The following is a 288,358-nucleotide window of genomic DNA, read 5'->3' as shown; positions in this document are numbered from 1 at the left end:
AAAGGATACAATCCAAGATGGCAGATGATTGGCCACTGTAATTCATTGAAGCTGATATGCATAGCCATTGTCTTACATAGGGTTGAATGTGTCAATATAACTTTTCTAATATGTACATTTAAGGTAATTAATATCAGGCATTTTGTATAAATGAACAGTAAGCATTCACACATCTTTAATTTGGGACATTTGGCTGTAAAAATCCTACCAAATGTATCCTACCTAAATTAAAAATTAACTACGTGAAAATGAACATTACAATTTAAAAAAAAGAATCTTGGTTTAATTTTGAACTTTACATTAAATCTGAGTCAAAAAAAAAAACAAAGTTATGAAATTATCATCATTTGGTCTAAAAACAAACTAGCTTACAGTAGGACATCTGATCATTGTGTGTAATATTAGTATTAATAGAATTATTATGTGTCATATTTTTGTTAATTAGTTTTACATTTCAATTAATACGACTATTTATTGTCATTTAAATTTGTTTTTAAAGTTATATGAATGCTTAACTGAAGGTTTATTTTGTTAACTGCTGCTTCTATTAAAAACTATTACATGACGGTTTGATCAAGCAGGACAGAGTAGGATTTTTGAAAATATTACTATTTGAAATCATTCAGTTTTTTAACAAGACTGTGATAAAAGAATTTTATAAATTTGCTTAATTATGTCTTTGCGTGTAGAAGGTTGGTATTGTTATCTAGCAAACCTATTGTACAATAAGTTTTATTGTCATTTCTCACCTCATGAACAAGATTTAACAAAATACCTGTTTTAACAAAATCTCTGCGAGTATCCTGGATACTTTTGGAGGATTACCTTATTATTCAGTAACTGTTTATTAAACTAGAAGTGGCTGGAAATTTTGCTTGTTCAACTGACCTAGTCTTATCTAATTCATTATTGAGAAGTAATCGGTCTTCTTTTTTGATATGCATTTTATGAGATGAGATGAATGAAATAGTAGTAAGAAAATACCATATCTTCTTTCTTTGTAGTTGAACCCATTATCAGCGGAAGCTACATTAGAGTAAAATAATTTTAAGAAATATATCTTTTTCAACCTATTGCTAATAAAGTTATTTCATTATACATAAATATGCTACATCTCCTTAATTTATGATTTAAGTTGCTCAACAGTGAAATGATGTAACTGTAAGCAGTTTCTGATGATAATATAAGTTCTCTCTAAACTTTTATGCTATCATTATTTGTATTTAATTCAACTCAACAAATAAAAATTCTACAAAATTAATGCCTGGTATTAATGGAAATTTATTTTTTTTACACCTAATGTTAACCGAAATGTGCTGTTTTTATCTGAAAACAACCTGTATGCTTAAATAGTAGTAGTTTTGGGCTAAATCTTAATTACTATTATTGAGAAACAATTGTTTAATCTAATTTTAAAAATAGAAGCTTTTTATGTATTGATTTGAATTTTATAGCAATTTAAAGTTTATGTTTTCAAAAAAAAAAAAAAGTGCAAGAAATTCACTTTTCATGGCCCTAATTTTCAAACAAATGACTGTAACTAAAATCGGCTGAATCCAGTTAGTGCAAAAATAATTGGAGTTTCTGATACCTTCATTTTTATTGTGTGATATTTTTTTTTTTAAGTAAGATGCAATAGTTTAAACACAAGCACCATCTTTCATAGTGACCACTGTAAAACATAGCTGCAACTCTTCAGCAAAGATTTCTATATCATGATCAATATAAAATTCTGGTGAGGCACAACATGTTTCATACGCTATAAAATTCCATTTCCATATTCAACACACAAGCTTGAAGCTTATATGACAACATAAAAAATAAATTGATATTTAGGGTCAAACTATCATTCATTAAATGTTGAATCTTACAAAATTTATATTTTTATAATCTGGTATGTATTCATTAGATATAAGATTAGAATTTAAAATCTTAGGTAGCATTATCTCTAAAGGTAAATTATATTTGTCACAGAAATTTCACCATAAAAATAATATTAACACTAATGTTTGTAAGATTATAAAAACCGAATCGGTAGAATTACTGCAACAGTTGAAAAAATTATTTGATTGTAAAAGATTACAATATGTAGAAAAAATCTGTAAGGTGAGTGCATTTTTAACGTTTGAATTTGGATGATTAAATTTGGCCTAACAAACATTTTCTAGGTTTTCTCATACAAAGCCTGGCCCATTAAAGTCACCAAATAATAATAATAATTTGACTGTGGCTATATAGTTAATGTGTGTGTGGGTGGGGGATGGGGGAGTGAATTAGAGGTATAGATTATTTTTATTTTATAAATTATACAAAAAATAATAAACATTTACTTTGTAGCATTCATTTTTTTGTTCTGTGTTGCAGCAAGTAAATTTAGTACAACTGAAAGAGGAACCGGTTGATACGATTATTGGTGATATTCCAAAAGATCCTTTAGCAATTGAAGAGACCAACTCGGTTAAGTCAAAAACTGTAAAAGTTGAAAATGAAGTGGTAAAGGTGTTAGATTTTGCATACATTGGAACACCAATTATCTAGATGAACCTTTGCAAGGCCAGATCTGGATAACTGGAAAAGGTAATTTAAAAAATTTAATATATATATATATATATATATAGTAAAATTAAAAACAAATTTTTAACATATGTACAATGTAAGAAATTTAATAAACAGTGTTCCACAGAAAACAGGTTGATTTTTATTTAAAACGTACACCATTCTTTTTGTAAAAACTAATTGTGATTTTATTTTAGTGTGATCAGATGAAAATTTATTGTTTATTTTGTACTAGTTATGATGAATAAAACCAAATTAAAGCTCCCCACTTTGTCCAACCTACATGGTGGGAATGGTAGATATGTGTCTACATTCAGGTTTTAAGTTTGAATCGTGGTTTTGAATCTTTTAACACATTAAATAAATAAAATATGATTTATCACTATCTTTTTGTGTTGTAAAAAGTTTTTTGAACAATGTGTTTTAAAAATGATGTGTAATCTTATCCTTTTCATTTAAAAATTTTAGTGTGTCAACCATGGGGATTTGAGTACGGCAGCCTCATATCAAAAAATAGATAGTTTTGAGGTTATCATTTTTTTAAATGTAATTTTTCTATGTTTAATGGTCAAAAGATAATTTGTATCAGCATTTTTTTTTTTTATGTTTTGACTCATTTTCTTTCTTTTCTCCAGTCCATTTCTTTCCACAACCATCTTATTTTCTATTTCTTAACTCATAATTGAAAATTAATTTTCTAAGGACATCCTGATTTCTCATGGTTCCTACAGGCAAGAAAAGCCAGGAAATACAAATTTAGTAAGGAAATTTTAGAAAAAATTGGATTTTCATTACCAAATATTATATTAGTATATTAAATCAGTATTTTTTAAGTAATACCAAATTATATTTGATATACTTTCCCTTTATATATTTGATATACATGTCCTGTTCTCATTTACATTACTCAATTATTCTTTTATAATAAAGTGAGAAATATTCCAAATTGCAGTTAATTTTTTCACTGGTGAAATTTAAAAAAAAAATTTGCCATTGAAAAATTAAAAGTTGTTAACTGTTCTTGGGATTTATTTCAAACTACCGTGATTTTTTTTGTTGTATTCTAGATAATTACTTTTAAATGGTGTATAAAAAGACTTTAATGACAAGCGGTTAGATATAAACTTACACCCAGAATTCAGTCAGTCGAGAAGAGGTTCCTACCTCTTCTCATGCTGTTATCATACTTTTGTTATTTGTGTAAAATAATTTTGCACCAAGCAATATGGATCGAAAGAAAACGATTTCACATAGTTTACTTTGTGAAGTTTGCTGCTTTTCTTGATTAAGATAGCAACCATTGAAAAATCTTTATCTGCCAGCAGTACTTCAACTCAGAAGACTAAAACTTTGATCTACAGTTGTGAGAACAGTGGTTGTGATATATATGTGTATTCTTTGCCCGGATCCTCCCCCCCACCTTCTAGTCAGAGAATAGCATTTCAGCAGCAAATGATACATTTGAATCCTGCAAAATGACAATACAATTACTTCTTTTTGTTGTAATGATTATGTTTCTAAGGAGGAGATTATGTGAGTTCTCAATGTACAAAATACCTTGTACTTACTTAAGTTTATTTGAAAATGTGGTGCAACTTTTAAAATTACTTTTCCTGATAGTTTTATAGCATCAAAATTACAGCTTGGAGCTACTAAATGCTCTGATGTCATCAATCGTGGCCTTTTGCACTGTACTTTGATGGCATTCTGCAAATAACACTGGACTAAAATGACTAAATATTTTTCAAGTAAAGTTTTGTATTTTTTTTTCCTGTTCAAAATAGGTGTTCTGTTCTAGTATTCTTATCTGTATTACTTTAAGTTTTGATCATACATATTTTCTTTATTAAATTTGAGCATTTTATGCAAACCAAGTTATTAAATACAGTTTTCTTTTTACTTGGCAAAATAATTTAGGCTAGTTTTTGTGACAAAGTTCAGCAATTCTTTGTGTGTGCCAATTATTTAAAAATTGCTTTAGTTAGCTTTTATTTCTTATCTGTTACTTTTAGTTACCATGATGTTCATCAGCAAAAAACTTATTATATTTTTGTTATTTTTTGTTTTGTACTTTACAGTGTAAATTACTGAAACAATTTATCACAAAAATTAGCCCAATTTTAAATGTATATTGAAAAAATCATTAAAAAATGAATTTAATAATAGAAAAAAAAGTGTGAGTGTGCTTTGCGGAGTAAACGGCAATAGCATATCATTATGAGAGTTAGGAAATTTTAATGAATTGGTCAGTAAAGTCAGGAAAAACGAACCTTAAAATTCAGTGGAAATCCTGTTTATAAAAATTTCTTCAATTCATACTTATTGGAGATCCTTTGTAATTGTTTCAATCTAATTTATTTTGATTTTTATTTCAGCAGAAATCTGTTAATTTTTAAAGCCCAAAATAATAATATTTAAAAGTTGTTGCCATCAGTTTCATAGGTATATAATTTACAATACTAGGTACTATTGTTAATGAAAGGGAGGGCGGTGCACTCTATTTTTATTTGTGGATTTTCGCTTCTTTCTGCTACAAAGTAAATAGCTGGTTTAACCGAGATTTAATTGATTTTAGTTAGGTTAGGTGAGGAAATATAGACGATTCAGAGTATTGAAGTTTGTATTGTATTACCATAACTTTTTTCACCTAAGCATACTGGCACTCACAGATGGGGCTGTCCACGGCATCTCCCTTCAGCGCCTTTACTGTATAACACCTTCATAGCATACGTGTCAAAGGCCCTTCAGTTCTCTTCTGAGGACAGCATGAAGGACACCAGGTTTTCAGGTCTTAATCTGTCAATGTCCGCCAAAGGTGCCATTGTGCACACAAATATGGTGTGCTCCGCTGTATCCTCTCTGTTGCAAAACATGCAGCACGGAGTGTCCCGTCTGCCAAATTGATTGAGGTAATGTTGAAACATTCCTTGGCCGGAGAGCAATTGTGACGTATAAAAATCTATATTGCCATGTTTCCTTTTCGTCCATATGTCTAAGTCTGTGATTAATCTCCTTGTCCAGGCTGCTTCATTTCCAGTCATCTATCTTTCATGCCATGTCTCCATTACATTAGCCTTGTCCTCACGCTTCCCCATACCATCGTAGCAAAGCTCTTGCACTCTAACTTGAAGGTCAATTGGCAAAGCTGATGCCAACACGCTCACCGCACTGTATGATGTAGTTGTATAACACGCCGTAACACCCAACAACGTTCACCTGTGGACTGTGTAAATGTGCCCAGTTCCTCATGACTCTCATTGTTCCACCCCAAACCGAGGCAGCATACAATAACACTGAAATTATCATTGACATGATTAATCGGCGTTTGGAAGCCCTTGGAGCCGACTGAGTAGTGATCAACACATTCAGTGATTTCAAGATTTTTTAGGTCCTTGTACAACTGTCTACTATGTTGACTAAATTTACATGATTTGTTGATCTGTACCCCCAGGTACATTATCATGTCTCTCGTAGCAACTGTCCACCTAGCATGAGGTTTATTCTACCCATCATTCTTCTGCCTGTTAGTGTAATGTAATTTATAATATGTATTAAATTTTATTACATATAATTTTTTTTTTTTTTTTAAATGTTCATGTGTTACCAGTTTAATTGACTTTGTAGATGTGTTTCACTTAAATAAAAATACATCTTCATTAATAAAAAAATATATTCATGAATAATAATGTTTACTATACAGACAAGTTTCAATGATAGGCAAAATAAAGGCTTTTTTATTTTTGGATGTACTTTTTTCAATAAAGAATGCTGCTCTAAGTTTTTTAGCGAATAAAACATGTAACAAAATAAGATATTTATTGAATAAGTTATTAAATTTATATTTGCATTTGTTAATATTGTTTAATGCAGGGAATTTACATTGGATCGCATTAATGTTTAATAAACAAAATTATTTTTACAGCACCTTTTAAAACAATAAAAAAGTAATTACATTTGACTTATCTGTTTTACTGATGTGATTATGTGTTTTACTGAGTCTCATAAATCTTCATGTTTAATCAACTAAGAACAAACACAAGTTTTTAAGTGTGCTTTTAACATGTTTGGTTCTATAAAATATTGAAATAGTATTACGCAAGATTATCATTATTATTAAGATTATTGCCCTGAGAAATTGCAATAGAATTTGAAAGATCATATATTATAATGCTATAATTTACATTCCTTCAGAACATCAAGCATTCGTATCTAATTCAAAGAATTAGGGCTTGATACAGCTACCCTTTTTACTGGATTTCCATCACAGTCCTATGTCAAAGAACAATTGCCATAAGAGCTTGAGCATTACAAATAAGCCAGTCTACAATAATTACATTAACATTATTAAAAATATCAGCTATTAAAAAACACAAACACCTTACATTACAGTCATATTCAGCTTCTCCCATTCAGTTTATGAGAACCTATTTATTAAATGTCTCTGCCATTACCATTTCGTCCTTACTTCATGACCTATCGGCTCCCCAGTTGGTGTTAGTAAGGACTCGCATCATATCTAGTAGTTTGGAACATTTTCAATTCTTTTAAATGTTTGGCCCAAGTAAGACGGCTATCAAAAAATAAACCTAAAAACTTGACGCAAGTAGATAGTAATAGTCTCTCCGTTCAGAAAAATTTGCGTAATAGAAGGGTTTCATAGCCGAGAAAAACTACACATTTTGTTTTTTCGGATGAAAATGTGAAACCAGTAATCCTGGACCAAGCTTCAAGGTGAGAAATAGTGTTCTGCAGTAGTCTCTCTGCTGTAGGTGTTGAACGGCTTGCAATATAGATAGCAAAATCATCAGCAAGTAGAGAACATGAAACAGGAGCCTGCACACATTTGGTAATAGCGTTTATGGCTAAAGAAAATAAGATGGCACTCAATACACTACCTTGGGGCACTCCATTCTCCAAGATGACACTATCTGAGAGCGAATCATACACACGAACACGAGCCGTTCGGTGATTTAAAAATCCCCGGATAAAAGCAAGCATATTGCCCTTGATTCCCCATTCTTTGAGAGTGTTAAGAATACCACGTCGCCAGGCTGTGTCATACGCCTTTTTTATATCGAAGAAGATAGCGACGAGGTGCTGCCGATTTAGGAAAGCGTTTTGTATGGCTGTTTCTAGTGACACTAAATGGTCAATGGAAGATCGTCCTTGTCGAAAACCACACTGTTCTGGAGATAGAAAGCCATGTTTCTCCAAGTACCATGTAAGTCTGCGGTTTACCATTCTATCCATTATTTTACACAAAACGCTTGTTAATGAAATAGGGCGGTAGCTTGAGGGGTTGGTTTGGTCTTTACCAGGTTTTGGTACTGGTATAATAAATGCTTCTGACCAGCCGGGTGGGAAGACTTGTTCGGAGAATAAACCGTTGAAAATATTCAAAAGTTGTTGTAGTGCCGAATTAGGAAGGTGTGAAAGCATGGAAAGGCGAATGTTGTCCGGTCCAGGGGAAGTGTCCCGTGAGTTTTTAAGTGCATGTAACAATTCTTTAAATACGAACGGAGTGCTTAATTCACCAACTGAATCACCAATGTTTAAAGATAATACTTCTATTTGTATCTTGTACCGTTGAAAATCGTTATTATATGATGAGGTGAGAGACACCTAGCGGAAAGATTTTGCTAGACTATTTGCCACTTCTGAGGGTGATGAAAGTAGTTCTCCTTCATCAATAAAAACGAGAATAGATTGTTTCGGTGATCCGAAAATTGGACGAATTTTCTTCCATACAGTAGATGTGGGAGTAGTGCGTGAGATAGTGCTCACGTATTTCATCCATGAATTCCTCTTAGTGTCCAAGAATACTCGACGGCACACCGCTCTAGCCCTGCAGTATAAATTTAGATGTTCTGTTGTAGGCCTACGATTAAATTTGCGTAGTTGCCTGCCGTCGATTCCTAATAGCATATTTGCAATCATCGTTCCACCATGGAACGAAAGGACGTCTAGGATTACCCCATGTTTGGCATTCTCAAGTATCATGGACGTAAAAGAAGAATATTGGTCGAGGATGTTCGCTCCATCGTCATACTGAGATTGGAATGCTTTATGGTAACCGTTCCAATCTGCCTTTTCAACAATCCATCTCCGTGGCCTTCTTTTAATCTCGCAGTCTACACCGAAACCAATAATAATTGGTTTTGGTGTAGACTGCCGTGAAAGTCATCACAAACAGACCAATTAAAATGAGGGAGCACATTCGGTGAGCATATGGAAAGATGAGGGTTAGATACAGTACCAGTTGATAAGGACATGAATGTGTGTGATCCATTATTCAGTAGGCAAAGGTCAAAGTCTTGTCTCAATCTGTTTATCATATTTCCTCGAGTGGAGCAGAAGGTTGAGCCCCAGGAAATATGATGGGCATTGAAGTCTCCTACTATTAACGATGGAGATGGTATTTGCGTGAGGATTTTTTGTGACATCTAAAGCACTGAACTCAGTGTTCGGTGAGAGATACAGATTGCAGATATGCAATTTGAAGGGAATAGAGACCTTTACTGCAATAGCAGGAATGACAGTGGTTAGTTGAATTCTTGTAGCTGACACCCTATTCTTCATGAAAATCGCTACTCCACCACACTCCCTACTGTCTACTAGGCAGTCGTATCTCTCACAGAAGTATCCTCCGAGTGTAATTGGGTCATGTTGTAGAAGGTGAGTCTCTTGGAAACACATAATTAGTGGATCATGTGTGTGCGCTAGTACTCTAATATCTTCAATGCGGGACCGAATACCTCTAACATTCCACTGAATAATGTTCATAAGTGTAAAAAAAATAAATAAAAAAATTTCAGAAATTATATAAAAATTAGTTGTACGTGATTCGGTTTTTCTTTTTTGTATTTTTTATTTTAAAGAACTCCGATGCCCTAGGGTCGGGTGGTTCTTCAACCATATCCTCCAGTATATGAGGTGATGGTGGAGGAGATTTATTTGAATGGGATGCTGCAGTTAACATCCCAGGGGGGGTGGTTATGTGGGTTCCCTTTACGGGGAGCTTATTAGGTGGCTTACTGCCAGCTGTGATAGTCGCTACTTGTGCCGGTACGATTTTGGGAGCAGGGACTTTCGTGTGTATCACACTGTTGGATTCACTAACTGCGACGAAAGACATTTTATTCATCTTTGTCAGCTCTGAGATAGTGGCTGTAAGTGAAGCTACTTGATCAGAAAGCATCTGAACAAGTTTTTTAAGTTCATTGCAGGATCCGCACTGCTGATTTGACCGTATATGACAGCGTAGCACTCTTTGGGTAAAAAGAAAATAGAAAATTATGGTTATGATGAGAATACTCAGACAGCTCAGTTTCTTGTAATTGTTTTATAAAAAAAAGAAACCAATCACAAAAAATGTAAAAACGTTTTGTTATACGCAAAAGTAAACAAAAGAAAAAAAAAATCAAAAAATTGACTGATATAGTTCCAAACATTTTTTTAAATGTTGGAATATAATATACACAAATTTTAACAGAGGATTAGCAATGAAAAACAAATAATTTTATTGCTCCCTATGATTAAAATTCTATACATGTGTTTAAATTATGCGGTTGTAATATGTAGTATTTAATAAATTCTATAATTCAAGCTTTGAGCCCTCTACTCTACCTAATCCTCCCAAACAGTATTTGAATGCGGGAGGTAATAGAGAGAGAACTAGTACAAACATTTCTGCAAGACCTACCTTAAAACTCTCAAAATTGTTGGCCAGATCAGTTGTAATCTAGATATTTTGCAGCCACCCAGCTGTTTGCACAAATGGAGAACCGACTGGAAAAATTATACCGCGAGTTAAACTTTAGCAGAATTTAATAGATTCAAGTTATGACTGAGGGGTGGAACTCGGTTTCTTTAGAGATTGATGGGACTTCTGAATGTTGTGTTGCTACCACTGGTTGCAATGTAGGTGTTCAAATCGGGTTTTGAAAGGTAATATTTATTTACAACAAGTACGAACAGCATGCATGATTTTAATTGTTTGCGTTCATTTAATTAAGCAAAGATCTTTTAAAACCTAATTCGAACACTAGTGCCTTGTCTAGAAGCATAGCTGGAACAATCCAGTGGCAGTCTCTGAATTAGCTTAATATAGAGCAAAAGCTAGATAAGACAAAGCTAAAATTTTTAACAATTTTTCCTGTACAAAAAGCGTGCAGTTCTAAAACCGTTTCCATTTCTTAAATTCAAAGATTTTCTTATAATACCCAAAAGCCATAAAACAATTCCAAATATATCGACAGTAACCCATGATGGTGGGGCAAAAACTTTGATATTTCGAATTTGCAAAAGCTCTTAGCACGAAAGTCATAGAAATCCTTTTGGACCTTAAAATTTTTAGTAAATCTGATAAAATTTTATCGGACTTTATCAGAGTGCTTAGTAGACTCCATAATATCATATTTCTGCAAGAGTGATCTCAGAGAAAAAATTGCATTGCACCATTGTATTTTACTCCAACGTTAAATATATATATTTCTAGCCAAATCTCCTTCCTTTGGAGAATATAAGCCTGAAGTATCTGAAGTTTTATGCAAAAGTGGATTGCCAACAAAAAATTAAATAAATAATTTTTTTTTGTTCTTCATCTCCTTCTACTGGTGCAGGTGTCCAGGACATCCTTGTCCACATAGAGGTATTAAACAAAAGGTGCAGTAGAGATGTTTTTTTTTTCTTATCTATAAAGATTCAGTAATGCAGAATCACATATAAGTCAAAAGAGAACAAAGCCACTGACTGGTAAATAACCCTAAAAAACTTTCACATTTTGGTAGGAAATCTGATGAGAAAATAATAATACCTGATAATGACCCTTTCCAGATGAATCGCACAAATGAAATTAATGCGCATCAATTTTTAAGCCCTGAAATCAGGACCGCTAAAAAATCTATTCTTTATATCTATCGGTACACAAAAGTATTGGTATATAATCCCGCCTTAATTTTCTGTTGTAACACAATATATTTAATTGAGAAATATCTTGAAAATCTTTGTACAGCTTTCTAGGTAAAGTAAAAGTGCAGGCGACGGTCCTAGTTCTTGCATCGAACAAATGTAACTTTAAAAATATTTTTATCAGGTTAGTTTCGATAATTATAATAAAGATTAAGCGAACATAATTTACTATACAACATAAATGCGATATACATTACAAGCATTATGTAAATTTCCATAGAAGAAAATGAATCGTACATAGATAACATTTACCGCTTAATAACTTTATCATTATCATAACCTCTACAATATGTCACTGAAATAGTTTAAGATAAATATGAATTATAACTTAAGATTGTATACATATTCTTTTCTGACAGAATCACTTCTACTTAAAAATATTAAATGTTTCAAATATATAAGTGTATGTGTGTGTGTTATATTTAAAAAATATAGACAAAATCATTTAAAAAATTATATAATTGTATTCAGACACCATCATGTATAATTACATTCAAAATTGTTTTACAGTTTCTGTCGCTTAATGCATTATTCGAATTTACAATAAAAACCTTTGAACAACTAAGTTGCATTAAAAATATCTATAATTATTGACGTTTGGTGGTGCTAATACAGGTACTGTAGGTAAAGTTGAATTCTCCAGCAGATTAGTGGTTAACAATAATGGCATGCTTGATATTCCTGTAAATAAAACCGTTAAGTTAAAGCTAATTCATGAACACAACATAAGTTATAATAAAAGTAGATACAGAACAATAGATATATAAGTAAATAAAATAATTATACTGAATCGTACTAAATACTACATTATACTAAAAAATAAATAATTGTATAAGAAACAACACACAATCACTCACACACACACACACACACACACACACACACACACACACACACACACACACACACACACACACACACACACACACACACACATACACACACACACACACACACACACACACACACACACACACACACACACACAAAATAACAAACCAATAAAATAACACACACGTATAACAAACCAATTATGTTTATCAAACTGATATTTGAATAACGGTACTTCTAGAACTAAAGTAAATAACTGTTTTCCAATTAGTTTCCTTCAAATTTCTTGAAAAGTTATATTAAAATTTGTTAATATATTTTAACAGCAACATATTTTTTTCCGTCATTATATTTCAGAAAAGTTTTAACGACTGAAGATTTAAGTTCTTCATTTATTTATTTACAGCAGCCACCTAAAATTAAGAATAGTTTACGACGGTCAACTTAGGTTAAGAGATGGCTCTAAGAAGATACATGCATGTATATAGAGCTATTTTTTCTGTTTTATGTTGGATATTATGAAAACTGCAAGAGTTGCAGTTCTGTGATCAATTTTATTTTATTTTTGAGGTTAAAAGTCATATAAAACCATCTGGTTTAACACCAGAAAGTTTCAGTATGAACTCATTTCACCAGGAAAACTGAAATACAGGAAAAATCGTTCACTAGCTGTAACTCAATAACAAAATGTTTTTTAGATATATGTTTGTATCAACGTTCTCAAGTAGAGCTTATTTCAAACTACAGTATATATATTTTTTTGAAAGATAGAATATGACATGTCTCCGGTATGCTTGCACCAGTAAGACAAATACATAAAATCTGTATTCGAGAAAATAGGCCATAAAGGAACATCTAATGTAAGTGCTCTGGTTAAATCCATCAATGTAAATCGCTTCACCTTATAAAGAAGTATCTTTATTGCAGAAATTCTGTAATAATACTACACGCTTATTGTCTGTTTTTCTTATAACTAATCACCTAAGTAAATATACTAATGAACAGTAAATGTAGCATGTAGTTTTTCAAACTAAGGAAAGATAAAACAAACATTCCCTGAGCTTGAATAATCGTAAAACTAAATTAAATGGGAATCTGTGGATTAAAATAAAAACAAAATCACACAGAAGATGCTAAGATTGTCCCTTTATGATGCATGTAAATTATTATTGGTCAGACTCAACCAGAGAGGGAAAGGCTCACCATTCATCATTAAAGTGCTTACTATTTGACTAGACAGGAATGATCCGGTAGCAAATCAAATAAAATTTTACGAATGGTGATCCAACATCCCAAGAATTGTACACTCCGAGGAGTAAACTACTAATCGAATTTAGACATTACCAAGATTCAGTAAAATTTAAGTACACATTTCATCTGCACCCCAAAAGCTGTTACTGTAAATATTATGCTGTTACTTGTTAACCTATCAAAATGTTTTAAACACTGAATTTTGAGTTCTCTTACACGGTTAATTCAGGCAATGCATTCATAAAGTAGACCTAAATTTATGTAGAGTGATACTGAGATTTTTTTGTTAATTTAGATAATTTCACCTTATGACTCGTTCATAAATGAAGTTTTGAAGCAAACGTTTTGCAGCTGCCGATGGATGTAGGCTGTTAAATCATTTACATATAATGAACACATGAAGGTGGTTTTTAATAAATTTTATAGTGTTGTTTACAGCCAAAGAAAATAAAATTATAGAACATCAGTACTTTAAGGCACATTTTCCAGTGTAAATGGTTCTGAAGTTAAAAACATTGTTCTCAAGGAATCTTACTATGAAGCCCAGAAAATTGCATCTACATCCCATTCTTTTAAGATTCGCAGCATATCTATTCAGCAAGTCAATTTGTAAGCCTTTTCAGAATTTAAGAAGACAGCAAACGTGGCACTGGGATTCAAAGTATCCAATAAAACAGTCTGCTTCAAGAGTAATTCAGAGATCCAAGGGAGATCTAGCACTTCAAAATCTGCGCTCCTCCTATGCAGTAAAAAAGTGCTCATCTTCTCAAAATATCATATCAGAATGTATATTTCACCATTAGCCGGAAAGAATTTCTGGTTTCTTGTTTAAGCAATATCAATATTGAATCTCAACATCTTTATTTTCTTTCTTGTTGGTATCTTAATTTTTCTATTTCTTTCCTTTGATTGTTATCAAATTTCTCCTTCAATTGTTTCTTTTAAACATAAAAAGAATAGGAAAGGTGATAAGACTAACATGTCTGAGAAAAGGTTTTCTGGCCTTCCTAAATTTCAGCTTACCTTTCTAGATCTCTAATCTTATCACAGCTACCGAATTCTTATACATATTCTAAACAAATTTTCTTTCTCTGTATTTCAATCCTAATATCCTAACACATTTATTCGGTTAGACAACAATATGTAAAAAATTAATTAAATTAAGAGCTTTCTCAACTAAAACAATTTGAAAGCAATCTGACGCGATGAAATTTTTAGATGGTTAATTGAGTATTTAGGTGGTCTTTATTTTAATAAGTTATCCCAGAGTATGCCGACTGAGTATTTTAAACTCAATATCAGTCCCTCAGTTATAAAAAAATAGTTTTCAATTTCTTTTACTCATTTTTTAAGCGAACAATTTTCTGGGAATTCAATTAAAGCATTTATTAAATACGGAATTTCACCCTGTGGTTTTACATTTCATTAATCCATTCAAAAATTAAAGAATAGAATACCAAATTTACTTCAAGTTTGGTTTCATGTACATTTTTCCACAATCTATTTCATATAAAAATTTTTTACTTTTGAATAGTGAGTTTACATCCATCGACTGACCATTAACCTACTGATATCACATCCATAGGAATGATAAGTTGATCGTACTTTAGCAGCCAATCTCAATCTTTTCATGACTATTAAGCTACAGTGACAGGCTTACTAGATAAATTGGGGAGTGAAAATAGGATTCTCAGCGCCTTCACTGAGCAAAACTACATATCAGCATGACATTCAAATACAGTATGAGCCATAAAATCATTTTTTCACTCTGCTCACGAACCACAGATCAGCAGAGCAGTAAAAATTAATACTTTTAGAGAAAGCAATGGTGACTGGTTCCTTTTGACATCAATGTTCTACATTTACCACCCAAAAAAAAAAACTGGTACAGGTAGTGCAAAACAAGAAATTGATTAATCCTTTTAATGCACTCTTCTTCTTTGTACATATTTCAAATCTATGTAGAAAAGCTTAATTTTTAGGTAGTCTTTCTTCTAAATATAAATTTGAAGTAATTTTTTTCATTTTTTTTTTGTTTTTCATAGCCTGAAAACTGATAGTCAGTTTAATTTTTCACTTACCAAATGATCACTTTTATCTGCATGCATATATTTATCCATAAAATCAATTATTGTCAGCCAGAGTGCAGTAAACATTGACAGTGTTTGAAGAGGAGTAAGATGATGCAGAAATACCTAAAAATAAAAATCAAACAATAATTCATTATACCGTTTAATCTATACTACATACTCAAAAAAATAAATAACAATGAGCAATTTACTTTAAAGTACAAGTACTAAAATAACAATGTTAAGATTAATTTCTTACACGCACATTTTTTACTTTATCACATTAAACCACTAACTGATTACAAAAAGGAAGTTTTCAACTGTTGTAACGATCGGTTATGTTTCATTTCCTCAGAGATTTGTACTGCTCCAATCCAGTAAAAATATAATTTTCACCTAACACTATGTTTGTCAACTCCAGATATTGTTTAATAATAATAATCATTATAGATATGAAAAATTGAAACAGCTTCATCAAAATAAATAAAATGAGATCGTATTGTAAAACCAAAAATTCTAATGTTACATGATTCTGAGGTAAGGATGAAAGAATTTTATAGAATTGGAAAATTCTTTCCAGCCAATTCATTTAGAAAATACTAATCCGATTCATAAATTTTCAGATTACACTACAAATTTTCAGATTACAATCCTTATAAAATTTCACTAAATACAATTATTATTACTGTAATATGTTAAGAAGACCTCTTCATATCAAAGGATATTTTTAACGCTGTGAATCTGGCCCATAGGTAAAGATCTGTAGTCGTAATTTTCAAAATGTGGTTTCACGACTACTTGATTGTTTCTGAAGCTTTTTCTTGATGAAGTAACAAATTAAAATTGGAATATTGATACTTTATAGAAAAAATACATGCATGAAAAAAAATAGTGCATGAAATACAATGATAATAGGAAGCACCTAAAAGAGAGACAGAAGCAGAAAGAAATGGATTAAAAAGATGTGTGTGTGCACGTGCATGCGTGTGTGTATTTTCCAAAAGAATAAACAAAATTCAGCACAATCCACCAATACACAGAATCAAAATAAGAGCTCTAAAAATAAAAGCATAAAAATACCTTATGTCCATTCAGTAAGATAAACCGATTTAAACTATGATATGTTACGTTTGGTTGGTTCAAAGCAAAATATAATATTCCTTTCCTAAGTCCAGTACTCACTAGGGACATAACTATTCTATCACTTTTGTCCTAAAAAGAGGTTGTGTTAGGACCACCACTATTGCAGTTATGTTTTGAATTAATGCAGTATCTAACCTAGCTGTTTATGCATATAATTAGTCATGAATAGATGGCAAAAAAAGATGAAATTAGTTCTTATCTGAACTGCTTTGGACAAAAGGAAAGGTTATTACTATCGTCTTTAATTATTAAAATGTTAATAAGTAAACATTCTAACCTAACACCTCTTCAGGCTGATGAGAAGCTTTTTAAGCTATTAAAAGATTTGATCCACCAAAGTTTTAATTATTTAGTGGTAGTTTTAACATGAACTTTTGTAGACACAGAATATTTATATCATATCGATTTAATTTTTTTTAACCGTAACCTTACATTTTCTTATTTGTATGTCTTACTACCAGGGGTCTTAATTATATATAATTGAAATAATTTTTAAAAAACTAATAATAAGGATAAATAAAATTAGTTACATTTCGTAATCATATTAAGTTATTGCAAGTCATTGTTCTAGGTTATGTTAGAAAGTTAGGTTAGCTTTTCAAAATAAGCCTGTAATCATCAACAAGACTGTTGATTTACAAGTGATAAAAAATACCATTAAAAAACAATAACACCTCATACGTAGCTGTAAACTCTAAATGAGATAGCGTTCACTTCTAATGAATTTAAAATAGAACTACATCAATTAAAGAACTACTAGATGCAAGAAAAAACAGCCCGAATCATGCAGTCAGTTAATTGGACTTCAAGATCAAATAATGTATTAATCTTTCAGCAGTTGATTAACTTTAGTTTACGTTTTATTGCAAACACTTGGGAAAATGGGAAAAAAATTGGAAAAACAGCTGCATTTCCCTTTAGTACATTCTTCTACTGATGAAGGTGATGAAGTGAAAAAGGTGTATGCATTTTTGAAGACAGATAACAGCGACTGCTTTAATGATTCTGGAAACAAAATTAGGCTATTAACAATAATCATGATTCAGTTCGATAGTAGTCCGAATACCAGTGAAGTCTGATGTATTTCACATATGACAAAATGGGTTATTGGCTATGAATTAAAAGGTATTCAAGAAATACAATCATTCACTTCAGAGGATGATTTGATTGGTGATCTCAATTATTTGCCTTACAGTAGCTTTAATCTACTGGCAGGCTCTGATATCTCTTTTATTGAAAATTAAAAGTGTTTACCATGTAAAAGCCATGAAGAGCTTGTGGTGTCTCATGTAACGCTAGTTAATGAAAAGATTGAAAACATTAAGAAATTTGTGCCATATTCCAATTCTGATATGGGTCATCATGTAGGTCATGAACCTAAAGAAAATGTAGGACAATATGAAAGAGAAAAAGAAATGCTACTTTTTGGATTAAAATGTCAGAAAAGGTAATGTTTGTGAGGTAATGTTCTTCAACGGGAAAGCTAGTAGCAAGTTGTGTTACGGGGTCTGGCTGTAAACAGGATTTCAGAATGAAACGTTCTCGTTGATAATTGAGGCTGACAGGAAAAATATTTGATAAATTTTAGTCTAAAGACAAGTCTTGGGATATGAAAAGACAGTACATTGTATCAAAAATTTATTCATCAGGACCAGTACCCAGAAGAGGAATGCGAAATTGTAGTAGAGAGGATCAAAGGAAAATGACAAATGTATACAGAGCATTTCATAATGTTCTTCAGAGTTTCAAAAATTCATTAACAAAAAACTATTTCACTCATAAGAATAAAACAAGTACTGTACGAAAGAGTAGTTCAAATAGTTTTTTCCACATACACTAGGCAGTTAGTAAACCATTTGCTCGCTAGGCGTCGACAGTAGAGAAAATGGCTGCCACGGGAAGCGAGAAGTCGTTTTGCGTGTTAGAATTTCACTTGTCAAAGTCAGTAATTTTTGTGCAATGTGCGTGTCGGTTGAAATTTCCTAAGGAGCCACCGAGTGACATTTCAATTCGTGCATGGTATAAACAATTCAGTGAAACCGGTTGCTTGTGCAAGTGAAAATCAACCGTCGTCCATCAACCTCAGAAGTCAATGTCGAACGTGTCCATGTATGTTTCATTTGCAGCCCGTCTAAATCGACTGCGGCTGCAGGCAGAGAATTAGGAATTCTGAAAACAACATTGCAGAGAGTTCTCCGTAAACCTTTATTATGCAACCTGTACCATCTTCAAATAATCCAGCGTCTTTCTGATGGATATAAAACACATAGGCTCGATTTTTGTTTACAGTTACAGGAATAGATGTTGTTAGATGAAAGTTTTGTAAAGAAAATAATTTTCAGCAATGAAGCTACTTTCCATATTAGCGGCAAAGTAAACGGTCATAACATGCGAGATTGGAGAACTGAAAACCCACACGCTTATGTGGAACACATTCGGGATTCTCCAAAAGTAATCGTTTTTTTGTGCGATCTTTCGTGAGGCAGGGTATGGGCCGTTCTTTTTTATGGAAAAGACAGTAACCACCATGATATACCTGGATATGTTACAATTATGGCTTATGCCTCAGCTACTCAACGACTTCATTTTTCAGCAAGATGGTTCTCCTGCCCGTTTTCATAACGAGGCTTGACAGTACCTTAACACAACATTACCTCGGCGCTAGAGAGAACGTGCATCTGAAGAAAACAAACACATTATGCTGTGGCCACCAAGATCACCAGACCTCACGCCACGTGATTTCTTTCTTGGGATTACGGGAAAGATAAGGTGTTTATCCTGCCGATGCCGCACGATGTCGCCGAGGTAAAAAACTGCATAATCAATGCAATCAACTCTATCAAAAATGACATGTTAGAACGAGTATGGCAAGAGCTAGACTTTCGTGTTGACGTGTGCCGTGTCACCAGAGCAGCACATATCGAACATTTATAATAGATTTTAACAAAAACTGTTTGAGTCGATGCATCACCTCGTACAACTTTCATTTAGGTTAATGAAATACTTTTTTTGTACTGAATTTTTGTAACTCGTACGAACATTATGAAAGTTCCTGTATAAATTCTCATTTTTAAATAAAAAAATACATGTCTGTCAGTCTATGTTTTTAAGTACTCTACGAATAAGTATGCCAGTGGTGAAGATAGTTTTGAAAAAGGTTTCTGAAAGCAGTATGTTGTCATGTGATAAGAAAGGCAAACATGCACCATCTAATAAAATACCACAAACTATATTATTGAAGCAATAAAAGCTCATAAGATAAATACCCAGCTTACGACAGCCATTATAGTCGAGAGAGAATACAAAAAGAATATCTTGGGTGTGGATTAAATATACATATAGTGGTTTTTCTTATACATATGCGTGTGATCAAAATGGAAATCAAGTAATGAGGTGGCAAAAGAATGGCTTTCCCTTAAAGTTTTTAATAAAGAGTATAATTCGTCAATTAAAGCGACCACTGGAAGAAAGAGCTTCTTTGTTACAAAAGAAATACACTCATTTGGACGAGGCTGATAAATGCTATAAACTGAAAGCTAAAGACAGGAATTGTGATGGAAAAAGGCCAGGAAGCCAACTTTTAATGGTGGATTTACAGAAACTCTAGCCTATCCCGTTCCTTTATGACAATCAATCAATTTATCTCAAGAAAGTTATGGACATTAAATTTCACAATGATGATCCAAAAACAACAGATGTTTGCATGATTATGATGAAACCACTACAGGATGTAGAATTAATGAAATATCATCGTGCTTCTTAAAATGAGCAGGGAAATATTTGCACGATGATATAAATGAACTTAATATCTGGTCTGATAAATAATTGTTCGAGCCAAAATAAAAAACACGATATGATTATAATGTACATGCAATTAATAGAAAAATTTACAAATTTACAAGTTATCAACCACAAATATTGTTGCCTGGGCACACTCGTGCAAATGTTAATACAATCACAGCATAATCAAAAAGAAGAAAAAAACAATTAAAACCCAGGAAATAACATGCTCTGATTGGGGAAAATTTTTAAAGAAGGTGGAAAGAATATCCACATTGAAAGAATGGCTGTTGCTGATTTTAAAGATTTTAATTCTTTATTACACAAGGATGAAAATTTTAATTTAATAAAATAAATATAAAATACTGTATTTAAATAAAAAGTATTATACATTTTATTTTTAATAATTTAACAGAGCAAGACGCTCGAATACAGACATGATGTGGATCCAGGCAGTAAGAGTAAACATGGTGTATATTTCTACAAGACTTCATTTGAGAAATATTTTCAAAAAGCTGACCTGAGAAGAAATACAAGGAAAAAATTTAATTTTTCTTGATTTCCTGTCAATTGTGAGAGATAAAATGCCCATAAGTAAACAAAAGTATGAAGATTTATATACTGATCTAAAATGGATAGATGAAGAATATCTATATTTCAGAAGTATACCAACATCTGAGAATATTAATCACGATTATTCAGATTGTGAATGGACATAAGATTATTACTAAACACAGTATTATTATTTTGTTGTGGATATTGTTAAAATTAACGAGTTTACAATAAATCATATAGAAAATCGCTTGTTTCAATAAGACTAGTAGGCTACCTTTTTTAAGAAAATTCTCACAATGAAAATTATACATTATTCAACAAAAAAAATTTGACGTAATATTTTGTTTTCTTATTATTGCTCTTTGCAATTTATTTTATTATCTTGTTCAATTTAAATAATATTTTGTATTTATTTATATTCTTTTTACTAATCTTACTTTCTAGAGAAAACCTGCATACCATAATTTAAATAATCATAACTTTCAATTACTCCATTACTTTTTGTTTATGCATCTTTAAAAATATAAAATTTTATAACCAGCACGTGAAAGATTATATTGAAATAGAAATACCTAAAAAATAAAACACTTTTTGATGCTTTGGTTTTACTCCCAAGCCAAAAAACAAATTGAAGTTAATTGAGCCAAATTATTTTAAGTCCATTATTAGTAAAAATATAATATTGTGATACAAATAATTACTAGAAAAACAAAAATTGTCATTTTTGTACATAAAATTAAAAAAAACAATGTGGTAGTTTCATCAAGAGATTTAGAGGAATAAAAGTATTTTCCATTTCAAAATAGTTTCTTGCTTGTAGGGTGATATTTGCTTTTTGGACTTAAAATATTCGTTTCACTATTGAGTTTTTCTATCTTACCTTTATTATTAAGTATCCAGTTCCTAATGTCTGCGACTTGTACTTTCCTGGCTGATGCGCTCCTACTGTCAGTTCTAGGTTTCATTTATCTTTAGTGTAAGGTACTTTTGGTTGAAAACCAAATGTGAGGAAATCATTGACAGATGATGATTTTACTTGGTGAAAATCCATAATAAAAAACTGGAAAATGAAAAGAAATATATTTTTAATTTTCTCTTGTTTTATTCAGACGTGACAGTATTTAGATACACAGTACCTTCTTCAGATGTTACAGAATACTAAAGCTAAAATGTTAGATATAAAGAACAAGGTAAATGCAATAAATCAGTAGCGATAAAGATTAAGTGCAAAAGTAAGGTGTGAACATACCTGTATGTATTAGTTACATAAATTTATCAGTTAATTTCAGAAAATGATCAGGATTTATATTTAGATTCAAATTTTATCTCTCCATTAAAAGTTCAACGAAATTTATCTTAATTGCCTTATCCCACATTAACTTGGAAAATCTATCAGGTTGTTTAATTCCCCTGGCAACGTCAAAAATTAATTTTGTATTTTCCTCTCTCCCAAAATACATGAAGCAATTTTTTTTACTAAATTGGTTCAAATCCTCTGAAACAGAATAATAGTAATAATAATATTAATAATAATAATTGATAACAAACTTTGAATTCTACATGGATTATTTATTTATTATTGTAATTTATTAAAAAAAAGATTCATAATGTACTGAAAAAATCTTTTTACTTTTTTTTGCAGAATTTTAATTATCTGGATTATAATATTTTATACAATCAATTCTGTATTTCTTAATGAAGTTTATTTAAACTTATCATAGAATTCTTTTGTAATTTGATAAAATATACTACTGATGGTAAAATGCAATACATTTACTGAAGAACAAAGATCACATGAGAAAAAAAATAATACCGTAAACAAACAAAAACTTAGAAAGAAGCTGCCAAACAATATTTTTTGTTTAGTTAGAAATATATCTAAATAGATGTGTGTTCTCAGTTGTGGCAGGGTGGGAGGATATACTGGCCGGTTCATCGATGTGATCGTGGTCGGTGGACGGTTCACGTGTGACCAGTGGGTATTTCACAGTGAAATTTTGCAAGGCGACAGCTTTAGGCCAAGTACGAGCCCGTCTCTGTCACCCGTTTGTGGATAGGCTGCAGAGGCTCCCGCTGAGTCATCCAGTTGAAACTACATAGCCAGTGCCTCAGAGTAAGAAGGCGACTACAGAGATTGTTAGCGCTGGTGACTGTCCAGGCATCCTCCAAGCTAGAGGAACACTTAATGAAGCCAGGCGTGCACATAGAACAGGTATTAGTCAAGCTAGAAGAGTTAAGTGGGCTGACCTGCTTTGAGATTTCCAAAATAAATTATGGGATGTAAATTAAGAGAATAAAGAAAAAATGGGATAATAAAGACCAAAAAAAAAAAGAAGGACATGAAATAAAAATTGGGACAAACATAATATCATAACTATTATAAAAAAGACTTTGCAAAAAATGAATGGATAAAATTAACAGAGGAGAATTACATATTTTACATTCACATTTGAAATTTTTTCTACTTAACTTTAGCAATATAACTGATAATCCGATGAACTCTTTCCTCAGAATATGTGAAAGACTGAAACATGCTTCTAGGGAAAATGGTGCCTAAAGAAGCTTGTCAATTACTGCTGGAGAATGAAAAGGGTAATAATATTTACGGGACGTAGATAATTTGAATTCTCAATACATTAAAAGTTTTGAACATACAGTATATTATTATGAAATAAACATTATAATAGAACCCTAAAATTAATTATGAACAACCAATAAATATACAAGTCATTTATATATTTTTACTGTGGGTAGAAGAAAGTTGCAGCTTGAACAATATAAATTTATAAGTTGAATAAACTGCATACAAATATCTTACAGCAGGTAACAGCAGAATATTTTTAGATGGCCAGAATCATAATTAATAGACTATTAACAAAATATTTATTTTTAACAAGTGAAAAGTTATTTGAAATATCCACAAATTCTTTGACGCATCATTAATCAACAATCTATTACTGTAAGATTTTTAACTTTTTTATAACAAGAGTTTTTTAGCACAAGATCTTTAATAAGACTTGTAATGAGTCTTTAAGGCTGAATGTTGATGTCATATTTGTTAGAATCATTTTCACTAGCGTAAAATTATTTTACGGATTTTCCAATTGCATCATTTTTTTTTCATTTTGATCAATCATCATATCTCAACCCAAGAATTGAATGGCTGAGATTCATTCAACTCTTTAACCTTTTATAGGGTACAACTCTGGGGCCAAAAAAAAAATATTTTTTTTTTACTTGGTTGGTAGACTTAAGCATTAAATAATGTATTTCCATCAAAAGTGGACATCTATTACCAAATCTGTGGCAGTCAGGCCTTGGTACATCCATATATGTACCACGGACCATTCACAGTCAGTGCACTTACCATGTGGGCAGTGATACATATGTATACCATATAAATTTTTTTTTGTCATTTTTTTAACATTCTTTTTTTATTTTAAACTAAAATAAGAACAAGAAAATTGATAATACAAAATGTCTATTACCCATAAAAATATTATTAATTTATTTAGGTTAGCCTTTTTAGAGTCCATTTTTTCTTTCTCTGTATGTAAATAGGAGGGTAAGTCAATTATTATCCGCAATTTAGTTATATTTTTGTTTATGTTGGTACTGTCGTGTTGCGTAGATGATGCATGCATGGTTTAAGTTTTGTATGTCTGGGCAGATTTGATGATGCTAATTACTTCCATTATCACTGCCCTGCTATTAACCATGGCTGCTCCGCTTTCTGTTAGCACCAAAGAAGAGCAACATTCAGTGATCCGTTTTTTGTGGTCAGAAGGTGTATCAGGGGTTGAAATTAATCAAAGACTTTTGGTACAGTACAGGAACAGTGTGTTGCCGCAACAGAGTGTCTACGAATAAATTCAAAAATGGTTGCACAAGTGTTACACATGACGGGCTCCTTCGTCATTTTTATTTCACTGCTTATTATTTTATATAAAAAATTTTGAAGCAAAGCTTTCTTAATGCAGGCTTTGGGATGGGGAGTCAACTGAGAAAAAAACTAGTATCTGGTTAACTAACCCACCGGGGGTTGGTCTAGTTGTGAACGCGTCTTCCCAAATCAGCTGATTTGGAAGTCGAGAGTTCCAGCGTTCAAGTCCTAGTAAAGCCAGCTAATTTTACACGGACTCGAATACTAGATCGTGGATACCGGTGTTCTTTGGTGGTTGGGTTTCAATTAACCACACATCTCAGGTATGGTCGAACTGAGAATGTACAAGACTACACTTCATTCACACTCATACATATCATCCTCATTCATCCTCTGAAGTATTATCTAAACGGTAGTTACGGTAGGCTAAACAGGAAAAAGAAAGAAAGAAAGTATCTGGTTAACTGTTACTAAAATTATATTAAGTGGTTATAAAAAGATCGTTATATCTGTAGTTGTATATATATATGTAGTTTCATGAAGTACCACTTGATGCAGAAGTAAGTAGTATTTTCAGTCAGAGATACTGTTAAGACAAATTAGAAAGAAAAATCATTTCATATGAAGTAATTCAACCAAAATATTTTTGGTTGCTTCATCATTTTTTATTTTATTTCTTTTTAGTTATTCCCTAATATATTGGCATTCCAAAACATGTCTTTTTATATTCTTATCCCAGCCTGCTTGTGACTGGTGGCCATGCTTGTTTAGAAGTACATAGTTGTTTTTGGCTGTGCATACATTAGCATAAACTTTAATGTTTTTGGACTGGATTATGAATAAACATTTCTTTTTCATTAAATTCTTCTCTTTAATTTTTGGGGTCCTTTATATTAAAACCCTTCAATAAGTCTAATAAGTAAAAATGACCAAAATTTGATATCAAATAAATTCCTGTTTTACAGTTTAAATTTGCAATGAAGGTTCTGACATATCGAATTGATTTTTTTTATTACATAAGCCACCATACTCAACATAGCTAGAGTAAGAACATTGATAAGTGTTCCCTTCTTTTTTTATTATTTTTTTTAAATTCAAACTTTTAAATCTATTGAAAGTTTGAGGCTTTTTATCTCTGGTGGGAGGCTTGGGACAGAAATCTAATTTTACCACAATAGCAAACTACAGTAAAAATTTCAATATTTGATTCTGAACAAAGTTAATGAATTTTCAAAATGTGCACAAATCATGTGCATTTACAACATTATTAACCATTCTAAAATTTAATATTTATTTTACCAACTTAAATCATAGCACACATTATTCATAAATGTGATATTTTGTTTTTAGTACTGAGAAAGCTTTAGAGTTATTCTACAATATATCTAATTTAACTAATAAAAATGAAAAGTTAATTAAAGATTTTGGAACTCATCTGTGAATTATCTATTTATTTTGTAATTTGGTTTGGGGTTTACCAAGAAAAATCAAAACCAAAAACTTGAGCATGCATCATTCATATGACTGTGAAGTTAGCTCTCAGATACTGCCACCCAAAAGCAGCAATGTGTTCAGGAGAAAATGTGCCTGTTTGTTTAATATCATTTGTCCTTTAGACAATTTTTCTTCAATTTTTAGATTTTTTTAGTCAAACTAAATTCAGGCTAAAGTTAAAAAGTGTTACTAAAACCTAAATTAAATTATAAACTATGTAAAATAAAATAATGTAATTAAAACCTAGCAGTTTTGTTATTTTTAGTTACTTCATCTTAGTGTTACTGGTTGTTTGGAGCTCCCAAGTTAACCGGTTGATTTAAATGTTTGTGATTACAAAATACCCATTTTATGGGCTGAGTGTATTCCTTTTAGTCGTTCTAAATAACATGTGAAGTATAATTTGATTTTAAAGTATTTCCAAGCTATTCCACAGTTCATGTTATTGTAAATTTGGTCGCTGTAAATTTAAATGAAATTTGGTCAAATGACTATTACATATCTCTTTAAATCATTTTGAGAGTCTTCCAAGAAATTTTAGCTTTATTTCTGGTAACAGTTACAGAATTTTTAAATCGCATTAGGAACAAATTATAAGCATATCAAATTGAGAATTTTTTGTTCTTTGAAAGTCTTAAAATACAATTATTAAAGTGTTGTGATTAAAAATATATTTTTTAATATGACCATTGGTAATTATTGTTAGTAAAAGTAGCGATTGTTGGGTTTACGAACTATAATAAATTAAAATAATATTTTAACACTTATATAATTCACAGGCTATATGATTTTGGTGTGATGAAAACTTTTAATGGCAGTAATGAGAACTGATTTTGATTGTTTATGATGATGTTCTGATATGTGAATACATTCTTAATAATAATGTAATTAAATGGATAAATCTCAGAGAGCTGCCAGCTTTTGTAAATTGCAGTTCGGGCTCATATCCTTGCATTCTCTTGCCGATTTTGTTCCTTCTCCTTTTGATATTGACCTCAATATGTGTCACACTCTTCAATGTATTTTACTCTTCTTGCATATATGTTTACTCTCTTCTTGAATATATGTTGCTCTTTCATCTTTTTCAAAATACTTCTCGTTTTCTTTTCAGTTTAGTTCAACAAAATATTACAGTACGCATTTACATTACATGTAAATCTCCATTACATTTCCCATCCTTTCTCACACTTGCACTCTGGTGTATACAGTTTATATTCTGCTTTTGAATTCTTTACGTCTTTTGTTCTTCAAAGAAACCGATATGCTTTACTAGTCATCTGGTGTTTATTCAACATCTGATATCCTCTGTAAATTTCTTGTCATGGTCTCTCTAATAAAGTGTTATTTACAGAAAGTAAAAATGCTAGTTTTGAACACCGTTCTTCAAAATCTCATCATAAATATCATTGTTTTTCTGCTTTTCTTGAACTGTAATGGATTTAATGTTTAGTCCCTTTATGGATAGTCCTTAATCATCGATTCCACCATTTTTTAAATCGTTTAAACTTGCAGTCTTCACCATTCTGAACTAACTTATTTTTATTTGCCGGAGGGGGACAGATAAGCATTTTGTAGCTACGTCTTTTTTTTAATAAAATTAATGTAATTACTACTGCGTATCGGTTGCTATTTTAGACGCTTATTATTGAACGAGCTGAAAAATTTAGAAAGGATGAAAAAAAGAATTTCTTGAGATTATTTCTTTGTTATATATTACTGCTGGTGTAAAACTACACAAGTTTATTAAAGATGACAAGAAATTTGCTTCGCTTTTATTCACTCGTATAGTAAGTACTTAAGGGTACATACCCTCAAAGGTATTATCTTACTAATTTTCATTTTTAGTTATTTAAAAACATTTAACATAATTTTTATTCCAACTGCGGATAGACCTGTAAAAATAAAAACAAGTTTTTAAGAAATGCAAAAATGAGAAAAATTGCAGAGAAATAATGTAATGAAATCGCTATCAAATGTAATGTGTCTGAAATGAAAAAATATATTATTTTTCACGCGATTATCAGAATGGAATCAGGATATTTGTCATTATAATAATTCAGTATTAAGCAATGACAGGGACAATGTAATGATGACCTATTTCTTCAGATTGTCATTTAGATAGTTTAAATGTATTACTTCATCTGAAGTAATACCTAACTTCAGATGAATGACAGTTTTTGTAGCATTTGAAAATGTCATGCCCGACCAGGATTCAAACTCGGATCTCCGGATGAAGGGCCGAGGCGCTACCACTTGTGCCACAGAAGCTGGCACTTGTTAATTTATCTGAACATAACTGACGAGACCATTAGAGGAAGTTCTTTAAAATAGAATTTAGATCTGATCGATGAGGAGTATGATGTGAACATATATACCTACATACATATTCGTATATAAATTTCATAAAAAAGTTTTTTGTTGATTTCAGACCTTTTTCTTTGTATTAGTTAAAACGGAAGATAAACCTTTAATTTGGTACAAGTAGGTTCAAAGGTTCAAAGTAGGTACAAATATTTTACTATTTGTAAATTTAATAAATCGATATGAGTATGTCACTATAGTTTAGCCGATGAAAGAAGAAATTAGAGTTTGAGCTGTTATAATTTTGATGCTAAGCGCTAAAAAAAATAATATCCATGATGAACCTATCACATTTTATACAATTTTAATGAGACATGTAAAACTTGTTGAAAAATAATACATTCATAGAAAAACATTGGAATACTTGATTCTCATCCCTTTTAAATCTTTATACATTTCCTATATGAATTTCAGAGCTTTATAACTTTTACATATTATGTTTATAAAATATTAATTTCAAGTTGTTTCAGTGATTATTTTGAAGATAAATTGGCCTTATAAAAACATAAAGTAATAGCTGTGTCTTTATCGTATCAAAATCTTTCTCTTTTACTTTTGAAATTTTACTTTTCTTGGTATATGCAATTTCTGAGCCGTATAACTTCCGCTAAAGTATTCTACAGAATACCTAGTTAATTTACATTAAAATCTGGAATACTATTCGTTTATATCCTAACAATTATTTGTTTGAGGAAATGGGCGTTTTGTCATTGAATTAATTACATTTTATGAAACTCAACTGTTTACAGCAAATTAAGCGGTTATCATTTAGTAGTATTAACAAAAATTAAATTTTCTAATGACAGTGTAGTTTATTAGACTTGCTATTCTCTTTTGTAAATTAATGTTGATGTTAGAAATTCTCACGAGTCATCTAAAATAAAATATCGAATGTTTTTACATTTAGTTATTGTTTTACAGGGATATTTTGGGTCTATTATATTATTCTTTCAGAAAATAAACATTTTGTATACGGCAAAAATTATCGGATCAAAAGTATTTTCTTTGCTGTTTTGAACCAAACTTAAAGCACACGACTAATCTATTTGTTTATGATTAAATTTCCATAATGAAGGTAATATTGCTATTAATAATGTTGTTCAACGATGCACTTAAGAAAATAATTACCTTTAATTACTACTAAGGTCTCATTCATTTTGAGAAAATAATTGCTATTTGTTAAATATTATCATTGTATCGGTTACTTTTAGAACACAGTTTTTAGAATTATTAGCTAACTCGTATAGAAAAATTGGAGAAACTAATACTACGGCTATTCAAAAATTTGCTGCTCCAACATTTTTAATAGGATGGACAAATACATAATTAACCGGTTGCCATAATTACATGTTGCACATGTAGATTGGTCTTTAAGCATCCTTGATTACTCAAACCTAGTGGAAGATGCAAATTCAGAAGGCCAAGAGACTGACAGCTGACAGGCAGAACAGGTATAAAAGCGTTTTGATGATATTGCCTCATATATTAAAAAAAAAAAATGTTAAACTATGTTTGTATTTTCTATAGACTAATCCTAAGACTTTGTAGGAAAAAAAATGTTTATCGGTCTATTATGTTTTTATTATCCAATGTAGATATAATTTATTAATGTAAAATGCTTCAATACTTAAAATTGAATATATTTCTGAAAATTCTAAAATTACTTGTGCAATTTTTTTTTATCACCGATCATTTAATCCAATTTGTTACTTTTTATATGTTTTGGATGTCTGTATTAAAATGTAACTCCTTAACAATCTGGTCATTTCTATCCACCCGTTTTATTTTTACTATAATTGATAATTACATCCGGTTTTTTTTTGTTTTTGTAAACAAAAACTAACATGTGCCCCCTTTAGAATGCACATGTACTTCACTGTCATTATGTGAACTGAAGATAAGGCTAATACATCTCTAGTGTCTTTCCATTTGACACACAGATGATTTCCTCTCATGTAAACGACTTTTTACTAAATTTATTTTTAGAAGCTCTTTCTGATAGGACATCCAGCTTTACTCTGTCACTGCCATAAAAAATAAACCGCTGGTGAACTATAAAACCGGTCCGTGAATGTTGTATTTCCCTTGTCAAGATAATCCCGGGCGATGATAACGCTAAAGCGTTTTTCGCCCACAAAACCCCCAAAAAAATTATAAAGATAATCAGAAAGAAGTCTTTGGAAAAGAGAAATAAATTTTTTTGTAATTTTTACCTGTGTAAATTTCAAATAGAAGTACATATGCGGTTGACGAATCACCTATAGTTTTCCTCCATAAACACGATATCTTATCCTGCCTCTAAATCCACATACGGCTTCATCAACTATCAAATTTTCCCTTCGAGAAAAGCAGGCTGGATATTCAAGAGATCAAATTGTGCAAAAAAGACCTTAATTCAAATATTATTACTTTGTTCAGAGTCCGAATCTATGTAAAAATGGGATTCAAATAACATTTCATAATTAACAAAGAAAAACTACTTTATTTACAACCAAATTAACACGCCACAAAAGCACTTCTAACCCTAAACACGAAAACCAACAATTAGTTTATATTCTATATTTCCAAAAATATCCGGCAGGTTGCGGATAAAAACAAACGAATCATTCCAAATAAATTAAAGAACGAACCGTTTTTTAATTAAAGCGTAACAACAAATGTTATGTGTATGAAATTTATAACATAATTAAATACGACTGCCCATGAAAAACACGGGCTTAGGATTGAATGTGTTAAAGTAGAATAAATCCTGATGGATTTGAATTCGGACAATGGCCCAATAGTTAAATTTTGTTATTGATGTTAAATTAGATACTACCTCGAGAGTGATCTGCATCAAGTTAAACAGTATAAGTGTGACTGGGGGTACATATTTTTGCATGGAAGAAGTTTTACAAACAAAAATAAAGAGAATGACATAGTGTAACGGTCAACATTCAATTTAGTAATCGGAAGATCGCTGGCTCAGTTGACAGCTGTCAGTCATTACTCACCTTTCTTTTTCTATTTAGCCTCCGGAATCAGCGTAAGGTATTATTTTGGAGGATGATATGTATGAACGTAAATGAAGAAAGTTGTATAGCCTTGTACAGTCGCAGGTTGACCTGAGATGTTTGGTTAGTTGAAACCCAACCACCAAAGGATATCCGAATCCACGATCTAGGGTTGAAATCCGTAAATAAGTAACCGGATTTACTAGGATTTGAACCTTAGAACTCTAGACTTCGGAATCAGCTGATTTGCGATGACGAGTTCACCACTAGACCAACCCGGTGGATTCGTTTTTTTTATCCCATTTATCTATTCTTTTTTTTTAACCTTCGAGACCACAGTTATGTATTGCTTCAGAGGATTGAGGTGAATGATAATTTTTGTAGTGTGAAAATGCCATGCCTGACAGGGATTTCAACCCGGGACCTCCGGATGAAAGACCGAGACGCTACCACGGAGGTTTACTTAATTTTTCATGTCAACTGTAGTTAAATTTGCATATAAAACGTATACAGTACATAAAAAAATGATTGCAGTATCATACACTACCCTATTATAATTTGTAAGTTCTATGGGATACAATGAATCGGTACAAGTAAACAGGATAATTCCGGTATAACCAAAGTAATATTAAGTTGCTCAAACAGTAACAATCAAACTATAAATAAACATAAAACTTACAAAAACAAATGATTTCTGCCTTCCGATAGTAATACAGATTAGTATTGGGAAGGCATTTAATAATTGAATTAACGAAGTGCGAGTCTCAATCACAATATGAGCTGCGGTTGAACTGCATGAGTCGAATGAACATTACAAAAATAATAGAATTAAATTTACGTTACAGAAAATAAACTTCTTTTTAACACTAATAGGCTTCCCGTGGAGACTGTGTGAGGCTAGTGAGATATGCGAGCTCCTCACGGGAGACTAACAGGGTGCCTATGGGGCGCTCTTTTGGAAGGTGCTCTCATAATATCACTGCAAACAATCGTCCGATTTTCAAAATTCAAACTGTATTTTTTACCAAGTTGAAGGCTAACTTTTAACTTTTGGATGCATCCTGTACTCTCCATTTAACAGATCACGGTTATTCAGAGACAAACTGTATGTATATAGTTTGTATGTTTGTTATCACATCATGCAAGAACTAACAAACCAACCAACCAATTACTTTAAAATTTGCAGGGTATATTCAGGTTTTCCCAGGGAAGGTTTAAAGCCATTGTCTACATGGTTATGATATTAAAAATATTCATTAAAAGTATTCACCCCCAAGGAAGGTGAAACTGAATTAAAGATATTCATTAAGGAAAACACAGATTAATCCTCCTTTTATTGTTATATTTCTGTCATCATGGCAACAGAAATAAGTTATGAATTTTCCACTGTCAAAGGTGTGTGTACGTTAGTTACCATGTTACTATTATTCTATCTTTACTTTCTTTTTCAGGTTTCTATATAAAGTTTGAATACTAAAAATATTATTTATCAGTATTATTCTCACAACCATGAGGATAACATACAGTGAGTTGGTTGAAGGGGTTAAGCCCCCTGGTTAGATGGGAATGGCGACTGAAGCAAGCTCTGTGGCAAATTGTAAGTGGTGAGTGAAGCCATCTCTGCGGCCATGGGGTATTATTCTTCTTACAAGAAATCATGTACAAAACTGAATAAGGAATTAAGAAGAAATGGCTTTTTGAAACGTCTGCTCATACGTAGAAAATTCAGAAAAAACAGGGCAGTACAAACTTATGTGCAAAAAAGTAAAAACAGCAACATGAAATAAGTTGATGTATTAAAGAAACTACCAGTAAAAATAGTAAAGTGTTATAGGAACAAGAAAATGTATTTGAAAGGTGGAATAGGTACAACACTGCTCAAAATGAGGCCAAGTGATCTTCTTATGAAGGCTGTAATTAAATGGAAAAACCTGAAACAGAAGCAGCAAACCTAAAATTGGAAGTTTTATTAGCATCAACATAACTGATTAATTCTTAAAAGAAGATTTCAGGAAATAACAAAATTATGTAATGATAACAGTGGGATATTGTCAGATTTTCTTAAAACAATCATGATTCCATTTCCAAGAAACATTATGTTAAGTTTTAATCTTCTCTTCAACAGAAAGACCAAGTAAAAAAAAAAAAACACGATTTAAAACAAAATAGATTTACAAGGAATAGAGGCACTGCAGATGTGATTAGGCTAATCAAAACTATTAGTAATAGGTATATAGGAAGAGGAAAGGAATAAGTATAGTGTCAATTAGAAAAACTAATGTAAATAATAAGACAAAAACAAATGTAAAATCCAAACATACAAGATTAATTAGAGAATTCAGCTGAATCGGGAATTAGTTATTAAAATAAAGGATGCTCAAATTAAGTTTAACCTAGGAAGAGGAATAAGCAAGGATGCTGCCTTTATTTAATGTGTAGTTAGGAGATATGATCAAAAATGCTCTAGAAGATGAAAGAATAGATCTAGGAGAAAGGAAAATAAATTGTAAAATGTTAAGTGTTGTAGAATATTTTTTTTTGGAGATGAAGCACATGATATGCAAAATTAGAATACATTATTGCTGAATAGTGACAATGTATGTTAAGAAAACAAAAGTAATGACAGGTTAGGAAAAAATAAGCCCATGAATATCTACAAAAAAAGAATAAAACAGTAATGGTGAACAATATCTAGAAATACTTAGCACAAACAGTGTACAGTGTACAGTGTAGTTAATGCTGATAGAAGAGTTACTGAGGGTATGATAGGCCATCCTGCATTGATCACATTTTCGATCAATTTTATATTAACACACAATGTTTCTAGTGCTGTTATTCTGACACATTTTAATGATTATAGGGCTTTTGTCATAGCTATTAATAAGGACAGACCCCAAAATAATTTGTAAAGGATTTTAAAGGGTCCTGGATTAAGATCATATTTATATGAACATGACTGGAGGGAAATTCTTGATGTTGATTTTCAGTTTAATAACTTTTTTGATTTAATAATCAATCAGAATCTGTTATTTATTTTAAGTCATGGATGAAGTTGGGCTGCACATTACCATATTTCGAACAGATGGGTTGTATAAGATGTGGCATAAAAAGAATGAATACATTTAGTTTAAGAAAAAGATAGATGTGTGGATTATGGCAGCTAAAAAATTTTTAAAATGCGAGGAATTACCTGCAAAGAATCAGTTGAGAATTAAAAAAACAGTATACTTCTATGCTTACTACTAAATAAAAAATATATGTAAATGTTGTTTCTGATAAGATAAAATTGCTAATATTGTTAATGAATATGGTTCTTGGATCTACTCTATAATTTTTAATGTACTACATTCACATAAATTTTATGGTAAAGTTATAACTTTTTCAGATGATACTGCTCTAGTATATTCATAACAATCTTGATAAGTTGCAAACTGTAATGCAAGTGATCTGGATAATTTAGGCTTATGTCAGTAAATTAGTTCATAACGCTTTAAAATAAAATATCTAATTTTTAATTTTCCATATACTTTCGGCTTATTAGTTTCATGAATATACCATAATGGTGACTGTGCTTATATAAATGCAACTGTTAAGTGAAATATCAGGTGAATTTTATTATATACTTGGGTTGATGGTTTATTAAATTTAAGAAAGTTTTTCCACTCTATCTTCTTCACCAAATCTACTTTGTCCTAGTTAATTTGAAATTCAATTATAGATTGCATTGTCAAAGATCAACATAAGAAAAATAATAGAGGTGTGAATTATGGCAGCTAAAAAACAATAAAAAATTATTTCGGTAGGAATTACCTACTGAAAGATAGTGGAGAACTATAAACCTAGGTTCTTTAACTGCCTGCTGGGTAGTGTAAGAAGTACCTGTAATTTTATTTTAAATTTAACTTAAGAGTGGATTTTCTATTTTGCATTTGATGAGATGGAAGCACTGTCTGGCATTGTGGCATTGACTTCTTACTAAACTGTATACTTATAATGTTGTAAATCTATTACAAAGATAAACTTTATAGGTTAATTAAAGAGAGAGTGTGGATGACAATTTTGTATATTGTATAATTTTTATACACACACATATATATATATATGTATATACACATTCTAAATACATTACACTCGTTTTTGGGCAGTGTAAAAATTGAGATACTGTTAAAACTGTGTTTTTCAAAAAACTGTCTGCCTTAAAAAAATACTGTCCTTGAACCCACCTTCAATTTATAATTAGTACAAAGTAACTGTGTACCACCTTAAGGGAGGTACAAATAATGTTAATTTTTCCATTATGTTAATATAACAATATATATTCTATAACATTAGAAACAAACCTGCAAATCCACTTTCAATATCACTTTACTCGTACATCCGTCCAGCTTTCCTTTCTAATTACATGCTTCACTTTAGACCTGAAGAATACATGTGCTGTTGCTGCTTTTTGAGGTCACAAATCAAATTTTATGATAAAATAGTAAATGTAATCATAACAGCAAGTGTTTCCTTAAACCCAACTGATATAATAATGAATATTGGACTTAAATAAGAATTTGTGTGAAGATTACAGTAGGGATGATGTACAGCCTAATAGGCAGTATTATATTGTGTACCCAATTAACAGGATTTGTAATCGGATCTCATCGGTGATCAGTGACAGCTGATTGGTGATTATAATTATTATTTATTATGTTACAGTTATGTTAATGTGCTATAAACTAATACTATAATGCCAGATTAAAGTAATGGTTAAAACGTAAATAGACATTGGCAATATAAGTTGTAAAAATGTTTGACTTCTTAGTAAGCAGTATTATATTTTATTTGATAATGTAAATATATTTCATGTGTTCTAGTTGCTTTTTACTACCCTGCCTAGCGCTATAGCAGTAGAAGTATGGCAACCCATCAAAATAACCTTTTAAATAAAAACTACAGTGAGACAAGAGGATGGTCTTACAATATTACTCGATTGTGCTCTGGAAAAATTAATTGCAGAATATAATAGGAAAATACAAAAACTTAATAAAAATGGGGGGGGGTTAACATCTTAATATTTAAATTTAAATGTTTTACCATTAGCTGATGATCTGATAACTTTGGTAAAAGACTTTAGATAGAGAAAATTAAAATCAAGAACTAGAAAAATGTGCAAACAAAATTTTAGGCTTCAAATTTTATATAATGGATTCCAATAATAAAAGTAGAATCCAAACGGTGAAAATTTCAGAATAAGAATCAATCAAGAGTCAAAAAGTTTAAAATTTAAAGCAAAATAATTATGCTGAACATGTTTTAGAAAAAAATAAAAGCCAGAATCTAATAATTGTAACTTTACGGCCAAAACTCAAAATAATACTGCTAAATTAAGCAAATCTGAAGTATTTTACCAAAATTTTTAAAAGTCATACAATTAGAAAAACAACTAATTTTATGGTCACTTGACTGGAATGGATGAAAATAAATTAATGAAACAAATATTTAACTTTTTTTTAAAAAAAGGAAAACCAAATAAGCTAGTTAAAAAAATGTAAGATCTCAAATTATTAAATATTTCCACAGAAGTAATTTCTGATGAAATCTTTCAGAAAACTAATCTTTCAAGAAAACTAGATAACAGCAATAAAGTAAGCAATAAGATAAAGCAAGCAGTAACGTATGCAAGGTAATAAATAGCAATAAAAGGACTAAAATAAAATAGCAATAAGATACGTTTCTAATTTTTGAAATGCACTCTAGCTTATCAGAAACAAAACTGAATCAATATGTAATGACACCCTCAGCTATTGAATCTGCACGTTTTTTTTATTTATTAGTTCACATCTTATTTGCATTGACAATAGGATTCACACATTTATACACTGAACCTAATTGAATGACTAATTACCAAATTTATCAGGAACATGAAAATAAAAGATTTTAAGACAGATTAGCTTTATAATTTCATCCAGATTAGGATGCAAAATTAAAATAACTTGATCAAAAATTTTCTCAAGAACTCTTATGACTTGAAATTATAACTACAGTGGCTTCTTCAAAACAAACAATATAGCACATTCAGAGTTGTATCATTCATTGAGTTGTAACTTATTCAGAGTTGTATCTTACTGTGCAATATCTTATCTGTAAAAGCATCTTCAAGAAAAGAATTTCATTTAAAAACATTTCATTACAATGAATAAACACTGAAACACATTTTTTTGAAATGATTGCCTTTACATAGTAATTTTTAATATAATTTAAAACATAATTTCAAAGACACTTAATGCTAAACATTGACAATATTAATATAATCATCTATGATCTCACCATTTGTGTTCCATTTACTTCTGTTGGATTATATAATTCTATGATAGTTTATAATTTAAAACATTATGAAGTGTTTATAAACATTATCTTAACACTAAAAAAACAGCTGAAGTTCATTACTGTTTGAAAGACCTATAGAATTTCTTAGGAAAAATCTTATAAAAGTTGTAAATATACAAATATGTATTTAGAGCACGTAACACTTTTTGGCAGTAACAGTAGATAAGAAATCCAGAAAGAAACACAACAGAACCTTTAGAATTTTAATTACATTGTTCAATGTTGAAGATTTTGTACCTAATTAAAAAAAATTAGTTTAAAACATTTGTTCTCAAAGTGGGCGATAATGCCCAATCTGAAAATTTGAGGCATTCAAGCTGTCTAGGAAGGTGATGACTGATAGGAAGGTAACGGCAAAAATTATGTTTTCCTGATATTTCAAATTAAAATTAAATACTTACTAAAATATTTTTCAATTGAAAGCTTAGTTTTAAAATTATTGTATTGTTATACTGAATACGCTATCACTGTTATTATATAATTATATATCATTCATTCTGTGAAACCTCCTATGTGCCTCAAAAATCAATTTTGAGTTGTATATCACTGGAATCAGCTTTTCAAATTCTACAAGTCTATGCGGTGAAAAAAAGAAATCTCCTAGGTAAAAACTGAATATTTCTCAAATTTAGAAACCTCTTGTGTAACATTAATCCACACGGGAGTTTTCCTCTATTTGATATCGTTATGTAGATGGCTTAGGGTGAACTATGTTATGTGAACCAGATGTTACTTAAGAGATTTCATGCAATCAGCTGTTTGTACTTGTTTGTATTAATGTGGTTAATGGTTTTTTGTTTTTTATGTAGATTTATTAATGGTTTTCGTAAATAATCAATGAAAATGATAGCTAAATTTAGTACATCCTAACCTTAAATTGAATTATACAAATTATATTAAAAAGGAATTGAAATTAACTTACCAGTAAATTTTCTTGTTGCTAAGCTCAGTAGAAGTTCCCCACAACTAAAAATGGGATTACTTTTATTCATATTTTCAAAAACACAGTTTTACTGGTCAAAATTTACTGGTAAGTTAATTTCAATTCCTTTTTAATATAATTTGTATAATTCAATTTAAGGTTAGGATGTACTAAATTTAGCTATCATTTTCATTGATTATTTACGAAAACCATTAATGATACCATATGAAATTTGTAATAATTTTTTCCCTAATTATGTTATTTGTTTAAGGTATTGACCTATAAGCAGAATTTGTTTCAAGATTCTTTAGAAATAACTTTTAGTACTCAGATTAAAAATCTGTTAAGGTTACATTTTTCCTTATAACCTAAAGTATCTTATAATAGAAAATTCATTACACATTTTTTTGTTATGATTTTGTTGTATTATGTTCTTTTTCTAGAAACCCAAGGGGCAACAAAAGATGAATTTGTTAATGAAATTGAAACAGAAGCAGTCCAGAGCTCCTGTCCTTTAGACAAAACTGGTAAGTCTTGATGTTTAAAAGATTGTTTTAATTGCAGTCTTTGCACCCATTTTTACACACTAAATTCAATCTACCCTTTAACTTTATTTTAATAAGTTTAAAATTGGTAATATGTTCTAGTAAGCTGATAATTTCTTGATAATTACTTTTTTTTAGATGTGCACTTTGCACATCTAACATGCTGAATGCCTTGTGTGATGATCCTATGCTATTAAGTAAACAATATAAATCGGTTAAATAATATCTGGTAGCTCTCTCAACAAAATAAAATTCCAACATTCATAAATTTTTGTTTGCTACCATATAGGTGCAAATGCCAGTATCGAATTAGTTCAACGAAATGGATCTTCTTTTGATGAAGCCAATGAAGATAGAATTCTTTTTTGTAATTCGTTGATACCGATTTCAGGTAACACTGCTGTCTATATATTTTTAGATTCTAATAATGAATATTCACAAGACCAGCTAGAGTTTATTGATATAGTTGTCTCAAATAACACACCAAACAATAATTCAAGAGCTATTTCATCATTGGTTGACTCTGAGGTAAATTCTGAAAGACCTAGTATTGAATTGACTGTTATTTTGAGGAAGTTGGCTCAAATATTCCTACTGCGACTAACACCTCTTGTGAGGAAGTAAATAAGGTTAGAAAGCCAAAAAAATTAAGTATTGCCGAGATAAAAAAACATGAAACATAAATTTAAAAAAAAACAAAAAACGTAGAGCTTCAAGAAAAAAGTATTTAGGAGATAAAAGAGTTGGAAGACAGGTTGTAGGAACACTTGTAAAGGAAGCTAGATCCCTAAAAGGTAAATGTAACCGTGTCTTATTACCCGAACCTTCGAAAAGAACGAATCAAACTTTTTTGTGCACTACGGTATCTGATACCAAGCAACAGGAAATATTTAATCATTTTTGGCATAGACCTACCTCTTGGAAAGAAAAACAAACATTTGTGACAACTTTAGTTAATTCAAGGCCCATTATTAAAAGAAGAAGCTGCATACATCTCAAAAACGTCAAATTGGAGGGACATGACAACCTACTGGAAAATGATGGTGGAGAGAAGATAAGGGTATGTAGAATTTTTTTTTAGACACTTGATCTTGGAGAGGATACATTTAAAAGATGGGTTTATAGATCAGGACAACTCAATAAGATAAGTGAGAATGGAGAATCAATTGATGAATTAGATGGACAGACTGATAAAATAACAGAAAAGAAGCAAAAGAGAGATTATAAAAAAAAGATGTAAGTCCCAAATAAGTGACACAAAAAAAATCAAAATCTCCAGGAGCTTAAAAAAGTTATAAAGATTTTTGGCCCTTCTATGATGGTCTTCCATTCATTTGTGCAGGAAAACGAGGAGCAACAGAACATGTTAAGGTAAAAAGAAATAAAAAAAAATGTAAAGAAAGGTGTCAACAAATTAATATTTTTAATAAAATAATATTATACTGTACATTTATTATGTAAAACTATAATGTACAGAACTGTTACTTTAAACTTTTAAGAGTGTTTTTATATTTTCACGGTATACTAATGAAGCTACAGGTATTCATTAGTTTTATTTTTGGTTGGTAAACCTAATTGTAATAATTCAATACAAAATTTAATTTTTTGTTTATAAAAGTCTGATTAAGTTATAATATAAGTCAGTAGGATAAGAAACTAATTAAATATTCCTTGTAATGTTACTATATTTTTTTTTTATCTTTTAACTGTTACTTTAATTTTTAAGAGTGTTTTTATATTTTCAGTGTACTAATGAAGGAATAGTTATTCATTAATTTATTTTTAGTTTGCAAGCCTAAAGGTAATTAACTAATTAAATATCTCTTATAATGTATTTTTGTACTGTTATCTCTATGTATTTTACATTCTATCTGTGCAATTACTTTGTTTCGTAGTAATTTCAATAATTAAGAAAAACATTTTATAATATGGACCTAATAATATCATAAACGTACTAGGTTTCAGTTTAAGAAAAAGGCAGGCAAAATTAAGTTTCTAGGCAGACAGATGTTTTTCAAAGCATATTTTTCAACTATAACTAAAACATCCAAGAATAAAGTTCAAAAGGCCCTATGTAGCTGATCACCATTGTTTGAAATCACCTACATGGCAAAACAAACACATAGTATTTTTTTTAATTGTAAGAAATCTTCTAAATAGATGAAAAAAAGAATTTATCTTAAAAACAGGTAATTAGAAATCTTAGATTAAATTTACGATATAACTGTAATATTGCATTTTGTTAATGCAATTCCAAAGGTTTTTCTGCTCTCCTGAAAAATTTAGGTCTTTGCAGGTAGGAGGTTGCATAGAATGAATGATTATGTATATATATTGTTATATAACTATACAATTAAATATGCATTTTAATTGCTCTCATTTAAAGTGTAAGATTCAACTCAGAAATAGGATATGCCACATTTAAAAACAATTGCAGTTGTTTTTTTTTAAGAGAACTACAATTATTATTTTTAACAGATGGTAAGTTTTAGGCTAGAAACGTTTTGATTCTTAATGTGGGTGGTGGGTGAAAAAGTTTAAGAATCAATTGTTTAAAAGAACATTATTACATAAAAAAACAAAAAAAAAACCATTGTGAATATTTACACTGTACAACTATGCTGGCCAGGGGTTTGTCAAGCTCTTCATCATTTGGCCAATAACATTTTACTTTACTTTATAATCTTCAATTTCCAGGATCTTATTCTGCACATTGTTGTGGAATCATCATACTGTAAGTTGTTGTGGTTGGATATTATCTAACCCAAGCCTCCCTGCCGCCACTGAGTTAGTTATAATTTAGTAATGGAAAGAATGATCTACCGTAATTATAAGATATAATGTTAAGAATTAATTAACATATAGTATTTATTAAACACATCGAGATCAAATGTTAAGTAGAATTTTGGACAAGTGTTCAAATGACATAACCTGAGCTTATAATCACAAATAAAAATAAATTTGGATTGTTTTGTAAAACGGAAAAGTTAAAATTTGTTTTAAAACAATTAAAACAAAATTTCTTCCCTTGGAGAAACTGATTCATTAACCTCTTCATTTTTTCTTCCAATAAAAATCTGAATTCTAGTTTTAATTCTCTAAATAGGATTTTTTTACATTTAATTTTAATTAATGATTCTATATTAGGGTTACAATTTGACTATCAGTTTCAGATTAATGCCTTAATAATATTCAAAATACTTATTAACATGGAAATTAGAACTAACAAGCATAAGTAATAAAACGTAACTTCGTTCATAAAAAATATTAAAAAAGTTTCAGTTAAAAGATACACCAGAATTAGGTCTAAATACACTATAAACATAACGTCTTTAAAATTACTTATAATTTTATTTAAAACTATTAGTATGTTTAACTGTAAATAATGTAATACGGGTTCAAAAATTCACATTCATATTGTGTACAATTAACTATACATGTCATTACTTACTTTTAGGTAAGGACCACGACGCAAAATAGTATTTCTTTATTAGCTGAAACCAATCAGTCAAATTATTTTTCTATCAAATTCTCTTAGTAAGCATTCAAGTAAGATTACTTGGAATAACAAATTAATCTAAATCGTTTAACTGAGAAATAGCCGTAAACAGTACCGTTACAAAGGACGTCAACAGTATACAACCATGTGAGTTGATGTATTTAACGCATTCTCACGTCGCTTAAGAGAAAACAATGTTAATCTGCCGCCATTTTTGATGCGTTTTTTAAAAATCTACCCTGGAAACAAGTCAAGTGAGTGTTATAAATGGATTAAAATCAGCATTATTCTGGAACTTATAAAAACCTAATAATAAGGATAGATTAAATTAAAATACTATACTTACATTATTTATTCACACGAATTCATTATCTTTTTTTCTATATACACATACATTTTAATTTTTTTATCCAAAATTTATTTTATTTCCATCAAATTACTTAGTAGAGATTAGATAGGTATCTGTTTTTCTTTTTACAGAGATGTTTCTCAATAAACATTATTGCAATATTTAGCAGAGTTAATTTACTATTTTTTTTTTTAACCTATCTATATATATATTAATAAGTCCATTCACAGATTCCTGGATATATATTTATAAGTAAAGTAAAATATTTATTTAATAACATTTATTTAACATTATTGTAACATAAATATACACTAAATCACCAGATAGAATATGTTCTACTTTTTATAGACTTTATGAAATGTTTGTCTCAATCTTTCCTAAAATCTAGAATATATATCCTAATTCAATAACATAATTACAAAATACTATAACTTATGCTATATAAACTTATCTTATTTTAATATTTAATGGTGTTACTTCTCTTGTTTTTACAAATAACTGTGTATCTCGTATAGCAATGAAAACAGTATTATTTTCAGTATTTTGTTTTCATCGTGCCTACTTATCATCATAATATATCACAATTCTTCATTATTATAATAAATATATTTATTTTGAAACTAACAAGAATAATGGTTGTTGATTTTTATTTAGAACAAAAGAATATTTCATAATAATTTTACTGTAAGGTAAAAGAAAATATTGAAAATACACAATATACCGTAATTACATGAGCAATGTTATAAATTGATTTAAACAGGAATTGTGATTCACTGTTTACAATGTTATTTTGTTTCTTAGAATCGAGTTAAAATCTCTTAATTTTAAGACATTACGCCAGAATACGAATTCTGGGGTAATGCATTGTTTCATCTCTCATAACAAGCGACCGACCGACACGGACAGTTTAATATTAATTTTTTTAAACAACGTTAACAAACGAACGTAATCAAGATATCCAAACGGTAATAAGGTTTTCCATTATTTCTTTTCACCTAATATAATTTACACTCACGCATACTACCAGTCTGCGTCCTTCATATATTTTTTTGGTTTTTTTACTAAATATCGCTATTATTTATTTTGATATAAAAAACATCAGTTTTAAAAAACATAATAGTGCAATTAAAAATAAAAATGTTATGTCTCCACTTTAGTATCACAAAAAGTAGCGAGCTAGCCTGTTACACAAAAGGTGTCGGGGTCGATTCTCTGTCAGGATCTGAACAAAATTTTACAACTTAGACCATATCATCTTTACGAACTAATCTGAAAAAACACAAAAGGACCATTTATTTTAATTCAGATGATAAAAAATATTAATGAATAGTACAAAAGGGGATTATGATATAAAACTATTATTTCCAAATTTATCTCAAGTCGACTACCGTATTTCACAGTACAGCCCAGCACATCTATAATACAAATAAGCGCTGTATTCCTTCTTATCCTCCGAAAGGTCCCGGTTCGTATACCGGTCAGGCTTGAAACTTTAATTCACTTCAAAATTTCAATACGGTACTTCCCCACACAACCTCCAACCGAATATAGTGAATATTAAATAATAATAAATTATTGAATTAAAATAGTATTATCGTTTCTTCGAGCAGAAAAGGTCAGATTTTGTACTCGAATTTTTTTTTATTAAATTTATATTTAATACAAAAACAATATTAAGAAAACAAACTTAAACGAAGAAATAAATATATCACGGAGAATATAACATCGATTTTAATTATTTTAGGAATTTTTTTTTTATAAATAATAGTAAAATTATTATAATATATTGATTCGTTATTAAATTTAAAAAAAAAAATTACCGTAAAAATTACATTTTTTTTTTCACTCCCTTACCTTGGAAGATTTATTCTATGTAGTGTTGAATAATTCAAACGCAAGCAGCGAATTATATGATGCCAAAACTTGGCAGGTGCCGGGCCAAGGGGGAAGGAAAAGTCAGGATAATGGCAACATAGCATCTGTTAATCACTAAATGTTAGAACTGTGTTTTATGAATACAACCCTCCCTATTAAGAATAATATTCTCCGTATATTAACCGAAGCGAACGGGTTTCTTAAATAATTTTGAAGTAATTTTCAGTTTCAGTAAACCTTATTATCTCTAAATAATTAATATATTAAATTATTTATTTATTTGTATACTCACATACGCGCGCACAATTTTAATTATATATAAATACTGAAATATACTATTCTATATAAATATAATTTTTTTTCTCACTCAAAATCTCTTTTTGCTAAACCTTTGTAATGTTACGATTCGGTTGAATGCGAATTGTATAATAGAATAAATCATTTTTAACAGCAAAAATAAACAGTATAAAAGAAAAAGATGGCTTCTGAACGATATAATGAAAGAAAAAAAAATTAGTAGTGTGGTAATTTTGTACGTATTGGAGACTGTGAGAGGGAGTGTGCACAGAGAATGGAACAAGATAGGTGAGTGCATTTGACTTTCTCGTTTTCCACCTGGTTCGTCAAAAACAACTGCGTATGTCAAAATGTGTTACGTAGATGAAAAATTATATTTATTCGGGAGTGTGCACGGAGAATGGAACAAGATAGTATTATAACTATTGAGTGCATTTGACTTTCTCGTTCATCAAAAACAACTGAGTGTGTGAAAATGTGTTATATTGTATTGTGTTTATTATATTATTAGTTGTTTCCATTATATTAAGCGATGTAGAGAAAATAAACAAATCTTACATAGTAATATTATTTAACATTTTCTTTCTGATAATTTATTAATCTAACAAAAGTGTTATTAACGACGTTGTCGTACAGTAAATGGTTATTTCTTTACGATCTGTAGTGGTGTTTTTTTAGAAAATATTTCTAAATGTAAACTAGGTAAGTTCTTTGAAATAATATTTTGTAATAAGAAAAATAGTACTCAATTAAATAATGGTTAACTTATGGGAATTTAATGAACTAAATTTTTATAAAGTACAGATTACTTTATAAAAATATGGAACTAAAATAATTTGCTTTCAAGTAAGTACCGGTACACTAGAAGGGAATAGGTACTTGCTTGAAAGCAAATTATTCTTTTGTAGACTAAACGTTTTATTTACGTTTTAATAAAATAATATTATTATGCTCTTCTTACTAATTATTTCGGATATCAATATTTTATTGAAGTTATATTTTTTGTTAAAAAAAAATTAGATTTCTGTTAATAACAAAACCTTTTGCCTGTGTTTACATTTGGTGATTAATAAATTAACTATCTATTTTAGAAAGTAAATTCATTTTGTTCTTCAGTTTGAAATACTTAGAAATATTTTCTTACTTTTCTTGAAACTTACATTGATGTGTTATGCAGGTCGGTTTTATGTTAGATGGTCAGACTTATTATTAATTTTTTTTGACAAAAATTTAACTAAAATTTTTATTCTGATTTTATTTTTAATAAACCGTGATAACTTACAACATAATAAATGAAAGCAACTTTTAAAATTCACTTGTATGTGTTAGCTAAAGAACATAGTTAACGGTACATAAACGAGCAATGCTTTCAATTATTTAATTTTATCTAATTTTTCAATTTATATATACAATTACATCCGCGCACGTAAACGTGATGATTCCACGCACACATATATATATATATATATGTGTACATTCGCGTGCGCGCTTTTATACCTTTTTTTTTTGGTAAATATTACTAAATATTTTTATTTTAATTTAAAGCAGAAATTTAAAAAATCGAATATTGTAATTAACAATAAAAATATAATGTCGCCGCGACCGAGTGGTACATAAGGATGTAATGATATGATTTCACTATTTATAAATTTATCTAACTTAGCCGATTAGTACGTTAACAGTAAGCACATCTACAATAAAAATACGCGCGCCCGCAAACACACACACACAAAGAAAGAGAGAGAGAGATTTATTTTTTAATACTATCAAAAAGTAATGTGTGAAGTTTAAGGTCTCGGGATCGATTTTTAACTTGGACACCCCTTTCTTTTTCCTGTTTAGCCTCCGGTAACTACCGTTTAGATAATTCTTCAGAGGATGAATGAGGATGATATGTATGAGTATGAATGAAGTGTAGTCTTGTACATTCTCAGTTCGACCATTCCTGAGATGTGAGACTAATTGAAACCCAACCTATCAAAGAACACCGGTATCCAGATCTAGTATTCAAATCCGTGTAAAAATAACTGGCTTTACTAGGACTTGAACGCTGGAACTCTCGCCTTCCAAATCAGTTAATTTGGGAAGACGCGTTCACCAACCCGGTGGGTTTACTTGGACACCCACAGATCACAAGGTATTCACATATGACTATCGCCTCCCAAAAAAAAATCATTACTGAAGGTTCTAGATTTAATTCTTGGCTTTAATTATCATTAAAACCCGATTTACATGTTGAAAGTTCACATAAAAAAATTTACATGTCGTTCACTAAAAAAAAAGAAATATTGCTTTAAACTAAAAGGATCAATTCTTGGTTTCAATATACATAATCACATGCTCAATCGCTATTAATAATAGTGATTATTATCACAACCTATTGGTTTCTTATGCAAATAAATATTTTTTATATCGACATTTATACATAAATTCGTAATAAAAGATTTTAAAAACCTACTGATATACTGAAGGTCTGCGGTTCGACTTATCGTAGATAAGAATTGACTTACAAGGATGTTTTCAATAATTTCAATCGAAATAATCTTCACGATTAAAAAAAATAAATAAATCTGTGATGAATCGATTACAATGTTGAAGTTTAATTTTATATTTTGGTTCGGTTTAATCATTTTATAAATAATAGTTATATACATAACACCGCTACTGAACAAGGCTGACACTGCTAATGACTGTCGTAAACTGTCTAACTTTAAACGCTTGTAGTTTAATGAAGTGAAGAAGGGGAAGTTGACTTTCTTAGCAACAAGATGTTGCCATTTAGAGTATCAAAAAAATGATTGTACTAAAACAAATACTCAATTAACCCATCTTAATTAATTAACAAATATGCTTTATTTTTGTCTCAATATAAACAATTTAGGTTACCGAATTTTGTTTTTTTTTGTATAAAACGACAACCTAATGAGAAAAATAATAAGACATGAAATAATTGTTACGACATTGATCTCAAATACAACACACACACACACACAATATTTCATGGCAGGTACTAGCGCCTTTCTCTTCAACCCGAAATGTTTTGAATTCAAATTAAAATATATATATATATACTTATACACAGGCGTTAGAAGAAACAATGAACGGCATAGATGAAGTCCTACGCAAGAACTATCGCATGAAAATAAACAAGAACAAAACAAAAGTAATGAAATGTAGTATAAATAACAAAGATGGACCACTGAATGTGAAAATAGGAGGAGAATAGATTATGGAGGTAGAAGAATTTTGTTATTTGGGAAGTAGAATTAGTAAAGATGGACGAAGCAGGAGCGATATAAAATGCCGAATAGCACAAGCTAAACGAGCCTTCAGTAAGAAATATAATTTCTTTACATCAAAAATTAATTTAAATGTCAGGAAAAGATTTTTGAAAGTGTATGTTTGGAGTGTCGCTTTATATGGAAGTCAAACTTGGACGATCGGAGTATCTGAGAAGAAAAGATTAGAAGCTTTTGAAATGCGGTGCTACAGGAGAATGTTAAAAATCAGATGGGTGATAAAGTGACAAATGAAGAGGTATTGCGGCAAATAGATGAAGAAAGAAGCAATTGGAAAAATATAGTTAAAAGAAGAGACAGACTTATAGGCCACATACTAAGGCATCCTGGAATAGTCGCTTTAATATTGGAAGGACAGGTAGAAGGAAAATATTGTGTAGGCAGGCCACGTTTGGAATATGTAAAACAAATTGTTAGGGATGTAGGATGTAGAGGGTATACTGAAATGAAACGACTAGCACTAGATAGGGAATCTTGGAGAGCTGCATCAAACCAGTCAAATGACTGAAGACATAAAAAAAAATACACAGGCACGTAGCTAGGATTTTTTTCGGGGGGGGGGGGGAGGGGATAAGTAATAATTTATGATGATGATAAAATAATAACAATGAAAATCATTTTATATTGAAACGGTTTTTATATTTCCTTGCATTTCAAAAATACTAAACAAATGGTTAGATTGAATACATCATTACTTCGCAAATAAGAATCATAATTTTTTCATAATCCACATTTATACTTCACATTCACACATTTAAATTCTAATAAAAGTTACGAATTATAATTAAAGTTACTTTTATTCGAATTTAAATGTGTGAATGTGAAGTATAAATGTGGATTATGAAAAAATTATAATTATTATAAAGCTAGTCGTCGATTTTTCTTTCTCGCCATAATACCTAAAACTTCATCAGCATTAATTCTATGCACCGACAAAGAAACTAACGAACTTAATCTTCACCGACAAAGAAACTAACGAACTTAATCTTTCAATCATCCCCACAGGTTCGGGATTGCGTGTAACAGCACGCAATCGTTTTGACTATCTTTATTGTGGAGAACGAGCGTTCATTATTACATTTTGTTACCGGAAAATTCGCTAAAACATGTAAGATATAATGGATATTCGGCAAATATTCTTTACTGCAGAGATCCAATATTTCACTCACTTCTAAATCGCATTTTAATTTTAATGATCTCTTCGCACCAAATAAGATACTCCGCTTGGAGGACAGATTCAGAACATTTAATATCATAATACATAGCTAAAATTTTTAGTTCATCCACTTTTCCAGGACTAGCTTAACCTGGCAAAAGAGTGGAACGCCGTCTAGCCGTCTACGCATGTGTTTGGAATGCGATAAGCAAGTGTTGCATTTCTTTCTGGCTTGCGGGAAATTCCTAGTAATCAATTATTTTTATTAGTATTGCGTCAGAGTTAGCTCGACGCTCACACGTCGAGTAACGGCGGGTTAAGGTATATAGGAAGGGATTAATGACTAGGCAGATGATTATGTACCGATTTATCTCAGATTTTGTGAAAATACTTTTGAGATGTTGTACATTACTTAAATTTAATATGCTAAATTTTTTTTTTCTCAAATTACTAGATTTAACCCCTGAATGATAAAGCTTAATGATTGTCGGGCGATGGGAGCTGCAGCCCCCATCGCCCGACAATTTTGGCGGTGGCTATAGCCTCCTCAGCCCCTCGCTAGCTACATGAGAGAGAGAGAGAGAGTGAGATTTGGTGAAGATAGCTCAGTGGTAGAACAATAGAACATTTATTGTCTAACCAAAAGTTGCTGGTTAGGATCCGTAAATATATTTCCTTCCTTAATGGCGGTCGCAACGTTTCAATTGCAATTAGTGTCTCTTCTTCAGTAATAGAGTCTGAGAAAGATGTTCTCAAAATTCGTTATCTACCATCGGGTTCAGCGGATTATATACTATCTATAATTATACATTCTGAATTACTTGCTGTAAGTTTTTGAGAATGGAGGTCGGATAATCGAGATTTTGATAAATGCCAATCGTAGAATATATTTATTTTGAATAGATTTACTTGTTCCATTTTTTTATTATTAATTCATACAACAGTTGAATTGTACAATAAAACTAGGCCTATTTTACGGATAAATGAAACACGGAAGTCCGGGTAATTGAGAATCGGATTAGTAAAATCACTGAGTGTTATAGTAATTGTATCGTTTAATTTTTTTTTTGTAGCACGGCGATCCGAGCGGTAACGTAATCGTATATTCATTTTTTAAGGAGTAAAGCATGGTTTTTGTATGAAAATAAATTATTAAGTACAGACTATAAATATTTATAGTTTTTAAATTTTTATTTAAATTATTATCTAATAGTTTTTTTTTTTAATTATCTGATACTACAAATCGTGCTTGTGTTGTGATTATTTTATCATAAATAACGCTTGAGTCACATATATTTATGATACATGACTAACTATACATAAAGATTTTAAACACCGCCAGAATGTCTTTAAAATAAGTAATCTTTTTATTACTGAATAAATCAATAAATTTACTCGGTTCATCGGTTGATATTTGAATACATCAAATTTTGTTGTTTTACAAATACTGTTATAAAGAGTTCCTGTGGGCATTAAACTATGTAAACTACCGGTAAGAGCTAAAAAAAATTTAGACGGTTCCGAAACTTCAAAATTTTCCGATTCAAAAATAAAATGTTAAATATCGTATTCAATATTCGTTAACACCTCGGAAATCAATAGTTAAAAATTATTTCAGATGATGCGATTCTGATCGATTAAAACGAACCGATCCCGACTGTCGGTTAGAAATTTCTCTTTTTGTTTTAAAACTTATTAAATAAAAAATACCATTTTAAATATATTATTATTGTAAATATTTTAAAACTATGGGACATAATGAAATGTTTATTCGAAAATTTAAACCAAATAATTTTACGTTAATATAGAACTATCAGTAACAAAAACCGACATTAAATCAAAATAAACTATAAAGAAAAGAGCGGGATAACTTTATGTAGTGTGCTTACGAGAGATGTATTAAGACACAAGTGAAGTAGTCTATATTGCGTTTGCTGTGTGCGTTATTTACAGGCTAGCTGGTGTACCCGTCTCGTTCGCTGTCTTTCTCATACGTTATTTGTCTCTTTCTGTACCGATTCGTACCGAACAGTCAGATCTGATTTACTACATGCAACAAAACATCGTGTTACGTCGATGAAAAATGCATTATTTGTAGTTAATTTATCTTGTATAAATACAAAAACAAAATAGAAAAGGATTCTTCTACACAAACTCGGTAAGTAATTTAAATATTAGTATTTTGTACTAAGAAAAATAGTACGGTACTAAATAATGTGGTGACAGAATAAACGGGAATGGTGAAAATTAAATGAACTAAATATTTTAATTTTTTTTTTACAAATTACCAAATTGGTTTGTAAACCGATCGATTTAGACATAAACATTCGATATAGGCGATATCTCTCGATATATACAACTACATTAAATCTAGTAAAAAAAGTTTTTTTTAGGCTATTTATTTACAGGTTTTTTGTTTTTTATTTTTATTTATATAGTAGTGATAGTAATGAGGTTTAAACTGTAGTAAACATTCCGGGGGTCATAAGAAGAAAGAAAGAAAAGTAATAGCGAATTAATATTATTATTTTCATAATATAAGTTGTCAAATATAATACAATAATTTATTTAATTCGTACAAATTAATGCCGGTCCGCTAGATAAAAATTTGCTTTTAAGATTACAAAGTAAAATAACTTATTTTAAGTATCAGTACAATAAAAAGAGGAAAGCCGGTTTATTTTGTGGATTAATCTTGTTATATAAAATCGAATTATTATAGGTATTTTAATTATAAGATTCTCGGTTTACCGACTTCTCTCGTTCATTTATCCGAACGTTCGTGTTGTTTTCAGTATTCTTAAGTTAACATTGAACAAATCTCTTTGTTTCTCTTTCTGCAGCTGAAATAACATTAAAATATCTAAATTGAAGTAACTGTTTTTTAAAATTAATATCTGAAATTTCGATTATCCGAAGATTCATAGATCGTTTATCGGAGGTAATATACCTGTCAATTTAAATATTACGTCAGTTATTTTACGAAAATAATTCATTTTTTTGCTTCAAATTTAGGTATTTTGTAATTTATTATATTTCTATATTGTAATATTTTCTTTTCAGTGATTCTAATCCTACTGCGATCATTTTATTTTATATTTTTTTTTATTTTTAAATTTTAAGATAACAGCGTAACCTTTCACTAGATAAAGTAAACGAGATTAAAGTAACTAAATTTTATATGTATAAAATAATCATGAAGTCAAACCGGGAATGGAACTCAGGACCGAGTGTGCAAACCTCTCCTTGCAAAAAGTAGATTTTTACTTTTTAACTGGCAATATGTACATGTTTATCAAAGGTGAATCCAAATCCAGTCGGATTATTACAGGAAGGAGTAGTATGCAGTTTTATCGAATAATATGTATCTCAGTAGCGATTGAAACACAACCTAATTTTAACGTTTTTTATATAAAAAAATAATCATTTAATTTTTTTTCTGTTTAGCCTCCGGAACCACATAATGTATTATTACTTCAGAGGATGAATGAGTGTAGTCTTGTACAGACAGTGTCACAGCTCGACCGTTCCTGAGGTGTGTTGATTAATTGAAACCCAACTCGCCAAAGAACACAGTTATTCACGATCTTACTGTTCAAATCCGTTGAACCTTAGAACTCTCGATTTCGAAATCAGCTGATCTGCGAAGACAAGTTCACCTCTAGACCAACACGGTGGGTTCATTTTAAAACGGTTATATTAAAATTTCTTTGGTTACGGATCTAGGTTAAAGTTTTCAGTATTTGGACTACATCTTTAACCAAAGCTGCAACTATCAAAGGCACGTTCTTAAAAATTAAATAATTAAATATTTATAAATTCTGTATCACAGTGTTCATTAAAAATTATTATTAGAAAATAAACATTCACAGTAATTATAGCATTTTGAAAGTAGCAGACATGAATTCATAATTGGGAGAAATATTTAAATAAACTCAAATACATTTTGTAACAGTGGATAAAGGTGTATAATTAATTTACATTTTTCAAAATTTTATATTTTGGATATTGGATGTAAAATAAGGTAAGTTTCAAAATCTAATTTTAATTTTATTAATTTACAAGACAATCTATATTTTTTATTTATATAAGTTATTTCTTTTAACGAATAATATTTTTTGAAAAAAAAAACTTTATTTTACTAATTAATTCTGTTATATTTCTTAATTTTTCTAATTCAACAGAACGATTTACATATTACGTAATTCCATAAATTTATCTTCAATTATACTAACTGTTTTATGAAACTCATAATATCTGTACTAAGAGACTACCGGTCATTAATCTGATTTACAATAACATTTTGTTTGTTTTATTTCTTCTAACAATTTTTTATATTTTTCTCCATCATAAGCATGTAAATTGGTAGTAAAGAACAATCGAACCGAGACCATTAACAATTCGTCTTTTATTTCTTACTTTATTACTTACCAAGACTATTTTTAACTTATTCATTTTCGAACGAGTAATAAATTTTAAATAATTACTTCCATCTCTAGACTTATGACTGTTTTTACTTACATTATACAATTTATAATTAAAAGGTATAATTAAAACAATTTAATAAATATTCTTAAATATTATTCAAATTTTATAAATAGATTTACTACTTTATCATAATGAATAAATGTACCGGTAAAAAGCCTCTAATTTGGCTAAATCTAATTCTATCGGGACCGTTTCCGAATTAATAGTTAGGACCTGCAAGATATTTTAAATACAGATTAGTTTCTGTATCGGAGGATTTTTCTGTTGTATCTGTTTAACCTTTCGAGGTCGTTAAATGTATTTTACTTTTTGTATATGTCGTGCTGTTTTTCACTGAACTGACTTTTCCTTTATCATATTTATTTTTCTCTTTACTTCATCATCTTTACTTTATGATTTTTGACGTAATCGTTTATTATCTGCCGCTGTATATCTGCTTCTAACAATGAAGTTGGGTTATGTCCATAAAATTTTCAAACTGTTTTAATTTGGTAACAGAATAAATACTACTCTTGTACGCAATAACTGCATATTTTATTTCATTTTTAATACTATCGTTTTTAATTTCTTGTCGGTTATTAAAGATTCTGATATGTTCACTTACCGTAGACTGAAATCTTTCACGTTGACGATGGATGTTGTGCTTGTAAAATATATTTTAATTTTATATATCCGCATTCATTTTTGAATTATTGAATTCGGTATCATTATTAGAAATAAATTTTTTCAGGTATTTTATGATGGGTAGATTAATTTAATAATTTATCAGCTGCTTCTGTTAATTGTGATCTTTCAATCCATTATACTTGTGTATACCTAAAAAACTATCTAAATTGACAAAATCTTTTGTTTTTCAACAACAAAAAAAAACGCCTATCGATATGAAGTATTTTCAGTGGTTTAGGTGTTGGAGTCAAATTCATTTCTGAATTTTAAGGAATTCTTTCACGATTTGTTTTTAAACGAATTTCACATTTATATAATTTTACATATGTATTTTTAAATGCGGGGTATAATATTAGCGGATCTAAATCTATCAAAAACATGTTCAAGTCTTGATATATGTTCCTCTAAACTAGTTGAATAAATAAGATAAACAGGTTAATTTTATTCTGAATTCCAACTAGTATATTCGTAATGTGTTGGGAGGTAGGTAAGCTATTAGGTACATTTTATTAGAAAGCTACCTATTGTAATGGATACCGTGATTCGACTTCGGGAAAATTTCGATATATCTTCGCGTTTCACATCCTCCAGACTCCAAAACCACCGTCAGCTCAAAAGCTTATATATATTTCATTTTCTCGTGGACACGATAACTGCCGTAATTTTCCGCAAATCACTTTCAAACTGTTCCCTGAAAAAAAGATGCGACCCAAAATCTCGTACGAGTTTGTTAACGGCCAAAATCGGACGATGGGGATGAAAATGGAGGGCTTTTTCGAAAAAAACAAAATATTGCTATAACCTTTTTATTAAGTAAAATATCGAATTCGTTTATGTTTCTACGATTCTTTGGATAAGAGCCTAAAACTTTTGTAAGTAAAGTTTTTTGATATCACCAACCATTGGCTCAGGGGGTAGAAAAAATGAAGTTTTGAAGACAAAAAACAAATCACACCTCCCTTAATAGGCACAGTATCGCATCGATTTAAAGTGTTCTTTAATCGTCTAAACATTACGTAAAACTTTGTCAGACACAATTTTTGATATAACCAACCCGTACGGCAAGGGATGACCGGAGTGTTGCTGGAATTGTAAGACGTCGTAAGCTAAACATGTGAAACTTTTTTCACATTGTCGTATTGAGTAAATTTGAAGTTTTCTTAACTTTAAGGTGGGAATTTTTTTTATTCCCTCCTTAGCACCGGTGAAATCTTTTTTTTCAACTTCTTTTTAAATTATATTGATGTATTAATAATTATTAACCGCTTGATTGTAAAAAAGGTTTATAATAAATAATTCAATAATAATAAAAAATATGAAAAAAAATCAGTAGTTATTAATGAAATAAAATTTTATGTACTTTCCATTTTTTTTAAAAAAGGAAATGAAGTCGGATTCGAACCGATGTACCTTCCCCTTGTAAAAGCAAAATATTTCATTAATTGAACCTAAAACGATAAAAAAAGAAATATTTTACATTCTCGAGAAAAAACAAAAATATGTACGCCAGGTAAAGTTATGTAAACAACAAAAAAGTCCTAAATAAAATAATTCTGACTACTCTAATTGTACAAAAATCTACCTAGAATAATTATGAAAAACGACAAAAAATATTTGTTTTTCTTTCTTTTCTTACAAGCACATTTTCATGATACAGTAAGTTAGCGATGTGAAATTTAATATTATTTCTATATTTGATGTAGTCGGGTGCCTGTGTAGGCTATATGAGGTGGTAACTCCCGAGTACAAGATAACGCATAAAAGTAATATTAAATTTCATATCGCTGACTATACTAATTTTTTTTTGTCATCAGTCATTTGACTGGTTTGATGCAGCTCTCCAAGATTCCCTATCTAGTGCTAGTCGTTTCATTTCAGTATACCCTCTACATCCTACATCCCTAACAATTTGTTTTACATATTCCAAACGTGGCCTGCCTACACAATTTTTCCCTTCTACCTGTCCTTCCAATATTAAAGCGACTATTCCAGGATGCCTTAGTATGTGGCCTATAAGTCTGTCTCTTCTTTTAACTATATTTTTCCAAATGCTTCTTTCTTCATCTATTTGCCGCAACACCTCTTCATTTGTCACTTTATCCACCCGTCTGATTTTTAACATTCTCCTATAGCACCGCATTGCAAAAGCTTCTAATCTTTTCTTCTCAGATACTCCGATCGTCCGAGTTTCACTTCCATACAAAGCGACACTCCAAACATATACTTTCAAAAATCTTTTCCTGACGTTTAAATTAATTTTTGATGTAAACAAATTATATTTCTTACTGAAGGCTCGTTTAGCTTGTGCTATTCGGCATTTTATATCGCTCCTGCTTCGTCCATCTTTACTAATTCTACTTCCCAAATAACAAAATTCTTCTACCTCCATAATCTTTTCTCCTCCTATTTTCACATTCAGCGGTCCATCTTTGTTATTTCTACTACATTTCATTACTTTTGTTTTGTAGTTGTTTATTTTCATGCGATAGTTCTTGCGTAGGACTTCATCTATGCCGTTCATTGTTTCTTCTAAATCCTTTTTACTCTCGGCTAGAATAACTATATCATCGGCAAATCGTAGAATCTTTATCTTTTCACCTTGTACTGTTACTCCGAATCTAAATTGTTCTTTAACATCATTAACTGCTAGTTCCATGTAAAGATTAAAAAGTAACGGAGATAGGGAACACCCTTGTCGGACTCCCTTTCTTATTACGGCTTCTTTCTTATGTTCTTCAATTATTACTGTTGCTGTTTGGTTCTTGTACATGTTAGCAATTGTTCTTCTATCTCTGTATTTGAACCCTAATTTTTTTATACTAATGAATCTGAAAAAAATGCCGTTAAAATAAAGAAAAACTCGCTCGACTATTTTTTGTTATTCTAGGTAGATGTGTACAATCAGGAGTAGTCTGTTTTTTTTTTAATAATTTTTATCTTGCAGTATAAAAACCAATTACATATTTTAGGGTAATATTGTTTTAGGTATAACTATGTATGGATTATGATTTTAAATACTCATCAAGAAAGCACTGATAAAACTACAGTAAAAGTAACGGAGAAAGTGATTATGATGGATAATGAAAAATGTTATTAAAAAGATATTTGCACAAACTTAAACTTTATAACTAACAAACTGTTAAAATATATCATCAAATAAAAATATCAATATTACAGGTTTAACTGTACATCTTTTTCTTTTTCCTGTTTAGCCTCCGGTAACTACCGTTTAGATAATTCTTCAGAGGATGAATGAGGATGATATGTATGAGTGTAAATGAAGTGTTAGTCTTGTACATTCTCAGTTCGACCATTCCTGAGATGTGTGGTTAATTGAAACCCAACCACCAAAGAACACCGGTATCCACGATCTAGTATTCAAATCCATGTAAAAATATGGACCACTAGACCTAGGTGGGTTTAACTGTACATCTAATTATCATGTAACACGCGCGCGCGCAGAGAGATAGAGACACACACATACACACAGTTATTTCTTAACGATAAATATTTTTTTTAAAAACAAACTTTTTATTTTATTATACGTATAAAAAAATTATTTCAATATAAATATTCTTCCAGAATTATATTATATTAGCCAATGTTAGGTATAAATGCTAACAGTGATTTTTTAATTAAAACTGAATAAAATAACATACGTAACAAAGACTTCAACCAGGAATACATACCACTAATAATGCTTACATATGCTACATACTGAATCCTAACATGCGTGTGTGTGTGTGTGTGCGCGCGCGTGTATGTAAAATTTTACATAAAAGGATATTGATAACATTTTAAAAATTACTTCTGCAGGAATATTGATAGTTATGCCCCAAAAGGGTTTGTATCTTATTTTTGATATATTTACGTACAAAAAATTTTTTAAATTGTTAAACAATGGGTTTCTTTTAAAACGAAATTGCTCTAAAAACTAGAAAATATTTGTAATTTGTAAAAATTTTCAACATTAGTAAAAATTTTGCGCTCACAAAATATTACTTAGTTTTATCATTTTAATTTACGTTCGTTCGCATTTTTACCTTTATTAATCCTCGCAGAACACCTATTCCAATTCTTCAGTAAAATTTTATGAGCCACAATGGATTTCTTTTTACAAATATTGAAAATTACTTTGATTATATTACAGTTACTGAAAAATTATTTCCTACTTTTTAGAGAAATTTTTTTAAATTTATTTATTTTTACTTTTTGGTCTCCCGCCTTCGCTTGTTCGTTCAAATGCTATCGATTCATTCACATCGGTTTATAATTTTTTCTCATTCTTTCTTACTCTAGTAGCGGGCGCGTAATAAATAAAATAAAAACTCAACTTTCGCCCGCTAAAAATCAACTCGTCAAATCTCGCCCGTTTTGCCTTTTCGCTTTCATTTGCTCGCTTTTCATGCTATTTCTCCAACCGTATTTTACGGTGTGTTGCAGTTTTTTTTTTGTTTTGTACTCTAGTTTCATCTTTTTGTTCCAATGAGAATCTACACTACACGAAGAAAAATGATTTTGTTATAGTAACAGAATTCATTTACTTACGACAACAAATCGGTTTGTCGTCGTAACAAAATCAGATAACTTACAGTAAAAAATCAGTAACGATAGTTAATAGTAACAAATCCATTTTCTAATCGTAACAAAATCGTTTCGCTGCCACAACACACCCTTAGTTACCGAAACATATGATTTGTTACCCGTAAGTAAACAAATAAATATGTTTTTACAAATGTTCGACATGTTTGTTTTAGAACGATATTAAATATGGTATATTATATTATCATTCATGTCAAACGTGTATGATTTTTTTTAATAGTTTTCTTATGTTCGAAATCCTGTTTAGATGACACACGTGAAATGCAAAACACGTGTTTTGCATACACGTGAAATTTCAGCTTGATTGGATAACGGGAAGTTTATCTGATTTCAGTTACTAAATTTCATCTAAACAGGATTTCGAACATAAGAAAACTATTAAAAAAATAACTGTAATTGAGCGTTATTTCTACGCTCTTTCGTACGGGTAAAAATGTACTTTGCACGATTCATAGCGTTATCCGACAAACACCACAAGAAAATGACCAATTTTCTTTAATCTAAACGCTGAAATTGCATACAGAATTACAGTTCTTCTCTCTGGAATATGTATATATACGTTGTTTCTACATGAGCATAAAGCAAGCGACTTTATTTGAAAACTGAAGGTGTTTGAATCTAAAGGGCAAGTCTAAAGGAATGTACGCCGAACATTCAAAGGTATATTTACCGATAATCCAAATAGTATCGCAAAAGATAGAGAGAGACCTTTTTTTGTAGAAAATTTAATTTCACAAACTGTAAATGGTGTTAGAATTCGATTGATCAACGGTTTGACCGTAGTAAATTTAAATATAGGAAAGGAACATAATCCGGTTGTTACCGCAAGCAATTTAAACGATTACCGTCATGAAACGATGGAATATTTCGTTACGGTAATAGTCGTAAATTCTTTTCGGTTATAAAACCTATGTTAGTACAAAATTTCACCTCGATCGGCCGTGTAGATTTTGCGTGAAAGAATAACAGCCTCATAAAAATTATTATATATTTACACAGATTGTATCACAAAGTTTTCCCGGGCCCTTTCATAACCTTTTCTACTTGTGAAAATAATCTACTCGTTTAAATTTCATTCGTCCTAAAATACTTCGTTTGCGATTTACGGCTAATGAAAGAGACGTGAAAAAGTTTTCTTTGTTTGATTCAACTTACTCTATACCATTTTGTTTAGAATTAAATCCTCTACAAGTTTTGTTTAAAAGTTATTTAACAAAGTTATTGTACGTCTAACATTAAAAACAGGGGTTTTACCCCGATTTATTAATTTCACACTAGATTTCTACTACTACTGCAGATACGGTTCTAGGATATATTTTTTTTAGATTTTTCCGGTCAAAAACAAAACGATTCACTAATTTTGTCCCTTAATTAATGTTTTAAAAATTTCAGTGACATTATTTCACCGGGATAGCTGAAATCCGACGTAACTCGCAAACGAAGCATTTTAGGACAAATTTTTATTATGAATTTTCTCCATTATCTTCGTGAGTAGGTTGTGAAAGTCCCGGAAGAAATTCGTGATACACTGTGTATATATAATAAATAATTGTATATGTAATAGATAATACATTACCGGGAAGATAAAATTTTAATTGAAATTCAATGAGACTCAATTGAATCAATTCTTTTTTCTACAACTGATGAATGATTCACCGTACAAGTTTACAAAGGAATGTAAAAATGGAAATTTTTAGCATAAGCAAAATGTTACACCTCACTGATATTCGAATCCGGGACCTCCAGATGAAACGCCGAGACGCTACCGCACCGCCACGGTGATCGGAAGAGTGGTAAGCTTAATATAATTTATTAAATCAGTATATTTTTAAAATCTGAGTTCGATTTCTAAACGGTTTTATAATTAAATTTTTTTAATATTAATCTATTTTCTTTTTTAAATAAACCTTTATTTAGTTTATTAACTTTTGATAATAAATAAAAATATTTATGTATAAAATTAAATTTTTAATTATGTTTAACTGTTTATTTTAACATTTATTTTATTATTTTAGTTGTTTTAAATAGATTTTTAATGTATATGTGAGGGTGCGCGTACGTGTTACGTAATTGATAATAAAAAAACTGTAAACAACCGTAACATTAATCTATATTGTATGAGTTAAGAAGACGTTTCTACACCGAGATCACCGATTGTACGCGGAGATGGACGAACATGTATACAGCCTAACTCACTCGATCCAGTCGCTTAGCGTTACAGGCGATAAACGAAATTAAAATTTACGTTTCATCAATGTGTGTTGTTTTATTTAAACAAAATTAACGTCTTTATTTTAACATCATGGTATGTGCTTTTTAATATAGACTTAATAATGTAAATATACTTAATATAGAATGTAGTGTATTACCATTTTTATTATATTTTAAAAAATAGTATTGAATAACTTGTTTCAACCCTGCTTGTAGTGTGTGTGCGTGTGTTTGTGTGGGCGCGCGGGCGCGCGTCCTAATCCTTTATTGCTTTTATATTAATCCTTTATAATCATCAAATTATTGTTGATTTTTGTTTGATTATTGTTGATTTTATTTGCATGCGGGCGCGCACATCTATGTATGTGTATGTATTTAATTTATTCTTTTAACTGATTGTTAAACGAATGGATTTTGACTTTTTTTGTCATAAGTCAAGCCGATCTTAACACACTAGTTATATATTTTTCAGTCTACCGGTTGTGAATTATAAAAAATAAAAATTATTTTTTTCTTATCACACTTTGGAGGTACTGAACCGACTTAAAAAAAAATTCGGTTTTTCTATATAACGTAGACGTACGTAAATAAATGATTTACCATAATTAAATAATAAAATAAAAATGAAAAAAATTTCCAGAACATTACCAATATAACTATGAATATAATTTAACCATACTTAACCTACGCTCGCTTCGCTCGCTAACTTTGACTAGCGAAGGTTAAGTTTGGTTATGCTTTTAAATTTATTTATTATATATATATTTATTTGTTTATCTCATAACCGAACACGGATATTGCCCTTTTTGTTATCTTCAACTGCTCATTCACGTTATCTACGAACTTTCGGGCAAATTGTGTCTCTTCTTTCGTCTTCGTGTTGACCTCCAATATAACGTATTGCAATCTGGGAAAAATTGAGGTTGGGGGAATAATTGCTCAGAATTACCAAATGATATATAATATAACTAATGTAATTTCACAACTTACATAGAAAAAATTTCCCCGTTAGACCGAGTTACTTTTTACACTTTAAATATTATTCATTTATTTAATTCTACCGCTCACCTGTGACGTCACAACATAGCAGTAAATTAGAGCAATTTTTGTGGTGAGCATGCGATTTAAAAAAATGTTTTTTTGCAAATATTATTCTTTTTTAATCGTTAACAAATGCGCCTAAGTAAAATATGTCCTTAATTAGGCGAAATCTCGAGACTGAGGGTGACCTTGCTTCACAGCCTCATCTCTTTGAACTTTTAAGTTGAAAATTTAATGGCATGTGCCTCATATGAAGAAGTAATCAGACCAAGTTTGGTTTAAATCGGTCCAATAGTTCTGGAGATATAAGGTGATTTATATGCAAACACCGAACACATGTTTATACGAACATTAACAACAGGACAATTTCCATTCGGTTTTTTTGGTTCTTTAGGCGTCAAAACGTCAAGATCCGGTGAAAACCGCATATGCCGAAATCGGACCGATTTCAATACTTTCTAGAGCTGTAGCGCTATCGACACGGGAAAGTTAAAGGTAATTTAGTAACTCTTCTTTGCGTTTGTACTGTTAGACATTGTGTGACGTATAATAAATCAACTATTCTAATTAAAAAGGTGCACTAATAAATTTATTTATAGGAAAATTGCTCTGTTTATGAAAAAGATGCAAAATTTAAATTTAACTATCTCTGGTTCCTGTATATTTTATGTCCGCATTTAATAATAAATTTGGTAATTATATAAGTTACGGTCTCGCCACTGATTTTGATGAAATTTGGAATGTAACTTATGTAAAAGAAAGTTATTCGTTACTATTAAAATTATTAGTGGGAAACGCCTTCCATCGAGTTACGTCCCTTGCAAGTTACGCAGCACCCTTACCGAAATTTCGAAATATTAGTGTAAATAAACTTTATTTTGGGACTGAATAAATCGGTTTCAATGAAATTAAATTCACTTAAGGTTAAATTAATTTAGGTTTAGTTTGCGATGTGGGTTTTGGTAAATGTACAATATACATTATTTGCGGAGTAAAACGCTCGGTTTAAATGAAATTTAATCGAGTATAGTTGGTTTAGAACAAGGTTAATGTTAGGTTTACGAGTAAGTCGGTTGAAATTTTCCGTAGTTTATCCGATTAATTCACATTTCAAGATTTCTGTTCGACTCGACTTTAAGCAAATCTAACCTTATTCTTAACTAAATTTATACGAAACAAAATTTTAGTCGACAATTATTGTACGTTACTGTGAAAGCTCGATATCTGACAAATATGGATTTTCTCCGGTACATATCGGCTCACACCAAATACATCTGTGAAATATCAAAATATTTACTTATTCAGACCTTCCCCAGAATATGTGACAACACAGATAAGTTCTGGGGTAGAGGGTTGAAACGTAAACTAAAAATTAAAAAAAAGTCACTCGATACCGATGCTTACGGTAAATAGATTACAAGAAATGCTCGTAAAAAAGGAAGTTTAAATTTTCGCCATATGTAACCTACGTTTGCTAATCTCGTCTAATTAACGTTAAATTTACAAATTAAATATGTTATTCTCCCACACTGGAGGCGATTAATCAAATTCACCGCATTTATAAACAATCTAATCAAATTTTCAGAATTTTATAAATGAAAAGGTCCAGTCGCTATCAGCGTACCCTGAATGCGGTGAGTCAAATTAATCGCCTCCAGTGTTTGAGAATAACATGTATAATTTGTATATTCGATTTAAAATACAAATTTATTCCGATAATACTTTTACAAATAAATACACGAAGTTCCATTCTGTGGAATACCTAAAGTTAGATTTTTTTATCCTCCGGGAACACACCTTTAGGTATCGCTTCAGAGGATGAGATGAATGACAATTTTTGTATAGCGTGTGAAAATACCATGTCTGACCGGGATTCGAACCCGAGTCCTCCGGATGAAAGGTCGAGACGCTACCACTCGAGCCACAGAGGACCGCTTAAAAGCTCCATTGCCGCAGGTAATTCTATCCTACTAAACGGCATTTGTATGTGTGTGTGTGTGTGTCCCCTTAGCTTAGCACGGGAATGTACTGTTCACTAGCTGAAACTCCTGATTCGTTAGTACATGTCTAGTGGTGATTAGATGTATACTTGTTATATTATTATTTATCGATATACCTTATTAATATACGTTATATTTAAAACTATTTAAAACGACCTTCGGGGAATATTTAATACCTTTTAACCGCATCTGAATTTCGGTAAGAAAATCGTAAATATCTCGAAATCGGTTGGTCCTAGCGCTCTGAAAGATTTTTTCGAACCCCCCAGGAAGTAAATCTATCCGCTCCCAGTGGTACCCATCGGATGATAATATTTTCAAGCGCTCCCGGGGCGCCGTTCAGAAATCGGTGAGGGGGTGTGATGAGTTTCCACCGTAGTATTTCGGCAACCGCTCGTCCGATTTTCACGATTCAAACGGCGTACGTATCGTCAGCCGGTTGAACGCTAACTGTTAAACGTATCGGATACACTGTTGTTCCGCTGTATCTTAGTTATACGGAAATTAAATAGTTTACCCTGTGTTCAGATTGCAGTCGGTAAAACGTACCGATACGATCTTTCGCTAAATACGCTCAAACATGTGCTCTAGCGCAGCTGTAACGTATAAACTTATGAAGATAAAATGTAGAAAATAAAAAATATATTAAAAACACTTTTTAAAAACCTCCTTAAATTAAACACTTAACGGTAAAAAAAAATTAGGACTGTATCTAAGAATGGATTTGACAACAAATACTTTTGTTGTTACTGTATTAGAGGAAAATTCCGATTCGTTAGTATCTTTCTAGAGTTAAATTTCTAATTTAACTTTCGTTATATCGGTTTTCATCATTCAAAAAAAAATATTTTCGCACAAGAGGTAATCGATTTTGGACACCTAATAATCCCATTCCGAGACGCTAACATGATATAAATTTTAGGTCCTAAATAGATAAATGATTTCGAAACTGTTCTTTAAATACAGCCGGGATTTGTGAATCTTCTGCATCCGTACTTCTTGTATTATACACATTATTTTATGACTTTTACAACTATTGAAAAATACTCTTAATAATTTTTATATGTATAGATTCTTACGGGTAAAACATTCAGTTTTTTGGAAACATCAAGAGATAGGTTGAAACTGCTTTTGAATTCCATTATTCTAATTATTATTTTTTGTGGTATTTCCACAGTTAAGTGAGATTTATAAGCGATTTAATCAGCGCATTATATACATACAACCCGACCATTTTTAATTGCAATAATTGTTTTTAATGTTAACTGAACGAGGTTAGCGAGCAAAGTGAGTGTAATTATTTTTTTTTTAGGACTTGGTTTTTTAGCAGGATTTCTCGTAATCTATTAGCCTTAGAGATTGGTTTCGGGTAATTTTTTTTTTTTAATTTTAATTTCTAGTTATCGTTTCGACCCCCGCCACAGCTTATCTGTGTTTATCGACATATACCGGTGAAGTTCCGAATGTATAATACGAAATAGTAAACATTTAGATTTTTCACCGACGTATTTGTTGTGCGTCTTCATTCACTGAAGAAATGTCGATCGACATTCTCTAATTTCGATCTTTCACGTTTATATGTGTATTACACGCGTATAGTGCAATATAAAGATTTTTTGGTGCGGGTACTGCATAAATTAGGAGGGATTTAATTCGGGTGAAAGGGGTTTCTGACAAAAAAAAGTTGTTTTATAACTCATAACTTACGTCTTTATATTTCAAATTTTATAAAAATCAGAGACGAGTCCGTAACAACTGTAACTACCGTTACGTTTGTCATGCAATTCTAATCCGGTATGAAAATAAACCCGTTATTTAAGAGCTTAAGAGCTATTCGGTTAAACTGCAATATAGATCTACGAGAATTATTTTAATACATTAAAATACGTTTAGTATTACACAAGTGAAGTGTAGAATAACATTATTTTCAACCGCATTAATGAAAGAAGTTTGTAACATATGTTTCGCAAGCATATATAGTGTTTCGTTTACGTTCCTTTTCTATCTTCAACGGTTTTTGTTTTGCTTCGCCTGACGATATTACCGTACAGATTAAAATTAAAGTACGGAAACGGATTCATATTATGAAACCGTGGAATACTAGGAGGTAGAAACAAAGAGGGATCTATGTAGTAAGAAAATTTCTATTTACGATGCGTTTGAAATCTTTTGACAGCCATCTTGGATCCGCCATATTGAAACAATTTTTTTTTTAAATAGGAAACGATACACGATTTTAATTTAATGTTTTACAGAAAATAGTGTCGAAAACCATTTCTCTTCAACGCCTCGTTTTTTATTTATGAACAATAAAAGTTGGAAAAACGGAAAAATCGCGATAGAAGTAAAACGAGTTAAAATCCCCCGTTGTAACTTTTTTATTACATATTACCTTCAGAATTACATCCGATAACAAACTGTAAACAGTTCATGTCGGAATTAATGGCCCAAACCCTAATAACAACAGCCTTCTCAATAATTATAATAAAAAATAATAATTTGGAATACTACTAGAAATTAAACGGCTACATAAAGCGAGGCTACATAATTTACTTAAATTATCACAATATTTAATTTTAAAATTTAGTTAAATGTTTTCAGTTCTAAATTATTTAATACAGCAAACTTTGAAAAAAATTTAACAATTTTGAAATTAAAAAATTTGTTACAGATTTATAAGGTTTTAATATTTTAATATATAAATATTTTAATATATTTATAAGGTTCTAATAGAATTAGATCAGTTGTTATTTTACAACATTACGAATTATTAATTTCTCATATATATATATATAGTATCCCCATACGGCTTCGTCCCCACTATATGCTTACTTGCGTTTCCCGACGCAGTCAATTTTTCTAATTTTATGTATGTTTTTTAATCAATTTATCGGAAGGCGTGTACTACTCTTCGTATCGAACATACAGTAATACTAACAAGGGCTGTGTTAGTTCAGCCGTCATGTTGTACAACGTCGCATTCCTTACAAAATCAGAATTTAAAAAAATGCCGATAACAGTTTTTAGATATTTATCTGAAGGGTATTTGCAAGCCCAGAAATTTCTACTGAATATCTGTTTTTTTTTGTTATATATATTATAGCACTGTTTAAAATTCGTTATTGTATGCATTATCAATGTAAAATACAATAAGATTATAGTATTTTGTATTTATTGTATTAAATGGAAAAGCGCGTTTTACCTGGTTTTATTGTTAACACGATTTTTCCTTCATCGCAAATTTGATTGCTTATAACTCGACAACGAAGGAATTAACAGAAAAACGGGTTTCACCATTGTTTTTCTTGTAAAATTTTAAATCGAAATCATCCGTCATACGTCCACCTTCCTATTTAAAAGAAAATAAGTGATTCAACATAGCGGATAAAATTTTAAAACCAACAATAATGCTGATTTTTTTAAATGTGGAACTCCATTTCTTCCCGTTTCCAAATACTTCTCAGATACACAGCAAAAAGCTGTTCCCGTACTTAAATATCACCCGGTGTGTATAAAAGAACATGTCCTGAATGGCTGATTCATCAACGTCCAGCAAAAATACTGAAAAATGGATGAAAATTTGAGTACATGTTCTTGCGCTGTCCATTTCAATAAAATGGATTTTTTAACATTCCGAATATAAAAGAGTGAAAACAAGTAACAATGAAACTTAGTATTTTTTTTTTTTTTTTAATTTGTCGGTAACAAATGAAGATATCAACTTGATTTTTGAAATTTCATTTAAAGATTTAAAAACAAGTTTCTACATTTTTTTGAAAGTCAGCCTTGAAAGTTATAAGAAAAGTAAAAAAAAGAAATATTTGATCAATCCTTGCAAATTTTCCCCGTTTTCGATTATATTAATTGAGATACCTAATCACTAGATTGGGGCTTGCAAATACTCCTTCATATTTTTTTTCTCTTCAGTCATTTGACTGTTTTGATGCAGCTCTCCAAGATTCCCTATCTAGTGCTAGTCGTTTCATTTCAGTATACCCTCTACATCCTACATCCCTAACAATTTGTTTTACATATTCCAAACGTGGCCTGCCTACACAATTTTTTCCTTCTACCTGTCCTTCCAATATTAAAGCGACTATTCCAGGATGCCTTAGTATGTGGCCTATAAGTCTGTCTCTTCTTTTAACTATATTTTTCCAAATGCTTCTTTCTTCATCTATTTGCCGCAACACCTCTTCATTTGTCACTTTATCCACCCGTCTGATTTTTAACATTCTCCTATAGCACCGCATTGCAAAAGCTTCTAATCTTTTCTTCTCAGATACTCCGATCGTCCGAGTTTCACTTCCATACAAAGCGACACTCCAAACATATACTTTCAAAAATCTTTTCCTGACGTTTAAATTAATTTTTGATGTAAACAAATTATATTTCTTACTGAAGGCTCGTTTCGCTTGTGCTATTCGGCATTTTATATCGCTCCTGCTTCGTCCATCTTTAGTAATTTTACTTCCCAAATAACAAAACTCTTCTACCTCCGTAATCTTTTCTCCTCCTATTTTCACATTCAGCGGTCAATCTTTGTTATTTCTACTACATTTCATTACTTTTGTTTATTTTCATGCGATAGTTCCTTCATATATATATCGAAAATACAGTTTTCGGGATTTCTTAAGGGGTGCGACGGCTTACAGTATATTTGAGAATATTAATAAAATTGTTTGGGTTATTATTACGATTATGTTCCAAAATATGTCTGGTAAAATTAGATCGTTGCTAGTCGGTGTATTCTTTATGACTGCTATGATACAATAGAAGTAAACTATTTTTTAAAATTTTAATCCTCGATTAGATTTTAACCTTAAATATGAACTAAATATAATTCATATGAACATAAGAAAAAGAACTAAATATAATTCATATGAACATACGAAACAATTTTGATGAAATTTTTTTTTACTTAAGTAATAGTAAAGTTATGTTTCAGATTATTATATCGACCGAACTTGGATCGGTGATGACATTGAATTTAATTTCAGTTTAGGTTATAACGTATTTATTATTCAAAATAATAAACTCGCAAAGAGTGACTGGTATATGTTTATTTGTAGATAAAAATATTAAACACGAAATAGTGTAACTAGAGTTAGAAAATGCAACACATCGGGTCGGTCTAGTAGTGAAAGCGTCTTCCCAAATCAGCTGATTTGGAAGCCGAGAGTTCCAGGTTCAAGTCCTAGTAAAGTGACTTATTTTCATACGGATTTGAATACGAGATCGTGGATACCGGTGTTCTTTGGCGGTCGGGTTTTTAATTAACCACACATCTCAGGAACGGTTGAACTGAGACTGTACAAAACTACATTTCATTTACACTCGTACATATCATCTTCTGAATACCTGAACGGTAATTCCCGGAGGACAAACAGGAAAAAAGAAAGAAAGAAAAGAGTTAAAAAATGGGAATTCAGTCGGTATTAATTTTAGAATTAATAACGGGAACCGTAAACTGATTGCCGATTATCGATCGCCTTTCCAGAACATACGTTCTTGCCTGACTAGCTTAGATGCTTATCTACAAAATATAAAGACGGATGATAACGTAGTTTTAATAGGGGGATACGAATTTGAATATTATTGATAATAATAAGCTAATAAATGAATTTCATTTCTTAGTATTGTGCAATTATATGAATTTAAATCACGTGTAAACAAATCTATACGATTACAAAACAGTCTTGATGACGTAATGCTGTCGACCAGCTGCATAGACAATATTTTCTTTAATAGCGGTTCCGTTGGAAGAGTGACGTGATCGGGGCGACCGTGAAGACTGCCATCATTGACCATTACTATACTTTTTTTCATACGACACTTATAAACTTCAACAACCGATAATATTATCGATAAAATAAATTATGATGAACTTAATCTTTCTTTCTCCTGTTTAGCCTCCGGTAACTACCGTTTAGATAATTCTTCAGAGGATGAATAAGGATGATATGTATGAGTGTAAATGAAGTGTAGTCTTGTACATTCTCAGTTCGACCATTCCTTACCCACCGGGTTGGTCTAGTGGTGAACGCGTCTTCCGAAATCAGCTGATTTGGAAGTCGAGAGTTCCAGCGTTCAAATCCTAGTAAAGCCAGTTATTTTTGCACGGATTTGAATACTAGATCGTGGATACCGGTGTTCTTTGGTGGTTGGGTTTCAATTAACCACACATCTCAGGAACGGTCGAACTGAGAATTTACAAGACTACACACTTCATTTACACTCATACATATCATCCTCATTCATCCTCTGAAGAATTATCTAAACGGTAGTTACCGGAGGCTAAACAGGAAAGAAAGAAAATTACGTTAAATAAAATAGACTAATATTAAATAGATTAAAAAAAATTCTGTTTAATAAAGATTTCTATTTAATATTAAAATAGAAAAAAATAAAATAAATAGATCTATCTATCTAATAATATGGCTTCCCATGGGGGACTGATTGTAAGGCTACTGGTGAAGTGATGCAGAAACCTCGTGCGATCATCAATTGGTAATACACGTATAATGCTCGTAGGGTGCTGTTTTGGGAGGTGCAATGGGATGTTCTTAGAATTTTTTTGCAAACAATCGTCCGATTTTCAAAATTTGTTACTTAGTAGATTGAAAGCTAACTTTTGCGTTTATCAAATACTTTCGATTTAACAAATAACGGTTATTCGGAAATATTACATCTTCGCAACCGATCTTCCGATTTTCAGAATTCAAGCGGGGTGTTTACTAGTATAGAAAATCATAATGGAACCAAACCAAAAGAAAAAGAACAACGTTTGTCAGCAGTTTCTTTTGGGCAGTCGTGTTTTTTAATTTTTAATATTCATCTCTTGTTTATCTTATAATTTGTTTTTGTAATTTTTTTAGACGTAATCTATATAATGTATTATTGTGTCTCGATCAGAATGAAGGTTTATCTATAATAATTAGTTTTATAATGTGAGATTTGCCGGTTCAAATACTACCTGCTGCGAGAGGTTAAAATTTGTAAACCAAATCGAAAACTCTCCAACTAACTCATAAAGGGTACATTGATGGTGGTAGTTTAAGATCAGGCATGTTCCTTTACTAAAAAATAGTTCTTTGTGTACCGTTGACTATCAAATTAGGCTAATTTTAACGTCTAAATTTTACCGTGATCGCTTGCTTGTTTCTATTTTTTCTCGAGAACAATTGGTCGGTGTTTTTGTGCCCTCAAGTGTTTCTTTATTAATAAAATATTACTTTTTAAAGGACCTGCCAGAAAATTTTCAATAATATTTTGAGCATTTTTGTCAGGGTATCTTAAAATCTAAGAAAGTTTTGTTTGTTACGTTCTGTAACCAAATGGTAGACGGTGACATGATTTTAAACTTTTTTAGTTATTAAAAAAAAAGCGTAAGTATCTCTAATATTTCATACCACGAGTACTAGAAGAGTAGCACGTGACTTTCCCGTTCCTTACTCGTTGAGCCGAATACAGAATCGGACACCATTTTTGTCATTCGATCAACTTTTGTAATAATTTCACCAAAAATTAATGTTTAAATCAGTCGAAGTACGACCGAATGCTTTTTTTAAAATGTAACATTTATTACGACATTACAAAAAAGTGTAAGATTTGTAAAAAAAAAACTTCATTCGCGAACCAGGTTGTATTTTCGAGGGTTAAAAAACCCCATGAAAACGCTTTCGTGCTTTTAACACAATAGTTCAGTCTTTATTTATTAACTGTTCTATAATGTATATCCAACGAGTTAATTGTTAAACAAATATTTTGTTTAAAGGAGGAGAACGCCGTTCGAAGTGTAAGACCCTTTTTTTTCTATAAGATAATTTTTTTAGATTTCTTTGAGAAGAGGAAATGAGGTAGACGCTAGTTTTAAGTTAAAAAAATTTTGTAAAAAATTAATTTTCTTAATTTATGTCCTTTGAAATGTTCTTTAAATTTATTTTCAAAGTATTATATGAAAAAAGTTTCGGTTCGGTTCAAAATTTCCAAAAAAATATTTGCAATCACATTTCTTGAAATTATATTTGTACAAATAAAGAAAATCAATTCAAGGTGATAGGCTGAAGTAGAAAAGGATTTATTCTAAGCAATATATTTTTGTTTAAAGAAAGATAAAAATTAGTTTTATTGCACCCAATGAGGAGTGTGTTATTATTATTTATGTTTTTTTTTTTTAAGTTCAAACTCACTTTTAGGTTTACTAATGTAGATGTAAATACTGCGTATATCTTTGTGCAGTAAAATTGTAATTTAAATCTACTGTTAAAACATAATTTTGAAAATTATCAAAATTCTGATTTTGTTTAAAAAAATAAAACATCGATTATTATTATTAATATTTTAATTATTTTAAATGAACTATCAGAATGTAATGAAATTTACTATACGTTCCTGTTATCGGGTTACAAATAATAAATATATATATTCGTTAACCTCTTTGATGTAGCGAAGGTTTTTCCTCTATTATTCTCCGTTTAGTAGGTGACACGTCAGGTTGGCACCTCAAAGTTTTTTTGTGTGAAACTTTTCTGCCGTAAGTAATTTTTACACGTGTACGTTGAATGAAATGCAATAAAAAAAGCATTGAATTTATTTCAAACGCTAAATTCCAAGTCCTTAATGTTATATGAATTTTCTTTTAGTTATTTGATTTACTTGATTTAACTTTATGGTTTTGTACTTACTATTATTTCGCCTCTCAAGCGATGATGAAAATAGATTTATATGATGAAAATATATTTTGGGTTACCTTGACTGGGCAGTGGAGTTTATTATTAAAGAACTTTGGATCCGACTAATTTTTGAATTCGGCTGACCGATTTCACTTACTACTTTTGTACGGAAAAAGTTATGTTACCATTTTTGCGTAATTAGCAGATTATTTTGTTAATTGAGGAATTTAACTGTGCAACAAAGTTTGTTTATATTATATTTTTACGATTTCGCTGATCTTTTAGTACGGTTATCTGAATTCTCACGCGGTGCTAGTTTCTTTCACCGCCGTAATGTGGACATCTACTTCGTCGAATCAAAATCGTAATGCATTTTAAATCCAAGATAGTTCCAAATACTGCCTTAGGTATTAAATAAATACTATGTACTGTATGTTATGTACTGTACTGGAATTTTTCTATTTTGTTAGTTTTTATATAATGAAGGTAGAATGTGATACGTACTAAATTTATCAAACGCTATTTTTACCGAATTCCCAATAGATTTTAATTTAATAAATAATTCAAAGGATAATTTGCCAAACCTGTTTTATTACAACGAAATTCAGTTGTCATATACCTCGCATAGTTTACTCTTGGTTTACGAATTCTGTATGTGATTGTTTTAAATTTTATTTTATTCCAAAACCGTACCGAAAATTAACTACTAGTGAGCGAAATTACTTTCATATGTTCAGGATGAGAGACTTAAAACCGAACCGACCCGGTTCGAACTGTAATTATTAGTGTCACTTTTAACATTGCTGCTACTACGAACTCCACTATTAATTTTTTATTTTATTACTCTCGTCTAGCGACGGGCATAATCGAATTGAGATATTAGTAGAATAGAATGATATAAATAATCGGACGGCTCATTTGAAATATGAATGTTACTTATTTTTTTCACAAGTACAAACATCGAATAAGATTAATTACTGTTGAATAATACTCTAATGTTTTGACTGTCTACGGCTTATTGGCGCCGCAATAATGCCACCCGAAAAATTATTTTCTGCAAATGCTGCGGTTTCATTTTAATTATCTCATTCTCAATCAGTAGTTAATATTTTGATAACTGTTTTTTGTTAATATATCTTGCGTGTTAATTCGTACAATGTTATTTATTACTGTTTACTAAATTTACTTTTTATTCTTTGGTGATGGTATTTTTACGAAAAGAATTCACGTTCAAATTTTATTTGATTACTAGCATCCCTCGTCGCGGGTTCGCCCGTACTATATGCGTAAAGAACTTCAAATATTTGGAATAGATTTTTAGTAATTACGCGTGGACTGTTGATCTCAAGATTTATCGCTATTCACAATTACTTGTTAAAAGTAAAATGTTAAGATAAAATTCAAATTCCAAATTCTCAGATTCAAATTTTTAATAATTATATCAACATAAGTCCTGCTCAGCTTTGTTTTTCTTCGGACGCCAGTTTGTGATATTCAACAAAAAAAAAAATATTTCTCATTTCTCAGGAGCGGGTAAACCTACATTAATTAAATTTAGAAAATCTAATTTTTTATTTTACAAAAAAAATTTTGAAAACTTCACCTTCAAAATGGCGGTCATCATAATTTTAATTCGTCAATATCTTTGTAATTGTTTGATAACATTTTTACTAATTACAAAATTTATTAAGCATTTTATTTTGAACAAAATGACACCTCACTTTTAAAATTTCGTTGACAAACAATCAAGTTGTAGCAGACAACCCGGGGCAGTACGCTTTTGGACCGTAATGGAAGCTGATAATTATTTTTTTCTGTTTCTATTTTCCTCTTTTAAATGTAATAAAAATTAATGATAGTAAATTAATAAAAATTATCAACTTTTAATATTTTAAAAGCCCTCGTATCCCTTCTAAGTTATATGCTTGGAAATGTAAAAATTTTAAAAACATTTAATCAAAGACACAAAATTATATTCGTATAGATAATGTAGTTTTAAATAGTTCTTTCCTTTAGTTGTGCAGTCTAAACATTTTATTTGCTTTGCTTATGCGCGTGCGTGTGTATGTATTGAGATATATGGACGCACGAGTAGAACGCACAGACAAAAGACCAAGAGAATAAAAGAAACGTAATAGATTTGTTAGTTGTTCATAATAATTCGTTCATATTGCTAGCTGCGCACTTACTAGCTCACTCATTATCATCTCTCTCTTTCTAAACACGTACATTTGTCATACAACATGAGTTACAAAACTGTTTTTTAATATACTGGACAGCTGTCGTTATTTGTCTATTAATAATGATTTATGTCTTTGGTTCTCTGCGGTGTCACTTTGTTTTTTAACGGTAATGTATTATACTACTGTAGTCTGCAGTTGCTTCATATCTTTCTTTTCTAATGTACTTAAATCAGCTATTCTTTCTATAAATACAATAACATTTCTTCAAAGATATCTTCACTTATTTGAATTATTAAAAAATCAACAATCATTTCTTTTTTTCTTAAAAATATTTTTTTAATTTGAATATTTTTTATATTTGAATTTATTAAATAAATCCCTTGTACCAGTTTAGTTTAGTTACACTTTCTTTTTCATTCCTTTCTTTCCAAAAATAATATGATTCTAAATTATAATTTTCAATTATTATTAAATAATCAGATGTTTCACCATCTCTATTACGTGCACACACATGTAATAATGCCTGTGAAATTACATATAGTCTACTCATTTTTATAAGTACATAAAATTTTATTTCACTAATAATTTTGATTTTTTTTTCATAATTTTTTATTATTATTGAAAATAATTATTTATTGTAAAATTCTTTTTACAATCACGGGTTAATAATTATTAATAAATCAATATATTTAATTAAATAAAAATAAAAAAAATGTTAAACTGGAAAGGAGATGTCTGATTCGAACCGATATGCCTTCCCCTTATAGATCCAGATATTTCATAAATTAAATTTTCATTTAGGTTCAACTCTAGAACGGATGGAAAAAGTCTCACTCGTGATATATCATTGAAAAGCTCTCAATGAACGCTTATTACTGCAGTTAAGAAAAAGTCCAAAATCAAATTTGTTTTGGATTTTGGTTTTTTGGATTCCTTAGATGTCAAAACCTGAAGATCGGCTGAAAACCACATATGCCCGAATCGGACCGATTACAATACTTTCCCTTGTAGAGCTACAGCTCTGCTATAGCACTACGTAGATGGGAAAGTGAAAACGCTAATATTATGCAATATGTGAGCGCATGAATATTTCCTACCGAGTTAAAGCAGTGTGTATAATCAATTGGTTCAAAATAGAAAGGTAAAAATTAACATGTAACGTTAGACTGTTTGTCCCCGACTCTTTTTACAAATGTAATGCATGTAAAGATAACAAAGCACAAGAGATACCGGTTAGAGCAGCCTTCTCTGAGAGCAGTGATGTTTATTAAAAAGCCAGTCCGTGTGTCGAGCGTAGTAAAAAGTCCATTGTCAGCTAAATATTAGTTGATTTTTTCTACGTACTCGGCATGCTGATATGTTTGACTCGATGAAGAAGGCCATAGGAAATATATCATTTCTCGCATTTTTTGGTAAATCTGGCACGGGATTTTTATTGTTCTTGAGGATGGCTCTACTATTTTTAGAAGTAACTGGGATTCATTTCAGGTCATCTACAACTTTATGCCCTTATGAAATTTAATCATACATAAGAACGCATTGTCATATTTGCTGTACAATATTAAATCAAATATTATGGATGTAATAATACATATATGTACTGTCAGAAAAATAAAATAATGTAAAAATATTAATATTGGAAATTTCAATAATTGATATCTTATGAAATAATATGTCATTTACAATCAGTGTTAGTAATATTCATTAAGTTTTTTTAGAAAAAAATGAAAACGCACATTTTGAATATTGACTTGGTTGAATCTAAAGATTTTTTCAAAAATGTAGTTATTGGTCATTCAGTAAAGTTTAAGTCAAATTTTGTATATATGCTGAGCATCAGGAATGCTGAATATAATAATCGATGTGATGTAACATTTTTTACATGAAATTACAGGCAGTACATGCAAGCAACATAGAAACCTGGCTAAAATGTGTTATTAAGCGTGTAAATAATACATCTTAATGGTATGAAACAATTCTGAGGCGGGTATCTTAGACCAGGTGAACAAAAATTCTGTTTCACTATTTACTAATTAGAAAAAAGTTAATAAAGAAAGGTTTTATTATGTCCAATTCACATCGGAAGAAGTGTTAAGAGTGTTGTCCTTTTGTTCTTACGAGTTCATGCAGCGTTTAACCGATGAAGTGCATATCTTTTATTTTTAATAAAGTTTCATTCTGATTTATAAAGTCAGAACAAATATTTAAAAGCTTGAAATTGTTCAGGTCATTTGTATTTAAAGGAAATACCGTGTTTTTTTTGTTTAAAAAAAAAAGTAAAAATTGCAGGCGTCAAATTACACGAATGCGGTTGCTATTCAGTTTTTCCTTTGGTGGCTTAAACATTCATAAAACTTTTGATCGAGTTATTGTCTAGTTTAACTCTATCTTGTTCAAAAATCAGGATAACACAGATAAAGGCACCGGGTACTGATCAACTTGACCCGGATATTTTCTATCATCTGTTGCTATTTTCTATCAGAGTCGTTTGGCAGGCTGTTCTCGGGGTGCCTAAGCTGGGGTTGCTTTTCGAATTTTTGGAAGGTGGCTTTGGTGAGGGTGCTCTTAAAATCAGGAAAGGATCCGAGTGAGATCAGCAGTTATCGACCCGTCAGCCAAGTTGCTTGAAAGGCTGGTTGTGGAACGGCTCTGGAAAGCATCGATATGAACTCGCTTCTTAATCGAGGCCAGTACGGCTTCGTTAAAAGGGTTGGAACCAAGGATTGCATCTTAAATGCTCTTGCCGAAGTGGAAAGCGCCGATTGTAAATATGTTTTGGCAATTTTTATTGACATAGAGGGAGCATTTCCATCCTTATGTTGGAGTTGGAGTTCTCTTTCTTTTTCCTGTCTAGGTAGTTACCGGTAGTTACGGTAGTTACCGGAGGGGTAACTACCGTTTTTAGATAATACTTCAGAGGATGAATGAGAATGATATGTATGAGTGTAAATGAAGTGTAGTCTTGTACATTCTCAGTTCGACCATACCCGAGATGTGTGGTTAATTGAAACCCAACCGCCAAAGAACACCGGCATGTGTTGGAGTTCTGTCCTCTATGAGTTGGAACGCCGCAATGTTGCAGTAGCCCTGCAGGCCGTAGTGCGTGACTATTTGTATAAGCGTACGGCTCTGTTTAGAGATACGTACCTGGCTGTGGAAACGTCCGTCACCAGGGGAAGCCTGCAGGGTTCTGTTCTCGGTCACCTGCAGTGCAACCTGGTATTTGACGGATTTCTGAGACTGACATTCGCAGAAAGGGTCACGGCCCAGGCGACCCTCACATTAAGTATAAAGGCTGTGTGATCAGCCGAGTTAGAGTTCATAAGTACGTAAGTGTCTCTGATGCACAAGCATAGGAGGATTGCTGGGAAGGATTACGGGCTATCGGGCCGTCATTTGTACACGGTGTACTGAGGTGTCGTCGAAAGTATGGTCTTTTATGCTGCGTCCGTTTGGGCCCATAGGTTGGACAGAAACAGAGCACTTATTCAGAATTTAATTAATAATAATTGTTTATTTAATCTGATCGGTTCCAATTCGACTTCATCTCTTTTTTTAAATTTAAATACATTGATTTATTAACAATTATTAACCTCTGATTGTAAAACAATTTTTACAATAAATAATAATTAAATAAAATAAAGAATATGAAAAAAATATCCGAATTTATTAATGAAATAAAATTTTATTTACCTTTCATTCTAAAAAAAATGTGTATATTTAATTTAATAGGCGTACAATTAAGTTATGCGGTGTCCACAGTATTTTTTTTTCTTTTTGTCTTCGTAACTTTGGAGACAATATTGGTGATGGTAGAATCGATCAAAGTTTAAAAATATCAAATTCTGGAATTTTTAAAAAAGTTTCTAGTTTATTTAAATCTTTATTAATAATATTACAATAAAAAATCATCATGATTCACCCCCACCCATAAAAAAGAAACCTTAGATAACTTTTTGTTGTACATTTTTCAGTGAAATTTTCTTATTTCTTCCATTTAATATACTAAATGAAAATAAACCTAAACATTTTCTTGGGATGTGATTTTGTGGGTAGGAAAGCAGAAAAAGTAATAAAATAACGAATTTTTTAAACTTTTTTCTTGAATCATTATTTTTTCACTATATAGAAATAATTAACCGGTGTCAGGAAAATATTAAAACAGCCTGACACCGGCCAAAAGCCGCAACTTCAAATACATTCTTAAGAACAACAATCAAAACGTACCAAGTTTACGTAGGAAACCTCAGGAGTGAAGCGGTTTCCTGTTTCCTTCTTCGTTAAAGCTGAACGAACAGCTTCTGCTATATACCTGCGTTAAACTAAAATGCAGGTGATTATCAGCTCTACAAATGACATCTCTCCGAATGATCGCGGATGTAATGAACATCATTACTATCAGAAAAAGTATTATCTGAATGATGGTTCTTGTACCTCGTATGTTTTAAATGTGTTCAATGCCAAAAAAAAAAATACTTTAGTAGATTATAAAAAAATTTAAAATTTAAAACATTCTGTAATTTACTGCATTTACAACTAAAAGTAATGAAATGCAATAAATCCACGATTGGAAAGGATTTTTCTTGGTTATAAAATTATATTTTCTTTTTTAATATTTATTTTATTTAAATAAGTGTTCGGATATAACAAAAAATAGAAATTAGTTTGTAAAAAAATATTCAAAATCTATTTGTTTATTCCACAATTTCTTTTTTCCTTATAGCTTTACAAAGGGAAACAATGTTTCCCAATGTTAACGAAGATTCATTCCAGCGTAATAGAATTTACAGTTATTATTCATTCAAAAGCGATACCGGCAACAATTTATTACGCGTCTAATCTCTGTGATCATTAATAAAAATTAGATTATGCTGAATAAAATAATCGTAATTAAATAAAAATATATTTATATACATCAGTAATAAGCATTGTAAATGCAAAGATAGAAATTTAAATTTAAAAAAAATGAATTTATAAAATGATACCCTGTAACCGGCCGCTACTTCACTTTTCTTATTTTAAGTTTGGTATTATAAAAAAAAGATTTTAACTCAAGACTCGATGACATGAAGATTCAATCTCGTCAACCGTTAAGAGTAACGTTTAGCGTTCTAGAAACTTTTGCGAGAAAGAAAAATTAAAAGAAAAAAATTTAATTTTAAAGTTTTTTAAACGGTGTTTCCGTACTTTTATTTAACGATAGTTTTCTGCATTGCTGTTACAATAAGTTTCCAATAATTGTTTTCTAACTTAAATTAATTTTATTTTCAGTCGCCTAGCGCAAAGGCGTATTTCTCATTTCTTATAACGAGCCAAATTGGTTTTTATTCTAATTTCAATATAAATTTTCCGTAGGAATCTGTAACCGGTTTTATTTTCTTTAAAGAATAATTTCGCACCGTCTTGACAAAATTAATTTTACGTTTAATATTTCCAATCTTAGAGATTAGTTTGCTTAACGCGATCTCGTTAACGCTAAAATTACGTTTATTTATTATTTTTTTCAGTGTCTGTATTCTTTTGTTTTACGAAAAGTGTAAGCAGTTGTTTTTTGATTATTATTCTGTCCTTACAATCTTTTTAAAATGAAGATAGTTTGTAGAAAAAAATTTGGTCGATTTCCTTTCTACGTTCACGTATTAATGACTATTTTAGTAATACCGTTGAACTCATCTCTGTCGATGCTGAAACAGCATAGCTATAAACAAATAGTATAACGATTTGGGTTTTGGGGCTTTTGTAGATGCTGAAGTTTGTAAGCGCTATTAGATAAAAAAACTCAAAATAGAAATTTCTGGAATTGTATGTTTGTAGCATACCTGTATTTTTATTAATTACTTCAGACAGACTCGACATAAACACTTGGAAAACGACTCAAAATGTTCTTTATGAGGTATTGATAGGATTAAATTTTTGAAAAACAAAGTCGTGGGAGGGCTAGTTTTCGTTATTTTGAATTTTTATACAGCGATTGTAGAAAATTGAGATTTAATAGAATGAAAGTACGTATTAAATAAGTTTTAAATCGATCGGTTTAACGGTAGGAATATTCAACATGATTTCTAATCGGATTTTGTCTCCTACCTAGTAAACGAAAACCAGTTTACCAAAAAACAATTGAAAGTTGCTACAAATAGTCGGTTGACTATAAATCGGTTGATTTTTCGTCTCCATTGGACAAGGGAGAATCAAACAATCCATTTTTTCGAATTATTTATTAATATCGCATCAGATTGAACCAACCGATTGAAAAAAAATAATATTCCAATAATAAACTTATTAAAACCCCGTAACATGGGGGCGCTGAGTAAAACTGAGATAGCTAAAATATAATTTTTTTTTATACTTTCATTTTTGAAAATTGAAAGTCCAATTGTGTCTAGTATTAATGCGGGCAGAACGGATACTTTTTAAAAATGTAACCTTAGGGGCTCCGATTTATGAATTTAATAACTTTTTCAACGTTTTTTTATAATTTTTGATACGATTTTTTGAGATGACGGACATCAACCTCTTTGGTCATTTTTCTCTGTTAGAATGGAAATTTGAAGAGTATGAGTAACGCCATGTCTGAGAGGGGTTCGAATCCAGGACCTCCAGATGAAAGGCTGAGACGCTACCTACCACTCCGCCACGGAGATGTGCATTTATCTGTTTTATTTATTCTGAAACTTATTTTATACAGATTATAATCTAGAAAAGGTCTAATTTTTATGATAAATAAACGATTTAGTATTCATTAACAAAAATATTACGTTTACTTATAATATTTTCTAGTCGATTTTTATAATAATTTTATCATATAGCCATATATATTATTTATCCTATTAAATCGTGTAATTTTTTTTAACCGGGACATAATTTAATCTTAGAAATTAAAAAAAAAAAATCCGCTTTCCAGCACGCCGGAAGGCTGAGGTATATTTCACCGGTGAACAGGTAAAAAAGATTTCCACCTTAAAGTTAAGAAAAACTTTAAATTTACTCAATACAACAACGGTTGCATGTGAACAAAAGTTTCACATGTTTAGCATACGACAAACCCATCTTCTTAATATTCCAGGAAAGGTTTAGCCATCCCTTGCCGTAAGGGTTGGTCATATCAAAAATTGTTTCAGACAAAGGTTTTAGGTAATGTTTAGAGAACTAACGACCACTTTAAACCGATTCGATACTGTGCCTATTAAGGGAGGTATGATTTTTTTGTCTTCAGAACCCCATTTTTTCCATCCCCTGGGTCAATGGTTGGAGATATCAAAAAAGTTTACTTAGATAAGTTTTAGGTTCTTATCCAAAGAAGAGTAGAAACTTTAAATGAATTCGATGTTTTACTTAATAAGAAAGTCATAGCGATATTTTTTTTTTTCGAAAAAGCCCCTCCATTTACACTCCCGTGATCAGATTTTGTTCATTAACGAACTCGACCGATATTTTGATTCGTTATATTTTATGTATCAATTTGAAATTGATTGGCGCAAAATTACGGCAATTATCGTGTCCACAAAAAGTGAAATATATATATATATATATATATATATATATATAAACTTTTGGACTAGGTAGTTTTGGTGTTTGGGGGATATGAAATGCGAAGATATGTTGAAATTTTCCTAAGTCGAATCACTATACCCATTACAACAGGATTTCTTATGAAATCTATCCTACCTAAAAAAGAATATTAAAGTATACTTTCGATCTCCGTTGCGAGTTTAATCCGGGGGACCCGGGTACGAATCCTGGTTAGAGATGGGATTCATACGCTGCAAAATTCCATTTTCATATTTCCACGTGTATGTTCAAACAGCTTCTGTGTTGAATCTATGAATTAATTCATCATAGTCAAAAAATATTATTTGTTTCATGTAAGTGTTACCTCGTGAATTGTTTTAACATAATTTGTTAAAAGGTTTTTTTTTTATTGTGAGAAAATAATTTCGATGGGAAAGTGACACCATTTTTTTTATTTCTTATTTATTGAAATAATGGATAAATTGACTAGACATTTGAAAAGGATAAAAATCAAAATCCACATTTTAACTGTTGCTTACTTTATTTTATTATTTAAAAAAAACGTTTTATCGATTTAATATAACTTGAAAATCGTATATTCAAATAAAAGGCTGTGTGTATGTTTGTAAATTTTAAACAAATATAAACTAAATATTTTTTCTTAATAAAATAACGTTCAAAATAACAGGCTGTATTTTCTGATATATTTTATAAAATTGTAATCTCGGCACCTTCTAAATCTGCCCTCCAAACACAGGGTAAATTATCGCACCAAGATCGTGTAAAATACACATCTTGTCGTAAGATTCTTCACGACTTAAATCGGAAACCTTATCGCGTAAAAACTTAGCAAAACAGACACACCGAAACGTCTTAATTATTGCGACCTATTTCACAAAACCGTAGTCGATGAACAGATAGACCCGAAGTTGTATTTCACGTCAGACGAGACACGGATTCGTTTATCGTGACACTTCAATTCGCAAAATACAAGGTAGCGGGTGGCTAAAATTCCTCACTGAATGTTTGTGCGTCCACTTCGCTTAGAAAATCGGTAGATTATGTGCTGTTTCTGATAATCGTATATCGAGGCCGATATTTTTTTTAACCGGACCGTCAGTACAGAAGTGTACCGTACAATTTTAAAATAATTGTATATTCGGTTAACAGATCGTGAAAAATTGTACGTTTTTATTCAACAAGACGGAGCAACTTGTTACATATCAAACTGTTCAGTTGTAGTCGTTTGTGCTGTTTTTACAGAAGAACGAACCGTCAGCAGAGATTGCGATTTTTTCCTTAGCAGGTATTTGAAGAGTAGGGTTTCCGAATCGATCCTCCGCAATATCGATGAACTGAAAACGAACGTTCGACAGAAATCAATGCCGTTGACAACAATGTGCAAAACGCTGTTGTCAACGTTTCTGCGATGCCTGACGCTAATTCAGGTGACGCTCAGTATCCGCTTGGAAGATTTTTTACAAATATAAAACATATATTACAAAAATTCATAATATATCACTACCGACAAATGTTCTCCAGTGATTCGTCTCAAAGCTACCACAAAAAAATTTAAATAAATAATAATTACCTCTAAAATGTTTTCTCTATTTTCTTTTTATACGATCGATTTTAATTATTATGCAGTTATTTCAACTAGCACTAAGCTATTTGCTTTTTTATCTATAATACTAGCCGGGCCCCACCGTGTTCATTATCCTTCTTGTGACAAATAACAATCAAACTCTCTTCAATTTTTAAAAACGATCACTGTATTGTGTAATCTCTGCAGTGCAACAGTTTGGTTAGTACAGGATTCGAAACTTTGAATGATCTGAAGTATACGGGTTTCAAAATAGTCGATTTCCATCTTAAAAATAGTAGTTATAGTCGGTTACTGTCCTTCGTACGGGTAAAAAAATATTTCCTACTATTTGAAATATTTCCATGCGAGAAAGTTGCAAACATTTGGAGGGAAAAGGGAGAAAACAAAAAGGACCTGATCCGGTTGTTACCGTAAGTAAGTTAGTTAATCCGCCACAATCTTGAAACGGTAAAACAATTCGTGATGGCAGTAATCATATGTTCTTTCGAGGTACAAAAACAATGTTGATGCAACATTTCAGAAAAGTCGGTTTAGTAATTTTTTGCGTAAAAGAGTAACAGACTCTCAGAAACTACTAGATTTTTATATACGGTATAATAGATTTAAGTTAATTTTGTTTTATTCTTTTAGAAAGATCGCTTTAACTTTTTTAAATTTTAAAACTGTTTAGAACAGCATTAATTTATATACAGAGCGATTCAGTAGTAAAAGGAGACAATTTGGGAACCGATTCTAGATCTTGAAATAAAGAAACAAACATATGTCCGAAAACGTTTGTTTGTCGAGTTACGGTTAGCGTAAATTTCGCGCGGATTTCAGTTCCCCGGTGAAATGAGGTCGTACTGAAATTTTTAAGGGGGTGATAAAAGGAGTAAACTTGACGGGTTCTTATGATTTTCACCTGAAAAATCGAATAAAGAAGGTTCCAATATTGTATCTCCCATAGATTTTACGATAACCACCGTAAAACAGAAAAATTCAGTAAAACACATTTTTTTAGGTTTGAAGTACAATAACTTTGCTAAACGACTGAAAAATGCGTAAATTTTATTAAGAAAACGTGTAGAGAACTTAATTTTGAGAAAATTGATGAAATAAAGTACGAAAAACAAAAAAAATATCGACTTTTATTATTAAAAACAAAACAGAACAAAATTTAATAGAAAACAGCGAATGAATTTATGAAAATTAAAAACAACTTTTTAGCGTAATAAATTTAGATCGCAAACAACAAATTGTTTTGTAGAATTTAATTCGTGAGTAATTTAATTTTTGTGAGAAGAGTACACTTCGCAGCACTCGTGTTTCATCTGAACCCCGAGACCGGTACAAACCGATGAAAAAAAAATTCTTCAAGTAGTACGATTTAGTTCTAAAACGAGCACGCGAAGAAGTTTTACGCTACTCAACATTCTACAAAGTACAGTACGGAGGACATTACACGGTCAAGGACTGAATCCTTGTCACGTCCAGAAAATAAAACACCTCCAGCTTGGTGACCGTGCCGGACGAGTTTTTTCAGCGAGTTAACATAATTACTTTTAAATCTCGTTCGTACTATTTTCGGACGAAGCTACTTGTATCCGTAACGGCGTAAACAACACGTAAAATTCACATCGGTGGTGTGAAGAAAACCACACGCTCCAGTCGGATCAAATTTCTAGCCGTAATTTTCGGTGAACGTTTGATGCGGCACGATCGACAACAAATTAGGCCCTTTCTTACTAGAACGTGTCGCGGGGAGAAATTATCTTAAATTTTTAAACGATGTATTTTTTGCTTGAAAATTTGTCATCGGCGAAACAAATTGAAATGTGCTATCGACTTGATGGAGGCGACTTTATTATTAATTCAAAAGTGCAAAATTAAAACAATCGCACGCGCGCGCATAGAAATTTGATATCGCATATCACTAAATATTTAAAATTAAATGAGTAAAACGAATGAAGATTGCAACAACGGGAAAAGAACTGCTCCCCCTGTCACACTGTAAGTCGTGGGTTGAATTGCCGCCTAGTTATGGTAAATGTATAACAAAACAATCGAAACGTAATTAATAGCTGAACCTACCTAAAAGTGAAAAATAAAATTAATTACTCGATTTCCGTAGCTTAGTGGTAGCGTCTTGGCTTTTCAAAAAAAAAAAAAAAATTATAAAAATATATAGATCAAATATAATTTTTTACAGGAATAGAATAAACTAAGTGGACTGTGAATTTCTTATTCTGTAGTCTTCAATTAGTCATTATTTTTAATTCTGATGCACGGCTTACACACACAACTTAATTAAAAAAATATTTATCATTTTATTTAAATATAATATTTATTCGTTTACTTAATTCAATGATTCTAACTAAAGCGCGCGCGCATACCGTATTTAATTCGCGCAGGTGTAACGGTACTAGCGGCAACAATCGGTACTAACTAATGTAATTTCACAACTTGCACAGAACAAATTTCGCTTATACCGTCGGCAGATTGTTGTAGCTGTGAGGCTTAACGCACGAGGTACTGAATTAACCAGGCAATCGCGTTCGAGATCCAGCCAGTCCGAATTATTTTTTTTAATTTTACCGCTCACCTGTGACGTCACAATATACTCGTACAGCAGTAGTTTAGAGCATTTTTTGGGGTGGAGGTGCGATTTTGCAAATATTTTTATTTTTAAGAAAAATACGACTTTAATTAGGCGAAATCTCGAGATACTGAGGGTGCCCTTGCTCTACAACCTCGCCCCCTTGAGTTTTTAAGTTGAAAATTTAACGCATCAATGCCCTATATACAGAAGTAATCTGACCGTGTTTGGTCAAAGTCGGTCCAGTTGATCCGGTGATATAAGACGATTTAAAGGCCAACCCCGAACTCACACACTCGTACATACGAACATTAACATTAGGAAAATTTCCATCCGGTTTTTGGGTTCCGTAGATGCGAAAACGTCAAGATCCGGCGAAAACTGCATATGTCCAAATGGACAAATTACGATACTTTTCCTTCTAGAGCTACAGCTCTACTATAGCGTTATTTAGACGGGAAAGTAAAAGAACCGCTCAAGATTTTCCTGGATAGATCAAGGGAAATCATGATAAATGCATAACCGTGATAAATTCATGACAATGAGTGTCACAAAATATTTAATTAAATGAAAAACAAAAAAATCAAAATCAGTTAAAAATTGTATTAATACTAAAAAAACATAAACGCAGGCGATTTAGTACAATTTATTAACACAGCATCGAATTGTATTTACTATATATAACCTATCGGCAAAATGTTCCGTTGAATCGCTTAAAACTTTACTTTAAATTTACTTTAGAGATATCCCTCGTAAGTTAGATCCACATGTGGATGTCTGTTGCATATGGAAAAATTATGCAAACCATAGAAATATGATTTTACTCGCAAATAAATATACATACAGAGGGTTTATATCAGAACTGTTTGATTTCAAGTATGATTTAAACGGCATTATATTTAAGGTATATTAACTTACTTACTGTACATTAGTGTCTATCCTTAACGGATAGATTTTGAAGTTTTTGTTGGTGTACTTCGTGTGTGCACCATTCGTTGCCCTGCAAATGTCCAGACGGTAATCCGGCTTTTCCCACGTACTCGTCAAAATGTCGATTGTAATGTATGCTACTGTCGCACTGCAACAACCCTCTCCTGTAGATGGTTGATGTCGCGGATTTTCTCCGTATAATGATTTTTGCATGCCCTCCCAAAAAGAAATCTAATGGGGGTTTAGGTTCCTTGGTGGCCGTGCGATCAGCCCTCCTCTTCCATTCCATTTGTTTTGAAACCGATGTATAATGCAGCACGGACACGGTTGCTGTAATACGGCGGAACGCCATCTAGCCGATAGAAAATTAATCCTTTTACTTCCTTGTAGGAAGTAAAGGAAGTAAAAAGTATTTGAGCTAAATTTCAATTTTTAGTGGTTAATGGGGTCACATTAATTCGGCATTAAGCAGGTAATGAAAAAAAAACTACAAAAAATAAAATTATAAATAAATATTTATTTTTATTATTTTTAGGTGAGAATAAGGATATCAAAGATTAAATTCCACGGAAAACCAAACGAACTGTTCCGGCATTTGCCCTCTTGTATCAAGGGAAACCGTGGCAAAACCTTGATAAGAACAGCCTAACAATATTTATGTCTATGATAAATTTCACATTACAGGCTTATAACATAGTAAAAACAAATTATACATTACGATAATATTACAATTTTAATTATAATAAATCTTTATGATATATAAATTTCTTCCACATCTGATGATATCCATCCTTTTTCCCTGCAAAAAGAAATAAAAATTATATAATAATAATAACAATCTACAATTGCTTATCGATAAAATATATCGAAAGGTTTTCAACTGTTACACCCGTCTTCAGAAGAATATAGAAAGAATGGAGTGAAAAAACACATTATGTGTCACGGTAGTTCATTACAAGCACGAGTATATTACTTCAATTCTAACGATCTATTATGAATACATTTTTGATAAAATATTTAAAAAAGGCTTATATAATAAGGAAAATTACAATGAATGTAATCGATATGTGGATTAATAGAATAAAAGTTATAAAAGTTCTTTGAACAATGAACTCAAACATAGAATTTTACAATTACGTAATCTATTCTGATCGGTTCCAGATAAAATCTTAACAGTATTTTGATCCCGTGTACTGATATTTGTCATATATATGTATTTCTGGGGTTTGCAACAAAAAAACATCGGTTATTTTCCAGTTATAAATAAATCAAAAAATGTTTGTTCTTTAATATCGTTTACTATGCTTAATTTACAAAATGTATGAACAGAATCGTGCCTTTCATATGAGTGACGTAAACAAACAAATCGTTTTCAACTCTAGATGAGGAAGATTAAAATTTTATGAATCAATTTTTATTTTTTAACTAATATTTCTTCTGCTACCTCTTTAGGCTACCTAATGATGGCATATAGACCCGCAGTCTAGTCTTTGGAGCTGTTGCTAATTGTAATCTTAGTTAGCAGTCATTTTACTGTTAAAGCTAAATATTTAAAACTTATATTTAGGTATAAAATAGATAATGAGTACATACGGCTATTAGTCCCTAGTCAAATGTACGTAGACTACTCTCGCATCGATTTAAAACACCAAATTTGGCCTTATAGTTGACAAAATAAAATAAGGTTAAAAGAAGTCAGGGACGGACTCCCCTCTTATGACTAGATTAATTTGCCGCTAACTCTTCTTTTAGCTGCACGATTACCGTTGCGATCGATGTCTATACATCGTTATGGACACAACCAAGAATTTAGCTAACGGCAGAATCTACCTTCACAAAAAATAGACTTGTTGGCTGTAGTTGAATGAATCGACTGATTCCCGTACATTCATTCCAGCAGTATGGTTTACGCCATAAAGCCTCACCGTTAATGACAGACCATTTTTCCTCTTGGCTTTTAAGTTTCAAGATGTTACTGTCTTTAGCATCCAAGACTGTTTATTTAAATGAGTCAATTAAATCTTGTATTCTGATCAGTTAATAATAACATATTATATACGTTATATACATCGTATATCTGTTCCATTAGATTCCAAAAAGAGTGTTATAGTTATGATACCAAAGAAAGCAGGAGCAGATAAATGTGAAGAATACAGAAAAATTAGCTTAACTAGTGATGCATCAAAAATCTTAACTAGAATTCTGTGCATAAGAATTGAAAGGAGAGTGGAGGAAGTGTTAGGAGAAGACCAGTTTGGTTTCAGGAAAAGTATAGGGACAAGGGAAGCAATTTTAGCATTCAGATTAACAGTAGAAGGAAGATTAAAGAAAAACAAACCTGCATACATGGCATTTATAGACTTGGAAAAGGCATTCGATAACGTAGACTGGAATAAAATGTTCAGCATTTTAAAAAAATTAGGGTTCAAATACAGAGATAGAAGAACAATTGCTAACATGTACAGGAACCAAACAGCAACAGTAATATTTGAAGAACATAAGAAAGAAGCCGTAATAAGAAAGGGAGTCCGACAAGGATGTTCCCTGTCTCCGTTACTTTTTAATCTTTACATGGAACTAGCAGTTAATGATGTTAAAGAACAATTTAGATTCGGAGTAACAGTACAAGGTGAAAAGATAAAGATGCTACGATTTGCTGACGATATAGTAATTCTAGCCGAGAGTAAAAAGGATTTAGAAGAAACAATGAACGGCATAGATGAAGTCCTACGCAAGAACTATCGCATGAAAATAAACAAAAACAAAACAAAAGTAATGAAATGTGGTAGAAATAACAAAGATGGACCACTGAATGTGCAAATAGGAGGAGAAAAGATTACGGAGGTAGAAGAATTTTGTTATTTGGGAAGTAGAATTACTAAAGATGGACGAAGCAGGAGCGATATAAAATGCCGAATAGCACAAACGAAACGAGCCTTCAGTAAGAAATATAATTTGTTTACATCAAAAATTAATTTAAATGTCAGGAAAAGATTTTTGAAAGTGTAAGTTTGGAGTGTCGCTTTATATGGAAATGAAACTTGGACGATCGGAGTATCTGAGAAGAAAAGATTAGAAGCTTTTGAAATATGGTGCTATAGGAGAATGTTAAAAATCAGATGGGTGGATAAAGTGACAAATGAAGAGGTATTGCAGCAAATAGATGAAGAAAGAAGCGTTTGGAAAAATATAGTTAAAAGAAGAGACAGACTTATAGGCCACATACTAAGGCATCCTGGAATAGTCGCTTTAATATTGGAGGGACAGGTAGAAGGCAAAAATTGTGTAGGCAGGCCACGTTTGGAATATGTAAAAGAAATTGTTAGGGATGTAGGATGTAGAGGGTATACTGAAATGAAACGACTAGCACTAGATCTTGAAGAGCTGCATCAAACCAATCAATCTTGAAGAGCTGCATCAAACCAGTCAGATGACTGAAGACAAAAAAAAAATGATGTTTTTAGTGTTCAACTATTTTACATAAAACATGAATAGACTACTTACGTATTTTTAATAGATCACCAAGATCGAGAAGGGTTTCAATGAAAGCTTTCTCTTTTGCAATACTATTAAAAAATTTTACTGAAAAATAAAACATTTTTTTTTTCTACAAATGTAAGTAATATTGTACTTACTTATGATCGTAGAACGGTGCACTTGTCTCGTACGAGAACATATAAAATATTAAATAATTTAACTGTAATCTGGTGAAAATTTCATTCTCATCGTTTCAAATTCCTCTGTAAAGTTAATGAACAACAAAACCTGAAATCATGGCAAACACAGCTGTAAATAAAAAAAAAAGAAAAGTATATTAAACCTCTTAGCATAAGAGCAGCAAAAGTTAATCATCTTTTATCAGAATAAATTATATCTTAATATTGTGAAATTTAATAATAGATATCGATCACCTTAATTCATTCTTCCTGACTTCGTCAGGAAGATTATTTATTATTTTATTTTGTAATGATTATTTTATCATTACAAAAAAAAGTTGTACATTTGGTTTAAATAAACAGAGAATTATATTTACTCTTCCTCATAAAAAATAAAACAAATTGCTCTCTTCACCATTATGTAATGTTAAAAAATATTACCATGAATTACACTACAGAAAAATGGTTTTAATACCGTTGTTTTTTGTGCAATTCAAATAATTTCTCTCCTATTTGATTTTACATCAAATTTACTTCTATAAATCATTTTAATAGATACACCCCCCTCTTCTAAGTGGTTATATAAAATAAACAATCAAAAAATTCAAATAAAATTTAAAAAACGCAATAATGTTCAATTTAAACAAAAATTTTAACTTTTTAACCAAAATTAAATTGAAGGTCAGGGTATTTAGTAACGCAAATTTAAAGAAAACCTGATTAATGAATTATAAAGCCTAAAGTACCTTACCTAGTATCTGTTTTTCTTTAGTTTTCTTCTGAATCATCCTCAGGAACAACTCTTTTCATTCCCCAACAGTAATCGGGAAGCATCTTTAGACCATTTTCCCTGGAAGCACGTTTCCATCTCTGAAACATCCTAAGAAAAGTGTTCATTGTGCTTATCAGTCGCGTTGCTAAAGTTAAGTGGAAAAAATGTCAAACATCAATGTAAGATATGTCATTTTCTTTTGACATATTTCTATTTGAAGTCATGCTTTCTTGATTAAAATTATTTCCTCTGTTAATTTTATTTCTTCATTTTTTGTAAAATCTTGTTTTTTGTAATAGTTGTCCTTATGTTTGTCCCAATTTTTATTTATTTTTATCATTCTTTTTTTTGGTCTTTATTATCCCATTTTTTCTTTGTTTACTGTACCTCACCTTACATTTAAATACAACTATATTGTGGTAAGAATCAGTGTCTATTCCTGGATGTAATTTACATTCCATAATTTAATTTGGAAATCTCTCCTAATAATTATAATAGTCTAGGAGATGGATTTCACAAATATATGTAAAACTTCTTTTATAAATTTCAAAAAGAAATCCTCTTGAGTGCCAGTTTATACACACAGGGCGGTGTTGGGAGTCTTACACATATCACCAGTAGCAGCGACCCAATGGCCCCTAACCACCTCCATGCTTTGGCAGAACACATTATCCACGATAATGTAGCCTCTGTTCACAGTGGAACTTCTTCCTGTCTATGTCTATTCACGTGTGGAGCAACCGGTCTAGTATAGGTCCGGGGTTCGATCTACAACACCACAATAAGAGGAGGAGGTCGCTGTCTACATCCAATATCAGCAACACTATAGATCAGGTCATTGTCGGCCCCAAGCCGATGGGTTGGGGAGTCCTGCACACCTTGACAGTAGTGACGACCCCAAGGGAGCCCCCAACCACCTTCTTGTACAGGCTGTCCCCTCACCATCCGGCATATGAAGGCTAGCCCTCGTGCAATAATTCCTGTGCCATCTTGGTTTTGAAGATACCCTCTACCAAGGCAGCCACTTCTCATCATGATATTTCGCCGGTCAACGTCATCTTCAGGAGATTATCATCGTCAAGCTTACCAACAGCAGCGAAGCACCAGGATCTCTTGCTATCACCAGTTTATACTTAGTTAAAAATTCTGAAGGTGTAGTTCTTTAAGTTTTTAATCTAGCTCACATACTATCTTGACTATTTTTCCTTCACTTTATTATAAAATAAATACGTGTAATAAACCTCTATCAATTGGATAATGCGTAATTTCCCTCCATATGTGAAATCTGGTTTATTTAATTCTATTGGTAAGCTGTAATCAAATCTCACTCATGTTTTACAGTGGTAGTTCAACGTACATTTGAATGAATTTTTGCATTTTATTGTACGATCAAATGAAAATTATTCTTTGATCCATTTTTGTCTAAACATCAACTCCAAGGTGGTGTTTGATGCCTGCAGGGTAATTAGACAGTTAGATAGTCTGAAGGTAAGCTGAGAGCAAGTCTGGTTCTAGGAGGGAATACCAGGTCTGAGGTACTGCTTGGTGATGGGATAGAGATGAATGAGCAGTGTAGTTTTGTCATGGTTGTAGATTCCACAAAGGGAGAAGACTGCAAAGCTCGAGTGTTATTGAGCATTGCTTAAGATTAACGCGGTGACAAAGCTTTACTTGGCAATCAATGCAGTCGGTAATGCAGTGGGTAAATGCCTTCTCAGAAGGTTGCCAAGTATGTCACAAGGAGAGCTGATCAGAGATACTCTTTCTGGCTGGTGGTAGATAGAGCTGCTAAGCAAACAGCTACGGGTGGAGACAAGGGTAGTGTTCAACAAACGGATATGATGCCAACCCAAAATAGGACTCTAGTGGTTAGAGCAGAGGGACATTCTTATGCGGTTTATCTTTACTAATTTTATATTACTAATTCCATCAAAACATTTTTGTATAATTTGTCTTATCTTCTTGAATAATTTCATTGATCTATGATTTCGCAATTATAACTTTAACTTTGATCGATCATCCATTCCCCCCATGTTAATTATCAAATCAATTTATTTTTAAACTTTCAGCCAATTTTAACTTTAAATATTTTTATTAAAATTTTGGCCATTTTCGAACTGTTAAACTCACTTGTAATAATTTTCACGATTAATTACTGTATTACTTAATAAGGTGGTAATAAATTTTAGGTGTTTTTTAACCCTTTAAAACATTAATCTTATCACCGAATTTTTTATTCAAAAATGCACTTTTCAAGAAGATTTATTGAATAATTATGATAGTTATATAAACAAGAGTATTTATTATTCACAGTTTTAACTGTTTACACAGATGCTCCGAACTAATGATTTTATGATTTTGAAAGTAACACAGATCTATTTTCTTTTTTTCTTTTTGCAATTGTACTGACCGAGGACTGGACCCACTTTTGAAGCATTAGTCAGTCCCCACCCAGTGAGAGGTTGCCACCTATGCAAAACGGCCATACTGACATTATCAGTCACACAATTGCAATTAGTTGCTCAGTGCAATTTCATACACTGAAATAATCTTACGCGCCACAATATATATATATATGTGTGTGTGTGTGTGTAGACTACTTACATACTCCTGAAAGTAATTTCTTACATATAAAGACCGACTAACTACTACGACAAACACATAATATGCAAAAATAAAACAATAAAATTCACAACAATACAACATAAGCCCTGACCTGAGTACTCACCTACATAATACATGAATGAATACATGATTAATAAAATACACAAAATACATACATAAATACCAAAGATGCAACATCATGCATATACATAAAAATCAATACACTTAATACATATAGAAACTAATCTTGCTCGACTACATATATACAATACTATAAATAATGAAATACACAACAATAAAACACAAGCCCCAACCAAAAAAGAGCACTACATCAACTATGACTCATGCAAAGTACTGCTACTCACTGTCGTGTGCCTCTCCTCCACACACAATAGCCTCAACAATGGCAGTTTTATCTTGCCATGCTAGCTCCAAGGCAAGCATCTTAGGGATTGCATTCCCGACCCTTAACTCCCCAAACTCATCCACTACTGGGTGCGACACCCTAGCATAACATGTTCTGAGGAGTGAACGACCCCACAATACTGGCATAGGGGAGATGCCCTCTTCCCACTTCATCCCAGTTAAACAGAGGCACTGTACCTTCCAGAGCTACTTGAGATACTTGGGATTGCTGTGAAGCTACTTGAACTTCACTGCAATCCCTGCTCAGGTGCCGTCCCATGCACAGTTATAACACTGCTTACGGTGGTCGACCACAACGTAAACAGTGCTCCTCCGATGTTCTACGGGAGACCCTACAGCAGATCCAGCAGATTTTAACTCTGTGTTTGTCCAGCAAAGCCCCACAACGGCCACTGCATAAGAACGACCCTCTGCTCTAACCACTAGAGTCCTACTTTGGGTCGGCACCATATCCACTCATTGAACACTACCCTTGTCTCCACCCATGGCTGTTTGCTTAGCAGCACTATCCGCCATCAGCCGGAAAGAGTACCTCCGATTGGCTCTCCTTGCGACATACTTGACAACCTTCCGAAGTCACTTACCCATCGCATTACCATTGCCAAGTCAAGCTTTGTCACCGTGTTAATCTTAAGCAATGCTCAATAACACTCAAGCTTTGCGGAGTCTTCCCTCTTGGTGGAATCTACTACCACGATGAAACTACGCCGTTCATTCATTTCCATCCCATCACCAAGCAATAACTCAGGCCTGGTATTCTCCGCTAGAACCAGACTTGCTCTCAGTTTACCTTCAGACTCTTAACTGTCTAAGTACCTTGCAGGTACCAAACACCACCTTAGTGTACCCGCTACTATTTCCATTAAGATCCAACACATGGACCGCATCACTCCCCAGAGCACTGGTGGCATTGGGTTCACTCACGCAAGTAAACCACTCCTCCTGCCAGAATCTCTTGCATAGGACAACTACTTCCTCCTCGTTGACTCTCTCGACGACCAACACTCTGCTGGAGCTTCAGGACAATGTCTTTAATCTCCTTCTTAGTTTTGGTGTTCTCTTTTACAAGCAGGGTCAGTTTCCTGACTTCTTTATCAACCACCCTGACTGCCTTCAACACCTCAGTGTCAGATCCATACCCCATAAGATCCACCATCTTCTTCCCCAGGCGCCGACTCCCGAATTCAACTGGACCATCCTCCTTAGCAGGTGCCTATGCAGCCTGCCTACAAATGGAAGACCTAGACAGGCTTATACGTGGCCTAAAGCCGTTGTCCTGTAACATTTCACAGCAAAATATCCATTGGTCACATGCGAACAATCATGATCATGCTGAAGAACTGGCCAATATATTCCACCTGACCTCAACTAAGAACACATCTATTTAGATATACTTTTACTAAAGATGTTTGTCTCTACGTACTGAAAGATTCTTTATTATAATACATTATATTTCTTACTTTTATTTATAATATTTATACAAAGTGTGATGTCAATAACCAAAAATATTAATGTTTGGGTGTTTCTTCTTAAGTTTTCTTTGTCTACAACATTCTTTTTTTTCTCATGGGATCATTGTTCTGCAGTACATATCATATATTGCACTTCACAATCAATAGCATATTTTATCAAATTACAAAAGAATTCTTTGATTAGTATAAATAAACTTCATTGAGATATACTGAATGGATTGTATAAAATATTATAATCCAGTTAATTAAAATTCTGCAAAAAAAAAGAAAAATTTCTTAGTATATTATGAATTTAAAAAAAAATTAATTACAGTAATAAACAATCTATGTAGAATTCAAAGTTCATTATTAATTATTATTATTATTATTATTATTAATCGTGCATTTCATTATTATGTATTCTTCATGTATTTTGGGAAAGAGCAAAATACAAAATTAATTTTTGTCGTTACCAGGGGAATCCAACAACCTGGTAGATTTTCCAAGATGGAGGAGTTTACTACAGAGTGGTTATGTCTGAAAGGAGGTAGTGTTTGTCATATTATCTGCTCATACTGACTTACAGTTAAAGTACACGGGTGATTGCAGGTAAAAAAGAAGGAAAAATCCAGTTATTGAAAATGTAATAAGAAGTAAAATAAGATAAATAATGGTAGATTAAGCATTCAATCAACCACAAGGATCTGAAGACTAGCACTGGAATGGAAAATCTGAATGAAAAAATGAACAAGGCTGACAGTCGGTTTATGCATGTAATGAAGATTGAGAAGGAGCATAACTGAAAGAATCTGTATAAGAGGAAATACAAGCCTGAATGAAGATCACAGAGGTGATGGCACAGAAACCGGTTTATATTATGCCTCACGGTCTATTTTATTAAAATATAAATGTTATAATATGATCATTTACACGACGTATTTTACATTTTTATAAAGTAATTAAAATTTTCCACCAAAACTCTCCAAACTGTCATTACCTCTCCTATGACACCACACCTTATAAAACAATCTGATGTTTAGTGGAGTCTTTAAGATGTTTAAAAAATTACCAAGTCTAAAATGAATTCAAAGTTTTACAAGTACTGTGTAGTGCCTCAGTGTGAAAGTACTCCCATTAAAACTCCAAACAAATTGTTTATTTAACTGTATATATGTTAATTTATTTAGTAAGATCCAAATTGTGAACAAAATCCTTCATCTCTGGGTGGCTATAGATTCTAATCTTCAAAGGACGGTAAAGAAATTATATCAACTTTTTCTTTATGCTAGCTGGATGAAATTTTATTGTCTAGTAACACAGATTGAAGTCTTAAAATAGGAGTATTGTGTCCATGAAGCACAGGTCTTAATGTCAATGGTAGATTAATGAACTGAATAGCATCTTTTTTTTAACTACAGATATTTTGCAAACAAAAAATTGAAATTATTTTGTTTTTCACACTATACCATTTGAATACCAATCAGCATAGATGAATGAATCCCTTTGTATTACTGTACTTTGTATTAAATTTTCTGCACAAGATATACAGTAGAGATGCAAAGCCCGTGGTTTTTTTTTTTTTATTTCGTAAGTTCATTTTAAAATATGCCAATCAAATTTTGCTACACCTCATTAACAACCACTTATACTGTCTGGTATAAGTTTGTTACACTATCCAAAGTATTTGCTCAGCCTTCTGTTCAGATTAGCAATTTTTAATATCATGCAAACAAAACTCATGTAATAGAATGCAAACCAAGACCGGTTACTTATAAGAGGGGGATCCAGTGAATTTACTAAATAACAGTTAACTTACCAGGTTAGCAGTGCTGTTGGTGGAAAGCAGCCCATCTTTAATAGCCCACTGAGGTGGTCTAGTGGTTAACTCATCATCGCAAATCAGCTGATTTTGAAGTTAAGATTTCTAAGGTTCAAATCGTAGTAAAGGGAGTTACTGTTATACAGATTTGAAAACTAGATTGTGGATACCGGTGTTCTTTAGCGGTTGGGTCTCAATTAACCACACATCTCAGGAATGGTCAACCTGATGCTGTACAAGACTACACTTCATTTATATTGGCACATATCATCCTCATTCATCCCCTGAAGTAATACTTACGGTGATTCTGAAAGCTAAACAAAAAAAGAGAGAGCCCATCTTTAGTATGACATAAAATAAAACTAGTACTAGACTATGGCAAATGCAGATTTAAGATGCTTACATAATTAATATAATGTTCTATGGTGAATACAGCAACTCTTTTACTACTAAAAGAAGGGTAACAACAACAACATCTAAACTATAGTATTGTGCAAAATCTTTACAAATAATTATTGAAAAAATTCAATTTAAAACTAGCGCCATTGATTCATCTTCAGACACATAAAATGTTCCATATAGTAAAAATCTTCACAAGTTTGTGTTATTTATAATAAATAAGACTAATTAATTATACTTGTTTATTTTTAATAAAACTGTTTAAACTCAGATGCAGCAGTCTGTGAAATGTTTTACCATTTATGATGTCAAAAATTAAAATTGTCTTACAAAAAGACACCCCTTCAGTTATTTTGTAAAAGAAATCTGATCATGAGGTTTGACATTGTTTTTCTATAATCTAATTAAATTTAAAATTATACTCACTCATGTCATCTAGATGTTGATTGTGTTAATCTAAATCTGATCATCATTTTAACTTTTGAAATTAGCTTTTTCATCTTATTTTTTGTTATACATTCATCACATGTACAATTTTCAAAGCGTTACTTTAGTATGTTGTTCCAGCATTAAGTAGTTCAAATATCGCAATTTTCTGTATCTGAAACAAACTTGAAACAATCTGGAGAAAAATTAGTATAAAAATAATAAAATAGATTAACAAGTTATTAATATTTTAATTCTTTTGGAATCCATTTTTCATTTTTTATTCTTCATCACACCATTTTTCACAACATCGATTAGTTCAAATATGACATAATCTATACCTGAAACAAATATTCTGAAACAAAATTAGTAAAAATATCAAGGCGATTGATAAAAATACAGTTTGGTGAACTTGAAATATACATACATAATAAATAAAACAATACTTCAGAAAATTCCATTCAGGTTAACATGGCTTAACAACATGTACTTAATCTAATCTTAACTAAATAAAAAAACAATTTTAAAATAATGTCTTACTTTATAATTGGGCCTACTGTGGGTGGGATATGGAACGCGAGCGCGAATTAAAATAATTAATTCTAACTTAAAATATATAATGAACCTGTAAAAAAACACAACACACATAACATGATTAAAAAACAATTACAACCTACTGAGGGGCCTACTGGAGAAACGCGATTTTTCCTTAATTCTAGCATGCAAATTTACTCTAACATGCACATATTTGTAAAACAAAACAAGAATATATAATTACCTGAAAAAGAAACTTAATTCTACTGGAAAAGGAGCACCAGTTACGAAGTAAGTAGTCCTCCCTTTAATCGTTATTATAAAACTAAATAGTTAAGCCACATTAACGCTGTTCACTCTTAACCTATGTAAGTAATCGTTGTCGTACCTGCAACAAAAGATAAAATAAACGATGTTAGTATTATATATGTACCGTTAGTAACAAAAATTTATTTATTCAGTAGCATTAAGAAAATACATACTATCTAATCGATAGCTATTCTATAGCGATGTTATAATTCAATTTTATTATTTAAAAGGGTGGAAAAGAGCTTGTGTATCTATTTATTTATTGATCTAAGAAAACAAGACCGTTTATCCAAAATACTTAATTAAAAGGAACATTGTTAATCGTTATAATAGAATTAATAGTTAAACTGTAACTTAACGGTTCAAGAAAGTAATTTTAATAAAAAGAAATAAAATAGTATTCTTTATCACGTCATTTTATCTTTATTATTTTGAATCGAACAGAATAGAATTTTTGTGTTTTAATATTTAATTATGTTTATTAATAACTTTTTATTCATTTTTTGATTAATAATAAATTAAAAGAAAATTTTTGATTACTAAAAGATTAATTAATTAATTTGGTTCTTTATATTCTGAGAACTTTTTTTTATAAATACTTTTAATAATAGCGATTAACGGTAGAGTATTTTTATAATTAAAAAAATGTAGCAAATTAATAAATGTTAAAAAATTTATTAAAAAGTAAAAATATTTAATTATTTATTTATATTGATGAAAATTATTAATTTAATAATACATTTACAATTATCAGTGGCAGCTTGTAACTAAAATTAGGTGGGGGTGCTGCTCCAGAAAATTTTTTTCTGGGCCTTTTCAAGGTAGGGTTAACGTTTTCTGTAAAATAAAAAAAACAATGAATCATAGAATAGCTGAAAGCAGGATAATAACCTAATTCTACATTTTATCGCATTCAAGAATATGATTTGTGCGCTTAAAAACCGTATTCTGTTGAACCGAATAAATAATAGAATGTGAAAACAGATAATATTTTTTAGCATCATTAGATAATAATTTAATAAAGTATCCGCTTAAAAAGATTATGGTCCAACGGTGCTTAATTTTAATTTCTAGGTTCACAGAAACAAATACATAATTAGGTTTTACTAACTACCTTCTTTTTCACCTTTCCAGTGTGTTTTTGGACAGATTTGGCGATCAAAGAGCCCTTGCTTTCCGCCATCTTCTGATCGCTACAGAAAAAACAGCTAAACCGCTTTCATATTCCTTCCTCTGACTAAACAAGAAAAGGGAACATGCAATGTTCCATACACACGTGGAGTAAAAAAAAAACTACCTTCCACCAGACGCCAGGGTCTACAATGCTGTGGCCGCAACAATGCTCTCTCTTCCTCACAGCCTTGTGTGCAGCTTCCTATCTGTGCATGCGCACAACAGCCAAAACTATGCTGCTGGAACTGTGAAGCGCACAGTTCCGTACAAAGATTTTTGTATTTTTTTCATTAACTGAGGGTGGGGGATGGCTACTGACATTAAGGTTAGGATTATATATTGTACAAGTATAAAGAAGGAATTAAAGAAAAAGGGACATTATGTTAAATGTTATTAATAATATCAAGTGAAAATAGGGGATGCTGTGGTTCCACAGTGCCTATACCAAGCAGCCACTGATGTATATTATAATATATTAAATATATTAATATTAACCTTTTTGTTTTGCTTAAAAAAGTATTTTCAATACGTAAATTAAACGCTTTAAAAACTTGTACACAACATCACATTCATTAGTATACGTTGGATTACATAAGAATGAAAAAATCTATCGATTATACTAACAGTAACAACACCACACCTGTTATCTAAACTGTACATTATAATGCTTAAATATTTAGAATGATTGTTAAATAGATAACATAAGGTTTTTTTTAATTCCATATTAAAAATATTTACATAATGTTACAAAAATTTATAAAACTTATTTAAATATTATAGTTCAATTTTATAAGAAAAAGAAAAATCATAAAAATTTACCTGATGTGGCAAATATTGATCGATATGATGATAATCATGACTTTCAGTACTAATCAAGTTCATATTACGTATAAAATATTTAAAGGGTAAGTCAGTTTTATTGAATTAAATCTCTGTAGAAATTGAAATATTTTTATTCTTTTACTTAATTTATTTATACATTTGTTATAATAATTTGATGAATAAGATACAAAGATATAAAATATAATTATTTTAAAAATGATAAAACTTCTCTTACAAAAAATAAAAATTACGGTTAACTGACATACTATAATATTTCTCAGCCTGTCCCCTCCCCCCAAATTATAATAGTAGTGTAACTTACCTTAATTTTATTGCCCTGTGGTGGTAGAGGCCTTCAATTGCAGCCCACGATAACAACCAGGTTGATTCGTCTTCTTTCTTCTGATTCCTCAAACACGATCGACCAGCGCTTTTATGAATCATCCGGATATCAAGGTACAGACTTGTAGTTATCCGCCGGTATAGACTTGGCACCGGTGGATACGAAGCTGAAGAACTGCAAAGAAGGCCACTGTACCGCCGAACTGGATAATGATGCCTTCTTAAAACTAAAAGTTCAAATCAGGGTTTGCTGTTTTTTTACGATCATAGGCGATAATCCATTTTCATGAAACAACATGAAAATAATTAGAGGTATAAAAACATAGATTTATTCCAAACATATTAAAATAATTCAAGTTGAAATTATTTCATACCCGTAATAATCGTATTTAAAAATAAGAAAAAATTATAAAAGATTTTATTATACGCTTTAAATAAATATCTGATTTACAGATTTAATTCACCGATTTTGAGCTTGCCCTGATTCAAACAAAACACATAATAAAAACAAAATAATATTGCAGAAGTATGTAGATGATGACTGAAGATCGCCGAGAGGATAAGGGCCAGGGTGGACTATACACCCCCCTTAATGAAAAAGTATATAGTAAAAGTTAAAAAGAAATTAAATGATTTTCATTAATTACACTAATTCTAAAATTATTTTCTAGCTACCAATTAAATAAACTAATCTGAAAAATCTAAATTAAAAAAAAAAAGCTTTAAAAGAGCAAACTTTATAATTAATTTTACTGTTAAATTTTAATTCGCTTAATAAAATCAGAGTAATATAACTAAAAATGAGTTTTTATTAAAATTAAAATAAAAATGTTAAATGTAAATTAACTTCTAGTGAAAAGAAAAATTAAATGAACAGTCTAAATATTAAAAAAATTATAATTTTGAAAAAAAAAGAGTATTCCCCTCAGGTGGATAATCGGGAGGACTGATGCTGTTGATGCTGAAGCGATGAACTGAAGAAAATGTAGACTGTAGCTCGCTGGATGGGGTAAAGGGCCAAGGTGGAGTATCCCCCCTTTATTGAATAATAATAACAATAAGTTTAATTATTTAAAAAAATGTAATTGTTGTTAAATAAAAATTAATTATTAATCTATGTTCAAAAATCATTCTTTAAACAAATAAAAAATTACATCCCCTTAATCGAAATAAATTCCTCACATAATAAAATTAGGTTATTTCTTTAAAAAAATATAAAATAAAAAAACAATTTAAAATTGTGCATTTAAAAATATTTTTAACTTAAAACAAATATAAAAAAAAACTTTATTAAAGCAGTTATGTATTTTCATTAAAAATCTAAATTTATAAATACTATTAAAACTAGAAAATAAATAAAATTTAAAGAAAAATTATTTTAATATAAAAAGTACAATTTTGAAAAAATGAGATGTTTCTTTTGGGTGGATAACAGGGTGGACTGCTGCTGATGGAACTGCTGTAGTCGGACCTGTAAAGAAACAGCACAAAAATATATATGGGTGTTAACATTAGTAACACCCATCTTATACCATTCGCGTATCCACATTTACGGTATATGCGTAACCCCGTATCGAAGAAAACGGCCGGTGTCCGACGCGGTTGAACGCGTACGCGTCGCGCACTCACTTATTGAAATATTACAACATATTTATGCTTCTTACATATCAGCTGAAGAAATTAATTATATGCAGAATATGTATAGCAATATCTGTAAGACCATAATTGTGTAATATTTCCTACAGATATATACATTTATATTCTGTAATCAGAGCGAATTTGTGTTTGCTGATATGTACTATTCCCTGCAAAGGCAGGAAACATTCAGTTATCCATTGACATTGTACTCTGTACACCGCAAAGCAGAGCACAGATAATGGTACCCGATAGATGTTACGTACTCAAGTCTCAAGTACCAAACATTTATGCCGGTTACTGTTAATTCAACATTGAATTGTAATCTTATTACTATTCACCCTAACTTGAACATAAGACCAGAACAATATTATCATTTAAGTGGCTTTTACACTGAAAAATGCCGAGTTATAATGAAGTTAATTAAATTTAATGCACATGTATTTATAAAATTCATTACAATAAAGAGTAGTAGATATTATAATTGTCACAAGTTATATTCTTACGAGTGCCATATTTTCATAGTATATTACACAGAGAGTTCTTAATCAAAAATAAATTTATGATTTTATGGTTTCAACATTTCCAGTCATTCTAGAAGCTTTCACATACTGCTTCATGCTTTGCCACCCAAACCGTTTCAACCTTGTCCTCAAATAACAATCTCTACAATATGTTGTAAGAACAACTGAATTTTTATCGGAATATAATTTATCTATATAATCTAGAATAAGAACACAAATACTTTAAAAATGGAAGAATATTCTCTTCTGAAAATTACTAGGCGAATAAAGATACAGGGCAATGTAATGTTTCACAAACGGTTAGTTTACTGGGTTAGAACGGTTGTAACTCTATGTTATTATTTAAATATCTAGAAAAAACATAAAACCCATACAATCTGTGATAAGAGGGAACAGTAAAATGATAATGTAGTAATAAAGTGACATGAAAAAAAAAGATTTAAAAAAATTATAAAATTTTACTGAATTTACACTCAGAATAATAAACAAATCGACGTGATGTAAACAGGATAAACATTTTTGAAAAATATGTTCCTAAAGATTTGGAATCGATCGATTCCAGAACATAAATACATTAAACTGACCGTTAAAAAAGAATAAAAGGTAAAAATTTTGAGCTACAACAATAGGCTGAAGGTGATTCACAGTGAAAAGTAACATAAATTAAAGCACAATTTAATTATGAAGACGAAAAACAAAGTTTATTAACAGTAGCAAAAACGTTTTTATAATAATATCAATAGAAATAATTTATTCACCTCATCAGAATAGAATTGAACAAAAGAATATTCTTGCATTGGGGGTTGATAATACCATAAATACTGAAATATACTGGTAGGTTAAACTAGTGAACGTTATATTTGAAAGAATTACTGGCCTATACGATGTAACAACTTCAATAATAGGATCTGGGTCAAAATAGATTCAAATATCATTAATTATTCTGAAACAAATACAACCGTTTAATTTGTACAATTATAACTAATAGAATCATAATAAGAGAAGTTCATGGGAAAATTCTCAGAAGAATGTAAAATTAAAAATAGGAATAAAGCAAAGGGGTAGTTTATCGCTAATTCTTTTTAACCGTGTCTTAGAAAAATTAAGAGAACGGGAGAAAAAGATGAAAAAAATTGGTACACACCGTGAAATAAAACCGGTTGGAAGTTGAAAGTTCTTTGAATTAATTGCCAAAACTTTCCTAATGACACTGCAATTTTCTCAAAAATCTCACACAGTAGGAGAACAAGTAAACGGTATAAAAGAAATCGCAGATAAAGTAGGGTTCAAAATTTCCTTCAATAAAGCATTACTGATAACCAATAACAAAAATTCAATTCAAAATGTGGAAAAATAAACAAAGTTAATAAATTTAAATATCTCTGAGAAATAATCCAAGTTAACGGTTTATATAAAGATGTCAGTCTGTTAAGAACAAGATGATGTTCTTGCATTTTATCTTTATTAAAGGATTCTACTGTGAGCAACTTAAAAAAAGAAAAAATATGATCCAAATAAGGGAAAAAAGAAAACGCCCCTCAAACTGTTTCTCATATAATTAATAACTAATTATCTTAACCTCAAACAATCAGATTTTAGTTAATTCTTTGAATACTTTGTCGATCGACAAATAAATTAACCAACAGTTAAGCTTAAACTTAATGACCTAAATTTAAATATATTATGGCAACATAAGTTTATACTATATGTATAGTATATATTATAGCAACATATATAATATACATAAAAATCCACCACCAGTTAGTTTGCTTATAAACTACCCAAATTAATTGCTAATGGTTAACAGTCAGTAAGTTAGTATATGATTAGTAGTTAAGACACAGATTTTTATAAACTACCCAAATTAATTGTTAATGGTTAATAGTTAGAAGTTAGTGTATATGATTACTAGTTAAGACAGGAGATAGTTAAGACACAGATTTTTTTATGTATATATTAATGTCACCATAATTAAACAAAGTAAAAATTTTTTAAACATCAACAGAGAAAATATCAATCGGCAACTTTTCTCCAAAGAAATTAAAAATTTAATCTGATTGAGGGGTTAAAATTATAATTATTATTACTGTTATGTGTATGTTTTTATATAAACTATAATTTTAACTTATCCCTTTGTTTGTTATTATTATTATTGCATGGCCAAGTAAAGTAAAAGTTCTTTTTGTTTTTCACGAATATCCTGATTCTTTTAGTAATCGTTTCATGTTTTATTGTACAATTTATATGTACTTATAAACCCTTCCTGCAAGTTAAAATTTTACAAATTTTAAGTAATTTTTACATATTGGTTAATATTTTTATTTTATTTTTCCACAATTAAATATTAATTGCCTTCTATTTGTAATTTTGGTTTGAATCAACATTCTCAGAGTATATAATCAACTATATACAAATAAACAAATTAAAAATACGAAGAAATTTAGGTACTCAGGTGAAGTTAACAGACCAAAAGAAATGGACAAGGGAACAAACATTGTCAGTATCAGTAAATTCTAACATCCTATGGCCTACCGAAGAACATATACAATATGAAACATATCACAAGGACGGGCAAGATCAGTTACTATACAACGGTAATCCAAACAGGAATTTTATATGGAGCCAAACGCATAGCTCTGAACAAAGGGGAATAGGTAAATTGGAACCTGCTGAAAGACTGATACAAGGAAAATCCTAGGGCCCACAAAAACTAATGACGGTTGGAAAGTAAGGAAAAACGAGAAACTTTACTGGGAAATAAATGCATAAGCACCACATTAAGTTAAGACTGGCATTTTACAGACATCTGTCAAGAATGAATTTAAACAAGCTTACGAATAGAATTTTTGACAAGTGTAATGGTGAAAAAATGAGTATTAAGTGGTTCAAGCAAATTAAAGGGGACCTAAGGATAGCAAACATAAATGTGACGGATTTAAAATACAGAAGGTTGCTTACAAAAAAAATCTTAGAATTGAATGGGATCCAGAAGGAGAAGAAAGAATACGGTAATCGAAAGCGGTCAAAAGAAAGAAGGAAGTTGGACAGTGAAAGAATGAAGGAGTATTGGAGGGCTAAAAAACTAGCCGGTTAACTAATTTTTGTGATTCTACAGTGACCGGTGTTGAAAAAAATTGTTTAAAGATTTTATGAGAGGTGATGGTTAAAGTTGATTTGTATCATGTGACTTGCAATCGGTTTCTGTTTCAACTTTCTAGAAATATGGAACCGCATGAAAATTAAACATAAATATTTAATTAATTATTTAAAATGAGAAATAATTCATTTGATAATGATTAAGATCTCTTGTGATAAATGAATGAATATATCTGTTGATAATTAACATATGTAACAATAAAGCTGTGTAAAATTTTTTAACAGTTTTTTGAAAAAAAAGTATATTATTTTCAGTCAAATGGAGGGTTTGAGGGGTTGAAATTGAATTTTCTTTACGTTTTGAGGTACGAGAAGTACTAAAATATCATTCACTTAAAATTTAAGTTCCTTATATACATTAGCGTACATCATTTTCATTGAAACTTAGATATGCTGTAGTAGTGTAACTGAAGTTGTGCGTGTGAAAATTTGATGAAGACCGGTTGAGTTATTGAACTTATGTAGTGCATTGTACTGTGAAAATCAGTGCATTTCAGACTGCGAAATAGCAAAGGTCTCATAAATGAAAAGTTTGTCAAAACTGTGCGAGAATTCATTCTAATTACAGAAGTTTATTGTTTGAAATGTTTGGAGATGTTGTGTATGTGTAAGTATGATTTTTTTTTGTTAAGATTGCTAGATATCACAATCAGGTTTTAATTAACTGAAAATTACTTTTAAAAATCATGAAAAAATTATAGAAGTATAGATTAAATAGTAAGGTCACTTTTATGTATGTAAAAAGCCTTACAACTTATTTATGTCCTATTTGAATTCCATATTACTAAAATAATATTAGATGAAAAATAATCTGTAAACATGTACAAAAGAATATATGTGTAATAATATATGTGTATGTGAATATATGTGAATAATAGTGTAAAACACTACCGATGGTAAATAAATGTAATATTACTGCTAATAACAACTGAATTCATTTTGTTATCTAGGATCTACAAGTGATCTCAGAACTAATGAAAGCATAATATTACTGCCAACTTATAGCATAATATTCTACTGGTCTCGTTCCATCATTCTAATAAACATTATTTAATTTAAAAATTTTAATTAAACAGTTACTTAAAAAATTCCAGTAATAACTGGTTTTAATCTTAAACCGATGCATTTTTGATTAAATTTATTGAATAATTAAATTTTTTGTTTTTTTTGTTTTTTGAGGAAATGAACTAGCCATTACCCCAAAAATTTCTTAAGCTATAGATACAAATTAAAATTTAAAGCAGCAGTTTATTCACAACAGCCTTGATATGAAAGCTGTCTATGTAAACTGCTGCATTACCTCAACTGAAATAGTCAGTATATGCAATAATCCTTGGTGCATTTTTTTTTATTAATTATTTCAACAATAATTAATTTTTTTGCATACACCTTTTTTTCAGTATATGTCATAATCCCTAATGCTGCATGCACTTTTCTATTAATTATTTAAACAATAATTAATCTTTCTGCATACACCTTTTTTTCAGTATATGTCATAGTGCCTAATGCATGCACTTTTCTATTAATTATTTAAACAATAATTAATATTTCTACATACACCTTTGTTTTCAGTATATGTCATAATACCTAATGCATGCACTTTTCTATTAATTATTTAAACAATAATTAATATTTCTACATACACCTTTTTTCAGTATATGTCATAATGCCTAATGCATGCACTTTTCTATTAATTATTTAAACAATAATTAATCTTTCTGCATACACCTTTTTTTCAGTATATGTCATAGTGCCTAATGCATGCACTTTTCTATTAATTATTTAAACAATAATTAATATTTCTACATACACCTTTGTTTTCAGTATATGCCATAATCCCTAATGCATGCACTTTTCTATTAATTATTTAAACAATAATTAATCTTTCTGCATATACCTTTTTTGTAGTATATGTAACAATCTTTGGCGTACACATTTTTTATTATAAATAATTAAATTAATAAATTGATAAACATTTTACCAATAAATTAATAGATTGTAGAACTATTTTTCAATAAACTGCATTGCATAATCTTCACCTAATTTAGGCTGTAGCAAATTTCAACTGATTGCATCATCTTGTTTTTAAATTGTAGGAATTCATTATATTTAAAAAAATATCAATCACGGTATGTAGAGCAAACAGCAGTATATTGAACAAATTAAAAATTATTAGAATTTGCAATTTATAAAAACCAAAATGTTGCCATGAAAGCATGGACAAAAGACTACAGCCTTGAAACAATTTTTTATTAAAAAAAATATATCAAATTTTAAAAATGAGAAAATCATATTAACATATAAATGTCATAGCAATAAATATTATATTAAATACAATTTAAATGATTTATCTATTTCATAAAAACCAATTTTCTAATTTTTTAACATTACAAAGTCTAAAGCACGTGGCTTTATAATAAATCAGTAACCAGTCAAAATTGAATATTAATTTGTATAATGAATTTAAATACTTAACAACTATTATTCCTCGCATAAATATGCTGCTTTTCAATAAGTTTACCCTAATTTTACCTTAAATCCAGGAAAATAACTTTTTAAGCTAATACGAAACGGCGTGTTTTCTGTTCGGTTACACGACGTTAAATGAACAGGTTTGTGGGTTCTACAAAAGATTTGAGTGTGGTAATAATCATCCGCGGTCATCTATTTTTGTTTATTAGATTATTTTTTAAAAAATACGTTTATAACTTTTAAATAAATAATATTTGTAAATAAAACTAAATAATATATATTAATTAATGTTTTAATTACAATCAGTTAATAGTTTTACTTATTTATAGAATTAGGTACTATTTTAAATACCAATCTCTTTATTTAAATTTAAGTTGGCAAAATGAGAGACCGTTGTTTTTTTATCGGTTTTACTTAACATGTATAATTATTTGTAACATGATTTTTTTTTACAATAGAAAATTTAATAAATAAAGTTACAAATATAAATAACAAACAACATTAAATAAAAGTATTTTCAAAATATACATCTTTAGAAGAAATCCCGTAATCAGTTTAGTCTGATAACCTCATATGTTTCGTGATAACCAAATCATATGTTTCGTGATAACCAAATCATATGTTTCGCGATTTCTAATTTACTTAAAGCGTTTTGTCTACCTAACCCACACAAGATAGGTAAACTTACTTATATGAAAAACTGTGTTCATAAAGGTATTAAATCTTTATTGTGTTATTTTAAATTAATTAGTTAAGCTTAAGTATATCAAAAATTAATTAAATTACAAATAATCTTTTTAGTTTTAATGTAGTGAGGTTATATTATTTTTTTCTTCAGTTGTGTGTAACTACTCGTTATCATGTTAAAAAAACTGCTGAAAAATTAATTTTATCGTGCGGTTGATACACACAACCAAAAAATTACTGAATCAGAGATTTATAGGGGGGTAAAAATTATATCCACTTTCATGGAATGAATACAGTATGTGGTTTCCAATATGACAGAATTTTAGAAACGTCTTTCATTGAAACTGTTCCGAAATCGACGATTTTTATTAATCGATTATCGTAGATTTTTATATTAAAAAAATATCGTTACATCGTGTCCTCTTAACCGATTTTTTCACAGTTTTCTTTTATATAAAAAATGTATCTGATAAAAAAGGTTTTTTTTTCAAAAACACTTATTCTCTTATGTAACAAAAAATTTATTCTTTTAAAAGAAAATAGAAAAAAGAGTAAAAGATCATCATGAATTTGTTTGATTTTCAGAAATATTAATTACTAAATTAATACATCATTTTTCTTTCCGACCCTTCATTATATATGTTACCGCCCTCAGTAAAAATTTAAATTAATCCTTTTTTTTGAATTTATTTGTAGTTATTTTGTAATTTAGATCTGTAACATAAGATGTTTCTGTATTTTAGGTTAATATTATGCAACCTAATCTATTTTCCGGCCTCCGTGGCGCGAGTGGTAGCGTCTCGGCCTTTCATCCTGAGGTCCCAGGTTCGAATCCCGGTCAGGCATGGGATTTTCACACGAGCTACAAATCGTTCATCTCATCCTCTGAAGCGATAACTTAACTGTGGACCCAGAGGTAAAAAAAAACCTAATCTATTTACATTTCATTAATATGCAACCTCTAATGTCATTTTTATAATACATTTAGCTTCAATTATTGTAATATACGTATAAACTAAAACAGATTGTTAAATTACGGGTTAATATTCATTTTATTATAATAAACAGTATGAAAATAATAATTGCCGAGAAGATGGTACTGTCGGATAAAACGTTCTGGGTTCGATTTCAGGTTACGCTTGACATCTTACATTATTATCAAAATCCATAACGTGAAAAAAAAACAATTTAAAAAAAATGACCGTGATAGTGAGCAGTTAACTCGCGTGTTGCGAGTGATAGCGTCTTGGCCTTTCATCTAGAGGTCGCAAGTTCGAATCCCGGTCAGGCACGATATTTTAACACGCTATAAAATTGCTATTTCATCTCATTCTGTGAAGCGATACATAACGGTTGGTCCGGAGGAAAAGAAAAAAAATATATGCGGGTACTCTAGATGTTGTCATTGCGAGGAAAATAAATTAACTTAAAAAAACCGATTATAAATGTTCGTTTAATTCATGTCGGATAACGTTATAAATCATCCTGCAATCATAAACGGAACTGCTTGCCGACGCGCTGTCTACATTTTACTTTGCGATGTGATATGCGAGTAGTCTACCTCTCCAATCGCCGCCACACCAGTTCTTGATCAAGGTTAAACTACTTTCGCTGTGCGGTACACCCGTTTTCGTAAAGTACATTTTAACAAAAATAATAATTAACGAATAAATACGCGTACTTACAAGATAAATACGTAAAAGATACTTTTTAATACGATATAATTTATTTCAATATATTGAAATAAGAAAATAAATTTAAAAAAATATAAATATAATTAACAAACTTAACCTACGCTCGCTTCGCTCGCTAGTCAAGGTTAGCGAGTGTAGGTTAAGTTTGGTTAAATTACATTTATAATTTTATTACAAACATAATTATCAACAGACAAATGCCTCATTAACCTTGACCTTTATCATTTTACCGTCATTTCTCGTGATCAATATTACCTAATAGTAGTATATGTTGTTTTGTATCGATTAAAAAAAAAAAATATATTTTTGGTGGCAGGCATTTTACGAAAATTGGTAATGATAATTAATGCTTCAGTGAATATGCTGTTTTAGAAGTCTTTCATAATAAATAACTGTTGACTGTTGATGTGTTGTGTAGATATTGATTAAACAGTCACAATGGAAATGCAATAAAATAACATAAAAGATAAATTTAAATAACAGGTAATGAATTTTGATAGAATATAATAAAATGAGTTTAAATATCAATATACAAAACCATAATAGTATATGAGAAGTTGAAAAATTAGTTGACTGATCAAAGCCGAGGTCCTGTTCTAACCTATTTTTGACATTTTGTTTGCTTGTAATGGAATTTTGAACAATGAGTTTTATAATTTTTTTTCTAATTTTACATTAAGGTTTCATGTTATTAGATAAAACAATAAATGAGTAACAATTTACATAAAAATTTTTTTTTTCAAAATGATGGCACTAAATGACGATCTGTTTTGTAGTAACAGCTGGTTGTCATTTGGAACAGCTATTGGAAAGAGGATTGACTATAAACTCTCACTCACTGATCTTCCTTGCATGTGCTTCATATACTTGCTACTTTATAAATCTTATCCATGTTGTGATTTATTTATATATCACATTTAAACAAATTTGGAAAAAAGGGGATGTGTAGGTGTAGTAACTTGGAAATACCTCCTTGATAGTCATCATCTAGTGATGTTTGGTGATCCTGAAAACAGTGCTTACAATATAGCTAATGCAGTAGGATCATTTTTGAACTAAACACACATACACACACACAAATATACATACATGTACACACACAGGGGGAGAGGGGGAAGAGAGAGAGAGAGAGACACACACACACAGACACAAATATACACACACACACATATATATATATATATATATATATACACACATACATATATACTCACACAACTATGTACTGCAAAGGTAGTTCACAACTTATGAGAAGCATATATTGAGTACTATACAATGATAAAGTGATGATGATGATGAGGAAACATGAGTGGTAATGTACGTGAATGAGCAGTAATGTAGTAGCAATAGAAGTACCAAGGGCTATCATTCATATAGAGTATAGAATGTATCAATGAGTACTCCTAGTGTACTCTTCTCAAAGATGTAACTCTGAAAAAAGAATTTTTATTTTGTTATGTCTATATTTTAGGTCTATGAAGATAGTATAAATATTTTTTATACGCTTCCTTCTAGTGGAACGATATAGCTCATTAATTAATCTTCAGTTTGTAGAGAATTTTTTTTATTTATATTTTTGTACAAACAGAATAGAAGATGTATGAAGATTAAATGGAAGAAGTTAAGGATCATTATGAAGTATAAATTTGGACTTTACTTTGTAACAATTTTGAAAGAAACAAGTTTACTGACAACATTTTGAAACTAGTCCATCACTCGTGTTTGCATTAGTAAACATCCAGAGATGCACCCACACTGAATGTCTTAATTATTCATTACTACTAATTAATTAATTATACATTATTACTAATTAAAAAATCTTAAAAGTACAGGATTTTGCAGGTTATTTAGGCTAATTAGTTAAAATATACTACTAAATTATGAATGAATATTTTTTCAGGTGTAATTGACTCTAAAAGTTTGAATGACAAGGAACAACTTAATTATTTTTTCCATCAAAGTTGTACGTGGCTGCTAGATTCTAATGTTGAGAGAAATCTTATTGTTGAATTATCTTCAAATCAAAATCGTATGTATTCTTTATTTTTGTGAATATAATGTTTATTATTATAATTAGAAGACTTAAGAAAATTCTGAATAAAATAACAAACTTTATTGAATAAATTATTCATACATTTTCAGTCATCTAAAAAATGCATATAATTTTTATGTATCCTTTTATAATTATTCATTTTAAAGTTTTCAATAAATTAATTTTAATTACATTTTTAAAACACTTGTTTTTTATCCATCTTTGAAAAAACCATAGACACACCAAACTAGTTACAAATAAAACTTTTTATGTTGTAGAATGTTCTTCACAACAATGTAAATATTTTTACTAGAACAACCTTTTGTAAAAATACCAGAAGAATAATACATTTAAACATAATTAATTTGTTTTATCTGTCTGATAATTAGGACAAATCATTTTTACTTCTAAAAAACTAATACAAAAAATGTAATGCAGAATTTATTTGGAATGCATTTTTTAAAAATCTGATGTGAAAATATGACTTCCTTATACGCCTATTAAATTACATATTCACATTTTTTGCTGCACTTCATTTAAAGTTATTTCATTTGAAAATGAGATACAATCCTCCAATTCTTTAATAATGTGGACAGACACAATTGCTGAAATATTAGTTTTTATTAACATCAAATATTTATACAATTATTAATTCAACAATCTTACATGAAATATAACGATGGAGTAGAAGTCCCTTCATTACTCATACTACTAGATCAGTAATACAAAAGTTTTTGATTTCTGGTGTGTTGTTTAAACAAAAAGAATAATTAAGCGATTCCATTTAGTGAACTCCTGTATACTGGTTACAAATGTTAATTTCGACCTAACGGTGTAAAATATGCAATTTTTATTATTGAATTATTTGGTGAATAATCAAAAATGAAAAAGAACAATCATATGAAAAAGAAAGATAATATGAAGAAATATATCTCAAAAAACGATGATGAATATGAAGGGGAATAAAATGTTAAGAACAGGGGAAGAATAAAAAAATTAATAGAAGATGATAAATATAAAGAGAAAGAAGACATCAAGACCATGGAAAAAATAAAAAGATTAAGACAGGATGATGAATATAAAGAGAGAAAATTTGAAAACTAGAGAGTACACACATTAAGACAAGAAGAATTATATCAAACCAAAGAGCAATTAAATGATTAGCAACAAAAAACAAATAAACAAAATGATGATCAATTCCGACTTTGGGAGAATATTTTCCGACAATATCAGAGGAGTAATGAACTAAAACAGTAAGAATTTTTTTCAATTTATTAAAGATTGGGTATGTATGCCTCAGTATACTGTTGTTTGTGTGAGGGTCGATTTTTCAGTCACTTTGTAGTTAACTTTAATGTAGATAAAATTAAACAGAAATACCAGAATAATTAATTAAAGTTAAACATAAACTAGAAAATTCAAAAATAATATGATTCTAAATTATAATTTTCAATTAATATTAAATAATCAGATGTTTCACTAAATCTATTACATATACACATATGTAGTACCTGTTAAATTACATTTACATATTTTTAAAAGTACATAAAATTTTACTTCACTAATCATTTTTTCTTTTTTTTTTATCATTGAATAATAATAAACTGAATAACTGAATTATTATTTATTGTAAACATTTTTTTAAAATCACAGGTTAATAATTATTAAATCAATATATTTAAATTAAATAAAAGAAAAGTTAAAAAAATAAATAAAAAAAAGTTAAGAAAACTAAAGATGAAGTGTGATTTGGACTGATGTGCCTTCCCTTTAAGATCAAAATATTTCATTAATTAAAATTTTTATTTCAATTGCAATCAAAAAGGAAGGTGCACAACTAGACTGTTACAACCGTTGGATGTTACATCCAAAATTTTAACAACCTATGGCTAATCATTTTTGAGTTATGTGAGATACACATGCACACATACATACACATATCACACTGAAACTAGTCAAAACGGATTCAGGGATGATCAAAATGGATATTTCCGTTGAAATATGAAAAACAAAATGTTTCACTATCGCAATACTTGCTTTACTTTGTATCACGAAGTAAAAAAAGATTAAAAAAAGAAAAAAGGAAATGAAATCTGAAGACCAAAATTTTTCACGATTACAATACTTCCTTACTTCGTACAAGAAAGTAAAGAAACATAAAAAAGTGCTGCCCATAAAAAGTTTTAGGTTTCTCCCTTAAACTCTTGGGGGGTAAAATGGGCTCAAAATTTGGGTTTTAACTGATAAATCATTACAGTATAATGTAGTTTTTAGTATACCAGAATAAAGGTTCATTAAATTTTCTAACAAAGATCTCATCCAAAAATTATTTGTTAATGGAAGAATTTAATCTATTTGCAGCTTATACTTGATGACATGGTTAGTTGGGACTTCTATGCAGCAGAGGTGATAAATATTTTAAGGAAGTTGTTTTTTTAGATATGTTTTTCATCATATGTAAATATTCAATATTCACTTTCTCCTTTGTATCACAAGCATAAGGATTTTGATTTTTTTTTTTTATAAATAACAGTTATTTACATAATTATTATTATGTTATTATTTTCGTTTTTTTTTACAAAATTTCATTTACTTTCAGTGTCTTAAGAAGACTTTAATTAAACAGAATAAAATTAGTTTCAAATTGTTATTAAGTTTCAAAATTGTTATGTGTATAAAAATTATAGTGAAATTTTATTTTAAATTAGTTACGTAAAAGTATTATTAAGTAATTACAAAACAAACATCAATAAATTCAAGTATTCATCAAAACTCACTTCATATCATCAAGTTTTAAATCTGAAGCATAAGATTTTAAATCTGGTGACTTAAGTTAAATGTCTATTTTTCAAACAGAATATATGATCTGCTATGTTGTTAAATAGAGGTAAAGCATTTTGTCAACAGTGATGCAAAGAATGAACTGTATCCAAATTCCAAGAAATGCAATAATAAATTATAATGCAATGATATTTCAATGCAAAGTAATGCACTGCATTAGGTGGACTGTCATAACATGGTACGATTGATATCATTATATAAATATGTGTAAAATCCTGGAGTGTATAGATTTGAGCAAGAAGCTGCCAGAAAATATTACAAAAGTTTGTACTCTTGAATTCAATGTTTGTTATCTTATTTCACCTGAAGTTTAGCTGAGGTCAGTAATTAGCCTATTTCTCAACACCCTCTTTCTAAATCCTTTTTCTTTTTACATCAAAAAATCCATTTGATTTTTTGATCCAATCCATCTGATTGGATTCATCATGATCCATCTGTCTTGGAAGTTTGTCTAGAGAGTCCATTTCCTATCTGAGCATTGCACAGTATGCGCAATAAGTAAGCTGCAATTAATTCAGAGTATTATATTCCTTCAAGTACCAGTGAACTCCAGCCAAGAACCAGAGATACTGACATAGCTAGGGTAATGAATAGTCATGTGGCTTCATTTAACTAGTTTCATTTTCAAGGAAAGGATCTTTTTGCCCATTATCATACATCCATATAATAACACTGATAATCATAATTTTTGTTTCCTAACACGTGATACATGATTTTAATCTGTTTTTGATGCTAAAACAAATATAAACTCAGAATCTTTTTATCACCCACCACTTTTGAAAAATGTGTAAATTTTAATTAACAGATTTTTTTCATTTTCCAACGAACAGTTAGCATTTTAAGCTCCTATATTGTGTTTTGTTAGCTCATTTTCTATTGTTTAACTTTGTTAACATAATTTTTAAGCTGCAAATAAATAATACTAGAATATGCTGCGAATAAATAATTCATACCAATCGAATGATTGGTATCATGGTATGATTGGTATTATGGTATTAATTTGAGAGAGACATACGATGTGATGAAAGACATTCTTGAATATATCATAGTTACATATTGTGACATCATATCTAATACTGAAGAGTGAGCCTTCATAGACAAGATCAACCATGTCTGTTCAGGTTAAAACAGCTGTGTTGTTTGTATTAAGCACTGGATTTAGGAATGAATTAATTTTGTTCAGTCTTATTGCTGTCTTAAGTTTGTTAACAGTGCAGTGTCAGAATGCCTTGAAACTGTGTATATGATGTGCATGCCTTCTGTTGTATATATGGTGAGTTTACCATAAAATCAAATAGAAAAACATTACACCTTTAATTAAAAGAGCATATCATTTGTACTTTCAGTGTAAAACTGGTGATCAGGATAAGACATGGGCTCCTCATGCTGTATGCACTAATTGTACTGTATCTTTTAGAGGATGGCTGAAAGGTACACAGAAGGCTTTGCCATTTGGTACACATATGGTTTGGCATGAACCAAAGGATCATGTAAACGATTGTTACTTTTGTTTAATAAGTATGTCTGGAATTTTTTAAAAATCTAAACATACTGTAAAATAAAATATCCTTCATTGCAATCTGCAATCAGGCCTGTACCTCACAGTGAAATTATTTAAATTCCTGAGCCACCTGTGAATGTATGTTTCGAAAGCAGCAATGAAGAATCAGGCAATACTGAAGAAGACAACAATGATTTTGATTTATCTTCCAATAAGCCACATCTTATATCACAAGGTGAATTAAATGACTTGGTTAAGGATTTAAATTTATCAAAAAATCAAGCTGAACTGTTTGGATCAAGACTAAAAGGTTGGATTTACTTCAAAAAAATACAAAAATTTTGGGCTTCGAAGCTGACAAAAAGAACTTCCTCTGTACTTTATTGATGAAAATAATTTGATTTATTTTACAAATATTGATGAGCTTATGTTGCACTTAGGACAAGTTCATAAACCTGAGGACTGGCGCCTTTTCATAGATTCGTTGAATAATAGTTTAAAAGTGGTTCTACTGCACAACGGTAACAAATATTCTTCGATACCAATCGAATGATTGGTATTATGGTATTAATTTGAGAGAGACATACGATGTGATGAAAGACATTCTTGAAAAAGTAAATTATAAAAAACATAGCTGGAATGTACGTGGTGATTTGAAAGTTATAGCTATTTTGTTAGGCATGCAGTTAGGCTATACTAAGTGCATGTGTTTTCTCTGCAAATGGGACAGCTGAGCTACGAATAAACATTATGTTACCAAAGAGTGGAAAAAACAAGACTACTTAACTCCAAGTGGGAAGAATATTATTCATGAGCCCTTAGTTGAACCCAAAAAAATATTTTTATCCCCTCTCCAGCTCAGCTTGCAGCTTAGGCTTCATTTAAAGATATTTGCAAAACTTTTCTCTACAAACAAAAATTTGACAATTACCACAATATTGTTAATCAACAACTTCATACAGAGCTGTGGAATGTAATATGTCTTTGCAAATACATTTCCTCCACTCACATCTGGATTTTTTCCTGGACAACCTCGGAGATGTAAGTGACGAACCACAGTGAACATTTCCATCAAGACATTTCAGTGATGGAAAGCCACTATTAAAGAGAAATGGAATACTAACATGCTAGCCGATTATTGTTGGGCATTAATTCAGGATGTGCCTGAGACTATTTGTAAAAGAAAAGCACCAGCGAAATCATTCTAACACAGGTATGGTCATGCAAAATTATAAATTTTACAAATTCGAGCCTGGTAATTCCGGTAATTCTGGTAATTCTGGTAATACAAATTCGGGATTCGAACCTGGGACCTCCGGATGATAGGCTGAGATGCTCCACCATGGAGATCAGCTTAGTTTGTAGGCATGCAGTTTACCATCTTACCTAAGATAAAATAAATTTCCTAATGTCGGTGGGTTTGAGATTTACTTCTACAAGACAATTTGTAAATATTTATTCTATATTGCTATGGAGTGCCTTTTTGGTGTTCATTGTATTATTTTCAACCTACATTCTGCTTGTTCACTTTCAAACATTTGCAGTTAGAGAAGTTTAGTTTTTTGATCTAGCAGGATTATGTTTATTTGGTTACTGTGTTTTAACTGTGCGGTTCCTTTAATGGAGTTTATTGTATAACAACAGTAGATCCCAAGGTGAAAAACAGTAACATCAATTACTGAAGATGGCCACAAAAGCAGTTGAGTACATTATGATAAGAAATTTAATGTTATTAAATGTTATATTAAAAAAAATTGGTTCAGTTTATCACTAAAAATTAAGTTTTGTTAATTTTCACTTATAACCATCATGTAGCAAAACATCACTTATATCACATGGATATGAATGCTGATATATGTTAATGTTATAACCACATGGAAGAATTGTGCTGTACTTATTTTAATGGCTAACAATCGAAGTGTTCAGCTTATATTAAAAGTGTATTTTTCTTTAAATAAATTAATCAAATGGTTATCACCATGTGACTGTCACTATAGTCTGCTCTTAATTATTATCTAACTAGAGCCATTTTCCTACAAGCATTGATGATAATTAATTGCATTACAAAGCAATAATGATATTTATAATAATAATCCCAGTGATGATAATTAATTGAGTGAAAACAGCTATTGAGTCAATAATTGGCAATTTAAAATAGCACTCTGAGATATGTTCAAATTGAATGTTTAATGAAATTAAATATCAAATTTATTTTTTTTATTTAATTTTATTTTTTTATGTGGTTTGTCTTTTAAAACTGTAGAGCAATATATTTCCCAGATTTGCTGTAGTGTTGGTTTGTCCTTGTCACAAATATCCTCTTGATGACAAACAGCTTTTGCTTGATTTAGATTCAGTTATGAAATAACTGTCCATTTACAAGCAAAAGTGAATTATATTGTATTTGTTTTTGTTACTTCTAGCACATATCTTATTTAAATTTTATTCATTCAAATATTTAAGTTGGTAACTAATTTTGATCATTTTAACTGAGCTACTGTTTAACCTATTGAGCTTAGTAATTATGCACTAACTTTTAATTTTTATTAAAATTCTTTAAATTACTTTTTAATCATATCTTGGCCCTAAGCAATAAATTCTACAGTGATAATTTAATTTATTGTAAAAACTCTTTGGTGGTTGGGTTTCAATTAACCACACATCTCAGGAATGGTCGACTTGAGACTGTACAAGACTGCACTTTATGTACATTCATACATATCAACCTCATTCAGCCTTCAAAGAAATACCTTATGGTGGTTTCGGAGGCTAAACAAAAAAAGAAAGAAACAACTTGAAATACTTTCTGCATCGATGCATTTACTCACAGTTACTGACTATCTTGTTTTAATTGTGCAAATAAAAAGCCAACAATAATTATTACCAGCAAAACCAGCTTTGAATAAAATCTTTACTTTCAGAGTAGCCAGCCAGTTAGTAATTCACCTACAATTCCTCACTGATATGAAAGTACTGTGCTCATCATAAGACTCCCACTTTTCAAAACATATCCTTTATGAGCATTACACACCAAATTTTTGGGTTGATATATCACTCCAAATCTTATTTGATATTTTACAATAAATTTATGATATCACACACATAATGTAATTTTCCTAAAGGATCACAGAAATACTGTGCCTCTCTGCTCACAAAAATTAATTATATCGTGCACTTCACAGATGGTATGACCAGTGGGCACAAGCATTTAACAGAATGGACAGTTAATGAATGTTTAATGAAATAATAGATCACAAATGATTATTGTCTATGTGCTGTGTTGTGGTGAAAAATGATTTATTTTTAATAATGTATGGTAATCTTCATTCATGTGTTAGATGACCTTCTTAACAGAGCTAATTAAGGACGTAATCAATTAATGATACTGAAAACTTCAAATAGTAGTGAACTTGATCTTCAATCATAACACTTTATAAAATCAGAAAACACTTTGTTTTTAGATCATTAATTAATTCTAAGTTATTTTGAATTATATTTGAAGAAACACGATAATAATAATAATAATAATAATTGAGATTTACAAATCTTTACATGAAGTATTTTTGTTCTTAAATGCGTATTCAGACAATACATCTTATAATGCTGTTTATGTTTTAATGATTTATCATTTCATAATTATTTTTTATATTAAGTTTTTTACGTTAATTTCAATGATAATCAATTGCAACATGATCTATAAATGACAAAACTTAAGAAAACATAAAAACATTGAATAAAAAAAAATAAAAATTAAAAACATTTTTTTAAATGATCTTCCATTAACTTCCATCATATGATATTACATAAAACAATCAGTAACGAACATTAAATATAACTACATGCTAGTAACAGTAATTATTTAAGTTTATTTTAATTGTTTATTAATGAATTAAGTTAAAAAAAAATACAAACTAAGGTATATTACACTGAATAGTACATTTTTTATAAAAAATTACTTAATTTTGAATCTATCAAAGACTAGTAAAGTCTAAACCTGACCTTATCTGTTCTTACATTAGTAGTACACATCATAAGGTTAGCAGTTTAGTTAAGGTAATCTCCAGTGATGTACATTTCCTACTGTAAAATAGATTTTCCCACTTGCTTCTTACATAAATGTCATCGCATCTGTTAACCTACTGTGTTCACCTTTAATAAGCAAACTTTTTAAATTTCTTTTCAAGCAAAAAATATAAATATATCTTACACGTCATTCTCTTTAGAAGCATACAAATTATGATGCATGAAAAAATCTAATTTTTCTCTGTACACAAGTTTATGCATAAAAATTATTATAACAGAAATAAAACCATAAGAAAAACCAAATAAAGTAAAGAAAAAGTATGCCTGAGCTGTATGTTAATATCATACACATAAAGGCTTATAAATGCATTATACAAGATTGGTTACCAATCCCAAGAATTAAAGCTCAACTTTTTCATTTACTTAATGAATGTTATCAAAAAGAGAAAAAATAAAAATAACTAAAGCAGTTAAAAAACCCCAAGAATGTGCTGCCAACGCTAGTTGCAATCAGTTAAATGAATTCACAAAATAGTGAAAGTTCACTAGCCTAAACCATCACAGAATATCTGTAAAAACATTAATATGAAAATAATATTCAGTCAACATAAGTAATTGTTCATTAAAAAAATTATTATGTTCCAAAGTTTGTATCAACAGTTCCAGTTAAGTATACCTAATTGGAATGGGTAATAAACAAAGGATTTTCCATGTAAATGTGGAGTTTACATTTTATTTTCATGAAAATTACAAGTTTTTAAAATGTGATATAGATAGGAAATTTTATTAATGAATTATAAAATTCCATTAAAGAATAAGTTTTCCACCCACTGATGTTAGAGGGAAAAAAAGAAACAAAAAAGACTATTGTTTCAAGTACTTTACTTAAATTAATTTTATTATAATTAATCTTATTAAAAAAAAAAAAAAAAAAAAAAAAAACGGAATAAAACGACTATAAATTTAAAAGTAAATAGATATTACATAATAAAATAAATTATATAAAAGACTGGCATTTATACTTTTATGCTGTTACCAAATAAGTTAATTTTTAATAATATAAATCTTATCAGTACTCTGGTAACCCCAAAATATGACAAAATAAAAAGCTGTTAAATGAAGCAGGAGTTGTATAGTTTCTGTTTAGTTGAAAGTAAATGATGGTATTTAACGTTTTCTCATATGACTTAAATAGATTAAACATGATCAAATACTTTTGTCATCCACACAAATCAGTAAAGAAATAACCGTAATCAGGTTTTAAATATTCTTTACTTACAAAACTGAACAATTTCTACTTTCTTACTCAAAAACTATTAATCAAAATACTACTTAAATAGCTACAAAATGGTACTATTTACAACAAGGATAGACCATAAATTCACCAGCATAGCTGAAGAAGCAACTGTTCTGTAGATAATATTAAAGATCACTGCATAAAAAATAATAGAAAATGAATTATTTAGATATTTAAAATTTACATTAAAATTTTTATCATCATTAAATGTATACATTTTAATTTTAATTTTTTTTTTTTACTCTGTGTTGTCAAGGGTAAAATTTAATATCAAAATTAAAATTGTTCAAAAAAGACTATTAATGAACATTATGACAGATCACAAAGTGGTTTTGTGTGTATGTGTGTGAGTTGTTGCAATGAAGTTACTGAAAAAAATTTTTGTAGCAGAATTGGTGCTTTAAAGTACAGTTAAAATAAAATTAAGATGATTAGAAAAGTGAATGTTTTTATTTCTAATAGAGTTAATTTAGTACCAGACTAATCATATTTCTTAGTGACTTTTATTAATAATTAATGGACAAAGTGTGTTCAGTGAATGAAACTATACCTTCATATCTAGTGCCAAAGAAGTGTTTAATATCTGCATTAATATCAAAGTTGTTAACAAAATTACAGTTTTGCTAAAATAATAATTTTAATTATATAAAGGATGATAAAATCACAAATTTCAGTAGTTTTAAGTTTTGTTGTTGATTTGTATTATTCTGTAACTAATCTGTGAAGGGGATTTTTTCAGTTATAGTACATCTATTGTTTACTATCTTAAAACCCTCACATTATGTTGTATTATTGTTTGGAAATAAAGTGTATTGATTTTATTTGTATTTAAATATTTATACTTAATTGTACAACTTATTTTGATGTTTAGTTAACTACAGTTTTTTTTCTTTAAACAGACTAAAATTTACATTTCCTTCCAATTTTTAGTATAGAATCACAGTAATTTTTACCTGCAGTATATATCTTTTCAGAGTTATAAGTTGGATATTTGAAGTAAGTGAAGAAATTGTGTAATAGTATAAATGCGTACCTACATCACCAATGTAAGATAAGAGACAAACCAGAAGTTGTGGAATTAATTCAACTTTAATTAATAGAGTTGGTAATTAGAGTAGGTTTTCTTTGTTATTTTATGTTATATTTATTTTTTCTAATCCTGTATATTATATATGAAGAAAGAGCTGAACTAAATGATATATGAAATAAATTTAAAAAACATAAAACGCAAAACCATTTGTGGGGGTGGCGCAGGCGCGCAGACTGTTCGGGAGAGCGGCTGTGTCCGAACACAGTCATCTTCGGGACATCTGCAGAGAGGACCCAACTCCGACAGGTGTAAGGAAGCGGCCTCACGCCGTACTGGACGAACCACCGTGATGGTGCGGTGCGGTAGCCGAAAATCGACAAACCAGGCTTAGGGGCCTCCATATCGCATGAGCCATAAACGGAATAGTGCGTCAGACGCGTTTTCCGGGGTCGCGAGTGAATAGTTTTTCGCGAGTTATATAATTTGAAGACTTCAAATACGGTAAGTCGCGCATACAACAAAAACGCGGTCTAAATTTAAAATTTTTTTTTTTTTTTTTCTTCGCGTGTGTTTTGTTCTGTTTCTCTTGTTTCAGAAACGGGAGAAACGTGGATGTGGAACGACTCGACGTGCCGTCTCATCCTGCCAGCCGAAAGAAAAGTTATAATTAAGAATTTTTTTTTTTTTTTTTTTTTTTTTTCTCGTGTGTGTGTTCTGCTTCTTTTGTTGCAGATACCAACAGCCACCACAAAACAATGGTTTCTTCACTGCGGCCACGCGGTCCCCCCAACCCCTTCTCAGACACACGTGTGTCTGAAGGTTAATAATTACGTGGAGTGAATAATTACTGTTTGCTTCTTCCACAAAAATCGCCGCCCCAAAACTGCGATCGCGAGTAGGTATCACCATTTGTAAGTTCCCTATTACCTTCCTTTCCTTTCAAGAAAGAAGAAAGAGGGAACGAGACCAGCAGCCAGCAGCCATCAGCCCAGCAGCCACCTGCCCAGCAGCTACTGACAGCACAGAAGAGCGAAGAAACCTGCACTTTCCCCCGTTCAGCCCTTCGGGGCTTCGGGAATTACAAGGTTAATGGTATGTAACTTCGGTTACTACCAATTCTTGGAAAGTGCAGGCCAAAGAAGAACGAAGAGGTCTTCGTGAGAAGAAGAGGGAGAAGATGAAGAAGAAGGAAGACCAGCCACTCGTCTCAACATCACGGACTGGAGTCCGGAACAGAGCCCAGCAGAGATGCGTCCTGAAGGGCAGCCATACCAGAAGCGGATGAAGAGCTTCTTTACAACCTCTCCTAATTCAAACTTACAATCAGACAAAATAACCCAGCAATTGCGACTCCTCCGGAAAAGGGGACGCATTGCTCCCTCCTTACAGATAGTGCCCCGTTGTGGCGTATTCCTGCTAGCCTATTAAAGAGTTAGCACCGAAAGGACTTCAGTGGACGGTCTGAAGGGGAATTACGTCGGGAGGACAGGCTTTATAAGCCTAGCCTTCCGCGGTCGGCCCGTAAAATGGGTTCGATAACGCTGGTATAACAACGGAATTGGAATGCAATAAAATCCGTCTTAAACTCACTAAAATAATATTAGACAAAAATTGGAAAAATTAGATCCGAGATTAAAAAATAACCTTTTAAAAAACAAGTCCGATTAGAAAGATCCAGCAGCAAGGGACTCTGTCCAGGTTCTGCAATAAAGTAGGGAGTAATAGACTCCTGCCAACTTTGCATTCCATTCCAAAACCATTTGCAAAAAATGAATAATGTTTGTCAACTGAAATGCCCAACACATTTAACATTTAAGTATTTTTTATAACAAAAGGAAGTTTTTCCCAGTTTTCAAATTAACTCAATTCTGTATGACTAATAGTAAAATAAAGGAAAGTGTTGTAGAAAAAATCAACTAAACACATTTATTGATCTAGAAGTGGTTCATAACAACATTAAAAACACAAGACTGTTTTAATTAATTAAAATCACATAGTGCATTCTAATGAATGATCTAATGCAACATTAATGAATGATCATTAATGCAACATATGCTATATTAATGTCATGAAACACTGGTTACCTTAATTCTTCCTGATTTATTACAGTCAGAAACTCTTAAGTTTCTGTTATCATTTATGACTACAGAGTCAGTAGAAAGAGTTTTACTGCTCTATGTCTACTACTATGTTTAAATAAATTAAAACTGTAGTAAACCAAACAGGTCCAGATTTGAGATTGTATCTTACAACAATTGAATCCGATTTCAAAAACTTAGTGTTTCATAATAGCCTTACAGCTTGTGCTGAATATGTGTAAATGTTATATAAAAAATTATTTTAAGATTAAAAGAAATGTCAAAATTAAACATTTCTATTAACAAAACTGAATTTGTTTCTTTTTTCTGCATATTTTTTAGTTTTTAATTTAAAAATATATGCACTGTGTTAATTTATTTATCCATTTGTTTTTAATCACATTATTGTCTGTCTTCTACCAATACAAAGAATAAACCTGATAAATCAGTAATTACATTTATCAGACATTTTGTAAATATGAAGTGAACTGTAAATTTATGGAAATTTTTATTAAAATAATTTATAATAATTACATTAAAATTAATCCCTATTGTCACCCACCTTCTTCAGTGGAGATTCTGGTAACACTGTCCGATAAAATTAGTATGATTTGAATTACATCGATAAAAATGTTTGTCATTCCCAAGCTAAAGAGAAATATATAATGATTAACAACAAAACTGCAAAGAAACTGACTTCCAGCTTGGAAATTATATCCAATTAATAGAAGCATTTATGAATAAAGCAAAGACCTATTTAAGCACTTTGATCAGTCACCTGTTCTAGAAGAGTCATCCCAATTATTTAATAAAAAATAAACAAAAGACTGTTTAGTAAATTCAAAATCAATGACAAAAGGGCGGTCAATTCAGGTTGGGGAAGAAACTTTATACTCTTCACAACTTCTATGGATTACATCACTTTAATAATTTTAACAGTTGTAAAGGAAAAAATGTCTAGTAACACTGCTAGTAATCACTGGTTTTTGTAAAAGAGGAATGTAGTCAACTCTCACTTCACTGTGAAACAGTTTCACAGATAAATACAACACTGTCTGTACTTAATCCTAATAATCTTTTAAGGTTTTCATTGGTTTCAATTTATTTCCTTTTGCTTTCCTTCCTTTACAACCTTTTTTTTCATTTCCATTGTTATTGAAATTATGTTTACAACATAATGGTGTAGTTAAAGCAACTGTTACGTATAAAAAAATTCTTACTTTCAAAGAAAGCTGAAAAAAGTTTATTTTACGATTGCCATATTAGAACTAACAATAAGAGAATGAAAAAAGGAACCTTAAATAACTGATAAGGTTCTGTTTTTAATCATAGTTTATATTAAATCTATTTACAAAATTATTGAAAATCGAAATTCAATGACAACAAATATGTACGTAATAATGTATGCCTAATTTTCTGTAATTCCTACAAATTTTCTTTAAATAAATTTAAACCCATGAATAACATAATAAAGACTACTACCTTCTTAAAACATATTAAATGTAGGCTGTGTAAAAACTGAGTTTTTTATCATCTAGTGGTTCCAAGATATAACTCATAAAAGACAAGCTATCTTTTTATAACAACCACCATGATCACCAGCTACAATATACTTCTGAATCATCTTAAATAGAGCTAAATGCTACAATTGAATTTAGGATGATATGTGCTTTATGTTTTTAATTTTTTTATTTTCTATTTGTGTTTTATTATTTATGTTTGTCATTTTACTTCTCTTTTATCTAATCAAATTGCAGATGATTGATAATTATAACTAATTATTAGTAATAGTGAATACCGTATGTGTTCCATTTAAGTAATTAGAATAGCTTGGTTAACTCTAACTCAAGTGTTATTGTTTTTTTATCTTTTATTAATACTTGATGGACCCAAGTATAAATATGACACTCTGTAGCATTGCTAATCTTAAAAATCTGGAAGTGGAATTTAACTGCACAGTTAGAGTATTTTGTATAATTAGTAATAAGGATCGTCATTGCAGTGGCACCAACCAGGGTGACTGTTGCCTCAGTACAATTGAATAAGTATAGGGACTGGGTTAGTAGATTTCTGAAGTGGTTATCTCTCAAGACTTAAGATGTAGCTTTGATCTGTAAACTGTGGGGGCACCTAGAGTAATATATGCAAGGATATCATCACACTCCAAATCTTGAGTTAATTAACTAAATTTTTCAAAAATATATTGATTGAATGGACACAATTAGCCATTAAATTTTTATTCTTTATCTTTACCTAAGTTACATAATAAAAGGAATAAATTCTAGAATTAGGAATATCACCATACTGAAGAAAATTTTTTAGCTGATTAGAACAAAAATGAATATATTTATTGAAAACTTTGAGCCACTCTCAATTAATTCCTGTTTTTATCTATCATTTTTATTTGCAGGTTTGTACGTTCGTGATATTCATCTAATTAAACACAAAACAAATTATTTAGAATCAAGTAGTTTTTTCTGACTCCAATGCCAGTCAAGCATTGAATGTCTGTTTGGAAGTTGATAAAAAAAAATTATTCAGCTAGTAACAATATATTACATTACAGTTTAATAGTAAAATTTATTTTCTTTAGTTGTAGTACTTATTTCAATACAATCATTTATAAATGAAATTTTTTATAATTGTATTAGTAATTAGCTCTTAACATTCTGTTTAATCCAGTTGTAGTAATAATGTATGCTACTGATATGGTAAGAGGATTCAGATTTAAATCTGATTTTGTTTGAAAACATGCAAAATAATTCTTGATAGTCCTCCATTGCACACAAGTGGGCCACCAGAATCACCCTGTTATAAAAGAAGGCTGTATCAGTAATTGACAGTTATCCTTAAAATTATTTTTTTTTCTATTTACCACCAGCAGGCGTAAATTAGTAGAGCATTTAACATCTATTGACACTAATCTGGGTCATAAAACTGATACTGATATATATGAATCATTAATAAAATTAAGTTTGCAAAAATGTTTATGGAAATAACATTAATTTCTGCCAAGACTAAAAAAAAAAAAATTGCTACTTGCATTTTTAAATTGACTGTTAGTGTCATTTAATTTCAATACCAGACGTACTCAAATTTTTTTTTCAATTTTTATATTTTACATTTGATGACAGACTTATATCATTTACATTACCTACCATCTTCATCGGTTCAAAACAAGAAAAACTACACATGAAAATATTGTTAAATTGTCAGTTAATTATAAAAGCAGATATATACATCAACTAACGGTATGTGAACTTGACTAACAGCTGCCCCTTGCCGGCTGCTTTTTCCAATCCTAATACACATTGAGGTTATTAGTGTTGTACTGTCTGCTGTGCATGTGATTTACTTTGTGTTGTATTATAATCAAACAGTAGTATTCAACTTCTTAACAAAAATGTTTAGAAGTTATAATTTGGTATATTCAAAATGTTTAAAAGTTACAATTTGGTGTATTCAAAATGTTTAAAAGTTATAATTTGGTTTATCCAGTATCACCTTGCCCACAGATCAAGTTTATTATAAACGTTTTTAGTATTGAAAAGCAAATAAAAATTATATTATCATAGATCCCACAAAAATAACAATATTTTGAGTATGGAACTATGTAATTCTATTAATTAATTATATAATAATTTCCACTTACCAACTATTTTTATTTTTATGTCCAAACGCTTTTGGATATTAATCCATCAGCAGGAACATTTATGTGTTATGTAATATAATTTTTCCTTTAGAAATTAATATATTAAATGAATTTTGAATTTTAAAACAAAAATTATAAATACAACAAATGATCGTCAAAAGATAGAAATAATGTTGACATTGTCTGTCATGTTAGTATGAAGTTCTCAATTGTTTTGTTGATGTATTAATATCCGAAAGCACTCGGACATAAAAATAAAAATAGTTAGCAAGTGGAAATTATTATATAATTAATTTATATCAATACCAATTCGCCATGATTAACAATAAAAGTTCTATTAGTAGAGAAATTTTTAAACTAGAAAAGTACACTTCGCAAAGTATATCATTCTTCCATTGAATGGCAATTTCAATTTAATCCAGCGAAGAATATTTAAAAAAAAAAACTGGACAGTAATGTTATAATACAAGGTGAAGTGCATCAACATTCTGAATTGGCGCAGTTAAAATTGTATGTAAAGAGGGAAAGATAATTGTAATTCTTACCCATTAAAGGGAAGATATTTGAGACAAAATGCTTATCAAACTATTTTTCATTTACCATATTTTACAAAAAAGAAAATAATGATTTTGTAAATAATAAAATGTTTATAACTTCTACATTTAACAGATTTTTTCTGGTATACTGGTACTTTTTCCAGTAATAATTAAATTTATATTGAGTTACAAGTTCTTGACGTACATCAGTTTAGTAGTATTGACTAAAATTGTCATGTAATGAAAATAAGTAATTTTTAACAAATTTTCTTTAAAAGTTTCCATAACACTCATCTAGCTGAGGTTTGATAAAAAAAAATATGTCATTTTCTTCACAATGAATTGCTTAAGTGAGCAAATAAACAATTTCTGCTTATCATTAACAGTTCTTATACTCTCATGAGATGAAAAATTAAGATGGCTACTGTTTTTAAATTTACAAACATAAAATTACAAATCTGTTTATTTTGTAGGGAATCTGGTTTAAGATACATTACAAATTGCATTAAAATACCTCAATCCATCCTCAAGATATAAATTTCTATTTAAAAAACACAAATTTCTGGACAGAGGTAAAAAGAAGGTATTTCCATATGTATGTTTAAAGGACTTTTCTTCTTGCCCTGATGTTAGGAATTAACTACCAAAATATTTGTCAATTCTTTTTTTATAATTCTTGAATAATTCTGAATTATGGGACTAATTTTTGTAGAATTCTATGCTCAGTTAACAAATCGTGAAAAGGGGACGGCTTCTTCCAACAAGACGGAGAAACATGTGGCACATAAAAAAAATTCACTCACTAGCACGCCTTCGTGCGGTTTTTTTTTTGTAGAAGAACAAACTGTCAGTCGAGGACGATGACTTCTGTGTTTCCCAGATTCTCTTCAGATTTTTGTTTGGGGTTATTTCGAGGAAAGAGTTTACGAATCAAATCCTCCACATTATCAATAAACTGAAGACGAATATTCAACAATGTTTTGTGTCAGGCGTCTCTCTCAATGTGCTCACTCAAACAAAAAAATGCATCCCTCCCTTGGGGAATGAAGTATTTCCCCGTTACCTTCTTCGCTGAACTGAATTTATTTTTACATATCAGCATGAAAACCCCGTTGAAAAGTAGATGATGTAATCAGCGCTACATGGGCTGGGTATGTAAGTGAACATTACTACTCTTAAAGAAAGCGATTCAAGTAGTAGCATTTGTACACCAGATGTTTTACATATGTCACAATCATAAGAAAGACTATGAAAGCAACACTAAATGGACACTTTTCAACGAGTTATACAATGAATCTCTACTAAGTTGGGAAACAAAATTAATTAAATATAACAAACATATTAATTTAAGATAAATATATTAATAAAAAAAAAGATGTTTTAGAAAATAATTTTTTCAGGAAAAAACTTTTTTAAATTTATTATTCTTTTTCTTACCATTTTTAAAGATACCCTAATTTACACAATAAAAACAAAATTTACGTTTTTTTTCTTTTGTTTTTTTAAATTATCTTCGTAGGTACAATTAATAACTAAGTTTTGTACTGATTAATCTTTAAAGAGTATTTTCAATCCCAAAACCATCTACCAGAAAAGTACTATGAAACTTTTCCCAAATCCCAGTACATTTTTCAGATTGTCTATAGATCAGTTATGAATGCAATTTAAGATAAAAAAATGCAATTTTTTTTCAATAAAAATAAATTTTTGAAATAACATTTTATTAGAAATTCTTGTGCAGTATCTTTTGTTTAAAATAAATTATACTAATAATGTTAACAAATTTTTAACAAAAGACTTTAATATTATTTAATTACTTTTTTAAATCTGTATCTTTTTCTTTTCAAATACATATGTCCTATATAAAATAAACATCCATATTGCATTTGTAACATTTTATATCGATGTGTATCTATTTGCAAGGATTGTAATATTTTTCTCTAAAAACATAAGTTGAACGTAAGCTATTTACTGCAAGTTAAGCGACAATAACCATGTGTGAAATTCTCTTTTCGTTTATTCATTTTGACATGATACCTAAAATTATTTGAAGTTGTTTCCACTAAATCTTTTCTTCTTTTGCACAAACATTGATGGGGGGGGAGGTTATTTCCTACTCCCAATACTCAGGTAAATACGTTAATATTATTAAAATCAAATTTTGTGTTTCGGTTTCAATTCGTTATTTGATGAACAATCATTTTTATTTAGGCTTATAATATTATGAAAAAATGACTCGTCGGTAGCCATTTTATAGTTAACTGAAATATTAATGCAAATATTAATTAATGCATTTTATCAGCTCTTTAAAAATAAAAATAAATTATTAAGATTTTTAAAAAATTACTATCTTAATTATTATTTGTACCTATCAGAATAATAGAGGTACAATTTTCTGAATCGTTAAGAATCTTTAATTAAATTCTTAATTAAACTCTTTCTTTAAATTTTAGAAACTAGTTTTCTAAGATATTTAGTTAATTATACTTAAATTTAAGTTTAATTAACTACAATCACAAGAATAAGGAATACTTAGTAAGGTCATGTATCTATAAAAAACAAAGTAGACTACAGAAGAAAATACAATAATGAGTTATAAAGAAAATACAATAACAAAGAAAAAAAATATCAGATGTTATCAAACAAAGAAGAATCACCTTCTCCAATCACGAACAAATAATAAATTCTAATGTGCTGTCAAATAGGCTATTGACAAATTTTAAAAATGTAAAAAAGCGACAACAGATAGTTAGAGAACCTGAAAGATACGTAGAATAATTGAAAATAACACAATAAAATACCAAAGAAAGTTCACTATCGAGAAAGAAATTGCCAAAACATCTCAGATTTCCAGAAAAAACAAAAAGACAGAAGAAAAATACCTGGACAGAAAAAACAAAAATACTGGGAAATGATGAAAGAAATTACATATATATTTATATAACCAATGACACTCCCGGTAACATAAGGATTCCAACATGGGATCATACATATAAATCAGTTCAGCTGTTGAGCTGTTATGATGGTACAAACAAATAATGTACATATATTAAAAGCCTGATTTTATACCTGGTTTTAGTTTGTCGTTGCTAACGCTAAGCAGTATTTCCAGCTGCACCTTGCTACAGCAACTTATTTGTATGCTGTGAAATAAGTATAAAAGTTTTGAACACTTACTTCTATGATCTTATGTACTTTACTTAGACTTAGAACTGTATAGAAACTACCCCACTTCGCTACCCAAGTAAATATTCTATTCAACTGATATAAAACATGTTTATAGTTTTATTTTTATTTTCATAAGGTTCTTTTTATTGAATTCTTCAGAAAAAACTGGATAAATACTATGAAAAAGCAAGATTTCATAGATGAAGAATTCAGGGCTGCTAGTTTATATACATATATAAACTAAAAACTTGGCACAGTGGTCAGTATTTTGAATTTTGTAAAAATTTAAAAAATTATATTTATATATATAAAATATACAATATTTCAGAAGAAGGTAACACAATTGTAGATAAATTTAATTTTTTTTAGTCTAGGAGGAAGGAGTTAATAAGAGTATAATAAAGTGGGATAAATAAAATTGCTACAATGAATAATTTATAACTAAGATTGCATTTTATATAACATTTTGATGAATAGATAGAATTACCTGAAAGCTCATTTTAATTTATAACTTTATAATAAAATGAAAGAAATGCATTAAACTTATAGTATACACAAAATAATATATTGGATAAAAGAATGGTTTTAATTAAGTTTCCCATTTCAGTGTCCCAGTCTGATAGCTAAAAAGTTACTTCACCTCACAATAAAATGTATGAAATATGAACTTGACCATTAATCTAATGAACCGTTAATCTAATTATAATGTTTTACATAGTAATTTGAAATTAAATAAAATATATTCGTTGATAAAGTAACTTTTAATGGTTTATTTATTTTTTTTTTTTTATAATTACAAATAAAATTTACAATATTATTCAAATTTCAAATATACATGTTGTTTATAAAATAACAGATTGTTATATAAAATTTTGTTGAAGCTTATGATTTCAAGTTTTGATTTTATTTAGTAACAATATGAAAATCTAAATAATCCAAAAAGATTCTCACTTTCTTGTATTTTTAAATTACAAATACAAAACCTGATTAAAATGTATTTAAAATCTATGATTAAATCAAAAGTTAGCAAATATTTTAATTAATTTTTTAACTTGATCATGTTCTTAACTCAACTTATATCATGTCCTAAAAGAAACTTTTTTTCAGCCCCTCAAAATGTTGCATATAATATGAATTATAGATCATTATTAATGTATAACTGTTTAAATTTTAATCTAAATTGTTACAACCATCTTCAAAGAAAACTAGTTAGTGGTCTAAAAATCCTACTGCTAATTGAACCAAAACATTTAGAGTCTAGGTTGATAATCAATACATTATGGAGAGACAATCACATAGTTAAAATTTAAACTACACGAATAGTTTATCATCCATACATGAGAGGAAACAAACAATAATGTAACGAGGTGCAAATAATTCTTATTCTATACATTACACTACATTTTAGAATGCAGAAGAAATTATGAATTAGTAAATTATAAAAAAATTTTAATTAAAAATTAAAAAATATTCTTTTGTATAGCCAAAATGATAAAAAATATCATTAAACTACAACTCTTGGCAATTCCCTACAGCTTTTAGAGGAGCTGTGCAATAGAGATGTAACCCGATTATATATCTTTACTTCTGTGATAATCTACAAAAGTCTTCAAGGATACCTATTTTGGTTATTAAAATACTCTTTGAATGTGTGAAAAACTGCACTTACTTCAGTAAATCATAGCACAAAATATTCAAATGTAATTCATTTAAAACTAGATAGGAAATAATCTCGATGAGAGAAACAACTAACCATTGAAGCACAGTATGACAAAATCAACTTTTTCATGTTAAAATTTCACGTCTATCATTTCCTACTAGAGATATTAGCAAAGGAGAGCATTGGTTACTTTTTAACCAGAGGTGGAGCAAAAAACTAACAGTGTGTCTTAAGTTTTGTTAAATTCAATCAATGATCTTTTCTTATAAATAGATTTTTCATATATATTTACTTGTAATCGATGTTCAATATAGCCGTAGCAGTAAAACCTTTCATAAATAAAATTTAATTATTTTATTCTTTGTATCTTAAAGATGATTTACTGTGTTATGCATAATTCAATGTTTGTTGTTTAATTATAGTCATCAACTCATATAATCAGAATGATTGGGCATAAAACTTATTAGATTTGTTTTGTAGGCACTAATTCATTGAATTTTTTATTTAATTCTTAATTTCAGTTTTTAGTGAGTTTTTATTTATTTGTTCTTTGCAAAAGTTTCACTTTTCTAAATGAAAGATAGATAAAGCATCTATACAAAAGTTTTCATGGAGAACTTCTTTTATTTTACACTAGCTAACCCGGCAATGCTTCCCTATTGCTAGATTTGAGTGTATATGATTAAATGAACACAATTGAAAATTTGATAAAACATTAAAAAACTGAACATTACGGAACTTCACAAAATTTAACTTTTCACTTTATAAAAGTCAGAATGTGAATAAATCCAATTGTCAAAACAACAGCGCTACCTATCGGATATAATTCAGTAGTTGGTTCAAAATACCCCTTACTTTCTTTCTAATGGTCAGATCGAGGATATCAATACCTTCTCTTGACAATGTGGACCATTTTTCAAAAAAACGTGTGTAAATCAGTCCAGTAGTTTTCTAGTCTATAGCACACACACATATGAACACTACTTTATATATATATATATATATATATATTCAGATTTGGCTTAACTTTTTTATTGAAATTTTTAAAGATTTTCTCATAACTAGCAAGAGTAGGTAGTCAGCTTACAACAGAGTTTACTGATGCCCTATTGCAGGACAAAAAGAGGCAGTTTCCCTTGTTTAAATTCAATTTGGCACTATTTTCAAGTTAACTCCATTTAAGCATATTTGATTGGTTCAACTAGCTTATTTGTATATCTACATTCAAAAGCAGCAGCAACAGCCAAATGGCAAGCATTAAATTTGTGTTGTTTCTCTTTTTATTTAATTTTTTTTACATACATGCTAATGCAGATAATTTTTTTATATAGTAATTGTAATAATAATATTTATAAGAATTTATAATATTTATAGAAAAAAATTGCATATCTGTTGATTGTTTTGAATATAACAAATACCAAATTAAAAATTTTTATGAACATGTTGGAATAGGATCACATGGGAAATGAGGGATTAAGAAATGGGAAACAAACAGATACTGTATTATAAAAGTTGTAAAAATGTAAATAAATAAATTTATTTTAGTTTTCAGTATGTCTGTTACATTCGGTAGATTAATTATTTAAAAAAATCCTACATAAAAGAAAACACTTACTAAAATTTCTTAAATTTAAAATAATTTTTAAATGTGATGTGACACCACATGATTGTTAAATTACAATACACATTTTTTGCTGTACTTCATTTAAACTTACTTCATTTGAAAGTGAAATTCGATCCTCCAACTCTTTAATAAAGTGGACAATTACACAATTGTTAAAATATTAGTTATTAAGATCAAATATTTATACAATTATTAATTCAACCATCTTACATGAAATATTAGGATAAAGTAAAAGTCCCTTTATTGCTCTGTAAATAAATCTATGTCTTAAATATGTCTGTATATAAATATATGTCTTATATCTATATAACAGTATAGTTTTTTTAATTATTATGATGTAACCATCAACAAAATGAAAACATAAACGAAAAATCAGCTGTTTCACCAAATCCGATGTGGACACCACATGACTTACTTGTACACATATTAGATTGAATGCCAAACACACATTTAAAAAAAATTAAAAGTACATAAAATTTTATTTCATTAATAACTTCTGATTTTTTTTCATATTTTTTTTTTTTATTGTTATTATTGGATTATTATTTATTGTATTTTTTTTTTTTACAATCAGAGATTAATAATTCATTATCTATAAATCAATACATTTAAATTAAAAAAAAAAAAAACTTTAAAAATAGAAAGGAGATAAATTTCTGTTACAAATCAATGTGCCTTCCCCTTATAAGATCCAAATATTTCATTAATTAAAATTTCATTTGGTTACAACTCTGGAACTAATGAGTACCACTTATGATACATTGTTGAAAAGCTTTCAATGAAGGCTTATAAAAAGTCCAAAATCCAAATTATTTTTGATTTTGGGCTTTTTTAGACTTTTTTGATTCAGTCGATTCCAATCAAAAGGGGAAGTGCACAACTAGTTGTTATAACAGTCCTAAATCCAAAATTTCAACATCCTATGGCTAATCGTTTTTGAGTCATGCGCGATACGTAAGTACAGACGTCACATCGAAACTAGTGAAAATGGATTCAGGGAAGGTCAAAATGGATATTTCCATTGAAATCTGAAAACTGAAATTTTTCGTGATCACAATACTTCCTTTACTTCATACAAGGAAATAAAAAAATAATTTTTAATTATAAAAAAAATATTTTTTGGATTGTAACTAGCAGACAATGTAGGAAAATAGATTTATTAACATTTTTTCATGTTTTATAAAACAATATTTGTTTGTTAACCTAATAATTATTTTATTCAGGTAAAATAATAATCAGCAAACATGAGATTCATTTTATTTTGCTAAATTCTTATTACAAATAATTTAAAATAAAGATTTCATTTGCATTAGGATATGTGTAAGAAAAAAATAACATAGAGACAACATAGAAGTCTCTCTGAGTCTTCATAGAAGTCTCATAGAGGTTTGGGTTTTTTTTAAAAAAAAAACCAAAACCTCTTGATTATGAAAATGGAACACTCACAACTTGGTTGCTGTGACTAGTTGTATTAATAGGCTGCTTGAACCAACAAAAAAAAATTTAATTAGTTTACTTGGAAATAGGGCCTTGTTGGAAACTGCCATTTTGGATTTAAAGGAGATAGGACGTCCCCTCCTATCATCCTGTAAAAAGACTTTAATAAACTCCATTATAAGCAGACTGCCTGCCCCATGTAAGTCATAGAAATTCCAAATGATGTTTAATAATGACCAAAGTTAGTATTTTTTTATTCAAACTGTATACTCATTATAGGAGCCTGTAGTACCCAACCTTTAAATAGCAAATTTTTAAGCGTTGGACTTGCCTTTCTATCCCTTTAAAAACTGAAGTCAAATTAAATTTATCCTTACTTTTCCTAAAGACTGCTTAGGGAATAACTATGCTATTTATTCAGGAAATGGGAGAATAATTAATAAAGAGTAAGCAGTTTCATTTATATAGTTCATCATGGTTGTTTCTCAATAGACATCATTACTGATTTAAATGTTGCTCACATTCAGAATGAAAAACTGAAACACTAAACCAATTAATTTTACTCTCTAAAAACCTCAAAACACTACAGAACTTCATAATTAATATCCATGCAAAAGTTTAAGTTTCTGTCCATTTTGGAAAAAAAAATCTATTAAGTCTATGCTTATCCTGTTTCACTCTTTTACGGATGAAAACGAGAAGCCCCAATTATCTCTATGTTGTTATTTTCAAAGTTGAAAATAACAAAATAGTGGATATGTGGATATAATAGTGGATATTTCACAGTTACAAGAAGGGCTTTAAGATAGTCAAACAAAAATCATTTTTAATGACTGTAAGGGATTTGATTAAGTAGGAGCTGCCAAGACTGGAAGAGATGGAAACTTTAAACCTGGCAGTTATGTTCACTTATGCACTTACCACTATAAAATTTTTTTTTTTCACTCGCCTCCAAAAACTGTATCCTTCACTGACTCATTTATCACTATCCAACTTTTTCCTGTCATTATAGAATTGAAATTTGATATAGTTATTACAAAGGGGCTTAGAAAAAGCAAGCAAAAATTAATATCTTGTGAGAAAATTCAAACACTGGCTAAACATTTGTTTTTGTACAACTCGATCAGTATTTTTGGTTCCCAGCACAAGCACAACTTTGATAATTTTAGTGTACCAACACAATTTCATAGAGAACTCTTCATGAAATTAAAGGAAATTCATTACATAATGATGAAATTAAACCATCTACTCCCATGGACTTCTCAATTAACTCTCTGCACCAGGTCATCAATAATGACACGACAGTTACCTACTCCACGCCACATCATGTATTTTTGTATGGTCCTATTTAAATGTTCTAAACCATTTTCTTACCGTTCCATCTGACATAGTATTATCCTCATACACTTCACTAATGTATCAATGAATTTTGGCCGCTTTCATACATCTTACATTTAAGAAATCAATTACTGCATATATTTCACAATTGGCGTTACTGTCTATACTCATAGATGTTTTAAACATGCACAGGGAACTGTAAACAAATAGTAACAATCACGTAATGGTATCTGTAGCAAGCCAATAAATGTAATTAATCAATACATATATGGCAACAGCCGTGCTACAGCAGATGTATACCAAAACCATACTTAACTCATATATTGACTTACTAATAAAAATTATCTTCATATTTAACAAGATTATTTACTTAAAAAATGTCTATTGAATTAATGTAGGAAAACTTATGATAGGATATAAGAAGAACTCTATAAAAGAAAAATTTCAAAATTGTTCCATTCAATGAAGAGTAAGGCAAACATACATAAAAGAATACGTACAAATTATTGACTTTAAATTTTTTCAAAAATCAAGACGATTTTTAAGAGGAATTATTATTATGTAATATTACCACCACACCTTCAAGACAGAGCTGTCGTACATCTGACCTTGAAGGTTTCAAGGCTGTCGTACATGAAGGTTTCAGGTTTGATTACCAGTTACGCTGGGAATTCAATTGTTACATTCATAATTTAATAATCTACATATTTTGTATACATAAAATTTTTAATTTTATTGTGCTTATTTCTAAGTACAAGATTTCAAGTTTTCTGTGATGAATTAATCATTAAAAAAAAAACTTGGATTTTACACTACTACAAAATATTTAAAATATTTTTTCTTTAAATAACGTTTTTGTTAAGTGTAATGACTGCTATGGCCATTGCCTCTAAATTAATGCTAACAGTAATCAAATTATTTTTAAAGTGTTTATGACTAACTTTTAAAATATGTTGAAATATTGCTTCTAAAAGATCTTTCTTAATATTGTATGGCCGGAATATGGCTAGTCATATCATTTATTATTGGCATCTATAAATTTGTGTTACATCCAGGTGTGAATCTACATGAAAAAATTCAGAGATTACACTTATTACATACCTATGATTGTAAAAAAACATCATTCTCTTCCTACAATCTAGTAAATACACCTGCACACAGTTAGATAAATTAGAGATGTGTTAATTATTGATTTATTTAATATAATAATAATTATTATTACTATAACATATTAATTTAATATATATAATTGTAAGTTTAGTATTTCTTAATAGATTAATTAAATGTTGGGTTCTGTTTATTAAATTTCCTTTCCAGTACTGCTTAATTTTAAGTGTCCTGTATCATCTTGTGTATGGAGATAGAAGGTGTTCGTGTAAGCAGAGTAATTATGGCAAGAGAGGTAGTTTTCACATTTCATGTACAAAAAAACCATTGGCTAATGTATGCAGTACTTATTTCAGAGTAGTAACTCTGTAAAGGCTTTCTGGAATCAATATTTCCACTTATTTTAAAATCTATTGAGTAAATTTTGTAAAGTATTACTGTGTTTCAACATCCTAATCAAATTCTAATAATAAGCAATGAAACTACACCCAACATTCAGTTGTTTATTGACTTCTACAATGTACGCAATTCTATTACCTGAAGTATGAGATTGTAAGGAAAGAGGTTGTATAGTACAGTTGTACAGTTTTATCTAGATCCATTTTATTATTATTTATTTTTTTTTACTTATTCATTATATAGGCACCACATCAACATTTACTTCTACTTCAAAGTAGAGGTGTTAGAAAAACTTAATTTATATATTTTTACACTTCAAGGTTAACAATCAATTATGCATAATCTAACTGTTTAGTCTATTAAGCATGCCATCAATATAATCATTGTATTCAAAGATGTTTTATAGTATTTTATTATGTAAATGGCTTGAAATTTTTTGCATTTTCCTTATTTAATGAATTTCTATTGTTTTAAATGATAATTGTTTTATGTAGTGTATCTTAGGCTTTTGCATACTTTGCTTATTATGGCTAGGTAAATATTTTTTATGTCCATGCAGTTTAAAAATGTAACCGTCCATGATTATATAAATATGTATAGACCACTGCTTTCAAGTAAAAAAATTCTTTATTGGAACCTATTTAATGAAGAAACCTTTTTTTTATCCAAAATTTCTGTTGTATGTTGTAAATAAATTAATATTATTTTTTTTTAAAACAAGTATTTTATACTCCTAAAATAAAATAAGACAGTTTTAGATGAAATTAGGAATTATTTTATTATTTTTGTTTTTTTAATGAGATCTGCAATTAAAGTAATTTGTTTTTATTGTAGTCCAAGTGTGTTTCATTTAGGTACTACATTGTCATGTATTAATCATGCATTTATAAGTTTATTTTTTATAATTTTAAGTGTCATATAAATCTACTTGAATAAATATTTTTATATCTGTTATTCTTTTCACTTTAAGGCATCTTAACATATCTATTCCAGTCTACATTAAGTTGATTCATATTCATTACATTTTACAAAAAGTATATTTAAATTTGATTGTTTCTGATGAAAGTGAGTATAGAATTGTTTTTTTACAATTTTTTACAGGTATATATATATATATATATATATTTTTTATTTTATTGATAAGCTAATTGATTTTGAGAGTTTATTTATCAGCTTCTTTGAATCTGTTGTTTTGTCTGATTTTAAATTACTGGTAAAAACTTAAACTTATAATAGGGACAGTTTGCTTTTCACTTTTTTAAATCACTATCCAAAGATGATGATAGCTTCATTGTGGGTCTTGACATCTTCCTCTCATCTTCTTCATACATGGATTTTTTATACATATGGAGAAATCTTATCTTTCTTTTCCTCTTCCCCCTCTCTCATCCACTTTTCCTAAGTCTCACCTTTTACCCTGTAAAACATCCTACTAGTAAACCATCTCTGCTAACTGTGTAAGTGTGAGTTTTTAAGTCCAGTTGTAACTCCTCTTTTTGGAAATTCTAATTGTTTTCTATCTGCTATCCAGTTGTTACTTGAGTACATGAACATTATAGTGTATGGTTTGTTGGAAGTTTTCAGTGTCCAATTATTACTTTCCCATTTTCATTTTTGAGTCATTTTGGATGTACAGCAAAATTCCAAAGGTTTTACTAAATATCCAAATGTTGTATTGATATTGAGTTATACTATCAGAAATAATCGAAAAGGAGTTATTTTTAAAGAGGAAGTCATTAAAAGCTAGCTATATCAATTTAAACATTTCTAGCTGTATTTGTCCCCTCATAGGTTAAAGGGATACTTCCCATCCCCTTAAGCCATTTTCATAAATATTTAATAGCATCAATATCCCATACAAACTAGTCATACCAAATTTTGGATGATTTACTCATCCATTTCAAATATGTTAAAAAAGTAAATACCAAATCACATATTCCACATGTACAGAATTGCACCATAGTTAGTTTTTATAGCTCATAGGACCTCAAGATTTAAAAAAAAAGTAAATACGCAGAATTTTTTTTCCTTACAGTATATAGTTTCTTCTTATTGAATTCTACATTACAACAGCCAGAATGTAACAATGTTTTGCCTAAATTACTGGGACAGAGCTTCAGAAGGGTATTTTGAAATGCTATTCAGCATTTTATGAGCCTTAATCTGTTTGTTTATTTATTTATTTTTTGTAAAGTACCTTATAGAATGTTTTCATTAAGAGATGGTGATAAGTTCATCTTTAAATTTTGTTGATAGTTCAGTTTATGAGTATTGGTGAGTTTTTATAAATCCACCGGGTTGGTCTAGTGCTGAACGTGTCTTCCCAATTCAGCTGATTTGGAAGTCGAGAGTTCCAGCGTTCAAGTCCTAGTAAAGTCAGTTACTAGGATTTGAATACTAAATCATGGATACTGATGTTCTTTGGTGGTTGGGTTTCAATTAACCACACATATCTCAGAAATGGTCAAACTGAGACTGTACAAGACTACACTTCATTTATAATCATACATATCATCCTCTGAAGTGTTATATGATAGGTAATTACCGAAGGCTAAACAGGAAAAAAGAAAGAAGAAGGTTGAGTTTTTATAGAAATTTAGTAGCATCAATATCTTATAAATACAAATGACTGTACAGGATCTCATGGTTATATAATCACAGTTTCAAAGGTATCAAGCAGAGTTGATATATATATATATATATACTGGGTGTTTTCATGTAAAATCATGATTTCCTTTATGTGTTTGTTATGGAACATGTCTCTGTCCTGTTGAAAATATCCATGATGTAGTTCAATTCCACATCGTTTCAACAATTTGCATAAAATTCAACAATATTCAGTGGTGTTCATAGTTTTTAAAAAAAGAATTAGACCTATTATTCTCCCTGCTGATACTGTACACCAAACTCTGACTTTCAATGGGTACATTGCCCATGTAATTTTTAGTTTAAAATATCTTCCATTTCAGTAATACAGAATAACTTAGATGGGACCACCAGAAAACCTGCTACATAAGTGTTTTTCTTTTTTAAATCATTGAAATTGTTTTGTGTGAAAGAGAAACTTTACATGGATTCACTAAGAACTTCCTCTTTTTGTTTAAGTCAATTAAAAAAAAAATCTATTTTTTTTTTTTATTCTTTCATAACTTTTTTTAATTGGAACCAAATTAAAATATTCATTTTTATTTTTCAGCAATTTTTTTTTTTATATGAACTAATCAAAATCTCATTTGACAGTTCATTTGAAAATTGATAATCAATCAGATAGTGTAGATATGCTATGTTTACATTATTTCAAAAAAATGTATAAGCATTAATTACTACTTCTTAAATTGAAAAATAACAAAAATATTTTTTAAATAGAATTACTCCATACATCTTTCATAAATCATAAACCAGCCTTTATCTATCATCAACTTCCAGACTACTGGTCTGTTGGACAGATTAATTAATTATTGGCTTCATTTGAACTAAAAATAAATGTGATATATTAGTTGGTCTTAAATGTGATTTCATATTTTTATGTAATGTATGATTTATGTAATGTATGATCAACACATATATATTAAAATTCTAGATTAAAAATCTGTTAGAATTATTTTGTGTTTTTTATAATTTTATAAAATAATATGACACTATGATTAATATCCTCTAGTTTTATACGTAGTGCCTGTTTCAGGTTTAGGATTTGGTCATCGTAATTATTAATGAATGGTATACCTGGTTTAATGTGCTCAAATACTTTAGTTATTATCAATTACTTTTATATAATAATTGTATTATAATATCTGTTCGTTCTTAATATCAGCAATGTTAGGATTTTTTTTAAATTGATTTTATTCTTATTATTACACATTTTGATTTTTTCCATTCTGATTAGATATCAATCCCCATTTGGCCATTATTCAGAGTTTTCTTTTTATTATTTAAATAAAAATTTTTTTCTTGACAGATTATATTTATTATTATTTATATATTTTATTGTATAAATGAAAAGAAAATTTGTGAGAGATTAACAGTACTTAACTTTCATTTTATTTTTGATTAGTTTTTATTTTCAGTACCTTAAACTGTAGTTTTCAGGATAAGGGTCTCCAAACCATTCATAGGCTCTTCCACAAAAGGATCTGAGATAATTATGTGTCTAATTTTAATGAAACTTTCTATATAAATAAAAAAGTATGAGTAAAATGTAAAAATGATGAATAATTCTAATAATAATTCTAGCAGCCATAGGATATAAATACTGTCAGGGACCAGCAGAGAGAATCAGTAGTTTGGCACAGTCATGATAACAAGTGATAACGATCAGTAGTTTTGCGAGTTGTGTTCAACTCAGTCATGATAACAGATTATCAGTAAGAATGTGGTAATTATCAGTGAAGAGTACATCACAAGTATTCAAGTGTGGACAGTGGTTGAATATAGAAAGTTGTTTGGCAAGTTATTGGTAAATAGTAGTGAAAGTGACAGTATTCCATTTTTTCATAAAGTTACGGGTAGTTCTATTGTAAACAGTAAAAGTAATAATACTTGCAGAAAGTGGACTCTGTGAACTTTAGGTTCTTTTAGTTTCTAGCAGTCATAACGTTTTTAGTAAATTGGACTGTTTTGATATTTATTATTTTAATTGCGATTAAATAACTCTTGTCTTTTTATTTGAATTATTATTCTGTATGTTGTATCTATTTATCATCATCATTATTGTTGTTTATTATATTTTCTATTTTTTAGAGTAATAGATTGTATTTAAGAAATTAACACTGTTTATCACAACTACTTGGAATTGTATCGGTAATTAAATTAGTTTTTTAGCTGATTGGACCAAGCCATTTATTTGCCATTAAAATAAGGAATATGATCAAACATCATTTACATTGTTGGTTATTATTTGTGCTATTAAAAAAAAATTAGTTAAGACTTTGATTTGATCCCTGACAGATACTTCTACATAGTTTAGTGGGCATTTCAATTTAAAATAGCTGCACAAGAATTATTTAATTTTATATTTTAATAACTATATTCATATCCAAGACTATACATAAGAAGTTTACTTTATTATTTGTATTTTACTCTACTGCTTCTTGAATTTAATTTGGTTGTATTTTTCAAAACATTCCTATAGCATCTGATAGAACTTTTATGTAACCATTTATTTAAAGAAATATTATTTAGCTCTCCTGATGAGTTAGGTTTATTTCTACGGCTGTTGCAATTTTTCTGATTTCTTTTGAAGTACTCTAAATTCTCTGTATAAAGTCTTCACTTTGGAATTTATAAATTTACAAATTTAGAGAGCTAAATTGAGTTGCTTATCTATCTAACTTTTCTTCCTCTATTTGTTTATTCATTAATTACTTCCTTGTATGAAGTAAAGAAAGTACTGTGATCGCAAAAAATTTTGGTTTTCAGATTTCAACGAAAATATCCATTTTGACTAGTTTCACCATGACGTATGTACGTACGTATCAACCCTAACTAAAAAACAATTAGCTGAAGAATGTTGAAATTTTTTATCTAGACTGTTGTAAAATTTAATTGTATACCTCCCCTTTTGATTGTAGTCAACTGAACCAAAAGTGTCCAAAAAAGCCCAAAATCCCCAAAAAATTTGGATTTTGGACTTTTTCTTAACTGCAGTAATAAATCCTTATTGAGAGCTTTTCAGTAATATATCCTAAGTAGTACTTATTTTTGTTGGCTCCACAGTTATAGCCAAATAAACTTTTAACTAATGAAATATTTGGATCTTACAAGGGTAAGACACATCAGTTTGAATCAGATTTCATCTCCGTTTTTTTTTTACCTTTTTTTTTTTTTAATTTAAATAAATTAATTTATTAATAATTATTAATCTCTAATTGTAAAATAATGTTTATGATAAATAATAGTTCAATAATAATTTTAAAAAATTTCAGAAGTATTGTAGGATGTCATGTACCATCCAGGAAATGTGGTCTGCTACTGTCGTTGGATAGGGACCCAAGGAGGGGTGCACGCAAGGAGCTTTTTAGACGATTTGGCAAACAATCTGTCAGATGCTTTGAGTGGTAATGAGAGTGTAACCATGGAGTCCCATGGAGTTGACAACCAGCAGGGGTAGATCGCTGAAGAGGTGTGTCCAAAATCTGTGCCTGGACGTGGTATTGGTATTCCAGACGACATACTGGCCTACGAACCTGATGAAGATTCCGGATTTACTTAACTTTTTTGTCACCTCGGGTATATCATCTGCATACACTCTAGTGGAGAACAACTATGATTCATCGTCGGACTACTCGCCGGTTCTACTTACATTGAGCACGATGGTGATAAGGAGGAAAGGGCTATTCTTCACACGAGATGAATGGATTTGTTTTTTTACCAAGACTGGATTGAAGAGAAACTGACTGACCCTTTTCCACTCGATACCCCTGGGGATATTGATTACGCGACGTACCTTTTGACGTCGGTAATGCAGGAGGGAGCATGGCGATCTACACTTGAAGATTTACACTCAGTCAGAAACAATACCTATCCGAGGGAAGTGACAAAACTAATTGTCTCCAAGCGGCGTCTTCGGCGGAAATGGCAGCATTTCAGAGACAGAACTCTTCGTAATAGGACGGCGCAGAATCTGAGGAGGTTGTTGAAGACTATCAGGGACGAGACATTCAAGTTGTACATAGAAAATCTTTCTCACCTGAATGGGGACGGATGCTCCTTATGGAACGCTACGAAGGGACCGCAACGATCACCAGGAACACTCCCCGCCTTACAGAGGAGTACTGGATCGTGGGCGAGGACTGACAAAGATCTATCTATCGATTGTGGTTTTCCTCATACATAGAGGTAACGTTCCGACCCCACGATGAAGAAGGCCCCGGTTATGTAGAAACGACCTCCTTGAGATCCCAATGCCAATCAGCTCCCGATTAAACCGATCTCTGCAAGGGAGATACTGAAATTAGTCAACCAAGGGAGACGATTTAGGAAGGCCCCTGGCTTCGACTTAATGACGCACAAAATGCTTGTCATGTTACCCCTTAAAGGCATCGAGTACATTAGTTATCTGTTTAACGCTGTTCTGCCGACGTCTTGCCAGCGGAATGGAAGGCGTCGCAGGTGGTGATGAATTTAAAACCAGGGAAGCCTGCATAGAAAGTCTCTTCTTACAGACCTGTTAGCCTGTTACCGGTCTTATCTAAATTGTTTGAGAAGCAACTACTGCACAGGCTTCGGCCAGTGTTGGGGAGTAAGGGAATAACTCCGGACCACCAGTTTGGGTTCAGGTGTGACCGAACCACAATCGAACAATCCCATAGAGTCATCAGTGGGCGTCTGGAGGAGCGGAAATTCTGCTCGGCGGCGCTCTTAGACACACAGCAGGCCTTTGATAAGGTATGGATAAATAGCTGGCTTGCTCTAAATTAAAGCTACAACTTCCTCAATCCTACTTCCTAGTCTTGCAGAATTATCTTGAGGAGCGTTTTACTCAGGTGAAATGTAATGACGAATTTTCAAGACTCTTTGAGGTTGGGTTGGGTATCCCTCAGGGCTCTGTACTGGTCCCTGTGTTGTATTCAATATTCGCTGCGGACATTCCGGCCCTGGATGATTGCATCGTCGCCACGTTCGCCGATGACACTGTTATCCTGGCCGTTAACGAAGACCCTGGCCTTACCTCGCAGAATCTACAAATGACGCTAGACCGTGTCTGCGTGTGGCAAAAAAAAAATGGAGGATTAAGGTAAGTCGAGACACATCACATTTGCCATGCGGAGGGATGACTATCCCAGTGTTTACTTCGATGGTTTTTTGATCCTGCAAACGGAGACTGCGCGGTACCTGGACTTTATCTGGATCGGCGTTTGACCTGAAAGTGTCACGTGAGGATGAAGAGGAAACATCTGAACGCAAGGTACAGGGAATTTCATTGGTTGCTACGGAGGAACTCAGTCCTCAAGTTATCCAAGAAGATCTTAATTTATAAGGCTATCCTGCGCCCAGTCTGGACGTACGGTATAGAATTGTGGGGAACAATTGTGGGGTACTAGTAATGTGGAAGCTATATAATGATTCCAGAACAAAGTAGCGGGTGTAATTGCCGAAGCACCATGGTTCATGCGGAATGATGAGATTCACGATTATCTGGAGATCCGGTCGGTTCGTGAGATTGCACAATAGCACAGTGTGAAATACCTGCAGAGACTTTAGAATCATGTAAACCACTTTGCAATTAATCTACTCGAAAGCAGCAGGGACGTCCGGCGGTTGAGACGTGTCCATGTACTCGACTTGGGTCTGCGTAACAGATTGGAATCTAACACCGTCAAGTTTAATGGTGTCTTATCTAATTTCTTTGTTACTTCTCTTTCTTTCTGTTCTTTTTTTCTCTTTTATCCTCTTTCTTTTTATTCTATGTTATTAATGTTTGTAATAAGGATAAAATCAAAACCTAAACCGACAACGATTGTTAACGTCTATATGCCTACAAGCGCCCATGATGATGATGTGGTAGGGTGTGTATATGAAGAGATTGATGAAGCAATTAAACACGTAAAAGGAGATGAAAATTTAATAATAATTGGAGATTGGAATGCAAGCATTGGAAAAGGCAAGGAAGGAAATATAGTGGGTGAATACGGGCTGGGCAAAAGGAATGAAAGAGGGGACCGAAAAATGGAGTTTTGCACGAAGTATAATTTAGTAATTGCCAACACCCAATTTAAAAATCATAATAGAAGAATATACACTTGGGAAAAGCCAGGCGATACTGCAAGGTATCAGATAGATTATATCATGGTTAAGCAAAGATTTAGAAATCAACTCGTTGACTGCAAAACTTACCCTGGAGCAGACATTGATAGCGACCATAATTTGGTGATAATGAAATGTAGATTGGGGTTTAAAAACCTGAAGAAAAGGTGTCAGATGAATCGGTGGAATTTAGAGAAGCTTGAGGAAGAGGAGGTAAAGAAGATTTTTGAGGAGGACATCGCAAGAGATCTGAGTAAAAAAGATAAGGTAGAAAATGTAGAAGAAGAATGGGAGAATGTTAAAAAGGAAATTCTTAAATCAGCAGAAGCAAACTTAGGCGGAGTAAAGAGAACTAGTAGAAAACCTTGGGTTTCAGACGATATATTGCAGCTGATGGATGAACGTAGAAAATATAAGAATGCTAGTGATGAAGAAAGTAAAAGGAACTATCGGCAATTAAGAAATGCTATAAACAGGAAGTGCAAACTGGCAAAAAAAGAGTGGATTAAAGAAAAGTGTTCAGAAGTGGAAAGAGAAATGAACATTGGTAAAATAGACGGAGCATACAGGAAAGTTAAGGAAAATTTTGGGGTACATAAATTAAAATCTAATAATGTGTTAAACAAAGATGGTACACCGATATATAATACGAAAGGTAAAGTCGATAGATGGGTGGAATATATTGAAGAGTTATACGGAGGAAATGAATTAGAAAATGGTGTTATAGAGGAAGAAGAGGAAGTTGAGGAGGATGAAATGGGAGAAACAATACTGAGATCTGAATTTAAGAGAGCATTAAAAGATTTAAATGGCAGAAAGGCTCCTGGAATAGACGGAATACCTGTAGAATTACTGCGCAGTGCAGGTGAGGAAGCGATTGATAGATTATACGAACTGGTGTGTAATATTTATGAAAAAGGGGAATTTCCGTCTGACTTCAAAAAAAAGTGTTATAGTCATGATACCAAAGAAAGCAGGGGCAGATAAATGTCAAGAATACAGAACAATTAGTTTAACTAGTCATGTATCAAAAATCTTAACTAGAATTCTATACAGAAGAATTGAGAGGAGAGTGGAGGAAGTTTTAGGAGAAGACCAATTTGGTTTCAGGAAAAGTATAGGGACAAGGGAAGCAATTTTAGGCCTCAGATTAATAGTAGAAGGAAGATTAAAGAAAAACAAACCAACATACTTGGCGTTTATAGACCTAGAAAAGGCATTCGATAACGTAGACTGGAATAAAATGTTCAGCATCAAAAAATTAGGGTTCAAATACAGAGATAGAAGAACAATTGCTAACATGTATAGGAACGAAACAGCAACAGTAACAATTGAAGAACATAAGAAAGAAGCCGTAATAAGAAAGGGAGTTCGACAAGGATGTTCCCTGTCTCCGTTACTTTTTAATCTTTACATGGAACTAGCAGTTAATGATGTTAAAGAACAATTTAGATTCAGAGTAACAGTACAAAGTGAAAAGATAAAGATGCTACGATTTGCTGATGATATAGTAATTCTAGCCGAGAGTAAAAAGGATTTAGAAGAAACAATGAACGACATAAATGAAGTCCTACGCAAGAACTATCGCATGAAAATAAAGAAGAACAAAACAAAAGTAATGAAATGTAGTAGAAATAACAAAGATGGACCGCTGAATGTGAAAATAGGAGGAGAAAAGATTATGGAGGTAGAAGAATTTTGTTATTTGGGAAGTAGAATTACTAAAGATGGACGAAGCAGGAGCTATATAAAATGCCAAATAGCACAAGCTAAACGAGCCTTCAGTAAGAAATATAATTTGTTTATATCAAAAATTAATTTAAATGTCAGGAAAAGATTTTTGAAAATGTATGTTTGGAGTGTCGCTTTATATGGAAGTGAAACTTGGCCGATCGGAGTATCTGAGAAGAAAAGATTAGATGCTTTTGAAATGTGGTGCTATAGGAGAATGTTAAAAATCAGATGGGTGGATAAAGTGACAAATGAAGAGGTATTGCGGCAAATAGATGAAGAAAGAACCATTTGGAACAATATAGTTAAAAGAAGACACAGACTTATAGGCCACATACTAAGACATCCCGGAATAGTCGCTTTAATATTGGAAGGACAGGTAGAAGGAAAAAATTGCAGGCCACGTTTGGAATATGTAAAACAAATTGTTAGGGATGTAGGATGTAGAGGGTATACTGAAATGAAACGACTAGCACTAGATAGGGAATCTTGGAGAGCTGCATCAAACCAATCAAATGACTGAAGACAAAAAAAAAAAAAATTAATGTTTGTTCTTGTGGACTATATGGTGCTGAAATTAATTTTTATGATTTATGACTGAGCTTGAAATTTCATATTGGACACTTGCAACTGTTTATTGTGTATTACTTATTTTGGAGGTTCCTTAAGGACTCCCTTATCACATGTTTTTGTCAGGAAACTTACTTTATGGCTCCGCAAGAGAGCCAATTGTAATTGTTATTGAGAAAAAAATTAGATAAAGTGAAATGCCCTGGTTTAGAACAAAAAAATCTGCTTTATTTTTAGTAAATGTACTTACTCAAAGTAACACTAGGTAGCATTGTTTTCGGATAACCTTTTCTACGAAACAGTTTTGTTTGTTATTTTTTAACCTCCGGGACCACCGTTATGTATTGCTTCAGAGGAGAGGATTAGATGAACGATTTGTAACGTGTATGAGAATGCCATGCCCTGACTGCGACTCGAACCCAGGATCTCTGGATGAAAGGCCGAGACAATACCACTCGTATCAAGGAGGCCGGCTACGAAACAGTTTAGGCGCCAAAAGCGTAACGAATAAATCAAAAACATAACCAATACATCAACTGTTGGGTTTCACTCTTGTTATTCTATTGGAAATTAAAGTTGAAGTTTAGGTGATTAGTTTTGAAGCCAACATTGTATTATCTGAACATAAGTTAAATTTTTATTATGTTTGGTTAAAATTTTTGACCATGGATGATACTCGCGATTCGTTTGGAATAGTTTCTAGATGTCGTTTTATTTCTAATGGAATTAGATGTTTAAAAATAAAACATCATTTAAGGTTATTTATTGCAGTTTGGCATTCGTGTTATGTTACAATCTTTAATTGTATCGATGAAAAAAATAAAGCGTTGTTTAAAGAACAAACTGTAGAAAAGGTATGTTACAAATAATTAGTGATGTACTTATTTCAGAATGTATATAGAATAACATGTCTTATTTAAGGGTTCAAAATAAGTTTAATGTTTTACCCAGGTACTTATATGATTCAAATTATTTTGAGTTACTTGGTAGCATGAATTGCAATTCTTGTATTCATAACTATTATAATAGACATAACTTGAGTCATTATCCTAAGAAAATTAATAATAATTAAATTACTAATTCATTTTAATTATATTTATTTTCTTTAGTAACTACATCCACATATTACCAAAAAGGAATTTTGGAGCAAGTAAAAAATTCCATGAACCTTCCAGATTAAAGACATTGTTGATATCCTAATATATCAGTTGCTAAATATCTTAATTATTCTTGTATAAAAGTGTTTTTTTCAAATTTGACATGTTTTTGCTTGACTAATGGCAGATGTAATCTAAATACTTATTTTATAACAACTAAAACAGTGCAGTAGTTTCATTTATTCTGTTACCATTGCAAACAGGATTTCAATTAATATCTCTGTAGTGTAGTACAAGTGAAGAAGTTTTGCATTCCTATATTGTACTGGTTTACATCAGTTGAAATTTTTTGTTGGTAATATATAAATAAACATACTTGAAAAGAAAGGCCAAACTCTGTGGCAGACCAATAGATTCTTGGCCTTTAATCTGGAAGCCCCGAGTTTGAATCCCAGTTACGCATGACATTTTATTTTTTAATATGCTATAAAAGTATCGATTTTCATGTTCCCATACACATGTTTCTTTGTAAGCATCTGTGATGAATTAATTCATCAATAAAAAAAGGAAATTTTGCCAATGCTTGACTTAATGCAAAACTTGTGCTAATGCAACCAGTCAAAGTAATTTTTTGAATAAATCTCTAAGAAGTTGAAAATGATTTGTTCAATTTTATAACAAATTTGAAATTTCTAAATAACACTGCAATGATCCAAAAGGTAAACTTTAAAAATACACTGAAAGAATGAACATTATTGTAATCTATAGTTTTATCTGTAGGCTCTGAATAAAACTGCAGATGGGATTGCACAGTTTACACATAAGCATTATTACTAATAGACTAACCGTACCTTTCACTTTATTGCAGTGTATTATAATAACCATTTCTTACAAACATTCCATGCTAAGTTAACAAATGCAAAACTGTCATTTTCTACCTAATCTATTTTTCCCAAATCTGACCAATTATTGTGCATCTAAGTTTTTTTTTTTGAATGTAAAGGTTGACATTTGCTGGCATACCAGTAAAACTAAAATGTGTGTGTAAACGCTTGCTGACATCTAAGTTGCATGCAGACATAGATAAAAGCCTTTCTGTTTACTAAAATGTTATTTTATACTTATGTAGTCATATACCAAAACTTTCTGCTGTTAACATCTTATTATTGTCAGAGTTTTCTTCAAACATTTCTAATAGTCTTGTATTCTTCAGATTTTATTTAGTTATCGATTCTGAATGAGAAAAAAATGGAATAGCACACAAATTATTAACTTTTGTAGAAGAATGTAAGCATACAAGTGTAGTACTGGTCTTTATGGTAAGATTTCTTAAAAGTGTCTCACATGGCCCCAGGATTTGTCTCCAAGAAATTCATTTTCTCACTCATATAAATTCTTCACTATAATTTATTTTTTATGTTATAGATCAAATTCTTGACTTCCACCTTTACAACAATTCTGCAGCTGTTGCTATCTTCTATTATCATTTTCACACTAGTTGAACATTTAAAAAATGAACTTTCTTTGAAGACCAAGTTGTAATAAAAATATATAAATCTTTAGTGTTTGCAAGTTCCATCTTATATCACTACTGGTCACTACTAGTCTAATTAGGTGAAAGAACATTTTGAGATGTTTAGTAAAGTTAATTGTAGTTACAATATCTGAAAAGTAAAATTGTATTGATTGAAAGTTTGTAGATTATTGAATAAAATTTACATAATCCCAAACACACTTTAAGTAACAAAACTTGTTGATTGGAAAGAAGTAGCTCTTTAAAAAAAACTGCATTCAACCCATATGTTTTAATTTATTTGTGTAGTTTTGACGACATAAATGATGTAAGATTATGACAAATCACCAATAAAGTAATGATATAGGTAAGGCAAGGTTTACACTTCTTAATACTTTATTGGTCAAATTGGCAATTTTTTTTATTCATTTAATTTATGTGGAAGATTTTTTGTTGTCGCCAAATATTGGATTGTTGTAGCATAATAATTTATAAACCCATGTCATTCTGAAAGCTAACTATTTTTGTCTAAAAATTCAAGAAAATTAATTGGAAACCTTAGAATAAAAAGCAATAAAATTCTGTTATCTTACTAGTTTTTCTCGTAGCGTTTCATCATTATGGCATCTATTACTGCAGGGTAATTCATATTTTAAATAATTATTACTAAAAAAATAATCATAAAATTAAAATCAGTATACCAAGTGGGCCAGAAGTCACTATCCATTGTAAACATTAAGATAATCTTGTTTGTGATCTTCCCATCAATTTTAAATTACCATATTTTGTTTTTATCAGGTAGTTATTGACACCAGAGTGTACTACTATTCAATCAGACATCTGTTGTATACTGCTGTTATGTTCATTGAACATTGTTGATTCTAACTTCTGAAGATGTTTACAACATCTTGTTAGATGTTTACTTAAGAAAGAGTTTTTGCTTTAAAAACCTGGTAAAAAGGTGGTTATAATTGAGTGGAATAAACATTTCAACATTGTTCCTCCAACATGGAAGGCTGTCTATAATTTAGTAAAAGGTTTTGAGAGAAATGTATCTCAGCAGACTGTCCCAGGTCAGGTAGGCCATCATTAAGTGATAAAACGAAGCTTAAAATTTTACAAGCAGTTATCCAGAGTCCTAAAAATTCTACTCATAAGCTACCTCTTGAACAGAATATTTCTAGAACAGAGAATTTTACATAAGAACAAATTCAAACATTACATACCTCGTCTCATGCATAGCCTACTGTAAGACGATGGTGATCGTAGGCTTCAATTTTGCAAGACAATGTTAAATTAATTAAGAGAAGGTGATGATAATGAATTGTTTTCTAAGATAATTTGGAGTAATAAGGAGGTTTCAAATTAACGGGCCATGTCCACAGACAGCTGTACCTATTGGTATCCTATATTGGTGTACCTATTGAGAACCATGCAGCTGTTTTTAGAGGCAACTAAATCAACCTGGTGTTACTGTTTGGGGTGGTATTTCGTGTTGTGGAGTAATTGGGCCTTGATTTTTTTTGTTGAATGGAATAGTAATTGGGAGAGGTGCACCTGGAAATATTGGCAACCTATGGCATTCTGGAGCTATAAATGAACTACGACTTCAACTTTACTTTCAAGCTGATGGAGCCTTGACCCATTATGCAACATCTGTGTGAAACATTGTGAGTTATTTGTTGGGAAAGTTACTGGATGGCGAGGAGCAATAGAAATGCTACTCAAATCTTCAGACATTACACCCATGGAGTTTTTCTTTTGGGGAATTGTTACAGATAAAGTCTATGTACAAAACCATAAATAATTGAGGACTTGAAAGATGCTATTCAAAATATTTTTGAAGAAATAGATTCCAATACATGACTCTGCAAATAACTATGAGTGTCCCAAGTCATCTGCAGAAATGTATTGACAAAATGGGAAACAGTGTAATAAGTAATCATGTAGCTTCAATAAAGTGCTAGTTATGAATTCAATATGTTTTTGTTTTGTATTCAATGACCTTTACGAGAGTAATGAGTTGGCCCATCTGGTATAAATCCATATAAAAAGTAGAAAGACATACTTTTCCAATTTCTTTATTTAATATATTTGTTACTTAGCATCAAGTTATGGGTTTTATGAGTTTGTTAATTAGATGTCAACTTCTGAAAAATCAAAATGTTAAATTAAGAATTGAAAAAATATTATTTTATATTTTTTAGTGTGGGTTTTAAGTAAACTTAACATTCCTCTAGTATCTAAGTATACTTCAGTATCACAGTATGTGACTTACAAACTTGCATGACCTTTCTTTAACTTTATTGAATAGTTTATGCAACTCTTCTCTTACATTTACTATGTTACTTCCTCTTCTCCAAGTCTATCTAGCCGTCGTTCACCATAAATTTTGAATGCCACAATCCTCTTTCCTTTTGGGTTATTTGTACAGTCTTTGTCCGAATTTATCATTTTTCATCTCACATTCTTTGCTAATATTTTTTCTTTTAGTTAGTTATTCTTATTTAGTTGTTTATGGATTAACAGTTAGATTTTGATTTATTTTGGTGATTTAGGATGATTTAAAATTTTCACACCTATTATCAATATATTTATGACAAATCATTGTATATATGCTGCTGATTCAATTGGTACAATTTATGACTTGCATTATAGAGTCCATCATTTGGATGAAGCTAAAAACAGGTTAGTAAAAAATATTTCATTAGTTTTATAGTCTGTTATGCAGTTAATATAACCTGCTTTTACATTGTAAAACTTATTTTTAATTATAAATTAAGTAAGAATGTTTATGTCAAAGGTAATTAGTAAAAAGATTTTTGAGATACCAGAAATCTCTTGTAATATGGAGAGAGATTGATCTCAAGTATGATGAATTGAATTATAAAAATTGTCTTTATACGTTCAGTTATTTTATATAAAATAAAAAAGATCTTTTAAAACAGTTAAATAGTTTAATATAATTTTAACATTATTGTTGATCTAAAGTAAAAGTTATGAGTGGCCTATTTTTTCTGTCAAAAACTGTTTTTTTTGTGTAAGCAGTGTGCATTGTTATATGTGCAACACATTTCAGTTTTTCATATCACATCTTTCAACATCTCAAAAAACCATAATTCTAGATAAAAAAACGTTTTTGTAAATAGTCCGTATGAGATCACAGAACTCATAATCAAAATTCACTTAGAATCTGCTCCACCCTATTTGGTCTTGCCAATTTTAGGTTCTTAAACTTCTGTGACTGATGCATTCTCTCAGCTTTTTCCTGTTAACCTAACTTTTATCACACATTATGATAGAGATGAAATTTTGATCATAGTTATCTGTAGATTCTGTCAAACATCAATACATGGTTGTTGTTGAATGGGGGACAAATTTTGCAGCAATACAGTGTACATTCAAGTTCTCAGTTAAAGTTCTTATCAGACCCTAAACTAATTCCAGCTATTTTATAACTTTGACCTACCGGGTTGGTCTAGTGGTAAACGCGCCTTCCGAAATCAGCTGATTTGGAAGTCAAGAGTTCCAGCGTTCAAGTCCTAATAAAGCCAGTTATTTTTACACGGATTTGAATACTAGATCGTGGATACCGGTGTTCTTTGGTGATTGGGTTTCAATTAACCACACATCTCAGGAATGGTTGAACTGAGAATGTACAAGACTACACTTCATTTATACTCATACATATCCTCATTCATCCTTTGAAGTATTATCTGAACGGTAGTTACCGGAGGCAAAACAGGAAAAAGAAAGAAGCTTTTTATAAGTTATGAATTGTTCAATGTTAGTCCCCATTTATGAGTGAACTTATAAATTTTTTCCATCAATTGCTTGGGTTTTTTTTTTTTGGTTGGCTTCTTTGAGCAGTTGTCATTTTCAACTGATATTCTACGATCCTCAAAACTTTCATGTAGCTTAAAAACTTGTGTTGGAGCTGAAAAATGCCTTTTAAAACTTTACAGAATCATACAAGGTTAAGTGTTTCAAAGGTTTCGGTTGTCCTGTTTCAAGAAAAGCTGGATCACCTACAATTAATTTTTATTACATTTACCTGTAATTCTTGATCTATAATTACCCGTATTTATGATCATTATCCAATGGAACATTCGAGGTCTTTGGTCCCACATTGAAGATGTTAGAGTACTGACTTGCACACTTGAATCATTAATAATGTACTTCCAAGAAATGCATCTTCTCCAACAAGGTGCAGTAACGTTCAGAAACTACTTCTGCGAGAGACAGCTGTCATTTAGAGAGAATGGAAGAGTTGCTGTTTTCATGCAGAATGAGGTATCTGCTACGAATATCACTAGATATCCTCAATCCTGCGGTTGCAGTAAACATCTTTATCCCTTCAAATCGCATATCTGCAATTTTTATTTCTCGCCAAACTCTGAGTTCACTGCTCTTGATATATTAAATCTCCTTACACAGATCCTATCACCATCATTAATAGTAGGCAGGAGACTTCAGTGCCCATCATTTCCTGGGGCTCATCTTTCTGCTCCTCTTGAGGAAATATGATAAACAGAGGGAGACAAGACTTGGACCTTTGTCTACTGATTGATGGGTCATACACATTCACTTCCGTATTAGCTAGTACATTGCCCAACATCAACCTCTCCTTATGCTGACTGAGTTTACTCTAGTTTTATTTGATCTGTTTGTGATGACTTTTGCAGCAGTGACCGCAGGCCAATTATTACTGCTTTTGGTGTCGACCCCAAGGTAAACAGGAAGCCATGGAGATGGATTGTTGAAAAGGCAGATTGGAATGATTACCATAAAGCCTTCCCATCACAGTATGATTGTGCAGACGCTCTTGATCAACTTACCTCTTTTACGTTCCTGATACTTGAGAATGCTAATAGATATATCCCACAATCCTAGATGTTCTGTTCCTTGTTGGAATGATTGTCAAAATGCTATTAGCAAACTACAGCAGGCGCTGCACAAATTTAACTGCAGGCCTACAACTGAACATCTGAGTTTGTACCGAGAGGCTAGAGCAGTATGTCATCTGGTATTCTTAGACACTAAGAGGAAGTCATGGATGAAATACGTGGACACTATCTCGCACATTACTGCCACGTCTGCTGTGGAAAAAGATTCATGCAATTTGTGGATAACCAAAACAAACTATTCTTGGGCTTATTCATGAAGGAGAACTCCTTTCGTCACTTTCTGCAGTGGCTAATATCTTGGCAGATTGTTACCGTTCGGTGTTTCTCACTTCATCAAACATGTATGAATTTCAGAAGTACAAGATACAGATGGAAGTATTATTGTTAAACATTGGTGATTCGTCTGGTGAATTAAATGCTCCATTTGCATTTAATGAATTGTCACACACTAAAAAACTCATGTGACATCTCTCCTGGACCTGACAACATTTGTCTTTGTATGCTGTCACACCTTCCTAATTCAGCACTACAACACCTATTGAATATTTATGTTTTTATTGTCCACACAAGTCTTCCCACCTGTCTGTCAGAAACCATAATTGTACCAGTACTTAAACCTGGTAAAGACAAAACATGCCCCTCAATCTACTTCCCTATTTCCTTGACAGCATTTTATTCAAAGTAACAGAGGGAATGGTGAACCACAGGCTTACATGGTACTTATAGAGACATGAACTTTTCTCTCCAGAACAGTGTGGTTTCCAACAAGGACGATCTTCCATTGACCATTTAGTGTCATTGGAAGCAGCTACTCAAAATGCTTTCCTACTCCACCAGCGCCTCATTACTATCTTCTTTGATATCAGAAAGAATACAACACAGCCTGGCCATGTGGTATTCTAAACATCCTCAAAAAATGGGGAGTCAAGGACAATATGCTTGATTTTATTAGGGGTTTCTTAAATAACCAAACTTTCTGTGTTTCTGTTGTAGATAACTTTATAACTAAACGTCATCTTGGAAAATGGAGTGCCTCAAGGAAGTGTATTAAGTCCCACCTTATTTTCTATAACTATCAACTGTATTACTAAATATGTACAGCCACCTGTTTCATGTTCTTTATTTATTGATGATTTTGCTATATATATTACAACCCGTTCCAACAGCCACAGCAGATAGTCTACTGCAAATAACTACATCTCACCTTGAAGCTTGGTCTAGGGTTACTGACTTCACCTTTTCACCTAAGAAAACAAACTGTTTAGTTTTTCTAGCCTGCAGGACCCTTTTGCTCTGCAAGTTTCTCTCGATTGTTATTTCTCCTGAGGTCAAGTTTTTAGGTTTGTTTTTGATAGCTGCCTTATGTGGGTCAAACACATCAAACAATTAAAAACAAAATGTTCCAAACTTTGGATATGCTGCAAGTCCTTTGCATCACTAATTGGGGAGCTAATCGGTCACGTATATTGCATTTGTATTATTCATTAGTTCGTTCCCATTTAGATTATGATTGTGTTGCCTACTCTTCAGCGCATTATACAGACCTTAAAATACTGGATGATGTACATCATGCTTTCCTTCGGCTTAATACAGGTGCTTTTAGATTGCACTGCCCAACCCAGGTCCTACGGGTGCCATGGCACCCTTCGTTTCATCTTTGGTGCCTGTGTCCATTTACCAATTTTTAATACTAATTCATATTTTAAAGTAACATTATATGTTACATCTTGAAAAAAGGATATAAAAAATATATTTTAGCTGTTATATTTTACAGTAGTTCAACAGAAGTAATTCTGCCAGTCTTTGTAATATGTGTTAATTTCTTTGTCATTGTTGTTGACAAATCCATTTCCTGACAACCATGTTTGTAATGGTATAAGTATCTCTAAGATCCTCCTAACAAGGGGGTCTAGCTTGACAGAACAAGCTATCTAATTGTTACTCATCTGGTGGTCTGCTCTCCACTCAAGCATTCCTTGTAATAAATTTCAAACTGACATTCTTTTGAAACTTATTTTCTAAAAAAACAGTTTTTTTTCTAGTAATTGTTGCATTATTCACAAAGCCACAGATTTTTCAGACATTAATTAAACTATTGATAGTCATTTCTGGCCAGTTAGTTGTTAATATATACCTAACAGTTTTAAAAGACAGTGAATTTTCTGTTCTTTGGTAAAACTGAGTCCCTTTCATTATTTGTATTTCCTAACATCTATTTTAATAAGTTTTAATGTGATGTTTCTAAAATAGAAACATATGTTTCTCGTGAGAGAGAGTTTTTAAATTAATTTGCTTGTAGGTGTGGCCAGTGAATTTTTGGTTATTTAGGAAAACCAGTGAGTTTCTGTCTTTCAAAGTAATTAAGTCTTCAGCCAATAAGGAGATGAATTTGACCCTGATATGTTATACATTCCACATGTTATCAGTGTTTTTAAAGTGAAGTTCTTTAAATTATGAGATATTATATTAACATAGTATCTAGTGTAGTCTTAACATGGCTAAAAGAACTTACAGCTTTAACAGTGAATGGGAGAATCAATATTGTTTTATTGAATATAGGGGAAAACCTGTGTGTTTATTGTGTAATGCTAGCATGTCTGTTTCTAAAAGAAGTAATATAGAGCAAAATCTTTGACGAACCACAAACTGTTAAATAACAAATTTCCTGTGAATTGTGAACTGATTTAAGTGAAAGACCTTAAATCTAAATTACAATTGCAACAATCTGTGTTCAGGAACCTGTTCAGAACACTAGTTGACAGAAGCTTCTTACAAAATCTGTTACATATTAGCTAAAAGGAAAAAACCGTTTAGTGATTGGGAAGTAATAAAAGAAGTAATGATCACAGCTGCTGAATCTCTGCTCAAAGGTCACAAAGATAAATCTGCACTTATGTCTTCCTTTAAAGGACTACAATTGTCTCATCAAACTGTTGCTAGGTGGGTTAAGTAGATTTCTAATAATTTGTAGTCTCGATGTGAATATTTTTCACTCCAGTTTGATGAAAGTACTGACATGTCTGATACTGTCGAGTTGTATATATTTATTAGAATTATTTTCTATGATTTCAAAATGAAGGAAGCATTTCTCAAACTGTAGCCACTTCATGGTCAAACTAGGGGAGTAAGCATATTTAATGCATTCCTTAAATTTGTCAAAGATAGTAACTTTCAAAGCTTGTTGCTATAACAACAGATGTGGTGTCTTCTGTGATTGGTAGGGGTGATGGATTTCTATCTCTTTGTACTAAGGATGAATCATTTCCAAAATTTATTTCTTATCACTGCATTATCCACTAGGAAGCTTTATGTGCAAAGGTTTTAAAGTTTGATCATGTCATGAAAGTTGTAACTCGTGTGAACTATATCAGATCGTCTTCTACACATTATCGATTGTTTCAAATTATTTTGAATATATCAGATACTTGGTATGGTGACATAATTCTTCATGAAGATGTATGGTGGCTTAGTACGGGTAAAACACTGAAACAATTCTGCTGTCTGCTAGATGAAATAAGAGATTTTTTGAAATTATCTCCTGGACCATATTTTCATGAACTTAATGATATATCATGACTACTAGATTTATATGTCCTGGCAGATATCACGTCAAAATTAAACAAGTTAAATCTTGAATTTCAAGAGAAATATCATAATATTTCAGATATAAGTTTTATAAATGCGTTTGTAAAGAAAGTGAAGTTATGGTTTACATATTTAAACAGAGATTCCCTTTCACACTTTCTAATTTTCAAATGAATTCTAGAAACAGTAAATGACAATGAGGAGTCTGATCTATTATATATAATCAGATAATTATATAATAGTATAACTAATATATTATATATATATATATATATATATATATACACACTAAATATTAGTTATTTTTAATATTTTGTCTGTGATAGTAGTTATAAGTAATTTTTTATAGGTAGTTGTGATAGTAGTTGCATATTTTTTTATTTTTAATATTTTTGTTTAAGTTTTTATTTTTGTTATATTTTATATTTTTAATTTTTGTTTACTGGATGATGATAACATGAAAATATTTTTCACCCCTGAAAAAAAAAAAACTTATTCAGATTTATCAGCTACAGCAGATTGGTACTGAGATGAAGTTATAAAATCAAACATTGACTGAACACATCTGCCCATACTGACTCTGCAAACCTGGTAGACTGACTGAGTAGGCTTTAGACCTTAAATGCATTGCACAGCTTCATTGTTGAATATAGTCCAGGAACTTTTTGATACCACCTCATTTGCTTGGTAATATGATTCTTCATACCAGAAAGGGATGAATCTGTTGCATTACACTATCTATATCAGGCTATTATTCTGTGATTGTGTATGAGTACCACCAAATAGAATAAAATTAAACTGATGAATCAGTCTCTGAATAATTATGATACACTTCTAAATTGAGTAGGGCCTTTTATTAACACAATTAAACTATGACTGACTTCATAGTCAAAAATAAAAACAAAAAATTCTGTTTAATCTCTGTCTTTTTGTGGGTCAATGACAATTTTGATTCACTGTCATAGAGGTTATCAGTAGTCAGTTGCTTCTTAAAATCAACTAGTGTTATATTCCACTGATCTACAAATTTGCTGGTGTCAAAGAAATTCCAACAGAAGATATCTCTGATCTTGATTAAGAGAACATTAATTTCTTCTTTGTTATTTAAGAGAAATTCATGAAAATAAAATCTTAAAAGATTTTTTAGAGTAAATTGCCGTAGTATACTACAGCTACATCACTTAGGTCTAAAGATCACTCTAGATTGTTGAAACCCTCTTTAGTGTGAATCCACAATGCCTTTAGCATCTTAGTAAGGATTTTACAGTTTGAACATGTAGGTAAAATTTTGATAAATTAAATTTACTTTTCTAAAAAAAGGTGTTTACATCTGAAAGACTGAAATCTTAAATATAAACTACTTTATATGACTCTCTATTTTATTTAAGCTTTTGTAATAAGTTCTATGTAAGCTTTCTAGCAAGCTTTTTTGTAATTTATTTTGTTCTCAGCTACTATCGCAGTACCTTAAAAATGAAAGTTTTGTCTTTTAGATTATGTTACTCCACCCAGTTTGTTTAATTTGCATATTGGTTGTTGATGACATTTACAAGAAGTATCTATTAAATAACAAGATTGATACAATAACTCATCCTTATTTATATTTATTAAAATTGTGATGTTTGTTCCCTTCATTATTGCCCCAGTTGCTCTTACATACCAATGAATTCTTGTTTTCCACTGCTTGAAGGCATGGTGCAGACCAGTTTCTGTTTAATGTTTTAACACATCTGCCGTTCTATTGTTTATTTACTGCAACTAACTCAAAATGTGTTCCTTTAAGCATAGATTAGAATAATGCTCTGGGACCATATCCAGTAAACATGGAGGTTGTTTGATTTTAGCAACGTTTGTCGATCAAAAACAGTTTTTCAAAACTGTTTCGATCTCAGAATCTACTGGAAGTTCGAGGTTTCATTAAAAGTTGTTTGGTTTTTTTTGGGTTGGTATCAAGTTGCAGCATGTCAGTGTAGATTTTCTTGTGCATTCTTTTCTCTGGTGTGAGAATCCTTGGGATCATCTTTACACAAAACGTTTTCATGTTGAGATCCTGTCCAAACATTTTCATGCACTGTCTGTCAATATACAATGTGCGATACTGAATTGAAATATTAAGTTGTGTTACTCAAACACAAGCATGAGATACTTAGTCTGAATAAAATCATTAAACCATCAATAAAGCATTTTCAAATTCTTCAGTTTTATTAAAAATTTCAAATTTTTTAACTTAGCATTTTTCTGTTATGCAACTGTAGTAAACAATGACTCGATCAACTGAATGACCAAAAGGGTTGATGTTTATCATGTAGATTCAGACATGTCCAGGATATCTACCAAAAAGTTCATAGTCAGTTTTCACTACTCTCTTAAGAGATAGAAACATAATCATCTTATTTAACAGATATCTTTGTGTATTACATTACTGAATTTAAGCATTGTGATACTGTATTGATAGATACCACATATCTTACGAAAGGACTGTCTCCAAAAGGAAATAAAAAATGATTGTTTTTGTAATTTTTACTTGTGTCAAGCATTAATAGCCTGGTGTATTTTTTGGCAAAATGGTTATGACAATCAAAGCCAATGCTGTTACACAAAAAAATAAGATAAGAAATTGTTTTCCAATTAAATTTTACTTAATTTGTTGTGTAAATAAATTTTGTACTTGATTATTGTAAAATCTTTTGTTATTTTTAGGTGTTCCAGTGATGTAGACATGTTTGATTTATCTCCAGGTTGTCTGTTTGGTTGGGTACAATCTAAGACAGGGATTTTAAGTCAGTGTGATACATTACTTGCTATTTCAGCTTTTAAAGAGAAGTTTATTGCCATTTCAGTTTTTCTGAGAATTTACTAGGACATGTTTACATGCTAGATACATTTTGTTGTTTGTATACTGTTACTCTTTTAGAAGCTGCTGTTGATAAGGTAATTATTATTAATAATATTTTTAAATAAAATAATTTTTAATGAGTTCACTAATTAAAAATATGTTGTTTTTTTTTTTTTTAAATTTACATTTCTGTTTACTTTCATATGATGAAGATAGCAGAGAGGGTAGCTTTAGTAAATTTGTAATGTTTTTGTTCGTGATGGTTGGTGGTGAAAATCATTTGAATCTATACATTTTTAATGATAAACCAAATTTATTTTCATATAACATTTTAAAAGCTCACATCATAATACATTCAGTCATTTTTGTGGCCATTTTTAGTAACCGATGCTACTGTTTTCCACTCTGGTATCAGCTGAACTGATTGATGATAGCTTCGAATATAGAATAACTGAATAATAATTGTAATGAAACAAACGGAAAAAATCATAACTAAAAATATATTGGTGCTGGAAGGATGAAACAAAAACCAATTTATTCATATTTTCTCAAGGTAAAAGATTGGTTCAGTGGTTTATTTACCTATCTCTCTTCTTTCCATGAGAAAATTACCAATAAAGTTGAACACGAAAAATGATGAAATTTCACTTTTGGTAATTTTTTTCAAGAGGCAGGAATGGCATACTCAGTTTGAATTATTTTTTTATATGTAGGTATATGTTAGTAGTTTTACGATAAATAATATTAATAGTGATATACTTTCTCCTAAATATTTATGAATTTTTTAAAACTATTTTTATTTTAATTCAAATTTTGAGATTTCAATGAGTAGCATACATATTTTTTCAAGAATTTGTTTTTATATTGGTTTATTTTTATATACACTATTAAAGAAAAATAAATTGTTGCAAAATTTTAATTATTCTTCTGTGAAAGAGCCTGTTTTTGTAGCAATGGAAGTTTATTATTTTTCAGATACCTTATTTATTTTAAATTTTAATGCTGATGGTCTTTGATCTGTGCTTAATTTTTTGAATTTTGATGGAGGTGATACACCCAAAATGCTGCAAGCAGCATCCAATTGTTCAACATTATGATGTGGGGCAGTGTATTGTATTGCTCTTGGTTTTTGCATTCATATAGTACTTTGTTCTGCTTAGAAAAAATACTTTTGAAATGGTTAACATGAAGAAACTTTCCAGGAACTAAATTTAAATTTGGAAAAATATGTTATTTAAGAGCTTGCTCTAATGTTATTTGCCTTGGTTAGGTTAGGTTAGGAAGTTTTCTTAATTGTTTTTTTTATGAGTTCTCAAAAGGTCACAGCAGAACTGCCCATACAGGTGACTGAATTTTGACAAAAATGTTTTTTCATGATATTTACAAATAGTGACATTTGAATTAACATGTAAAAAAATAAGTTGGTTTTCATCACTAAATTCACAAATTCAGGTCACTGACTAATGTCAGACTGACCAATCTTTAACTGCAAAGCTAAATGTTGCAACAAGCATAAATGAGCATGTTGCAACATGAATGTTCCGGATGACTGGAAATTACTTAAAGCGCTTGTTATAACATGAACACTGCATTTGAACGGTTCAAATAAGTCTTTTTCAACTATAGTAATAAGTATAAAAATATTAAAATGCCAAGAAGACAAGAAACCCCCTTGGAGCACTTAATTATTTGAGTCAAAATGGTATCGCTTGTAACAGGTTTTTCATGATTCTTGAGAAGTTATTACTTTTTTTTAGTACAATACACAAGGAACTTTTTTATTTGTCATACACATCTACAAAAACACTGCAAGTTGTGCAAATTTGGGATTTTTATCACCAGCCCTATCAGAGTTATTTGAAGCCAAAATTTGAATTTAAAAAAAAAATTAGTTTTCAAAAATTCATAAAACTTAAGGGGTAAGTATATAAAACCAATAATACTATTTATGGTAAAACTGCTAACATACATCTACATATAAACAAATAATTCAAACTGTGTATGCCATCCCTGCCTCTTGAAAAAATTATCTAAAGTGAAATTTCATCGTTTTTCATGTTCAACTTTATTGGTAATTTTCTCATAGAAAGAAAACAGATAGGTAAATAAACCAGTGGACCAATCTTTTACATAGAATAAATTGCTTTTTGTTTCATCCTTCCAGGACCAACAGTTTTCTAGTGATGATTTTTTTCTGTAAACCCTTACAACCACAGAAATAGATGTGCACACCGTAACAAAAATGGTCACCACAGGTAAACTGCATGAATGAAAAATTAAAAAAAATAATTTTAAGGTCCTGAAACATGTAGGAAACAATTGGGTAAGTTAAAATTTTTTATGAATTGATCAAGCAATCATCTTATGGTTTTTTGGTTCACTTCAAATGGATTGACCCTACATTGAAATGAAGTGACAATAAAAGCTGAGCAACAAACAATAATTTTAGTATATATTCATTATATTTATATATTAATAAAATCTAACAAATGTGTTTATTCTGAGGTAATAAAAAGAAGGAAGATTTGTTGATAAGTATGAAATAAAGCAGTTTTTGTAGTTTACACAAAAGTAATACTGCTATCTGTGGACTGTAGTTTCATTCCGACAGGGCATAGGTTTCATCATAATAAAATTTATCTTCGATTTAAGACTGTAAAGTTGTATTATTTCAGGTTGTGTTTACATGCATTGATGTTCCATTGTCTGAAGAATTAAAACAACAATATTTCCCATTTTTAAATGAGAATGATGTGGAAATTCCTGTTATTGGATTAAATTGTGGACAAGCTTTGGCTTTTTCCATTACACAACAGTCTGATCAGGCTCATACAGTATTTTCTTCATTACAACCTATTGTAGCTATTGATTATAACTTTGGTAATAGGTATATCCTTTTCTTTTTATGTTACTGCATGTTTAGTTTATGGAGTTTATTTTAGTTGAAAAATAAGAGCAATTGTTTCTGTGAATGTGTACTGGAAAGTCCCCTGTGTTCCAAAATTTAAAAAACAAATTATAAAAAAAATATAAAATATGTAGATTATAAAAAAATTGAAAAACATGTGCATATGTGTATATGTGTATATGTGTATATGTGTATATGTGTATATGTGTATATGTGTATATATGTGTATGTGCATATGTGCATATGTGCATATGTGTGTGTGTGTGTTTGTGTGTAATGTAACTGACTTATTCATGACATAATTGTGGGAATTTAACTTTATGAACTTGCTTTCATCAGGAGTGGAATTGAACTGACTGTACAAAGAAACAGGAAACTGGAAGACTAGTGAAAATATAAAGTTTAAAACTATCACATTTGAAGTAAAAATTGCTAAGGTTGAATCAGATAGAGAAATAAAATTACTAAATTTAGAAAAATCCCCTTTTTGAATGATGTAGTGTGCTGATGGTGAACCCCAAGATGAAGTGCAATAATAATAATAATAGCAAAGTATAAAATTGAAATCCTGTCAAGTGATCAGAAAGCTAGATCATTTGGTCTTATGATTGACCCTTCTGATAACGGCCTAAAACATTGATATGACAATAAAAATATATGTTAATATTTTTATCGAATGTAAAAATTTTTCTATATCATACTGCAAAATTGGTTCAGTAAATAAAATCTAAATCATATATATAAATGTATGTATGGAATGAAAAGTTAGTATATTTTAACAAAGTACCTTTTAATTTTTTTCTTTCTTTATTCAGTAAAAAAAATTGAAAACCATAAAATATAATAAATTTGAAAATTTAACTGCATAATTGGCAAGTACACTCACTATCTTATAAGAAGAAGCAAACTTGAATTTCAAAAAAATTAAATCCATGGGTTCCAAGGGTTATAACCATTTAACATTTATAATAGAGATTGAAGAAATCTCTACAAACATAATTCCTATTGAAAAAAGAATAATGACTTCTGAATTTTTTTAATTGATAGTTAACAGTATATTATTGAAATAAAATCAAAATAGAAGTAAATTTAATAAAAAAGTAATAAAGAGGGAATTCCAGCCAAAGTGAGAGTGTTTATTCCTTCACAGATTACAACCGGACATGAAGAACCAACTACCATTATAGAGGTAACCTGCACAAAATAACCTATTCTAAAACTGTACTTATGTTCTGTGTGCAACAATATAGAAGTATGTGAAATGTACCTCTACGATATTGTAGTGCATAAGGTACATTTGTACAGAGCTGGAGAGAGGATGATGTGTGTAGCATCATTTAGGATTATTGGTCTTTCTGTTATTCGTTGATCAAAAACAGATTATGTATCCACTTTTGTCTGTTTTTTTTTTTAACAGTACCTACTGATGAACTCGAATGCTGATCTCTTGTTTAAAAATTTTTTTACATAAATAACCAACCCAGGCCACCAAAAATTAAGTTATGATTCTTTTTTAGTATTTATTGATGTATGATAAATTCAAAACTGTCTACAAATATGAAGGTTTTTTTGGATTTTTTGCTCTGAAAGACCACTTAAGAATTTTATGCAGTATAAATTAAACACCTACATTATATCTCAGCTAAGCTGATTGTAGACAAACATTACACATGTATGGTAAGGATTTATTCCAAAGTCTATTCATATGATTGCACCACAAACTGTGATGCTGTATGTGAAATACAGCATCACAGTTTAATGTTTAATGATACACTAATTTAAATATGTAAAGATGAAGTAAATTTTAAAATAAATATTTCCAAACATTTAATTCTTTTGATCAGAAGGAATATGCTTTTATTTTAGGTTCACCAATTTTAAGCATGTAATTAATTGTGTTGATCTATTACCTTTCTGATTCTCATTATTAGGATAGTTATCAGATTTTAACTCTTTTGCTGCTTACCTGCCGATCTTTAAGGTGGTTCCTACTTACTTTACCTGCAATTCTGTTGTTATTTGATCCTCATTTCTTTTACTTGCTAATAATAGTGATAGTTATCTGTATTAAACACTTAAATATGTACCATACAATTTATATCTCAAAATTATTCTTTTACACAGATAATCCCTCTGGATTTTAGATTGTTTGAGAAATTGTAAAACTTCTAATTAACAAAAGAAAAACAGAATAAGTAAATTGATAATTCGAACAATATTATAAATTAAAACAAAACTAAAAGTTGGCCAACAGCCAATGTTAATTATTAAACTGTTTAATAAAATAAAAGTTCATGTCTTTTTACAATTCATGTCATTTTTACAATACATGCCTTATTTTTAGAATAATTCATGTCTTTTTTACAATATTTAACTAGTTGCTACCAACTATTCCTTTTTAGGTAACCCTGTAGCTCATTTTTTCCATTGTCTCTTTCAATACCACAATCTAAATTTTCATAGCTCTGGGCACATCACCAAAAATTCTATTATATGTTCTTCCCTCACATTACATACTGAACACACTTTAGAATTACTTGTTCATGAATATTTGTTTAAATACAAAATTTCTGTTCTTGCTTTAAAACACAAATTTATTAAACTGTGATTTTAATGGCAATTACTACTATATTTATCACTTGATATAGACTTTTAAAATTAGTTATGTTGAAATTGAAGGAAACTTTGATATATTTGTATCTTCATTATTTTTTTTTTATTTTTTATAATGGGGTAGCTCTTTTCCATCAATTTTACATCTTCTTAAATCCTTATGAGGTAGATAACCTCGTGTTTAATTTCATTATAATTTTATACTTTATATTCTGCCTGCAGAATATAAAGTATATTTTTACACTGCAGAGTGTTAAAAGAACTTACAGGATGTGTAACTCCTGTTTCCCAGAACTTTCAAACTTTTCTTATCCTTTTCTTTAACTGTTATCATTTTTCAAACATTTTCCATTGTTGAAAATGAAGTGAGGTGTAATGTAGGTGTTTTCATTGGAAAGAAAAGTAGCTGTTTTTATCACTCATATTTGTTAACCGTTATAATTGCTTACCAATAGTGGGATATTTTCCAGATAAAGAACTGCAAAAATGTTCTTCAATTCTTGTGCTGGTTTCATCTGGACTTTTAATAATGCTAACTGGAAAAAGTTCTCAACTGTTGTACATATCAGCCCCAGTATATATTGCATTATTTAACAGGAATCAATCAATTCTTGTTTCTTCTGATGGAGCAGATTTTATGTTAACCAAAATAAAATTTGATGATACTGGTGTAATTCAAGAATCTAGTATAAAGTCTAAAGTGAAGGGTGAGATTTTTATATTATGTATCTTTTATTTAGCTCATTATTTTTATTCATTTTGTGAGCACCATTTCAATATTTTTTACTTACAATGGTTTTATATTAACAGAAATATGTAAAATGAACTTAAAAAAATAAAACTAACTTTAAATACACTTTTAATTATTTTAACAGTTACTAATTGCTTTAATTAAAAGTAAATATTTGTTAAAATAAAATAATTTGTTAATTTTAAGGTATATTTTATCATGAATTAATTTAAATAAATATAAATATAAAATATAAATAATACTAATTTATAGTAGTATTTTTTTTCTTATTTAATTAGTGATATTAAATATTAATAATACTAATTTTAATATAATTTGGTGCTCTAATTTGACATGGATCTCAGAAATAATAAGACTAAAAATATAAAAAGTCTTATTTTCACTTTTATTTTTTAAATGTTAATGTTATTCAAAAATGTTATGTTTAACTTTTATTTAAAATATGAGTAGGGTTACTAAACAACCAACCATTCATATGTAAAAAATCATTCACAAGAAATTTAAAAATTGAGAAACCTATTTGGGTTTTAATAAAAATAAATGCAGAAATGATGTTAACATAAAATTATTTATCCCAACTAATTTTCTTGTAATATTACTGGAAATACTTTTAATATTAAAATTATTTCAGGTTATGTATGTATCATTACACTAAAACAGTCCAGTACTAATTGATTATTTATAATCAATTAGTATTTATCATCTTCATGTTACAAGGTCTGTTCAGAAAGTAACTGAACTTCATATCTTAGAGAAATTTTAGAACTAGTAATTAACAAAAGAAAAGCAGAAAAAATGTAAAAGAAAAATTATAATTCCAACAATATTATAAAGTAACAAAACAAAGATTTTTTAATTTTTATTGTTAATTTTACAAATTGTTAGTCCTTGTCCCCTTCAAAGTACTCCCATTCCCTATTCACACAATTTTTCCAGCAGTGTTTCCACTTTACGAAGCAGTCCTGAAGCCAATTTAATTTTGGAAATAACAAAATATTACAAGGAGGCAGGTCTGGTGAGTAGTGAGGCTGAAGGGGGACAATCATCTCATTTTTGACATAAACTGGTGAATTGACAAAGCTGATTATGTAGGCACATTGTTGCAGTGAAGGAACCATGAGTTGTCTTGCCACAATACTGGTTTCTTTTTGTGAATTTTTTCATGTAACTGTTGTAAACGCCTTGATAGTACGCACAATTCCATTGAAATTGAAAAAACAGAGCATCACTTTGACATTGGATTGAGACGACGTCCTTTCTTGGGGCTTGGAGTTCCTTTGCTAATCCATTGTCACAATTAAACTTTTGTCTCAATTTCATAGCTGTAAACCGAGCTTTTGTCCCCCATTATGACTTTTGCATGAATGTTTCATCATCATTGGCTTGCTCAAGAAGTTGCTGTCTAACATCATCCACTTGATATTCTTTCTGCTACTTGGTCATCAAACAAGGAACAACTTTGCTGCAACTCGGTGCATGTTCAATTTTTCAGTCAAAATGTCACGGCATGATCTAAACAAGATTCTAACCTCTTTTGCAAGTTCTCTGACCATCAATCAACGATTTGCAGGCACCAGATTGTTAATTTTCTGAACAAGGGTGTCATCAGTTAAAGTTGAAGGCCTTCCTGGTTGAGGGTCATCTTCTATTAACTGATAACTTTTAAATTGTGAAAACCATTCATAGCATTGTGTTAAACCTAGAGCATCATCTCCGTAAGCTTGTTTCAAAAAGATGAAACGTTAATGTTTTTGTGAAAGTTTTCCTCAGTTTAACACAAAATTTTTATTTTGTGTCATTGCTTCCAAAAATCACACATTACCAAAATGTGTGATTTTCCTAATCCAATATCTGGAGTAGGTATTCTATATAGTATTTTATATGCTGAATCTGTATATGAATCTGAAACAACCCATCTTGTAACATTCTTAAATCTTAACCCCTTAAATTTATTTGTTCCGTCATTTGTGGAACAAACAATACAAATAAGTTAGTGTCTGTATGTTTACTTATTCACATCTGATTTATGTTGTAATGCATGCTGTAGACCTATATTTGATACATGACAGTTGAATGATATTTCATGTCAAGCCAGACATGTCAGTGAGTCAAGTAATGAGAAATTCAATGTGATGAAATTTTCTTCAGTGTGAGTTCAGCTGTAGGTATGACTTGCTATGTTCTTTAGTTGTGGTAGTGGTTTTATCATAAAGATTGTTTCATAAGTGATGTCATAAATTTAGTGAAAGTTTTTTGTGACCAAACAACTTTTGGCATTATTCTATTGAACATAAAGAATTGTTAAGTTGTGTGTGTGTTTTCCACGTTGTATTTTATTGCGCTCCATGGTGAAACAATTTTATAAAGTATTTTAAGTAATTAAGTATTTATAAATTAAAACTTAATTAATTTTCTAATTAAGTAAGTACTTCTGTAATATTTCAGTTTACTTTCATTCATTAAAACATTTTGAATTTTACAGTGAATAAAAATTAGGCTAAAAATTCTCAAAATTTTTTTGTTATGTTTTTCGTAGAATTCACCATAAAAAGTCAATGAAAACCAGTATTGAATCTGCTGAAAACAGCTTTGCAAACATTATTTTAACTGTTCCTTGGGAGACCAAGATAAATCTTGGATTCCACATATAGCATAGATCAAGCGCTACGTTTAAGTAACCCAGTGGTTAAAAGGAAAAAAGGGCATCTGCTCTTTTGGCATACTTATGATTTTGCGAGAGCCTACTATCCATTATGATAACTGCTATTTTTGGTTAACAGATGTTACCAGTTTCAATTCAAACAATAAAAGCATGTTCAGCTATGAGACACTTCATGGTATTGATTTACCGATTCTGGTTGCTACAATTACTTGGAATGAAATTTCTGATTCCCCAGAAAGCTCAACCGATGAATCCTTAATTTCAGTAAATATTAATTACATTCCAGAAGAACCAAATACTGAACCCTCACCTCATCACAAGCAGAACTGAGCAATCTAATTTGAGACTTGTATTTGTCGAAACAAGTAGCAGAACGTGTTGGTTCACGTCTTAAAGAATGGAATTTATTAAGCAAGGATATTAAAATTTCAGTTTAAAGAAATCGAAATGAAAATTTACTGAAATACTTTAGAAGAGATGGTTTAATTTGTTCCTGCCATGATGTTAGGGGGGCAAATGTCTGAACTGGATATTGAATATATTATTCATGATTGGCATTTATAGACTCATCAAAACGAGCTTGAAGATAGTGCTATTGCATAACTCGTATAAGTTGTCTTCTATACCAGTAGCACATGTTGTAGCAATGAAAGAAACATATGAAAGTATGTCAAAAATTTTAAAAGCTATTAGTATGATGAACACTCATGGCGAATCATTGTTGACCTGAAAGCAATAGGGCTTCTCGCTCTCCAGAGTGGCTTTATGAATTATATGTGTTTCTTGTGCTTGCGGTATAGTTTGGCTACAGATACTACACAGTCAAAAAGAAATCACTTTACCCAAGGAAAGGAAATTATTTTCAATATTCCCCTTGTCAAAGCAAATCGTATTAATTTACCACCTTTATAAATAAAACTAGGCCTAATGAAGAATTTTGTAAAAGCATTAGATAAAGATGGAGACGGCTTTAAATAATTATCTGAGATTTTTCACAATTAAGTGAACCAGATTAAAAGAGGGAATATTCATTTGGCCAGATATAAGAAAATTAATTCAGGAAAATATATTTGACAGCAAACTGAATCCTAATGAACTAGCAGTATGGAAGTCATTCAAAAATGTTGTTACTGGTTGTTTTGGAAAAAAAAAGCTGAAAATCATGATCAGCTTATAAATGAACTCTTAGAAACTGCAGAATGTCATTGAAAATTCATTTTTACTTTCTCCTTTGTACTTTTTCCCTTTAAACTTGAGTGACATCAATGACAAACAAGGAGATAGGTTCCACCAAGATATATTGCAGAAAGAACAATGTTATCAAGGCAGATGGGATGAATCTATAATGAGTGAATACTGCTGGATGATAAAAAGAGAAGACTTAACTGGTCACAAAAGGAAAGTAAGAAAAAAGAAATTAAGATAAACATAAATGTCTGCAAAATAAAGGTAGGAATTATTATTTTTGTATTCTATTATTTGAGAAATTTCTCAATATTTTAAAGGTCATAAAAAAAAAATCTGAGGGTGAAGAAGAAAAACTGATTTCATTTTAACGTTCAGCATAAAAATTACATTCTAATTCACTTTTACCTCAGTTCCAAATTATTATTTTTTTTTTTTTGTTGACCTGTATTATTAATTAGATAAATATTTTAGGTTAAATATCTTCTATACAAATAAATAAATAAAATTAATTTTTTCTTATAGTTGATGTTATAAATAGTTCTATAAATTTTGAAAAATTACAAATTACACAAATAGAATTTTATTTGTTACAGTTATTATTTTTAAAACAGATTGTAAATTATTATTATTAGTAATAGTAATATTGCAATATTCAGTTTTAACTGTATGGACTAGAATTTGATTCTATATAATGTAATTTTATTTGTATTGTAAGTTACTTATTATTTTTTATTATATTTGTATTTTATCATTATTTTTGTTTTTCTATTCATTGTTATTAAATATAAAACTACTTCCTTTGCTTATGTTGTTTAAATTATGAAATTTTTCTATTTTTACAGCTGTACAAAGTGTTTGTACGTTGTCAAGCATGTCTGATATAATTCTAGTTGGAACACAACATTGTTGTGTGTATTGGATGGACTTGTCTGAAATTTTTCTGAATTACAATGAAGATTTTTGTAAGTTTGTTCTGCCAAAAGAACAGATTTTTGATGAATTACTGTTAACTACAAAAAAGTTGGAAGAAGCTAATTTAGCTATGCAAAGAGAAGATTCTATTATGAGAGCTATATCTTTAATTTCAAGAACTACATTTTTAAATAAATATTTTACTATTTTAGTAAAATGTTATTCAGGTAATGGTGTTGATAAAATCTATTAAATTATACTAATTTAATTATATTCTTTTTTTTTGTTTTATCAGAAACTGGAAATTGTTTTTCTTCTTTTTTTAAAATATTATGTATTTTGTTAGGTGCTGTTTCTGGTAGTCAAGCATGTTTTTTCCTTATCCTTTCCAGAGAAGTATTATTTCCTTAGAAACCTCATCACTTTTAAAATTACTGCTTTTTTTTATATTTCATTTTGAAATAAAATAATACGAGATATTTTTTACATATATGAGAGATGTCCCAAAAGTAATGCACTGTTCACATGCACACCAAAGCAAAGACATAGAACAACTTGCGGCAACCAGCAGTTTATAGCCTAAAGTGTCACAAGTCAGACCGTATAGGTTTGGAGTTTATTATGTGCATGGTGATATCAATGCAGTCTGAAGATGAGGCAGAAATGAATTAAAGTTGCATAACAAAATTCAAGCAATGTGCATACATCAAAATCAAAACAAGAGAAAATATTATGCCAATAATTGATCATTTGTTACAGGAAGTGTGTAGTAATGATACTGTAGATCATACCACCGTACAGCATTAGCATAAAAAGTGTAAAGAGGGCAGAAGAAGTGCTGCAGATGACCACGGTCTCGATGACCATCTACTGCTGTAGACAACTGAAGCATCACTACTGCTGTAGACAACTGAAGCATCACTACTGTTGGAATGGTGTTCGGGGCAAAGACTGTCACATGATGGTGAAGGAAATTGAAAAAACTATAGTACACCGCATTTTAACAAAACATTTGCACAAAAAAGGTTGCAGTGCAATGGGTACCAGTTCTTAAAATAGCAAACACTTTTAACAAGCATGTACTGTTCTTTAAAGGCAAGCAGTTCTTGAATAGAATAATTTCTGTTGGTGAAACATAGATATGTGATTTTGAACCTGAACTGAAGTCACAAAGCAGTGCTTAGAAGTGTCAGTATTCTCTGAGACGAAAGAAATGTCATCACATGCCATCAAAAATAAGGATGTTTGTTTATGATAAAGAGGGTGTTGTTATTGTTATGAACATAATCCAAGTGAAGGGTTAGTGTCACTGCTTCTTACACAGAAATGTCATTTGGAAGGTTTTGCAAATGAAAGATTAAAAACTGTATCCAAAAAAAAAAAAAAATCATCAGTTGTGTACAAATTTTGCATGATAATGCACACCAATGTATTTTGAGTTCTCTTGTTGGTATTTTCATCATTTATGCTTAGGAAACATGTTGTCATCCACTATACAGCCCTCATTTGAGTCAGTTGGACTTCAGTTTTAACAAACCCAAAAGAACCACTCCAAGATTTGTTTACAGCAGTTTGAAAAAGAGTTAGCTGCCATGACAGGAAATTCTACTTCAACGAAGAATGTTTTTTGACAGGAATCCAAAATCTGCCACCTCATTGGCAAGTATGTTTACACATGGTGAGAAATTATATTACAGGGCTGTAAACTTAGTTCAGTATACAATTAAATTTTATTTGAATCCTGATGATCTGTGCATTATTTTTAGAACAACCTTTGCAAATATATAAAAAATAATTATTAAATTATTTACATATTAAGAGTTATTTGTTTTTGATTACTTGCACTGGTTATATATGAATCAGTTGATGTATGTTTACTATTATTTGAATAAACATACAGTTACTGTTGTGGGAAATGATAGAATTAGTGATTACAGTTATATTTTTCATTACCCAAATTCTTTAAATTGTGTTGCATTGTACTTATTAAATTTTAACATTTGATATATGAATTAAATTGTTTTTATTTTAAAAATAAATCTTTCCTAGATTGCATTGTTTGGTTAAGTATGATATAACGAACAACTTCTTATAAGTAACAGCACTAATACATTTTTAATATAATAATGGTTTTGCTACTCATATTTTACAAATCACTTAATAGTAACGTAAGTACTATATTTATATATGCAATGTTATTTATTATTGTTTAGGTGCCTTAATTTATAAATTCAGTTGCATTCATCGTCCACAGATATGTAATGCAATGTAGATGTTAAAGATTTCTAGACATCAGTCATCAGTGGAGGCTCAAAGGAAACCTTTTTTTCTCTTACTCAGAATTTCAGTAATTCATACTTATTCAATATGACTTATTCGTTATTAATGCAGATCAGGAAAAGTTTTTATTTAAATTATAATTACTTGGAAGAGTGAGATAATACACACTTAAGTGAAAGTTCAACAATTTTAAATACACATTTTATTTATTAGCTCATAATTTTTATTGCAGATTTCTAGATTTTCCTTTATTTCATCAACTTACATGTAGTTTAAATGCGAAATCTTTGTATTGTTACTTTTGTTTTTGCTTTAATTTGACAAAAGCAATTATCTCCATAGTTGTGTTTCTGGGAGAAATAAAAAAAGGATGTGAGCATATAATCAACATATTGAACAAAAGAATTTGTGTTCATTACTTGTTTACAATTATCAGACTTCTTTGCAGGTTTGAAGAATTTGTAGGTATAGTTTACCTCTGATAATGGGGAAATAGGGATTGTGGGTACATCTTGAGAGTTTTTTTTTGACATATTAAATGACTTGTAAATTAAACTTAAAATAGAATTCATTCAATTTTTTTTTACATACAGAAGTGTTATAAATTTTGATACCCTAAGTCTAACTTGACAGAAATTTAATTTTTAAATTAGATTGAAGTTTTTCCTCCACTTGTCTTGAACTTATTTAGTGAAAGTTGGGAATTTTTAATTTACATTTTTTTATTAGTCACTAGAAGTATTTTCCCATTTGTATCAAATTGAATTATTATTATATAAAATTATAAAATCAACCTTCTACTTATAAAGGGCAAATCCACCTAACCGTGGTTTTCTGCAGGTAAGAAAAGAAAGAGAGAAAAAAACATATATATAAACATTTCATTATTAATAAAAATCACTAATAATATATCAATTGCAAGCTAAATATAATTTAGTAATTTATATAAAAAGTGTTTTGTCTTTTAAACTTTATATTAAGCTTGCTATTTTAGAATCTTCATTAATAATTTTAGTTTTAGTTAAAGCATACTAGACAACATATTTAAAAGAAATTTTTATATGTGTATGTAAGTAATAAAAATATGGACATCTAAAATGTAGTAGATAAAAAATTGCCAACTTAGCTCCTTTTACAGTTATGAATAAAGAATGCATTCTTGTTGTTTTTGTCTTCTTCTTCTGTTCTTTAAAACTGTCCCTATTCATTTTTGAATGATAATCTGAAGAATTAACTGCAAATATTTTCTTTAATGAACCCTGTTTTAACCAAAACTGCGTGACATACTATTAAACAACTGCCTTTCTGATGACTACTTTAATTTTAATATCTCATTTTTCTTAATGATTTTCATTAACCCATGTCTAATCCATGACAAACATTTTAATTTTTTAAATGTCTTTAAAAATTCAATTCTTTTTAATACAATTTCAGGTTTCTCAATCAAGAAACATCAACCATCTTCAGTTTTTTTTTACAACAAAAACATCTACTGTGTGGAGAAAAATCCATGCAATTTTCAGGTCGCCAGGGCAATCTATTCTCGGTCTTGTCGATGAGGGAGGACTCCTTACGTCATCTTCGGCTGTAGCGAAATCTTTCCGATCGGGTTTCTCTCACCTCGTCGTATAGTAACGACTTTCAGAGGTACAAAGCACAGATGGAAGTATTGGAGTTGAATATTGGTGTTTCGGTTGGTGAATTGAACGCTCCATTCTTACTTAAAGAATTGTTGCACGCACTTAGGAACTCACGTGACACTTCCCCTGGACCGGACAACGTTCGCCTGTGTATGCTTTCGCACCTTCCTGACTCAGCACTACAACATCTTTTGAGTATTTACAATGGTTTATTCTCCGGACAAGTCTTTCCGCCCGACTGGTCGTTGGCATTTATTATACCGGTATTAAAGCCTGGCAAAGAGAAAACCGATCCCTTAAGCTACCGCCCTATTTCTTTAACAAGCGTGTTGTGTAAAGTAATGGAAAGGATGGTGAACCGCAGGCTTGTGTGGTACTTAGAGAAACATGGCTTTCTTTCTTCGGAACAGTGTGGTTTCTGACATGGGAGATCTTCCATTGACCATTTGGTGTCGATGGAGACAGCCATACAAAACGCCTTCCTGAACCGCCAACACCTCGTTGCTATCTTTTTCGATATAAAAAAGGCGTATGAAACGGCCTGGCGACGTGACATTCTTAACACCCTTAGGAGGTGGGGGATCACTGGCAACATGCTTGCTTTTATCTGGGTATTCTTGAATCACCAGACGTTTCGTGTTCGTGTTGACGATTCGCTTTCAGACAGTGTCGTCTCAGAAAATGGGGTACCGCAAGGTAGTGTATTAAGTGCCACCTTGTTTTCTGTGGCTATAAACAGCATTACCAATTGTGTACAGGCTCCTGTCTCTTGTTGTCTTTTCGTTGATGATTTTGTCATTTACGTTGCTAGCCGCTCTACGCCCACTGTGGAGCGACTGATGCAGAACACTATATTTCGCCTTGAGGGTTGGTCAGGGACTACTGGTTTCACATTTTCACCCGACAAGACGAAATGTGTGGTCTTTTCTCGGCTACGGAACCCTTCTAATCCGCGGGTTTTTCTGAACAGGGAGCTTATTGCTGTCTCTACTTACATCAGGTTTCTGGGTTTGCTTTTTGATAGCCGTCTTACTTGGGTCACACATATGAGGGATTTGAGGACAAAGTGTTCCAAACTTTTGGATATGATGCGGGTTCTAAGTAACACCAACTGGGGGGCCGATCGGTCGTGTATGTTACGTTTTTACTACTCCCTTGTTCGTTCCCGTTTGGATTATGGTTGTGTTGCCTATTTTTCAGCTCATCAAACCGTACTTAAGATGCTGGACGGTGTGCGTCATGCTTTTCTTCGGCTTGCTACAGGTGCGTTTAGATCGAGCCCTATCGCAAGCTTACTTGTAGACAGTGGCGAGTCATCGCTTTGGGATAGACGAGACCAGCTTTTGTTATCTTATTTTGCCCCTCTCAGCGGACAGCCAAATCACCTAGCTTTTGACCCGGTTCTTAAGAATCCTAATTTGAGGAAGTATGAGGACCATCCACGTTGTACTGTGCCTGTGGGTGTCCGTACACGACGTCTGCTGCAGCGTATGAATGTTGGCATTCCCTCGTTCTTTCCATCATGTCCGTGCTCGAATCCCCCATGGAGAATAAACCATGTAAATTTTACGTTTGATCTTACAACGTATGATAAACGATCAATGCCACCTATTGTTTACCAGCAGGTGTTCCAGTTTCTCCTCACCAAGTCGAACCCAGACGTGGTGGTGTACACTGATGGGTCGAAGCATGACGGTAACGTTGGTTGTGCTTTTGTTTTCAATGAACAGACTTATATGTTTGGCCTACCCGGTATTACGAGTGTGTTCACCGTGGAACTACTTGCTGTGGATAGGGCTCTAAGTATCGTTGGCCCTAAATATAGGAACATTCTTATTTGCAGTGACTCGTACAATGCTCTCCAGGCGTTGGAAAACCTTTATTCCGGACATCCTGTTGTTGTTGGCATTTATGATAAAATCACTGAGTTAGAAAAACGAAACAAGGGGATAGGTTTTTGCTGGATCCCTAGCCACGTTGGGATTCTTGGTAATGTGAGGGCAGATTCTGCTGCGAAAGATGCGTGTATTCACCCTCTTTCACCACCCGCGTTACTACCTTTGATTTTATCAATCATATAAAACAATCACTGCGAGCAAGGTGGCAAAGTGGGTGGACGGCTGCCGTTGATGGTAAACTTCGACGGATTAAAGACTCAGTGTTGCTGTGGGGCTCCTCTTGCAGGAACTCTCGTCGTGAGGAAGTGGTCCTCTGCCGGTTTCGGTTGGGGCATACTAGGATCACACACGAATATCTAATGTCAGGAGGAGACCCACCCCTGTGCACACGATGCAACTGCCGCATGACTGTGCACCACATTCTCGTGGACTGCGTATGTTATGCGGCATTGCGTCGTCAGTTTAATATACCCAGCAGCATTCGTGATGTCTTGGGATGGCAGGGTTTTGGAGTGAATGTTTCTCTTTTTGCATAGTACTGGGTTACTGCAAATATACTTATATATGTTTTTCTGTTAGGAGAGTTTTTTAATAATTTTAACCTTTATTTTCGATTTGATTTTTTAGCTCTATGTGTTTAATTTTACTATCCGGGGTGGGGATTTTTGCACAACCCATCAGAGTTAGGTAAGTTTTTATATTTTCTTTATTCTATTATTTTATCTTTAATATTTTATCAACTTTGTCTGTGATATTAGATTTGGGTTTTATTTTGCTTTGTTGGCTTGTTTTAGTAAATTTTTATTAATATTACGTTTACACCTTGTATAGCTTATTATTTTGGAGTTATATTACTCTTTTAATAATAACAACCGGCGATGATAACGCCCAGGCATTTTTCGCCCACAAACAACAAAAAAAAAAACAAAAACCAATTTTTTTCACAATACGACGAACGGTTGTAGATGATATTTTTGTATCCAGTTTTTCCCATATTTCTTCTCTGAACTTCTTAACAGTAGGGGTAGTCCTAATATATGAGTCTGCACAATACATGATGGTTGAAATCGTCCAGTAATAGATTTACATTCCGTGTCCTATTTTCCCCTGGCATTTCATACAGAGAACAACTGTCATTACTATTGCATTCCTTACCTGTCCTACATATCCACTGTACTGACCTCCAACTAATGCGGCATGTTTCGGCAATGATTTCATGAACCACTCTTAATTGTATGGCCATGTCGACTGGAAAACTAAGGTGTTTCCATCTCATTCATATTACACTTAAGATAGTTACAGAAAAATTACAAAAAAAAAAAATATTTAACTTATAACCTGATGAAAAAATATAAATTAACCTACTATTATAAACTGTCTTTTACAATATCTGGCACCATTAAATAAACTTGCTAAAAAACCAGCACAAACTAAACACATGAAATAAAAAATCCATACAATTTATTAGATGTCACAGCTTAAGGCCTTGATGAACCTGTCAGACTGAAGACTGGCATTGCAAATAATTTATACTAATATACAGTGACATAATATCAATATACTGTAATCAATACTGAGAATGTTCCGCTCATTGAGACTGCTTTCTTCAGTTCTTCATATTTTGCTACAATTTTAAATCGATTACTCACCATAAAACGCGAATGTATTAATTCAACCCTACAAATAAAAATTCATAATTAATGCCTGATATTAATGGAAATTTATTTTTTTCTACATCTTTGTTAACTGAAATGTGATGTTGTTACTTGAAACAACCTGTACGCTTAAACAGTAGTTGTTTTTGGCTAAATCTTAATTACAATTATTGAGAAACAATCGTTCATAATCTACTTCCAAAAGTAGAAAATTTTTATCTATTGGTTTGGATTTTATAGTATTTCAAAGTTGACATCTCAAAAAAAGTGCAAAAAATCCACATTTCATGCCTTTAATTTTCAAACAAATGACAACTAAAATTGGCTGATCCAATTAGCGCAAAAATAATTGCAGTTTCTGATGATACTTTCATTTTTATTGTGCAATTTTAATTTTAACTGAGATGCAGTAGTTTAAACATAAGTGCCATCTTTCATAAAGACTACTGTAATACATAATTGCAATTGCTCAGCAAAAATTTCTACATCATGATCAATATCAAATTCCAGTTAGGCATGGTATTTTTCTTATGCTACAAAATTGCATTTCCAAGTTCCACACACAAGCTTCAAGCTTACATGGTGACGTAAAAATAAATAAATATTATTTAGAATCAAACTCTTGTTCATTAAAACTTAAATCTTACAAAACTTATATTTTTATAATCCGGTATGTTTTGATCAGATATAAGATTAGATTCAAAATCTAATGTTAAATTATCACTATGAAAAATTTGACCAAACTATATTAATACCAATGTTTTTAAGATTAGAAAAAACTGAATCAGGAGAATTTCCGCAACAGTTTAACAAATTATTTGATTGTAAAAGATCACAGTTTATAGAAAATAATCTGTAAGGTGAGTAGCAACATTTTTAACATTTAAATTTGGTTGATAATATTTAACAAAAGAACCTGGCACATTAAAGTCACCTATTAATAATAATAGTAATAATTTAAGTATGCCTTCTCTGTTAATGTGTGTTGAGTGAATTAGAGGTACAATTTATTTTTATTTTATAAATTATGCAAACAAATCATAAACATATTTACTTTGTAACTTTCATTTTTTTTTTTAAAGTAGATTTAGTACAACTGAAAGAAGAACAGGTTGTTAATGATGATATTGAAAAAGATTATTCAGCAATTGATGAAACCAACTTAGTTAAATCAGAAGATTTAAAAGTTGAATATGAAGTGATAAGTGCATTAGATTATGCAATCTTACAGTTTAATACCAATTATGCAGATGGACCTTTGGAAGACAAAAGTCGGATAATTGGAAAAGGTAATTTAAAAAAATGTTTATTATATCATTCTTATTGTTTAGGTATCATTTTATTGGACATATCATTCTATTGTTTAACGGGTAACCTACTAAGTAAAAGATTTAAAAAAATATATATCGGTAAAATTAAAAACAAATTGGAATATATGAACAATGTTAGAAAAAAACCAGTAATGTGGTACAAAAAATGCAATATGTAGAAATTTGCTTTTATAATTAGTTTAAGAAAGTCCTAAATATATATATATATATGTTTTATCTATATGAATTGCAAAAAAGGTTAGTTAAAAAACCCAGTAAAATAAAGATCGATAAATAGAATTGCTGATGAAGCAGAGATTTGAGTGTACAAGACTACACCTTCTTTAGGTGTCATACATATCATCTTTATCTCATTGGGCCACGGTGGGGTGGCTTTATTATTCACTAGTTGAACAAATTGCAACTTACAAATTAAGAGAATAAAATATATATATTTAATATTTTGAATTTATTATATTTAATAACCTTTGTAATATAATAATCTTTGACAACATTGGAACCACTGCCTTCTTTCCTTTCAATATTACTTGCACAGCCTAATTTGTGTTTAGTTGTCAAACACAAAACATCTGGTTTATCTTGCTACTTCAACATCATTTTTTCCTGCCTTATCACACACTGCATGAATTTCATTTTATTTAATTTCTTTTGCAATATATCTTTTGAAATACTTATGCCTCTATTTTCTAACATTACCCATAAGTCAACATTTTGCTCGCTTAAAACCAGAGCAAATTCAGAGGCTAGTTTACAGTAGGTTGCTAGCATCTAAAAAAGTCACGACAATATTAGTGGTGCAGCCGTGATTAGCATTACAAAGCTTTGTGGTAACATCGTATGTCAACCATTCTAAACCCAATGTTTTGTCTCTTTTTTTGGCAACAGACATTCGAGGTCTTTTACCTATTTGAACAGGAGGCTGTAAATCCTGTCCCTTATCATGCTCATTATCGGTAATATCCCCAAGAAAATGAGCAACTAACATCAGCCATGTACACAGAACCCTTCTCTAGTTATACTTGTTACAGTGCCAGTAGAGCCTGTCAAACTTTCTGGAGAAATCACGTTGTGGAATCGTCTTCAACTACTCGGTACAAGCCCTTCGGGGGGGCCGGAATTTCATCGACAAAGCAGACATCCTATCGTCATCAAAATTTACAATGCAATCGCTGAGTTGAACCATCCCGACACACAAGTGAGTTTCTGTTGGATCTCTAGCCATGAGGGGATTCTGGGTAATGAATGTGCAGATTCCGCTGCTATAAAGATGCATTTAGCAACCCGCTTTCACTACTAGTGTTACTACATCCTAATTTATTAACTGTGTAAAACTCACACTTTGCGCAAAGTGGCTAGATGACTGGATTGCTACAGTAGACAACAAACTTTGATATCAAAGATACTGTGTTGCTATGGGACTCCTATCACAGGAAAAGTGTGAGGGCAAAAGTGTTGTTTTTAAACTTCAGTAATATCTGAAATGCATGTATTTTAACTTGTCGATAAGTTGTTTAAGTTTAACTTGTTCTCATTTTAATAAACTCTGGGTAATCGGTCGTTAATTGTATTCACTTGTCATATTTGAATATTTATCAGATTAGTAATTAAAACCTGACCTGATACAGATTAAAGATAGTTGTGACATAATTTTATTAATGAAATGAAATTAATTATGTATTTACATTAGGAAAAGTTAACTAACATATTTACCATATTATTACAAAAGATATTTGAAGTTAGTGCCCTGCAGAGCTGATGCAGCAACGCTAAAGTAATCATACTGAGAAACACCTGATGCAAAATGTTATCAGTGTAAACGTTCGTTTTTAGTTATCGATAGTGCAATTTCAAAAGTATGATAGTGTAGAAGGTTTTATATTTGTATAGTATTATAATGTTATAAAAAGTATATATTCAAAAATAGTAATTTAAACGTTTTTTTAACTTCTGTATAAAATTCCCATATTCTTGTAAGGTAAAAGGATTAATCTATTTTTTCCTCAATGAATATGTTTAATTTACAACTTCACCCACCTTGGGGGCGAAGAAATAATGAATATTTTTAATATCTTAATCTTCGAAGGAGTTACGGCCTCTGTTAATGGCTTAAAACCTTCTCTGAGATAATCTTCCTGCAAATTTAAAAGTAATTGGTCAGTTGGTTCTCTGGTTCTTGCATGATGCATTAACAAACAGACAATAATATATATATATATATATATATATATATATATATATATTATTTTTTATTTATTTAATCAACCAAAGTACAGAATAAATAAAGTAGGATGACTTAACTTATTATACTACAGCTGCATTATATATTCATCTCAAATTACATTACAAACTTCGTAAAATATAACATATCATGCATTTATTTATTTTATTTAAAATTTAAAACCTTTAATCTTTTTTTTAAACTTATTCAGTTAAATTAAAAATTAAAGAAAGTAGTAATTAGTAAAGTAGTTGGGGAAATAAGTTCAGTTAAATGGACAACATGCATAATTAATTGCTTTACTTAAAATTATTTTTTTTAATTTTAATTTGATTTTTTGCCTTGATGTCATATTTTTAGATATATTAAAATGTTTAAATGTTAATTTTAATTTTTCATATTTTAAATTTTGTTTAATTTTTAATTTAACCGAATAAGTTTAAAATAAAAATAAAAGGATTAAAGGTTTTAAATTTGAAATAAAATAAATAAATGCATGATATGTTATTATATTTTACGAAGTTTGTAATATAATTTGAGGTGAATATTTGCATATATAGTGGAGTAAGGTAAGTTATTCTACTTTATTTATTCTCTACTTTGGTTAATCTAATAAAATAAATATATTTATATATAGTGCAGAGGAGTATAATTCTTAAAAGAATTGTTTAAAACAAAAAATTTATATATATATACATTTCTAAATAATTTTGTTCTGTTAGATTTTGAGTGTACTTTGTGCATGCAAAAGTTAGCCTTTAACCTTCTAACAAATACCTCATTTGAAAATCAAATGATTGTTTGCAGACATATTATAAGAACACAACTCTGCCCTCCCAAAACAGTACCCCAGGGACATCCCATTTGTTACCGGTTGATGGTAATGATTGGTCTAGCCTCCCACGAGGTGCTCTCATATATCTCACCACTCAGCCTCACATGCAGTCCCCACGGAAAGCCCATTATTATTGTTAAACAGAAATTTTTTTAATTTATTTAATATTATTCTTATTATTTTTGTAATATTATTTAGTTGAATGATACGAATAATTCAGTTCGAACCCAACTCACACAGTGATAGAAACTCACAGTTTAATTAAATTCAAACTCTAATTCAATTCATTAGAGTTTGTGTTTCAACCGGCAAATCATATACTTATATACTCATATATATATATATATATATTTTTTTTTTTGAGATTGGTATAATATCTAAAATCTTCTTAATTATGCTGAGAAATGTGGGTAAAAATCTGGTTTCATTGATCGAGTAGTTTTTTTTGTGTATCTCGAACAAACAAAAACCCTCTTCCTTTTTATATAATAGTATACAATAAATCTTTATGACTAAGAATATACTTTGTTCTTAAATAATTTTTGATAATAAGTAGATCCATATTGTTTTTGAAACCTATGGAAGTTTTTCTTATTAAAAATTGTGATAATAAGTTCACTAGAGAACCGCTTTGAAAATTACATATTTTTATGAATATTTTTGGTTTTTTTTTTTTTTTTGTCTTCAGTCATTTGACTGGTTTGATGCAGCTCTCCAAGATTCCCTATCTAGTGCTAGTCGTTTCATTTCAGTATACCCTCTACATCCTACATCCCCAACAATTTGTTTTACATACTCCAAACGTGGCCTGCCTACACAATTTTTCCCTTCTACCTGTCCTTCCAATATTAAAGCGACTATTCCAGGATGCCTTAGTATGTGGCCTATAAGTCTGTCTCTTCTTTTAACTATATTCTTCCAAATGCTTCTTTCTTCATCTATTTGCCGCAATACCTCTTCATTTGTCACTTTATCCACCCATCTGATTTTTAACATTCTCCTATAGCACCACATTTCAAAAGCTTCTAATCTTTTCTTCTCAGATACTCCGATTGTCCAAGTTTCACTTCCATATAAAGCGACACTCCAAACATACACTTTCAAAAATCTTTTCCTGAGATTTAAATTAATTTTTGATGTAAACAAATTATATTTCTTACTGAAGGCTCGTTTAGCTTGTGCTATTCGGCATTTTATATCGCTCCTGCTTCGTCCATCTTTAGTAATTTTACTTCCCAAATAACAAAATTCTTCTACCTCCATAATCTTTTCTCCTCCTATTTTCACATTCAGTGGTCCATCTTTGTTATTTCTACTACATTTCATTACTTTTGTTTTGTTCTTGTTTATTTTCATGCGATAGTTCTTGCGTAGGACTTCATCTATGCCGTTCATTGTTTCTTCTAAATCCTTTTTACTCTCGGCTAGAATTACTATATCATCAGCAAATCGTAGCATCTTTATCTTTTCACCTTGTACTGTTACTCCGAATCTAAACTGTTCTTTAACATCATTAACTGCTAGTTCCATGTAAAGATTAAAAAGTAACGGAGATAGGGAACATCCTTGTCGGACTCCCTTTCTTATTAGGGCTTCTTTCTTATGTTCTTCAATTGTTATTGTTGCTGTTTGGTTCCTGTACATGTTAGCAATTGTTCTTCTATCTCTGTATTTGAACCCTAATTTTTTTAAAATGCTGAACATTTTATTCCAATCTACGTTATCGAAAGCCTTTTCTAGGTCTATAAACGCCAAGTATGTTGGTTTGTTTTTCTTTAATCTTCCTTCTACTATTAATCTGAGGCCTAAAATTGCTTCCCTTGTCCCTATACTTTTCCTGAAACCAAATTGGTCTTCTCCTAACACTTCTTCCACTCTCCTCTCAATTCTTCTGTATAAAATTCTAGTTAAGATTTTTGATGCATGACTAGTTAAACTAATTGTTCTGTATTCTTCACATTTATCTGCCCCTGCTTTCTTTGGTATCATAACTATAACACTTTTTTTGAAGTCTGACGGAAATTCCCCTTTTTCATAAATATTACACACCAGTTTGTATAATCTATCAATCGCTTCCTCACCTGCACTGCGCAGTAATTCTACAGGTATTCCATCTATTCCAGGAGCCTTTCTGCCATTTAAATCTTTTAATGCTCTCTTAAATTCAGATCTCAGTATTGTTTCTCCCATTTCATCCTCCTCAACTTCCTCTTCTTCCTCTATAACACCATTTTCTAATTCATTTCCTCCGTATAACTCTTCAATATATTCCACCCATCTATCGACTTTACCTTTCGTATTATATATTGGTGTACCATCTTTGTTTAACACATTATTAGATTTTAATTTATTTACCCCAAAATTTTCCTTAACTTTCCTGTATGCTCCGTCAATTTTACCAATGTTCATTTCTCTTTCCACTTCTGAACACTTTTCTTTAATCCACTCTTCTTTCGCCAGTTTGCATTTCCTATTTATAGCATTTCTTAATTGCCGATAGTTCCTTTTACTTTCTTCATCATTAGCATTCTTATATTTTCTACGTTCATCCATCAGCTGCAATATATCGTCTGAAACCCAAGGTTTTCTACCAGTTCTCTTTATTCCGCCTAAGTTTGCTTCTGCTGATTTAAGAATTTCCTTTTTAACATTCTCCCATTCTTCTTCTACATTTTCTACCATATCTTTTTTACTCAGACCTCTTGCGATGTCCTCCTCAAAAATCTTCTTTACCTCCTCTTCCTCAAGCTTCTCTAAATTCCACCGATTCATCTGACAACTTTTCTTCAGGTTTTTAAACCCCAATCTACATTTCATTATCACCAAATTATGGTCGCTATCAATGTCTGCTCCAGGGTAAGTTTTGCAGTCAACGAGTTGATTTCTAAATCTTTGCTTAACCATGATATAATCTATCTGATACCTTCCAGTATCGCCTGGCTTTTTCCAAGTGTATATTCTTCTATTATGATTTTTAAATTGGGTGTTGGCAATTACTAAATTATACTTCGTGCAAAACTCTATAAGTCGGTCCCCTCTTTCATTCCTTTTGCCCAGCCCGTATTCACCCACTATATTTCCTTCCTTGCCTTTTCCAATGCTTGCATTCCAATCTCCAACTATTATTAAATTTTCATCTCCCTTTACGTGTTTAATTGCTTCATCAATCTCTTCGTATACACACTCTACCTCATCATCATCATGGGCGCTTGTAGGCATATAAACGTTAACAATCGTTGTCGGTTTAGGTTTTGATTTTATCCTTATTACAATGATTCTATCGCTATGCGTTTTGAATATTTTTGGTATGTACCAAAAATATTATAGTCATGTGACTAAAAATATTGAATAGTCATGACTATCAATATTTTGATAGTCATGTGACTATCAACAATATTATTTATTAATACATAGTTGCAATTCCTCAGCAAAGATTTCTATATCATGATCAATATCAAATCTCAGTCAGGTGAGATATTTTTCATATCCTGTAAAATTCCGTTTCTATGTTTCACACATGAGCTTCATGCTTATGTGGCGATATAAAAATTAATTATTATTTACAATCAAACTCTCATTAAGTAAATGCTGTATATTACAAAATGAGTATTTTTATAATTTGGTAAGTATTTATGAGAAATAAGATAGAATTCAAAATCTTAGATAACATTATCTGTGATGATGTTTGTGATAAATGAAAAATTTCACCATAAGCAATATTAACACTAATGTCAGTAAGATGAGTAGCAGCATTTTTTGATAACGTTTAGCGAAACTTGGCATATTAAAGTCACCGAATAATAATAGTAAGCAAATTAGAGATACAATTTATTTTTATTTAATAAATTTTACAAAAAATCATAAACATATTTACTTTATAACATTCATGTTTTGCTTTTTATTACAGCAAGTAAATTTACTACAACTGGAAGAGGAAGTGCTTGATATTAGTAATGGTGATATTGAAAAAGATCCGTTAGCAATTGAAGAGACTGACTTAGTTAAATCAGAAAATTGAAAAGATGAAAATAAAGTGGTAAGGGTATTAGATTTTACATACAGTGGAACACCAATTATTCAGATGGACCTTTGCAAGGCCAAATTTGGATAATTGTAAAGGACAATTTAAAAAAGTTTCATCATATATACTGCAGATATCATTTTAATGTTTAATAGATAAGACACTAAGTAAAAAAAATAAAAAAGTAAATGTATTTCCGTAAAATTAAGAAGAAATTTGGAACATATGTACAATGTAAGAAAAAAGAGATATAGTAATACGGTACAATGTGTAGAAATTTGCTTTTATAATTAGTTTTACAGAGGCTGGTATCTATATGTTTTTGCTAAATGAATACAGAAACGTCAATTGAAAAACTCAGTAAAATAAATATTAATAAAAATAATTTACATTGAAGCAAAGATTTATTTTTTCAAATAATGTATTGGTTTTTTTTTTTTTAAATTGTCTAGTTTGGATTTAAGTAGTCCAGTTAGTTGAACATCTGGAAAATTGGCATCCTACTGTATTTTTCATTGTTATTACTTTATTTGTAAATTGTAAATTTTGGATTACATGCAGTTCATTTCTTAACTCATATATATACACATATATAAAAAATGTTTTTGGGTCCATGGCAATCTTTAATGATATTTTTTATTTAATAAATTCTTCTTTGTTTACATTTACACATTAATTTTAAGCTTTTTACATTTCATTTTTTTAAAATTGTTTGTTAATAAAATTAAAATATTTTAAAACTTTCAGAACAAATATTTTGTTCAGTCAAGAGAATGAAAACGTATTCCAATCTTATGATTAAAATTGATGTATGTATATATACACATTAATCAATTATATAATATATAAATATATTTATTTATTTATTAATATCACATTTGGGTGTAACATTTAAGATCAGACTTTCTAAATTTTCTTCAAAGTAACTTTTACAAAAGTCAGATTGAGCCTCCACAGATTGTTCCACATATAGCTGTTGGTTATATGTGGAACAAACATGAGAAAATTGTCTGGTGAACTGAATCTAAACAAACTTCATAGCTTCATTTATCATCAAATCACACCTCACTAGATCACATCTAGAGTTGTAACTCAGGACCTAGTCTCACTACAGGTGACCCCTTGACAGTCAACCATGAAAGGTCTTTTAAGAAATACTCCACCGTCTGAACTAAACAACACCAGAGTTCAGAGAAGGCAGCATTTGGATATGGTGGGCTGCCATTTAGAAGATAACATGCAATCGGAGGACTGGAATGCCTCAACACTACATACACAAATAACAAAAATACAAAGTCCAAAGTCAAACCAAAGCAAATGACCTACATTTCCATACACAATCTACGCTCACTGATGCAGACTGGTAAACTAAAAATAATAACTGGCCAAATTGACCACCGCAAAATTCTCATCATGGGTCTGCAAGAAGTAAGAAACACTGACAATGGCATGGAATCTCAGTAATTATAGAGTCTACAAAGTTATACCTGGATAGAAGTGGTGAAAAATGTCCCACAGTTTGGAACAGGCTTTTTAGTCAGCCTCAAAGTAATAAACTCCATACAAGGATTCAAGTCGCAGTCCCCAAGAGCCTTACCACTCAACCCAAATAAATGTAATAAAATCGACACTATAGTAAACGCCCATGCATCCACTAATAATAAAAATAACTCTCCAAAAGACCATTAGGAAACAGAAATGTTCTTGGATCTGCTCGACCTAACTATAAATAACATCCTCAAAAATCATCTTAAACAATTAATTGCAGTTTTCAATGCTCAACTAGGCAGAGAAAGAAGATATCATGACGTCATCGGGAAATCCAAAAGAAAACAAAAATGAACAGAGGCTCGTCGATTTCTGCAGAAACTACAACCTTATCTCAAAATCCACATATTTCAAGAGGAAAACTCAAAACATGGAAACATCTTGACTACACTAAAGGAGATTGGCAACTGGACTATGTCTTCATGGATAAACACCACCTCAAGGAGATCTGCAACGTAAAAGTCCTCAGAGGAGTAGACACAGGCTTAGACCACTATGTAGTCAAAATTAAATTTACTTCTCAAAGAAAGCAACAAAACCAAGCCCCTAAAACTAAAAGAAAATTGAATCCTACCCAACTGATCAAGAGTGAAAATGACCAAAAAGCAATAGAAAAAAATAACAGTCACAGGTACACTCGAATATCTAGTTGATAACATTAAACAAATCACAGAAGAATTAGCTCCAATAAAATCCTGTAAAAAACATCAATGGTGACGAACAGTGAAAAAAGACATCGAGCATGGCTATTTTACCAATCCCAAAAATCAGAAATATACTTCTAAAATCTAGTAAAACAAAGAAAAGAAACCATCCGAACCCGAAGGAGAATAAAGAGACAATATAAGGACACACTGAAATCAATAGAAGAATTCAATTAAACACAGTCGAGAGACTAGTACAAAATCTCCAAAAATACCAACCCCAACCCCAAACCCTGCTAATAAAGAATGAAAATGGTAAGCTGGTCCTTAATAATAAAAACTGTTTGGAAATCATAGCTAAATATTTCAACAAACTCCTAAAACTGACAGAATTCCTAAATTTCAACACTAACACCCCAATAACAACACAACCATCATAACATCTACTCTCCCTCAATAAAAGAAATCTACCTAGCACTGGGTGAGATGAAGAATTACAAAGCGGCAGGAGAAGATCAAACTTTTGTAGAGATTTGGAAACTTGCCAGAAGATCAGCAAAAATTGCACTTCATCAATAGCTTGTCAACATGTGGTTCAATGAAGAATTACCAGAACACTGGACGACAACCCTCATCCATCCGCTACACAACAAAGGGGACAAAACGACCCTAACAATTACAGGGGAATGTCACTCGCAACATAAAAAATTCTTTCAAGAATAATCTTCAGCAGGATCGGTCCACAACTTGAGAAAGAACTAGGAGAATACCAGGAAGGTTTCAGAGCCTGGAGGAGTTGTCCAGACCAGATCATGAGTCTCAAGCTAATAATGGATTACAACTGGAAAATAAAAAGAGACGTGGTCATAACATTTGGAGATTTCAAGAAAGCTTGTGACTGCATCCACAGAGAATCCTTACAAAAAATCCTGAGACACCCTGGACTATTTATCAAATTAATAAACATGATAAAACTGACCCTTGCATACATTGAGTCAGAATTAAAATTTAGAGGTGACCTCTCAGAACCTTTTGAGATCAAAACAGGACTATGCCAAGGTGATGGGCTCTCACCGCTATTATTCAACTGTGCTGTAGAAGTTTTAGTGAGGGAAAAACTGTTAAGTGTAATTTTGTATTCAATTTACGGCGCATAAAAATCAAGTCTGTTAAAAAATGTGAAATTCTGTTTAGTTTTGTTTTGAAAAATGTATCTTCACTAATGCCGAATATGCCGACATGATTTTCATCTATGGATTTTGCAATTGAAGTGCCGCAGCAGCGGTTACGTAATATAGGTCTAAAATTATTGTACCTACTAGACACATCTGTTTTCTTTTTTGTAACATTTTCTTCTAAGTTTTCGTTGGTTTTGTTGTTAATTAAAGTCGACATGTTTAAAATTTTATTTCTTTTTTGTTGACATTATTTACATCAATCTTCCTTTAATTAAATTCCCTACAATTTATGTTTAAAAAATGTATGATTTATTGCCAATTTAATGTAATTGTACGTCAAACGTAAAAAATGTGTTTTTTGACCCTATTTTTGGCGTTTTACACGGGATATCTTAGAAACTAAGAGAGATACAGTTCTGGGACCTATTTTTTTTTGATTTCCCAGCTCAAAACCCATAAGAAACAATTGAATTTGCCCATTAATTGACCTTCCCAGAATTTCAGAAAGCCTTAATTTACCCTGAGGAACTAAAACTCGGGTGAAATGTTTCACCTGTATAACTCGTTAATGAAGCGTTTTCGGACCTATGTTTATATGATTTTTTTCTTACTTTTCAAGAATGAGTTGTCTATATATATATATATATATATACACCATCATATGTATATTTACATAACTAATTTACCTCCTTGTTTTTTTTTCTTCAAAACATCCAATATTTAAATCCAGTAATTAAAATTGTAATTAGCTGCTATAATTTTGTTGTGCTCATGAACTAAGTATTGCATTTTCAAGGTTTCTCTTTACTGTATCTACTAGATTTATTACTATAGTTAAATTAATGTTTTTACTAACAACAAGGTCTTAAACCTTTGCTGCTGAAATTAAAATAAATTTGTAAAATAACATTAATATTTTTTTATTTTAAATGAATCAACAAAACTATATTTCTTTTAAAAATGTATAATGCTTGTATTGTATTGAATTTTGTATTATATATTTAAATGTATTTTGTTATTAAATAAATTAATAAATAAAGGTGACAGAAAAGTTAAATATTATTTGTTTATTGCCGACAAAATATACCTACATCTTAATCAACTGTCATTATCAGAAATTAATTTTTTTACAGAAATAACAGGTTGAATGAAGAAACAACGATGAAATAGACCGTTCTACAATTCAAGTAGATATAGAAATTCAGTATTTCCATTAACCTTTTCATTTTTTTAAATATGTTCCCATATAATAAGAGGTGTTGAATTATATGACAAATTGAAAACCATCTCTATTATGACCTTGTATTCTTTTAAATCTTTCATCTATTTGGGAACCAAAGTGAAAATTCATCCAAAGGAACTTGGAGAGAAGTTACATTAGATTCTACATTTTATTAATTTCACCCGGTGTTATAATGTAATTGATTTGGTCAGGTCTTGAAATTTCCTATTTATGACAGCAAGCGCAACCGTTAAGCATCATTACAATTTGTTATTTTCAATTGTGATATAACTTATATACATCACACCCTTTTTGAACTAGCATGAATAAGCTTGGTTCACTGCAAAATGACACACCAATTAGGTTGCTAATGGCAGCTTTAGAATATTATGGGCAGATGTAATTTTATGTATATGCATATTATTATAAATGTAATTATGTAAAATGTATAAATAATAATTTACTAATCGAATGTTAAGTGTATAAGTGCCCCTGATTTTAATATATATATATATATTTTAATTCTCTGATTGTTTTTTGTTTTTTAACATTATATATAAGTTATAATTTTTTTTATTACTGTGAATTGAAACTAATCTCACTGAAGTTCTGGTTTAGTTAGTAAGAAGTAATTATGAAGAAAATAATAATAATAATAATAATAATAATAATAATGAAAAGAAATGTGAAGTTTTAATAATTCTTCATCGATTTGGCACAACACCTCTTCATGTGCTACTTTATCCACCCATCTGATTTTTAACGTTCTTCTATAGCATCACCTTTCAAAAGCTTCTAATCTTTTCTTTTCAGGTACTCCAATTGCTCGAGTTTCACTTCCATATAAAGCTACGCTCCAAACATATACTTTCAAAAATACTTTCCTTATGTTTAAATTAATTTTTGATATAAGCAAATTATATTTCTCAATGAAAGTTCATTTCACCTGTGCTAATTGGTATTTTATACTGCTCCTGTTTCATCCATCTTTAATAATTCTACTTTCCAAATAACAGAATTCTTGAACCTTCATATTCTTTTCTCGCCCTGTTTTTATATTCAGTGGTCCATCTACATTATTTCAACTACATTTCATTACTTTAATTTTGTTCATGTTTATTTGCATATGGTAGTTCTTGCGTCGGACTTTATCCATCCTGTTCTTTGTTTCTTATAAATCTTTTTTACTCTTGGCTAGAATTACTGAATCATCAGCAAATTGTAGCATCTTTATCTTTTCACCTTGCACTGTTACTCTGGATCTAAATTGCTCTTTAACTGCTAATTCTATGAAAAGATTAAAAAGTAGTGGGGATAGGAAACATCCATCCTTGTCAGACTCCCTTTTTTATTACGGCGTCTTAATTATGTTCTTCGATTATTACTGTTGCAGTCTGGTTCCTGTAAATGTTAGCAATTGTTCTTCTGTCTCTATATTTGAACCCTAAAGTTTTTAAAATACTGAACATTTTATTCCAGTCTGCATTAGCAAATGCCTTTGTTTTTCTTTAATCTTCTTTCTACTATTAATCTGAGCCTCAAATTGCTTCCTTTGTCCCCTATACTTTTCCTGAAACCAGATTTATCTTCTCCTAACACGTTTTCCACTCTCCTTTCAATTCTTCTGTGCAGACTTCTAGTTAAAATTTTTGATGCACGAGTAGTTTAGCTAACTACTAACAATTAGCTATTGTTCTGTATTCTTCACATTTATCTGCTCCAACTTTCTGTGGTGTCATGATAATAACACTCTATTTGAAGTCTGACGGAACTTCCCCTTTTTTGTAAATATTACATACCAGTTTGTATAATCTATCGATCGCTTCCTCACCTGCACTGCGCAGTAATTCTGCAGGTATTCCGTCTATTCAAGGAGCCTTTCTGCCATTCAAATCTTTTAATGCTCTCTTAAATTCAGATCTCAGTATTGCTTCTCTCCTTTCATCCTCTATAATACCATTTTCTAATTCATTTCCTCCATATAACTCTTCAATATATTCCACCCACCTATTGACCTTTCCTTTCATATTTAAATCGGTGTATCATCTTTGCTTAACACATTATTAGATTTTAATTTATGTACCACAAAATTTTCCTTACCTTTTCTGTATGCTCCGTCGTATTTTACCAATGTTCATTTCTCTCTCCATTTCTAAACACTTTTCTTTTTCTAGTTTGCACTTCCTGTTTATAGTATTTCTTAATTGTCAATAGTTCCTTTACGTCATCAGTAGTAGTATTATATTTTCTACGTTCATCCATCAACTGCAACATATCCTCTGACATCCAAGGTTTTCTACCGGTTCTCTTTGTTATGCCTAAGTTCACTTCTATTGATTTAAGAATTTCCTTTTTAACATTCTCCCATTCTTCTACATTTTTTAACTTTTTTTAATCTTTTTTATTCAGACCTCTTGCAATGTTCTTCCCAAAAATCTTCTTTACTTCCTCTTCCTTAAGCTTCTCTAAATTCTACAGATTCATTTGACACTTTTTCTTCAGGTTTTTAAACTCCGTTCTACATTTCATTATTACTAAATTATGGTTGCTATATGGTAAGTGTCGTCACATACGAAATATGTTAGGTGAAAGCTGAAATATTTGCTTATTCGGACTTTCGCCGGTATATGTCGACAAACACGGATAAGCTCTGGTGGGAATTGAAACAATAATTAAAAGTTAAAAAAAAAAGAAGAATACCTGATATCAATGTACAAAGTAAATTTTTTTTTTTGTCTTCAGTCATTTGACTGGTTTGATGCAGCTCTCCAAGATTCCCCATCTAGTGCTAATCGTTTCATTTCGGTATACCCCATACATCCTACATCCCTAACAATTTGTTTTACATATTCCAAACGTGGCCTGCCTACACAATTTTTTCCTTCTACCTGTCCCTCCAATATTAAAGCGACTATTCCAGGATGCCTTAGTATATGGCCTATAAGTCTGTGTCTTCTTTTAACTATATTTTTCCAAATGGTTCTTTCTTCATCTACTTGTCGCAATACCTCTTCATTTGTCACGTTATCCATCCATCTGATTTTTAACATTCTCCTATAGAACCGCATTTCAAAAGCTTCTAACCTTTTCTTCTCAGATACTCTGATTGTCCAAGTTTCACTTCCATGTAAAGCGACACTCCAAACATATACTTTCAAAAATGTTTTCCTGACATTTAAATTAATTTTTGATGTAAACAAATTATATTTCTGACTGAAAGCTCGTTTCGCCTGTGCTATTCGGCATTTTATATCGCTCCTGCTTCGGCCATCTTTAGTAATTCTACTTCCCAAATAACAAAATTCTTCTACCTCCATAATCTTTTCTCCTCCTATTTTCACATACAGTGGTCCATTTTTGTTATTTCTAATACATTTCATTACTTTTGTTTTGTTCTTGTTTATTTTCATGTAATAGTTATTGTGTAGGACTTCATCTATACCGTTCATTGTTTCTTCTAAATCCTTTTTACTCTCGGCTAAAATTACTAATTATTATTATCAGTAAATCGTAGCATCTTTATCTTTTCACCTTGTACTGTTACTCCGGATCTAAATTGTTCTTTAACATCATTAACTGCTAGTTCTATATAAAGATTAAAAAGTAATGGGGATAGGGAACATCCTTGTCAGACTCGCTTTCTTATTACGGCTTCTTTCTTATGTTCTTCGATTGTTACTGTTGCTGTTCGGTTCCTGTACATGTTAGCAATTGTTCTTCTATCTCTGTATTTGAACCCTAATTTTTTTTAAAATGCTGAACATTTTATTGCAGTCTACATTATCGAATGCCTTTTCTAGGTCTATAAATGCCAAGTATGTTGGTTTGTTTTTCTTACAAAGTAAATAGATTACGAGAAATCATCGTAAAAAAAGGAATTTAAAATTAAGCCAGACATAAGCTGTGTAACCCACTGAGTGGTGAACGCGTCTTTCCAAATCAGCTGAGTTGGAAGTCGAGAGTTCCTGTGTTCAAGTCCTTGTAAAGTCAGTTATTTTTACATGGATTTGAATACTAGATCGTGGATACCGGTGTTCTTTGGTGGTTGGGTTTCAATTAACCACACATCTCAGTAATGACCAAACTGAGACTGTACAAGACTACACTTCATTTACACTCATATGAGTGTAAATATCCTCATTCATTCTCTGACGTATTATCTGAAAGGTAATTACTGGAGGCTAAACAGGAAAAAGAAAGAAGACATAAGCTATACTCGCTAACCTCGTGTTAAATACACAAATTATATATGATATTCTCTAACAGTCTGGAGGCGATTAATCAAATTCACCGCATTCAGTATGCACTGATGGTAGAAGTTGAATAAAGATATTTAAAAAGAAATTGAGCATTTTTGAACATTACCGTTCATCAATGCACTTACCATATTCTTTATATCCTGATTGGCCCTTCCAAGTTATAAAATGTGGTAAATTTGATTAATTTTTTTTATAAATGAGGTGAATTTGATTAATCGCCTCCAATATTAGAGATTAACGTATATAATTTTTATATTTAACGTTAATTAGACGAGTTTAGCGAGCGTAGGTATGTTTTGCTTAAATTAAAATTTTTTTTTTTAGAAAGGTTTCTCGTAAAAAATTATTTACCTTAGAGATTGGTATTAGATGATTTTTGTTTTTTTAATTATTATCGTTTCGACCCTCACCATAGGTTAACTGTGTTTGTCGACATATACCGGCGAAAGTCTGAATAAACAAATATTTCACTGATTTATTTGGTATGTGTCGACATTCAACGGAGAATATCGATATGTGCCATATATTGATTTTTCACAGTAACATTATATACTAAGCTTTTATTATGATGATTAGTCAAGAAATTAAATTGGTATTACGCAATAGATATATCCGCCGTACTGTGTGTGCAACTTCTATTTCAGTTATGTCAATCTGTAACCTTATAAAATTAATACATTCAATCGAGCTTGAATATATATATATATATACGAGGTGTGTGAGAAAAGTAATGAGATTGACTTTTTACTTACTAAAGTTTTTTATATGTTTCAAACAAAAATATTATACCCTTCAAAGTAGTTCCCTTGGGCAGCTATACACCGGCGGAGTCATTGTTTCCACTCCTGGTAGCAGCGCTGGAAGGCTTCAACCGGTAGGGCTTTTAACTGATCGGTCACAATCTTTTGAATGTTCTCCAGAGTTCCAAAATGACGTCCTTTTAAGACACGTTTCAATTTCGTGGAAAGGAGAAAGTCACAAGGACTCGAATCAGATGAAGAAGAGGGTTGAGGAACCGTAGAAATGCGTTTTGAGGTTAAAAATTCCGTGATGGAAATAACTGTGACACGGGGCATTGTCATGATGAAGCATCCACTTGTCAGCAATTTCTGATCTCTCGCGAATCACTGTTTTCCTGAGCCTTTCAAGGACACCTTTGTAAAACACTCGGTTGACAGTTTGTCGTGGAGGAACAAATTCTTTATGCACGATATCCCTACTGTCAAAAAAGCAAATCGGCACGGTTTTAATCTTTGATTTGCTCATTCGACATCTTTTCGGTCAAGGAGATGACGGAGTGTGCCACTCTTCGCTTTGTTTCAGGATCGTACTCAAATATCCAGGATTCATCACCTGTGGTCACACGATTGAAGAATTCTTGGTCATTGTCAATCCTCTCAATAAGATTAACGCACACGTTTCTTCGATTGTTCTTCTGTCCCGTTGTGAGGTTTTTTCGGCACCGATTTCGCATGTCCAAATCGTCTGTCAAAATTTGATGTACGGTGAAAGAGTCTAAATTTAACTGTTCACTCATCATCCTTATAGTTAAACGATGGTCTGATCTCACAAGAACCTACACACGCTCAACGTTTTCGTCAGATTTTGAAGTTTAAGGTCTCCCTGAGCGAGGTTGATCCTCAACGTGTTCTCGGCCTTCCAAAAATGATTTGTGCCAACTGAAAACTTGTGCTCTTGATAAGCAATGTTCCCCATAGGCCTGTTTCAACTTTTCAAAGGTCACACTCGCGAATTGCAATAATAATTGATAAAAATATAGGTATAAAGGCAAATATATAATATTGAAAACATATATAGAATTGTAAGATAACGTAAAAAGCTCTTTCTTGAGATATTAACAGATCAGTATTATGTAAGCAAAGGAATCATTATGCTGCTAAATTGCATGAAGTAAATAAATAAATGTTTGCTTTCAGGCTTATATGCATGTTAAAAAAGCCGGCAACCAAGCACTCAGTTCATTTGTTTTGAACTTCAACTTGACTGATCAAACCAATTCTGAGGTATCGCTGTGAAATATATACACAAACATCTAGGAAAAATTATAAAACATTTTTTGTTATTGCAGCTTAAAATTGAGGGGCCGAACTGCAAAACTCATATTCTTCATCCTTTTCTGAAAATTATATTTTAATGGATTCTTGTATTCTATGTTGAAATCTACATTTCTTTATGTCAATATAAAGCAAAACAAACACTATCCTATTTAATAATAAATATAAAATCTGGGTTACCGTAAAAAAAACTCACATTCTCCTTAATGTCTGGCTGAAAAACTTATGTTCTCTTCACCAACCAATGAGAGGCTTCGACTTTGATCACATGACATCAGCTGTTTTCAGCAAGCCTGTTGTTCAGGTAGTAGTGTTGTGAGTTAAAATATTTGTTTTTCATTTTATTTATGAAATTTTAATCTTCAAAAAGATTGTTATCCTTTCCTTTGACTGTAAAAAAGATCAACCTCTTCCCAACCTACCCGACCAGTCTAGTTATTACAGTAGACAGCTATATTTCAACAAAGTTTGTTTTGTTAAAGGACACTCAACTCGAAATCTAAGCTTACAAAATAATATGCAACAGCCTGTGTTTGGACAGAAAATGAATACAGTAAAAGAACTGATGACATCTCATCCTTCTTTTTGATTGTTTGAATGCCACTAACCTTGAACCCTAGGGCATTGTTCGCCTTATAAGTGATGGGTGTGGAGAACAAAATAACAATTCTATTTTGACAACTATGATAGGTAATTGGTTATAAATTGCACCACCCCATATTGCAAAGCTGCAGATTGTATTTCCTATGACTGGGCATAGTTTCCTATCTCTGGGCTAAGTATTCAGAAATATCGAAAAAGGAGAATAAATATGATAAATATAAATATATAAATATGATGCTTTTTACGATAGAAATAAGGTTTTTTACGATAGACTTTTTGCGATAGACTTGAGGTTGTGTTTTGTTCTGCCCTGCGATAGTACAATTTGTGATACGGTTTTATGTTTGTTAAAAAGGATTGTTTTACGTATTAAGATTATTTGGATGATGGACTATAACATGTTGCTGTGATTTTTGCGATTGGACCTGTTACACATAGGATACAATCTTTTTTTATATATTTTATTGTATATAGTATGTTACTATAGTATAGTTTTAATAAGAAAGAGATGTTTATTTGTTTACTGCATTGGCAGTAAACAACTTGTTTTGTTTGAACATTTAAATTAAATTGTTTCTTATCAGTGATTAATAATTTATTTTGACTTTAATAATAAATACTACTCGAGGCATTCCAGAGGTCACCTGTGCGGAGTAGAAGGCCACTCACCTTGTGGACTTCCTTCGAGAAGTCTATTCCAGACTACTCCCCAAAAGATAGTTGGAAGAGGCCATGAAGAGAAAAGAATGTTATCGCTTTAGGAGACTGGCGTCGCGGGCGTATTACTACTCTATGAAAGATCTCTACACTGTCCGGTACAGAGAATATAGAAAACAGCGAACTCTACTTATTCGAGACTTGAAAAGGGCGGCGGCTGAGGTGGACGCTGACCGTTGCAGGAGACCATATACGCTTATAGTTAAAAGAGTACTGAAGTGTAGAACGCTCACTACCAGAAATGCAAGAGAGGTCAGACATGTTATAGAAGGCCTCTTCCCCCATTGGGATGTCTTCCCGCTTCTTGATTGGGGCGACATAGTGACCTCTCCATTGTTCACTAGAGACAAGATTGATATCGCCGCGTGGCGAATACGTGCTGATAAGGCACCTGGTTCGGATCTCCTTCCGAGTCTGGTGGTTAGAGAGGCGGCCCGAGCTGGGCTGGAGGCACTATTAGAGGTTTATAACGCCTGCCTTAAGTAGGGTAGTTTCCCGGAGCGGTGGAAAAGACAGAAGCTTGTATTGATACCTAAGCCTGGGAGAGACCCTGACCTCCCTTCGTCTTTCAGACTGCTGGTCATGATAGACGTTTTGGCAAAGCTTTTTGAACGAATAATCCGGCCGAAACTGGTCAGACCCATGGAAAATAAGGGCGGACTTTCCACGAACCAATATGGTTTTCGTGGGGATAAGTCCGCCCTTAATGCAGTATCCGCTGTCTGTGCAACGGTTGAGCGAATTATACGAGGTGGCCCGAATAGGACGTCTGGTAAAATGTGTGTGCTAGTCACATTTGATATGAAAAACGCCTTTACCTGCATCACCCAATCGACAATTAGGTGGTCATTGATGACACTAGGTCTTCCTGGCTATCTTGTAAGGATTATATCGTCCTACCTCATGGGACGCAGTCTGTTTTGTCAGGATGAGAATGGAGAAATGGTGCGTGCTGTGGATAGGGGAGCTCTATTGGAACATGGCCTATGATGGAGTTTTTCGTCCATCGCTCCTCCCCCAAAGGTAAGTTTCGCCGGCTAAGCTGATGATCTTGATCTATTGCACAATAAACGATTGAATGTGTGGTTTAGGGCTTCGGCTGGTTCCACATAAAACTGAAGTAATTGTAATTTCGGCTGCGAGAACGAGACCCACTCTGATACTAAATTTGGAGGGTCGAAGAATCGCTTGTAAACCTGGAATAAAGTACCTCGGTATCTGGATAGACGCCCGGTTACGATTCGGTGTTCATGCACGTGAGGCTAGTGAAAAGGCGGACAAAGTTCTGAAGCCTGGTTACTGGACTATTACCTAATCGCTACTGCCCTAGATTGCACAGGATGAAACAACTATTAGAAGTGGCCTACTCCACACTTTTATATGGTACAGAGGTGTGGGGTGGAGTCACTAGGTACGCTATATATAGGGTCGTGCGAGAAGCGCTGCATAGGAGATACTGCTTCTGAATGGTGTCTGCGTTCCGAACCCTCTCCAAAGTTGCGTCGGAGCTTCTCCAGATCCAAAGGTGCTGGATGGGCTCCTCCCGACTGATTTTGCAATAAAACGCCGAAGGAGGTCGCGGGAGTTAGGGCCGATACCACCAGCTGAAAATAAGAGGCAGACTAGAATGCTGATGGACGAACTTATGGATTCGTGACAGCGGCGATGGGATGGTGATGACACCATCCCATGACAGTAGATGCACCATTTGGTGAGAGATATCAGGAGATGGTGTGATCGACCCCATAGCTCGCTTGGTTACTGTTTGACTCAGTTCCTGGTGGGCAATGGGGGATTCAGATCCTACCTTTTAGATTTGGGCTTGACTACTTTGATTCTTGCCCAGTTTGTGGCGAGAAGGAGACTCCTTTGCATGTGTTTTTCTCCTGCCCTGCCTTCTTCTGTCTAAGCCTTATGAGGCTGCTACTGCAGGAACTCATGGGATGGTGAGCAACGACAGGACAACGGCCATTTGCTTTCCAAGGCCTGATATGCTGCTAACGGCTAGTGGTAATGGATCGGGTTATGTTTGTGCCGAAGTTCGATGCACGATGGTTTACTCTTGTTACCAAGAGATAATTTATTACATAAATTATTAATCACCAGTCAAGTCATACAATATCTTGCACAGCTTTTTTTTACACTATTAATAATATGTAATTAATGTTATATGTAACAATTATTAATATCTTGTATTAATTATTATCTTTATATAATTATTTAATAAAATTTTAACTATATGTAACATTCATTCATATGTAGGTTAAGCTTCTCAAATGTACTTAAGTAAAGTTTTCTGTTAATCTAATACCCCCTTTAATAAAGACTAAAATAAGAAAAGAAACATTAAAAAAAACCTTTTCTGCATTTTAAATTCGTGGTCCATAATTTAAAAAAAAGTTCTTTAAAAAAATTAATCTAAGGGAGTTAGTGTAAAAGAACAAAAGAATAAATTTCACTTTTGATTTGAGGGGGTGTGATTTTTCAAAATTAATTTTTTTTTGGTTTATTTATATATGCATTGTACGTAACAAATTTTCTTTAATAAAATTTTTCATAAACTTTGAATAGATGAAAAAAATTCCCTGAAAAAGATTGAAATTGGTTTTTATGTGATAATTCACCTTAAGAAATTAAAAATAAAAAAATTAATATTATCAGTGCGCCATATACAGAAAAATATATGAACCAAATTTGAAGAAAATCATTTTGTTCAGTACTGAGATAGGCCAAAAGCAGTGCGATATTACTATTACTATTATATTATTATATAACTAATATATTACTTATTATATTACTATTATAACATGTATGTGCATACCTATGCAGTTACATGTTTTTTTGTCCAGATGATCTTTTCTTTTTCTTTTTCCTGTTTAGCCTCCGGTAACTACCGTTCAGATAATACTTCAGAGGATGAATGAGGATGATGTGTATGAGTGTAAATGAAGTGTAGTCTTGTCCATTCTCAGTTCGACCATTCCTGAGATGTGTGGTTAATTGAAACCCAACCACCAAAGAACACCGGTATCCACGATCTAGTATTCAAATCCATGTAAAAATAATTGGCTTTACTAGGACCTGAACGCTGGAACTCTTGACTTCCAAACCAGCTGATTTGGGAAGACGCGTTCACCACTAGACCAAACCACCTGGGTTGGTCATAATGATCTAGTAGATTTGAATATTACAGCATCGATATTCTTTAGTGTTTGGATTTCAGTTCACTTCATTTACATTCATACATATCATCCTCATTCATCCTTTGAAATAATACCTTACGATGGTTCTGGGGGCCAAAATGAAAAAAAGAAAATGAAAGATGAACTAGCTGGACCTTAAAACACAGATCTTGCAAAAAAAAAAAAAAAACAATTTTTAACATGATCACCATACTTTTCTGTTTAATATTCTAGATACTTTTTCCAGGAATGTTTTATGTATATATATAATATATATTAAAAAAAAATTATTATAAAGTTAAGTTTATATATATATATATATATATATATATATATATGTTACACACATTTATATATACACAAACGCACACATAAACACAATTTATTAATTCCTTCAATTTTGCTGTTTTGAACATCTAGACAATTCTTTAAAATTTCATGAATAAAATTATTCACCAGTATTAAATGAATGATTATTTGATAATGACACATGAAATAGTGGTCCAATTGCTAACAATAACGACTGACCCAAATAAAGCAATTTACTTATATTAATTTGAGGAGCCTTATCTGATATGATTGAAGGTAAAAGAACGATGTAAATTCTCGAATCGTTCAGACCAAAGAAGTTTTTACAAGAACAAACAACTATTTACATTCAAGATTATACCACTTTTAAAGAAAAAATTCAATTTATAAAAGTTTTGTATAGAGTTTATGAAATAAATACCCTGAACCAATAGCGTAACAAACAACAAAATTTGAGGAGAATAGAAAGAAAACTATATATATATATATATATATATATATATATATATATATATATATATAGAAGCTTACAATGCAGTTGTAGAACTTTCAACAGGGTAAGTCCTACAACTGTGGGCTGTTTCTGATGCACAGCTTACTCACAAATATACCAGATATGCACATAACTCAATTTAAAGTATTTATCATTTTACTTATATATAATATTTTTTCGTTTATTTAATTCTAACTCTCTTTATCCTGTTTAGCCTCCGGTAACTACCGTTTAGATAATTCTTCAGAGGATGAATGAGGATGATATGTATGAGTGTAAATGAAGTGTAGTCTTGTACATTCTCAGTTCGACCATTCCTGAGATGTGTGGTTAATTGAAACCCAACCACCAAAGAATACCGGTATCCACGATCTAGTATTCAAATCCGTGTAAAAATAACTGGCTTTACTAGGACTTGAACGCTGTAACTCTCGACTTTCCAAATCAGCTGATTTGGGAAGACGTGTTAACCACTAGACCAACCCGATGGGTTCAATGATTCTAACTAAAGCATGTGCACATAACCATATTTAATTCACGCGTGTATGGCGGTTCTATCAGCAACGGTCAGCACTAACTAAACTAATGTAACTTAACAACTTACATAGAATAAATTTTGCTTGTACGGTCAGTAGATTGGTGTAGCCGCGAGGCTTAACACATCAGGTACCGAGTCAATCGGGTGGGTGTTCAAGTTCAAGATCCAGCCAGATCGAGTTACTATTTTACACTTTAAATATTAATCATTTATTTAATTCTACCGCTCACCTGTGACATCACAACATAACAGATGACTATAACAACATTTTTTGGGGTGGGGGTCTGATTTTGCAAATATTGCTATTTTTTAATTCTTAACAAATTTGCCTAAGAAAAATATGACCTTAATTAGGCAAAATTTCAAAATACTGAGGGTGAGCTTGCTCTATAGGCTTACCTCCTTGACCTTTTAAGTTAAAAATTTAATGGCATCAGTGCCCCATATATAGAAGAATCTGATACAGTTTGGTCAAAATTGGTGCAGTAGTTTCTGAAATATGAGGTGAATTAGAGGCCAACACCAAACAGATACATGTACATACAAACATTATCATCTAGAAAATTTCCATCTGGTCTTTTGGGTTCCCAGATGTCAAAACCTCAAGATCCTGTGGAAACCGGTGTATATATATTTAGACTAAAAGAGAAGAGGAACAATTTGGTCATTTAGTTTATCATATATCCTGTTGTATCTCAATGGTATAACTATGTAGGTAAAGACAGAAAAAGGATAGCCAAGAACAGTGTTCCTAAACATCAAAGGGTGACACCATGTTATTAAATCAAAGGAGATTTATTTTTTGGTGGATGATCACACTATCCATACTTCAATTTCTACCATCCCCAGCCCCAATACAATGACCTTCATGAATTCTGACCTTACTATACCCACAACTGGATCATAGATATTAATTACATACAGCGTATCTTATCGTCGATATGAATGAAATAAAAAATTACACAACAGTATAGAGAGAGACTTTCAAATCACAACTTTGGAGGTGATTTACAACACGTTAAGGAGGACATGGAAGTATATATCATTGTGCATTCATGATGGTGGTGAATACACAGATCCACTCAACAAATAATTTGTAAATACAAATTTATATTAATGCTCATAATATATACTACGTCTACTACGTCTGCAACATATATTTCTATAGCGGTATGGAGGCTTCTTGTACTGTGTGTTTGTTAATTTTCAATATTAAATGTATGCAAAAACATTTACGATATGCACGTACATAAATATATTTTTAAGTTGTTTTATTTACTATTGTACTACTAATTAACATTTTACAAGCTTTTTTATATTTTTCTATTATTTCACATCACGTATTATTTCAGCATAAAAGTGATTTTTATTCTTCTGTTCTAACGTTTCTTTAAGCTAAAATATCAATAAAAAATCTTTCATCAAAAATTATAAAAAAAATAATTTCCCAAAAATATAGAAGTAATTTGTCTATATACAATGTCTGAAAATGGCTTAATTATAGAAAATGTGAGTACATTACCAGAATAAATGTAGCTGATTATTGTATCCAAGAAAGTATTCTGAGTTGTATTTGAAATTATTATCGGCCATCTTGGATCTGCTATATTAAATGCAATTTTTTTTAAATATTGGATTGAACCATTTGAATCCAACCACTTTTTTAAATGGCATGATAATAATCATCTTACACATGATTTCAATATAGATTTGAATTGGAAAACTTCAGTGAAAACTCCACATCCATAGCATCATCAGTGTTTTGATATTGACCACAAAGTGTTCAGAACAGGGTAAAACGGCCATCCCCAACCTCCATTCAAAAAAATATTTTCAGTAGAAATGGGGATAATTACACATTACCCTTGCTGTTGGATCTTTCTTATTAAATGGCAGATATTTAATTTTAGTGAAGAGTATAGATTAAGTTTATGTTGGTTTTAAGTTGACAGAATCTGCGATTATGTTCCAATCCTTTTTAAACAGTGAGTATGATAAATTTTAACTGGGGTCATTTGTTGGAAGTTGCAAAATTTTTGAATGCTTCTTCTGAAACAATTCCCCTTCAGTCTGTTTTCTGAAGATTTTTCTGTAAAAGTACCTTTCTGTCTAGCAAGAAATGCCTGGAGGAGCACTAGTTTGTGGAGAACGTAATGTACTCCCTTTGTAGAGAGCTGCATATATGGTGGCTGAAGGCAGTTGCTTGTTTGTTTTTAACATGAAGAAAGAAAGGGGAATCTGGGTTTTGTAAATCCTTCTTCTGGTGGTATAGGATGTGCTAACTTGGTTTTTGTCATGCTGCCTGTTTCTTTTGTTTCTTTATTCTTCTTTATAATCTTAGTCTCCATGTTTGTTGGTTGTAATTATTTACAACCTCAAGTCCTGCAAAACCCTGAAAAGGGCATCATACTGGAGAGTGCAGGTCTCTTTTTCTTTATGTTGGACAGCTGCTGAATTTTTTTTCAATTTTCTATCCTTTATTTTCCAGTGTTTTCTTCATCAGTAAAGGAATAAGGAATGTAGAAGTATTTATTACTAAATTGTGCATGTGTATGAGGCAGCAGCGATTACAATAATGAAATCTATCAACCAAATATAAAATTCCATTTTTTTCTTCCATACATACGTATATCTTCAAAGCATTTCAGGGACTGAAAGGTGAAAAAGGTTCCAAAACATTCTATCTTCTAACATTCCACTTCTAACCATTTAACTGTCACCATTTGTATAAGCTGAAGATAAAATTTGAAAATTCTGAAGGCATTACATGTACTTCACATCAGTAAACAATTTGTTACAGAGATGTTGGTAAAGAGTTATCAAAGGTAAAAGCAAGATTTTCATTTGGCTAGAAATACTCATAATGTAATTCCAAAAGTTTAAGTTTTAAACCAATTTAAAGTTGTTTTATCAGCCAATTGAGTTACTTCATACACTTTGTGAAAATTATTTTGACCAAAGGGTGGAATTTTGTGAGGAATTTATTATTTATTTTGTACAGATGTTCAATGACTACTTGTGCTTGTCAATCTGATGAAAATTCTCATATATGTATTAAGAAAAACTTAGCAATGCTAGACTTCTTGTTCGGTATGGGACCTTATTTCTTCCATATAAATGTAACAGGTGATTCGCATCTTATGATACATGAAATGTTAAAGAACCCTGTGTTTGATAACCACCTTCCTTTTGCTTCAAGTAGCAAAATCTTGAAAACTAGCACTTAATGTATGAGCTTTTCACATTAATGAATGTACCTCGATTAAAGTGTTTCTGAAAGGATAGAACACTGAAGAACAATTAAATAGAAAAATCTATAAATATTTTATTCTGATCAGAACATAAAAATACATAAATTATACTCTTAAAATTAAATAATAGGATAAAATTTGAATGTGTTTAAAGTCCTTGCTAATTATTTAATACGAACAATGAATGCTAAGGTAAATACATTAAATATAAAAAATCACAACAAAGTAATTCAGAAGTTGCTATTTAAAACTATTTTCAGCACATATTTATGCACATATTGAACAGGATGCAGATAATTTGTGTTTTGGAGAATTTTCCAAATAGTATAGAAAAGAAAGATAACGTTTAGAATAAAAATTGTGCTCTAATTATGTGAAATATCCCAAATCATAGGCAGAAATGTTATTTTATCAACAAGGAGTACCTCCTCACTACAATAATATTATGTATGTGTTTCTGGATAAAGATTTTCAAAGTACTGGGTAGGATGGGTGGGAGGAATGACCATAATGATCATTGAACCTTAAGACTTTTAATTCTAGAATTATAAGCAATGTTTAGTGTGTGTGTTAATATTTGAAAACAAGAATTGCAGAAAATGTTGAATGAGGAGCATGCATTTTATGTATTTGATACATGATGCATTTTATCATGTGTGGTAGATTACTGTCTTAGCTGGCCTCTGTGGCACAAGTGGTAGCGTCTCGGCCTTTCATCCCGAGGTCCCAGGTTCAAATCCTGGTCAGGCATGGCATTTTCACACATGCTACAAATCATTCATCTCATTCTCTGAAGCAATACCTAACGGTAGTCCCAAAGATTAAAAAAAAAGAAAAATTACTGTCTAGATGTATGCCGACAACCAACATAAGTCGCAACAAATTACAATAAACATATAAAAAAAAAACTTGAGAAAAGTAGCAGTTTCATATAGTATTTATTGAAGTGATTAGTATGAGTTGTGCTCAAAGTATATCTGACTTTGGCTCGTAAAAACAATAATACTTTACCTATTTAAATCAATGATCGTTGAAAGTGAGCCCCTTCTGATGTGAGACAATTATTCAAGCAATGTTTTCATTACTGTAAGTATCTTTCAAAGTTATTTTTATTGAGACTTTTATAAGTCCTCTTACATCTCTTCTCCGTCTTCAATTCTCTTTCCTTTAAGCAGAGTTATAAGAGTCAATATAAGGAAGAGCCAATAATATATAAGGAAAGAGCCAATAATTTCAGCAATCCACGTCTAATGAGTAAGAAGCATGCTTAAGTCATTTGATCCTGTAATTTGCCAAGAATCTATGGATAAGTTGTAATGCATGAGCTGGAGCTTTGTTGAGAAAAGGCTTTATTATGTATCCATTGTCATTTTTAATAAATTGTAATTTGAAAACTTTTCCCACCGATTTATTTAAAGTAAAATTAAAAGTTTTTCTTTTATGGAAACAAAATTACTCTGTTAATGAATTTTTAAATAAAACTATTATTAAAAAATCTGATGTGGACACCAGATGACTTCCTGGTACATGTATTAAATTACATTTACACATTTATTGCCATGTCATTGGAGTGATAAACTAAAAGATAACAATTTTTTGCAATTTATTAAAGATCAGGCACATATGCCTCAGAGTATATATAGTTTTTTTGAGGGTTTATTTTTCAATCACTCTGTAGTTAAATTTAATGCTGATAAAATTAAACAAAAATTTCAGAATAATTAAATAAAATTAAGCAGAAATTAAACTAGAAAATCCAAAAACAATACGATTCTAAATATTGATTTTCAATAAATATTAAATAATCAGTTGTTTCACCAAATATTTACATATACACATATGTAATAATGCCTATTAAATTACATATACACATTTTTAAAAGTACATACAATTTTATTTCACTAATAACTTCTGATATTTTTTCAAATTTTTTTTATTTTTATTATTATTATTGAATTATTATTTACTGTAAAACCTTTTTTACAATCCCAGGTTAATAATTATTAAAACAATACATTTAAATTACAAAACAAGTTAAAAAAAAATTAAAAAAAAGAGATGGTCTGATTTAAACCGATGTGCCCTAACCTTGTAAGATTCAAATATTTTGTTAATAAGAATTTTATTTGGCTATAACTCTGGAATCACTGAAAATAAGTAGGACTTATGATATATAATTGAAAAGCTCTTAATAAGGGGTTATTACTGCAGTTAAGAAAAAGTCCAAAATTCAAATTTTTTTGGATTACGGGCTTTTTTGGACACTTTTGTTTCAGTCTAATGTAATCAAAAGTGGAGGTGCACAACTAGATGTTACAACATTCCTAAATATAAAATTTCAACATACTACAGCTAATCATTTTTGAGTATGTGAGATACATTCATACGTACATATATACATATGTATGTACATACAGTTGTACGAACAATTGCTAACATGTACAGGAACCAAACAGCAACAATAACAATTGAAGAACATAAGAAAGAAGTCCTAATAAGAAAGGGAGTCCGACAAGGATGTTCCCTATCTCCGTTACTTTTTAATCTTTACATGGAACTAGCAGTTAATGATGTTAAAGAACAATTTAATTCGGAGTAACAGTACAAGGTGAAAAGATAAAGATGCTACGATTTGCTGATGATATAGTAATTCTAGCCGAGAGTAAAAAGGATTTAGAAGAAACAATGAACGGCATAGATGAAGTCCTACGCAAGAACTATCGCATGAAAATAAACAAGAACAAAACAAAAGTAATGAAATGTAGTAGAAATAACAAAGATGGACCACTGAATGTGAAAATAGGAGGAGAAAAGATTATGGAGGTAAAAGAATTTTGTTATTTGGGAAGTAAAATTACTAAAGATGGACGAAGCAGGAGCGATATAAAATGCCGAATAGCACAAGCTAAACGAGCCTTCAGTAAGAAATATAATTTGTTTACATCAAAAATTAATTTAAATGTCAGGAAATGATTTTTGAAAGTGTATGTTTGGAGTGTCGCTTTATATGGAAGTGAAACTTGGACAATCGGAGTATCTGAGAAGAAAAGATTAGAAGCTTTTGAAATGTGGTGCTATAGGAGAATGTTAAAAATTAGATGGGTGGATAAAGTGACAAATGAAGAGGTATTGCGGCAAATAGATGAAGAAAGAAGCATTTGGAAAAATATAGTTAAAAGAAGAGACAGACTTATAGGCCACATATTAAGGCATCCTGGAATAGTCGCTTTAATTTTGGAAGGACAGGTAGAAGGGAAAAATTGTGTAGGCAGGCCACGTTTGGAGTATGTAAAACAAATTGTTGGGGATGTAGGATGTAGAGGGTATACTGAAATGAAACGACTAGCACTAGATAGGGAATCTTGGAGAGCTGCATCAAACCAGTCAAATGACTGAAGGCAAAAAAAAAAAAAATAAAAAAAAATAACTATTAATATCTGCTTCTGATTGTGAATTATTTTATAGTAATTTTTTATAATCAATATATTTATTTACCTTAACATTATTTCATGTCTGTATTTAAATAATTAATAGACTTAAAACACATTCATTTTTTATCCGATAATTTAATTTTATATTTATAATTTAATTAATATTTATTTGATCTATATAATGGATTTTTGTGTACTGATCAGAACTACAATTTATTTGTACAAGAATATATGTGACAGAGATTTAATAATTTAGTAATATTCAAAATTAACAATATTCACTTGATCAAATTTGTTGTGCCAAATATTTCACTGAACCTTTTTCCCTGAGCTTTCCGCATCTAAACTGAATGGGAAATTGTTGCATTTCCATAAATCCACCAAAGTCCACTTCACTAATAAAAATTTTGTTAAGTTGATCTTCACTGCAGTTGTGGTGTAATGACTACTACATCTTGTTCAGAATTTTAGGAGTTTAAAGCTAGAACCTATCTTGATGGATTTAATATTTTTCATATTTATGGTAATAAAAACAAATAATTTCATTGATTTTCTTTTTTTCAAAAAAATGTTTTATTAAAGTGTAAAAATGAAATAAAATTTTATTACAATAAAATTATGCTTATAGAATAAATAAATAAATAAATAAATACAATGTATAAATTATTATTTAATTATTAAATGTATATACCATAATACGATTATCTTAGATTAAATATCACATTAAATCCTTTCTTAGATTTTAATGTGGTTGTCATTATTACATCAATTTTATCTACGGTACTATGTTCAGGCCCTGGTTGTATATTATATCGTCGCAAAAGTGTAGATAAAACAGTCTTCATTTGTAACATACCATATTTTTGTCCTATACAATTTCTTAAACCTGCTGAAAATGGCATATATGAATATGGATGTCTTGTTCGACAATTTTCTGGAAGAAAATTATCCGGGTTAAATTTACCAGGATCTTTCCAGTGATCTGGATCACGATGTGTTTCATATATAAATATACCTATATCAGTACCTGAAACAACAAGAATGAAACATTACTTGGATTGTTTTTATTAATATGAACACAGTGGTTTTTACCAAATTGTAATACCTTTTTTTTACACCTTTGTACATCTTTAACTAAGAGCTTTCAAAGCTGAAAATTTGAATACTTAACAAAAATATGAATTAGTTATGAATCAAATTAAAATGTAAATAAATAAAAGAAAAAAATATTTTGTCTAGAAATAGAAAATGTGCTCTATAACTAAATTTTAATGTAGCTGTTGAAGTTTCAAGGCCAGAAGAGATATGTAGATTTGATGCATATTTCACCTGCTAATGAATTATAAAATGTGAAACTTACAAAAATCTAAATAATTGAAACCTTTAAAAGCTATATATTTATTTTATGAACAATTGGAAAAAAAAACATTTCCCCAAAAGAATTGATATCCTTTTGATTTTCAACATAGAGAAAGTGGAAAAACAGATTGCAAAAGAAATAATTAAGTAAATGAATATTTAATACGTTTTAATTTTGAATATGGATGAAAGTTCATCCATATACTCCAGCGAGTTCATTCTATTATTTTTATGTTCCTAAATATATATATCCTAAATACAATTATTTGAAGAGAAAAGTTCAAATGCATAAATTCCAACAGTAATAGAAAGGTAGGAATTAATAAAAGTATTTATTGATTTAAATATCCATACATAGGCATGGATCATGTTAGAAGTTTAATAACGTTTTACTGGATAAATCGATTTTGTTAAAATTTGGTTCAGAGATTCGTGTATATGGGGTAATTTTCTGGTATAATTTTGGAAGCAGAAGAACAATTATAGCAAAAAAATAGTTCAATTTGATTTTTATAAGTAGGAGTAAATTTTAAAGGTTCATAGAATTACTTGTATATTATTTTCACTTTATTGGGATCAAAACTCTGGAGATATGCTGCAAGAAGGAAAGTACAGTAATCAGTCAATAAATGGGGATTAGGTTTTTTCTGCTTCTCTTGACATTTCATGACCCAAAAAAAAAAAAAAAATAAAATAAAAAAAAAAAAATGTTGGGGATAATGTATATATGTAAGCGTGTTAACATTTTTGAAGCTCAATAACTTTTAACTGGATAAACTGATTTTGATGAAATTTGGTACAGAGATTAGTGTATATGGGATAATTTGTTGATACAATTTTGGGGACAATATCTGCAGGGGAATAAATACTTTTTTAGGGTCAATTGTATCAAAATTTTGCAAACATAACCCCACTTTATATTAAGCTCAGTAGTGCGTGCTTATCTTACTGTTCTTTAAAAAAATTTGCCCCAAAATTCCTCCTTCCCCAAAATATAAAAAAAGCTATCTTTTTATTTACATTTTTTTAACAACTTCCTAGACATAGTAGTAGTAGTGCAAGTGACCCAAAAAAATACTTTGAGGACAATATTTGAGGCAGGGCAGTCTATAAAATTTTTAAAATATTGATTTCCTGAAATTTAAAATGTTTCTTGATTTGTTTAAACTTTTCATATTATTAAAACTTTAATTAATAAACTTTTAGTAATAATATTACAATAAAATTTCATTGTAATTCACCCCTACCCATAAAAAAGAGATCTTAGGTAACGTAATATTATACAATTAGAAGTTATACTGTTATGTCAAAGTTATAATTGTAACTATGTTTTGATTTATATAATTTGCTGCACAGGGGAATGATAAGCCTAATTTTTTTGTCAATTATCATTTTACTTGATATCTTCAGACTGGATTAATTTATATTTATGAAATTTTGAATGATGATTTCTGAATGTCATTGATGTTATTCAGTTGTGGTAGCAATTGCTCAAGGTAGTGGGGAGATAAAGTAACCATCTGTCTCGTATCAAAGAATTTTACTCAAAGAGTAGAATTATTTTTTTATTTATAATTTTGTACTACCTACTTATCTTATTTACTAATTAATTAATTTACTTACTAGCTTACTTACCTTAATGTTCCATTTAACCATCCTTCTATGAAGTAGTCTATCAAAAGCAAAGACATCAGTAGCCAAAGTTGTGTAATTTTCCTGGCTTTAACAGGAAAATCTCTTTCATGGCTTTTACAAATAAATAACAAGATGCGTAAAATTTTATGGTATTATTTATTGCAAATTAAAATTATTTTTTCTAATATGTTTCAATCTTTTATTAACTTCAGCTCAAGAGAGCCAGTATTTTTTTAAACCGCAACTTTATAATAGTAAACATTAATATTTTATATGATAAGTGTAAAACTGGCAGAATGAATGTATATAATCTATACAAAGTAAGATGAAATACTCAGCATATTTAAACATTGCATTTTTGTAAACTCCAAACGAAACATCCATTATGAACTGAGCAAAAAAATTATTATGACAGTATGGAGAAGTGAGTTAAAGAGACTTTTTTAATAAAATCAATTATACTAAGTCATAATTAATTAAATTTTTTAAATTACTTTATTTGATCATTCATTCATAATGTACCCTACTGAATACTTGTTAATGGAGTTAATGGTCATTCTCGTGCAATTCAATGTATTTTTAAAACTTAGTTTTCTTGTTTACTGTGTATAAATTTATTTCAGTCACATATTTTATTTATAATAGAAAGAAAGATTCATGAAAATCTTAACATTTTTATTCATAAAAGGTTGTATTGCCTTATAATCCCTATTAAAGAATATACTGTTAGATTTCATTATCAAATTCCTCATTCTATAGAAAAATACCATAGAAAGTATAATTCCTCCTTAAAATATTATAGAAAGTAAAAGCTTGTTCTAATGCAGATAATTGTATCAAATTTAACCCTATGGTAATTACAGTAAACTGTTATACAGTATGCTTTTGCATTAATGGTTTGATGTAATGATAATTATGAGACAGCTAGCAAGTAACGTTGGGTGTTTCATTTACATTTCATTCTTAAATGGAAATATTATGTAAATGCTACTTATATGATCAAAATATGAATCAATAAGTTGGAGGCAACAGGATTTTTACTAATAGAAAAGTCATCAGGAGGATGGTTTTTAAATTATAGAATTTTTATTTTATTTTTATTATTTTTTTATTTTTATTTATATATTTTTTGTTCAAATATGAGTCAGGTTTGATTTGTAAGAAGTATTTGTCTGTAAGTAGTTAATGTAAAATATTCTCACTCAAAGAAACTTACATGTTCCTAAGCTAACATGCTTACTTGCTATACACCTGTAAATTACATAAGTTGAGTTACAACTTGTGCAATTATTTTAATAACAATAATTAATCAATTATAAGTTAGTTCAGTTATTATTTGAATATGTATATTTAGTTTATAAAAAGTCAATGCCAGTCCATTTCATTTTTAAAATTCTTAAATAAAACTTAGATTTTATTGTTATTATTATTTTAATATAAATATTCTATGATAAAAAAAAGTAAAATTTACCTTTAGGAACTACAAAATCGCCCACTTTTACGTCCTCTTCTAATTGTCTACCAATAGCTGGTAATGCTGGAAATAATCTCATAGTCTCTTTTATAACCCGTTCTAAATATTCTAATTTATTAAGATCATATAGGCCTGGTTCTGTATACTTATCATTACCAAATATATAATCTAGCTCTTCATGAACCTGTTCAAAAAAGAACAATGAAAAATTAAAAAGTTTTTAATAATTTAGTCATTAATCCTAACTAAATATTTTACTAGATATAGAAGAATTTTATTTAATGGGCAAAGGCTAATACTAATTACGTATTAGCCTTTGCCCATAAAGAATCTTATTGTATAAGATTCTTTTCTCTAAAGAAAAAATTGATTAGAAAAATACTAAATGATTTATTAAGATGTGCGCTGATTGATTAGAAGGCTCTTCAAGAAAGTATATTTTCAAAGAAAAGGTAGAATGATAGAATAGTTGCTAGGACATTATAACATGAAACTATAGATGCATGACAGGGGAGGTAAAACAATAAACTTGTTAGTAAGTTTATCAGTCACATAACTCCATTATTTATTTTAGAGATAACTTAAAAAGTAGATGGTCATAGAGGATTTTTTAACACATTTGTTCCCATGAAAAATCACTGGTTAGGAAAAATAAGAATTATTTATAATATTTCATGTAGGCTGAGAGGGTACATACTGTGTTATTTTTTATTTGACCACTAGAAGAGGATTTGCAGAGAAAATAATGCTTGTATCAGCGTGCCAGAGAATCTTCTTCGGAAATATAGGTAATATTTAGTATTAGGAAAACAAGAAAGAATTTTACATCTTTTTGTACATCATATGATGAAATGTAGTCAGGAAGTATATAATAAACTGATGCTTTTTGTAGAATTCTCCAGGTTTATAGATAGTTAGGGTAGTTAATTAGAAACAGGTTCTGGTGTTAACTTTAATGATCGGGAAGTAATGGATTTTTTATTTATTTTTGTTGTTGCAGATATACGAGGTTTATAAATAAACTAATGAGTATGGTTCAGAAAAAAATTTTTATTTACAGTCCAATTATACATCGACTCTAACACCTTTGAAATAGTTCCCTTGGGAAGCCACGCAATGCTTCAAATGGTTTCCCCATTCTTCACAGCAGTGTTGGAACTCAGAAACTGAAATATCATTCAGATGTTCAGTTACATTTTTTTAATGTTTTCTACTGTTCGAAAATGGTGTCCTTTGGTGTTTTTTTTAAGTCGCAGGGACTCAAGTCAGGTGAATAAGGTGGTTGAGGAACTACAGTAATGTTTTTCTTTGCCAAAAAATTATTAATTGTGAGTGCAGTGTGACAAGGTTCATTGTCGGGATGCAGCATCCAGTTTGGTGGCTGTTCTCATGCAGGCAACTTTTTTCCGCAGTCTTTCAAGAATTTCTCAGTAAACATATTGATTTACAGTCTGTCCTGTAGGCAAAAACTCCTTATGGACAATGTCATTACTGTCAAAGAAACAAATTAGCATGGTTTTGATTTTTGATTTGCTCAGTTTTGCTTTTTTAGGATGTGGGGAGTTTGAAGTGTGCCACTCCTTGCTGTGGCATTTTGTTTCTGGGTCGTACTCAAACATACAAGATTCATCTTTAGTAATAATATTAGTTTTAGAAAATCAGGATTAGTTCAATTCATCCAAAAAGATCACGGCACACTCCCACATTGTTGTTTTTCTGTTCAACATTGAGGTTTTTTGGGACCAATTTTGCACAAACTTTTTTCATGTCCAATTCATTTGTAAAAATTTGATGGACAGTGGTATGGTTCAAATTCAATTGTTCTGCAATTATGCTGACAGTTAATCGCTGGTCTTACCATATCAAGTCAAGATTATCAAGCCATATCATATCAAGATTTGTTCAACATTGTCATCACTTTTTGACATTAATGGTCTTCCAGAGCGTGGATCGTTCGCAACTGATTCCTGGCCATTTGAACACACGTTTTAAACCACGTTGAAAATTGGGCTCATGACAGAGCATCATCTCCATACGCCATTTTCAGTAGCGTTCTCACAGAGTTTAACACAAAACTTGATTGCACAATATTGTATATAATTAATATCACTCATTTTTGTAATGCTCAACAAAAACCTGTTTCACAAAAAGTTTGTTTACTCTCATGTGGTAACAATAGACTAAAAATATTAATACTGAATATAAATCAGCTGTTCATATAATTGTATGTTTACTTTGGCTGCCAAAAAAACTAGTCTCATTACTTTATTTACAGAATTTGTAAGTTGGTAATCTTATTAATATTTTCATTGATCCATTTCTGTTCTTCTTGGCTTAAAGGAATGTTCTTAATGGCTTAAGGGAATGTTTGGTAAGGCTATGGGTTATTTCTATTTTATTTTATTTTTAGTCTACATGTAATGTATGAACAACATAAATATTGCTTGGAAAAAATATTACCTGCAGTATATATGATGGATAAACCTGGTTTTTTTGTACCATTGATTATATTATAATTGTATTATCATTAATCAATTAATTTGTTATTGATAAATAAATCTATGTAGTGCTTTCTGCAACTTATTTTTGTTACATTAATTAAAATTAAAAAAAAAATCATATCTATGAAGTTGTTAAAATTCAACACTAATGATGCCTTTATTTTTTTCTGGAGGTTACACCATAATCAAAACCATAATTTCAAAATAAACATAAAAAATTAAAATGTAAAAGAAAATAGTGTTTCTTTTTATTTAGATGATTTAAAATTGAGCATATTGATCCACAGAAATTATTATTTTTATCACTATAAATGACAAAAGCAGTCTTAATTAAAATAAAATTTCTTAACTGTTTATATTTAAATTATTAAAATAATACATACCAATTCTTGTACATCTGGATGCATGGCGATTAATAAAAGTGCAAAACTCAATTCAGTAGCTGTAGTTTCTTGACCACCAATTATAATAGTCATTGTTTCATCTCGCAATTCATTATCAGTCATTCCATTACCTAACATCAAATATAAGAATGCCAATTTACCACCATCTTCTGTAAACGATAAAGAAAGTTTTACTTAATTACAATCTTTAAAATATCTTTTAATGAAAGGCTTACAATTTATTGTTAAGAAGAATCCTGAATAAATTATCCTGAACATAAGCAGTACCTTGGTCGATTATCTTCTTTGTCTACTTCTTTCCTGATGAAAGATAGTATATATTGTTAAGACCTCAAACATAATAAGATGTAAATTTTGTTTCTACATAATTGTAGATCTCTATTGAGATTATCTATTGGATAAGTTTTTCACAGTTGTTCCAGTGTTTTTCAGTTGTCAGTTTTTGTCTAGTACAAAGAAAGAAAATTCAGTCATAAAAAAAGAGAAAAAAAACCATCTCTCATATAAGATTTTGAAAATTTTATTTACTTGAAGTTTTCTTCGTAAAATTTTATTTTTTGATAAAATGCCTCCTATACAAGAAACATATAAAAAACTTATGCAAGAGAACTAGAAATCTGTTTAAACTTCCTGTAGTTCTTATGGAAAACAGAAATAAACAACAAAATTGCATACAGGCTAATAATACTTTAATTTAAAAAAAAAATTAATTACACTGGTCAACATAAAATTTGGAACCGAACAGGGAGTTCTATATAATAATTTGTATGCTGAATCTGAATATCTATTTTGAAACAAACCATCACGTAACATTCTTAAGTTACAAAACACCTTAAATTTATTTATTCCATTATTCTTGGAACGAACAATACAAATAAGTTAGAATCTCTGTATGTTTGCTCACATCTGATTTATATTGCAATGCATGCTGTAGAACCGTATTTGATACATAACAGTTGAATGCTGTCATTTCATGCCAAGCCAGACATGTATAGAAAAGTCAGAGAGTCAGATAATGAGCAATTCAACATGATGAAATTTTCTTCATGTTGTAGCTCTTGGTATGACTAGATACTTGGTATACTCTTGGTATTCTTTAATTGTGGTAGTGGTTTTATCATACATATATATATATTACAAAGATTGTTTCTAACAATCAACAAAATTGTTTATAAGTAATGCTATAGATGTAGTGAAAGATTTTTATGACAGAACAAATTTTGGTATTATTTTATTGAACATCAAGATTTGTTAAGTTGTGTGTGTGTGTGTGTATGTGTGTTTGTGTTTTATTGCACTCCATGGGAAACAATTTTATGAAGAATTTTGAGTAATTAAGTATTAACAAATTAAAACTTAATTATTTTTATAATTAAGTATTTTTGTAGTATTTCAGTTTACTTTCTTTCATTAAAACATTTTGAATTTTACAATAAATAAAAATCGGTTTTGTAAAAATTCTCCAAATATTTTTTGTTACTTTTGCGGAGAATTCGCCACCAAAAGTTAATAAAAACCACTATCAAATCTGCTGAAAACTGTTTACAGACATTATTTTGACTGTCCCTTGGGAGACCGAGATAAATCCTGGGGTCCACATATAGCATGTATCAAGTGCTACATTAAACTAACACAGTGGTTAAAAGGAAAAAAAGAGCATTTGCGTTTTGGCATACCTATGATTTGGTGACAGCTTACTAACAATTATGATGACTGCTATTTTTGCTTAACAAATAATAAAAGCAGTATTGCATACCCAAATGTTCGTTCAGCTATAAGATCAGTACTTCATGGTGTTGATTTACTGATTCCGATTGCTCCAACTTCTTGGAAAGAAATTTCTGATTTCCCAGAAGGCTCAACCAATGAATCCTCTAGTTCAATAGATATTAATTACATTCCAGAAGAATCAAATACCTAACCTCCCCTCATCACACAAGCAGAACTGAGCGACCTAATTCGTGACTTGTATTTGTTGAAACAACATACAAAATTCCTAGTTCATGTCCTAAAGAATGGAATTTATTAAACAACAAAACTAAAATTTCAGTATATAGAAATCGAAACAAAAATTTACTGAAATACTTTAGAAGAGATAGTTTAATTTGTTCCTGCCATGACGTTAGGGAGATGTCTGAATTGGACATTGAATATGTTGTTCATGATTGGCGTTTGTGCATAGATTCATCAGAAAGAAGCTTACGGGCACTATTATTGCATAGCTTGAATAACTTTTCTTCTATACCGGTAGCACATGCTGCAGGAATGAAAGAAACATAGAGAAGTATGTCAAAAATTTTAAAAGCTACTAAGTATGATGAACATGGCAAATCATTGCTGATCTGAAAGTGATGGGCTTCTTCTTGGTCCCCAGAGCGGCTTTACAAAATATATGTGTGTGGAATAGTTGGGCTACAGATAAACATTATGCAGTTAAAGACTGGCCAAAAAGAAATTAGTTTATCCCAGGAATGGAAAATATTGTCAATATTCCCCTTGTCAAAACAGATTGTATTATTTTACCACCTCTACACATAAAAGTAGGCCTGATGAATTTTGTATAAACATTAGATAAAGATGGAGGTGACTTTAAACATTTAAGTGAGGTTTTTTCACAATTAAGTGAAGCCAGATCAAAAGAGGAAATATTCATCGGGCCACAAATAAGAAAATTAATTCGTGAAAATATATTTGACAACAAACTGAATCCTCAAGAAGTGGCAGCATAGAAATCATTCAAAAATGTTGTTACTGATTTTCTTGAAAACAAAAAATCATGATCAGCTTATAAATGAACTCTTAGTGAACTACAAAAACTTAGGCTGCAGAATGTCATTGAAATTCATTTTTTACATTCTCATTTGGATTTTTTCCTTTAAACTTGTGTGACATCAGCGACGAACAAGGAGAAAGGTTCCACCAAGATATATTGCAGATGGAACGTTATCATGGCAGATGGGATGAATCTATAATGAGTGACTGCTGCTGAATGATAAAAAGAGAAGACTTCACTGAAGACAAATGGAAAATAAGAAAAAAGGAATTAAGATAAACATAAATGCCTGCAAAATAAAAGTAGGAATTTTAATTGTAATTATTATTATTTTTGTATTCTATTATTTAAGAAGTTTCTCAATAATTTAAAAATCTGAGGGTGATGAAAAAAATTGATTTCATTTTAAGATTCAGCATAAAAAATACATTTTAATTCATCTACTTTTATCTCAGTTCCAACTTATTTATTTCTTTTTCTGATGACCTGTGTTGTCTGTGTATATGTAAATTTCATATGTCTGTATGAAATTTTCTCAGTAAATCATTGTCTTTTATCCCAGATTTCTCAAAAACTACTAAAAATATAGTTGTGGGACCTATGTTTTTCTTCTATTTTTTAGGTCAGATTTCCTATAAAATCACTGAATTTATCCCTTAATTTGGGTCCCAAGAATACAATCTGGCTTAATTTTACCAAAGGTGCAGAAATCAGGACGAAATCTTAGCCTCGTTAACAAAGGATTTCTAGACCCATGTTTATATAAATATTCTTCTTTGTTTTCACTAGTAGAAAATGTCCTTATAGTTTGTTACATTGTTCATAAATCACTTTTTCTTTTTCTTTTTTCTGTTTAGCCTTCGAAATCACTGTACGGTATTACTTCAGAGGATGAATGAGGATTATGTAAATGAATTGTAGTCTTGTACAGTCTTAGGCTGATGTGTGGTTAATTGAAACCCAACCACCAAAAAAATACCAGTATCTACAATCTAGTATTCAAATCTATATAAAAGTAATTGCCTTTACTAGGATTTGAACCTAGAAAAGAATTCTCAATTTCGAAATCAGTTGATTGGCGATGATGAGTTCACCACTAGGCAACCCGGTGTAAAATAAATTATACACTATACAGTAAATGTTTGTGCAAATAATATAATTGTTGAGCTTTTTAAATATTAAACATTTAGTTTTAATCAAAAGGTTTTTCTACACAGAACTCTACTTCGATTTTAGATCTGATGTAGCATTATTGTCAGTGTCTATATTTGGTTCTATTACAATAAAAATAGCACATTAATCACTCTTGTGTTGATTTTAAATTCATATTATCATCTTAGAATCCATGATATCAACACTTTATTTCTAATTTCACAGGTAAGAGCTTACAGTAGGTCTAGATTTACACTGTGTTGTTGATGTCATTTCTAAGAAATCTCATCAATTAATAATTTTGTGAAAATTTGCTAATAATGTTGCCATAGTATAAGTTTACAATTTATATATTGTCAAAATATTATCTAATCTTCATCCTGGAAAAATTGAAAATTATAAATAATTGAAACTGATTGTTCATACAATAAAATGTACTCCCATCATGCAATGTCAATTTTCCAGTAACATTTAAAAATTTAAAATTCCAGATCAGTTTTTAACAAAGGTTTTTCAATTTTACTTCTGACAATTTTAGATAATAAAATTATGAAGGAGAAACCATTACTTACCTAATTTTTTATAATACTCATCCTTGCTCATTTCCCATTCTTCATGTTTTTCTTTTATAACTTTTTCTGTGAACTGTAGAGTCGATTTAACTGCTTCATCATGAACTTTTTTTATATTACTTAGTGAAAATAATATTGGTATTTGTAACCATATTTGTACCATTCTTTGTTGCCAAACCTTAAACAAAAAAGTTTTTAAAATCTATTTCTTTAACATTATTACTAAGAGTAGATGACACAAGGGAGACATTAAAAGTAGATTAGCGAAAGAAAGATCCTCCAAGAAAAATAGACGTTTTACTAGTATTAAATTTAGATTTAGAATTTCTTAAAAATATTTTTTAAGTGTATCCTTTATGGTAGTAGAACATGGATGATAATTAATTTAGAAATGAAAAGAATAGATAGGTGGTTTCTGAAGTATGGGTTACAAGCGTACAAGAAAAATTAGATTGGTTGATCAGGAATAATTTCTCTATAACCCAGTAGGCTATTGTCATTAATACACCACTTTCAGGTTATCAAATATTTTTAAATTGAATAGTTTTTTATTACTTCTATGTATATTATTTATTAGATTTTACAATTACACTTAATGAAAAAAACTTAATATTCTTTAAAAGAAGTAAAGTACTTCTTGATGCTTGTAATTTGTGAAACTGTCAAATAGCTGAAATGATATGTGAATATTCTAAATATCAGCAGAATAAATTTGTTTATATATTGGTAGCTCAATATTCTATATTGTTGTGTCATATTCATTCTTAAACCTAATTTCAGAGAAAATGAAGTGATTGTATTAACATATTTTAATTATAAAGAGAACCTATGTAATAACATATCCTGAACTCATTGTGAAAAAAAATTAAATCTTGCTTAGCAAACTACATAGTTATAATTAAATTTATATAAAAATTAAACATTTTTATAAATGGGAATTAAAATTAAAATAAAATTTAAAATTATTATGTTCATAACAGTTGATTGTCAATAGTTAAAATAAGTCAACGTTAAAAGAAAACATCTTGTCAGTAAGATGTTTACAACTGTTATGTATTGATTACATTTATAAAAATTTATATGCACAACTATAAAATTCATAATTTATCAGTAATCCCTGATGATGGAGGAATAATCCGAAAGCGCTTGGATAGTTGATACTCACAATTGTTGGTAAGTGGATTCTCTATTTTTATATAAATTGTATAATACTAACAGTGCCAGATGTTAAGATAATTGGACCTTATAATTAAATGTTTATAAAGATTATAGTTTTTATATTCATCCCCACTAGTGTGATTAAGATTAAATTTACACGCAGAACATTCCAAATCAGGTTGCTCTGGATTGACAAATGTAAATTTCATAAATGTAGTCATCCATCAATCTTTATTACTGTTAGAAACAGCAGGTATCTGATGATGAATGTGTACAGTTTGGAAGTTGTTCTGGTTTCACTGAGGTTATAAAAAGATATCAGTCATTGAATTCACATCCTTTTTATATTTTCAGACATATGTGGTAATTGTAGAATAGTCTTCTGCAATTCTCTTTGCACATAATGGATTTTATTAACATGCTCTCTTTTGATTTTAACGTCTCTATTTTGACATATAATTCAATCAATACTCCGTTTGTTGTTAGGAGATGTATAATTAATAATATGCAGCAACCTTTTTACCTCTAAAAATGTACAGTCTTTAAATACCATATTTGATCTCCTAGAAACAATCTTGAACATTCTTGGAGATGTCTGGTCTAAGGACATTATGGTTTTGAATATATCTCAAGATTAAGGAACAATTTTGATTTAGATTCTGTATTTGTAGTATTAGGAGCACAGTGATAAATAAAAAGGATTCAATCATTTTTATAAAGTACCTTTGTAATTATTAACATGGCTGCAGTATTTTTTTTATGCATATAATTTTTGTGAGTTACAAGTCCCCATTGTCTGGTATTCACTTTTCCACAGGTGCATTATAAGGCACCTGCATCTTGTAAGCATTTTCCTCTTTTAATGCTAACTGTCAGTCACTGATAGAACTATTTGTAAATTTTATATTCAAATGGTGTGGTACCAATCACTCAGCAGCAATACAAATTTAATCCTTCTAATGTCGAAATTTAATCTTTAAAATTACTCATTGAGTAAATCCTGTCCTGTGGACTGGGATCCCTAGCTGTGAGCATTGGTTGTATTTCCAGGTTAAGGGAACAGGTATCAGTATGATGGTTTGCTGAGATTAAGGGGCAACCCGAATAAGCAGTAACAGGCAGCAAGGCCTGAATAAAGCTGCCTGAATAATTAGCAAGGTCTGAAGTGGTGTGGTGAGATACTGTCAAGAAAGAGGGACAGTGCACTTAAAAAATGCAACTAAGCCAAAAACAGTCTTGTGAAATGGTGAGTATCAACTACCAGTAAATAATTTGACTCATCCCTCATGTGTGGCGGCAGAATAACGGCTGTGGGCCATAAAATAGCTTCCAGCAGCTTAAAAATGGCTTTGAAACAAAGCGACCTCTTTGTAAGAACAGCTTATGGAAAGTTTGATTAGGAAACTACCACGGTTAGGGCGTTCCCCTGAGGCAATGTGTAGTACTTGGACTTCCAGGGGTGCTATGAGAAATAGGTTACTAGGAAAAATGAAAGATGGGAAACAGCACAGGAAAGGTAAAGAGTTAAAGATTGGAATACAAATGTGGGACATTAACTGGGAAGATAGAGGAAGTAATAGACATAGTGATTACTTAAGGTTTGGATATCCTAGGTTGAGTGAGACAAAATGGCATGGAATGGGGAATAAAAAAAAAGCAGATACTATAAATTGGCGTGGAATGGAGGTAAAGAGTGTAAAAATGGAGTAGGAATTATTCTATAAAAGGAGTGGTATAACAGACTAAAGATGTGGAATATGTAAATGATAGAATAATTAAATTAAGCTTTCCTATCAGAGGAGAGGTTAGAGAATTTATCCAACTCTATGGTCCTCAACAGGGAAATAAAGAGAATGATCAAGAAAAATTTCTGGAGGTTGTAGAAGGTTTAATAAGAAAGAATAAGGTATGAGATACATGAGATATGAATGCACAGATTGGTAAGAAGAGGATAGGAATGGAGGAGTTAGTTGGTTCATATGGTTAGAGAAAAAGGAATGAGGAAGGAAATATGTTATATGACTGTCAAAGGAACGAACTTGTAGAAAAGACATGGTTCAGAAAGCAATTGTGAAAGTAAACAAGGTATGGTTGGGATGATCGTTGGGAAGTCATTAATTGACTAATTCCTGATAAAATAGGATGAAAGAGAGAATTAATGGATATAGAGGCTGCCCTGGGAGAAGCATTTGATGTTAAACACAGGTAGTGAAAGTGAGAGTAAGAGGGTTTGTGAGTAATTTTAAGAAAAATACAAAACATATTATTCTAAGGAGTGAGGTAGGAGAAATGGAGAAGGAATAGAAACAGTTTAAAGATACCATGTGGTAAAATGTGCTACAGAACATTACAAATTGCACAGGGAAAGATGGAGATGTTTTGTAAGATACAAAACAGAGAGGGAAAAGAAAAGGGTGTTTCTAGAATGAAAGGTGATGTGATAGCCTAAAGAAACAAAATGTGTCAAGAAGAAAAGAGGAATTGAAAAAGGATAATAAAGGAAGATAAGGAGAGGTGTTGGAGAGAGTTTGTAAATGATTTAGAAGAGAATGTTGGTAGTAGAAAGAAACAATTGTACGGCCTGGTGAAGAAGAGGCAAAATAAAAATGAGATAGCAGCGTTGATAAAAAACAAGGATGGAAAAGATATGGTGAAGAATAATAATAATAAAGATAGATGGAGAGAGTATTATCATGATCTGGTGAATGTGTATTGGGGTAGCCCAATGGGGAATATAATGGAGAACTTTAGTTTAAATTTCTCTCTTAAATACGTAACTATTAAAATTTTTTGATTCATATTGATAAATAGGATGAGGATTTTACTCTTGCAGATTTTACATTCTTATTCTACATATAATAACTGGATTTAAATCCATTAAGTCCAATTAATAAATATATTTCAATCTAGTACTGATGCAAAGACAAACTTATTATCAAGATTTATACTGATTATAAAATTGCATATAAATTTACCTTGAACACAGTTTCCAAATTTTTAACAAAATCACACCTCCATTTCCATGTTGAGCTTTTCTGATACACCCATTGCTGTTCTACAAATTGCATCTAATGTTACATAATGCTACATATGGATATACATCTGTACATTCACCAACTCTTGAATTGATCTGTGAAATTAGAATTAATTATTCTTAAATCCAGTTTAAAGGATTTTGAAAAAGTAAACCGATAATGAGCGTATTTAAAAAATGAATTGTATTTGGTACCAATTTGCTTAAGTTGAATTTTAAAACTTCAAAGTAAATAAATATGTTTTTCTGATCAGAAAATAATTATATATTATTTACATTATGTTAAGAACAGTGTAAATGTATTATTCCACTGATAACAAAGAACAGCTGCTTTAATATTTCACTGGAAGAGAATAGTGTGACAATGAAAAAACCAATGATCAGTTAAGCATTAAAAAGAATCATAAATGAGAAGAAAGTAAGTGTTTGCAATCCATGTATTCATATATGAATATATCTATTCATATATAAAAATAATAATTACATAAAATAATTTTGAAGAAATTATGCAAAACTTATAAATAAAAAACTTAAAAAATGCAAAACTTATACAATATAAAATAACAATTTTGAAGGTTATACGTTCTAATATTGTAATAAGTAAATGTCTGTTAAGAAAGCAGAAAGTTCAAGTTTATCTAATCAGTATTACTTTTTAGGAATGTGTATATATATATATATATATTTTATTTTTTACAGAGGAAGGATCTTAATTTAATTTTAAATAAATTATGTGAAGGTTCTTTTGTAGGTTGAAGAATGATTTATTGAAAGTAGAAATTAAGATTAATTAAATCCTTTCTCATTGGCTCAAAGTATTGCACTGCATCACTAAAAGTAATTTTGTTATCTGGTTTGATAAAAGTTAATATTATTATATTTTGTAGGAGTGATATTTAAAAAAAAATTTGATACAATCATAAATGTAAGCGCAAGAAAATATTAAAATTTTTAATTTAGTAAAAGGTGGTTTATATGATTTTTTTTACTGGCATAAAAGATATGACTGCCCATTTTTCTTCTGATTTTTTTAAAGTAAATGTAATATTATATTTAAGACAGAAATATGTATGGAATTAACAGTTATTTATGACTAGCTTAGGGATTGAGTTAGATGCGTCAAAACAAAACAAGTGGTTTAATATTGAACTAAACAAAATCAATTTAATCATTCTATGAAAATTTACCATCTAACAAGACATCTCAAACATTTTACACAACGGTTCAAAATGTAATTCCATTATGCATTCAAGTGTAAAATGAAGAAGTTTCTAAATTCAATTGTCTCATTTTCTATTTTTATTTTTATTTATTGTAACTTAGAAAGGAGTACTATTGTTGTATATAAAATTTGTTTATAATTAAAAAAATAATAAATGGTGGTGTGCTAAGTTAATGGGGGTGTAGCCTGTAGTTGCTGGAATGAATGATTAAATATAAAAAAAAATATAAACAAAATCAGAGGTACTGTAATTATGGTATAACAATTAATATTATTTTAATTTTAAAATAAAAAAAAAATAAAAATTGTTAAGCTATGAATCAATCATAAGCAAAAATCTTTACTATTGTATTAGCCCAATAGTTAATTAAAACATACGCAGGAGCAGACATTGATTCTGACTACAATTTAATAATGATGTAATGTATACTGAAGTTTTAAAAAAAGAAAAAAGTATGAGAAGGAAGAGATGGGAAATAGATAGAGAAAGATTAATTTTTGTAAACATCACATTTCAGCCACGGGCTTTTAATTCTTCTTCTTTTGTGTTTACATAATTCAGAGTCTACTTAGGTATTCTGGTATCATTAATTCTTTCTAAGTACACCCAGCCCATATCTTATAATTAATAGAATCCACATTTAACTTACTTTTTATAAATTAATTTTTACGTTCATTTGTTCAAGAAACTTCCTTCACTCTTAAAAACAGCATCTTCATGTCTATCTGATTCTTTCTTGTCACAGATATTGTTGTTCATTGCTATATAGGAGCATTGGGACAGTTATATGTTATATAATTTAATAATTGTGTCCATCTGGACTTTATTTCTTAAACAGCAAATTATAGTACCCACTTGTATGCGGAAAATGGATTATTTTATTTTTAATCCTATTAAATATTACAAGAAATATTGCACTGCATGTAATTAATTGAAATATGAGTATATAAGTTGCTCCAGAATGATTAAAATAAACAGGCACAGAATTTACTGCAACTGAAGATTTGAAAACAAATATAAAAAAAAATAATTAAAGCAGAGGTAAAGTAAAATTTAAGAGTAGTAAAAGACTTAGGATAATGAAAATGGACAAAAATGAAATTAATAACAAGAAATGTAGCAATGAAAACTGGTTGAAAGAGAGATCTATTGAAGTAACAAAATGATAGATCGTAACATACATAAAGAGATTAAAAAAAAGAATTTGGAAAAATTAAACAAAGATGTGGATGGTAATCTTTGTTACAGAGAGAAATGTATGGTAAAAATACATAGAAGAAGTATGTAGGAGAGTTTTTTTATTTAATGAAGTGCAAGAAGAGACAAAAGAAATTGATTACTTTACAGATAACTATATTTTAAATTCAATTCAATAGTATTTTGAAGGATTTAAACAAGAATAAAGTACATAAATTGGGTGACATATCACCTGAATTATTACACTGTCCGAAAGAAATAAAACTGAATAAACTGTATTTATTAGTAAACTAAATTTATGAAACTGGGAAATAACTTCTTTCTTTAAAAAAAAAATGTAATTATTGCCATTTATAAGTAGATTAAGATAAATTTGAGTACCATTTCACCACTAGTTCATTATACATAAAAAACAGGGTAGATCACAGGAAAATAGAATATATGATAGAAGGCATATTAGGTTGATTTGGTTTCACAAAAAGCATTTATATAAGGAGGGGCCATTACGGCTCTTAGACTAATCTTAGGAACAGTCATAAGAAGAACAGTCACCTTTTCTACTTTTCTGTATAGTTATTTGCATCTATTACTTTCCTGTTTCTTCTACCCAAGCAGTAAGGTGATTTTTGTCTATATCCTCTTTTTCCTGTTTCTGTTTTTATTGGTCTTATTATTTCTTATTCTTTTCCATTTGGATTTCATCCATAACACTGATAAATAACAAAGGTTCTGCACGGGATTTTAAACTAGTTTCCACCAAAAAAAACTGTCATTCTTTTTGAGGTTCTAATTGTGCTTTCACAATTTTCATTTCCTCTTTTATGCTGCCCTCACAATTCTTCTAGACAGGTTACTATAGGCTTTCTTAATATTTATAAAATTATAATCCACTTTTTCCACACTCCCAACTCTTCTCAATTATCAAATATTCTTTCAAGGATCTTTCTGTGTATGAGTTTAAAAAACTCTATAATTGACATCTTTTTAATAACTGGAAACATGAATATTATTAAGCTATTTACTTTTAAAAGTATTAGTTTTTAGAGTAACCTTTTTTTTCTGGGAGTGTTGGCCAAACTTAAGGGACTTATTCAGGGCATCAGAATTATTCAGTGCATATTCCACCTCGTAGAGGTGGCATATGTGTGTTACATCAAATGGGGCCTACTTTGAAGGCGATAAAATAAATATTGATGAATAAATAAAACTTGTGCATTTTATGACAATTACCAGTACAATCCCGTACTTTTTTCACAGTACCCAGTATTTTTTTGACAGTGGAGTACGTAATCAAATTAAAAAAAAATCATTATGGGTTTGTTGTATGCATATTACCATAAATGGCATGTAAAATATAAATTTGTATTTTAAAAAGTTAAAGACTGTTACTAAAAAATAAAAATTCTTTGGTGTGCATAAAAAAAATGTTAGAAATTAATATAATTAATTCTAAGTAATCATCTGATTTATATTATCCTTTGAATAATATGTAAGCAGTTATTATAATGTAAAATATATCTCAATTATATTTCTTAATCGGGAGAAAAATAATCTAATTACACCTTCCTACAGGATTAGATATAACAAATTAATAATTTTCTAATTTTACAGAAAAATTTTCAATAAACATTTATATTCATTTGTTTATTAGATCAATAATGAAAAATCACATGAGCTCTCTAGTGCCAATCATGGACTCTTATAAAGATTTACCCTATTGTATTTTATATAATAATTCAGCACAGATAATTCCTGTCATTAAAAATAATTACAGCTTTAATACAATCTGTTTGAAACATTAATCCTTAATACATCCCTTGATGAGTGAAATAATATAATATATAAAGTATTGTTTTACAATTGATAGGGGTACATAATTTATTGTCTTTTATTATTTATCTCATTATTTATCATGAATGAGACTAGAAAAAAACCCTGAGTTATAACCCTGTTATATAAGCTGCTTTCTTTGAATGTAATGCTACACAGTCTTGTACAAATTAATAAGAACAAGAATATATTTTCAAAAATAATCACATTTATTACATATAAAGAATGTTCAGTATTTATTGTGGTATTTTTTAATATGTCCTTCTCGCTTTTTAATAGCCATTTCAATTCTTTTAAGCATTGAACCTATAAGTATTTTTTTTACATATTTCTTAATCGTGAAACCACACCTTTATCACAGGACAAATCATCTTCTCTTTGCTAATGCAGTCAATTTTTTTTAGTCTTTTCTTCATAACTACCCACAAATTTTCAATCTGGTTCAGGTCTGGTAAATTTCCAGGCCAGTCTAAACACTGAATTTCTTTTTTAGATATGAAAACTTAACTTTTTTTGATGAGTGGCAGCGAGCCAAATCTTGTTGAAAAACAGTGTTTTTGACTCCAAGTAAATCTGCAAGTTTTTAAAGTTCTGGTAGATTTGGTTTTGGTTTGCTTGGCATTTCTCCTGCCACCACCCAATTTGGTCACCCTAGATCATAAGATTGAATGTCTGTGCCACAAACAGCTACAGAGCCTTGAAACAGTTTAGCGACTAGTGTTCTAAATAGCTCCTTGAACTTACCTAACAGCGTGAGCAGACTAAGTGTGGTGCCATACACCACCGGCTTATGTGTCTCAAATGCTCACTTGTCGTATATTTACTAAAATGGGTAGGCGCATCCCATCAATTACTAAAAATATATATGACATCCATAAATTAAAATTTACTTTGTCTAGACATTAATTTGCTGCCACGCCTAGGTCGCTGAATACCAGAAAGTACCTGTCCACCATATTAAAGTACTTGGAGCCTTAATTGGCTGTGGTTAGCCATATATTTCTAGGTTAGCTTATGACAGCAGTGTGGTAGGAGTCTTCCCTTAAGTAAACTACTGATGTCGGTTGAACATAGCAACCCCATCAAGAAACTCCCACACGGTCCGACAGTGTGGCTCTCACCACATTGACTCACCGCTTGCGAATGGTCAGTTTCCCCTTGACTTCTAAGTTCCAGGGTGGCTCCCCCGAAGAGCAGGGCAGTCAAACATCAGGTGTTCATTTGACTGGACCTCCCCACAGACGCACAGGTCATCAGCTGCCAGGCGGAACCGAAACAGATATTGGTTCAAATTAACATGGTTGGTGAGCAGAGTTCACCAACCAAAGTTCTGGTAGAGCCCTAATTTTCAATAATAGTCTGTACATTTCACTTTCATCATCCCAGTGATGGGTATTAAAGTTTTAAGTCCGAAGTAGCTGAAGCACCCTCGAATTATCTTCTTTAAAGGATACTTTACAACTTGTTTTATGTGAACGAAAACCGCTTATGTTCAAATTGGACCGATTGTAATACTTTCCCTTCTATATCTATAGCGCTATCTAGACGGGAATGTAAATTAACTACACATCTCAGGAATGGTCGAACTGACAATGTACAAGACTACACTTCATTTACACTCATACATGTCATCCTCATTCGTCTTCTGAAGTATTATCTGAACGGTAGTTACCAGAGGCTAAACAGGAAAAAGGAAAGACGGGAACGTAAAAGTAAAATCTTCTTACACGAAAAATATTCTTCAGGAAACTAGCGGATAAATCTAAATTTCCACAAAAATAGAAAAGGAAACACAGTGGATGGATAGAAAAAAGTAGAAAAAACGAAATAATGAAAGAATTTTGGAAATGAAGAAAGGTAGGATTATGCATGCCTGATTTTTAGGAGGATCGATCGATAAAAAAGAAAAAATAAAGAAAATAAGTAAACATTTTCTAAAGTAAAATTATATGTTACCTTATCAGCAAGAATTGATGCTTCTTGATAAAATATCGATAGAAATCCTTTTAATATAGTAAAATGAAATGCTGGTGTAACGAGTTTACGATTTGATTTCCACGAATTATGATTTTTTGATGTAAATAAACCGTCACCCATAAGAGATCGAAGCACGTCATATTGTTGACTTTTTGAAAATTGTTTTACGTTACCTAATATTGCTTCGATATCACTTGGTTTTGATAAAATTACAGCTAATTTGTGACATAGCCAAACTCGAAATGGTCCTCTGTTGTACCTAAAAAAAACAAAAAAAAAAACAGATATTATAAAAGATGAAAAAATAAGTTGAAATAATTAAATTACGTGATAAAGTAATTCATTAATTTGTTGTTTTATACTATTTCTCAAATATTTTTTTTCATTTTTTTGGTAAAACGAATGTTTGAGTTTCTTTAAGAGTTCCTATTATTTAAAAAAAAAAACCTAACAAATTTCTGTAATTACTACTAACATATACCGGAGACATGGACTATTAGGAAAGGAGAGGAGAGAAGATTGGAGGAACGGAACGGAACGCAAAGATGGCGGGTTTCATTTCTCCCTTAGAAAACGCAGAGCCTGGACAATGTCCCTTGCTGCTGTATCTATCTATTATTCGGGCGTGTTTATGGGTTTATTTTAATGTCGGGTATGATTTTAATGGTTTCTTTAAGTTTTATGGACGGATTTTTTATAGCGTTCCGTGTCCGTTCATGTCCAGCGTTATCATACCCGATTCTGGGTCAGTCCGCAGGAGGCTAGGCTTTTTAAAAGCCCGTGCTCCCGACGTGATTCCCCTTCAGTCCGTCCACTGAAGTCCTTTCGGTGCTAACGCTTTATTGGCTAGCAGGAACACGCCACCAGGGGGCATTGGCTATTTGGAGGGAGCAATGCGCCCGCTTCTCCGGAGGAAGTCGCAATTGCTGATTTAATTGTAAGTTATGTAGGAAAAGGTTAAGTAGAAGCTCTTCATCCACTTCTTTGATGGCTGCCCTTCAGGACGCATCTCTGCTGGGCTTTTTCCCGGACCCCCGTCCGGGACGTTGGGTCGCGTAGAGGTCTTCTATCTTCTTCTTCTCCTTCCGATGACCTCTTCGTTCTTCTTTGGCCTGCACTTTGCGAGAATCGGCAGTAAACGAAGTTACATGCCATTAACCTTGATATTTCCGTGGCCCCGGAGGGCTGAATGGGGAAAAGTGCAGCTTTCTTCGTTCTTCTGTTCAGTAAGTGGCCGCTGGGCTGATGGCTGCTGCGCTCGTTCCCTTTTCTTCTTTCTTGAAAGGAAAGGGAATAGGGAACTTACAGTTTTTGGTGGTGCCTATTCGCGATCGCGGTTTTGGGGCGGCGATCGCCTTTTGAGAAGAAGCAAATAGCAGGTTCTTTACACAAGATAATTATTAATCTCCAGACACACGTGTGTCCGGGAAGGGTTTGGGGGGACCGGGTGGCCGCAGTGAAGAAACCATTTATGTTTGTTGTGGGTTTCTGTAACAAAAGAAACAGAACACACACACGAAAAAAAAGGAATTTATATTTTGGGATGGTGGGATTAAAAGGAAAGGCGTTTCCCTCTCTATTTCGGTGATCCAACGACCAAGACCAAGTGGGCACGAATCGCTCCACACACACGTCTCTCACGTATTTGTAACAAAAGAAACAGAACACAAACACGCGAGAAAAAAAACGCGCATTCCCGAAGCCAAACTCTATTAAGGACTGAATACAGTCCTTGAGAGATTATGCCTGGAGCAGGCGTGGCAAGACCATCATAATATCTGGCAGGACATCCCTCACTGTCATTTGTGACAGGAAATCCATGCCGGTACTCTCCTTCGGGGTGGCCGGTTTGGGTTTGCCGCTGGAGGCGCCTTTTGGTGGGGCGCGGGGCCTCAGGGGCCGCGGTTTTCTTAACTGCCTGCTTGGCCTTCCCAGTCGGAGCAGTCTTGGCCTTCCCCGCCGGAGCCGGCTTGGCCGCAGCCTTCTTAGCAGGCTTTCGTTTTACCACCTTTTTGGTGGTTTGGTCTGAAGATAACTTACATATTATAGTCGAGTTAAATTTCCAACAATAATTTTCACTGAAAGTTTGGTGTGGCAATTAACAAGCTCTTTCATACTAGAACAACGTGTAACGGCGAGAAATTATATATAATTTAAAAAAAATTAATTTCTTACACCGCTTGAAAATTTCTCATACGTGAAACGAATTAAAATTTACAACCATGATGGAGCACCATCACATTTAACGAATGAGATAAGACACATTAAAAGTTTACGGGAAGTAGAAGACCTGTAAATCGGCCACCTAGATTATCGTACATTACTCCCTCAGATTATTGTTAATAGCGATCAATGAAATGCGAAGTAAATCCAAAAAGTATAAGTGTGAGATGAACTGGCTACTGCCCTCATCAACGACCGCGAAGATATCATTAGATTAGCGACAGAAAATGTAAGGAAATGAGTGGAAAAGCGCATCGATGTCAATGGTGGAATTTTCGAATATTTATTTTAAATGAAAAAAAACTATAAATCACAACGAGTATCTTTTTAAAAGTAAATAAAAAGTATTTTATTTTTAATTTAGTGTACTGAAAACAACTGTTTATTATTTTTATAAATCCATAACATTTTTTTAAGGTTTTTTTTATAATAACAGTTGATTTTTTTCTTCATAAATCTTATTTCATCAATTTTCTCAAAATTAAATTCTCTAAAAAGATTTAATAATAAAATTAACGCTTTTATTAGTTTACAACAAAGTTATTGTAATTAAAACTTAAAAGCGAGATACTGAAGGTGATTGTGTGTTTTCATTTGTTCAAATACTACCGGCTTTCTTATTCTGAAAACACTGTTACTATTATACTATTGGATAGTGATGAATGTTCAATGTAAGATGAAATACTGAAAGGTGAATTTGTGTAGTCATTGGTATAAATATTATTGACTTCTGTATTCTGATAACACTCTTACTGAGTTATTAATGGAAGGCGATGAATATTCAGTGTGAAGAAAGATACTGAAAGGGGAAAGTGTGTTGTCATTTTTCAAATATTACCGGCTTTCTAATTCTCAAAACACTGTTACTACTTTACTATTGGATAACGATGATTGTTCAATTTAAATCGAGATTCTGAAAGGTGAACATGTGTTGTCATATGGTCAAATATTATCGTCTTTCCTATTCTGATAACTCTTACTAGGTTACTATGAGTGGTGATGAATGTTAACTGTAATTAATGTTAACTGAAAGGTGATAGTGTGTAGTAATTGGTTGAAATATTATCAAATTCCGTATTCTGATAACACTCTTACTTACTTACTTACTCTTACTAATTCACTATTGGATGGCGATGAATGTTAAATATAAAGCGAGATACTGAAAGGTGAATGTGTGTTGTCACTGGTTTAAATATTAACGGCTTTCTTATTCTGATAACAATGTTAGTAAGTTATTATTGGATGGCGATTATTGTTAAATGTAATACGAGATACTGAAAGATGAATAAGATCTGTCATATGTTTAAATATTACCAGCTTTCCTATTCTGATAACACTGTTACTAAGGTAATGTTTGGTGGCGTTGAATGTTAAATGTAAAGCGAGATACTAAAGGGTGAATGTGTATTGTGATTTGTTTAAATAATTTCGGCTTTCCTATTCTGATAATACTGTTAATAAAGTAATGTTGGATGGCGTTGAATGTTAAATATAAAACGAGATACTGGCAGCTGAATATGTTTTCATTCGTTGAAATATTATCGGCTTTCCTATTCTGATAAAATTTTTACTGAAATAATCTTACAGGTCGTTAATTGTTGCAGGTTGTCATATTGAATGGTGAATTTTTTTTGTCGTTTGTTAAATATATCGGTTTTCTATTCTGATAACACATTTTGTAAAGTAATTTTAAAGACCGTTGAATGTTAAATGTAGGGCAAGATATTTAATGGGAAATGTTTGTTGTCATTGTTTTAAATTTTATCACCTTTCCTATCTGATGATACTGTTAATGAAGAAATGTTAGAGGGCTTTGGATGTTAACTGTAGGGTGGGATATACAACGATGAATGTGTGGTCATCGGTTTAAATATTAATCCGTCTTACACAACTCAGCTAAATGACCTGTCTTACCATAGTTGAAGGTCAGTGCTGTCTTGGCTCACTACGCCTTCCAACGATGTGATAAGTGCTCAAACGCACATAAGCCCCGGCCTCCTGGTGACAGTTATTCACAACCTGCAAGTTACCTAGGCAACTATAAATTGTGGAGTTATAGTCGACGCATTTGTATGTGACGATCGCATGACCAGTCCCTTGAAGGCCTGTCTTTTTGACAAATAAAATAGTTTATTAAGGAGATGTCAATCAATTATTTTGATTATATATACAAAGTTTTTTATCTTAACACAAAGGTCAAAAAGGTTTTTTGTTTCACGTAAAATTTATTAAAACCAATTATGTGCAGTTTTGATATACCACCTTTTGTCTTCTCTGACTTAAAAATTGAAATCCTCTCGCTGTAGACTAACGTGTTTTCTGAATGAACTTGTTTTAGTGTCTGCGGAGATTAAAACAAACGGTAGTCGGTCAAGTACCAAGTCAGGTCTCGTATATAGTGGTGCATCAAAACTTACAGTTAAGCTTTCTCAATTTTTGATGGGTCACTAATGATGTGTTGGGTTCAGTGTTGATAAAAGCTGTTACCTTTCCTATCGAACAATTCTGCTCACTATTTTTAGCTTAAAATTTCCATTTTTTGACAGCAAAGATTTAATCGGTTGTTTGACTTGATGACAGCAGCTCGTAGTCCTTTTTGATCCATCATACATAAAACATTACTTTTCCACAGTTTGTGCAGCTTCCCCTTGCTTAAACTACAATCTCTTCCGTAAGGCCCATTTTTTTATACAACTGCCCAAAAAGGAGTGTAATGAATTTAGGGTGTACGTATGTATGTTTATTCCACCATAGCGGCTGAATGGCTGAACCGATTTAGATGTATGACCCGGCATTGTAATCCTTACATTACCGGAAGTGTCATAAGCTATATAAATATGTGTATATTGTTTACTTGTAACTACAAGACCATAAAGAATCATACATATGATTCTAAATTGATAATAGCATTTTAAGTATCGATTTATTTGAATCAAAAATAGTAGTTTTATGATCTGCTGTGATATTAAATGACTGAATTATGGTAGTAAATTTTATTAATTTACTTCTGTTTAAATAAGTTTAAAAAAAAAATTACAAAATTGTCACTCGGACGCTTATTTATTATCCTTTATTAGTAATTTATCTTATATTAAAGGGCAATGTTTGTCAGCGACGTTTTTTTTTGGCAGTCAAGTTTTTTTTATTTTTAATATTTTTTCTCTTGTTCATCACCTGTAATGAGCTATTTCAAAAACGGTTTGATTTCATTTTGTTTTAATAACAATTTGTATTAACCAATTACGTGCCATTTTGATATACCATCTTTTGTCATCTCTGACGTAAAAATTGAAATCCTCTCGCTGTAGACTAAAGTGCTTTCTGAATGAACATGTTTTAGTGTCTGCAGAGATTAAAACAAACGGTAGTCAGACAGTACTAAGTCAGGTCTCGTATATAGTGGTGCATCAGAGATGGAAATTTGATATATTTAAATTTTCATTGTTAAATCATGTGACTCAAACATTGAGTTTTTACATACATCAATGAACGGTTAAGTAAAAAAAAAATTATTTTACATTAACTTATTTTTTTAAATCAAAATAATAAACATTCTTAATTTTAATAAAAATATTTTTTTTTAGAAGAAGGTATAATGATAATAAAATTGTGTTTAATTTTATAAACAATTTATTAAAAGAAATTTTTTTTTTTATACAATTATATTTTAATATAATAAATAATTTACAAAAACAAAAAAAAATTATGTATATATATTTAATAAAAATGTATTTTTAATTATTTTTCAATGAAAAATTACTAAAAATATATATACGGTAATCTGTTAATTAATTTAACAAATGTAAATTCATAGTTGTAAATTTTTAAAAATTAAGTTTGTGAAAAAGTTTTTATTTTTACTTTTACGACATATAAAGAAATAAATATAAATTTTTACATAACATAGTTCATTAATTACAGAAGCAAAGTTTAATTTTTAATAACTTATAAATAAACATAGAAATCTACATACTATCATAATAGCTGTATATATCTGTATTGCTTATGAAAAATTATCAGAGTGAGAAAAAAGGCAGAGTAGCAGCAGCAACAACATATTTCATATGCTTTATTGTAAACATTTAACATAAATCTCAGGTACAATATCTTTAAATTGGCTTCAAGTTATAAACAAATTTAAAAACAAAAATAAAGAACTGTATTTAAAAAAAGGTGTAATAACAAACAAAAATGTGTATGTTAAAAGTACAATCCACATTATATAATCGTTAACATGTAAGAAATAATAATAATAAAAAATTTGTCCTATGTAAACATATCCCAGTGTGTGAAGTGTGTGCTTAAGAAAAATTAAAGTTATTTTTAATACTCTGAAATCTTAGCTCAAATAAAAATAAACATACAGGCTCACCGAATAAAAATACATGAAACGATAAAGCCTAGCTCCAAAGTAGTTTTGAATAACCTAACTACACCAAAATATAACTCACAATAAGCTATTTAATTCTATTATAAAATACAGTTCATATATTCAATTTTTACAGCTTTTTGGATTTATTTATTACTTTATTTATCTAAAAAAAAAATTCACGAACTTAGATCATCATGATAGATAAGAGAACAAGAATTGTTTTATTTGATTTTTTATTTACTACTTAATGAACATCTTAATTTTACTTCAAATTAATATACTAAAAATATAAAAATTATTTTATATCAATTCAGGTGAGGAATAGTTAAAATTGTTCAAGAAAGATTAGAAGAATTACTTAAATTTAATCTTAAAATATTTATGACATACTGCACGTGTTCTATGCATTTATAAATAATTAATAATGCATTGCGGTTGATACCTTCTATGTTTATATCAATATTTAGAAAATACCAAATAAAAGAGAAACGGGTTCTAGTTATTTACATAACTATATTATCTCTATTTACATGTCACATCCTTTAACAAAATTAAACTGAATTGAACCTATTACAAAATAGAATACCATAAGAAACATAAACTTTTAACACAAAAAAAGTAGTAGAAAAATATCTTACACACAATAGCATTTATGTATGACATTTAATAAAACAATGGTTATCTCGTTATTTATATAATTACAACATAATTATATATTTAATTACGCAGGTCAAATTTTTGCCATCACTGTAGTCTACATATTTATTTATATGACAATTATACTTTTAAAATGAAATCAGTCTATGACTGAAATTTGTATTATTTTTTTTTTAACTTCCATATGATCCTTTTTGAAATTAAAAAATTCCAATTTATGAGTTTTAATTAAACGAGTAACATTTCAAAGCAGTCGTTTCAAAGTTATTTTTCAAACTTACCGTTTCGGAGCTGTAGCTTGTGAAAGTGTGAAAATGTTACTATTAAGATTCTTGACCTGTGAATTGGGCACGTGTTCAAAACCGGTCTAGTCGTTGAACAATGCCGATCTCCCCGGCTACAGTAACAATAGTACTGCTGCGTTGTCATTGTACCACTCTATAACTCTGGAATGCTAAGTCGTACAAGAAAATTGTTTGAATAAAAGTTGTCTGTTTTTTGAGATTGACTTTTCCAAATGCAATACAGACGAAAAACAATTTTTTCCGGTGAAAAAAACAAAAAACCACGTTTTTTTTACAACTTCAGCGCCACCTAGTATTTCAATTTCAAATTATACAGCATTACTTCACAGACATTAATTGTAGAGGAGAATGTCCTGTACAGTTTTTGTTTGAAAAACATTTCTCTAAAATGCATAGATTCAGAGAAAAACGCACTTCAAAAACCTTTTGAGTTTTTCAATAATCTATTGGAGGGGGATGTTAAAAATCTGGGGTTAAGCTTCCCTCATCACTCCTAACGCATGGACAAAAGATCAATCGATAGGTAAGGATTTTCAAATACAGCCTACTTTGATGACAAATTGCCTGTACTATTTTTTTTAAGTTAAAGTAATTTAAAATTTTCTTAAAGATTTGTGCATGTTCATGGAAAATCATAAACGTATGAAAATATAGCAAAATATTTTTTTTTTATTAATTATACAGAAATGTAATGAATTATTAAATTCAACTGTTACCACTGTTGAAAACATGGCTGTCAAATAATGTTACTAAAGATGAAATATGAATCACTTAAGCAGTATCATAATTAGTCACTGAAACAAACTGATAAAATGTAAAAAAATAGTTTTTTTTTTAATTATAGGGTCGTCGAAAAAGGTTGCAGCAATTTAAAATAATCATATCTCAAAAATTACTACATAATTTTTTTAAAAATTCACCGACAAAAGGTTTTTTATGCATCAAAATGTTTCAATATGAGCTGCGTAGGTCACTCTGCAAACATCCAGCTGATAATCGACTTCTGCCCAGGTCTGCTGGATCATTGCAGGCACAACTACAGCAATAGCGGTGAAGTGATCCGTTGTCTTAAATGTTCTCAGTGACTCGATGAGATTATTGAGTACATCAGAGATTCCCCAAAAATAATAAACATAAGGTGCGGTTTGAGATTCGATCATGTGATCGGCCTATTCTTTTTTCATGAATCTATCACAGGGATGTTTATTTAGACGTGTTAAAACTGTATGTTTTTCCACAAGTTGACCAAATTGAACATTGGTGTAATGTTTCAACAAGATGGTGCATCCCCACACTTTATCCTAGGGGATCAACAGGTTCTTAATTGAAAGATTTCATAATAATTTCCTAAAGCACAGAGCAGTTTCTGTGCTTTGGCCTCCAAAAAGCCCAAATTTGACATCCCCTAAACATTTTGTACAAGGATATGTTTAAAACCTTGTCTACAGTAAAAAAATCAGGGATGTACAACATTTATGACAATACATCACCACCGCTATTTTGCCACAGTTAAGCCTGCGATGATCCACCAGTCCTGGGCACAAGTTGATTATCATCTGGATGTTTGCACAGCAACTGACACAGCTCATACTGGAATATTCTAAGGTATGTAGAAAACTTTGAGTCGGTGAATTTTTAAAAAAAATATTTGTTTGATTATCTTTAGAAGTTTCTGAGATATGATTTTTTTTTAAATTGAAGCAACTTTTTTCGATGACCTGTATTTCTTATGCGATAGATTTTATAATGCACAGAATAATTAGGAAAAATTACACAACCGATCTGCGTACATAACCACAGTTATTCATGCTAACCATAAATGACAGTGACTTACAAATAGTGTTGTGATTTTACACCGCTAATATTGCAGCGTATCTATGAAACATAATTACACATATAATTTAAGAAAAAATTAAGAATTTATGATCATCAAGTAAAGAGAATGAAAAATGTGATGGTGTGACAAATTAAATGCATTAGCAGCAAATAAATATGAAGCAAAGTATTTTTAAACTTATGTATATGAATATGAAAAATATCTCAATATCAGTAGTAGCAATTTGGGGAGGTGAGTAAAATTATAAAACAGTACAATGAACTGAATTTCTTATTACTTCACAAATTTATACTTTTGTAATAACATGTAATAATTTATTTGTTTTACATAACAAAATAAAACTACAAATATATATATGTGTACTATTGAGAATAATGGGCTTAAAATTACTAGGTTTTAATGATCTGCCAGTAAAGAGAATGAATAATTTAAAATTTAATCAAATATTTATATTTTCAAACAAAAATCAGTAAAATTTTGTAAAATATTACTTAAATTTTTAATGATGAAAATAATTATAATTTCATTACTATTAATATTAAAAAAAACCTTTTTTCATACCAAGCTAAGACAAAAATTAAAATATATCTACAAATTTGTTTCTTTTACTTCATTATTACAATTAACTATATATATAATTTATCAATTCAAAAATGTAATTGACCCTTCTATTTTAATTCTAGGATAAATGAGTTTTTACATACCAAAAGAATGTGCAAAAACTTTTACAAAATGAAATTATTTCAAATTTAAATTTACAATTTGTTAAAAGTTGTCTATTTCTGTTTAAAATATGTTAATTTAATTTGTTCATTTATTTTGTCGATAAAATAGAACTTAAAAAAAACATTATTTTATATCAGTTGTCATTAGCTTGTTCTAATAACAGGAAGAAAGATTCTGTTAAAAAATTATCATTTCCACTAATCGTACTGTGTATAATAGGATATTTTAAAAATAATTTTATTTTTATTATTTCATTTTTTTTTTAAATTTATAATCTACAACCATGTAAATAACATATCATTCATGCTTGGAATGATTTTCTAATAAAAAAATCATTGATATACAACATTTGTATTGGAAATCTTTTATTTCAAATCAGGTGAGATGTTCACAAACTCTGATAATTATTATAATAATATCATATGATTTACACACAATATTATTATTGACATCAATAAAATGATATTTGAAAGTAATGCAATATTTGGGGAAGAAATGCGAGAAAATACAAAAAATAATAATTAGCGATTAACTATTTAATTTGTAACAAATTCAGGAAATTTATTTTGTTTTTCATCAATAGCGGCTTTATTTTTAATCGCATGTAAAAATAAAGAGCACCAATAGATAGCTGAGAATTTTCTAAGAGCAAACCTAAAATTGCTAGCAAATTTTACAATAAGTACTAAAATCTTGCCACAGCTACCACACATAACTCAAGGGCATGCAATAAATAAACTTTGGTAACTCAGTTCCTATTAGATAATTTAAAAAATGAAAATGTACAGATTCATAAGACTCAAGGCTATAGATTAGTCAATCTTTTAAAGTATTTTTAATTCTGATTGCCTTTTAATCCAGATAATGTGAAAATTTGCAAGTTGCTGATAAAATTCTTATAACAATAAACAAATTGCAAAAAATTAAAAAAATTCAATATAGCATTTTGTCTTGAGCTTACTACCTATTAGTTCCATTCGGTATAACTCTTTTATTTGTTTATTTATCGTCATTTGAAAATTGTATTTTTTAAGAAAAAGTGTGTTTTGGTACCTTGGCTAATGCTCAAAACAGATCATTATTAATTCAGTTTATTCATTTAAAAAGTATTTTAATTGTTAATTGTAAGGCAAAACACATGTACTTTATGGCAGAGATGGTTTTTCAAAAAATTTCAATAGGAAGTAAAAAATATCAAATTTTTCATTTATTGAAAATCGATGAAATTATTAATTTATCCATTTAGTCTATGATGTAAGATTTATCGGTGCCTTTTATTTTTACATGCGATTAAAAATAAAGCAAAAAATTAAAACTTTTTTCCTTAATTTGTTAATAAACAAATTAAATAATTATACCCTCATGTTTGCTAGGACACACTTTTATTCTACATACTTCTTCCAAACCCATTCCAACAATTTATTTTCTGTAGTGAATTTTTTCAAGGTTGAAGCCTTTTTGAGTCTCTGTTGACTCACTATATGCTCCATGAGAATATTTGGTGCTCTATGTGCTTCTTATTCAAACATTTTCAAAAATAAAGTTACACCTCCTTTTCATGTGAATTTACACGACTGGATTTCTTTCTGTTTTCAAAAATGAAAACTACACTGAAAGGAAACTGTTTCCAAATAATGTGAGATAAAAAAAATTTACTACTGAATATATAGATATACTTCTATAGTAAAAAAAAAAACCTATTACAGTGTGAGAACACTAGTTCAAAGGTGATAAATCTAACTAAACTGTACAAACATAAATAAAAAATTTTGTTTTGCTGTAGGCAAACTTCTTATCAATAAACAATATTATAATAGTTTAACGTTACCTGAACTCGTGTCTTTTTTTGTCTCTGGTACCACATTACAAATTAGAAATACGTATAAAGAAAATTATTTTATAAATACTTAATCATTTTACAATAATAACAGAAATCTTATTTAAAATCACAGAGATAAAATATTTATTAATATCTAATTTTATAATATAATTAACATATCGATTACGATTAACTCCTTAAGCAGGTCATTCCCAGTTCTTATACTGCAAGAATGTAATCGAGTAAAAGCTACATAAAAAAACTAACCAAACATACTACTTCTATACAATTTTAATATTAGTTTATATACCTACCGGTTAAAAAAGTACAGGATTTAAACTTAACCAGTTTTTTATTCAAGTTACATAAACTGACTTTATTTAACAAAAATTAATTTTTTTGTACAGTATATTCTTTTAAGAAAACATTTTTCTTATTAAACCTATACCTAAATTACATACGCTATCCTTCTAGATATTTAAAAAGGATTAATCAAAGTACCTTTTTGATTTTATGGAAAAAGAAGTATGCCAAATGATTTTTTATAGTGTGAGATAATATATACAAATCTGGATCATGGACAGTCAAAGAAATAATTGTATTTTGAAATGTGATTAAGGGAAAGAGTAGCAGAAAAGAATATTATATGTAGGAATTGTCTTTAATGAAGAAAAAAGGAAAAAAAGGATTGCAATATTGTAGGTAACAGAAAGCAAACAAAGAAAAATGATGATAAAAAGACTGAGAAAAATGGGTGTTCACAAAACTTATTTTTATACATCTCTTACAACATCGCAGAAAAAAATACACAACTATTACTTAAAAGTATAATTTATTCTAATTCCAAATAATGTAAAAATGTCACTACCAAAAAATATTTGAAACCATTTCTAAAATACTTTGCATTAAATTTTTTCATTCAAATTAAAAAAAATATTTTATTTAATAATTTAACCCTCTAACCAACACACTTGTACATTTATGATTTTTCAAAAATGGCACCTGACACGAAATTCACAAATATTCAACTATTGTTTTACCTGATATATTTGTAAGTTACTGTATCGATAAATGTAATGATTTATTAAAAGATTTCATTAATAAAGGTTTTTAACCCAAATGTTAAAAACTAAGTAAGGCTATTTAGGGCCACTACACGCTTTAGTCTAGTCTTTCAATCTAGTTCTCACTTACCGTACTATTCCAAAATCTTTCTGATGATGATAATGGAAAAATATTACAAAAAATTAATCATAATTTTGATGAAGCAGTATGTGAACAATGAAAATATTGAGGATATGGAACAAAACAAATCAAATGTAATGATGGATTTGTATGTAAAAAAAAAAGTAACCAAATTTTATTGAGGATGTTTTCCATTAGATATATTTTGAAATCTACAGAGGGGTCCAAAACGATGTACTCACTGTTTGCTAGTCCATATCTCATGACAAATCTGACTTAAAGTGACAATTTTTGGCACTAAGAGAGACTTATGGTATGTGTTAGAAATGACCACCAGCAGCTTCTATACAACGCCCATGGTGCCAAACTGCACACCAAACTACAGCTGTTAGTGTATCTGGCATAATGGCAGCACATGACTGTGACTTTTTCACGTAGGTCATTGATTGTTGCAGATTTTTGTCAATACATGTCAGTTTTGACGGTCCCCCAGAGGTAGAAATCCGGAAGTGTCAAATCAGGAGACCAAGATGGGTATTCAACAGCTCTCAACCCATCCACCCACGTCCAGGTAGTTTTATTGAGGTACAACCTGACATCTCGATGGTAGTGAGGCGGGCCTCTGTCATGTTGCATGTAAAAAAGTTCATCACCATACAGATTTTGGATGGCAGGCAAAATCCTTGTCTGAAGCATATCAAGATACGCCCACCAGTTACAGTACCCTTGAAGAAGAAGGGATCAATCAAACCATGCACTTAAAGACTATACCATACAGCAACCCCTGATAGATTCACTGCCCTGTCCACATGAACGTGAGGATTTTCAGGAGCCCTGAAAATCCTGACGCTCCTGAATCATGTGGGCTGTGGGCTCCTGATTTTCAGGAGCCCACAGGGGTACCGTTAATTTTTAATTGCGCCTCATCAGTCCACTCAAACTTCCCTGCAAATTCCTCATCCTCACCAACCATGTGCAGAAACCATTCACAGTACTCCATCCTTCGATCTGGGTCGTCACAGTCTTGGAATGTACGCTTTCCACTCTTCAGAATGTGTCTTACACTTGACCGCCGGCTCACCCCACATTTGCGTGCTCTCTGGTTCACTGATTTTTACAGTGATCGAGCAAAATGTTGCAACACCGCAGCACTGGATGCTGGACCTGTAGCTGTTCACGTTCCTTGTTCAATCCTTGTTCCAACAATCCTTGTTCCAAACTCTATCTGCCGCTGGCACTGTACCTCATGAATGTTCTTGTACTTCTAGTACCACTTCAGTACAGCCTTGCATTCAACAAATGAAAGTGAACCTCAGCCATTGTTACTACTCGACTGTCTTCTGCTGCACTAGCTAATATGACTGACTCATTCCACTACTGGCATAAATTGCCAGCTCTGCCTACCACAACAAATTTAATATCTTACAACTACACATTACATTAGTGAGTGTAAGTCTTTTTGTTTAGATACTATTTAATTATAAACAGTGAATACATCTTTTTGGACTCCCTCTGTATAATTGTTTCTGGTTTTCTAAACAAATTTGAAATGATTTTTTTTTAAACAAAAATGAAATTCTAAAAAACTTTGATATTACATTTTCTAACTAATATTTTTACAATTACAGTTTACATTATGAAATTATTTTAAAACAAACAAAGAAATCAGAAAATCTCTTTGAATTCAGTTAACATAATTTATTCAAAAAATCTGTAAAAAATCTTTAAAAATTAGTTTTTGTCCTGTTGGAGATAATTGTAAAAAAATAAAACGGAATTACCTAGCTTGGTTAGAAGTCAGTGTTAAAATACTAGTATTTTTATTAATAAAATTTATAGACATAATCACAGAGTTAGATATAGATTTAAAAAAGGAGAAAATATGCACAAAAAAAGAAATTAAAGTAAAAACTAATTGGTTTTTTCTGAACTAGGAATAAAATTAATAAAAAAAAAAATTAAGAACAATGACTATATTTGTATAAATACTGAATTTTCAACATTATCTTTCTACTACCAGAATCTCATTTTTAGATTATTTAACAGATAGACTACCAATGACACATTTGAATAAAGGTGGGCCATGTGAACCAAACACGAGTCACAGTTCAAGATTTACTTCCAACCCTTATGCTACATTACTGCATCGCATAACAATCCATTACAAAATATATTTCAAAATTATAATATCACAGTATATAGTAGTTTATTTACCCTGCTTTCTCCCCCGAGTGAATCATGTTAATTCTTAAATATTAATAGATATATAAGATAGAAGACTAAGGAGTAAAACAATTTTTGTTCTTTAAAAGAAAAAGTAAATTTAATGAGCTGTCATTAAAATTTTGATGATAAACAGAAACCATATTTTATTTTAAAAATTTTATTTCAATTACATTATGATTTTACAAGAAAATAGTTTCTTATTAGAAATCATTCAATTTACTGTAAAATCTAAAAAACAACTTCCTTTCCATGTTCGATAAAAATTTGAACAACAAGACTTATGAAAAGCAGTCAAAGGCTCATTTCGGCAGAATCAACAGCATTTACTGACACATTGTCATCAGGCTCATCTACATACATCAGGCAGAATATTGAACCTGTATTTAAAGTTTTAGAAGATTATGCTCATCGAGGGCTGTATTTTATTACTAGTTACTGCAATTTTAAAACGTTACAACAAAATTATTTAAATGTTCTTCAAAGATGAACCGAACAATTATCCAATTATAATTAAAATATTCAAATGCGATAGCCCAAATGGAAACGTTCACAGATATTATATGGCAGTAATTTTTTTTTATATAATAATATTACAATTTTATAAACTAATACATTTAAATCATAAATAACACTTATTTTTTTACATTCTATAACAGAGAATTTCATAAATACTGTTCTTATCATCTATTATCCACAACTTAAAATTTCCCACATCGTAGATTTCTACATATGCATACACACGTATTAAAAAAAAATAATAAATATAACTTGGGTTGGATTGTATTTATTTAATCCAGAATTTTCACACACTACTACAATTAATATTAAGAACTTAATTAAACAAAATATTATGTTAAGTGGATTTTATCCACTATTTTTTTTTTAACCATCTTGTAAATTCTATACTAAATTTAATCTTATGCATCTAATTTTAAACATAATTTTATAATACAACTTAGATTGTAAAAAAAATCAATAATTTTACATTATGCAGATGTAAATTTAAAAATTTTAGAAATCAATCCGATTTTTTTCTACTGAACAGAATTACATAATCAACAGTAATCGAATTTGACCTGGCACCATCAAATTCAAATAAACAAGTTTATAATGCAGGCCTACCTATTATTAATTCAAACTGGCTCAGCCTGAACAACATTTTTTTATTATTTTTTTTTTTTTTAAAGTACATAATTTGTTTTTCCATGTGTTTTTTTTTTTTTACCTATTTACTACAATTTTTTTCTTCTAGTAGTTGTCATTCTATAAATAGCCAATAATTAATAATTAATTAAGAGAAATTGTACATCTATTATTTCATTATTTTTTTCTAATATATATATATATACTTTACATGCATATGTATACACACCTTACTAAACAAAACACTTTGTCAATATATTATTAATTGGCCTCCTGTGCCGAAAACAACAATCTTCATTTTCATATCGATATATTTCTGATTACGTTATAAACTGGATTATGGTGTTTATAACGACAATGATGACAAAGAAGATGTTAATAATGATAGCAGCGATAAACAACGGCAATGAAGATGAATACAGCGGTTGGTACGATGATGCTGCTGGAACCACGTAGACACAGGTATTACTTAAATCTGTAAAAAAAAAACATTGATAAAAGAAAAATGTAAACAATAACAATCATTGTTCAATGCAACAAACGGTTATTCCAAAATTAAACTATTAAACTTCTATAATTACACCACTTAAATTTCAATGTAACAAAATGGTCATTGCAGAAGAAAGACTGTTTTCTTTTTCTCATAAAACCATAAACTAATAAACAAGGGTTCAATGATTAAAGAAATGAATGACTGTAGAAAGATAATTATTTATTCAATAACAATGGAACTAATAATACTTTTCAACATAATCCCCAGCGACACTTAAGTATTTGTCGCATATTTTTTGTCAGCTTTGTTATTCCAGTAGTAAAAAATTCTTCACCTCATTGTCTAAGACATTTCTGTACTGCAATCTTGACCGGCGTATTGTCATAAACTCGGTGTCATATAAAAACTCTTTGAAAGGACCAACCAAACAAAAGTTTATCGGTGCAAGTTTAGAATGTAAGGCCGATGTGGTAACACATCCCACCCTGACTTTTGAATAGTTTTGAGCTGTATGGGAACAAGCATTTCATGCAAAATAATAAGGCATTTTGAAAGAAAACCAGGATGTTTACTTCTATTTCGCTTTATATTTTAGATTATCACAAAAGTACTTGCTGCTGACTGTACATTGTTCTTCCAAATAATTGCAATAATTTTGGACTTTAGCAGCTTTTACTGTGAGCAGAGGACAGTGGCCTCCTTGTTCCCCAAATTTGTCTAGCTGCAATTTTTTCCTTTAGGTTATTTAAAGGATTGAAGTTTATAAATCAAACTTCTCCACTATCGATAACTGAGTGTGAAAATTCACAATAAGAGACTGAAGTCATTGAAAACATTTTGTGTCAGGTGACTCTCAGCATGACTTTAGCATTGATGCATCAGCTCAACAAATAAAAAAAGATAAAAAGATTGAAGTGATTAAAGTCTATATTAATTGTTCATATAAAATAAATGAAATAATGTTAATGTAAATATATAAACATAAAAAAATCATAAAAAGACAATTCATAATTCCGAAGGCGGTAATGAAAATTAATTTTGAGCATACATTTATGTATATTTTGTTCAGAATGCAGTTCAATTGTGCTTCTTTTTTGTAATTAGTATTATTTGAAAATTTATCGACAGAGGAACGTTGTTTCTGTAAAAGAAAATTATTTAATTGTATTATAAATAAATTGGTGGGAAGATTTGTTTAAAATGATTCAGTAATTCAGAATCACAATAAGTCCCTTACTTGTAAGTTGACGTATTGTGTTTAGTTATACGAAAAGAGAACTGTTGTCTGGTTCAGTTAACAATTTTTTTTTTCAGCAAAGATTGCATATTCATAAATAGAAACACAAGAATCGAATAAGATATTAATTTTCTAAATATAGGTCTACACGATTCATACTTATAAACACCAGAGAATGATCTGACAGCCCTACAAAGAATGAACCCTAACAGACTATTTGCACACTTTAAAAACCTAAAAAATAATAACAACTGACTAGAGAAACTGAGAGAGACAGAAGAAATGAAAATAATTCAGGAAGACTACAAAGAACATTTACGTGAGAAAGAATTGCAAAATATCTGTTTCCAGGAAAACAAAAACCACGGAAGAAATATTTTTTACCCGGACAGAAGAAAAAAGTAAAATACTGGAAAACGATGAAGGAGATATGGAAGAAAAAGAAACTGAGCAAGTGAAATAACATGTATATAAAAAAAATTTGATCTAACAAGCGAGATTAGAACTACAATTTAACCAAACATAAATCATGTAAATTTTCTGATATTAATATAGTTATTTAACCCCCTTACTGGTTTTTGACAATATAATTTGTCAATAACTACCTTGATAAAAATTGCCCTTGATAAAATAATTTATCATCCGCTTTTTTGCTGAAAAGTGCTACTGACGAAATAATTTGTCAATATGAATTGACTTTATTTATTCTGTTTGTTGATATGTTGCTGCAATGTGCAAGATTAAAAAATTTTTAATCTTTTTAATTATTATGACTATGTGTTTTTATATATTTACAACTATAAGTTTTAAATTTTAATGTGTGATTTATAAAAAGAATATGTTTTATTAACTGATGATGAGGGAAACCCTCGAAAGCGCTTTTATATAATAACAACATACTTAAGGTGAGGCATTATTGAATTCTGTACTCTTGGTGGTAAACTTTTTATACTTTTGTCTTTGACATAATCAGTACAGAGGGGAAATACAGACAAATCCAATAACAAAAAAAAAACTGATTCTTCTAAGATATACATATACAGAAACAATATATATATACATATTGTTTGTCTGTTGTTAATGCATCAAGCGAGAACCAACTGACCAATTACTTTCAAATTTGCAGGATACATTCATCTTATCCCAAAGAAGCTTTTAAACCATCACCCAAGGCCCTGGCTGCCTTGTAAGTTAAAATATAACTTAACTTTGCCCCCAAGGTGGGTGAAATTATTTATTAAAGATACTCATTAAGGAAAGGAAAAAATAGACTAATCCTTTTACTTCATTATTATATTTCTGCACCTTGCAAAAAAATAAGAATTTTTTCATCGTCAAAGATGTGTGTCCTTTATTTACCATAGTTCCCATTATTCTACCTTTTGTAATTTAGGTCCTTTTTCAGACTTCTGTAAAGCCTGAATACTATAACTATTATTTTTCAGTATTATTCTCATAACCATGAGAATAACATACAGTGCGGGGGAGTCTAGGATATGGAGTCATCTGGTGAGATGGAAATGGCCACCGAAGCAAAATCTGCAGGTGTCTAGGACACCAGTCCCCCTGGAAAATTGGGAATGGCAATCGAAGCGATGTCTACAGCCATGGGGTAGACCTTGAGGTGCCCCTGAGTTGGCTCTGGGATTCTCGCATGGGTTGACCTGAGCCTCGAATGGTCCAGGTTCTGGTTAGACGGTTAGTCTCTTATAAGAGACCTAACATGTGTTATCCCTTTGGGCAACCAAGTTACAGGGTTACAAAAATTAGAAAAAGTTTTAAATGATTATATTTAAATATACACTTTAAAACATTATAATATTGTACAAATATAAAACCCTCTGCCTACTATCATATTTTTGAAATTGTACTATCAATAACTGAAGGCAAACGTTCACAACAAAAAACTGAAATTATTGACAACATTTTGCATCAGGTGACTAAGTATGATTTCTTTAGCATTGCCGCATCAGCTCCACAGAGTGCTAACTTAAAATATAATTTGTAATAATATGGTAAATATGTTAACTTTTCCTAATGTAAATACAGAATTAAATTTTATTTTATTTTCACTTCAATAATAAAATTAAATGTCACAACTCTGTTGAATCTGAATCAAGTTAGGTTTTAATTACTAACTTGATAAATATTCAAATATGACAAGTGATTGCAAATACCATCTGTTTACCCAGCGCTTATTAAAATCAGAACTCTATCAAAAAGTTAAAATACATGCATTTCAGATATCACTGAAGTTTAAAAACAACACTTTTGCCCTCAAATGTTAACCATTTATCATTCACACACAACTTAATAAGTTGATATTAATTAAATAGAAAGAGAATTAAAAATAATTTTTTTTTGTAACAGAACACATGCATGCGCGCATACACACACAGAAATGAAATTAACAAGAGACTAACTCATGTTTGTTATAATATCCAATAATTATAAATACTTATATGACCCGGATAAAATTCCATCTTTTCTTCTGTCTTCACAGTGTGTAAATCATTTATTTCAAATTCAGTGGTTTTCATGTTAAGATTAATCTGCGGTGAAACTTCATCATTAAATGAGATCTCAGACTCCTTTAAATAAGATAAAAGAAAAAACCTTATAAAAAAATGTGAAAAACTAATTATTATTCGATAAATAATCTTTTTTTATTCTGACTGGAACTTAATAATACCATTATATAATTATATTATGTCATCGCAAAATAAATTAGTAATAATAAAACAAATTATTAGATAAAAAAGATGTGATTAAAGAACAGTACTGTTGTATGGTTCAGTTTAGGTGGATATTGTTATTTGTTAAGAATAAGAAGTGACAATTGTTTTTAGTAAAGATTGCATATCCAAAAATATAAACACAAGGATAGATTCATGCCGATCTCCATGGCAGATTAGTTAACTTTTATCAGTAGGTCTGGGCTTGAATACTGGTCAAGCATATCATTTTACAAAAACTATTTTTACAACTATGCTACAAAATTCATTATCATCCATGAGTAAATGTAAGCAGCCATAAGTTTGTGGTTACTGTAGAAATAAAGATTAATAAATAGTATATGATTATACCATGCCGTATTAATATTTTAAAATTTTGTGTAAATCTTTGTTTAACAGATTATTAGATCTTAATTTATGTACCCCAAAATTTTCCTTTCCTGTATGCTCTATCTATTTTACCAATGTTAACAACCTGATCGGTTATATTTATATATACTGGGTGAGGGCTGAAAAGTAACTTACACCGCACTATAATTTTTTTTATAATTGAGATAACTGAGTGCGATTTGAAGCATTCTTCCTTGAACCAAGAAGCTACTTCAGTGAAAGCATATTTCACTATTTTTGATTTTTGGGTGGCAAGGGGCAAAGGCAACTCAAAAATTTCAAATGAGACCAATGGTATTTGATGTACCTTTTTAAATAGCCTGATGAGACGAGAAAAATGATACAATTAAAATTAAATTCTGATTGCCCAGTCCAAAATGGCAGCCAACAATGTGTTCGTCCCAGATAGCTAAACTATGCTTGGATGCTCCTCTGTAATTTTTTTGTAATTTGAGGTATCCTGATTCTCTAATTGGAAATCTTCTCTGATAAGAGGGACTAACTCATTAAGCCCCACTTTAGAGTATTTGGTCTTCAGGGGGTTAGGAAGCCCGAACAGCTTAAAAATTTTAAATGGGACATGGATCATGAGCATGTGATAATTTTTTTTAAACATCTTTTCGAGACAAGCAAAACAATTTCAAAAAAATGAAATTCTAACTATTTAAACCAAACTGGTGGCTACAAATGTCATTCAATATGTTAAACTTACATTAAACTTAAGCTTACAGTCTTGAGATTAATTAAATTGCAATTTGAAAATAATTAATCGTCCTATAATCTCTTGAATCAAAAATACCAGCTAATAAAATTATTTCAGTTAAAAAATGTTATTGATTATCACATGTTAAATGTTCAAACTGCCCTCCCTGTTCCTCTGTGCAGTAATACAAACGTTGCTTGAAAGCTTCCCGGGCATTCTGAAAAGTTTCTGGTGAAATCTTACATTTAAAAAAAATGCATTCTGTTAATTTTTTGAGAGAAGATGTGTATGAGTTATAAACAGTTATTTTTAAATGCCCCCATAGGAAGAAATCAAGGAAATTTAGGTCTGGTGACCTGGCTGGCTATTCAATACTATTGCGTCAGCTTATCCAATGATTTGGAAACTGTTAGTTAAATTCATTTCTCACACTGTGAGCATAGTGTGAAGAAGCATCATCTAACTTGAAAAAACACATCTCTCATGAATAAAGATTGTCGTTTGGTCTATGAGCTAACTCAGTCAAACTGCTGAAAGTTAGAATTATCTGCTCATTCAGCAAAGCATTGTACATATCACTATCAAAGTTACCATAAGTGACAAATGGCCCAATAAGATGTCACGTATTATTCCAGATCACACATTTAACTGCGCTAGATGCTGGGTATGACATTCATGAAATCAGCGATGGTTCTCTTGGGACCAGTACCTATTATTATGTTTATTAGGAGCTCCATACAAAGTAAATGAGGCTTATGTTCATTGCCAGCAAGAAATAGTTCTTCAGGTTAATTTCTGTGTCAAAATTTCATTGAATTCAACCTCCAATCAAAATCATCTTTAGTAAGTTCTACTAATTGAAACTTGCATGGATGGTACTTGTTTTTTTAATACTTTTTGAACTGACCACCTAGATAAATTATTATTTTGTGCAATTGCTCTTGCTGATTGTTCATTATTAACAGAGATTTCTGCTAATATTCCTTCTTCAATAACTTCATGTGTACCGGGTCGGCCAGGCTTTTTATCATCTAAAACCAATATGTTATTTTTTCAATTAAATTTGTGAATGTGATCCTGAAAATTGTACGATTAGGATGCCATGTATTAAATGCATTAGCTGTTTCTTTGTTAAGTTTTTATTTCTCCAAATAAAAATACTATTTCTACTCTTACTTGAACTGAAAAAAAAACATTGTATTTTACTCTAGAATCCTTTTTTGTAGATTATGACTTTTAACTAAGTTAAAAAACAAAACTAGGTTTCTAAGTTAGGTTAAATTTTTTTAATCTAAAGTTTATGAGGATTTTGATTTCTTTAATCTTTTTAGATTTTTTGATCTTTGTAATTTAAACTTTTTTAAGTTTTCTAATAAAAAATACAAAACTTCATCCAATAACTAATGGAACTACACCTTAACATCTGTACCTTACCTTTGTTTAATAGTTGATCAGCTGTTGACATTGCCAACTTATGAAACAAAATTGATTTTCTTAAAAGTTTCTTATGAAATAATATTTTAATATTAAAAAAATGAGTAATTAATAATTTAGTTATTTTTAAATGCAAGACTAAGTTTAATTAATAGAAGTATTGAAAAAATTTAAATAATTAAATTTAACATTTTTTAATTAACATAATGACATTTGTGATTACTATTGGTTAAATAGTCAGAATTTCATTTTTTTCTCCAATACTGTATGCTTGTCTTACAAAGACCTTTAAAATCAAGGTATCACATGACTATATACCCCATTTAAAATGTTTTAGCCGTCACTGCATTCCGCCCCCCCCCTGAAGGCTAAATACTCTAAATTGGAAATTGGAGAAGATTTCCAAAGAGAATCGGAATACCTCAAATAACAAAAAGATTGAAGGAGAACATATAACCATATATTAGTTCTAATTATCTGAAACACACTATTGGCCGCCATTTGGGATTGGGCAATCAGAATTGTTTAATTGTGTCATTTTTCTCATCTCATCAAGCTCTTTAAAATGATACCTCAAATGACCATTGATTCCATTTGAAATTTTTGAGTTGCCCCCATTCCATGACCTAGAAATAAAAAAAGCATTAAATATACATTCATTAAAGTAACCCCTCAGTACAAGGAAGAATGCTGCAAACCGCATCTCAGTTATAAAAAACGCTACAGGAGGGTGTAAGTTACTATATATATATATATATTCAGGTGGCTATATATATATATAAATTAATGAGATTAGAAACAACTAGAATAACTAAGTGCAAATTTTACAGAAAGTTAAAAAAAAAAATGGTTTTGTTTGAAATCCATGAAAAGAAAAAGCATTTTTTAAATGTAATATAGCAAAGAATGGTCTTTGCTATATTACTTTACCATATGGTAAAGAATTTTTAGACTTGTTTTGATACTCTCGTTACCCAAAAATAAAATTTTTTGATGTATCGTTTCGACAATGGTTGTTACAAGAAATTTTTTGTAGTAGTATGTGTTTAATTCTGATGTTATGAAATTATTCTATCAGTTTTGTGATAAAAGACTACATGTAATGTAAAATACTATTTTAAAATACAAATTAAAAAGTTAAAACCTTTTTTTCACAAGAACTGAAAGTAAGATATAAAACTATTGTAGACTTAAAAAAATTCAAAATTTATCACTAAAGGCAACTGTTTTTATTTTAGAAAATAAAAGGTAATAAAATGTGGTTTAAAAGAAAATCAAAAGGTTTAACCTAATACAAAACAGTAGGCCTACTTTCTTAGTATTTATAATAAAGAAATAATAAAAATAAAATACATTGAGTACATTTTTACTAATACATTTGGTCAGCAAACTAATATTTACAATGAAATGACCCAAAAATAGAAAATAAACACTAGAATGTAATATTATGTGACTACATAATATTACAGTAATAATTATTATGTAATAATGAGTAATAAAAGCCAATATCTAATAACAATAACCATTGACTATAATAATATAATGTATTACCATTGGCCAATATTTAAAATAATAAAAATAAAAACAAGAAAAAAGCATACATTAAAAACCAGTAAACTACTGGAACAACAAATTTATGATGTATAAGTACATGAATAAACAACAAATATATGAACTTAAAAATGAGTTGCGACGTCAAGAGGACGCCGTTGGTCAACAGCATTGTGGTAAATTTTAGAGTGAGGGTGGACTGTATATGTTCACAGGAGATGAATGAAGACAACACCTTGTTGATTACTGAAGGATTGTTTAATTGTACGCCGTCTTGGTGGTTTAAAAGAATTTTGTAACATAACACTTGTAACTTATAACCTAATTTTAAAGATAGAAAACATAAGCTAAATAAAACTTAAATAATAATATTCATCCAAACAAGAATTGAGAGAGTCCATCTGGACACGACTGCCTTGGGTCAAGTATGAGTACAGACTGGTTTAAGACGCTCTGTACTGTGTTCAAGGAAGCAGCTAGTGACATAAAGTGGTATGATGCTCTGGCGACCATAGTTTGCTTGGGCATCCTAGCCACCGCTAGGTTTCAGCACCTGACGGCAGGAGGGGGTGAAAACGTAAAAAAATGTAAAATAAAAAATACATAACATTTTAATACGAACAGTTTTTTAAAACACTTAATTTTCAATGGGTTCTTCAGTTGACCAATTACTTATTTTGAAATAAAAATCTTTTTATTCATCTTCAACACAGGCTTAAGCTGTTCAATGTATAAATTGTAGGGTGTAAAGAACTGCTTCTGGTCTTTTTGTAACATTTTGTGATACGATTCATTACAAAAAACTGTTTCTTTTGTAAAGAAGTGGCTACCAACCTTTGAAATCCATTATTTCTTCTATTTTTAATGTTTCGACTTTAAAGTTTTTACTAGCAGATCTTATAATATTTTCATACTGATCAGGAGTGTAAATTGTATTATTCTTCTTGAGTGTTTTAATAGTCCCAAAATTTTGATCATTAGGAAGAAATGAATCTCTTCTGCTCAGGAAGTAAAGTTTAATAACATTGAAGTGTACTGTATCAACAAGCGCTAAGCAGAACCTCATTAATGTGTTATTCTTGTTCCATCCAGGACATCCATCACTGAACAGGTATAATTTTCTAATGTTTTTTGAAGTAGAACTTTTAATATATTTCAACAATATAGAACATACCTCATTTGCTTCTTTTTTGGAAATCCCTAATGAAAAATAAATAATTCAGTTATGTGTGTTTTTAAGTTATAAATACCAAAACAGTACAGCCATAACTGATCAAATAGAAGACATCTTGTTCTGGAATGTGCAGTAAGGGCATGTTCTGGATATAATCGAAGCAGATTCCTAAAGTATAATCTTCAGTTTTATTTAATTATGTAATTTGGTGAATGTTACTGTAGTATTTTTTTGCCCGTCTTTTATGAACTAGTAACTGTGCAATAGGAGCTTATTTTGCAGAATCACTTAGACTTGAGCTTTTTATCTGAACAGTAACTCTTCACATCTAATGCATTTATCAACCTGAGGCCAAACAAAGTGTAAGTGAAAATTATTTTAAAAATATTTCAGATAAAATTCATACTTAACATATACATTAAGATAGGCTTTCAGAAACAAAGAATGTCTAATTTTTACATTAAGCCTAGCATCAAGTAAATTAATTTCCTCTCCAGCATATATGTTGTTTTTACAGAAAATGACAAAATACATTTGTGAATTTTATAGTACATATCACCTCTTTTTCTTTTTCCTATTTAGCCTCCGGTAACTGCCTTTCAGATAATACTTCAGAGGATGAATGAGGATGATATGTATGAGTGTAAGTGAAGTGTAGTCTTGTACATTCTCAGTTCGACCATACCTGAGACCTGCGGTTAATTGAAACCCAACTACCAAAGAACACCGGTATCCACGATCTAGTATTCAAATCCGTGTAAAAATAACTGGTTTTACTAGGACTTGAATGCTGGAACTATCGACTTCCAAATCAGCTGATTTGGGAAGACACGTTCACCACTAGACCAACCCGGTGGGTCAGTACACATCACCTGGTATAGCATTAGCTTCTGAATTTGTTACTCTTTTATCATGAGGTGTTTTACATTTTGATAAAACATTACATAATCAACAGATATGAGCTTCTGTTATACCATGAAGTGATAAAAATGGTTTTTGCACACCTTAACTTTTTCACATTTAAAAAAAAATACAATAAGCAAAATTACATTTTCTGTTTTAAGCTTCGCTTTTCATTGGCCTATGTGTGTTAAAATTAGCTTTTTCAATAACTTGTAAGAAAATATCTTGTTCATTTTTATTGCTAAATTTATCAAAGAAGTTTAAAATTTGTTGCTTATTTTCACTATCAAATTTAGGAAATGGTTGATTTTATACTTACAGTCTGGACCAGTCACACTAACTTCAATAATGTTACCTTTACAGTTTCTGAACTGCTCAACTTTGATCCTTCAATTACATATTACATTTCTCTTAATTTTCAGTGTTAAGTTTTTATTTAATACTATTACAACAACTCACTGTTATCTTAACTACACATTTTATAAACTACAGCTTCCGCTTTAAATATTAGCTCGTTTAAAAAGTAACCTTACATAAACTCAGGAAAAAGTTCTAAGTTTCAAATCCTAGTAAAGGCAGTTACTTTTATACAAATTTGAATACTTGATCGTGGATTCCAGTGTTCTTAATTAATCACAATGGATTTTAATTAATCACATACCAGGAATGGTCGACCTGAGACTATACAACACTTCATTTACATCATCCTCAGAAGTAATACCTTACAACGGTTCCAAAGGCTAACATAAAAAGAGTGAGGAAAAAAATTTGACATAGATAAATAAAAAAAATAAATAAAATATAAATTAAAAATAATGTAGAAAATTATATGTAGGAAGCAGTGTAAGTGTAACAGTGAGTGACAGCAAAACAACATCAGTCATCAACTGATGTTGCTTCTACACTCACTACATTTTTGTTCCTTTAATTGTTTACATAAAGTACAATATGATTGTTTCAGCATTCATTAATGACACTTACCTATAAAGGACATCAATCACCATAATCTCACTTTTGAAAATCTTCGACTAATGTTGTTACTGATTTGCTAATTTATATATATATATATAAGTGGTATGACTTAAATTATCATTATCTACTAAAAAATGTTAACAATATACTGGGAATTACATCCAGAATTTTTAACAGTTTAATACTGGTGATCTATGGGAACTGGTTCAACTACATGTTTCTGTTATTGGGATTTAACCTTGCTTCACAACCTTGAATTTCAAGGATGCTTCTCCCTAGATTTGAGATTCCAGTTCTGAAGAGTCTTCAGGTGGTAAGAGATGAGGTTTCCCATTTTACGCATCCCATAGTATTGTTTTAAATTGTGATAAGTAAATATATATATATATATATAATTATTTATCAAAAATATGATTAATTTTTTAATTATTGTTATTCATTTAGGCATTCATTTTTTAATTATTGTTATTGAATAATAGGCATCATTTTTATTGCGTTTATCCTGTTCGTGTACATCCTGTAATTTAATTTTCCCTCAATTACAGATTTTTGTGGTTACTTTACTTTATTTTTTTGAAGGAATCCCTTTATAATCCCTTACTGTTTCTGTTCATATCGTTTGTACAAATGCTTGAAAATATTTTTTTTTTGTGTTTAAATTCAGATATATTGTTTTAAGGTCCAGAAAGAAGGGATACTATTTATTTCTGTAAACTTTTGAGGGTATGTTGCTTTTAAGGAATAATAACCTTCCTGGTATTCGGTTACTTAAAAAAAATTCTTCCAAAAATAAACTAAAATTAAAATAAAACTGAACAAGGGGTAATTTTATAGTTTTAATGATTCTACAAATTTATTTTTATAAAACCTGTTATTTAAAGATTCTCTTTAGTTAAGACGTTTTTAAAAAATTGTCAAAATTTCCATGGTTACAATGAATAATTCAAAATGTATTAAAAAAACACTTAAAATTTAAACAGTAATCATTTGATAGGCCTATAAATTTTTTGAAAGTATTTTTAAATAACGTACATATTTTTAAATAATGGAGAACATAAGTCAAGAAGAATTAGAAAGATATAAATTAGCATTTGGATTCTTTGATAAGGAAGGTAAAGGTCAATTTTCAAAATCTGATTTAATGGATACCCTAACAAATACATTGGGTTTAAAATTAAAACCTGAAGATTTAGAAGATATATTACATGAGTTGAGTGCAAATGAACAAGGAGAGATAACACTTGATGGTTTCATTGAAGGATTGATACGTCAAAAGTCTAATAGACAAGAATTCAAACTAGGAGTGCTATTAAGTGGATTAAATACTGATAATGATGGTAACCTTGCCACTGAAGATTGGAAAAAGGTACAATAAAATGAATACCTACCAGTGTTAGTACTTGCTTTACTTATTTTTAAGCTGCTAAGCAAATACTGACACTTGAGGCATTTTTTGGCTACAATTTTTTAATGCTATAAAAAAAAAGAAAAAAAGTTTCAATGCTAAAAGTTATTATACTGTAGTAAATTTTTGATTGGATGAATTTAATGACCCCATGTCTTTGGTAGAACCAAATCAACAAAGGGGTTTAACCACTAATGTTGACTATTGTTTGTATTCTATTGCAATTTTGTTAATGTTTATACTTTTTTTTTTCTTTTTGTGATGCATATAATTAAAATTGTAATATATTGTGAAATTGTTCATAGAGATGGATTGTAATCTAACAACTGCAACAGAAAAAAGTTTGAATTAACCTTGCCATCTAACAAAATCATACAAGAATAATTTTGACTGTGTTCTTTTAGAAGAAAACAATTGTGGGTAAATCTTTTAAACAAAATTTTTATGATGTGTCTGAGTCATCAGCAGTTATTAAATGCATTCCATTTTTTATAATACATATTTGTCCTACAATAATGTGTTGACCTTGATCATTTTTTTAATTGCCAATATTACAAATGTAATGTGCACTGGTAACATTTGCATTGTTTTGTAATTGTTTTTTGTTTACTGAGAAGGAGAGGATTATTTTTAAGTTATTTGAAACGGCTAGAATAAATTACTCATTCAAAAAATCTTTAAATCTTTAATCGGAAAACATTCCGATTAAATGTAATCTTTAAATAAATGTAATCTTTAAATAAATCTACAATGTAATCTTTAAATAAAAAATTACTTGACATTCCGCAGGTTTGAAACACTATTTTGTGTTCTTGTTATTTTGTCACTGCTTGGCAATAATCACATTAAAAAGAAATAACTGTACCCTGTATTTAAATAGAAATAAAACTTAAGTAAATTACCTGTGAAAGAGCCAAACACTAATTTATAAAGAATTTAATATTGTATAATCTAATAATAACCTACACTTGGTATCTGAAGGTAGGTTTAACTCTTAAATGTTAAAAAAAAGAAAAGTGACCAAGAATAGTTATTTGTTAAAAACAAAAAATTTTACTCACAAATTCTACATAAAATAATGCATTACAGAATAAAACCATGCAGATTATATAAAAAAGATTCTTTCCTGTTTTATGTTTTATAAATAACTTTATAAGGGTTTTTTATTGAAAGCATTGAGGTAATATCGTATAACAAAATAATTATTTACTAGAATTAGCGAAGAACATTTATTGTATATTATATCATTTGACCTCTGTTTTTTCTGGTATTAAGTGGGAGGCTGATGACAGGCTCTTTGTGGTTAAGTATCTATTTTGAAGCTAACCTATTAGAAAACTTTTCTTTACATATTTTATAATTCAAAGGTAAGTATGTAAAAAATGATTAAAAATAACATTTAAAATCAGTCTATTTTTAAATCAATGTAAATAAATGTATATAAACTCGGAGTCAGGAAGCTTAGCTTTCTTCATAGATAAAAAAAATTGATTTGCACCTATTGTTTGTAGTTTTCACATAAGAAATAGAAAGGGAAAAAACAAGATTTAAATATTACTAATAAAAATAACCTTTCTTTTAAGCAGGCAATGAGTAAACTTGGAATTGAACTGACAGATTCGGAAATGAAAGTAGTAAGAAGGATCGGAGAGAGATTATCCGATGAATCTGATGATGATAATGAAGTAAGAAATGAAAAAGAAAATGAAGAATCAGAAGTAGATGATAATGATGAAGACCAGGATGAAGAAGAAGACGATGATGATGATGATGATGAGGAAGAAGAAGATGAAGAAGAAGAAGATGATGATGTACTTGTGGATGTAGATGATGATGAAGATGAAGAGGAAGATGAAGATGATGATGGTGAAGAAACTGAAATTGAGGAACCACAGGCAGAAGTCCAACCAACTGCTGAACACAGAAATGAGTGAAAAAATCTATATCGTTAACCCTAATTTTATTGTATTGTTTTTTAATTCCAAAAAAACATATTTTACATTTTTCTAAATAAATAAATCATAAACTGAAGAAAAACCAAACATTGTTAATTTATTAAATACCTAAATGTGTTCTAAGTGAAAAATGTTAAAAAACCTAATTCATTAAAATGTATAGTATAAATGGATTGGTTTAAATAATATTAATGTAGAAAAGATGTTTAAAAAACCCTTAATGTTATGTTGGCATTCCCAAATTCTAAATTATTAAATTTTGTAATTGTGATTGAATGAAACTTTTTAATTGCATCGTTTGAGATAACAATCATTAATCATTATTAAAATAGTGATTTTGTCTGATGACTTAATTGTTAAAAAATGTTTTTAAATAGTTTGAACACCTCTGACAGTTTTAGTTTAGTCAGAAAATATTTTCTGTAAGCATATTCTCATGTACTTATAAAGTGACCTGGTTTTAAAATTAAAATATTATATTTAATTCTTAGATAATTAGTTAAATATCAACATGCATACTAACAGTTAGTGTGTAAGTAGTCCAATAATGGTTGCCTGGCATTTTAAAAAAATTAATTTTCCTTACATGTTAGAAATTCAAAACGAGGTCTAATTTTTGGTTTGCATGTTGAAAAAATCAAACTTGGCTGTCAGTCATTTGTTGTATAATTCTTTTTTTACTCTAAAAACAATCTTATATCTCTGATGTAAAAAATTAATTTTTACATGAAATTTTCAGTAAATGTTATTTATTAAAGGAAGTTCTCCTTTCTGCTGAACCAAGTCACTTATATTATCTATATCATACAAAGAGCTCAGAAATAACAGAAAATAACATGCAGTATTTTACATATTATGCTAATAGAATCAGTATACTTTACCAAATAAATATGGCACTGGGAGATCTTGCAGATAGATGTTGGTTAAACTAGCAGAATGAACACATTTGGTATAAAATAACTATTTTGGAATGGGAATAATTTTCAGACGACCTAAGGTATGGTTGGAGGAGTTTTAAAATTTATAGAGAATTTGCATAAAATGTACATAGCTAGTCAGTAAAATATTGTTAGGCTGTACATGGCAGCTGTGTATTATTAACTTTTCTAATGTAGTTAATTTAATTTTATTCTGTTTATAATTAGCTTGGATTTCAGCTACCCCAGTGAAATGAGGTCTTAGTGAAATTTTTAGGATGTTAAGGGGCAGAATAATTTAATTTATTTATTACTTATGGTTTTTGTCCTGAAAGATTGAAAAAAATAAGCCCCAGAACCATATTTTGAGTAAGATATCTAGGGTAAAAATGAATAAATTGATGTAAAAAGCCCTATTTTTTATGTTTTATGTACAATAACTTTGTTAAATGGGTAATAAATACATAATGTAAACAAAACCTATAGAGAATTTAATCCTAAACAAAATGGTGTAGATAAGTTGAATAAAACAAAGAAAAATTAGAAAAATACAAACTTTATTTAAAAACAGTACATTAATATATTTTTCAGACTTTTTTAATGAAAACAAAAACCAAATTTTTTTTTGGTGATGTGAAAAATTTGTCAAAACAAAATTTACTGTTAAAAAGTTAAAAACTTGGAAATTATACAAAAATTGTAAAATTAAAATAAATAAAATTACTTAATAATTTTTTTGTTAGGTCAAAAAAGAATTATTATTTTGAAGAAGAATTATTATTTCAAAGTTAGCAATAAAATAAGAGCTGATCAATGCACAAAACCACTGTATTAATGTTTAAATCATTCTGTAAGGTACATTAAGTGTATTGGGTACTATGAACTGTGCTGTCCTTTTTCTGTGATTCACAGAAGGTTTTCTGTGAATTTTAGTTAGAATGCTTTGTCATTGAAATAATGCCATGCTTATTTACAGCAGATGAATATACTGATATGGTATTCATTTTGCGTGTGTGTAATGATAATGCTTCAGCTGCTACAGTTGAATATGAAATTGATTTTTCAATAGCAGCATTCCAGATCCAAAAACAATTAGCACGACTTATTGCAATCTTTGGGAAATGGGTTCAATAACTAGTATTCGTTCCAGCTATGATCGATCTGTCCAGTACGACGCTATTATTGATCAAATTATTATCGATGCAGTTCAGCGCAGTCCAGGTGTCAGTGCACAATGTCTTTCTAGGTGGATCGGAGTTTTGCATTCGATAGTCTGGATGACATGTAAACAAAACAAGTTTTACATTTATAATAAACAGCCAGTTCAACATCTACACCCAGCGGACGGTCCACTTTGCTTAGAGTTCTGTAATAGTAGAATACAAATCAACAACTCTACAAGTAGTATGTTTTGTTTACCGATGATGCAAATTTCACTTGGGATGGCGTCAACAACTTACGCAATGAGCATACGTGGGAAGAATGAAATGTTACAAAATTTTACCTAATTTTCAACACCGATTTAGCGTTAATGTATGGTGCAGTCTTCTTCACAATCAGCGGTTTGGATCGGGTGTTCATATGATGAGGTCTACTTGCACTTTCTTCAAGAAAAATTGCCGCAGCTGCTTGAAGATGTTTCTCTAGCGCAGAGATGAAAAGTATACTTCCAGCACCATGCTGTGCCTCCTCACTTCTCTTGTGCCATTCCAGTCGCTTAAATCATAATTTCCCTGGGAATTGGAACAGTCGTGGTGGTCCACATTACTGGTCACCAAGATCACCTGATATAACACCTTTAGATTTTTGCATCTGGGGATGGATGAAAAATATTATTTACAAAACAAAAATACATTCTCATGAGGAAATAATTATCTGCATTATGGATGCGGCTGAGCAACTTAAGGTCAGCCCTGAACAACTAAAAAGAGCAGCAAAAGCGTGCCAAGAAATGTGTTGAAAATGGTGGGCTACTTTTTGAACATTTATTATAAACTGGTAAATTCACTTTCCTAAATAAAGTTACTGTTCCTAAATAAAATTCAAACTTTTCTTTGTTATATTACACTTAACTTATCTTACACAAATTTGTTGTGAATTAAATTCTCTACAAGTTTTATTTAAAAGTTTTATGTGTTTATTAGTCATTTTTTCGTCAGATGTTTTTTTCGTGTTTTTTTCATGTTTTTTTCGTCAGACGTAAAAAACAGGGCTTTTTTACCCCAATTTATTGGTTTTTACCCCAGAATTCCCAAAAAGTACTGCAGATACAGTTCGAGGACTTATTTTATTTGATCTTTTAGGTCAAAAACCGTAAGAAATAACTAATTCTGCCCCTTAATTAATGTGCTAAAAATTTCAGTATGACCTCATTTCACCAGGGTAGCTGAAATCCGAGTGAAATCTTTTACTAGCCGTAATTCGAAAACAAAGCATTTTAGGACATATTAATAAAATTTTATCTTGACTATATGTATATATATATATATATATAATGTTCTTGATGCCTTGTGCTGTGTATTCATATGGACACAAATTTTTTTATAAACTAATATATCCAAATGTAATTGAAACAAAACTATGGTTTATAAAAACTTTCATTTTTCATGCAAAAAAAAATTTGACTTTTAAACTCAGTAAGTGAAATTTTAATGTTTTTAATTGATATTTGTATGGTGGATGTTCATTTTTTTATAATGTAATATGTAATAGTTTATTCTGCTGTATGTCATGATCATTTATGCTTTTAATATGTGTAGGCGAATGTGACTGATTAACCAATACGTAGTACTCAGTGCAGTTGCAGAAGTTTAATTTCAATTCCTAGATTGATGTATTTGTTGTGGGATGTTAAACAACCATTAGTATTTTCATTTTGTTGTTTAATAAGTAATACAGAAACCTATTTTTCTGAAAATATTGACAAATTCTGTGTGATTGTTAGTTGATTTACATTAATGTTACATATTTTTTATTATGAAGTGTATCTTTGTGATCTCTATTTTATGTAACAGATGTGGGTTGTGAAATGTGGGTATGAAGCCAACAATATGTACTATTTTTGGGTAGTTGAGCTATTCATTTCAGTTAGTGAAAATGGGTGTGTGTAATAAGCAATTTATTATGTGGGAAAATTGTATGTTGATGCACATCTAATTATCACATATGCAGAATTAGATGACTTGGGAATTACTATGCAAGTTGCAGTGGATTTCCTGTATAATTATTTGTTTCTATCCTATCTGATTGTAGTCTACTTTGGTAATGCTGTAGTTAGTTGATTGCTTTTCTTAGTGTGGAGAACAGTTATCTAAGTGCAATTTGTTGATGAAATATGAGGAATCCCAATTCTTTGTATTTCCTGTGTATAAAACTGTAATGTTAGCATAGATGTGCCAATATACTATTTATCAGTGTGTTTTCTATGTGGAAGTTATAAATATTTTCAGTGTCTAGAAATATCTTAGTCAGGAGGCTAGAAACAGGTGAACTCAAAGGTAGGACTGTATGAATAGAATATTTAGTTTTATGAAAATATGTAGTTTTAGTACATGACAATATTGATATTAATTTAAAAATGCAAATTTTTGTGATGTAAAACCGAACCAATTTTTGCAATATAAAGGTTTAAAATATTATTTCAAAATGTTTTTAGTTGACTTTAAGATTATCCACAGTGACTGGTGCTGCTGTTCTCAAACTGATATCAGATACTGCTGGGAGTTTTCTTAATTAGATAAAACATATATTTAGAACGTGGTTAAAACATGTTTTATATTTGAATTGAATGTGTTAATTTAGTACACTGTTGTGAGTTTATGAATTTTATAATACATAACAACCACACACAAAGAAGAACCACATCTTAACACACTTGAACATTATGAAATGTATAAACATACAAAAACACTACAAGATGGATAAACAGAACTATTCAAATTCAATGCACTTTTCGACCATACCCTAAATATGTGGCTACCCACTTAAAGTAACTTCCATTAATAACTTAAATATCAGAACAGCATCAGTCACTGAGCATGATTCTAAAGTTGACAGAAAACTATCTAAGTTGATAGAATTGAAGTAAGTTATTTAAAAACATGTAATTAAAAACTTTGATTTGTCTTATGACTGTAACTCTATCTTAGTTTTCCTTAATCCTTTATTTACTCTTTCTAGGATTAATGTCAGTCATGAAATATGGCACTAAGTTGTGGTGCTTGGAAATTTTGATATCTGTAAAGGGATCTGCTGCTTTGTTGTTGTGTGGTTAATGGTGGTTATAGATTTTATGTTTTATTTATGAACGGAGTTGCTTTATGCTTTATAGCAATATGAAATAATTGACCGGGGCTGATCGTGGGAGACTAGGTGCATACAAGCTTCATACTCCCAGCATAATTCCCCTTCAGTCTGTCCACTGAAGTCCTTTCGGTGCTAGCGCCTTTCAGTGTAACAGCGATATGCCTTCCGGAGTCCTAGTGTTTGGAGGAAGCAATGCGCTCCCTTCTCCAGAGGGTCACATATGATTACCGAAGTAAAATTGTTAGGTGAAGTTAGGGGACTTTCCATTTTTTATCTAAGGAAAGATAAAAAGCTAAACTAGCAACTTTGGTGCCTATTGAACAAAGCAGGCCATTATATCATAAAATGTAAACTAATATAATATGTTGATAGCTTCTTTGTAGGGTAGATTGGTTTGTCAAACAATTAAATTGCAAAATTAAGTGGTGTATTGTGTTCATTCTTAATTTAGTTAATTCATTGAATAAATTAAAAAAAAAAAAATATGACTGATTTAAAAAAAAATTAATACTGTAACTATGAAGATTCACATATCAATGAAGTCCATGTTGTAGATTAAATTTTTTTGGAGTTAGTCATCTTACTGTTGTGTTGATCTCTATCTACACTAGTTGTCTGACCAAAAAATAAGCACTATACCTCTGGTTATTTGTTTTATTATTTAAATTTTCATATTCCTCGGCACTTTTAACTTTCCCTATCAATAACAAACTAAATAAATCTTCATACTTAAAATACAGCCAGTCAAACTACTTTGTTTCTTGTAAAATTCTGTCATAAAATTCCTTTCCAGTTTATCTTAAGTGATACACTTTGTGCTTTTTAACATTCTCTTTACACCACATTTCAAAAGCCTCTATTCTTTTTTCTTCAAAGATAATCATATCTTCTGCATTCATAAATCTATATTTGGTACTAGCAGATTTCTTTTCTAAAAAAGAACAAATTTTGTGTTTGTAATTTTCAGATACTGACTATTTATTAATTAGCTCCTTCAAAACAATTACCTTTCTGAAAACATTCCTTTGATTCTATTCATCACAATCCAGGGGCATGCTTGCTCTATTGTACACGTTCGGCTCCCAATCCTTTGGCTAGGGGCAAAATAATAAAATACCAGTTCCTGTATGAAATTGAAGGGGAAACCACCTAACCTGTAGGCCAGCATGCAAACCACTACAACTACAGTTTAAAAAACATAACCCTTAGGCACAAATGTTGTGGAGCAATTTTATTTTTAGCAGCATTTTGTTGTGTTAGTAATTAATTATATTCTTTATGATATAGACAGCTTTATTTTTAACATTTAACTGTGGGATCTCAGATGTGTAATATATACAGTTTTTAATAAAATATATCGTAATAAAATCACATAATATACTCGTATTATGAAACAATATAACTTAAGAGAGTTCATACAACAATGCCAACATTTGGAGGGAAGAGAATCGCTGTGTTAACTTCTATAACCATAAAAAAATTAACCAAAATACTAATAAATATAGGAATCTAGGAGAATACAAAATAAATTTTAATGATTGAACTAAATTTGGCAAATAATCACTATCGCATTTGGTATAAGTATTATCGCCCACAAATACAAAAACCACAAAATTAGTATCATACAAAACAAAATCAAACTTTACAAACCATTTCATACAGATTTTTATGTTTATATATATACAGAAAGTTATGAACAAGCAAATTTAACAGGTAGTTCAAAAAAGTTGCATTCTAAACATAACTCGTCAACATGAAACTAATATTACTAATAAACAATTTGAAAAGCACTGTACAGGTTAAATATATCATACATCACTGCATAAATGAGTCTTTAACATTAATTAGAAGTAAGTTTTAAAAAGATTACAATCTCCTATACTATTCACAATGCATTTAAAACCTAGTTTTAAAATATGAAAAACAACTTCCATAGTCAAGTGAGTTTTTATTTAAAAATAATTTTCTATTAATTTTATCTTCATACCAGTTCTCTAATTTATTAATATAATGTGAATTAAAAACATTAGCAGATTACAAGTTAAATTTCAGCCGATAACCTATGAATTAAAACTACTGTACTCATTTTTAAATATAATTATAATTATTATTGTTATTCTATTAATACCGTAATTATGGAGAACACTTAACCATACTAAGTAGGTCACATTAAATTATCTGTGATGCATGTAAACAATATTAATAAAACAGTGACACAATGAAGCATTAAAAAAAATTTATTAACAAATAATGTAAACAACAATTTCTTTTGGATATAAAGTAAAGTAAGTATAAAATAACGATTAAAAAAGGAAAATCATTTCGGTCCGTGTTAAATTTAAATTATTACATAGTTAACTCCATAATGGCGTTAACAATATCATTGTTATTATTTTTTAGTGCTTTAATAGCTTTTTTCTTACTAACACCTGATTGCGACATTACCAATTCAACGTCTTTTGGGTCAATAGACTCATCAATTTCAATTTCTCCATTATCGTCACCTTCATCACTGTCTCCTTGATCCTGTTTCGAAATTTTCTTTCCTTGATTTGAATTTTGCTCAAACGACGAATCATTTGTTTTGAATTTCTCAGCGGCGGCAAGTTGAGCTTGTTGACATAAATCTTCCACTTTAATTTCACCGATTACGATGTAAGTATCAGAAATTGGATTTTTGAAAACACTAGGCTTATTTACAACAAATAATATATTATGAGATTTACGCAGTGTTACACGCGTAATACCGGGCAGTAATTTTAGTCCTAGTTTTGTAACGATATCACGAGCCTTCTTCTCAGCACGCGACAGTTTCGTTTTGCTAGCGTTCGACGGTGCACCGACGGACGGTAAACTGTAAACTTCAGAAGTAGATGTGCCAATCTGTTCCAGTTCAGGAATTGTATCTTCATCTGACGATGAAGAGTGGGATGAATTATTGCTAGTGATATCTTTAATTTCGGGCATGGCTGTAGTAATAAATAAACTGCACTCAACTTACAAATACTCACCGTTTCGAAAACGCAAATGTGCTCTACAGGCAGCCAAAGTTACGCCACAGCCTTCTAAGTACTGATATATCTGATCTTTCATTTCTTGAATGAAAGAATCATTTTTTCTAAGAAAAAATGCGTAATTGGAATAATAAATACTGTTGATATTAATTCTAGGAGTAAATAAAATGCGATATATTATTTATTTATTTTAACAAAACAATCACTATCTATCTGCATGTATTATGGATGATCATCCGTTTGAGTGGTGTACAGTATATATAACTTACTGATTCGTTAGGTTCATCAATTTGCCGTTAATCGACATTGAGTTAACACTGCTTAAACATAACAATCGCCAATTGAAGGATTTTTGTTTTTAAACATCCCAACATACTCACACACATGTGTCATATAATTATTTTTTGTATCAGTTACTTGCCTTGTTTTAGCATCAGACTCACTTTATAAGACTTCTTTTAAAATTGGTCAGAAAAGCCTCACAATTTCTTTGATGTGCCTTTTTATAATCTGTGATTACCTCTGAGTCCAACAAATTTTTCATACTGATGTGTAAAATTTATTCTATTCAACTTTCCCTGACAACATAAAATCATAATTCAGCTTATATATTAATTCTTTCTACTTTATTCTTTTTAATATTTCCGGAGTCAGATTCAGTTTGTAAGATAGTTTTCTTTGATACCTTCTTTCTGCGCTATTAGGCAATTTTCCTCTTATTACACGGTCAATCGAATATTCCTGCCATATATTAGCTCTTTCTACCAAAGGTTTTCCATCTTACCTTTTATACTAATATGCTTTGATGATATTTACTGTTAACTGTCTATCCCACCCTACTCACTTATTTTACACTGATACTTCAATTTCATTCTGATGTGAATGTTATTTGTTTTGTATATTCATTTGAGTGTGTATTCTTATACACTTTGTTGAGTGTATACCTGAGTTCGGCAGTACACAGACAAAATGAAGTTCATTAGTATTTCTTTTACGCTTCTCAGAAATTAATTTGATTTATGGACAATGGTTCAAGACCAAGAAACTGGTAATATGTTTCGTCTAAGACAAAGTTGTTTTATATGTGCAAAGAAATTACTCTTCAGGCCATGAGATGATGCTGGCATTAAGAAGAAGAGAAATGGAGATATTATAAATTAGGACTGCAGTTTATAGACTAAGGAAACTATATTTTATTATAAACTATGAAACTAGAGGAGAAGAATATCTTACTTTTCAACTTGTGATTCACGGCTTTAAAATAAGATTTCAAAAGTAATTATGTCTGTTCGTGGAGTTAGGACTATGCAACAATTTGTTTTTGTGTATAAAAAGTACTTGTGAGACAGGAATAAATATATGAAAAAGGTTTATGTAGATTTGTTAGAACTATTCCTTGTTAGGAAGACCACGACTGACAGTAGCAGTAGACAAAAAATTCTATTGTAAAAATAGAATTCATATTTTGTTAAAAAAATGAGTTTTTGGAGGAATTTGCCAAGGAAATCTTACTGCTTCCTCACTGTGTTCGAGAGGAAACTATATGCATTTTTAAATAATATATTCAGATTTGCGACTACCTGATTAATGGAAAGTATGCTACTGTTTATAGATGAAGATGAAGGGGGTACATTTGCAGTTAAATCATTTACTGTACTTTGTAAATCTAAACACAAGTAACCTGAGGAATCCATTTGGGAAAAGGTAAAATTTAAGAAAAAACCTCTTAGGGACTTATAGGTACATGTTGGTTATAAATCTAAATGAATTTATCATGATCATTTAAGATCAAAGACTTTTAGGTCATAGGAATTTAACATTGAACAGTCATGACCAATCTCCAAAAATTCTTGAAGAGACATTTTATAAAGGCCCACAGAATGACTGTTATTTAATTTTCCAGTATTTGTTTTTCTATACTGGATAACGTTTTTCATATACTGTTTAAATGTTTCAAATTATATTTAAAAAATGGAGGTAAAAGGTATTTGCAATCTAGTGTTTTTTTTATTCTATCATGTCTCAGAAAGTTGCAAAAAAACTGACTACTTATAGGTAACTAACTTACCTACTTAAGACTTCATCTCTTGATCTAAGAAAAAATGCATAATTGGAATAATAAATACTGTTGATATTAATTCTAGGAGTAAATAAAATGCGATATATTATTTATTTATTTTAACAAAACAATCAGACATAAAGGTTAATCGACTAACTGGTTGGCTACTTATAGATAACCACTTATAGGTAAATTATCTATGAAGTATGATCATTGATATATAAATAAATAATGTAAACAGCAATTTCTTTTGGATATAAAGTAAAGTAAGTAAAAAATAAGATTAAAAAAGGAAAATCATTTCGGTCCGTGTTAAATTTAAATTATTACCTAGTTAACTCCATAATGGCGTTAACAATATCATTATTATTTTTTAGTGCTTTAATAGCTTTGATAGATATATAATAGATATATATATATTTAGTGCTTTAATAGATATATAAATAATGCTTGATATGATTGGGGAGAGCAAACCCTCATACCTTCAGTTAAATAACACAACCCACATAGGTTTTGAATTAATGAGAAAGTTACCGCTAATTTAGAAATATTTATTTGATACTAAATGTAAATTCATATTAAATAATTCTGCTTACATTAAACTGCCAGACATTAGTCCATTAAAAAGTTTCTGTTTTTGATACTTATTTTCTTTCATTCGAAACTTAATTTTCATAAGATGTTTTTCAAATGGAACTGCTATTATTAAAGAGTTAACTTTCACATTAGAAAATTAATGGTATTTCTACAAATAGCAATGCCTTTTGTTGCTAATAGTAATAAATATTCAGTTGAATACACCTTTCTTTGTAAACAAGTTTACACAAATGCTGTTAATTGCACAAATTACACAAGTTTACACAAATGCTCTGTCATTTATTTCTTGTTTCTGATTAAAAAACCAAATTATTGATTTCTCTTTTAAGTATTTGAAACTAACTCACTTAATTGAGAAAAAAAGTTAAAGGCTAAAAGGGTAGGAAAATTAATCTGTTAGAAATAATCTATCAATCATGGTACAAGGATTCTTGAATATGACAATAGTAATGCTCATAATAAATATCTTGAAATGGATCTTTTCTATGCATCGAAACAATTTTTCGATTATTAAAAAGTAAATGAATGAGTACAGTTGAAATTCTTTTAACTTTTAAGCTACCTACAATAAAACTGAAGAACCTTAACAGTCCAAAAACCAAATACGAATCAGTGAGAATGAGAGCATTTGCTATTCATAACATAATTTAAGGCAGTGAAATCTGATTTCAAGGGTTTGATTTATGGTCAGTCCTGATTGGGGTGTCAATTTTAAGAACATGAGCATCCTGTACAAAGGCATGTGCGAGGCTATTATGCTATGTGCTCTGCCTGTTTGGACGGGCAGGCTAAAATTTCAAAGTTACCGGAATATTTTACTGAGGGCCCAACAACTTATGTTGCTGATGGTAAGCAACATAAGTCGTTACCAAATTAGGTGGTTACTGAACTATTTCATGAGAGGCGATCTTGGTGATTGCGTGGGTGAAACTAATCGATATTCTTCAGGCAGAAAGGCAGGAACATTATGCTGCTAGGAAATTGAGTGTGTTGACTCCAAAAAGATTCAGGAACTCGAGCAGCATGGATTTGATTTATGCCAAACTAGATGGGATGAGGCAGAAGACGGTGGTATACACATGATCTCTTCCCAGATATTAAGTGCTTGAGGGGCGCCTCCTGGATTTCCCCAAACGTGTATGTCACACAGTTTCTTTCGGGACACAGTGACACTTGTTATGGAACTTATTAAAAAAGGGGGTAGAACCAGACTTAAGAATTTAAAACATTTTTTGAACTTTTTGTAATTTCTTATACTTGATTTGTTTTTCAAATTGTGGATGTTAAAAAAAATTAATATTGAGGTAGCTGTCGAGGAAGAGGATGAAATGGGACCCATTCGTTTTACTAAATTTTTTTTTAGCTGTTATATCTTTATACAGTTATAATTCTACAATATAGGATACAGGCATCATTTGGTCAAGGGGTTCAACTGGGACCAAACATATTTTACTAAGATTATTGATTTTTTTCTCACATATTATTTTAATGCTGAATGATTTGCAAGGTAAAAAGTCATTTGAACAAATAGCTGAAATCATACCCAAATTTTTTAGTGAACATTTTTTTCACAATTGATGATCAAATCTGCTAATTTCCTGGACAGCTGAACCAATAAAAACACTATTTTCATTATTACTAATAATAACTATAGTAATAATTATAATTATTAATAACTTGTATTTAATAATAAAATGTACAATATTTATTTCTATTTAATTATTAATGTCATGATAAATATTGTTTAGTTTTGCTTTAAAAAAAACCAGAGTAATAATGTTTTTTTAATAATATTTTTTTATGGCCTTCTGTTACCCCTTTCAGTCATTTGCCTCATCCATGAAGATACCTAATCTACCTACAAAAGGGAATAGAGTTAGTTCCATACTGTAATCCAAAATGTAAGCCCAAAATAAAATAAAAAATTGATTTTGGGTTAGTTGGAAACTTTTGTTTCAGTCGATTTCAATCAAAAGGGGAGAAGCAGAACTAGGTGTTACAACAGTCCTGAATCCAAAATTTCAACATTCTACGGATAATCATTTTTGAGTTAAGCGAGATACATGCGTAAATTCGTACGTACGTACAGACGTCACGCCGAAACTAGTAAAAATGGATTCATGGATGGTCAAAATGGATATTTCCGTTGAAACTTGAGAACCGACATTTTTCAGGATTATTTCGTACAAGGAAGTAAAAACAACTTAACCACCAAACACAATAAGAAAAAACCTAAAAAAAAAAATACTAACACCAAAGCCGACTTTCGTGGGAAACCGCTTCATCAGTTGGTACATAATTCCTACAATTACATCTACAAAAACGAAAGAGAAATAAACATTTTGAAAACATAAACCCAACAACCACAAAATTGTAGCAACACAACTTCACTGCCATATTGGAATGATATAAATTTACATCAAATTTACAGTTTTGGTATTAGTTTCTTCTTTTTTTAGCTTTTTCTCTTATTGTGTTTGGTGGCTAAGTTGTTTTAGGCAGATTTCATAAGAAAGCTACCTATTTTAATGGGTACCATGATTAGACTTCCGAAACATTTTCGCGTTTCACATCCCCCAGACCCCAAAACCACCGTCAGCAGCTCAAAAGTTTATATATACATTTATTATATATTGATTTATTAATGATTATTGGACACACACACACACACATATATATATATATATATATAAAACTTTGCAGCAGTCACTTTCAAATTGTTCCTTAAAAATAACACGTCCCAAAATCTTGTTCAAGTTCGTTAACGGCCAAAATCGGACCATTGGGGTGGAAACCTGAGGGGGGGGGGGCTTTTTCGAAAAAAAAAACAAAATATTTCTATAACTTTCTTGTTTAGTTAAAATATCGAATTGTTTATAGGTGTTACTATTATCTGGATAAGAGCCTAAAACTTATCTAAGTAAAGTTTTTTGATATTACCAACTATTAGCTCAGGGGGTGGAAAAAATGGGGTTTTGAAGACAATAAAAAATCATACCTCACTTAATAGACAAAGTACCAAATCGGTTTATAGTGGTCATTAGTCCTCTAAACATTCCCTAAAACCTTAGTCTGACACAATTTTTGATGTGACCAACCCTTACGGCAAGGGATGACAAAAATGTTACTGGAATTTTAAGAAGATAGGGCTTGTCGTATGCTAAACATGTGAAACTTTATTTTACGTGCAACGATTATCGTATTGAGTAAATTAAAAATTTTTCTTAACATTTAGGTGTTTTTTTTTATCTCCTACTTAGCACCGGTGAAATCTGCCTCCGCGTTCTGGGGAGCCGAAAGGGATTTTTTATTTCCTTGTACGAAGTAAAGGAAGTATTGTAATCGCGAAAAATTTCGGTTTTCAGATTTCAACGAAAATATCCATTTTGACTAATTTCGGTATGACGTCTTACGTACGAATGTACGCATATATCTAGCATAACGGAAAAACGATTAGCCGCAGAATGTTGAAATTTTGTATTTAGGACTTTTTAACACCTAATTGTGCACCTTCCCTTTTAATTGCAATCGACTGGGCCAAAAAGCCCAAAATCCAAAGAATTTGGATTTGGACTTTTTCTTAACTGCAGTAATAAGCCCTCGCTGAGAGCTTTTCAAGATATATCATAAGTAGTGCTTATTTTCATTGGTTCTAGAGTTATAGTCTAATTGAATTTTAATTAATGAAATATTTGGATCTTACTAGGGGAAAGCTCGTTGGTTCAAATTCGACTTCATATAAATATCTTTAAATTTAAAAAAAAATCTAAATGTATTGATTTATTAATGATTATTAACCTTTGATTATAAAAAAAAATTAACAATAAATAATATTTCAATAATAATACAAAAAAAAAAAAAGAAAAAAATCAAAGTTATTAGTGAAATAAAATGTTTCACTTTTATCAGAGGTTAATAATTATTAATAAATCAATATATTTAAATTAAAAAAAAAGTTAAAAAAAAAAATTTTATATGATGTCGGATTCAAACCGATGTGTGCATAATTACGGATCCGACATGTTTTCACTTCATCACATATACTTGAGCGACGTGAAACAAAATTAATATATAAAATGCTAAGGAAATTTTTAGGGCTATTTTTCTTGATTATAACTAATTATTGCGTGTTAGTATTTTGTGATGAAGCCATGTAAACAGTGTACTATTCATACATGCAATGTGGTTCCAATCGGTGTCTTGAAGCCTAAAACTCAGAGTTTTAGCGTCTATGGTGGTGTCGGCCATATTGTATGTGCCGCCGGTATGGTGAGAGACCTTCAGGATAAGGAGAAATGCCCAGAGGCTGAACAGCGTATATAGGAATTTGGCAATTAGGGTGGCCCAACTATACAGGATAGTCTTCCTGGATGCTTCACTAGTGATGATGGGAATGCCACTGTTGGACTCATGGCCAAGGAAAGAAGGGAAAGAACCACAGAAGCCAAAGAGGAGGTGAGGAGCTGCATTTTTACTGAATGGCAGGAGAGGTGGAGAAATGCAAAAGAAGGACATTGGAACTATATTTTGATCCCAGTGGTAGCTGCGTGGGTCAATAGACCACATGGGGAGGTGGACTTCTGGATGGCTCAGTGGTTAACTGGTCACGGGTCATTTGGGGGTCTACCTTTGCAGGACTGGAAGGAGGCATACAGATCAATGTCAGTATTGTGAAGAAACAGACATGGTGGAGCACACCTTTTTCATTTGTCCCAGGTGGAAGAAAGGATTGCCATGTGACAGTTTGGACTCGCTGGGGGAGTCATGCAATTGATGCTCTCGTCCAATGAGAGTTGGACCATGTGTGCTCAGTGGTTTAGAAGAGTGCTTCACCAGAAGCTACTGGAGGAAGAACGTGAGGAGGCAGTGAGGATGTTGTTTGAGGGCAGCACAGGGTGCCAGCCTTCAGGGGTGGGTGGTGGGGGTGCCTCGGCATTGTCATCACCAATGGCTTCTGTGGAATGCGTTCCTGCCATCTGAGGCTGACATAGCTGTGTGGGGTTAAGAAGAGTCCATGTGTATAGTGTATATATTGAGTTGTAAATATGGTGTGAATGTGATTGTAAATTTCTGTATGAA

General features: G+C 30.5%; 4 protein-coding genes, 2 long non-coding RNA genes and 1 pseudogene across 23 annotated transcripts in view; 4 read left to right on the top strand and 3 right to left on the bottom strand.

Annotated features, from left to right (window-relative positions):
- Positions 1-2,538, top strand: part of LOC142319993 (uncharacterized) — a 5,945-nt gene extending 3,407 nt beyond the window's left edge. The window contains exon 3 of the mRNA XM_075357673.1: positions 2,365-2,538. Within this exon, the coding sequence (XP_075213788.1) occupies positions 2,365-2,538 (174 nt within the window). The remainder of the gene's footprint in view (positions 1-2,364) is intronic.
- Positions 2,539-11,967: 9,429 nt separating this feature from the next.
- Positions 11,968-31,449, bottom strand: LOC142319377 (uncharacterized). Its single transcript, XR_012755190.1, has 5 exons — positions 31,107-31,449; positions 22,405-22,650; positions 22,036-22,215; positions 15,690-15,803; positions 11,968-12,207 (listed from the first exon to the last, which is right to left on the bottom strand). It is a non-coding gene; the product is annotated as an uncharacterized LOC142319377 (long non-coding RNA).
- A 5,074-nt stretch (positions 31,450-36,523) lies between these two features.
- On the top strand, positions 36,524-39,708 carry LOC142320397 (uncharacterized). Its single transcript, XR_012755375.1, has 2 exons — positions 36,524-36,556; positions 39,624-39,708. It is a non-coding gene; the product is annotated as an uncharacterized LOC142320397 (long non-coding RNA).
- A 6,250-nt stretch (positions 39,709-45,958) lies between these two features.
- On the top strand, positions 45,959-272,462 carry LOC142319376 (uncharacterized). 18 transcript variants are annotated; one of them, XM_075356600.1, is made up of 5 exons: positions 45,959-46,447; positions 52,154-52,358; positions 53,648-54,224; positions 266,960-267,089; positions 272,019-272,462. In XM_075356600.1, the coding sequence occupies exon 5, from the start codon at positions 272,022-272,024 to the stop codon at positions 272,364-272,366; it is 345 nt and encodes a 114-aa protein (XP_075212715.1). In that variant the 5' UTR covers positions 45,959-46,447; positions 52,154-52,358; positions 53,648-54,224; positions 266,960-267,089; positions 272,019-272,021; the 3' UTR covers positions 272,367-272,462. The 18 variants fall into 18 exon arrangements, 10 of the variants coding, with proteins under 10 accessions (XP_075212715.1, XP_075212713.1, XP_075212707.1 ...); XR_012755184.1 differs by lacking the exons at positions 52,154-52,358; positions 266,960-267,089; positions 272,019-272,462 and adding exons at positions 112,637-112,809; positions 115,488-115,612 and having other exon boundaries at positions 53,648-53,874; XR_012755182.1 differs by lacking the exons at positions 52,154-52,358; positions 266,960-267,089; positions 272,019-272,462 and adding exons at positions 112,637-112,809; positions 115,488-115,612.
- LOC142320302 (uncharacterized) lies at positions 168,317-185,822 on the top strand. The gene is made up of 5 exons (XM_075358008.1): positions 168,317-168,386; positions 170,967-171,171; positions 174,283-174,519; positions 179,256-179,552; positions 185,771-185,822. The coding sequence occupies exons 1-5, from the start codon at positions 168,327-168,329 to the stop codon at positions 185,782-185,784; spliced, it is 813 nt and encodes a 270-aa protein (XP_075214123.1). The 5' UTR covers positions 168,317-168,326; the 3' UTR covers positions 185,785-185,822.
- On the bottom strand, positions 219,355-264,458 carry LOC142319812 (cytochrome P450 4C1-like). Its single transcript, XM_075357491.1, is given in 10 exon segments — positions 219,355-219,680; positions 223,119-223,305; positions 226,006-226,175; positions 230,524-230,701; positions 234,657-234,689; positions 234,692-234,717; positions 234,720-234,765; positions 240,922-241,201; positions 263,901-264,024; positions 264,428-264,458. Coding segments are annotated over 10 exon segments (1,401 nt in total).
- Positions 272,463-279,830: 7,368 nt separating the features above from the next.
- LOC142320301 (nascent polypeptide-associated complex subunit alpha pseudogene) lies at positions 279,831-280,620 on the bottom strand (annotated as a pseudogene).
- Positions 280,621-288,358: the final 7,738 nt, after the last annotated feature.

The sequence above is a fragment of the Lycorma delicatula genome, chromosome 2, assembly GCF_047948215.1.
Source record: "Lycorma delicatula isolate Av1 chromosome 2, ASM4794821v1, whole genome shotgun sequence".
NCBI lineage: Eukaryota > Metazoa > Arthropoda > Insecta > Hemiptera > Fulgoridae > Lycorma > Lycorma delicatula.
The sequence above is the reverse complement of the archived record's forward strand: the minus strand, read 5'-3'. Positions and strand labels throughout refer to the sequence as shown.

Bases quoted from the DNA above. Each gene is read 5' to 3' on its own strand.
- LOC142320302 (XM_075358008.1), top strand. From the start codon at position 168,327: ATGCTAGATACATTTTGTTGTTTGTATACTGTTACTCTTTTAGAAGCT. The intron at 171,172-174,282 runs GTAATAGGTATA...GATATTTTCCAG, and splicing joins AGCTATTGATTATAACTTTG to ATAAAGAACTGCAAAAATGT. The intron at 174,520-179,255 runs GTGAGATTTTTA...CTATTTTTACAG, and splicing joins TATAAAGTCTAAAGTGAAGG to CTGTACAAAGTGTTTGTACG.